General features: G+C 46.3%; 3 protein-coding genes and 3 pseudogenes across 3 annotated transcripts; 4 read left to right on the top strand and 2 right to left on the bottom strand.

Annotated features, from left to right (window-relative positions):
• Positions 1-110,074: 110,074 nt before the first annotated feature.
• Positions 110,075-158,720, bottom strand: LOC142576578 (3-oxoacyl-[acyl-carrier-protein] reductase FabG-like). The gene is made up of 9 exons (XM_075686764.1): positions 158,528-158,720; positions 156,122-156,261; positions 141,770-141,862; positions 135,853-135,991; positions 133,467-133,507; positions 132,156-132,225; positions 124,703-124,739; positions 121,804-121,867; positions 110,075-110,402 (listed from the first exon to the last, which is right to left on the bottom strand). Exons 1-9 carry the CDS (start codon positions 158,562-158,564, stop codon positions 110,244-110,246), a joined length of 780 nt encoding a protein of 259 aa, XP_075542879.1. The 5' UTR covers positions 158,565-158,720; the 3' UTR covers positions 110,075-110,243.
• Positions 137,944-139,010, top strand: LOC142573845 (zinc finger MYM-type protein 1-like; annotated as a pseudogene).
• A 553-nt stretch (positions 158,721-159,273) lies between the features above and the next one.
• LOC142576577 (serine/threonine-protein phosphatase alpha-2 isoform) lies at positions 159,274-241,328 on the top strand. Its single transcript, XM_075686763.1, has 7 exons — positions 159,274-159,469; positions 169,835-170,197; positions 176,892-176,996; positions 184,985-185,208; positions 207,402-207,536; positions 219,349-219,435; positions 229,424-241,328. The coding sequence occupies exons 1-7, from the start codon at positions 159,412-159,414 to the stop codon at positions 229,424-229,426; spliced, it is 975 nt and encodes a 324-aa protein (XP_075542878.1). The 5' UTR covers positions 159,274-159,411; the 3' UTR covers positions 229,427-241,328.
• LOC142573843 (tubulin alpha chain-like) lies at positions 174,672-175,267 on the top strand (annotated as a pseudogene).
• On the top strand, positions 225,068-227,281 carry LOC142573842 (uncharacterized; annotated as a pseudogene).
• Positions 241,329-277,858: 36,530 nt separating the features above from the next.
• On the bottom strand, positions 277,859-278,943 carry LOC142574373 (uncharacterized). Its single transcript, XM_075683471.1, has 2 exons — positions 278,442-278,943; positions 277,859-278,385 (listed from the first exon to the last, which is right to left on the bottom strand). The coding sequence occupies exons 1-2, from the start codon at positions 278,941-278,943 to the stop codon at positions 277,859-277,861; spliced, it is 1,029 nt and encodes a 342-aa protein (XP_075539586.1).
• Between the last annotated feature and the right edge of the window lie 9,415 nt (positions 278,944-288,358).

The raw sequence follows: 288,358 nt of genomic DNA, 5'->3' as shown, positions 1-288,358 counted from the left end.
TGACGAGAGGCAGTTAGTGTCCTCGTGGAGGCATCGTCTTGTAATTGCCAATAAATGAAAATTCCTGGAGCCACGAAGCCCAGCCACCAAGCCGTCCTGTCAGGTCCCGGAGGGAAGACAGCCGGCAGAGTGCGTGGTGGTCAGTAACGACCGAAAATGTACGGCCGTACAAATATGGCCGGAACTTGACGACAGCCCAAACTAAAGCGAAGCACTCCCACTCGGTGATGGGGTAATTTCTCTCGGCAGGTGACAGCAGGCGGCTGGCGTAAGCTATCACGCACTCCGTACCATTGTGTTGTTGATCGAGAACAACGCCGATGCCATGGCCGCTTGCGCCAGTGTGGACTTTGGTCGGTGCAGATGGATCAAAGTGGGCAAGTATGGGAAGGGTGGTCAGAAACCTGATGAGAGCGGCAAACGCATGAGCCTGCTTTGGGCCCCATGAGAATGGCGTGTTCTTTTTGATCTGTCAAAGGCCGAGCAATGTTGGCAAGGTTTTTGATGAAACGATAAATGTAAGAACACAGGCCGAAGAAGCAGCGCACGTCAGAAGCAGAATGTGGCACAGGGAAACTGCGTATGGCACGAACTTTTTCCGAATCTGGTTGGACACCGGATGCGTCAATGAGGTGCCCCAACACGGTAATCTGACGGCGCCCAAATTGACACTTCGTGGAGTTGGAGGCCAGCTTTTCAGAAGACCGCAATAATGGCAGTGAGTCGGGTAAGGCAGGTAAGGTAAGGTAAGGCCCAACGTGGGAGAAAAAACAGCTTCGTCAAGGTAACAAACACAGGTGGTTCATTTGTAGCATCGCAGAAGAGAGTCCATCACAAGTTAAAATGTCGCACGAGCATTGCATAGGCAAAAGGGCATGACTTTGAATTGATATAAGCCATCCGGTGTGATGAAAGCTGTCTTCTCCAACCATTTCATCAACCGAAATCTGCCAGTAGCTGGATCAAAGATCGATGGACGATAAGTATTTAGCTCTGTGCAAGCGGTCCAAGGCGTCATCGATGCATGGTAGTGGGTAGACATCTTTTCGCGTGATCTCATTTAAGTGGCATTAATCGACGAAAATGTGCCAGGCACCATCTTTCTTTTTTCACACGGACGACAGGCGTAGGGCTGGCTGATGGCTCGATGACCCCTTTGCGGAGCGTTTTGCCCGCCTCTCATTGGATGGCTCGACGTTCAGCATGCGATGCACGATACGGACGCTGACAAATAGGATTTGTGTCTCCAGTGTTTATATCATAGTGAACAACAGATGTTCATCCTAAAGGCCTGTTGCCGAAATCAAAGATTCCACTGTACGATTCAAGTAGGAGACGCATGTCCCTGGCCTGTGCAGAGGTGAGGTTAAGTGCAGTCATTTTCGCAAAGTCGTCCGTTAAGGAACTAGAGCTGGGCGCTGCGATTGGCACTAATAAACCACTCTCAGAATTCAGACTCTCAATATCAAATTCAGAACCACTAGAAACGCTGTCCAAGAACATGCTGGCCGGAATCACTTGAGGGCACAGGCTGAAATTCAGAAGAGGTAAAACAATGTCATTATTAGTAACCGTGACCGGTTCAAAGCACATCGATGATGGGGCGAATCACATATTCACCATCAGGAACCTGTGGCTGGGCGGTCAAAGTGACGTAAGTAACTGCTTCGGGTGACAGACGCACATCACAAAGCGAGCACAAGTGTAGTGGGGCGGTGCTCGGAGCATCGGCGAGTTGAGGCAGTTCTAACTGAAGAACGCCGGCCGTGCAGTCGAGGAGAGCAGAATGAGTGGATAAAAAGTCAAATCCTAGGATAACGGTGTTAGGGAAGATGTTGCTCACAGTAAAGAGAACAGAATTAGGGCAGCCAGCTATACTTGCAGTACACATTCCAAGAACCAGCATTCCACCGTCAGCCATATGAAGCACTCGGGCAGCTGCTGGGGTGAGGACCTTCTTTAAACGACTACGCAGGCTAGCACTCATCACAGGTATGTGGGCTCCACTGTCGATGAGTGCTTGGACAGCTATGCTGTCTATTTTAATGCCAATTACACTTCTCCTTGTGTGCATAGACAGGGGATTTGCTGCAGCATTAGGCAATGCAGCACCACCTCTGAGGGCTGCATTTCTTAGTTTTACGAACACATGCGGCCAAACGCCACAGGGGATGAAAGGCGACGTGGCTGTGGCGAACGCGAAGATGGGCGACGTGTTTGCGGTGAACGAGACTGGTGTCCGTGCGGCGATGGTGAGCGACTGTACCACATGTTCCTAGCAGAGTTGCCGCTGTTAGATTCGGCGGTGGGCATAACATTGCGGGCATTTTCATCAAAACGGCTCAGGTTGGTTGGAATGCGAAGTGTTAAGGGCCACGAGTTGTGAAAGTATTGGCGACATGACCAATGTGCCAGCAGGTGAAACATATCGGCTGGTCGTCCGCAGTTCTCTACTCAGTCGGGCTGCGATAACACGGAGAGAAGCGTCGGGGTGGAACAAAAATAGTAGAAGGGCGTTTGTTAGCTCTGGGATTGGCAACAGCACAGACAGAACGTAAGCCAATGTTTTCCTGGTGAATGATGGCTTGTAAGAAGGGGACTGAAAATGTTGTAGTATCAGGGATAGGTGAACAGAAATGCAGGCGCCATCGCATCCAGTTCACGTCAACGATTCGCACCACATCCTCCGATGGCGACGCAGGCTGCTGTGTGGGTTGATCTTCACACGTTGGCGTTGCAGCAGTAGTGGGAAGTCTGGCGAATGGTTGCAAGACGCATCGGCTTTTGGCGTGCTGGAATTGTCGGCACTCTTTAATGATAACATCAACTGTAGAGCAGCTTTTGCACATAAGCAGATTAAAGGCGTCGTCAGCAACCCTTAAGCCCATGCCCGACCTTCTCAGCTTCTGTCATGTCGTGATCGGGTTTGCTTTACGACAAAGTGCCAGCATGTCTTGGATGTACAAGAGATAGGACTACGTGGGGGATTGGGCACAGGAGGCCTGTTCCTGTTTTGCGTCAATTTTACGGCCGGCTGGTTTGCCAAACAACTCTGTCAACTTCTCTTTGCATTGGTCCCAGCTGGTTAGCTCCTCTTCGTGGTTTTCATAGCACACATTTACCGTGCCTCTTAGGTAGAACAACAGGTTAACTAGCACACGCGTGGGGTCCCATCTGTTGATTCCACTCCCACGTTCGTACATAGCCACCCACTTTTCAACATCGGTGCCATTGGTCCCACAGAATGTTCCAGGATCCTTGGGTTGCGCAACCACAACCTTGGCTATATCCGATGACAAGGTACAGCAAGATGCTACTTTACCCCCAGATGTCACCTCTTATGACATTTCAAGGCAGCGAGACTGAGACTGCACTGTATTCAGCGGCACTGACAACCATGATGTAGAGGATTGACTTTCCCCCTATGTACAACACATCAGCAGAATAAGAACAAGGAAATGCACCAAACAGGTGCATTGCACTAAACTGGACTCACTACCTGCTGTATGCAAGAGAGAATGAGGAAGAATGAGCTTCCCGTTACTCCTGAGCACCTACCTACAACTGCTTTTATGGGCACAGCATTGAAGCTGCAATTGAGGTAATGCCTAACACCACATGAAATACAAAACACACTACGTCAACACAGAGAAACCAAAACGATTGCACACACTTCTCACCGAAATAGACACAACACCTGCTTTGTTGCATCTGAGCTGAAACGGGTGAATCCCAAACTCTGTGTCACATAACATCTGAAAAAATTAGCTGCTACGAGAGAACCAATGAGATTAATCTGGCGCGCTATGCATGCGCATCTTTAGCCTAATGGGTAACGAATTGGGCTGCTGCACTAAGAACCCAGATTAACAACCCACCATCAGGCACATTACTAACTATTATTGAGCCTATCTGACTGGATGTATGAAGAAGCCAGGAGACAGGTCATGATAATGCTTTGCATAAGAGACAACGAAGCTGAACCCACGTTTTCTGCCTTGTGCTTGCAATGCTCTACCAAGTGAGCTTCAACGGCAGTTGTCCCAATGTCAATTTTCTTGGATAGCTGCGCATATGTACTAAGCATAGCCGTGGGAGTGCTAGGCAGCAGTACTCACAGTTATGATGGCAGACGTGTAGTATCCTTTAAAACACCAACATATCAAAGCACATGATCTTAGAAGCTGACAACTCGCTAATAAACACTCGTTTTCTACCATGAGGCCCCAAGGCACCCGAAATCAAAACATTTGTATCTTATGAGCGAGAAAAGTCAGGGGAATCATGCAGCTCAATTTTTTGTTTATAACAAGCATGTGATGGCAACAGACAATGAAGCAACAGTGACTACATAGAAAAATGGGTTAGAGCTGACGACAATCATTGGCAGCTCACACTATAATGCTTTCTCTACAATTTATTGTCTCAAGACATCTGGCAGCAAATCCTCTGGATTCTTCTTCTACTATGTCTCTTGCAACTGAAATTTTAAATGTGTGTAACACTTCATGGCAACTTAGAACACATAAATGGTTAAGCATCTCCATATCTTAAATTTGTGGACTAGCTTTGTCTCCTTTCTAGAAGAATAACTCTCTGGTGTCATACATCACTCAAACCAACTAATTCTCACTCAAACCACTACTTATTAAATCTACCTTTAGATGAGCAGTACCTGCATTAGACGCAGCTGCATACCCTTTTAGCAAATGGATATACATACCACGCTCAGACTGAGCAAACCAAACAAACCAACAGCAACCAGTGCTTGTGTCCATTTGTCTTCAACAAGGCAGAGACAGGCCAGGTCTCGATAAACACAACAAATATAAGGTGCAGGCAGAGGAAATAAGCAGAAGCTGTAAAGACAGCAGCAAAGTGAAACAAATTAGACAAGCTTGCATACAGTCAGCGATCTGGGCCGAGGACAATGCACAACGTTACTGCCACAATTAGAAGCAAATGCTCCTCATGTAACAAGAAAAAACACGCTTTAGCCGTAAACAGCACGACTACGCGGAGTTGGTTGATATTCTATAAACAGCACATACAACAATTAAAGCAGACACATTACTTGTGTCATCTGTCTCCTTGCTGTTTCTACAATATCGGTCACGGTTGCAAAGCTACGCACATGATCTATGAACGAAAGCAACGGACGTGCATATAAAGCTTGGTGAGCCGATTCATACTAATATATATATGTTTAATTTTGAAAGTTCCCAAAAAGTGATAGTAGCAGCAGCAGTAAAGTGGTTTCGTTTACCAGCTCGCTCACAACGTACGCATTGTATGATTTAACTCCACGGCTCGCAAAGGAGCTACTAAGAAGCTTTAAGTGAAGGAAATACGCTTTTATTATCTCACTGCAACGAATGAAAGCCTCTGACGCCCATACCGCGGTCAGCAGTGAGAAAGGTAATTAAATGCAGCAATGCGCTGCATGGGTAAATAAGAAGGGCATAGCGTAGTCATCCTATAGAGATGGAGAAAAATAGACTTAAGAACGCGATAAACATCATAGGACGACATCCACGCTAGTTGAGTGCATGCATTTCTGGCGCGTGGAAGATGTCGCTGTTTTTTTTTTCATTTTTTTACATCGGTGCAACGCGTAGGAACTGCAGTGTTGAAGGCACGAACGAATAAATTATACTGCGATCACTGCGGGACCTGCGACAACCGTTTCGTGTTCCTTCGAATTTCGAGATCACATCGACCACAGCTCGAATGCGCAACCGGTTTTTTACGTGTCACCAAGAGAACGGGTAATCGCACAACACTTACCGTTGCTCCAAGTACGTCGCGGTAGCACCAGCAGCTGGACAACAAATGTCATCAAACCCTGACCCACCGCTGTGTCCGCAACTTGAAGCTTCTAAGCATTCGCTAAAAACTAAAAGCGGACCACATCCATACGCACGCGCGCGAACGAGACACAAGCGATGCCGTCTGAGTTCGAGAGTAGTTATTTCATAAAAGCAAAAACAAACAATAATGTGACGCCAAATCCGGTAAAGTTAACTTGTCCTCCTTTCTCACCTTCTCTCAGCTAACGCATGCGCAGCGACCACGGAGCCCTCGGGGGCGATGTTCAGGTTTTATTCGTCTCCGGTTCAGGCTTCGTCTCCGCCACGGTCTCCGCAACGAGAGCCGCCATCCTTTCGCGCCTGCCGTTTTGTCATAGTTTTGTTTTTCTGCAAGTCGGCGCATGCAGCTCATCGGTAGATGCACGGGTGCACGGCGTCGCATTGCGACCTGTGGCATTTTCTCGTGTTCGCGCAATCGGTGTGAAACATGTCGCATGTGAAATATTTGATAGAAGTGCCTCACGTCCAAGTCAAGCCGCCGTACGGGTGTATGGCTGTGTGCCCCGTTCTCGGAAGCGTCGACGGGTTTCCGGCATGCGGATTTCAGGTGCGTGCAAATGCGCTTCGCCCTCCTATTGAGCTCCGGAGCAAAGCGTGCAATATTTGATGTGAAGGATGCAGTGCCCGTCATCATGGTGTGAATTTAGAGCGGCAAACGAGAACGGTGGCACTTGCGCACACCGCGGCTGCTAAGTCAGCGTGGAAATTGTTTTACGTTACCGTAATATGTTGCTGTCAGTCAAATCTGCGGCTTGTGGACAGCTAGCCCATGGACTTTTGCTTGTGGCAGCGATAGGTATGTAAATGGAAGCGCTAATAATTTTCGAGAGCAGACAGTTGTATCGCTCGATGTTTGGTCGTGTTCATGGCGTTATGAAGGCTGGAAAACTGGCTTGATCGTGCTTAGTTCTAACTCCAAGAGGCGTAACGTTGGCGGCGCTGTATGTGTTTTCCGTGCCGCGAGTACCACTTGCATGCTTTTGTTGCATGAGAGTGGTAGCTGCTACATGCCTCCTGGGCAGAATACAATAAAAGCAATTTCCTCACTTTCATACGTATGCAATGTGACGTAACAAAATTTCCAGCGTTTTATTCGGAGCGTAAACATCCAGTATACACCAGAACACCGTGAATTCAAAGCGCGCCGCCATATTGATGAGCGCTGGTCGCGCCATCTATCCCAAGCGCCACGAAGTAGCAGGTCTGGGCTGCCACGCCGGGAGATGCCACCCGGCGCAAAAGCGAAACTTGGGTTTTTCAGCTGGGCGGAAGGCGTGTGTCGGGTTTTTTCTAACCTGCCAGTTTCGCTGTCTCCATGCAATCAAACTTCAAGACCTCATGCAAGTCCGCAATGGCCACACTGAGTGCTGTGCAGACTGCAGAAGCGAATACATCGGGCAAGTATGCTATTACGTTTGCCCAAACCGCGCGCTATATGCTAGAACACGTGTGAGCTGTAATATCTCCGCATTTTTGCCACGTAACCTGTGAAGAAATATACAGCACTGTGTTGGTGCCATATAATAATAAAGCACGCAGAACATTGTCCTCTGCACTTTCAGTTTGGTCTTGTTTGTCATGGTCACTACTTGGTTGGCCGCGTTTGGCAACCAACTGGCGAGGTCTTATGACTGGGCTTATAGACTGCCTGATTAGCAGACGCCTGCTCTTCACCACCTGCACATTGAAAACAAAATACATGTTGTAGTAAGAACGGCTGTAGTTCTTTCCCATGCCATCACTGTTGCGAAGATATAAAGTCCTCTCAAAATGAAAAATACACCAGGCCAATTGTATCGTGCAACCACTTAAGAGTACAACATTCAGAACACAAGCCTACAGCACTCGAACAAGCAGCATACGAAGCTAAACCTGCACTCAATGGAAAATGAGGAACTACAGTAGTTACAATGCAAACTACATGTGCAATCAAAGCCCGTATAACAGGGTGAGCATGACAGATGCAGGTGTTGTACAGCTGCTGCAAAAACAATGACAGGGCACATAAGATTACCATCCCTACTTAACGCTCCATCATCAGGGACCCCTTTGTACAATACAACAACCGCACCTGCATTAAATTAGCCCCACCAACTGCAGCTACCTGGTATCAGACCTGTTTCGCCTGTGCGAGGCCACATCGGATTGTTGGCGCTCCCTTAGAAACGTAAACAGTAAAAAAAAAAAAAAAAAACTGGCGAGAACGAGCAAAATTTTTTTACAAAATACAACAATAGCTAACCACCTTATTTTCCTCGCTATATGAACGGAAAAATCTTACGCTTTACCCCGCATAACAGCCCGCACGCAGTTTAGAGCTCAGGAAGCTCAAATGAATTCATTACGAATGACACCTGCAACACCGGCTCGTAAAGACAGGCGCGCTGCACGAACACCTTCGGCGACGAGCAGTCGTCGTTTACGTTTTTGTGGACGCATGCTACGTGACGAGCAGACTTCGGTTTACTTTCATAGCAATAACGCTCACCAGCAGGGCAACATCTTGTCGGGAACAACTTGTCAACAAGGGAACAACTTGTCGTTCACGCTTAATGGTCATGTCGTGCACCAGCTGCAAGTATCGCTATCCGCAAACTCGACTGTTCCGCTTAACCGTCGGGAGCTCTGCATGACTGAAAACACGAGAAGGCTTGTCTTTATGTTATAGCCAAAGCGAAGCACCGGGACGGAATTCTGCTCTGTAGGCTTGTTGTCCAGAAAGTGCTCGGAGCAAACCTGCGTGTTACACATATTACGTTGGTAGGGCGCAAAGTTGAACGTGGCGCCAAAATATACCGAGATCGAATACTCACTCGTGCATTTTCACTGGGCTGGTAGTTCTTCCTATTCACTGCAGCTATCCACCGGTGGCGCAGCTTGGCATTCTTCGTTGCGGATGGAAATCGGTGCAGGCTGAAAACACCGCACCGGCACGATTCCCTACTTGTGTTGTGCTCTTCGCAAACAACGCTAAGCAAACTGCTCCTTTCGCGCTGGTTCTTTTGGCACCCAAACACGACGCAATGATGCCCAGATGACTTCTTGTACTTTGGATCAGCGTGAACGAGCACATTTCCGCACTTTGGAGTCCTAGAGCTGACGCTTGCCATGTGTGCCGGTCGCCGGCGAACACACTTTGGCAGCCCAGTACGAAATGGCGTCGGTCGACCGGGCAACCCGGGTTCGAGAGTATGCGTTCGGTTAGTCTGGGCGCGAGGCTATCGTGTTCTGGTCTATAGCTTAGTAGGAAACTCAAATTCTACCTTAGCGTAGTAGGCGTGAAACAAGTGAAACTCGCATTCCTTCTTGAATTTTTCGCCCAAACCGCACCGCCCGCAGATGCGTCATCGGGTGTTTGACAGTAGCTTCACTACGTGAGTTGTTTTACGCGCAAATATTGCCCGGTTAAGTATCCTGTTAATTAATGCTGACGCTCTTTCATCTTAAGTTTAAGCGATTACTATCCCCGAGTACCGGACGATGCCAAACTTGTCGTGAGGTGTAGCAAACGCGGGAAATTCAAAGTGGCGTGGCTGCAAGTTCCTGTTTTTACGTTTCTTGCATTTAAAGCCAACAGACACAGTATCACTGATTTATTTCCATTTCTGCTGTACTTGATCAATCCAATCTGACAACTGTATTTGCTCTTTAATGTTCTCCATTTACTGCCAGAAAATGCTTGAATTTTTTTTCGATATCCAAGTGACGAAATATTTCACTGACGGCCGTGTGTGAAACACGCAAGATGACAAAACTGATAGCAAAATGATGAGATGTCTCTTTTATAGAGTTTCGACTCGACTTTTGGTGAGGATGTCGATCGACCTTGGGCCTGGTGACAGCACACCCGACATGGCCAAAGTGCAGCCTATCTATCAGTTGAGTGCCTCCGAATGGACCATCAACATCGGAAAATGAAGCAGAGCCAGGTAGGGGCAGTTTTTACTTTGGAACAGAATACTGACAGCTGCCTCTTTATTTAAGAACTAAATAACGTATTTAAAAACTAATCCTTTCTCTTTGTGCAGCCTACACAGAGTTGTTTTTTGCTTGTTATACAGATCTTCAGAAAGCAGTTCTTCTGAACCCTTTTTGCATGCACAAATAAATAAAGAGGAATGCACTTTCTGAAGAAATTTATGCACTGAAATGTGCGTTCGATACACACCGAGATGCAATATAACCAACAACTTTAAAGCGGTAAAAAAAAACACTTTTGAAAGATGATCTAACATCCTAACCCGCCTCGGAATACGGAACTAAACGTAACAGCAACAGAGGTGCATGCAGAGAAGTGTTTGTAATTGTTTGCAAGATATAGACATTGTCTAAGAAATTGTTTTTATTTACTCGGAGCTTCTTGGTGTCATGGCAGTGCAGTAAATGCTCAAGATGATGTCCTGCTCCTAATAAAGCACCTTTAGATTTTAAAATTAAATTAAGGGCTTTTACATTCCAAAGTCACAACCTGAAGTTTTGGGAACCTGGCCTTTAATGCACACCTGAATCTAAGTGCCCATAAGCGTTATTGCATTTACCTGCATTTACCTCCATTGGAGTGTAGCTGCCATGGCCTAGATTGAAGCTGCGACCAGCATGACTGAGCAGCATGGCATTATAGTAACTGGACTATAACACCAGGTCAGGATGGGAAATACTACTTAGAACTACCAACTTGGCTCACAAGCACTTTGCACTAAGTTAAAGGAGTATGGAGTACTGACAGCGACCGCTTATGTACCAATTTCTTTTAAGACTGTAGACTCCATTATTAGAGTGCGAAGCTTCAAGTAGTCAAAACCAGCCTAAATTACAGAACCAGCTCAAAACACGCAACATGTATAGCTAGATTTGGACTTGAAAATGGAGTCAATTCTTGTCGCCGAGAATGGAGGTGGCAGTCACACTATTTCATGCATTTTGCCTAAAACATAGTCAATAATAATTAATAAATTTCTAAAATATTCTTCTCAAAAAGTTTTTTTCAAGCATGAAAGGAGGAGCCAAATGGTGTTCAGTTTCACGAGTGGTTAGTTGCACGGCACTTCTTGCATGCATTCACAGGCTTCTTTCAAGCTTGAAAAAAAATTGTATTGCGCCGATTGAGCAGTAGAAAGCTGGATTGGGAATATTTTAGGATGCTCTACAATTTTCGCACTGGCACTTTTGCTTTGAATATAATATTTGAGCAGTTAAGTAATCGTTAATAACTAATTACCTAACTAGGAAAAACGCAAAAATTGGTTTCACTTGCTCAAAACGATGGCAAACGACATTACCTTGGTTCTGTCCAGCCACGTAGCACTTGTACATATTTAAAGCTTGCACAAGTCACACAGACCACCTGGTACTTACAAGGCATATATAGAAGCGGCTAAGTTGTGTGAGCCAGCCATGTGTAGCGAATCATGAGAAAGAGCCATGTTTCTTTGACTTAAGGGCATGTTAAGATTTACATGCTCGACACCTTTTATCAGTGTGTTCTAGGCCTGTTCGTAGTTTAGCTGCCACATAAACAATATGTCTCCACGTGTAAGCTCATATGCATCTTTCAAGTATATTGCCTAGTGTGTCCAAAATAAACCATCCTTGCGCTTCCTTCATTATGTCTTCATCTGTTGCTGTGCTAAATTTTCAACATGCAACTGCACAAATTTTCATCTAGTTTTCATATTTCCTCGTTGTTTGATGGCTTTATTTCTGAACAAGTTGCTTTCTTTGAACCCTGTTGCACACAGCAGTACACAGCATTTCTGTCTAGAGTGGTATTTTATTTTCAGATTGACATTAATACACCTTGCCTGGGCAATCTAAGGCATTCTACATAACACGGCCCTGCAATAATGTTTTATATTGCATTCCAACATCATGCGAAAGCTGGTTACTTACCAGATGAGAATATGTATAAGTGTTGGAAGTAACAACTGGAAGAAGCCAGCAGATAATGAGGCCAAGGAAAGCATACAGGAACATGTTTTAAGTTTTTTATATGAAGTATAGAAATGATAAATTCAAGGGAAATGAAAGTGGATGAAAAGACACCCACCTGTGGGTGGGGAACGGACCCATAACGTTTACATTACGCATGTGATATACTAACCACTGTGGTACTACAGCCGCGTTCGAGCGTCTACAATCTGAGGGGCCATTGTGGACGGTTGAATGCTGCCTTGGTAGCACAGTGGTTAGGTCATCGCATACCTAATGCAAAGGCTGTAGGTTCGTTCTCCCCCCATGGCTGGTTGTTTCTTCTTTTACAATTTTAATTTCCCTTTATAATTTCTACATTTAAATAGAAAATTACAAATAAGTTTCCACGGGCCTTCCCTGGCATCTTCCAGCTGTGATTAAGAAAAATTTTGACTCTCAGTATCCTTTCTTCTCGTTTGCAAGAACAGGAGCTTCATTTTAAGAATAACGAATTCACCTTGTACAGCATCTCAATGCATCTCAATCTTATCACAGCATGTGTATTACTAAGTGAAGTTTTTGTTAAGATGATGATATAGCATGGGACCTAATTAGTAGCCTTTGTGTACAGAGGTATGATTAGTCTAATAGGAGGATTTTAAGAAGCACTTCTAACACCTCCTGAACTAGTTGAGAAAGTGCAGGTTAATCGAGTGGAGATTATATAGTAACCGAAGTTGAGTGATTCTGCATTACATTCACGAAATATACTTCATGATACCTTTCCATTTATTTGTTCAGTTATTAAGAATCCCTTTCACGTTGTTAGACAAAACTACAGAATGCCAACATATTTTCTAGCATTCACTGGTAGCAAACATGTCAAAACTTGTTCTAGTTTCTGGATTGCCGCTCTACCCGTAAACCCCCAAGTTAATTCCGGAAAAATGTACCAAATCTTCTAAATTTCTTATGTACTCATTTTTTCGGTGTCATTCTCATTCTAAAATATATTACTTCATTGGTCTCTGGTTAGAAATAACACAAAAATAAAAGCTGCTCTTGAGGGCAGCTTTCCCTCAATGCCGACTGTAACTCATCTTTGACAGTCAGAGCAGCGTAACATCGGGCAGAAAGAGTGCGACTCGTTATTGGCGATATTGGCACAACCTCCAGTCACTAGTACAGCTCGGGATCAAGGGTTAAAGGTTGCGACTTCGTTGCGACCCAGTTTTAATTCTGCAGCTGTTATACTTCGGTGTAGCGTGTGTATGTACGTGTGCATGCCTTAAAATGACTTCATGCTAGAGCAAAGCAACTGTAGTACAGAGAGGCATCAGTCATCTTTATATATTTGCTTTCTTAAGATGGCGCTAAGCTTATTTTTCGCAGTATAGACTTGGCGCTCTTTGGCCAAAGATGCCCTTGTGCTACTAAAACCTATCAATTAATTAGCTTTTTGCAGTAGCAGGTGCTTATTTTTTTCAGGATCGGTGTGGCAGTTTTAATTTGTTTTTCTTGCACTGTGCAATTCCCATTCACAGGACGGCATGTCATCTGAAGTGTTCCTTTTTCAAACAAGAATGTTGAGGTTGTCTTTGTGAAACTCGATTTCTTGCCTCAAACGAGCTTGTACAGACTGACCAAGCTGATAATTCTACCTGCTTATGTGAAGTATGTTGCGGTTATGAACCCTCATAATTAATGACACATAGTACAAAATTTTATGTGTTAAAACAATTTCATGAAATTTTTCATGTTTTTTTTTGCGTTCGTGTTCACTTCTCTGCTCTTGTGTCCGGTCTGCACGCCTCACCTCTTCTTTTTTACATATTAAATATCGTCTAAACTTAACCATGCTTTTTTTACCACAATGCAGGGAGAAAAAGTTCCGGTAACACCATGCGTTCAGTATGGTGGCCCAGACGTGTATGCAAGCAACCTCCTTCATGTGGACCAAGAACTACTCTGCAGTGTCTCGCAGACTTCCATGCGAAGCCCTCAACATTCTCGTCTCAGTGGAATGGCTGCTCATCTATCAGCGTGTCCATCACCAAGACTGCTAGTTTTAAAGCTTCCGAACCCGTTTAAGAAAGCTTAGTGATATTTTATTTAGTTTTCACGGTTGGCCGTAGAATCTTACCATTTTTAGTTTTTCTAACATTTTTACCTGGCACAATGCGGTGCAATAACTTTAAATCAGTGTAATGTATTTAGGTGATGCTCACTCTTATGCCTATCTGCTTTTGTTAGTGTTTAAGAAATTTGAATGTCTGATGAGGTAACAGCATTTGAATTTGTCATCGTGGCTCGTTTCAGTGAGCTCCTAGGAAATAAGACGCAAAACTTATCAAACGCCAGTTGTAGCATTTTTGTTTTCATGACAATATACACGTTTCAAAAGATGGAAAGTGGGGAAGAAAGCCTCAAGAACATAATCTTCCTAGGATTGTCATGTCCTTAAAGCTCTGCAATGACTTATGCCTCAAACATCTTGGGAGCACATTGGTCGCAATACCTACAGGTATATTTTATAAGAGAATACCTTGCACCCAGATTTGCCACACAGTCGATGGCTGATGGCTTTTTTTTTGTCGTCTTTATGTTACTACTATGTATTCATTATTCATTCAGATGTAAATCACACTACAGGCACTGAAGTATCAAATGGCACTTGCATTTCAGGGGACAAAGTGCACAGCATGCCTGTCACAATATGTGTTCTTGGGGCTACCTTGCCTCTATAGGTAAATGGACACCAGATGCTCTGTGTACAGTGCACTCGGTGTACTTGTCTGGAGTGCTTGAAAGATGTGCTACGGGCGGTACTGGCACTGTCTGAAGATAATGCATGGTTCTAGAAAGCCTGCAGCTGAGCGTCTGCCACCGTACTGAAGGAACTGTCCTAATTTATTTTGTTGATGTGGTTGAAATTTAGGAGCTGCAATGAATAGTTCTGAATGTGGCAGTGCTGCCCAACTAAAGGACAAATTACACCTCGACTCACACAATGCACTCTAGGTTTTGCTATGTGGTATCTGTGTTTGCTGCCTGACCTTATAGCACCTTTAGGAGCAGTCGCAAGTATTGCAGCTGCTGAGGCTTTATCAACTGGCAAGGTGAAAAAAGAATGCTGTGCCACCAGTGTGGCTGCACACTCCGAGATGCAAGCTATCTTGAACCAGGTGTTCGGTAGATAGTACCTGTGCAGCCAAAACATGGTGTTTGAGCCCTATAGGCAACTGCGTTCACAACTGCCCACAAGTGTGCTGTCACAACAGAAAGTTGAGAACAAGCAGCATTTTTACTGGTGTTCAAAACATTAGTGCAAGTCATTCTTTCACCAAGGCTGGTAATCATGCATAGGTAATGAGAACAGGGGATATGTGACACACAAGGGGTCATGTATCAAATGTAATTAGATCAGTAATCTACGAGATGGAATTATAAAAAGTATACCTTTTGTTCCTCAGTGGTGTTTTGGAGAGATGACCATTTCCGGCAGTACAGTTTTGACTTTTTATGCCTAGATTTGGTGTGCATATTGCAACTATAACCGTCAGTGCTCTGTCCTGCTCAGTTTTTATGTTGTCTTTGTGATATTTGCAATATTTTGCAGTTCAACTGAGCGAAGTAAATATCTTTACTATTACTAGTTCTCATGTTCAACTTTTGTAGTGCCCACTAGTTATTACTAGCCATGTTTTGTTCACATATGCTCCTGGATTGTTGCGCGAAGTGACACGGACACAAACTACAAGCAGACAGGATGAGCGCTACCTCTCAACTAAATTTTTATTGAAACGAAGCACATATATATATATATAGGTGATTGCAAAAAACCACAGTATAAGAACATGACAAGGTATGAAGACATCAGTTAAACATATCAGGAAGTAGGGAAGTCAAAAAAGGACACAGCAAAAAGACACTACTTGAGATTAAGACACGTGTTTTGAAGATGCTGAAATTCGCATTCTAACAGAGACAAAGATGCCTGGCTAACGCAAGTCTCTCCTAATCTTTTAATGTGGAATGCCTCGATTATTTCCCGTGTGGTTTGGCATTTGTGTCTCTAAAGAATTTTTGTGTCTTCAAACAAAGGTTTACAACCGCAATTGAAACAATGTGACGCTATATGTGAAGCATTAGGTTTGTAAAAAGAATGTTTGTGCTCTTTTAGTCTAATATTAATGCACCTGCCGCTCTGTCCAATGTAAGTCTTCCCGCATTTGAGAGGAATCTGATAAACTATACCAGTGTTACAAGGCACAGAAAGGGGCACATGTCTAACACCGCAATCATATTTTCTTTTTTTGCCACCCTGTTCAAGTTTGCTATTTATCATAGGGCACATGATAGACAACTTGCGGGGCCGAGAAAACGTTATCCACGTCATATCTATTGGCCACTTTTCCTTAAACCATGGGATAATCTTTGTACATAGGACGCCACAACAAACCTTATTTTTCTGTTTTTCTTGTTTCTTAGCGGGGCCTTTTACCCATTTTAAAAGCTTTTCGCAGGTTAGTGATCATAAATGCACAGGATAAGTAGCCTTCTTGAGCCTATCTATTTGTTGTGGAAAACTTTGTTTGATATTGTGTGGACATGACTTAGTAATGGCAAACTTAAGAGCTGAGTAAGCTAGTCATGTCCACACAATATGAAACAGTTTTTCCCAACAAATAGGCTCGAGAAGGCTAGTTATCCTGCGCATTTATTATCACTAACCTGCGAAAAGCTTTTAAAATGGATAAAAAGCCCCGCTAAGAAAAAAGAAAAAGGTTTGCTGTGGTGCCCTATGTACATAGATTATCCCATGGTTTAGGGAACGTGGCCAATAGATATGACTTGGATAAAGTTTTCTAGGCCCCACAAGTTGTCTATCATGTGCCCTATGATAAATACGAAACTTGAACAGGGTGGCAAAAAAGAAAAGATGATTGCGGCATTAGCCGTGCCCTTTTTTGTGCCTTGTAAACGGGTATAGTTTATCAGATTCCTCTCAAGTGCGGGAAGACTTACATTGGACGGAGCGGCAGGTGCATTAATACTCGACCAGAAGAACACAAACATTTAGTTAACAACCCTAATGCTTCACATCTAGCGTCACATCGTTTCAATTGCGGTTGTAAACCTTTGTTTGAAGACACAAAAATTCTTTCAAGACACAGATGCCAAACCACACAGGAAATAATCGAGGCATTCCACATTAAAAGATTAGGAGAGACTTGCGTTAGCCAGGCATCTTCGTCTCTGTTAGAATGCGAATTTCAGTATCTTCACAACACGTGTGTTAATCTGAAGTGGTGTCTTTTTGTTGTTTCCTTTTTTGACTTCCCTACGACATGATATGTTTAACTGATGTCTGTATACCTTGTCATGTTCTTATGCTGCGGTTCTTTTGCAATCGCCCATATTTATGTGTTCTTCGTTTCAATAAAAATTTAGTTGAGAGTTAGCGCTCATGCTGTCTGCTTCTAGTCTGTGTCCGTGTCACTTCGCGCTACAATCCAAAATGATGTTACCGTACCAACTCTCCCAACTTCCTATCCTTGTGGTCGGTTATTTTTGTACTTTGTAATAAGATGCAGTGCTTTTCGAATGAAAATGTGATAGTTCGTAGTGAGGTTATTTAAAAAATCTTTTCTGCTTAAAATTTAATTGAACAAGCCTGTGCCATTATTTGTTGCTTATGTCTGTATTAGTATGGTTTTACTCCTTATCTTCCTTTTTACTTTTAAAATGTGCAAACATTATTATGTAACCATTTCTCTATTAATGAAATAATAAATACTTTTCTTCTGACATTTCGTCACAAATTTTACAATGATTTTGTTCAATTAGGTAACCTTAGACTAGCTGATTGTTGTTCTGGTAGCTTAAATTACAATGCCTGTGGGATATTCAGTGCAAGCACATGGTGAAAAATAAACTTAATTATTGGGTATAAGCAGGTCACTGGCAGTAAATGAAGCATGCATAAATTTCAGGAAATAGTGCATGCTTACATATTAAACATTATGCACAACTACACATGCGGTTTTGTTTGTAAATGCTGAAACATTATTCTAAGTGGAAGCGCTCTGTTGCACTTTGTTTGGCTTTCAGTGCTACCTTTAAGTCATATATGTGAAGGTACTAGTAGAAGCATCCCGTGGAGATAAATGACAACTTTGATGAATAGAGGTATAAAATATGTACTAAAAACGGCAAAAAACTGATTGACAGGCAAACGAATGCTTCTGTAGTACAGCACTCGTTACCGTCGCCAATCCATGCATTGCTTGTGCTCTATTGCATTCTATATGAGCTGCAACAACGAGCTGTGGTGTCTTTCCCTCCTGGACGGGCTGGTGTTGCTGCGAAAATTTTTGACCAAGAAACGTGGAGGTTTTTAATTATTTCTGAAATGCATGTAACATCATGCTTTTGGCTGTGTGCTGTTTCCAAGGAGTGATAAGTACTGGTGCACCAAGGTGCGGGATATCCTGTGTCCTTAGTGCAGCGCGCGTTCTTATTGCGCTCTGCATCCTGCCGGCAGTGTACTACCACTGCAGAGGAAGATTACGAAAAGCATAGGGTGTGTGCATTGCTGCGATCGTGAAACTTAAATTTTTTGCCTGAAAGGGTCGCACGCTATATATGCTACCACATGACAGACCAGAAGCGCAATATGACGAAGTCTCACAGATTCTGGCTCATACTGAACAAGGTAGTACCATAGCTAAGACTAGGCAGCATTCACAACAGCTAGTCTGTCCATTAACTACATGGCTGTAGTGAATGCTAAAATACTAGTATTTAGGACTAACTATCACAAGCAACTTAAAATGGGACAAACATTTGAAGAACGTTTGTACAACAGCGTTCAATAAACTTTGCTTTTTGCGCAGGAAACTAAAAGACTCGCCGTCAAGCGTTAAACTCGAGGCATACCGCACTTTGGTTCGACCAGTCCTTGAGTACGCTTCCGCAGTATGGGACCCATACTACGTTAAAGATATCGCACAAGTAGAACGAATTCAGCGCCTGGCTGCCCGATTTATTGTGTCTGACTATCGGTCTACATCATCTGTTACTGACATGTTGCAGCGACTGAATCTGGAACCCCTCTGTGTACGCCGAAAGATTGCGAGACTAAAAATGCTTTATTTGATATATCAGAACAAAATCGGTCTCCCGCGCGAAACTTATCTTTCCCGCTCACAACACAGGTCTTCTAGAATTAATCACTCGAATGTTATCCGCCCGTACTTTGCGAGGACGAAAATGTTCCAGAAGTCTTTTTTTCCGCTCACAATTGAAGAGTGGAATTGTCTGCCAGCGTCTGTTGTTGATTGTGCAAATGTAGATTACTTTGTCAAATCTTTGTCACTGCACTTGATGTAACCCTCTCCTGCTAGGGCAGCATTGCTGCCTGCAGTATTTTGAAATAAATAAATAAATAAATAAATACTTAGAGGGATAACACCCTTTTGGAAGGGTGTTGTCCATGCTACACCCATATTGAAAGGGTTGTGTCTGTGTTACGCCCATATAGAAAGGGTGTTTGGTTTACACCCATAGGCAAGGTGACGTCATATTAACACCCTTCCCTTTGTGGGGTGTTAATTTACACCCCTATTCTTGGGGTGTAGCAATACACCCAAAAAGAGTGTCACCCATGGGACAAGTCATTAACACCCTTAAGAGTGTTAAATTTTTAGAGTGTAGTTCCTTCCCTCCCCTCCCAGATCGCCCTCAGAAAAGAGGGCGCACCGAAGATGTATTTCAGTTTTTTGGACGACAAAGACCCAACTTCCCACGATTTCATGTGATTCACTCGGAAAAGTCAGACACACAAGTACGCACAATCTCCCCATTTCTAGTTTCAAAGTCTTTAACTGGGGCACTTGGTCAAGGTTACAAGGCAACAAGGATGGCAAGTGGAGATCTTCTCTTGGAGCTCCATAATCTGAAACAATTTGAAAAGTTACCGAGTCTCGTGTCATTTGGGGACGTTCAAGTGACAGTGACTCCGCACCGCACTATGAACACTACCCGCGGCGTTGTCTCAGACGATGATTTGCTTCAGCTGACAGACGCAGAGCTCTTGGAGGGCTTTAGTGAGCAGAATGTTGCCAATGTGAGAAGAATAAAGATAAGGCGGGATGGTAAAGAGATTGCAACCAAACACCTAATACCTTCAATTCAAGTGTCCTACCTGAGTTAATCGAGGCCGCGTACATAAAGCTCCGTGTTAGGCCGTACCTGCCAAATCCACTGCGATGTTTCAAATGCCAGCGCTTCGGCCACAGTTCGCAGAGCTGCCGCGGCCGCCAAACATGTGCGAAATGGAGTGCCCACGAACACACCACTGAAGCTTGTGCGAACGCTCTCCACTGTGTAAACTGTGATGGCGAGCATGCCGCGTACTCGCGGTCCTGCCCGTCTTGGAAAAAAGAAAAAAATAGTGACCATAAAAGTAAAAGAAAATATCACTTTCAAAGAGGCACGCAGGCGGGTTTCAGACCTGTCCAAGAAAAGCTTTGCCGATGTGACTCGCCAGGGGGCAGCGACACAAAGGCTTTCGGCGGCTGTCCGACCCACAGTCCGACCCACGCCATCTGCCCCCGCGACGGTTGCAGCTAGCGCTGCTCCGACAACCGAGCAGAAGGGACCATCGACCCCGAAGGTGGGCGCAGCCGAGGATGCCTCAACCTCCCAGGTCCCTTCCAGCGCTGGCAACGGCCGGCGCAGCCAAATCCCCCAGGGAGCCCCATCGACCTCCGGGCTGGTGGGCGCAGGGGTCTTGCCCTCCAAGGCGGGACTCTCCCTGGTAACTTCTTGCTCGCAAGAGCACGTGTCCGGCGCCTCACAAGAGGCAATGGACACTAAACCTATCCTCAAGGGGCGCCAAGCGCCTAAGGAAGGGCGAGGCTCCCTCGAACGCCCCAGAAAGGGCAGAACCCCGGTTACAGGGCCTCGAAGGAGCTCTGTAATCTAAGGCATCACTTCCGTTTCCCTACACACAGCACCAATTTGCTTTTAAAATGGATACACAAATTATTCAATGGAATGTCAGAGGTCTTCTTAGGAACCTCGATGATGTGCAAGAACTCATCCACAAACACAATCCAAAGGTGCTGTGTCTACAGGAAACACTTAAAACCACAACACACAAACTTTCTCCGACAGCATGTTACTTTCCGCAAAGATCGCGATGATGCAATCGCATCATCGGGCGGTGTTGCAATTGTAATTCAAAAGAACATAGCGTGTCAACATTTACAGCTACGAACAGCCCTTGAAGCAGTGGCGGTTCGAGTTGTGTTGCTGAACAAACTAACCACTATTTGCTCGCTTTATATACCCCCCCCCCATTACAAACTTAGCAAACATGAATTTCAGAGCTTTATAGATGAATTGCCAGAACCTTATATTGTTCTTGGCGATTTCAATGCACACAACTACCTGTGGGGCGACCCTCGTATAGATGCGCGAGGACGACTTGTTGAACAATTCCTTTTCTCTTCTGGTGCGTGCATTCTGAATAAGAAAGAACCCACATATTGTCTTGCCAACAAGACCTTTTCTTCAATTGATCTCAGCATAGTTTCTCCTTCTATTCTGCCTGAACTCGAATGGGAAGTTACAAAAAATCCTTACGGAAGCGACCACTTCCCCATACTGCTACGAACACCTCAAGAAAACGAATATCCACCACAGGCTCCCAGGTGGAAGATTGACACAGCAGACTGGGAGAAATTCCGAAAGTTAACTAGTATATCATGGGATGACATGTCTTCTTGAGAAATCGATGCTGCTGTGGAGTACTTCGCAGCTTTCATAATAGATGCCGCATCTAAATGCATACGTGAAGTTAGTGGTTCGGCATGCAAACGGCATGTCCCGTGGTGGAACGATGAATGCAGAATCGCACGTAAGAATCAGAACAAAGCGTGGGGGTTGCTACGCGCTTTCCCTACTGCAGAAAATCTTGTCAGCTTTAAAAAACTAAAGTCCAAAGGTAGGAGAACCCGCCGACAAGCCAGAAAAGAAAGCTGGCAGAAGTATTTATCCAGTATTAATTCGTTTAGAGATGAGGCCAAAGTCTGGAACAGGGTAAATAGAATTAGAGGGCGACAAAGATATTCACTCCCTCTAGTAAATACACAGGGCGATACACTGCAAGATCAGGCAGACTCACTTGGGGAACACTTTGAGAGCGTATCAAATTCAAATCATTATTCACAATCCTTCCTGAAATATAAACAAATAGAAGAACGTAAGCCATTAACAAGAAAAAGTCGAGAGAATGAGCCTTACAACCGTCCTTTTAGTGTTGCCGAATTGAGAACTACTTTGAGCGCATGCAAGAGCTCCGCACCAGGATCTGATAGAATCATGTATGAAATGCTCAAAAACTTACACAAAGACACGCAAGTTACACTACTAACACTTTTCAACACCATCTGGGATGCAGGGTACCTTCCAACCGCATGGAAGGAAGCCATTGTGGTCCCTGTTTTGAAACAAGGCAAGGACCCTTCCTCAGTGGCAAGTTACTGCCCGATAGCCCTCACAAGTTGCATCTGTAAGGTGTTTGAAAAAAATGATAACTCGGCGACTCATTCATTTCCTTGAACAGAGCAAAATGCTTGATCCTTATCAGTGCGGCTTCCGAGAAGGGCGCTCCACAACCGATCATGTCGTACATGTTGAAGGGAATATCCGGGACGCATTTACACATAAACAGTTCCTCCTATCGATATTTCTCGATATGGAAAAGGCTTATGACACAACGTGGCGGTACGGAATCTTAAGAGACCTGTCAGAAATGGGCATCCACGGTAATATGCTTAACTTAATAGAAAGCTATATGTCCAATCGTACCTTCCGGGTAAAAGTCGGCAATGCACTCTCACGTCCTCTTACGCAAGAAACGGGTGTACCCCAAGGAGACGTGCTCAGCTGCACGCTCTTTGTCGTTAAGATAAACACGCTTCGTGCCTCATTACCACCGGTCATCTTTTACTCTGCCTACGTGGATGACGTTCAAATAGCTTTCAAATCTTGTAACCTCGCAGTCTGCGAGAGACAGGTACAGCATGGCCTGAACAATGTATCAATGTGGGCAGGCAGGAATGGATTTAAGAGCAATCCTAACAAAAGCTCTTGTGTTCTTTTTACAAGAAAGAGAGGACTTATCCCTGATCCTTGCATAGAACTGCGTAGACAACAGATACCTGTAAACAAAGAACACAAATTTCTAGGTATCATACTTCACTACAGACTCACTTTCGTCCCCCACATTAAACATGTTAAAGAAAAATGTCTAAAAACAATGAACGTAATGAAACTTCTATCCCAGACTACATGGGGTAGTGACAGGAAGTGTTTATTGAAACTCTATAAAAGCCTCATTCATTCAAGACTAGACTATGGTGCCGTGATTTATCACTCTGCCGCCCCGAGCGCGCTAAATATGCTAGACCCAGTCCACCATCTAGGAATCCGACTGGCCACTGGCGCTTTCAGAACGAGCCCCATACAAAGCTTATATGCAGAATCGAATGAGTGGTCACTTCATCTGCAGAGAACATACATCAGCCAAACATATTTTCTGAAAGTCCACTCTAATCCTCAACATCCGTGTTTTAATACCATTAACGATGTGACATATGCTACACTCTTTCATAATCGTCCCTCCGTAAGACACCCTTTCTCGCTGCGTGTGAGGGAGCTTAGTGATCAAATGCATGTCCCAATCCTCGAGCTCCGCCTAATGCATCCAGCCAAGCTGCTACCTCCTTGGGAGTGACAGGTCATACAATGCGATATATCTTTTGTGCAAGTCACAAAGCATGCTCGAGATATCTAAATCCAAATGCATTTCCGGGAACTGCAGTACAAGTATGCCTGCACCGAGTTCTACACAGACGCATCAAAATCGCGCGAGGGGGTGTCCTATGGAGCCGTCGGTCCATCCTTCGCGGAATCTGACGTACTGCATCCGGAAACTAGTATCTTTACGGCTGAGGCCTACGCACTGCTGTCGGCCGTAAAGCATATAAATAAATCACAACTCCAGAAATCAGTTATATATACGGACTCCCTCAGTGTTGTGAAGGCCTTGATGTCTTTCTGTAATCACAAAAATCCAGTATTTAATGAACTCTAGTCTGCACTGTGTAAAGCATATATATCTAACCAACATGTGATTATATGCTGGGTGCCTGGACGTAGGGGCATCGAGGGAAACGTTCTAGCCGACCAGATGGCCACATCAACTTCATTTCATGCAGTTCATCCTACTGCTTCGGTCCCTGTCACAGACCTGAAGCCTTTCTTAAGAAGGAAACTACGAAACCACTGGCAACGCATGTGGGACGAAGAAATAAATAATAAACTGCATGTAATAAAGCCACAATTAGGTTTCTGGCCTCCTGTAACAATATCCCGCCGGACAGATGTCCTATTTTGCCGTCTAAGGATAGGACACACTTTTGTCACACATAACTTTTTACTCACGGGAAACGAGCCTCCAACCTGTGGTAGATGCGAGGAGAGGCTGACCATCCTCCACGTCCTACTGGAGTGTCGGGAAGCCGAATCTGAAAGAAAGAAACATTTTCTCTTAGCGTACCGGCAACACATCCCCCTTCATCGTGTTATGTTACTTGGTCCAGAACCACTCTTTGACACCAACGCCGTCCTAGGTTTTTTGAAAGATGTTGTATTGCATGTTATTAGCCTCACACGTTCGTAGCGCTTCCTCTCTTCAGAGGATGCCGCTGCGATAATTATTTTGAATAGCACATGCCTCTAGGCCCTTGTGGTTCAAGGGCTCTGGCGAGGCAGTAGTGCTGTAAGCAATTTAACATCTCGCCTATTTTAAACAATGCATCATTCTTCTACGATGGATTTTAATGCTCATAGTATTCGTCATTAGACATCGCCATAATTTTATAACACATAGATTTTACGCACTTTACAGCGACTATTTTTAGGCCTCTTTACAGCCAAGTCACATCTTCCATAATACATCCTTAACACTATCACTTGTCATGGCGCTCTTTGGCCAAACCTGGCCCTTGCGTCATAAAACACCACACATCATCATCATCATCAACAACAAGTTTCTGGGTGTTCTGTTTGATAAAAAGTTGAACTTTCTCGCACACATCAATAGTACTAAAATCAAAGCGAACAATGCACTTAACATTCTAAAAATTCTCTCCCGGAAACGGTGGGGCTCTGACCGTAAATGCCTGCTACACATCTACTGCACTTTGGTGCGTAGCATATTAGACTATGGTAGCATTACATATGGTTCAGCCAGACTATCTTACGTCCGACGACTTGATCCAGTCCATAACCTAGGACTACGACTGGTATGCGGTGCTTACAGAACATCACCTATACAGAGCTTACATGTTGAATGTAATGAACCTCCTTTACAGCATCGCAGAGCGCTACTAACTTTTTCCTACATACTCAGAATCCGATCCTCACAACAACACATATGCTACAACATCGTCACAAAGTGCAGCTCACGCTTACATTACACAAATAAACCAAACATGATTAGGCCGCTTATCTTGCGATACGAGGAATAGTGTCGGGATTATGACATCCCTCGGGAAGTCCTCCAGGTTGCCAGAATGCCAGAACGTTTACCCCCGCGGTGTGATTTCATAGCGTTATGTGATTGGACACTAACACATCTAAAGAAAAGAGACACACCACATCAACGCATTATACGAGAATTCCGCTCTCTTGAAGACAAGTATATAAACTACATAGAATTTTATACTGATGGCTTTAAAACGGGAAAATACGTGGGTGTAGGAGCCGTAACAGAAAATTGGGAAACAAGTATTCGATTACCTCAGCATGCCTCTGTCTACACAGCCGAAGTGTACGCGATATGGACGGTAGTTCGAAAGATCATTGCTGACAAACTTGAAAACACTGTCATATACACAGATTCATTAAGCGTACTGAAGGCTCTACACATGAAATCCCAAAGTGAACCCTTGTTAGGCGATATTTTGAATGCATTAACGTCAAACAAATATGGCAGATCAATTAAGTTTTGCTGGGTACCAAGCCATGTTGGAATATTGGGTAACGAAGCGGCGGATAGATGCGCATCAATGGCAGCGTACAAAAACATTTAAAATACAGCACTTCCATATAAAGACTGTGTCAATACGATTCGGAAGACCTTGACGTCAAAATGGCAACGCGATTGGGGCACTTGTTTAAGCAACAAGCTTCATCTAATTAAACCTGTAATTGGCGAGTGGAAATCATGCAGTCACCAGCAACGATTCTACGAGGTGATCTTCTGTCGACTTCGAATTGGACACACACATCTGACGCACAATTTCCTTCTCCGAAAAGAAAACCAGCCAACTTGCGAAAAATGTAATGAAGCTCTTACAGTCATGCACATCTTAATAACATGTCCACGCATCAATACACTGAGACGGAGGTTTTTACGCAGCCTGTATAAATTGCACATTCCATTACACCCTGCCCTATTACTAGCAGATGACCCCCAGTGCCATTTCCTAACCTCTTCGACTTTTTAGAAAAAAACTGGTTATTTACACCAACTATAATGTAATGCAGGTTTACCTGCCCTAACGTTCCGTTTTATTTTGTCTTGTGACTGGCGCAGCGTGGCCTTAGTTGACTTTGTGCCACTAAACCTAAACTAACTAACTCACTAACTTATGAGGGAAAATCATGTTTGTCTAGTTTAATATTTCCTTTTTGTGCTCCTATATTCTTGACTTTTCCGAAAATAATGGGTGTTTGAGATAAGTAACCCTATATTGCTCTTAAATTTTTCCTGCACTAGAGCCCACGTTAGGTTACATTTCTTGAACACTTTGCAGTGCTGTAGATTATCGAAATTAGGAAAAAAGTGTCATAAGTTTGCATTTTAGGCTTCAGTACAACAAGAATTATGAACCTATAAATTACATACACAAGTACAAAAGAACTACGAAAAACTAGGCATAAAGATGGACATACATTATAATAGCAGGAGCCGATGGTGAGAATTCTAATAGAAAGGAACAATTAAAAACTAGGTACTAAAGACATATGAATTATAATAACACAAGTATTTGCCAAGATGTTGAAGAGACAAATAGAATGTCTCTTCAAATCACTCCACCCCAACATTCATCCATGGTTCGATGAGTGACCACAGCTGGTGATTCTGTTTGTATAAGTGGTAGCTGAGGTACAGCTGTGAAATAGGTGGATCATGTAGAGGGGTCACCAAACGTTGCACGCTGGTTGCACAGCAGGTTGCCTTGATTTCCGGACTCACTCGACACTCATGCGTTGAGCCTGGTTATACGTCGTCTGCAAGAAACCTGGCCCGAGTGTGTGGCACGGCTTGGGTAAAATTTCGAGGCAACCTGAAAAACACAGATACATATCTATATGCACCAAACTACGTGTGGGGCGACCCTCGTATAGATGCGCGAGGACGTCTTGTCGAACAGTTCCTTCTTTCTTCTGGTGCTTGTCTGTTGAATAAAAAGGAACACACATATTACTCTCTTGCAAACAGAACCTATTCTTCCATAGACCTTAGCATAGTCTCCCCGTCTGTACTGCCTGAACTCGAATGGGAAGTTACGAACGATCCTTACGGAAGCGACCACTTCCCTATACTATTAAGAACACTTAAAGAAAACGAATATCAACCACAGGCTCCCAGGTGGAAGATTGATACAGCAGACTGGGAGAAATTCCGAAACTTAACTAGTATCTCGTGGGCTGACATGTCTCCGTTAGGAATTGATGCTGCAGTGGAGTTTTTCACAGCCTTCATAATAGATGCCGCATATAAATGCATATCGCAAGTAAATGGCTTGGCATGTAAACGGCGTGTCCCGTGGTGGAACGACGATTGTAGGATCGCTCGAAAGAAACAAAACAAAGCGTGGGGGTTGTTACGCGCCTCCCCACTGCGGAGAATCTTATCAACTTTAAAAAAGTAAAATCACAAGGCAGGCGAACGCGCCGACAGGCTAGAAGAGAGAGCTGGCAGAAGTTTTTATCTGGTATTAACTCGTATACAGACGAGGCCAAAGTCTGGAACAGGGTTAATAGAATAAAAGGGCGACAAACATATTCACTTCCTTTGGTAAACACACAAGGTGAAACACTGAAAGATCAGGCAGACTCACTTGGGCAACACTTTGAGAGCGTGTCGAGTTCAAACCATTATTCGCAATCCTTTTTGAAATACAAACAAATAGAAGAATGTAAGCCAATAATACGAAAATCTAGACATAATGAACCTTATAACCGGCCTTTCAATATTGCTGAGTTGACAGCTGCCTTGAACACATGCAAAAGCTCTGCACCGGGACCTGATAGAGTCATGTACGAAATGATCAGAAACTTACACACTGACACCAAACTTACACTACTCACGCTTTTCAACGCTATTTGGGCTATGGGTACCTCCCATCCAAATGGAAAGAAGCGATTGTGGTCCCTATTCTTAAGCAGGGTAAATACCCGTCCTTGGCGGCAAGTTATCGATCGATAGCTCTAACAAGCTGTCTGTGTAAGATTTTTGAAAAAATGGTTAACCGCAAGCAATATGCTCGATCCCTTTCAGTGTGGCTTTAGAGAAGGGCGGTCCACAATCGATCACCTTGTGCGCATTGAAGGAAATATCCGCGATGCATCTATACATAAACAGTATTTCCTATCGATCTTCCTTGACATGGAAAAAGCGTATGACATGGCATGGCGTTACGGGATCTTGCGAGACCTCTCGGAAATGGGCATCCGTGGAAATATGCTGAACATAATTGAAAGCTATTTGTCAAACCGTACCTTCCGTGTAAAAGTCGGTAATGCACTGTCACGTCCTTTTACCCAGGAAACTGGTGTACCCCAGGGAGGCGTGCTCAGCTGCACTCTCTTCATCGTTAAGATGAACACACTACGTGCTTCACTACCACCTGCCATTTTTTATTCCGTATACGTAGACGATATACAAATAGGCTTCAAATCCTGCAACCTCACAGTATGCGAAAGACAGGTACAGCAGGGCTTAAACAAAGTGTCCAAATGGGCAGACCAAAACGGATTTAAGGTCAACCCCCACAAAAGTTCTTGTGTTCTCTTCACAAGAAAGAGAGGCCTGGTCCCAGATCCTTGTGTAGAACTGGGCGGACAACAAATTCCTGTCAACAAAGAGCACAAATTCCTTGGTGTTACTCTTGACTCGAGGCTCACTTTCTTTCCTCACCTACAACATCTTAAAGAAACATGTCTTAGAACAATGAACTTACTTAAAATCTTATCCCACACAACGTGGGGTAGCAACAGACAGTGTTTACTGAATATTTACAAGAGCCTAGTTCGATCACGGTTAGATTATGGTGCCGTAGTATATCACTCTGCCGCACCGAGCGCGCTTAAGATGTTAGACCCCGTTCACCATCTGGGTATCCGTCTGGCCACTGGCGCATTTAGAACAAGCCCTGTTGAAAGTCTATATGTAGAGTCAGATGAGTGGCCACTCCATCTTCAGAGCACAAACATCAGCTTAACGTATTTTCTCAAGGTTCGCTCTAATAAGGAACATCCGTGTTTCGCAACTGTTAACGACTTGACGTGTGAAACACTTTTTCATACCAGAACCTCTATGAGACTTCCTTTCTCACTGCGTGCAAGAGAACTTAGCACGGGAATGGATGTCCCAGTTCTCGAGCAACGCCCAATGCCTCCAGCTAAGCTAGTACCGCCCTGGGAGTGGCAACTGATAAAGTGTGACACATCCTTTATAGAGGTCACTAAACATGCGCCAGAGACACATATAAATATGCACTTCTTGGAGCTCCATTACAAGTACTCGTGCACAGAGTTTTACACAGACGCTTCTAAGTCGCATGCCGGGGTGTCCTACGCAGCCATTGGCCCATCCTTCTCAGAATCCGGTGTACTGCACCCTGAAACAAGCATATTTCCGGCTGAGGCCCATGCACTATTGTCGGCTGTGAAACATATCAGAAAATCAAATATTCAAAAAACAATTTTATTTACAGACTCCCTAAGCGTTGTAAAAGCCTTGAAGTCACACTGTAAACACAGAAACCCCGTAATTACTGAGCTCTATTCCATTCTCTGTAGAGCGTATATGTCTAACCAGCATGTCATTATATGCTGGGTGCCTGGACATAGAAGCATCGAGGGTAACGTTCTAGCAGACCAGATGGCCACATCAATTTCATTGCATACAGTTAATCCTACAGCTTCGGTCCCTGTCACAGACCTGAAGCCTTTTTTAAGAAGGAAACTGCGAAAACACTGGCAACGTAAGTGGGACGCAGAAGTAAATAACAAACTGCACGTGATAAAGCCACAGTTAGGTTCTTGGCCCTCCGTAACAAAATCACGGCGAACAGCTGTCCTATTCTGTCGCCTCAGAATAGGACACACATTTGGCACACATAACTTTTTACTCACTGAAAATGGTCCTCCAACCTGCGGTAGACGCGGGGAGAGGCTGACCGTCCTCCACGTCCTCCTGGAGTGTCGGGCAGCCGGATCTGAGAGAAGGAAACATTTTTCCCTAGCATACCGGCAGCACATCCCCTTTCATCCTGTTATGTTACTTGGTCCAGAACCACTCTTTGACACCAACGCCGTCCTAGGTTTTTTGAAAGATGTTGTATTGCATGTTCTTAGCCCCACACGTTCGTAGCGGGTCCTCTCTTCAGAGGATGCCGCTGTGATAGCTCTTTGGTATAGCACATGCCTCTAGGCCCTTGTGTTTCAAGGGCTCTGGCGAGGCAGCAGTGCTCCAAGTAATTTTACCATCTTGTATATTTTATATTTTGCATCATTCTTCTACGATGAATTTTAAATGTTCATAGTATTCGTCATTAGTCATCGCCATAATTTTATAGCACGTAGATTTTACGCACTTTACAGCGAATATTTTAGGCCACTTTACAGCCAAGTCACATCTTCCATAATACATCGTCCACATTACAACGTGTCATGGCGCTCTTTGGCCAAACCTGGCCCTTGCGCCACAAAACACCACACATCATCATCATCATCATCAGAAAATCAAATCTTCAAAATTCAATTATATTTAGACTCCTTAAGCGTCGTAAAAGCCTTGAAGTCACTCTGTCAACACAAAAACCCTGTACTTACTGAGCTCTATTCCATTCTCTGTAGAACGTATATGTCTAAGCAGCATGTCATTATATGCTCGGTACCTGGCCATAGAGGCATCGAGGGGAATGTACTAGCTGACGAAATGGCTACATCAATCACCTCGCAAGCTATTATTCCTTCGGCTGCTGTCCTTGTCACAGATCTGAAGCCTCTCTTACGGAAGAATCTGCGAAGCCACTGGCAACGCTTGTGGGACATGGAAGCTACAAGTAAGCTTCACTTGATTAAGCCAAAGTTAGGCTTCTGGCCCCCGAAAACGAAAACACGACGAACTGATGTCCTGTTCTGTCGACTCAGGATAGGACACACCTATGACACCCACATTTTTTTACTGACCGGAAATGAACCTCCAACGTGTGGTAGATGTGGTGAAAGGCTGACCGTTCTCCACGTCCTCGTGGAGTGTCGTGAAGCCGAAGCTGAGAGAAAGAGACATTTTCCCCTTGTATATCGCCAGCACAACTCTCTCCATCCAGCAATGTTTCTTGGTGAAGAACGGTTCTTTGACACCAAATCAGTTCTAAATTTCTTGAACGATCTCAACATGCAAGTTTTTAGCCCCAGATATTCATAGCACATCCTCTTTCTAGAGGATGCTGCTGTGATGGTAGTGTAGCATAGCACATGCCTACAGGCCCTTGCATCCCAAGGACTCTGTAAGGCAGTAGTGCTTATTGGAAAAAGTATATCTGTGAGATATATCACTAAATCATCACTACTTCACAATGTGTATTTCGTGTCCATTGTACAGCCCATTAACCATCGGCATAGTTTTATCTTGTATAGGTTTTATGCATTTTAGACCGACTGTTTTAGGCCCCTTTACAGCCACTGTAACATCTGCCCTTCGTTATTCATACCTCCATTGCGAACGCATTACCACCGGCCTGGCGCTCTTTGGCCACATTTGGCCCTTGCGCCACAAAACACCACATTCATCATCATTGTACCATGAAATGTGAGACCTGCAGTGCAGTGTAACCCTCGCTTCTGGGAACAGAGAACTGTAACAGTTTTGTATGTTGACAACCGGAAACCATTTTTGTCAGCCCATTGTGTAAGAATATTTATCGTTATTTGTAGTTGTCGTTCGCAGGTGGGTAAGTTTGAGGCGCGGCAAGCCATTTGCAAATCGTCGACATATATTGAGTGCATAACATCTTATTTACAGAGTTCATTTTGACTATGAACAGCGTCGTGCTCGGAATGCAACCTTGAGGAACGCCATTTTCTTGTGTGAATGTGCGCGAGAGTATTGTGCCGAGATGTACTTGAAATGTTCGATATGACATGAAATCATATAGACAATGTAGCATTCTTCCGCGAATTCCAATGTCAGCCAGGTCTCTCAAAATTCCATATCGCCATGTGTTACCATACCCCTTTTTAAGATCAAAGAAAACCGCGAGGCAGTATTGCTTGTGAAGAAACGCGTCACGTATTTCATGCTCTAGTCGCACGAGATGGTCAGTGGTGGAGCAACCCTTTTTGTATCCGCACTGGTGTTTGTCTATTAGGCTTCTTGTTTCAAGGATGAATGTGAGTCTTGTGTTATAATGCTCTCATAGGATTTGGCTAGACAACTTGTTAGCGCAATGGGTCTATAGCGGCTAGGGGATGTTGCGGGTTTACCAGGTTTTAGAAAAGGCATACTATCGCTTTCTTTCAATCTGTGGGCATTGCTCCAGACTCCCATATCTTATTGAAAAATTTAAAAAGTGCCCCTACCGATGCTTGGGATAGGTGTGCCAGCATTGTGTAGTGCACACGGTAAAGACCTGTTGCCGTTTTTTTACCGGCAGAGAGAACTCTGTTCAATTTATGTATTGTGAGGGGGTTATTCTACATTTCAGCTGAAGCCCCAGTGGTAGGCAATCTCTCTTTCTCAGCCGATTTATTATAATTTAAAAATGAATTTGAATAATTTGCTGAGCTGGATACGTTATAAACATGTTCAGCTAATAAGTTGGCCTGATCCTGTAGTGTTGTTTGTGTGGCTGGACATGTAAGTAGTGGTATTGTGTACGATGAGTACTCTCCTCTAAATTTCCTCACCTGGTCCCCCATTCGTTTTGATGTGACTGTACTATTGATTGAAGTTATGTATTTTTGTCATGATAATTTCTCCGCATTTTTTCGAATAAATCGTGCTTTGGCCTTGGTCTGTTTGAAATTTAGAAGATTGTTATAAGTGGGGTGCCTCCGTAGGATTCCCCAGGCCTTATTTTGTTCTTTTTTGGCTTCAGTACAATCGTTAGTCCACAAAGGATTTAGTTTTTTGCGCACAATACAGGATGACTGGGGAGTTGTCTTTTCTGCTGCTGAGAATATAACTTCAGTGATTTTTTTATTAAGTTTATCAATACTAAGCTCTGGTGAAAAGACATTTTCCAGTTTCGCGTTCTCCATAAAAACCTGCCAGTCGACGAGCAGTAATTTCCATCGGCGTGGTCTTGTCTGATCTGTTAGATTTTCTAAGTCTTTAATAGTAAAATGTGTGTGGGGTGAAATATATAGAGAGCAAATGGTGATGATTTTGTAGGATAGAATGGTGACAGCTACGGCCTCTCAAGATGTATTTAATTGGACATTTCGGGTAGGAGTGCCGCCCTACACGATTATAGCCACTCCACCTGACAAACGGCTGGAACATTCGCGGCCCCTTCGGACAACGGTGAAGCCTCTAAGGAATTGACTGTGTTTTCGGCGTAAGTTTGTTTCCTGTAGGCAAAATGCGACTGGCGAAAAGTTATTTGTTATGTCTTTAATGTCACCTAAGTTGTGAATCAGTCCTCTACAATTCCAATGCATGATACAAGCCAGAGTGGCAGAATTCAGAATGTTAACATATATATATATATATATATATATATATATATATATATATATATATATATATATATATATATACTAAGTAACTGTAGGTGACATTTGCTAGCGGGAATGTACTATTCGAAGAATGGTAACCATTCAGGTTACCGGTCCCTTTGTTCGCGTAGTTATTTTGAGCTTGTCTTTCTTAGTGCGCTCCAGAGAGTGCTGATGTTTTGGCGTCGATGACGCCGGAGTTTTGGTGTCGCCCTCCATAGCCTTCTCCGAGGCGCGGGATGGTCGAGAACCAGGCGCTGAGACGCGCGTCTCAGGCCTGGGAGTTCGATTTAGCCTGGGGCCCTGTGGAACCGGGGTCTGCAGGCCCGTCTGTGATGATGATGATGGGGCAGCACTGGCTGCTGCCACCAAGGGGACGGATGGAGTTACTACTGGGCCACTGTCTTCGGTCCCTGTAGACTCCTGAGATCACTGCGGTGCTGTCCCCTGCCGCACCGCACTGGCGTATGTTGTTTGAGGTAAATGTGCTAATTTCTTTCTTGCTTCATAGAAGGAAATCTTTCTTTCACCGTAAGTGCAATTATCTCTTTCTCTTTCTTCCAGCAAGGGCAAGATCGTGAATATGCTGGATCATCTCCTTTGCAGTTTGTACAGTGTGGAGCAGCATTGCAGTTCTCTGACTGATGGTCATTGGCACTAAACTTTGCACCTGTCGATTTACCTCTGCATGATTGCGATGCATGTCCCGACCTCTGGCACTTGAAACATCGCCTCAGGTTTGGGATGTACGGTCTTACATTGATCTTAAGATAGCCTGCATCAAGTGTACTAGGTACAATACTGGTACCGAAGGTAAGTATAACGTGTTTGGTCGGGATTTGTTGGTTATTTCTTCGGAGAGTTATTCTTTGAACCTTGATTACATTTTGTTCTTGGAAACCTTCCAGGAGTTCTTCATCGCTCAGGTTTAAGAAATCTTCTTCGGATATTACACCCCTGCTTGTGTTAAGCGAACGGTGTGCTGAGATTGTGACTTTGATGCCACCGACACTGGCGAGATCAGCAAACTTTTCTACTTGGTCTTTGGTTTTGAGTTCAAGGAGGAGGTCCCGACTTGACATCTTTGAAGCTTTGTATTCTTTTCCGATTTTTTCTACTAGGCATTTTGCTACCAGGAATGGGGATAATTTTCTCGTTGGCAGAGATCCTTCACTATGCATCAGGTGGTAGCGTGGGAATGTTTCTACGTTGCTTTTTACAGTGAAATCAAAAATTGCTTCAGTGCGCCCTCTTTTGTTAGGACGACATGAAAGGGAGGGAATGCATTTGCCATGTCATTCTTAGAATATTCAGCAGCGATGGTAGCCACCCACCATCGAGCCCAACAAGAGGACGCTACGAGATTAGGAACATACCTGTAGACGTCAGCTATACAACGCTGCTATAACCTAATATATGTACTCAATGCTGGGTAGATACACACGGTTAACCCTTGCTGTCTGGAAAATGAGAAGTAAACTGAAGTGAGTACAAGACAGGAAAGATTTAAAGAGAGAGAACGACGAAGAGTGGAGGGGGGCAGGAAGAGGCAACTACTGATTTCCCCGGGTGGGTCAGTCCGGGGGTGCCGTCTACGTGAAGCCGAGGCCAAAGAGATGTGTTGCCTCAGCCGAGGGGCCTTAAAGGTCCTGACACTCAGCATCGGCTCAATCCTCAAAATCCCCTTTTCCCCGTACACGGCTAAGCCGCGCACGGTTAGACGCGGGAGGGTCCAACCCCCATGTGCTCTGGTACGTGGTGTCGCGACACACCAAACGCCTGCCCACGCAGACGCCCGTGCGGGGAACGCCAAGTAGTATCATATGCTTTCTGCATGTCTAAAAATACTGATAAGAAAAACTGTTTCTGCACAAAGGCGTTCCGGATATTTGTCTTGATGCGGACAAGTTGATCTGTTGTGGATCTATGTTCCCTGAAGCCGCACTGCAAAGGATCTAGTATCTTGTTACTTTCAAGAAAATGCACCAGGCGACGGTTAGTAATTTTCTCAAAAAACTTGCATAGGCAGCTTGTTAGGGCTATAGGCCTATAGCTGCTGGCCAAAGACGGGTCCTCGCCCTCTTTCAGTATAGGGATTGTGACTGCTTGCTTCCAGGCTGACGGGATGTAGCTGGCAGAGAATATGGTGTTAAAAAGAGAGGGGAGTGTTTTGTGTGCTTCGGGGTGTAGGTGTTCAATCATCTCGTAAACTATTCGATCGGCTCCAGGGGCCGATTTATTACAACTATGCAGTGCAGCCTGAAATTCCGCCATATTAAAAGGACGGTTGTAGGATTCATTGTTCTTTCCTTTTAGGTCCAGATGGAGTCTCTCAGCTTGTTGCTGGTATGTAAGGAATGCATCGGAGTAATGCAATGAGCTAGAAATGTATTCAGAATGTGGCCTTAGAGAGTCAGCTTCGTCCTTAAGAGTATTTCTTTGCGTGTTTACTAATGGTAGAGGATGAGTTTGCCAACCTTTGATTTTATTCACTCTGTTCCAGACTTTTCGTTCGTCAGTGTAAGAGTTAATGCTAGAAATATATCTTTGCCAGCTTTCCCTTTTGGCACGGCACCGCGTTCTTCTACCCTCAGATTTTATTTTCTTGAAAATGATGAAATTCTCTGTAGTTTGAGAGCCTCGAAGGTTGTTCCAAGCATTATTTTGATTTCTACGCGCTTTCTTCCAGTCATCATTCCACCATGGAACACGTCGCTTACAGAGCGATCCATTTGTTACGGGGATACATATTGACGCCGCATCAACTATAAACGCCGTGAAATATGCCACTGCATCTTCGATAGAAAGATTACAGATATCATTCCAAGTCAAATGTGTCAGCTCCTTGTATCGTGTCCAATCGGCACAATCGACTTTCCACCGGGAGACATGTGAAGAGCACTCGTAACCTTTTGTTAGTTTTATGACAATAGGGAAATGGTCGCTCCTGTACGGATTCTTAATCACGTCCCACTCCAGATGCGGCAAGAGTGGACTCGATGCGATGCTTAAATCGATGGATGAAAATGTTTTGTTTGCGACACTGTAAAATGTAGGATTTTTCCCATTTAGCAAGCATCTGTAGTGACGAGGAAGTTTTCAACTATGCGTCCTCTGGCATCACAACGACCGCTTCCTCAAAGGGTGTTATTATCAGCTTATTAAACAGTACCGCACGGACTGGAACTGCCTCTAGGGGTGTTTTAAGATGTAGTTGCCGGCAAGCAACACCCTTATCTACAATTATTGCAACACCGCCAGACGAGGCAAGAGCGTCGTTGCGGTCTTTTCGATAAACGGCATACTGTCGGAGAAAGTTCTTGCGTGAAGGATTAAGATGTATTTCTTGGATACACAGCACCTTTGGATTGTACTTATTTAAGAGTTCCTTAATGTCCTCTAGGATGTGGAGTAAATTTCCCCTGACATTCCATTGTATTATCTGTGTATCCATAATGTATGTGTTCTGTGCTGTGTGTCTAAGAAATGTAGATTATATTAGCTCACGAGACCTTTCCAGGTCACTTGATACGAGATCTCTCTTTCTGCCTGGCGAAAGAGCTGTGCCGTTCCTTGGGCGTCTAGACGCCGGAGTTGTATTTGTTGTGTCTATCACCTCGTCTGAGGTGGTGGATAGTGCCTGCCCAGCGGGCACGTTCGCGTAGGTGGTGGGCCTATCTGCACGTGCAGTGGCCCTGGGTCCAACAGGCCCGAGGGTCTGCTGTTTCTCCTTTGCGGAGGCTGGAACAGCGCTGGCTGTTCCGGCCGGAGGGGGGGGGGAGCGCTGATGGCGTGACCGCCGTCACACTCCGTGTGACTTGGGCGGCCGCCGAATGATGTAGCGCTGCCCCCCGGCGCGCCACATCGGTGTAGGACGGACTAGATTGGTTCATCGAGAAGCGCTTGTGCGCCTCTTGGAAGGAAAGGTTCAGTTTGACTTTGATTTCGGTGATTTGTTTTTCTTTTTTCCAGGATGGGCAAGAACGGGAGTACGCGGGGTGATCGCCTTCACAGTTAGCGCAACGGATGGTAGAAGTGCAAGTGTCGGACGAGTGCTCGTTTGATGCACATTTTGCACAAGTAGTGCGCCCTCGGTAGCTTTGCGAACCGTACCCGAACCGCTGACACTTGAAGCATCGGCAGGGGTTAGGAATGTATGGCCTTACACGGAATTTGTAGTACCCTCTTTCAATTGAGTCTGGTAAGTTTCTAGTTCCAAAAGAGATGATTATGTGCCTAATTGGTATTTCTGTCATCTCGCCTTATTTTTATCCTTTGTACCTTGACGACGTTCTGTTCTTGCCGTCCTTCTCGTAATTCACTTTCGCTAAATTCGAGAAGGTCATCTTCCGAGATGACACCGCGCACTGTGTTCATTGACCTGTGTGGTCCTACAGAAACGGGAATGTCCCCAAACGCTACAAGTTTTGAGAGTTTGTCATATTGTGGCTTGTAGCGAACTTCTAGTAGAAGATCGCCCTTTCCCATCTTCGTTACCTTATAACCTGGGCCTATTGCTTCAGTTAGAGATTTGGCTACTAGAAATGGTGATATCATTCGAACTGTCTTCCTTTCGTGCTGGCTGTGGACAATGCCATATTTGGGGAAAGATACTTTCGGTTGCATGAAGAAGTTGAATTGTTAGTCGGTGCGCCCCCTCTTCAGGGAGCGATCAGTCAATCGGGGAAAAGTTTTTGCCATAAAAATTGAAAAATTCGGCGGCGATGGTGGCCACCCACCACCGAGGCCAACAAGGGGACGCTATAAGATCGGAAGCCTGCAGACGCCAGCCATGCATCGCCACTATAACCTAATATAAGATACCCAAGGTTGGATAATTACACCAGGTTAACCCTTGCCGCCCAGAATACGGAAGTGAGGAGAAGTGAAGAGAAGAAAGATGAAAAAGGCGATAGAGAAAGACGAAGATTGAAGAGAAGGACAGGAAAAGGCGACTGTCGATTTTCTCCAGGTGGGTCAGTCTGGAGGTGCCGTCTGTGTGAAGCAGAGGCCGAAGAGGTGTGTTGCCTCCGCCGGGGGCCCTCGAAGGTCCAAACACCCAGCATCAGCTCAACCCCCAGGAACCCATCCCCGTTTCCCCAGACACGGCTAAGCCGCGCACGGCCACACGCGGGAGGTTCCAACCCTCGTGTGCTCGGGTACGAGCAGCTGTTCGAGGTGGGTCGCAAAGTTAAATGTGGTTTAGTGGCGCAAAAGCGGCTAAGGCTATGCTGCGCCAAACACGGGGTGTTTTAGAATACTATTTAAAAGGAGAAAGGCTGTGTTAATCTATATTTTGTGTAAAAAGCCAGTGTCGTCTAGGAATTTACGCAAGTCAGGTAATGGGACTATCGAATCATCCCCTAAAATAAAAGCAGGATGTAAGGGTGTGCGCATTTGATATAGGTTGTGCAAAAGGTTTCGTTTTTGTACCTCAATGTGTGTGCATGTGAGTAATATATGCGTGACTGTTAGTTCTTGGCATTTTTCACATGTCGGGGCACGCCTTCTTTTGTAAGTAGACAATTGTGTGTGATTTGTGTGTGCCCAATGCGTAGTCGGCATAGAACTACTTCAATGAAGCGCTTCTGGTGGTTGCACGACTTCCACTCACCAAGTACGGGTTTAGTGAGATATAGCTTGTTTTCTGTACCATGGTCCCATTCGTGTTGCCACTTTGACGTCAAGGCCTATATGGAAGTGTTGTGTTTATTATGTCTTTGTGCGCTGCCATCGATGCACATCTATCGGCTGCTTCGTTACCCGGTATGCGAACACGACTTGGTACCCAGCAGAAGCGGATAGATCTTCCGTATTTGTTAAGCGCGATCTTCTTTAGTATATCTCCTAACAGGGGTTCACACTCAGATTTCAAATTTAGAGCCTTCAGTGTACTTAAGGAATCAGTGTATATGACTGTGTTTTTGTACTTGCCAGTGATAATATTTTTAACTACAACCCATGCAGCACAAACTTCAGCAGTGAAAACAGAGGCATGTTTTGGTAGACGAATACTTCTTTTCCAATTTTCTGTTACGGCCCCTACACCCACGTGTTCTTTTGTTTTGGAGCAGTCAGTGTAGAATTCAATATGATTTTGATAATTGTCCTGAAGAGCATCGAATTCTTGTATAATGTGTTCGCGTGGAGTGTCTCTTTTCCTTACATGTGTTAATGTCCAGTCGCACAACTGTGTGAAATCGTACCACGTGGCCAACCGTCGTGGTTTCTTGGCAACCTGGAGGACTTCGTGGGAAATGTCATAATCCCGACCGTATCGCTCATACCACAGGATAAATGGCCTAATCATGTTCGGTTTATTTGTGTAGTGTAAGCGTGAGTTGCATTGTGTGAGGATGTAGCATAAGTGTTGCGGTGATGACTGAATTCTGAGTACGTAGGAGAAAGTGAGTGATGCCCTGCGCTGCTGTAAGGAGGGTTCATTACACTCGACATATGAACTTTGAATAGGTGAAGTTCTGTAGGCACCACTTGCCAGTCGCAGTCCAAGGTTATGTCTGGATCAAGTCGTTGGATGTAGGACTGTCTGGCTGAGCCGTAAACTACGGAGCCGTAGTCTAAAAAGCTACGCAGAAGGGATCGGTACACACGTAAAAGGCACGTTCGGTCGGAACCCCAGTGCTTATGAGACAAAACTTTAAGGATATTTAGAGCTTTGTTTGCTATTAATCTTTAGTGCTTTTATGTGAGTCAGGAAGGTAAGTTTGGTGTCAAAGGTTATTCCTAAAAACTTATGGTCTTGTTTCACCGGCAATATGGTGTCGTTCAATTTTAGGACTGGATTGCTGTGTAGCCCTCGTTTCTGAGAAAACAAACAGTAACTGTTTTCTGAGTGGAGAAATGGAAACCATTTTTCTTAGACCATTGTGTAAGTTTATTTATTGTCATTTGAAGCTACCTTTCACAGGTTGGCAAACTTGAGGCGCGGAAAGCCACTTGGAGATCGTCTACGTAAACAGAGTGTATAAGAGATGACGGTATAATCTTATTAACTCAGTTCATTTTTACTATAAACAGCGTCGTGCTGAGAACACAGCCTTGTGGAACACCATTTTCCTGCGTAAATGCATGAGAATGAACTGTACCCAGACGTATCTGAAATGTTCAATTAACATAAAATCAGCTAGGCAGTTAAGCATTTTACCCCGGATGCCGAGGTCGGTCAGGTCTCTTAAAATTCCATATCTCCATGTGATATCATAGGCTTTTTCTAAATCGAAGAAAACTGCAAGACAGTGTTCTTTGTGTAAAAATGCATGTCGAATTTCATGCTCTAGACGGACAAGATGGTCGGTAGTTGAACAACCCTTTTTTATATTCACACTGGGGGGGGGGGGGAGTCAATAAGGTTTCTTGATTCTAAAATAAATTAGAGTCTTATATTGATAATGCTTTCATATGATTTTGCTAAAGAGCTTGCGAGGGCAATAGGTCGTTAGCTGCTTGCGGATGTTGGGGTTTACCGGCTTTTATAAATGGAAGTACTATTGCCTTTTTCCACTCTTCCGACATTATACCAGGTTCCCAGATTAAGTTAAAAAAATTTAAGGAGACCGTCTACAGATGCTTGAGATAGATGAACCAGCATGGCGTAGTGAATACGGTCGTGACCTGGCGCTGTGTTTTTCCCTGCAGAAAGAACTATGTTGATTTCTTGTTGTGTGAGGGGGGGGGGATTGTACGGTTCATTTGATGCGCCAGTATTGGGCAGCTTCTGTGTTTCAGCAGACTGTTTGTACTTTAGAAATTCCTTTGTATAATGCAATGAACTGGATACATCACAAAAATGTTCTCCAAGTATATCTTCCTGTTCTTGTATTCTTGTTTGTGTGCCTGGAATTGTAAGTAACGGTATTGTGTACTTCTTTCGAGGCTGCTGCCGTCACCGTTCTATCGCTTAAAACCATCACCATCTGTTCACTCTACATCCCACCCCATACTCATTTTACTACTAGACAACTGGAAAATCTAATACACCAGTTGCCGGAGCCTTTTATTCTAGTAGATTTTAATGCCCATTGTAGCTTCTAGGGCAGCGCTAGAACAGACCAAAGAAGGCAAGTAATCGAAGATTTTATTTTGTCTAACAGCATATGTCTTTTAAACTCGGCTTCACCAACATATTTCTCACTAAGCTCACGCAAATTTAGCTCTCTAGATTTAGCCATCTGCTCACCGTCTGTTTTTACCGATTTTAAGTGGGAAGTCTTGGACACTCCATATGGAAGTGATCATTTGCCGGCATTTATCAAGCTAACATCGCCATTACCTACCATAAACTCTAAGCCACGCCGCTGGAAAACACATCTTGCCGACTGGCCGCTTTTTATGAAATATGCAAAACTCGAAGAAGTCCTTTTAAATGAACTCAGCGTAAGTGAAATTAATGAGAAGTTCACTGCGGTTTTAATTTCAGCGGTAGAAAAATCAATACCTCAAACATCCAGCCTTGTGCGAAAAAAACATTTCCCTTGGTGGACTCCTGAGTGCACAGAAACAAAGAAGCGTCAAAATAGGGCCTGGGGTACGTTACGAAGACACGCCACCTATACCAACCTTTTATGCTTTAAACAGGCCAAAGCCAAGGCACGATTTATCAGACGGCAGGCAGAAAAATCATCGTGGAAGAAATACGTATCGTCCATAAACAGTTCAGTCACGTCTAAACGCATGTGGGAACAGGTAGGAAAGTTTCGGGGAGATTACTCATTTTACACAATACCGTTACTTACAAGTCCAGACACACGGACAACAATACAAGAACAGGCAGATATACTTGGCGAACATTTCCGTGATGTATGCAGTTCAGCAAATTATACAAAGGTATTCTTACAGTACAAACAGTCTGTTGAAAAACAGAGGCTGCCCACTACTGGGGCATCAAACGAACCGTACAATTCCCCCCTCACACAACAAGAAATAAACAGAGTCCTTTATGCAGGGAAAAAACGCAGCGCCAGGACACGACCGTATTCACTACGCCATGCTGGCTCATCTATCCCAGGCATCTGTAGAAGCTCTCCTTAAGTTTTTCAACATAATCTGGGAATCAGGTATCATGCCCGAAGAGTGGAAAAAAGCTATAGTAGTTCCATTTCAAAAAGCCGGTAAATCCCCAACATCCGCAAACAGCTACAGACCCATTGCCCTCACGAGCTGTTTGGCAAAATCATATGAAAGCATTATCAATATAAGACTCTCATTTATTTTAGAATCAAGAAACCTCATAGACCCCCACCAGTGTGGATATAGAAAGGGTTGTTCAACTACTGACCATCTTGTCCGTCTAGAACATGAAATTCGGTATGCATTTTTACATAAACAACACTGTCTTGCAGTTTTCTTCGATTTAGAAAAAGCCTATGATACCACATGGAGATACGGAATTTTAAGACCTAGCAGACCTCGGCATCCGTGGTAAAATGCTGAATTGCCTAACTGATTTCATGTCTAATAGAACATTTCAGGTACGTCTCGGTACAGTTCATTCTAATACATCCCCGCAGGGGCGTCTGCGTGAGCAGGCGTTTGGTGTGTTGCGACACCACGTACCCGAGCACACGAGGTTTGCACCCTCCCGCGTGTAGCCGTGCGCGGCTTAGCCGTGTCTGGGAAAGGGGGATCCTGGGGGTTGAGCTGATGCTTGGTGTTTGGACCTTTAAGGCCCCCCGGCGGAGGCAACACACCCCTTTGGCCTCTGCTTCACATAGACGGCACCTCCAGACTGACCCACCTGGAGGACATCGGCAGTCGCCCTTTCCTGTCTCTCCCTCCTCGAATCTTCGTCTTTATCTCGTACTATTTGACCTTTCCTGTCTCCTTCTCTCTTCTTTTTACTTCCTTTCTCCTCGCGGCAAGGGTTAACCCTGTGTGGCTATCCAACCTTGGGTATACCATATTCGGTTATAGTGACGGCGTACGACTGGCGTCGTGCAGACTTGTATGCAAGCTCTGCCGCGTCCCCTCGTTGGGCTCTGTGGTGGGCGGTCGGCGCTGTTGCTGAGTATATACATTTTTTCATGGAAACTTCTTTTCCCTCCCTTGCTGATCGCCCTCAGAAACGAGGGCGCACCGAAGATGTCTTCAAGTTTTTTGCACGCCAAACCCAGAATTTTCCCCACTTTCACGTTATTCATTCTGAAAAGCCAAACAAAGTAGTCCGAAACATCTCACCATTCCTTGTTTCAAAATCCCTGACTGATGTTTTTGGTCAAGGTTACAAGGTGTCGAGGATGGCAAGCGGCGACCTCCTCTTGGAGCTCCGCGACCAGAATCAATATGACAAATTACCGAAGCTAGTGTCATTTGGGGAGACCCACATTATAGTAACCCCGCACCGTACAATGAACACCACCCGTGGTGTTGTGTCAGATGATGATTTGCTTGAGCTGACTGAAGCGGAACTCCTGGAGGGCTTCAGCGAACAAAATGTGATCAATGTCAGAAGAATTAAGATGAGGAGGGATTGTAAAGAGATTCAGACGAAAACCTAATAATTACTTTTGGATCAAGTGTCTTGCCCGAATCAATCGAGGCCGGGTACATCAAGCTTCGTGTTAGGCCGTACGTGCCAAACCCACTCCGATGTTTCAAATGTCAGCCCTTCGGTCACAGCTCGCAGAGCTGCCGAGGCCGCCAAGCTTGTGCAAAGTTCAGTGCTCAAGAACACACCTCTGAAGCTTGTGAGAACGCTCTACACTGCGTGAACTGTGATGGCACACATGCCGCATACTCGCGGTCGTGCCCGTCTTGGAAGAAAGAAAAAGAAAGTCACAATCAAAGTAAAAGAAACCATATCATTCAAAGAGGCACGCAGGCGGGTTGCACACCTTCCTAAGGCCAGCTTTGCCGAAGTGGCGCGTCAGGGGGCAGCGTCACAACGGCCTCCGGCGGCTGTCCGACCCACAAGCCGTGAGTCGGCAGTTACGCCATCTGCCCGCGCGGCGGTTGCAGCTAGCGCTGCTCCGTCAACCCAGCAGACGGCGCCACCGACCCCGAAGGTGGGCGCAGCTGAGGCTGCCCCAACCTCCCCGGCCCCTTCCAGCGCTGGCAACAGCCGGCGCAGCCAAATCCCCATCGACCTCCGGGCTGGTGGGCGCAGGGGTCTTGCCCTCCAAGGCGGCACTCTCTCGGGAAACATCTCGCTCGCAAGAGCACGTGTCCGGCGCCTCACAAGAGGCAATGGACACTATACCTATTCTCAAGGCGCACCAAGCGCCTAAGGAGCGGCGAGGCTCCCTCGAATGCTCCAGAAATAGCAGAACCCCCGTTACAGGGTCTCGAAAGAGCTCTATAACCTAAGGCATCACCTCCCTTTCCGTACACACAGCACTGATTTACATTAAATATGGATACACAAATTATTCAATGGAACATCAGAGGTCTCCTTAAAAACCTTGATGATTTGCAAGAACTCATCCACAAACATAATCCAAAAGTGCTGTGTTTATAGGAAACACACTTAAAATCCAAACACACAAACTTTCTGCGTACGCATGTTACGTTTCGCAAAGATCGTGATGATGCCGTCGCATCATCGGGTGGTGTTGCGATTCTCACTCATAAATGTATAGCATGTCAACCTTTACAACTACGAACGCCCCTTGAAGCAGTGGGCGCGAGTTGTACTGCTAAACAAACTCATCACTATTTGCTCGCTTTATATACCCCCACATTACAAGTTAACTAAACATGAATTTAAGTCCTTTATAGATGAATTGCCAGAACCTTATGCTGTTCTTGGCGACTTCAATGCACACAACTACCTGTGGGGCGACCCTCTTATAGATGCGCGAGGACGTCTTGTTGAACAGTTCCTTTTCTCAACTGGTGCTTGTCTTCTGAATAAGAAGGAAGCGACATACTATTCTCTTGCAAACAGAACATTTTCTTCAATAGATCTTAGCCTAGTCTCCCCGTCACTACTGTCTGAACTTGAATGGGAAGTTAACGACAATCCTTACGGGAGCGACCACTTCCCTATACTACTAAGAACATATAAAGAAAACGAATGTCTACCACAGGCTCCTAGGTGGAAAATCGATACAGCCGACTGGGAGAAATTCTGAACTCTCACCGGGATCTCATGGAATGACATGTCCTCTTTAGGAATTGATGCTGCTGTGCAGTATTTCACAGCCTTCATTATACATGCCGCATCTAAATGCCTATCTGAAGTAAGTGGTTTCGCATGCAAACGGCGCGTCTCGTGGTGGAACGGCGAATGTAGGACCGCCCGTAAGAAAAAAAACAAAGCGTGGGGGTTGCTGCTCGCCTCTCCCACTGCGGAGAATCTTATTAACTTTAAAAAAGCCAAATCCGAAGGCAGGAGAACGCGCCGACAGGCCAGAAGAGAGAGTTGGCAGAAGTTTTTATCGGGTATCAACTCTTATACAGAGGAGGGGAAAGTCTGGAACTGGGTTAACAGGATAAAAGGACGACAAACTTATTCACTCCCCCTAGTAAACACTCAAGGCGATACCCTGCTTGAACAAGCAGACTCACTTGGGGAGCACTTTCAGAGCGTGTCCAGTTCCAACAATTATTCAAAACCCTTTCTCAAATATAAAGAACTAGAAGAACGCAAGCCACTCATAAGAAAGTATCGGCAGAATAAACCGTTCATCCGCCCCTTTAGTATTGCAGAGTTGAGAGCTGCTTTGAGCGCATGCAAGAGCGCTCAAAGCAGCTCTTCTGACAGAATCATGTACAGAATCATGACAGAATCGGGATCTGACAGAATCATGTACGAAATGCTGAAAAACTTACACAATGACACGCGAGTTACACTACTTACACTTTTCAACACTATCTGGGACGCAGGGTACCTTCCGACCACATGGAAAGAAGCCATTGTGGTCCCTGTTTTACAACAAGGCAAAGATCCTTCCTCAGTGGCAAGCTACCGCCCGATAGCCCTCATAGCCCTCACAAGTTGCATGTGTGAGGTATTTGAAAAAATGATAAATCGGCGACTCATCCATTTCCTTGAACAGAAAAAAATGCTTGATCCTTATCAGTGTGGCTTCCGAGAAGGGCGCTCCACAACTGACCATCTTGTACGTGTAGAAGCAAATATCCGAGACGCATTTGTACACAAACAGTTTTTCTTATCCGTATTCCTCGATATGGAGAAGGCGTACGATACAACGTGGCGTTACGGAATCTTAAGGGATTGTCGGAAGTGGACATCCATGGGAATATGCTAAACCTCATAGAGAGCTATCTGTCCAGTCGTACCTTCCGGGTAAAAGTCGGTAATGTACTTTCGCGTCCTTTTACACAAGAAACGGGTGTACCCCAAGGAGGCGTGCTCAGCTGCACACTCTTCATCGTGAAGATGAACACGTTTCGCGCTTCATTACCATCGGCAATATTTTGTTCTGTCTACGTGGACGACATAGAAATATCTTTCAAATCTTGTAACCTCGCAGTCTGCGAGAGACAGGTACAGCATGGCCTGAACAAAGTCTCAATGTGGGCAGACAAGAATGGATTTAAGATCAATCCTAACAAAAGCTCTTGCGTTCTTTTTACAAGAAAGAGAGGAATGATCCGAGATCCTTGCTTAGAACTATGTGGACAACAAATACCCGTAAACAAAGGGCACAAATTTCTAGGTGTTATACTAGACTACAGACTCATGCACTTTCGTCCCCCACATTAAACATCTTAAAGAAAAATCTCTGAAAACAATGAACCTAATGAAACTTCTATCCCATACTTTGTGGGGTAGTGACAGGAAGTGCCTAATTAATCTCTATAAGAGCCTGATTCGTTCACGATTAGATTATGGTGCCGTGATCTATCATTCTGCCGCTCCAAGTGCGCTAAAGATGCTAGACCCTGTTCACCATCTAGGTATCCGTTTGGCCGCAGGAGCTTTCAGAACGAGTCCCATACAAAGTTTATATACAGAATCGAATGAGTGGTCACTTCATATCCAGAGAACATACATCAGCCAAACATATTTTCTGAAAGTCCACTGTAATCCTCAACATCCGTGTTCTAATACTATTAACGATATGACATATGCTACTCTTTCATAATCGTCCCTCCGTAAGACAGCCTTTCTCGCTACGTGTGAGGGAGCTTAGTGATCAAATGCACGTCCCACTCCTCGAGCTCCGCCTAATGCATCTTGCCAAGCTGCTACCTCCATGGGAGTGGCAGCTCATACAATGCGATATATCTTTTCTGCAAGTCACAAAGTATGCTCCAGATATCGAAATCCAAATGCATTTCCGGAAACTCCAGTACAAGTATGCCTGCACCGAGTTCTACACAGACGCATCGAAATCGCGCGAGGGGGTTTCCTATGCAGCCGTCGGTCCATCTTTGTCGGAATCCGACGTACTGCATCCGGAAACTAGTATCTTTACGGCTGAGGCCTACGCACTGCTGTCGGCCGTAAAGCAGATAAATAAATCACAACTCCAGAAATCAGCTATATATACGGACTCCCTCAGTGTTGTGAAGGCCTCGGTGTCTTTCTGTAACCACAACAATCCAGTATTTTATGAACTCGACTCCGCACTGTGTAAAGCATATATATCTAACCAACATGTGATTATATGCTGGGTGCCTGGACATAGGGGCATCGAGGGAAACGTTCTAGCCGACCAGATGGCCACATCAACTTCATTTTATGCAGTTCATTCTACTGCTTCGGTCCCTGTCACAGACCTGAAGCCTTTCTTAAGAAGGAAACTACGAAACCACTGGCAACGCATGTGGGACGAAGAAATAAATAATAAACTGCATGTAATAAAGCCACAATTAGGTTTCTGGCATCCTGTAACAAGATCCCGCCGGACAGATGTCCTATTCTGCCGTCTAAGAATAGGACACACTTTTGTCACACATAACTTTTTACTCACGGGAAACGAGCCTCCAACCTGTGGTAGATGCGGGGAGAGGCTGACCGTCCTCCACGTCCTACTGGAGTGTCGGGAAGCCGAATCTGAAAGAAAGAAACATTTTCTCTTAGCGTACCGGCAACACATCCCCCTTCATCGTGTTATGTTACTTGGTCCAGAACCACTCTTTGACACCAACGCCGTCCTAGGTTTTTTGAAAGATGTTGTATTGCATGTTATTAGCCCCACACGTTCGTAGCGCTTCCTCTCTTCAGAGGATGCCGCTGCGATGATTATTTTGAATAGCACATGCTTCTAGGCCCTTGTGGTCCAAGGGCTCTGGCGAGGCAGTAGTGCAGTAAGCAATTTAACATCTCGCATATTTTAAACAATGCGTCATTCTTCTACGATGGATTTTAATGTTCATAGTATTCGTCATTAGACATCGCGATAATTTTATAGCACGTAGATTTTACGCACTTCACAGCGACTATTTTTAGGCCTCTTTACAGCCAAGTCACATCTTCACAGTACTCATTATCATCACCGCGAAATCACTAACACTGTCTTGGCGCTCTTTGGCCATATCTGGCCCTTGCGCCACTAAACCACACACATTCATTCATTCTAATACATTTACGCAGGAAAATGGCGTTCCGCGAGGCTGTGTTCTCAGCACGACGTTGTTTATAGTAAAGATGAATTCAGTTAATAAGATCATACCGTCGTCTCTTATGCACTCTGTTTACGTAGACGATATCCAAGTGGCTTGCCCTGCTTCAAATTTCACAACCTGTGAAAGGCAGCTTCAAATGACAATAAACAAACTTACACAACGGGCCAAGAAAAATGGTTTCCGTTTCTCCACACAAAAAATTGCCGACGATTACGTTACTTCCTAATGCGAAATTTGAGCGCAGCAAATAAGCTGTTTCACCTTTTGGATAGATTGAGGCAAAGAAATCGAGCAACACATGTATGCGCTATCACAGAATTTTTTTTTTATTTTTCACACGTATTCCTTTAACAAAGACTCCACTAACAGTTCTTGACAGTCATGAAGGAAGCTTTGTGGTCGGAGAAATAGACTGATATATGTTCGACTTGGTACACCAATGCTTGATTCTCAAAGACGAGATCTATACAAGTGCCTCGCGAGGTTTTCACAGCCGTGGGGGAAGCAGAGGCTAAGCACCGCCGCCGAGAAGACCCTGCCGTTCGCGCCGCCGAAGCGGAGGCTCATTGCCGCCGTCGAGAGCAACCAGCAGTAAGCGAGGCTGAAGCAGAAGCTCATCGCCGCCGCCGAGAAGACCCTGCAGTTCGCGCCGCCGAAGCGGAGGCTCATCGCCGCCGTCGAGAGCAACCAGCAGTAAGCGGAAGCGGAGGGGGGCGGCGTGTACACCCAGCGGCAAACGATGGGGGCAGAAGCGCGCGCAGCAAGCGGACAACACGATAAAGGGAGGAGGGAAGAGATAGCAGCGACTGACTGATGCCTTTGACTGATACTCTTTCTGCATGGCGGCGACGGTGTTCTATGCAGTCACGTTATCTTGACTCTCTAGCGGCGTCAGCGGCATCCAGCGGTATCAGTCGGTCGCTGCTAGCTCTGGGGGGATGAAAGGGGGGCGGAGCTGGTTACGAGGCCGACGACGACGCCGACGACGACGACGACGCGAAACCCAGGAACGGACGCCAAAGAGCTGCGCTCTAAAAACAGTTACTGTTTTGTTCTCTCAGAAACGAGGGCTACACAGCGATCCAGTCCTAAAACTGAACGACACCATACTGCCGGTGAAACAAGACCATAAGTTTTTAGGAGTAACCTTTGACACCAAACTTAACTTCCTAACTCACATAAAAGCACTAAAGATTATAGCAAATAAAGCTCTAAATATCCTTAAAATTTTGTCTCATAAGCACTGGGGTTCCGACCGAACGTGCCTTTTACGTGTTTACCGGTCTCTTGTGCGTTGCCTTTTAGACTACGGCTCCGTGGTTTACGGCTCAGCCAGACAGTTCTACATCCAACGACTTGATCCGGTACATAACCTTGGACTGCGACTGGCAAGTGGTGCCTACCGAACTTCACCTATTCCAAGTTTATACGTCGAGTGTAATGAACCCTCCTTACAGCAGCGCAGAGCATTCCTCACTTTTTCCTACGTACTCAGAATTCAGTCTTCACCACAACACCTATGCTACAACATCCTCACACAATGCAACACACGCTTACACTACACAAATAAACCGAATGCGATTAGGCCACTTGTCCTGCGGTATGAGCAATACTGTCGGGACTATGACATTCCCCACGAAGTCCTCCAGGTTGCCAAGAAACCACAACGGTCGTCCCCGTGGTACGATATCACACACTTATGTGATTGGACGTTAACACATCTAAAGAAAAGAGACATCCCACACGAACACATTATACAAGAATTCCGTGCACTTCTGGACAAATATCAAAATAACATGCAATATTACACTGATGGATCGAAAACAAAAGCTCACGTGGGTGTGGGAGCCATAACGGAAAATTGGGAAACAAGTATTCGATTACCACAACATGCCTCTGTCTACACAACCGAAGTATACGCAATATGGACTGTAGTTAAAAAGAGCATAGCCGACAAACACGAAAACGCAGTAATATACACTGATTCATTAAGCACACTGAAGGCTCTACACGCGAAATCCGAATGTGAACCCCTGATAGGGGACATTTTAAAGATGGTAACATTAAACAAATACGGCCGGTCAATTAGGTTTTGCTGGGTACCAAGCCGTGTCGGTATACCGGGAAATGAAGCAGCGGATAGGTGTGCATCAATGGCAGTGCACAAATACATGACACGGCGCTTCCATATCGGGACAGTATCACGGCTATTAGGAAGGCCTTGACGTCCAAATGGCAACAGAAATGGGACCATTGCTTAAGCAACAAGCTACATCTTACTAAACCCGTAATTGGTGAGTGGAAGTCATGCACTCACCAGCAACGGTTCTATGAGGTTATCCTGTGTCGACTTCGGATCGGACACACACATTTAACACACAACTTTCTCCTCCGTAAAGAAAACCCGCCGACTTGCGAAAAATGCAATCAACCTCTTACAGTAATACATATCCTTATAACATGTCCACAGTTTGAAACACAGCGACGGAAGCTTTTACACAACCTATATAATTTAAATTTCTTTACACCCTGCCCTATTACTGGCAGATGACCCACTAGTGCCATTTACTAACCTATTCTACTTTTTAGAGACAACTGGTTATTTACGCGAACTATAATGCAATACAGGTTTGCCTGCTTTAACCTTTCGTTTCCTTTTGTCTTGTGACTGGCGCAGCATGGCCTTAGTTGCCTTTGTGCCATTAAACCCCAACTAACCAACTAACCAACCATTTTGTTTCCATTGCTGAATTTTTTAAAAGTAACTTCATGCAGCACGCAAGTACAACTCGAACATTTTCATTCTTTCATGGACGTCACATCTAGTGGAAGGTATTCTGCACTAACATAATTATTTTGAGATTTCCAGTAGTCCTAATCAACAGTACCTAAATAATTTTGGCCTAAGCGTTTACCCATTAACCATGTAGGCTTCATCAATTTCTTACGTCACTTGGTCTTGGCAAACTTGTGAGCTAACAACTTTGAGCATGCAGTCACTTCCCTCCATATTTGTTTCAATGAAGGCTTGACCTTTGGTGCTGCTCTGGATCCACCCTCGTTTCCTGTGATAACCACTACGAGCTTCAAGGCACACTCCCTTAGGAAAACTTTTCATGCACGAACCTGGTTCTTTCACACATTTACTGACTAAAACAGACATCGAAAGCAACGATGGCATAGCAGGCATGTTGGTTACAGAAGTACTCTATTAAATAGCTCTAAGTATTCACCTAGTGGACGTGTCCATATCGTCTTCTGCTGAAGTGCTAATTAGCTGAGGGAGCTTGTCTCCCTTCTCATGCATACTTCAGCCCAGCCAATCAGAACTTAAGCAGCAGATGAAATGGACATTTCCACTAGGTGGACATGGAACACACCCCCTGTGCTCTGTCCTATCTTTCCACCCTTCTCCATGTATTTTACTCAGTAAAGTACTGGTTCAGCATGTTGGTCACCTTAATCAATCTTCCACTAACTCAGCACTTAAAACGTGTACAATACAAATAAGGCACTGTAAACCCAAGCAGTTAGGTTGGCGATTGCCGCTGTTATGCACCGTACAGGCTGAAGCAATGGCGTTACCGTAGCTTTCCAAGTTAACTTTACTTAGCGTTGAACGTAGAGAAGGCAGAATATAAAAACAGACTAGCATTTTTCTAATGTGCTTCACCCCCTCTGCTTTCTTGTGTTACTACAATCAGTACATTGAACCTAAATGAAGTAAAAAGAAAAGGAAATTCTCACACTCATTTCATTTCACTGTCTCTGTTTTAAAGGTAAAGCAAGAGTATTTAATTGCATTACAAGTTGTCACGTATGTTTCGATCTTAATGTCAATTTGTCATGCTCCAAATAGGGCCACAACTGTTCCCTCATCCACAGCTATCAAGGCCTTATGACAAATTTGGAAGCTCTCTGAACTGAGCCAATGCTATTCATTGCATAATTTCTTAATACATTTTCATGGCTGCCTTTCTTATATATAATTTCTCATTAAAGCCAGAATTTCTCTTGTGACCACTTTTAAAGAGCTTGTGGTAATGTATGCCTAACATTAAAGATGGGTGCTTTGTAGTGCTAGTATGCTCTGTCTATCGTTTTATGCGAAAATTGCTGACATACAAGTTTGACAAAAACCGCATCAAGCATTGGTGCTTGCTATATTGCCTTCTGTTTCAATTTAACTGTATCTATACATTTTACCAGTGCACCAGTAGGGTTCAAGGCTGTTCTTTAAAATGCTCATGAGGACTTAGCATGATCAGTTCCCCATAAAAGTGGTTTTGCTGAAGAGAATACAGGAATACAAGCATAATTACACAACGAGGAATGTGGGCAGGAACACGTTATTTTCAGCACACATATTTTTTTAATGAACTACTGTTATACTGCTAAAATCTGCGCATTTAATAAAAGTACACTGCTCTGCTTCATCACTCCATGTTAAGTGCAAGTATCCTGTACCAGGAAGTCAAACCAAGACGTGGGATGTTCAGTCTGTGAAAATAAAACCGAGTTTGAAACATTCACGTGTAAAAAACTTAAGCACACTCAAGAAAATAAACACAGCACAGGGACGAATCCAATGAATGCATTCTTAGCGAGCTACATGCACTGTGCTGTTGAACATGGCATTGTAAGTTAGGTTCATGCACAGCACATTGACGTGCTATAAACATTTGATCTTGATTGTAGGCGAGATAAATAAAAAGAAGGTATGTAAAGTTCTTCCCTAATAAGCTATGCAGAAGTGCTCTCCCATTTGGACAGAAGCCGAGTGCAACTCCAGTGAACAAGAAAACTCCCACTCCCTCATGTAATGTTTCAACACGAGACCTTTGAGGAAATAAATGAATAAATAAATAAATAAACTTATACAGCATATGAAATCTAGGTGTTAAAGGCGACACACATGTAAACAGGTCTCTGCTCGGACTGGTAATACTATGCGTTGCCTAGTTTTATTAAATGTGCCATACCACTGGTCTCCCAAGCTAAGGCTACTGTCCAGTTGCAAGTGCAAATCACTCAATTATGTCCGAGACACGCTTGAGCAAAAGGCAGCCAAGACTACTGTGCCACTGAGGTCTATTTCCTGACATCTGATTTCTTCTCATAAAACCACCTCTCTAAAAGAAAAAGAAACCTTCAGAACAAAATAACCCCAACCTTTCTTGTGAAAAGCCATCACACTGGTCCTTGAACACCAATTACGCAGTGGCTCCTTGCGATGTAATGTCCTGTACATCAGCACCTTACAAAGTACAGGAAAATTTAATAACTGCAACATGACATGTACACAACAAAGCAAAGGGATAAACATCACACAGGCTGCCATCAGTGTTCTTGTCTCCATTTCAATGTGAATGTTTTCTAGCAGTGAATACGTGTTCTCATTAAACTGATTATCATAATATCAGAAAAGCGAAGAGCAGGGGCCTTCACATTCTAAACACCCCGCAGGGGCGTCTGCGTCAGCAGGCGTTTGGTGTGTTGCGACACCACGTACCCGAGCACACGAGGGTTGGACTCTCCTAACCGTGCGCGGCTTAGCCGAGTCCGGGGAAAAGGAGATCCTGGGGGTTGAGCCAATGCCGGGTGATTGGACCTTTACGGCCCCTCGGCGGCGGCAACACACCCCTTTGGCCTCGGCTTCACGTAGACGGCACCCCCGGACTGACCCACCCGGAGGAAATCGGTAGTTGCCTTTTCCTGTCTCTCTCTCCCTCCAGCCATCGTCTTTCTCTCACCACCTTTCCGGTCTTCTCCTGGATTCTTTTTACTTCCAATTTTCCAGGCAGCAAGGGTTAACCTCGTGTGAATAGCTACCCAAGGTTATTTCATAGTTGGTTGTAGTGATGACGTACAGCTGGCGTTTACAGGACCTGTACATACAGTACCTGTAGCGTCCCCTTGTAGGGCTCCATGGTGGGTGGCTGGCGTTATTGCCGAAATTTAAATTTGTCTATGGCTAGCTCCTTCCCTCGCCTTCCCGATCGCCCTCAGAAAAGAGGGCGCACCGACGATGTTTTCCAGTTCTTTGGACGCCGAAGCCCGAACTTCCCACGGTCCCCGCAGGGGCGTCTGCGTCAGCAGGCGTTTAGTGTGTTGCGACATCACGTACCCGAGCACACGAGGGTTGGACCCTCCCGCGTGTAGCCGTGCGCGGCTTAGCCGTGTCTGGGGAAAAGGGGATCCTGGGGGTTGAGCCGATGCTGGGTGTTTGGACCTTTAAGGCCCCCCGGCGGAGGCAACACACCTTTTCGGCCTCGGCTTCACATAGACGGCACCTCCAGACTGACCCACCTGGAGGACATCGGCAGTCGCCTTTTCCTGTTTCTCCGTCCTCGAATCTTCGTCTTTATCTCCCACTTTTTGACCTTTCCTGTCTCCTTCTCTCTTCTTTTTACTTCTTTTCTCCTGGCGGCAAGGGTTAACCCTGTGTGGATATCCAACCTTGGGTACACCATATTCGGTTATAGTGCCGGCGTACGACTGGCGTCGTGCAGACTTGTATGGAAGCTCTGCCGCGTCCCCTCGTTGGGCTCCGTGGTGGGCGGTCGGCGCTGTTGCCGAATTTTTATATATTTTCATGGAAACTCCTTTCCCCCCACTTCCTGATCGCCCCCAGTAACGAGGGCGCACCGAAGATTTATTCCAGTTTTTCGGACGCCATATCCAGAACTTCCCCCGCTTTCACGTTATTCAGTCTGAAAATTCAGACAAACCAGTGCGAACCATTTCACCGTTCCTTGTGTCAAAGACCTTGACTGATGTTCTTGGTCCAGATTACAAGGCATCGAGGATGGCAAGCGGCGACCTCCTCTTGGAGCTCCGCGACCAGAATCAATATGACAAATTACCGAAGCTAGTGTCATTTGGGGAGACCCACATTATAGTAACCCCGCACCGTACAATGAACACAACCCATGGTGTTGTGTCGAATGATGATTTGCTTGAGCTGACTGAAGCGGAACTCCTGGAGGGCTTCAGCGAACAAAATGTGATCAATGTCAGAAGAATTAAGATGAGGCGAGAAGGTAAAGAGATTCATACGAAGCACTTAATAATCACCTTTGGTTCGAGTGTTTTGTCCGAGTCAATCGAGGCCGGGTATATCAAGCTCCGTGTCAGGCCGTACGTGCCAAACCCACTCCGTTGTTTCAAATGCCAGCGCTTCGGCCACAGCTCGCAGAGCTGCCGAGGCCGCCAAACTTGTGCTAAATGCAGTGCCCAAGAACACACTACTGAAACTTGTGAGAACGCTCTCCACTGTGTAAACTGTGATGGGGAGCACGCCGCGTACTCGCGGTGGTGCCCCTCTTGGAAGAAGGAAAAAGAAATAGTAACGATCAAAGTAAAAGAGAAAATATCGTTCAAAGAGGCACGCAGGCGGGTTTCATACCTGCCCAAGAAAAGTTTTGCCGATGTGACGCGTCAGGGGGCAGCGACACAACGGCCACCGGCGGCTGTCCGACCCACAACCAGCGAGTCGGCAGTTACGCCATCTGCCCCCACGGTGGTCGCAGCTAGCGCTGCTCCGTCAACCCACCAGACGGGGCCACCGACCCCGAAGGGGGGCGCAGCTGAGACTGCCCCAACCTCCCCTACCCCTTTCAGCGCTGGCAACAGCCGGCGCAGCCAAATCCCCCAGGGAGCCCCATCGACCTCCGGGCTTGTGGGCGCAGGGGTCTTGCCCTCCAAGGCAGGACCCTCGCTGGTAAATTCTCGCGCGCAAGAGCATGTGTCCGGCGTCTCACAAGAGGCAATGGATACTACACCTATCCTCAAGGCGCACCAAGCGCCTAAGGAGCGGCGAGGCTCCCTCGAACGCTCCAGAAAGGGCAGAACCCTGATTACAGGGCCTCGAAAGAGCTCTGTAACCTAAGACATCACTTCCGTTTCCATAAACACAGCACCAATTTTCTTTAATATGGATACACAAATCATTCAATGGAACGTCAGAGGTCTTCTTAGGAATCTTGATGATGTGCAAGAACTCATCCATAAACACAATCCAAAAGTGCTGTGTTTACAGGAAACACACTTAAAATCCAAACACACAAACTTTCTCCGTACGTATGTTACGTTTCGCAAAGATAGCGATGACGCCGTCGCATCATCGGGTGGTGTTGCGATTCTCACTCATAAAAGTATAGCATGTCAACCTTTACAGCTACAAACGCCCCTTGAAACAGTGGCGTTTCGAGCTGTTCTTCTATATAAACTCATCACAATTTGCTCGCTTTACGTACCCCGACACTACAAATTAAACAAACATGAATTTCAGTCATTTATAGACGAATTGCCAGAACCTTATGTTGTTCTTGGCGATTTCAATGTGCACAGCTGCCTGTGGGGCGACTCTCGTATAGAAGCGCGAGGTCGTCTTGTTGAACAGTTCTTTTTTTGTTCAGGTGCGTGCTTGCTGAATAAGAAGGAACCCACATATTACTCTCTAGCAAACTGAACCTTTTCTTCAATAGATCTTAGTATAGTTTCCCCGTCTATACTGCCCGAACTCGAATGGGAAGTTACGAACAATCCTTACGGGAGCGACCACTTCCCCGTACTGATAAGAACATCTAAAGAAAACGAATATCCTCCACAAGCTCCTAGGCGGAAGATAGACACAGCCGACTGGGAGAAATTTCGAACTCTCACTAGCATCTCATGGGCTAACATGTCTTCTTTAGAGATTGATGCTGCTGTAAGATACTCTTACAGCATTCATAATAGATGCCGCATCAAAATGCATATCCGAAGTGGGCGGTTTGGCATGCAAAAGACGTGTACCGTGGTGGAACAGCGAATGTGGGTCGCCCGTAAGAATCAGAACAAGGCGTGGGGGTTGCTACGCGCTTCTCCCACTGCGGAGAATCTTGTTAACTTTAAGAAAGTAAAGGCCCAAGGCAGGCGAATCCGCCGACAGGCCAAAAGAGAGAGTTGGCACAAGTTTTTATCGAGTATTAACTCGTTCAGAGATGAGGCCAAAGCCTGGGACAGGGTTAATAAGATTAGAGGGCGGCAAACATATTCACTCCCTCTGGTAAACACACAGGGCGATGCACTGCAAGACCAGGCAGACTCACTTGGGGGTATTTTGAGAGCGTCTCAAGTTCAACAAATTATTCACAATCCTTTCTCAAGTACAAACAAATAGAAGAATGTAAGCCTTTCATAAGAAAATGTCGTCAGAATCAACCATACAACCGTCCTTTTAGTATTGCGGAGTTTAGAGCTGCCTTGAGCGCATGCAAGAGCTCTGCACCTGAATCTGACAGAATAATGTATGAAATGATCAAAAACCTACACAATGACACGCAAGTTGCACTACTTGCACTTTGTAACACAATTTGGGCTGTGGGATACCTTCCAACCGCATGGAAACAAGCCATTGTGGTCCCTGTTTTGAAACAAGGCAAAGACCCTTCCTCAGTGGCAAGTTACCGCCCGATAGCCCTCATAAGTTGCCTTTGTAAGGTATTTGAAAAAATGATTAATCGCAGACTCATACATTACCTTGAACTGAACAACATGCTTGATCCCTATCAGTGTGATTTAGGTAAGGGCGCTCCACAACTGACCATCTTGTACGCATCGAAGGAAACACCCATGACGCATTTGTACACAAACAGTTTTTCCTATCCATATTCCTTGATATGGAGAAGGCATACGACACAACGTGGCGCTACGGAATTTTGAGAGACGTGGCAGAAATGGGCATTCATGGTAACATGCTAAACCTCATAGAAAGCTATTTGTACAATCGCACATTCCGTGTAAAAGTCGGCAATGTACTGTCACGTCCTTTTACACAAGGAACTAGTGTACCCCAAGGAGGCGTGCTTAGCTGCACGCTCTCTATAGTGAAGATGAACACGCTTCGTGCTTCATTACCACCGGCCATTTTTTTACTCTATGTGGACGACATTCAAATAGGTTTTAAATCCTGTAACCTCGCAGTGTGCGAGAGACAGGTACAGCATGGTTTGAACAAAGTATCCAAATGGGCAGAGAAAAACGGATTTAAAATCAATCCTCACAAAATTTCTTGTGTTCTTTTTAGACGAAAGAGAGGCCTCGTCCCCGATCCTGCCTTAGAACTGTGTGGACAACAAATTCCTTTCAACAAAGAGCACAAATTCCTAGGTATTATACTTGACTATAGACTCACGTTCGTCCCCCACATTAATCATATTAAAGAAAAATCTCTGAAAACAATGAACCTAATGAAACTTCTATCCCATACTTTGTGGGGTAGTGACAGGAAGTGCCTAATTAATCTCTATAAGAGCCTGATTCGTTCACGATTAGATTATGGTGCCGTGATCTATCATTCTGCCGCTCCAAGTGCGCTAAAGATGCTAGACCCTGTTCACCATCTAGGTATCCGTTTGGCCGCAGGAGCTTTCAGAACGAGTCCCATACAAAGTTTATATACAGAATCGAATGAGTGGTCACTTCATCTCCAGGGAACATACATCAGCCAAACATATTTTCTGAAAGTCCACTCTAATCCTCAACATCCGTGTTATAATACCGTTAACGAGATGACATATGCTGCACTCTTTCGCAATCGTCCCTCCGTAAGACAGCCTTGCCCTCTGCGTGTGAGGGAGCTTAGTCATGAAATGCATGTTCCACTCCTCGAGCTTCGCCTAATGCATCCAGCCAAGCTGCTACCTCCTTGGGAGTGGCAGCTTATACAATGCGATGCATCTTTCACTCAAGTTACTAAGCACGCTCCAGAGGTTGAAATCCAAATGCATTTCCTGGAACTCCAGTACAAGTACGCTTGCACCGAGTTCTACAAAGACGCATCGAAGACACGTGAGTGGGTGTCCTATGCAGACGTCGGTCCATCCTTCTCGGAAACGGATGTACTGCATCCGGAAACTAGTATCTTTACGGCTGAGGCCTACGGCCTGCTGTCGGCCGTAAAGTATATTAATAAATCAAAACTCAAGAAATTAGTTATATATACGGACTCCCTTAGTGTTGTGAAGGCCTTGATGTCTTTCTGTAGCCACAAAAATTCGGTAATCAATGAACTCTACTCCGTACTGTGTAAAGCATATATGTCTAACCAACATGTGATTATATGCTGGGTGCCTGGACATAGGGGCATCGAGGGGAACGTTCTAGCGGACCAGATGGCCACATCAATTTCATTGCATGCAACTAATCCTACTGCTTCGGTCCCTGTCACAGACCTGAAGCCTTTCTTAAGAAGGAAACTCCGAAACCACTGGCAACACATGTGGGACGTAGAAGTAAATAATAAACTGCACGTTATAAAGCCACAGTTAGGTTTTTGGCCCTCCCCAACAAAATCTCGGCGAACAGATGTCCTATTCTGTCGCCTCAGAATAGGACACACATTTGGAACCCATCATTTTCTACTTACTTGAAGTGAACCTCCAACTTGTGGCAGATGCGGTGAGAGGCTGACCGTCCTCCATGTCCTCTTGGAGTGTCGGAAAGCTGAACCTGAAAGAAACATTTTCCGCTTGCATACCGTTATTACATCCCTCTACACCCGGCTATGTTTCTTGGTAAGGAACCGCTTTTTAACACCAAGGCAGTCCTCGACTTCTTAAAGGATGTAGCTCTACACGTTATAAGCCCATTAAATTCGTAGAGCATCCTCGCTCCAGAGGATGCCGCTGCGATAATTGCTTTGAATAGCACATGCTTCCAGGCCCTTGTGTTTCAAGGGCTCTAAGGAGGCAGTAGTGCTCTAGCATATCTTATATAACCTGATACATTTTTAGACATCATATCATTCTTTTTAAATGCGTCTTATTGTTCATAGAACACGTCATAAGTCATCGCCATAATCTTATTATACAGATTTTACGCACTTTGGCGCGATCATTTTTAAGGCCCCTCTACAGCCACGTCAGACCAACTTCATAGAACTCATGATTTCACTGCAAAACTCATTAACATGGACATGGCGCTCTTTGGCCATAATTGTCCCTTGCGCCATAAAACATCAAACATTCATTCGTTCATTACATTTTAAACTGACAAATGTGCTTTATTATGTTTCACTGCAATACAGGATGTGTTCTGTAGTGAACAGTCACGTAAGGTTTTGGCGAACTACGGCGGGCATATCCTGAAGTGAGGCCTTTTCAGTATTGCGGTAAAGCGTATTGACACTGACAAGAGCTAACCTGGCATGTATGGCTTTAGCGAACGAAAGTTCTCGAGACATCATCCTGCCGCGAAAATCTGCTTTGTTGAGGCTAGAACATTAGGTTTGTCGCTGACTGAAACTCTACATTCCAAATTCGCGTAAATCCTTCCCAATATCGGCATGCTTCACCGCAACAGACAAATATGTTGCGGTGATAACGGTGGTCGAACAGGCTGGTGCAAATGTTTCGACAGGGGAGCTTGCCTTCATCAGGGCAACTGCTTTCCTTGGAAGTTTTCATATATGTGAGTCTCCCCAACTCCCAACAGGGGAGATTTAGCTGGGCCTTTAAGAGACGTGCCGACAAGCGTTTGGTAGTGGCTGGTAGAGATGCAGGAGTCTAAAAGCGTTGCGAAATTCGGTTTCGTAAGGTTAGCTTCACCGCAGTACAAATATTTTAAGCGGTTAGACATACAAAAGTTTTGCGGTGAAGCATAGCTAGGATGCCTGGCCTTTGATGCAAGGCAGCTGCTCAAGAGGCACGCTGATCTCATGGCTAGTTATGCAGTTCCACGCGTGCGAGTGAGTTCCCCGCGTTCGGTGGTCTCCCAGTGACATACAAAATGACATTGACTGTGCTGCAAATGGGCGACGGCAACTGGTACAAAGGCGTCGTTTCTCTTTCGAAAACTGCGCTCGGCTAATGAGAACACCTTGACTTGCATATGACCAGAGCAGTTGGACAGGAAACGACGAATTACGTAGCTATTATGGAAGAAATCAAAAGTTCAGAAAAAGCGTCAAAGCGTCACAACCACGTCTGAAATAGCTCTGAAGGCCTGCACTTATTAGGCGCCACGGTGCGCCTAATGCAACAAGAGACGGCGGTTGCGCGCGTACATCATTAAAGAACATATATATGTTCCGTGACTGTTGCCCCTCTTCACTTTTGACATACTTCACTGCAATACTCTTGGGTATGCTTCACACATGCCTACTGCGACTTCAGGACGCCGATTTATTCAATCTATCTTGCGAGGCAAGCACGTTTATCACGCTTCGCAACATTTCACCACACTTACTGAATCAATTTCGTTTGTTCTTTTTAGTTTTCTTATGATAGTGATCCTATATCACGCAGTAGCAGAGCTGATGCCGCGTCTTCAGGAAATGTAAGCGTGAATGCAGCAGGCACGGCGGCACTGGCTCTTTTGCATTATTTGTCTAATTAAAAGAATGCAGGTGATGATTAAATGAGCTGCAGCAAAGCTGTAAAAAAGTAGTAGTAATGCTGTTCCAAGATCATCTCGCTCGAGCAAGATGATCTTAGAAAAAAAAGCGCGATGTAACACGATCTGACGGAACAACTCGTCATAGCAGTGTTTTCTTACGTCCTCGTTCTTTCGCGCATCCCTCCCTGAACCAGACTACTGAATGGTTCTGTGCACGCACTGACGATCTTGACGGAGGCAATATACCGCTCTCATGTGCAGCTCACGCCACGACCCATTCCACAGGCCGGCTGCAATTTGACGTGGCCAGGAGGCAAAATATGCGCGCAAGGTACCTAACGGTAATGCACCAAACAGCTCACAGCCCCAAGCTTTTATTACACGCATATAGGTTGTATTCACATGACGTCACCACCACGCCGCGAGTAGCACTGGCAACCATGGCAGCGCCCTCCGCAAAAGCGTGCGCCATGATCTTGTCCACTTCAAGTCGCATCCGTGTCACCATGTATTAGCTGTGTGCCGTGCTCGGTTTATCGTTTAGTTGGCGGATTCCCTTTGGATTAAAAATTCCTGGTGTGTACTAACAGTCACCGCAAGAGCTTCCAAGAACGCAAAGACGCTGCGAAGTCATGGGCGATGAGCCTGCAATCAGTTTGAGCGCATATGCGCAAGGCTGAGAGGAAGCAGCAAGAAAGCGCTACGTAGAAAAAGTGAAGCTTTGCGGCGGTGTTGGCCCACTGCTGCTGGGCACGGACGAGCTGTGCTTTGATGTCGAGCTTGTGCCAAAGGTAGAGGTCTCCGACATCAAGGATAATTTAGTTCACGCGACTAGCTACGTTACACATGAGCAACTAAAAGCAAAAAAAGGTCGCTCAAAGCGCATAACTACCTGACAAGCGGTTTCGTTCAAGAGCCGCAGCTGAAGAAGGTGGACGACGTCATCATCGTACGTGGAAAGGTGAGTCTGTTGAAGCACGTTTTGAATCCAGACAAGCGGTCTCAAAGTCTCTGCGCTAATGCTGACGAACGCACGGAGCGGCGTCACGGTGGGATGCTGATGGCGAGGCAGGCGTGGCAACACAGCGCTACATAGAGGAAAGTATTTAAATTGTTTAAACGAGAACAGAGTAATAAGACTGGATGGTTCAAGGACGCGTCAGCTAGGGCTGCGTACGAGCGAGCGTTGGCAGATGAAAGCTGAGATTTGAAACCCAGCTCACCGTCGCTTCACAGAAGCGATCGTGCGCTCGTTGCATGGCTGACGGGAAAAGTATGCACAGACGGTTTCACGCACGCGTGGAGGAACTGAAATTCAAGGATTCGCGCACACGCTGGCTACAGCAGATACGGCGTACGCGGATCCTCACAGTACCGCGCAGCAGTGTGTGTTTTAAGGTTCTGATGGAATCAATTGATTAGGTGTTGGAATCGCTTTATTCGGTAATGTAGACCGCAACTCGTGAACTTAAAGCACTAGATCTCCCTATCTCGTGAGTGCGCTTTTCTCGGCGATGAGCAGTATGGACAGCGCGCAGCATAGCATGTTTGAACGAGCGTTCATTGTAGAACCGAAGGTAAGCAACACTTCACTAAGCATACCGGTGTGATCGGTGTGTGTACGAGTGTGTAAGCCCACGAGTGTGTAAAGTTGTACTGCATAGCCCACTACTTGGAGCGAATGATGTGTCGCGGGATAGATTTAAAGCATTGTAATTGTGAATGTTTATCAGATACTGTACCCATATGGTTTAAGCAGGCTAAACCATTTCGAAGATGTTTAATAATTCTAAACAATTCTATTCATTGCATTTACAGATAAACCATTTGAAGTCACTTTCGACACAACCACTGGAGCCATGAATTATTATTAAAGAAGACGGAATGGTGAAGGCAGCACACTGTACGTGCATGGCGGGCCTTGGTGAAGCCGTTCTCACTTAGGCGCAGTTCTTTTTTATTTGGAGGCAGCAGCTTCATTTCAAGAGAGCCAGGCCTGCACAAACAAGACAAACAAATGATTGCCACCTTATATGACGAATGTGGCCTGTGTATCAATTGCTGAGATGAACTTTTCATCATCCAATGCAAAAAGACGGCGTCTCAGTTAAACAAAGCATACTTCTGCGAAGAAAAGTAAAGCTCAGATCGAGAGGCCATCAAAAGAAGAATGGGCTGCCCTCCTGACCAGTGTAAAAAATACTGGAGCGCAGTCTGCAGTGCTCTCACTCACAAAGGGTTATAGCGATGACTTCATTCCGTTGTCTCACAAGTATTCAACAGCTGTTCTTGGGGAGCTGACCCGTATAAAACCAGCAACATGGAACAACATTCAAGAGGAGGGCCAGATGTTTGCACAAGCGTTCACTGTAGGACTGAAGGTAAGCAGCACATTGCTTTTGACATCATGTAAACGTTCAAGCTTGGTGTGCTTAACAAGCTGTAGCATTGTGGTGCTCTTACGATAGCGTAGTAGTATGCAATTTTGGTGCGCCTGAGGTGTGAAAGCTGCATTTTTAAGAAGAGTACATTTACTGGTCAGTTAAGGTTTCCGTAAGGCACGTAAGGAGAGTGGAATTTATGCGTTCCTTCAGGCAGTATTTTGCTAAAATATTTCTAACAATCTTGGCATAAGGGCTTTAGCCTGTTACGTAAAGGGCAGAATGGCAAAGTACTTGTATTTTCCATGCCAGTGGTCAACGTGAGTGATGCCAGTTTATAAACTTGGTGCATTGCAACACCTTCACTGTTTGAGTGGCCTCTGTTTTGAACATGCAGGTACGTCAGGCTGTAGAGGCAGCAACAAGGGAGCAGTCAGCATCTTCTGTTTGGTTTGCATTCCGAGCAGGAAGGGTGACATCATCGACCGTGTATGCAGCCTGCCGAACACCCCTCTACAAGCCGTCCATAAGCGTCAAGAGGATGTGCTATACCGAAGAGCAGAAGTTCTTTTCAAGGGCAACCGATTGGGGGAAAGAAAAAAAAATAGTAGCCAGGAAGGTTTACATCTCGGCAATGACTGCATGAGAAAGCCGGAGAAATTTGTGTGTCATAGCTCTGGCCTACACATTGCTGCAGAGGCACCCTACCTAGCCGCCAGCCCAGATGGCTTGATTTAATGTGAATGCTGTCATGATGGCGTGCTAGAAATTAAGTGTCCCTATTCAGCAGTCTGTGTGGGCGATATGCTGAAGCAGAAAGGTGGCTGCTTGGAGCTATGTGATGACAGTGCACGACTGAAGAGAAGCCATGCATACTTCTACCAAGTACAACTACAACTCTACGTGTGTCAGCGGCAGTACTGTGATTTCGTTCTGTGGACACCATCAGACATTCTATTGATTTGTCTTTCTGCAAAGAAATGACGCAGAAGTCCAAAGCATTCTTCGAACAGGTTTTGCTCTCGCAGCTTTTATTTAAACACTGGACTAGCTTGCCACAGCAAGAAACAATGCTTACATGTGATGAAAGTTCAGCAGACAGTGAATGCTACTGTTACTGCGGTGGTGCTGGATACGGTGAAATGGTTAGAGAGAGAGCAAATGATAAAGGAAAGATAGGGAGGTTAACCAGGACTGAGCCCGGTTGGCTACCCTACACTGGGGAAAGGGAAAAGGGGACGGAAAGATTAAAAGAAGAAAGGAAAGTCTACTGGGTATATCGTTCGGTCACTCAGTCCAGATCACAGACGCTGATTCAATCCAGTAGCCTTCAAATATCGCAGCAGAGCTTTTGTGGCCTTTTGTAGCTGCGATATGCGAGGCCATGGTCCCAAGATCTTCTTCAAGGTGAACGGTGTTCTATCTAGCTGATTGAGAGCTGTGCAGAGGTCATGTCTTTCGTTTTGAAAAGATGGGCAGTAGCACAGTAGATGTTCTATAGTTTCCTCGGCACCGCAGGCATTACAGTCGGCGCTATCAGTCATTCCAATCAAAAACGTATATGCATTGGTGAATGCGACGCCCAAGCGTAAGCGGCACAGCATTGTTTCCTCATTTCGCAGAAGCCCTGGTAACAGCCGCAGTTGCATAGAGGGGTCGAGGGAATGCAATCGTTCTTGGGTGAATTCAGGTGTGTGCCACTTCTCTAATGTCATACGGTGTGCTACCTTGCTTAGGTGTTGGGCTGCGTCGGTCCGCGATAAAGGTACAGAAACAAGGGTTGCTCCTTCGTGTGCTTTTCTAGCAGCTTCGTCAGCGAGGTCGTTGCCGGAGATACCGCAATGGCCAGGCAGCCACTGAAACACGACGTCGTGTCCTTTCGCTATCATACGATGGTGCATTTCTCGTATCTCCGACAATAGTTGTTCACACGACCCGCGACGAAGAGATGACAGAAGACATTGTAAGGCCGCCTTCGAATCGCATAATATTGCCCACCGATTAGCGGGTTGGTTGTTAATGTAATCAACGGCACCTCGGAGGGCAACAAGCTCCGATCCGGTCGATTTTGTCATGTGAGAAATCTTGTATCGGACGCTAATTGATCGTGATGGTATAACCACTGCGCCGGTGGAGCTGGTCTGAGTGGAAGAGTTATCCGTATATATGTGGACTCGGTCAAAGTAGAAAGTGCTCAAACAATCCAGAGCTGCTTGCTTCAGGGCCAAAGTAGACAGGTCGGTCTTCTTTCTTATCCCTGGAACCGTGAGACGCACTTGAGGTTGTTTTAAACACGACAAAGCTGAGGTTGAACGTGCTGAGGGTGTGAAGCCCGATGGTAGACAGGCACGATGGATGCTGACCTCGTTGGAGAAGGACGCCTGTGGTCGTCGTTCTGGCAGGCAGGCGAGAGAGCTTGATTGCATGCGTGAAACATGACGAACATGGGCCCTAAGCGTGTCGATGCTAATGTAAGTCGTGATCGGATGGTCTCGAGCCATTATAATGGTTCCTGCTGTTGAGGCGCTCCGCGGAAGTCCTAGGCAAACACGTAGTGCCTGTGCTTGCACGCTCTGTAGTCCTCGAAGATTTGACTTGCATGTTTTAGCAAGCACGGGAGAACTACAACGTAGCAATCCGAGAAAAAGTGCTCGATATAACTGTAGCATGGAGCCCACTGACGATCCCGGTCCACGATCCCGGGTTAAGTGCAGTAGCCGACAGTGTCCTGGTAAATGGCTCCATTTTGCATGTGCAAATCTGAAACGTCCACCTAAGACCAAGGCATGGTTCTACCTAGCAAGAAAAAGCAGCAGCCTTTATCACGGTACATTAATCAGTCGGCAAGGGGGATGACACAGGATGACTTGGAAGCACGTCACACGTACACAGATTAAAGAGTATTAAACTTTAAAAAGTATTAGAGTATTAAAAACTATTAAAAACTTTAGAGTATTAAAAAAAGAGATTAAAGAGTCTCTTAAACAGGGCCGTCTGCGTCAGCAGGTGTTTGGTGTGTGGCGACACCACGTACCCGAGCACACGAGGGTTGGACCCTCCCGCGTGTAGCCGTGCGCGGCTTAGCCGTGTCTGGGGAAAGGGGGATCCTGGGGGTTGAGCTGATGCTGGGTGTTTGGACCTTTAAGGCCCCCCGGCGGAGGCAACACACCCCTTTGGCCTCTGCTTCACATAGACGGCACCCCCGGACTGACCCACCCGGGGGAAATCGGTAGTTGCCTTTTCCTGTCTCTCTCTCCCTCTAGCCTTCGTCTTTCTCTCACTTTTCATCTTTCCTGTCTTCTCCTAGCTTCTCTTCATTTCCAATTTTTCCAGGCAGCAAGGGTTAACCTTGTGTGAATAGCCAACCTAGGTTATTTCATATTTAGTTATAGTGGTAACGTACAGCTGGCGTTTGCAGGCCCTGTTTTTCAGGCCCTGCAGCGTCACCTTGTAGGACTCCACGGTGGGTGGCTGGCGTTACTGCCGAAATTTCACAAGTATTTATGAATAGCACCTTTCCTCCACTCCCTGATCGCCCTCAGAAAAGAGGGCGCACCGATGAAGTTTTTCAGTTTTTCGGACGCCAAGTCCACAACTTCCCACGTTTCCATGTAGTTCACTCGGAAAAACCCGGCAAACCAGTGCGTACTATTTCACCGTTCCTTGTATCAAAGACTTTGATGTTTTTGGAGCCGGTTATAAGGCGACCAGGATGGCAAGCGGTGATCTCCTCCTGGAGCTCCGCGATAAGAAACAATACGAGAAACTGCCTAAGCTTGTGTCATTTGGGGATAACCAACTAACAGTAACCCCGCACCGTACTATGAACACCACCCGCGGCGTTGTGTCGGACGATGACTTGCTGGAGCTGACTGAGGCTGAACTCTTGGAGGGCTTCAGTGAACAGAATGTAATCAATGTGAAAAGAATTAAGATGAGGCGAGATGGCAAAGAAATCCAAACCAAGCACTTGATAATCACCTTCGGATCAAGTGTCCTGCCCGAGTCAATCGAGGCAGGGTACATGAAGCTCCGTGTTCGGCCACATGTGCCCAATCCGCTCAGATGTTTCAAATGCCAACGTTTCGGCCACAGTTCGCAGAGCTGCCGAGGCCGTCAAGCCTGCGCGAAGTGCAGTGCCCACGAACATACCTCTGAAGCTTGGGAGAACACTCTCCATTGTGTAAACTGTGAAGGGGAGCACGCCGCATACTCGCGGTCGTGCCCATCCTGGAAAAAAGAAAAAGAAATTGTGACGATAAAAGTCAAGGAAAATATTAGTTTCAAGGAGGCACGCAGGCGAGTATCCTACCTGCCCAAAAACACATTTGCCGAAGTGGCGCGTCAGGGGGCAGCGCCACAACGGTCTCCGGCGGCTGTCCGACTCACACCCAGTGAGGCGGCAGTAACGCCATCCGCCCCCCCCCCTCCCGGCGGCTGCAGCTAGCGCTGCTGCGCCAATCGAGCAGACGGGGCCACCTACCTCCGGGCAGGTGCCCCCAAAGGCCTCGTCCAACGTGCCGAGGCCTTCACGCCAAACAAAGCGCTCATAAAAGCGCGTGTTCAGAGCCTCGCAAGAGGCGATGGACACAACCACCAGCGAGACGGCGCCACCAGCGCCTAAGAAGCGGCGAGGCGCTCTCGACCGCTCCAAAAGAGACAAAACTCCCGTCACGGCGCCTGAAAAAGGCCCGTGAGCTAACCTCAGTCTCTTAAACACACAGCACCCAACACATATAGCATAATGGATACACAAATACTACAGTGGAATGTGAGAGGACTTCTCCATAACCTCGACGACATTAGAGAAATAATACACAAACACAATCCGAAGCTGCTGTGTGTTCAAGAGACACATCTCAAACCTACCAATACAAATTTTCTTAGAAACTACACCATCTTCCGCAAAGACCGTGAGGAGGCTAATGCCTCCGGCGGTGTAGCAATAATAGCCGACATGGCGGTAGCTTGCCGACCTGTCGCTCTTAACACGCCCCTTGAGGCAGTGTCAGTCCAGGCTATTCTTTTTAATAAAATAGTAACTGTGTGTTCCATATATATACCGCCGAACCAGCGTCTCGAAAAAACAGACTTTTATAAGCTCATTGACCAGCTCCCCAAACCCTATATACTCGTGGGAGATTTTAACGCTCATAACACAATGTGGGGAGACTCGCGATGCGACGCGAGAGGACGACTCATTGAAAATTTCCTTTTAACCTCCGGTGCGTGCCTCTTTAACAAGAAAGAACCAACGTATTATAATCCACATCATAACTCGTACTCATCAATAGACCTTTCGATCGGCTCCGCTTCCATCTTTCCTGATTTAGAATGGTATGTAATTAAAAACCCATTCGGAAGTGATCATTTCCCAGTAACGCTGAACTTTGTAAACAAACATCACTTGCGTCCACACTTCCCTCGCTGGAAATTGGTCTCAGCTGAGTGGGAACGTTTTAGGGAATCCACCCACATATCACGGGATTTTATAGATAATTTTACTATAGATCATGCTGTTTCATACTTCACCGCTTTTATCATTGACGCCGCTGAAAAGTCCATTCCTCAAACAAGAAGCACTTCATCCAAAAGACGGGTCCCCTGGTGGAATGACGATTGTAGAGAGGCGCGCAAGAGACACAATAAAGCTTGGAGCAAACTACGCGAAAGTCCTACAGCAGAAAATCTAATAGAATTTAAACAGGTTAAATCGCAAGGAAGAAGGACGCGACGACTGGCAAAGAGGGCAAGCTGGCAGAGGTTTCTATCTGATATAAACTCGTATACTCAAGAAACAAAAGTATGGAATGGGCTGAGAAGGCTTAAGGGGCAAGAAATTCATCCGTTGCCCCTAGTAAACAGTGAAGCAAACTGCTTGGAAGACCAAGCAGACGCCCTTGGCGAACACTTCCAGCACGTTTCCAGTTCTAACCATTACTCCAAGGCATTTCTAAAACACAAACAAGTAGCAGAACACAAGGCTATCGACCGCAAATGCAGACAAAACAAACCCTTCAACGCTCCTTTTAACATTGCAGAGTTGAGAGCCTCGCTGACTGCATGTCAGAGCTCCGCACCTGGACCGGACAGGATCATGTACGACATGATTAAACGCCTCCCCAGTGATACTAAAATTACTCTGCTAGCACTTTTTAACGCAATATGGGCTGCGGGATACCTCCCTACCGCATGGAAAGAAGCCTTCGTCGTTCCGATTCTTAAACAGGGCAAAGACCCCACATTAGTAACAAGTTACCGCCCGATTGCCCTCACAAGTTGTATATGCAAACTTTTTGAAAAAATGATAAACCGTCGACTTTTACACTTCCTTGAATTAAATAAATTTCTTGATCCGCATCAGTGTGGTTCTAGAGTAGGACAATCTACAACCGACCATCTAGCGCGCACATTCCGAGTGAAAATAGGTAATGCACTGTCCCGTGTATTCATAGAGGAAACTGGGGTACCCCAAGGACGCGTACGGAGCTGCACGCTCTTTGTAGTTAAAATGAACACGCTTCGTAAAACATTACCCCCATCTATTTTCTATTCCGTCTACGTAGACGACATACAAGTAGGTTTCAAATCCTGCAACCTAACAGTCTGTGAGAGGCAGGTACAACAATGCTTAAACAAAGTGTCCAAGTGGGCAGACGAAAACGGGTTCAAAGTGAACCCCAACAAAAGTTCTTGCGTTCTTTTCACCAGGAAAAAAGGGATTGCTGCAGATCCCACTGTTGAAATATATGGGCAACGAATACCCGCAAACAGGGAACACAAATTCCTAGGGGTCATACTTGACTCCAGCCTTACACTCATCCCACACATAAAATATATTAAAGCAAAATGTCTCAAAACAATGAATTTACTTACAATCTTATCCCACGCAACATGGGGTAGCGACAGAAAGTGTTTATTAAATCTTTATAGGAGCCTAGTTAGATCACGACTGGACTATGGTGCCGTGGTTTATCACTCCGCCGCACCGAGCGCGCTAAAGATGTTAGACCCCGTTCATCATCTGGGTATCCGCCTCGCCACTGGCGCATATAGAACAAGCCCCGTCGAAAGTCTATATGCAGAGTCAGACGAGTAGTCACTACATTTTCAGAGAACATACATCAGCTTCACCTACTTCCTTAAAGTGCGCTCTAACAAGGAACATCCGTGTTTCACGACAGTAAACGACTTAACGTGCGAAACACTTTTCCGTAACAGACCCTCTTTGAGACTTCCTTTGTCGCTGCGTGTAAGAGAACTTATTGAAGAAATGGATGTCCCAATACTCGAACATCGCCTAATGGCTCCTGCTAATCTATTACCGCCCTGGGAGTGGCAGGTAATAGAATGTGACACATCCTTTGTAGAGGTCTCGAAGCACGCTCCTGAGCTTGAAATTGCTATGCATTTCCGAGAACTTCAATCCAAGTACTCGTGCTACGAATTTTACACAGACGCGTCCAAATCCCATGCTGGCGTATCCTACGCTGCTGTTGGTCCCTTTCTTTCTGAATCTGACGTGTTGAACCCTATAACAAGTATCTTCACTGCAGAAGTCTACGCAGTACTGTGTGCAGTAAAACATATAAAGAAACTAAATCTTGTCAAAGCCATCATATTCACAGACTCGTTAAGCCTTGTAAAAGCACTCATTTCTTTACAAAAGCATACAAATCCTGTCTTCAATGAACTCTACACACACTTATGTAACATCTACTCATCACACAGGCATGTAGTAATATGCTGGGTTCCTGGCTATAGAGGAATCCAGGGAAATGTGCTTGCTGACAAGATGGCCAAATCAATGGCGTCGCAGGGTACTCGTTCTGCTGCAGTCCCTGCCACAGACATGAGGCCTTTCCTCAGAAACAAACTGCGAAGCCACTGGCAACGCTTGTGGTACGCAGAAACGAGTAATAAGCTTCACGTAATTAAGCCTAAGTTAGGTTTCTGGCACCCAACAACGAAAACACGAAGAACAGACGTCCTGTTCACTAGACTAAGAACAGGACACACGTTCGGCACTCATAACTTTCTCCTGACTGGTAACGAGCCTCTAACCTGTGGTAGATGCGGCGACAGGCTTTCTGTCCTCCGCGTCTTCCTGGAGTGCCGGGAAGCCGAAAGAGACAAGCGGAAACATTTTCCTTTTGCATACAGCCGTCACGTCTCTCTGCATCCGGCCATGTTTCTTGGTGTAGAACCGCTTTTTAAGACCAGAGAAGTCCTCGCTTACCTGAAAGATATTGTGCTACACGTGACAAGCCCAATTATTCCGTAGTGCATCCTCTTTCCAGAGGATACATCTACGACAGTGTTCTTTCTATAGCACATGCCTCTAGGTCCTTGGCTTTCAAGGGCACTGGTGAGGCAGAAGTGTTTCAGACATTTTAGCATCTCACGTATTTTATATATTGCATCATTCATTCTTTCTCAATGCCTTCTAATGTCCATAGCACACGTCAATAGTCATTCCCATAATTTTATTACTCCTACATTCTATGGAATTTGGATCATCTCTTTTAGGCCCCTTTACAGCCACGGCACATTAAGATCACCGAACCCATCTGTCCACTGCGAACTCATTAACATTAGCATGGCGCTCTTTGGCCACACCTGGCCCTTGCGCCATTAAACACCAAAACATCATCATCATCACGTACACAGGTGTCATGTTCAACTTTCTGTACTTTTCTGCAATTCGAGCACTCGTAGACGAAAAAAACTGTTCCAAACGAAGACTATTTGGTGAATTACAGTAATAACATATGCTAAATTCACTGAAACGGCACAACAGACTTGCAGCGATTAGTCAAGGCAGAGCATACTGTCATAATTTTGTCCAGTTGTGCTACCATGTCTCCTCGTATACTATCACGAGCTTGATTGGAATAATCGAGGACAAAATCGCGCACTTCAGACGCAACAGCCCAATGACTCTCTCTACATGTATGTGAAGATTGGCTATCTCCCGTGTCTTCTCCACCTCCCAGGCCGTGAGCTGTCGCTTCCCTTTTGTGAGTGCTGTCACTAAAGACATGCACAATGAATCCCTACGGCATTGGCAATAGTGAAACCTCGATCCGCAAGCCCAGTGTCTCCTGCTAAAAGGTTGTTTAGAATATCACAGCGCGCGGTCAGGAACTCGTCGCTTGTATGCCCAACCGATCCTTTAGAGATGTAGGTGATGGAACCCTGAGGTGCAATTCCAATGAGATATTTTACAGTATTATGATGCTTGTATTGTGACGACGTCTGACAGCGTGGAAGAACTGAAGACGATCGTTCTAGAAACACTTCGAACCAGTCAATTATTACAGCCACTCTAGTTCCAAATGCTCTACGAAAGCACATGAACATGCTTAGTTGCAGCTCCTCCTGATCTGGCCACTCCACAAGTTGGCTCAGGCGTATGTGCATAACATCAAGCCAGCGTTCCAAGATCCTTGTCACTGTGGCTTGGCTGACCTAGACAAAAAAAAATGCATCAGTGCTCACAGCTGGAGGTGTCATGTTACATTGTAAGATTATTTCAAATGCTTTTCAAATGCTGTTTGATGCAATGCATAACAATGAGTATTTTCCCGTAAAACATTGTCGCCTGGTGTCTATTAGCGCCATCACGTCGTGGCCGTCAATTGATACAGCAACATTGGCGCTGACACTCTCGTCTGTCGTCAAATCATCTGACTGTATCGGCTTCTCGTTCGACGGCAATGAGGGCAAGCCACCATTGTGGCTACCTCGTGCATTCATTTTACTAAAGCACCCGTTTTGATAAGTTTAAAGCGTGTCAAATTACATTTACACTACGCAAGTATGTACTTTCATCTCAGCAGCTAACGAATCACAAGAAAAAATACTTTCATTTATGATAACCATTCCACAACTTTTATAGTGCATTTATGGCCTTGCTAAAACTTGCAGAGATGCATAATGCGCAAATATTATCGCGAGAGCAATTCTTTATTGTTGCTCGAGTTGTAGGAGAAAGCAAAAACGAGCAAAAAGGGCATGCCATACCTGCCCTCTGCAAGATCTGTAGGGTTTATTGCGTACCCTAACTGAAGACTTGGTGCCCAGTCTGGGTTTGTCTCGTCCATCAAATAAGATGGCTTTCCTGAAAGTTAAAAAAATACAGGCGCGCATGTCAGCACCGTGCCTTGCAGGAAGATATAAAGGTCACAGAGAAAAGTCCAAGCGACAGCTTTTTTCAAAAGACGTCGCAAGCGAGCTTAAACAATTCAGCTGCGCCCGTGCACACTGACAGCGCCAATTAACGTCGCCTGCGTCAATAAAACGGCGGTTAGGAAAGCGTGAATATCCGGAGTACCACAAGTTTAACTGCCCTTTTCTAAGCTGCTTGGTGACGCGACAACACACACTTGCGCACGCGGGCAATGTACATTAACGCCGCCTACGTAAACAAAAAAAAAAAAATACTGTTATGCAAGCGTAAACATCGGCGTACCAGAAGTTTTCACTGCCCTTTTCAAAGCTGCTTGGTGACGCGACAGCACACACGTACTCAAGAATTACTACGTGGAGCTGAGACAGCGCGCGATGGCAGTGTACATACATTAAGGTCGCCTACGTCCATAAAAAAGCGGTTATGTAAGCGTAAACATAGGAGTACCACAACTTTAACTGCTCTTTTCAAAGCTGCTTGGTGACACGGCAAGAAACACTCGTGCTCAAGCATAAAATACGCGTAACTGCAACGTTTGGACTGTACACTGGCACTTACCAGAAATGAAATGAACACCGCACACTTTGTAGTTGGGAGAATTTTTGTCGATGTCAGCGCGACGAATGCCGCGAAAGCACTCGGCACGACGCCTTTCTGACAATTCTTGCGTCCTGCTGCATTGGTTGTAGATGACTGAAGGCACTCCGTAGAACTTAACCTCGTTTGTTTTCTCGCAGTTTTTTTGCCACGACCTATTGCTGCATCCATAAACCGCGCAATTTACCATGATTTCTGCGACTCACTGCTACTGCACTACAGGTCAGCTGCTTTTCCGCTAACCGACGAGCTTCGCAAAGACGAGCACATTTTAAGTGGATTTCTCCGCTCTTTCTGCGCATGCGCGAGGAGCAGTGGTCGCGAGAGAGAAATGTGGGGACTTTCGGTCCTTGAGATTTCTCTTCGCCTAGGTACTACGGAGAAGAAAGTTGTTAGCTCCGTTCATCCCTAGTCGAGCTGGCAACACAATCGACAGAATGCGTGACCGGCAAGGCGAAGAAGCCGTGTCCAAAGTGAGTTTGTTGCTATTTTGTTGCGACGGTAGCATATTGAATTTTTATAGTCGCAGGGGGATACATTTGGAAGTGAGGTGTCTTCTCGGATAACTTTAGTGCCAAAGTATTACATCGTGCCTATGCAATGTTCATTAGTGTCGTTGAGCAAGGTCAGCCTACCGCACACTTCAGGAGATTCGCGGGAACGGAAACAGTTTATGAATTCGACTGCCGTGCCGATGCGAGTTTGTTGCTTTTTTGTTTTGTTTTTTGCGGCGGTTTCATATTAAATTCTGATAGTCGCAGGGGGATACGTTTGGACGTAAGGCGTTTTCTCGGATGACTTTAATGGCAAAGCATTACGTGGCGCCGATACATTGTCCATTAGTGTTGTTGAACATAACACACATCTCAGGGGAATCGCGGGAACGGAAACAGTTTATGAATCCATTACTACCGTGCCGATGCATAAGTTCTTAATGTAACAGAGCATACAACACCCTTGGAGATTCGTGGGAATGGAACATTTTGTACTTTGTATGTGAAAGTACTAAAACTTGCGTCGCCATGCAATCTGAGCCGTAGATCGTTGTTAGAGCTGTACAGCCACACTGGCAAAACACTATTCCCTGCGGATGAATACGGAACAAATGTATCCTAAAGAAAAATGGTCGTCATGCAATTTCATAGCAGTAGACCGTTGTGAAAGCTGTATCGGCATGTGAATGCATCGGCACGATGTAATGCTTTGCCACTAAACTCATCCGAAAAGACACCTCACTTCCAAATGTATCCCCCTGCGACTATAAAAATTTAATATTCTACCGTCGCAACAAAATAGCAACAAACTGACCTTGGACACGGCTTATTCGCCTTGCCGGCCACGCATTCTGTCGATTGCGTTGCCAGCTCGGCTACGGACGAATGGAGCTAAGAACTTTCTTCACCATAGTACCTAGGCGAAGAGAAATCTCAAGGACCTAAAGTCCCCACATTTCTCTGTCGCGACCACTGCTCCTCGCGCATGCGCAACAAGAGCGGAGAAAACCAATTATAATGTGCTCGTTCGCAAAGTGGCCAAAATCATGGGCCGAATCTTATAACGGTTCCGAATACGAACCGTTCGCTTCGCCGCTTACGTCACTAAATGTGCCACTCCCAATCCGGTGGTGGAAGAAGGGGAGGACGCGACCAATAGATGAGAGGGTGCCACCTCTGAAGTGTACCTCACTATATGACGCGCTAATCGAGGAATTGCAGAATGTTTCTGCTTGCTAAATAAATGTAAAATATAAATTAAATATGCGCCAAGTTCTGAAGTATACACGTGTGGTGCCTGGCGTTTACGCAATGCAGAAGTAATTTATTAATGTCATTCTTTTTCATTCTCAGCCGACAGGCGGTATCGCAAGCGTAAATGAGTTGGCAGAGCGCAGCGCTGTATGTCGTCTGCTACCAGGAGCTCGCACGATGCACGCAACAGGAACGCACTGCCAGCACTTTTAAGTAGCGAGCGCGACAAAACCGTGAACTGGTTCTTAGGTACACCTTTTGCCGACTATATCAATTTTCCTTCTTTTTTCGCCCTTCGTCATCGGCTCGGACATGACTCGCTCGCCGCCGCGCTGCCGCTATCCTTGCGATCTGTGCCCCACGGCGCGTCGCGTGATAAAAGCAATGGAACTTGAAATCGAACATTACGATACGCGGGCCCTGCATTGCCTGCGCGAAGCAAAATCGAAGAGTGTGGTGCTGACGGTGCGCGCTGTGCCGTGAAATTGAGGAACAAAGTGCTGCACTCCCGAACTAGAAAAAGAAGGGCAGCCAAATAAGATATCTCCACAATATCTTCCCATCCTGACTGTATGGTTTTATCAGCCGAACGAAGGAAGCGTTGAACCAGCCTAGTTTGAACCCTTCTGATTGCTGAACGGCGATCTGCGAGCTATTCACGCTGGCGATAGCACGGGGAATTCGATCTCACCTTGCAAATATCCCCTTGGCACGTGCTGGCTTTGAAGCGGAGGTCATGGGAAAGCTGACCCAGCCCTTTATCTGGCCAACACAGAAATAGCGAGAGCAACATTGTGGACAGTGTCGGCAGCAGAGATCTAGGCCATTCCGATGAATGCTTTACGTCCGACCGAACTCTGGGAGCTGCTGGCCGGTGGCGATGAACCGCAGCGCGCAATATTCTTTCCACTGCGTGGAATGACCACTGGTACGCTTGCACCCGAGTCTCCTCCATTTGATAGCGTAGCCTGCAAAAGGTCTACTTAGAAAGCCTGCAGGGGCGGTGCAACTCATTATCCTTCATTTCTTCGAACGCGTATCGCACTTCCAGCCATGATTGATACTGAAAGAGCCACGCCGCAACGCCAAGCAGACCCCGAAGGCAAGTAATAGCCTCCAAAGCAACTAACGCACGCGCGCGCTACGTCCGCGTTTCTTCGGGGTCGCGCGACCGGCGCGCGCGGCCAGGGTCGCAAGCCCACAGCCAAGCCACAGCAACGGAAACCAAAGCGGACTACCCTTCGCCGATTCGCTTTGAAGATGATTGACAGATGCGTGACGTATTCAAAAAGTACAATACCGCCCCGCTGCCTCTGAAGACCTGTGACGTAATCAAAATTTTGGCCAATCAGGTGAGGCCAAAGGAATGGTTCCCCAACCGAACCGTTATAAGATTCGACGAGCACATCATAATTGGATTTCTCCGCTTTTTCTGCGCATGCGCGAGGAGCAGCGGTCGAGAGAGAGAAATGTGAGGACTTTTGGTTCCTGAGATTTCTCTTCCTGAGAACCCCAGGCGGTCGAAATTTCCGGAGTCCTCCACTACGGCGTGCTTCATAATCAGAAAGTGGTTTTGGCACGTTAAACCCCATAATTTAATTTAATTTTTAGCTGTACAGTAACACTGATATTGGCTACGTGGTGCAGATTCGCAGCGATTCTGAGGTGCTTGTGCGCAAGGATAATTAATGAAGGAGCGCGTATTACTAATCCCGGCTGTTACGATGTCTAGCTCATATACGGGGAGCTCTATATGTGGGCGAAACAAGGCCTCAGATCGCTACAACCCTGTGCGAAATAGCTCTGAAGGCGTGCCAGTACACTTGTTCGGCGTCTCCGTTCTTGTACTGCGACAGGAGACGTGACGCCAGATGCGCACGTATATCACACTATATCCTCTGACAGTGGCCGCTTTCCACTCTTGGTGTACTTCTTCGCAATACACTCGCATGCTTGATTGCGCGACACTGGTGCCGTACGGCGAAGCTGACTTTAGGCAAACGGCATTGTGCAACGCTCGAGCCATCTTGTCCGTCACTGCGGATAGGAAACGCATACACGTTCAAGCCATTTGAGCTGGATCATTTTGTCAATGTTTACCCCTCTTTACTAAATGAAGAGGATAACGTACGCCTGCGTGGGTGATCTAAAAGATTGACAGAAAGCCTGGTAACCTATGTGCAGTCAGTCAAAAAACACTATTTATGCAGGTGCCCACGCTCCTGTAAAAAAAAATGCAATTCAGTGATGACTCTCTGGAGGTGGATCCGCACCTATGTAAGCACAGCCGGCTCATCAGTCGCAAAGTAGGAGCTGAAAAGAACTTTTTAATGCTCATTATACGACATTGATAGCGATTCGTTTGTGGTCAGCCAGTGACAAACGCATTGCACTAAAAAGTGAGATTTCGCCTTAATCCGCAATGCTTATGTGGCGAACAGGAGAGCAAAAGGTGAAAACAATGTCTTCATACAAGGCAAGTCATCCATGTAGTGGAATTGCGTTTATCGTTGGTGTAGTGTTGACGGATTTACTTTCCAACTTTTACTGCAACTTAGTTTCCATTGGTGCAGGTGCTTCTACTGGAAACATCCAAACTATGAGTTACCAAATCAGGTTGCCGTATTGTAGTTTTAGAAATTTTCCTCCGGTCTTAACTCTTGTCTGAATCTGGAAGAGCTGACTGATTGCACAAACCACGTAGCCAATATCAGTGTTACTGTACAGCTTTCACAAGGGTCTACTGCTATGAAATTGCATGACGACCATTTTTCTTTAGGATACATTTGTTCCGTATTTATCCGCAGGGAATAGTGTTTTGCCAGTGTGGCTGTACAGCTCTAACAACGATCTACGGCTCAGATTGCATGGCGACGCAAGTTTTAGTACTTTCACATACAAAGTACAAAATGTTCCATTCCCACGAATCTCCAAGGGTGTTGTATGCTCTGTTACATTAAGAACTTATGCATCGGCACGGTACTAATGGATTCATAAACTGTTTCCGTTCCCGCGATTCCCCTGAGATGTGTGTTATGTTCAACAACACTAATGGACAATGTATCGGCGCCACGTAATGCTTTGCCATTAAAGTCATCCGAGAAAACGCCTCACGTCCAAACGTATCCCCCTGCAACTATCAGAATGTAATATGAAACCGCCGCAAAAAAAACAAAACAAAAAACAAGAAAGCAACAAACTCGCATCGGCACGGCAGTCGAATTCATAAACTGTTTCCGTTCGCGCGAATCTCCTGAAGTGTGCGGTAGGCTGACCTTGCTCAACGACACTAATGAACAATGCATAGGCACGATGTAATGCTTTGGCACTAAAGTTATCCGAGAAGACACCTCACTTCCAAATGTATCCCCCTCCGACTATAAAAATTTAATATGCTACCGTCGCAACAAAATAGCAACAAACTCACCTTGGACGCGGCTTCTTCGCCTTGCCGGCCACGCATTCTGTCGATTGTGTTGCCAGCTCGACTAGCGGAGAACGGAGCTAACAACTTTCTTCTCTGTAGTACCTAGGCGAAGAGAAATCTCAAGGACCGAAAGTCCCCAGATTTCTCTCTCGCGACCACTGCTCCTCGCTCATGCGCAGAAAGAACGGAGAAATCCAATTATGAAGCGCTCGTGCGGTTGCGCGAGTGTATAATCATAGGGTATAATTAAAGAACTCTTTTTATGTCCAGTGACAGTGGCCCCTTTCCACTTTTAGTATGCTTCAACGCAGTACATTGCTTAGGCTTCACCGCAGAACATAGGTGTATCGCAAAAAAGGTAATCTTAAAAAGCTCAATTATGCAACGTTTCTTCCGTAGCTTGCTACACCGCAATACAGAGGTGGAAATGAGCATCGTGCAGTAAAGCATACTAATAGTGGAAAGGGCACATAGGTTTGCTCATTATTTTCAATTGTGATATAATTTGCAAGTGCATCTGTGCTCTTGGTAAGCTTTATTGACAATTCTTTGTACATTACAAATTCATATTGCAGGGAAGCTTACTAAGGCACATTTGTCATTTTGTAACGCATTATTCACCTTCAATGCAGGAGCACAATGCGGATTCATACCTATGCTTCTGGCTGGACTGCACATGCTCTTTGAGAATTGATTCGTTTTTCATAAGTGCACTGGTACTTTACTCTAAACTGGAGGGCTGAAGTTTATACGGAAGCACAATTTTTATTAAGGGGACAAGATGTTGCCAAGATGATTGCAGCACAGCTTTTTTTTCTTCCAGGCACCTTTTCTATTAGAAACTTCCATTGCAGTGTTTCGAGCATCTTTGAGCCAGCATATAGTGTACATAAAAATCGGACACCGATTGGGAACATCACCTATGCTCTCTGCAGTAAGCTGTGCACAGGATAAGTTCATGCCTATATATAGAAAAAAATGTAGCATGACCAGACAAAATAATAGGGGTGGGCTGCAGCAATACTAGGTGTTAAATGGTGCCTTATCCTTTCCCTTCAGTTTTCTGTTTTGTGCTTTTTATTATGGATCCTCCACAGTAACCACACGAGTGCTGAACTTGAGCTTGTTGGTTTCAGATCTGATGGTTGTTACAAACAGAACAGTGTGATACACGAACAAGGGCTTGGAGGCATCCGGTCACCTTGCTTGTCTCATGATGTCGCTTTGTGAGCACCATGAGCCTCCAGACCAACTCGGAAGAAAGGTTTCATGCAATCGCTTCTGAACTGTATTGCCACCAAACCAACAGTGCTCTCAATGACAACTTTTGGACAGTAGAATGTTTGCACCCTGCAAAGTCTAAGAAGGAAGCATTCAGGATGTGCCAAGTGGGCCTTTTGAAGCTGGCAGCATTGCTGAAGGGGCTTTGCCTATCTGCCCTCTTTATGGATGCACAAGGATGATTTCTTCTTTCAGAAGGATTGTTTCAGAGGTGTCACATGGCAACAGTGTTGGGTGTTTAGTAGCAGATAAGCTTGCCTTTGGCCACTGTCAATAATCTGTTTCTTCTCCAGTGCCCCTGTGAAGTGCCTACTTTTTGGACATAATGTGCGCTCCATGCATGCATGCTTTTTTGTCTTGTAAAGATGTATATTACCCCTTGCCTCAAGCCGGTCCTTGCTGATGTCAACCAAGAAGGCAGTGGGGAGTATGGCGATGCATACTTACAAAGCACTGCTGATACCAGTGAAACCAGATTAGTGGAGCTGCCGTTTTTTTTTGTCCACTCCATCTTCATCAGTTACAATGAGCAGTTCTTTGTCCAAACAGAAGGCATATGTAGTTGGTCATGCATAGCCTGCGCACTAAGATTTGTTGGCGTGTTACAAGAGACGTGCCTGAGAACCTTAGCAGTGTCTATACGCAAAAACCTTCTGATGTGTTGATGACTTCCTTCTCTTTATCACAGTTTGCCTGATGAAGCCAGCAACTTGGTCAATTAGATGTTCAACAGGCTTCCCACTAGTTTTCCCAGCGTCTCCTTTACCAGTGTGCTGCTCATAGATATCTGTTTTCTTGACCTTGCACTGCACTTTAACCATGGCCACACCTGCTGAACCTATAGTATGCGATCAGAAAAGTGCTATACATCACGTTGCTCCAAATTCATGACAAGCTAGAAGGCCTTGAGGAACACCTTCATTAATTTCCGTCCTCATCATACTGTAGGAAGCTTCGCATGACAAGTGCAACAATTAACATCTGCTGGTTTTTCAGTGCTATTCCTGTCCAGCTTGCTGAAAGCTATCCTGAGTGTTTCAAAAGCAAAACTGCTGCCGGACAAGAAGTGCATAAAGCAAGAGTAGCTATAACCATATATGTCACACAAAATGAAGAAGGCCACCGAGTGTACAGGCGGTTTAATTCATATCCAACAAGCTTGGTTCTCTCTTTGCAAGTGAGTAAACCCAACTTGCCCCAAAAACATGGCCTGTGACAAACTATGTGCCAGGTGCTGTGTCCCCTGCAAAGCTGGAGATGTGTACAAAATCCTGACACCTGCAGTGGCTTCTACACTGCGCAAACAGTTTACTATAAGAACGACTGCCTCAACTAGTATGCTAATAACATGAAAACGGGCAGAAATTTGGCTATTCATTGGGTCCAACTGCAGGTGCAAGCCACTCTTCCGCCAGATGCGTGTTGTTCACAGGAACTGGAGCTATACAAATGCAGATAAAAACAATGATGTTTGAAAGTAGTAGAGTTGAACTATATTCTGTACAAACAGTGCTACTTGCAGTGCTGGTAACTTATAGCTACAATTCATGGCTGCCCCACCATGCAAAGGCACTATTCTTGAATTAACTTCTATTTATGGAGGCCAATTATATTGCAAGTACATATCATCCACATTGTGTGCAATATGATTAAATGATGTCAACTGTGATAGCCATTCCTAATCTGAGATACAACAAAAGAACTAATATAGGCAACAAATTGTAATTCAAAAAGACAACCAGTGCACAGGATAAGTGACAGACTTCCTTTTATTGAACAAAAGTCACATGTGTGTCACATGTCAACAGCAGTGGGTAGCAAGCTTGGGTGACAGAGGCAAAACTTAGCGAAATGCTACACTCATACACAAATGTAAAACGGCCTACGACACAAAAAACGACATTATATTGTACTGAATGAAAGGGCAAGACTCCATCCAAGAACACACTATGGCACCACATAATTGACATGGTGTAAAAGATGTTAACATGCCCTCTCCATAAAAAAAAAGAAACACTTAAAACATGCCTTAAAAGGCAATGTGCAGAGTCTGAAAGCAAGGCAAAACAACCCAAAAAAGGTTTCGCTAAGTCTTTCAATGATTAAAATTGTCAAACTGTCTTGTCACTTCTTAATGAATCTGCACAGTGGAAAAGGATGAAAAGAAAGCCCAATAGCAGGGCCACAGAAATTGTCAGCAAATAAATAAACCTTGCTTACCAAGGATACTGGTTTAGTTGTCTGACTCTGCACAATACATGCGTATGAGCTTTTCTTGTTTAGAATGGTTTAGCAGATAGCGGAATAAATGGACATGAGAGCACCAGGTGCATGCATAGTCGATGCACAAAGAGCCACTGTTTTCTTACTTTTTTTCTCTACTACTATTCACGAATATGTAAGTGCCTTAATAGCACTGCTAAAATCCTACTGCAAAACACAAGATTGGGCAAGTTGTGGCATAACGAAAATTGGAGTTTCACTCATACTGTGAAAGTGATGCAATAAATGGTGAAATATGCGCAGAAAGCTTGCTTCATTCGGTGTTTGTTGAAGTGAACACTTGCCAGTGCAAGTCAGTAATCTCTTTTAAAGTAAAATAAGTGGGAGTTGTGCCTGCCAGTGTTGAAGTGGAAAGACAAGTTTTGTTCCTCCTCTTTCACATCCAGACTTGGTTTCTGGTCTCCAGAAAAACAACCCTTTAGCTTCTTACTGCTGAATTAATTTGGTTTTCTCAAATCTATATTTGAGCTACCCATTGCTAGGTCTCGCGCTCTGCCCCATCAACCAGCCCCATCCAGTAAATCTGAGAAGCCAAGCACTAGAAGATTAATAAAGCAGATGCACCCAATCACTGTCATTACATGTAAGAAGAAAAATTAACATAGTACTGCCTTCACAAAGAAAAATTAACGTAGTACTGCCTTCACAAGTGGGGAAAGTAATGAGTAAGAATTTCAAGGCGTGGACGCCAGCTCTATATACAGCACGCAGACATTGAACAGGTGTTAGCCAATCATGGCACCTGTTGGCTAGATCGCACTCTCCAGGATCGGTATTCGCCACGACTGTACCTTCAGCAGAGTGGCTGAAATGTAGAATTGTGGACTGCCAATCTTTTGATCATATGTTTGAATCCACACATCACAATGAGAACTTTATCTGCAATATTCTAGCAATAAATTTGGGAATTAGAGTGACAACACCAGTAGACATCAGAACCAGGGGAGTCGGCCCATAGCAGCTATTGGTGTAAAAAAGAAGACTGGCATAAGAAGAATTGAGATGTGCACGCTACATGCCTTTGTTCGGTAGTGTTCCACTACTTTGGTGCTACAGTTAATGATCTCGAATGAGTTCAAGGAGCAAGAATTTAGTCCAGAAAAACATATTACGCATAACAGCTGTACCTAGTTGTATCATTTGCCTATGCCGCTGTATATAACCCTGTCCACACTGCTAGGAAGGGAAGCGTAGCAGAGGGCGGCAGAAAGTTGGGTGGGCGGATGAGGTTAAGAAATTTGCAGGGACAACATGGCCACAATTAGTACATGACCGGGGTAGTTGGAGAAGTATGGGAGAGGCCTTTGCGCTGCAGTGGGTGTAACCAGACTGATGATGATGATGTCCACACTTACCTAAAGCACATGAGTGGCATCCTAAACAAAATTGAGCTTTTGATATTGCTTTGGAGAAAATTAATCTGTTTCAGCCTAACAGTATGTATACATACTGCGCATACCTGCATTCGGTGTACCTTATCACCAACTGTTAAGTCACCTTCTTACCTCATCAGCGAATCACTCCTGCAACCAAGTGTGCTGGTCCGGTTTTTACCTGCATTTCCACCTGTGCAGTTGGTAAAAGTCTTTGGCTGTTTACTATAACTTCATATTCAAACATATGGTTGCATTAGAGGCTTTCACACCACTAATGACTGGGCAGGCTTCACGAAAGGCCACCAGTACCTCCTCATTGCAGACTGTGCTCAACATCCTTCTTGGTTGGACTGTGACTAAGAACCAATACATCTTTCCTCCAAAGCGGCTGGCATTGACGATGGTTTGATGCAGAAAGAGGCTATTGTCTTTCCCAGATGGTGGTTCAGCCTCGCGAGGCACATTCCTTCAGTCAATATGCACACTGCCAATGTGAGTGAGGCTGATCAAAGGTTGTCTATGGTGTCAGGTTTCTTGCCTGGTTTTGGTAGTGGCATCATGACCAAGTGTTTCCACTCTGTGGGGAATTCCAATATTCCAGATTTCATTGATTACAAGCAATAGTGCTTGCTTCCTTGTTTCGGCAAGATTCCTCAACATCTGAAAAATGACTCCATCTTTGCCATGTGCACTTTAAGTGTTGACATGCTCGAGAGCAACAACAGGTTCTGCCATCGTATACAGAGGCTTTCCATTCCTTCCTTGGCAAGTCGTCATTAAGGTGCGTACAACTCAGGTGACGGTCAGTCACTGTGAGGTGGTCGGGGAAAACATCTGCCGCTTGTTCCTCAAGTTTCTCAGATGTGCACTGAAAATCGAGCAGCATGTTTTCAATAGTATTACAGTATTTGGTGCATCCAGTTATAGCCAAGAATCTGTTACAGCTTACTGAGGCCTATATGTTTAAATGACGCGCCCAGTAAGCTCTAGTTAGCATGTCGCTCTTTGCAGTGTGTCAAGGATGCGGGTTGCTAGCGATTATTCAACACCTTCACATTCTGCACACTCAAGTGCATCACGAAAATGGTGCCAGCCTGAAACCCCGATTTTTATATGTGGCACATTTTCACCCCTACATTAAGTATTATATCACATAATGGTCGCTTCCTCTTGGGGCAGAGTCGCATTGACACTCTGGATGCAGGCCCTAGTTGCCCATGCTAGGTAAGTGTACTGCCCTTCTGGTTTGAATGGAGGGTATACCAGTTGGGATAGTTGGTGTCATTTGTTAAGTCGAAGTCTGTGGTGTCTGCTTCGTCAAGGTGGCATCCTCTTGGCCGTATGTCTTTGCATCCCCAGTGTGGGTGATGTGCATTGAGCTCACCTCGACTGAGTATTACGTGCTTGTGAAAGCAAATTTGAAGCTGTCAAAGCCAAGTGAAGTCGCCTTGGAGGTGGTGCCTGGTTTTGAGACAGAGGTAGACCAATGCCAAAACGGCTTTTAGCCTGCAGCACACCACCGCAACTTTCTGATGAGACATATGTTTATTCAAGCAGTTTCTTCCTTGCCCTAATTCAATAATAGCCAATTTTAGCAGCTGCAAATCAAGCTGACTTCAGAAGACTGCTGATTTTTTAGCCACTTCTAGTAGATTATTGCATGGTTAATTTTCTAGTTGGGTATGACATGCTTCGTGCTTAAAAAATGAACTGTTTAAAGAATTATTGGAGTAATATTAGGACAGGCAACTCTGACTGAATCATCACTGCTTTTGTCGCAAAATGTGGCAATGAGCTAGGCAGATGCTGTCACGAAACCATAGGTTGTACAAGTACAGAAGAAACAAAATTGGAGTTGTGAAATTCAAAGCCATATTTTTACAGCCTCTCTTTATACTGCTGACATTAGAGAGCTTTAGATTAGTGGACGCAAGCAGCGTGTGTAAACAAGCACCATGTTTGGGTATTTCTGGCACCCATGTGGTTTGCATAACCAAGCAGCACACGAGTCGCTTGCGTCCTCTTATGCAGTACTATTATTTTCATTGTAAAACAACCAATATCAAAGTAAGTCTGATCAGCCTGCATCAATATGCTAGAAATTTTTAAGCACTTAAGGTGTGTTGGTTGAATGTTTAAAGCACTTCACCACACCCTTGGTCACTAGACTTGAACTTTCCAGTATTGCTTGCTAATCAACTCTTGAGGTGTTTACGTTGCTTTTCTGTGCTGTAAGATTAGTTTGACAGTCCTAACAGAATTGTTAAAGTGAAGGTGTGAGCTGTTGTATTGGCCATGTCATTCTATAACTGTTAGATCTGACACTGTCAAAGCACTTGGCAACATTAATCAGCTTCACCTCACTATATATATGTATTGCGGTAGGACCATTCCGCACGTGAAAATAAAAAATACCGGCAAACAGAGAGTTCGAGAGCACCTGAGATTATAGTAAAGCGGGCGGGGCAGTATGTTCAGGGTAACAAATGTGTTGCGGTGAAGTTATTGCAGACGTATATACACATTCATTCGTCCCAACTTTGCACCGAACCCTGCGTCCCGTTGCTAAAATTAAGAGCGCGAAAAACGGGCACAAATGCAGCTGAAGATTACAGGGCACAGTATTAGGCTCCACCTCACTGTGCTTATCGCGCCCTTAGTACGAATAATATTGAACATCTACTCTGCATTTCGTGGAATTCTGGCAGATCATGTGACATCACTAAAGCTCCGTTATGTTCACAGCACTACGCGATAATTGTCGTAAATACCACGATAAAAGTAAATCACATGAAGTGACGGATAGTGCACTAGCGCTGAACACGATTGAAAACATGCGCTGCCCTGTTTCAAGGACGCGTGAACAGTTGTGAGCAAACACCACCTTAAGCATTATATTACTTACGTAAGTCGTGGCGAAAAACACGTGCAATACCTCCACCTACGAGTCCCGCCAAGTAAAAGTGCATGTGCGATGTGATGACGCTGCCGAAAAGGGGCGAACACGACGACGCTGCTGCACAGCGCCGGTTCGCAAATTGCATAGCCGAGGCGCTACGCCACTTGAATATTTCAATCGTCAGCACCAATGAATTCTTCAGAAATACGGATCTCACACCACCAGAGTTCACCGAGACTTAAAGCCGACATGCCATACCACTACTACTGCGCGACTTTTAGCCAACAAATACTGAACCCACTGCGGAGACACACGACCAGCGGTCGGCGTGGGCCGGAGATTCAACGCACGCCACGGCATCGCGGTTCGCAGAACTTCGCTGCCGAGGCGCTAGGCCACTTCGACATTTCAATTGTCAAGGAAGCACGGGTCACACAACGCAGATTCTGTACTGCCAGAGCTCACCGAGGCGAAAGAACAGATGGCGAAAGCCGCACTTTCGCATCACCACTACTCGCGGCTTTCCCGCTAAGTACCTACAACCAACACACAAGCAACGCAAGCACAATCACATAAGCAACGTTGAACAACGCGCGGTCCGCGCGAGCCGGTGAACGATCACGCCGAGAACGAACACGCCACGGCGTCGCTCGGCGCAACCATCATGCCTTCTCAAAAGTCCCTAAACGATCCTGTCCCTAGGCACCTAGGATCAGGTCACGTGAGGGATTTTTTGTACGACAATTACGCACGCCTAGAAAGTTGCCTGCGGCGCCGCTCGCTTACGCCTGCGTCTATTTGTCGTACAGAGAGAGAGAGAGAGAAAAATTACCGACGATTACGTTACTTCCTAATGCGAAATTTGAGCGCAGCAAATAAGCTTTTTCACCTTTTCGATAGATTGAGGCAAAGAAATCGAGCAACAGATGTATGCGCTATCACAGAATTTTTTTTTTATATTTCCCGTACTCCTGGATCATCTCGACGGCGGCGACGGTAAGCTTCTGCTTCGGCGGCACGCACCTCTGGATTCTGACGGCGACGGCGCTGGGCCTCTGCTCTGGCAGCTCGTTTAGCAGCAGCAGCAGCAGACGGAGGACTTCCATCGGTCGTCTCGCTCATGGCTCAGAAAGAACTGGCAGATAATTTCGCAGTGGCGAACGGCAGCGGCAATTTCGGCTCGGGCGGTGCACATATACAGATCCGCCGCCACCGATCTGGCTCTCTGATTGCCACCGCACAGGGCGAACGGCAGCGGCAATTTCGGCTCGGGCGGTGCACATATACAGATCCGCCGCCACCGATCTGGCTCTCTGATTGCCACCGCACAGGGGTTGCATTGGAGGAGGAGCGAAGAAAGGAATTAAGTTCGAGCCGGCGCTTTGACAACCGGAGACTCGCAGGAAGAAGGGGGAGGGGGGCGGCGTGTACACCCAGCGGCAAACGATGGGGGCAGAAGCGCGCGCAGCAAGCGGACAACACGATAAAGGGAGGAGGGAAGAGATAGCAGCGACTGACTGATGCCGCTGACGCCGATAGTGAGTCAACCCCAGCTGCGGAGTTGGTTTCAGGGACAACGCCGCCGATGCCGACACAAACAATATGATACCCTCGCTTCCGCAGCGCTAAGAACCAGGTCTAGCCGTGGGAAGGTGGTCACGTATTCGTCGACGTGCTGGGGCCTACGTGAAATAACCGGCGCGTCGGCAACTGAAGAGCACCCTATCCGCCACACAAGAACAGGGGGGGGGGGGACCCTTCCCTCCTCTTTCTGCATGGCGGCGACGGTGTTCTATGCAGTCACGTTATCTTGACTCTCTAGCGGCGTCAGCGGCATCCAGCGGTATCAGTCGGTCGCTGCTAGCGCTGGGGGGATGAAAGGGGGGCGGAGCTGGTTACGAGGCCGACGACAACGCCGACGACGACGCGAAACCCAGGAACGGACGCCAAAGAGCTGCGCTCTAAAACATTTATTGAATTATAAAATGGAATTCTCGCGGATCGAGGTCTTCTCTTCTTCACGCTGTCTTCTCGTCGAAGGGAAGCCTCTTCAGCACGGGTGGTCCCTCAGTCCAGGGCTCCACTGAGTTTGGCCGCGTCCCTAGCGTGCTCCACCATCCTTCTTTGGACGGCGAGTTCGCAGCTGACGAGCCGGCTCTCCCAATGCTCCGCACTCGGGGGTTTATGATCGCGGAATGCGTCGTTTCGTTCGCACTCCCAAGTTATGTGATAGAGTGTGGGTGTAGCCCCGCACCAGGGGCAGGTGTCCCTATACTGCGTTGGGAACATCTTGTTGAATATGAAAAGGTTGGGGAAGGTGTTTGTCTGGAGCCTACGCCAGCCCGTTGCTTCCTCCTTCGTCAGCGCTTTATGGGGCGGTGGGTACTTGAATCTAGTCCCCCTGTAGTGTTGCAGTAATTCCGAATAACTGTCACTGAGGATCCCGGCGTAACTAGCGCGGTACTCCTGCTGCTGCCCAGCCCGGAATCTATTAGCTCGAGCTAGACCGTCCGCCGCCTCGTTACCCCTTATGCCCTCGTGTCCAGGTATCCAGATCAGATTGTGTTTGATTTTCGCCTCCTCCGAGGGGTTACCCCCTCTGAGGATCCTAAGGGCAGTTTTGCATATTCTGCCCCTCATGTAGTTGCGACAAGTCTCTTTCGAGTCTGTGAGAATATGTAGCGATTTATTCTCCCTATATCCTTGCATCGCCGCCAGCGCCACGGCGATTTCCTCGGCTTCAGCTACGCTCCGTATCTCGGCCGAGACGCACGAGACAAGCTTTTCCTCCTTGTTCATTACTACCGCGATGGCCTTTGCCTCGCTTCCTATTAAACTTATGCTTATTTGTCGTACAAAAATCTCTCACGTGACCTGATCCTAGTTGCCCAGGGACAGGATCGTTTAGGGACTTTTGAGAAGGCTCGATGCTGGCGCCGAGCGACGCCGTGGCGTGTTCGTCCACGGCGTGATCGTTCTCTGGACCGCGCATTGTTCAGCATTGCTCATGTGATTGTACGTGCGTTGCTTCTGTGTTGGTTGTAGGTTCTGTGTTACTTGGCGGAAAGCCGTGAGTAGTGGCGGTGCGGCAGTGCGGCTTTGGCCTCGGTGAGCTCTGGCAGTACAGAATCTGCGTTGTGTGACCCGTGCTTTCTTAAGAACCCGGCGGCGTGTTTCTGTTTCCTCCCAAGCCCAGCGCTTTTTTTCTAGGTACTTTTTCGATGAAGCGCAATGGTACGCGCCCTAGATGCATTTGCTTTTGCGTCCTTGGCTGTGCCAGGGCGCGCGCTGTGTTCGGGCCAGCCCGCATTCGCAGAGTTTCGGCGGTGTAGGTAAATTTTATTTCTGAATGCTTAAGCAATTGCATGCTTACCCAAAGAGAAAACCGTCCCGTAATAAGACGACCGCTTTCGAGATAGCGCCCGCAGTAGCGAACGAATTTGCCTTTGCGCTGCCTTCCGCTTCAACGGCAATGAAGGGGCGAAAACACAGGGCTGGCGTTGCTCTCAGTTAACGCCTCATTCTGCAACTTTCGCAGATCGCTTTGAAGTTAAGCGGACCCGCGTCTCTTCAAGACTATGTAAGCGGCAAGAACACAGCGCGCGAAGCTATGCGCTGTTGGCGCTGTTTTGTGGGCATCGCAGATCGCTTTCAAGCTGCGTCCCACGCGGCATTGACATAAGAAGCCGCCGCCTGAGTACGTTCATGGCTCAATATTAGAGAATTTTAGGGTTTCCAGTATTCCGGCAAGCGCGGGCGGTTTGCCGGTGAACGGGGGCGTAAACGTCAGCGGCCAGATTGGTGGCGCCAGCTGTTCGCGCAAAGCTGCAACCACACAAACACGAAGCCAATAGGTATATTCTGCTTAGCTGCTGGTGTAAATTTTGGACAGCGGCGTAATCGTGTGGACAATTATGCCACTGCCAAAAATTTGCACCAGCAGCGAAGCAGAATATAGTAGCTCACTGCAATTTTAGCTGTGTATTTGTCTGGTTAGGCTCTACGCCACCAAGGCGACTCACGTTGCTCCCGCCCATCCGGCAATCCGCCCAAACCACCCCCGTTTGCCGGAATACCGGACACACTAAATGTCTCCAATGGTTTCACGCGGATGAATAAGGCGCTGAAGAGCGATAACGGCTTACAAAATGATCGGAACGGTCATCAGCGCACCTCGGGCCTCCACCTGCAGTACTTTGCTTGCGTCATCAATGCTCCTTGCGCCGCCGTCGGCACCAGTTCGTGTCGCCACTGAGCTGTCGTTAGTGATGGCCTAATCAAGTTGCATAACATTGGTGATGACACCGGGCTGCGCGGAGATGAGCTAGTGGCTCAATGCTTACGCATAGTCTAACTCTCACAGGAGTTTTTGCGAGATCTTTTTGTACCTGGACGTTTAATATGCGTCGTGTATGGCGCCAGCGCATTGCTATTGTTTCTGCTGGAAGAGAGATAGTGTGTTAATAAGAAAAGGAATCTTGAGCGCCGCGATGATGTGGCTCGTGGTGCGAGAAGCCCTCCATGCCCCACGATTATCCCAGCTTTTGTAGATCGAAGCTCCTCGCACACCACGACCAGCTTATCACATCCCTTTATCCCCTTGTCCAAACTGAAACATTTCGTACAGTGTTGCGTCAGCTTCCGCACGCAACTCTTATTTCGAAGCAGCCTAGGCGGCTTCTTTTGAAAACCTATTTTCGCGTGTTTCTATTTAGGCCCAAGCCCAGCGCTCGACCGCTGCGCCACCATGCGCCGCTCGTGTGTACCACGTTTCTAGGTACTTTTTCCCCAAAGCTTCACGGCGAGCGCCCTAGATCCTTGTATGTACTTGGTGGGACTAGGAAGATGTTATGCCTAGGCGCACCATCAGCTCACCCAGCTGTCGCTAAGAGAAAATAGGTTTTCAAAACAAGCCACCTAGGCTGCTTCGAAATAAGAGTTGCATGCGGAAGGTGACGCAACACTGTACGAAATGTTTCAGTTTGGACAAGGGGATAAAGGGATATGATAAGAAGTTGGTCGTGGTGTGCGAGGTGCTTCGATCAACAAAAGCTGGGATAATCGTGGGGCATGAAGAGTTTCTCGCACCACGAGCCACATCATCGCGGCGCTCAAGCTTCCTTTCCTTATTGACATCACTATCTCTCTTCCAGCAGAAACAATAGCAATGCGCTGGCGCCATACACGACGCATATTAAACGTCCAGGTACAAAAAGATCTCGCAAAAACTCCTCTGAGAGTTAGACTATGCGTAAGCATTGAGCCACTAGCTCATCTCCGCGCAGCCCGGTGTCATCACCAATGTTATGCAACTTGATTAGGCCATCACTAACGACAGCTCAGTGGCGACACGAACTGGTGCCGACGGCGGCGCAAGGAGCATTGATGACGCAAGCAAAGTACTGCAGGTGGAGGCCCGAGGTGCGCTGATGACCGTTCCGATCATTTTATAAGCTGTTATCGCTCTTCAGCGCCTTATTCATACGCGTGAAACCATTGGAGACATATAGTTTGTCCGGTATTCCGGCAAACGGGGGTGGTTTGTGCGGATTGCCGGATGGGGGAGCAACGTGAGTCGCCTTGGTGGCGTAGAGCTTAACCAGACAAACACACATCTAAAATTGCAGTAAGCTACTATATTCTGTTTCGCTGCTGGTGCAAATTTTTGGCAGTGGCATAATTGTCCACACGATTACACCGCTGTCCAAAATTTACACCAGCAGCTAAGCAGAATCAGGGTGTCTACCAAGTTGGCATTTCCAAATTCCCTGAGTTTTCCGGGTTTTCCCTGAGTGCCTTCGCAAAATTCCCTGACTGATGCAGAACTATGTTTTATGTCAAGACGGGCTGAAACCATTATTTGCGGATACTGTCACTCTCTAGCAAGCATATGAAAAAAAAATTTAAAAAAGAACGACTTAATCCAATTTGAATACTAAGGAGTAGTGTTTATGTTATTCAAAAAGATAATAAAGGGAGGGGGTTAGTAAAATGCACGGCAAATAAAATGTCTTTAAATATATGCAAGTCGAGTCGGACATTCTCAAATACGAATAAACAGGAGATACATATAGAAGCAAATATTTTCAAATATGAGCTATTTCTATCAACTGATAGCAAGCTCAGTGGTATGAGGCCCGAACTTTGTCACAATTGGGACACTCTCTCAACAGCTCGTAAGTCAACCTCAACTGCCCTGACATATACTCTCAGGCCGCCCACAACACCTCATTGTTGTGTTTCACTGTTTTAAAGAGTTTATATCAGTTTGGATAAGGGACACCTGCATCTCGGCATCAGGCAACACTTTGTTTTTTGAGCTCAAGCTCCTTCAAAATGGCGGCAACGCGCTTCCTTTCGCGTTCATTCTTCAATGCGTAGGTACTTTGTTTTTGTCTTCCTTCCGCCACTCGTTCGTCCCTCGGACCATTTGAAGCATCTTCTTGGTCAGTTGCACAGTTCACCTCCGATTTTTTGAACTCCCTAGGGGCTACGAAAACATCCGAATATCGGCCAGTTGGAAAAAACAAATGGTTGTCATTTACTGCCCTTAAGGGCTCGAACCGCCACAGGCACATTCGAAAACGCTCTGAAGGCCTGTCGGTACACGTATTAGGCATATAGGTGTCCGTACTGTGACAGGAAATACCGGGTGCATGCGTGCATAATTAAGGAATACATACTGTGTCCCGTGGCAATATCCCCTTTCCACGTTTATGCTTCACTGCAATACTTTTGCGTATGCTTCACCAAGTAACATTTCTGTAGGGAGGCGAAGTTGACTTTCGGGAACCGGCATTATGCAACGCACCGTGCTTTCCAAGCTTCTGAGCCAATCGCGAGGGCCACAACGGCGGAATCCGTGCCATTGCTGACAGTAGCGAATTCTTTCAATAAAAAACACGGCACCCAACGGCAAGATGCTTCATAGTAAATGCCGAAGCAGCTGGGCCTAGCGTTGCCGCAGGCCTCGGCTGCCAGCGGATCTGCGTGCGAGAGCGCCGGTTCGAGGCGGCGAGGTAATCGAAATGGCAGCGGTGGTGGCTTTGATTAATGCCGTTTCGCACCTGCTCTCACGGCAAAACTTCCGGAAAATCGGACGGTAAAGAGTTCTTGCGTCTGAAATTTCAGACGTTCTCATACATTTACTCTAAGGGTTACGTGGTGGTGCCACATGGCCGTCCAAATTATCGGGAATCCGGAAAGTCGGTCGCTGACAGCACACTGTCAAGTCCTCCAGCCGACGACAGGGTGTCAAAGACGATTCATTACGATTCCTGTCTGTTTACTCACGCCAGCATTACCGCGACTTTCGACCCTTTCAATAAAATTACAGCTAATTTTCCCTGATAGAGGCACAATTTCCCTGAGTTTTCCCTGAGTTTTTCCAGACTACTCAAAATCCCTGAGAATTGCCGGTTTTCCCGGTTGGTAGACACCCTGAGAATATACCTATTAGCTCCGTGTTTGTGTGGTTGCAGCTTTGCGCCAACAGCTGGCGCCACCAATCTGGCCACTGACGTTTACGCCCCAGTTCACCCGGCAAACCGCCCGCGCTTGCCGGAATACTGGACGCCCTAAAATTCTCTATTATTGAGCCATGAACGTACTCAGGCGGCGGCTTCTTATGTCAATGCCGCGTGGGACGCAGCTTGAAAGCGATCTGCGATGCCCGCAAAACAGTGCCAACAGCTCATAGCTTCGCGCGCTGAGTTCTTGCCGCTTACACAGTTTTGAAGAGACGCGGGTCCGCTTAACTTCAAAGCGATCTGCGAAAGTTGCAGAATGAGGCGTTAACTGAGAGCAACGCCAGCCCTGTGTTTTCGCCCCTTCGTTGCCGTTGAAGCGGAAGGCAGCGCAAAGGCAAATTCGTTCGCTACTGCGGGCGCTATCTCGAAAGCGGCCGTCTTATTACGGGACGGACGAAGGGACGGTTTTCTCTTTGTGTAACCATACAATTGCTTAAGCATTCAGAATTAAAATTTACCTACACCGCCTAAACTCTGCGAATGCGGGCTGGCTCGAACACAGCGCGCGCCCTGGTACAGCCAAGGACGCAAAACCAAATTTATCTAGGGCGCGTGCCATTGCGCTTCGGCGAAAAAGTACCTAGAAATGTAACACGCGACCCCCGGTCGCACCAGTCACGGCCAACATGGGCCGGCGAGTAAGAGGCGACTGAGGAACTCTATGATTGGAGAATTGGTGGAAGAAAAGTAGGGAAACGACAAAAAACGGAGAGTTTCATATTAGTATACCTAGAGGGACATCTGGCGCTGCGATCGTTCAACCATCATGGGAATGATGGGAAGTACAGGCTTCGGATTGGCATTCTATTGACTGGCGAACTAGTCCACAAGTATTTTTTTGGCAGTTTTGGTTTCGCTCCAAGCACAATTGCTAAAACCTGCAGTGGGACAGTGCAACGCAAAGCTCTCTGCCTTTGTCATGTTGCTCGAAGCGGCGATAGCGCGCTGGGCTAGCGGCTGGTACAATGTTTGTGTTGCGGTGTGGTGCCGAAGCCCTGACGAGAAAGCGACTGCATTAAACGTTGAAAGATGTTTTGAGCGTTTGGACCTTGGTTTGCTAAGTGTGTTAGGTTGGCGCTGTAGCGTTACGTGCTTTATGAAACTTCAGAATAGGAAAAAGAAGGCACTATTGATATAAGACAGTTGTACTTCTAGTGGCTTGACAATCAAATTTTATTAAAGGCTTCATTATACATTGCTCGTTTATGTGCTCATTGAAATGCGTGTTTTAGAACTTTGAGAACACAAACTTATAACTTGCGGTAGGAAAGGTTACTGCCTCCTGGCTGTAGCCTAGTGTCGCAAAAGGGTAAGTGCAAAGCCACGCCATAGAGCTTCGGAAGCGGTACGTGAATATAAAATATGATGAAGCAGACTCGTAGGAGGCCACGAGCGTCCTAGCTAACACTGCAGCAGATTTGCTTGAAAGTACTTGAAGACGTTCAGCAAGAGTGACAGCCGACGCAGCCTTTCGAAAGAGCAAGAGAGTTCGCAAGTGCCTGTCGTCTGCGAGAAAAGTCTCGCGTTTGCAGCTAGCAAGCGTCGTAGCAGACGGCACTTGTAGCATTCCGCTCAAGGCGCAACACCTCCTCACAACACAACATTTTTATTTCCATAAATACTAGATGAGTATTTTTATATAATTACATGTACGATTGTAATTGCTATTGCAAAAATACATAAATAATTATTCTCTGGCGTTAAATGGGGAACAGAATCGCACAAGAAAATATGCATACTCTGGTGTGTCCTGGTGATAAGCCATATAGTAAACCGTGCTTCCATCTCAATGTCATAAAAAGTTTATATAGCGCGTTGTACATTATATAACAGACTGCAGAAGTAAAATTAGATTTTACACGATAATACTTCAGTGTAGCTTCGTTTACTGCGCCACAAGCAAATCCCACTAGTCTAAAGATCGAAGTCAATACGAAGCCTGTACTTCTCATCATTCCCATGTAGGTTGAGGCCATGGGCTCTATTCTCGACACCCATGGGGGCTGCACGGGGCTGCACGGCCGCCATTATCCGCCATGTTTACTCTCAGATTGGCTGTGGAGAGCTCACGTGCCTTGAAGCTTGTGCCGGGAAACGAAAGTTTTGCGAAATGTCATTTTGTGTTTTCATCAGATGAGGAAACGTGACGTGGAGCTGCAAATTTTATGGACTAATATGTTTTTTGGGTCCTTGGCAGATATATTGTGATGTTAGCGCTTCAAAAAGAATGTGAGCGATAGCGTGCAGAAGCCAGCGCAATGCATCTGCAATTGCGCGAATACTTGGTGGCGATCCAAGATATACGCCATGCCAGCTTGCTGATTGGCTGAAGGAATATCTCGTGAGGAGCGTCACAGGAAGGGCTGTTCCGTAAACGTCATTTTGACGATGCGTGACGTTGCGCTGGGCCGCCATTGCTGAGATTTCCCGCCATAATTTTTGCTGCGACGAGCCGCGTGAATTATGCTAATGAGCAGCCATATGCAATGGCAGCCGAGAGGAATGCGTATCGCCACATTTTCCCCGTCGTTTGGCGCCACGAAAATCTTTTGTTCATAACGCGTGCTCATAGTATTTGCATCGCTCTTGGGTGGTGTTGGCATTTGTGTTTGACGCCATCATTTTTTAAAAGAACGCGTTTATACCATTGAACATAGCAACCTTTCGGCAATGTCGTCCACTTTTCACTGCTGCATTTGTATTGTAATCAAGATTAGTGCCTTTTCGCACAATCAAAAGTTATGACAACGGCCTCTTTCTAAATTACAAAAAGAAATGTACGCAAGGCGGCGCCTTGAAGTTTCCTCCCGCGGTGCGAGTAACCAGCGAAATGAACAAAAGATAGCAGCGCCGGCGCTTGCGTCGCGCTAGTGGATATCTCTGGCGTGCGCAACGCTATCGGTGATATTCGGCCGTTTCTCGGCCAGCCGAGTCGGGCTGAGTCACTTGCGTTTCACGAGAAAGCGATAACGTGGCCTAGAACGTGCGCGCATCACCACTGGTAGGTCGCGTATATTGTCTCAAGCAAGAAAACGAGCACGTTGGCGCCAACATGCGATGACTCATTCCATTTTCCGGGGACACGCATCCTAGCTATTGAAGCAGGCGACGGCTTGTACGCAGCAGACGACGGAAGCGAGAAGCGTTTTCGACGGAATAATCATACGCTTTGAGCTAGCTGCTTTATTTTTACTGCGGAGGTAAACTGTTTTGCTTTACCGAGAACCATGCGTTCAGTTCCTTCATTTCAGTTTCTTAGGCAAAACGTCAAGTTGGCGTCGCGTTACGAAAGCAAACCACATTTCCCTCTAGAGTATTTATTTAGAAACTCTATGGAGGCTCCGCCGCTGGCTGCACGCGCGGTGAGGCAGTGGGCACGGACGCACCATTTGGTGATAGCTGTGTCTATAATATGTTCTATGCACTATAGCTGTGTCTGAAGAGGCAAGGTTCTTTTGGTGTTGTATAAGTCGCGGGTCGCTTTTTTCGTCGCGACGATAGGTTGGATTTTTTACAAACACTGCTCAATGAGGGCACATGTAACCGGCAAACGGAGACTTCAGGAGAGCACCTGAGGTTATAATAAAGCAGGCGGCGCAGGATATCGAGGGCACCCAAGGGGTAGCGGGGGGATCAAAGCTGGAAGCGGGGCGGCCCGTGGGTTCGGGCCGCGGAGGCCGTAGTGTGCCGGGGGTGTTCGCATAAAAAATGGGCTGTCCGGGACAGCCGATTTTATACACCCCTGGCACGCGCAGCCCTCGGCAAGCCCCAACCCACGGACCAGTCTGGGTTCTAGCTTTGGTGTCCCTGTTGCCTCTTTGTTGTCCTGGAGGCGCCGCCTATAATGTGAAATAATGGCACATTGTTACAATTAGTAAAAAACACGGCAGAATACGTGTAATTGCATCCAGCCGCCAACTTGTGACTCTAAGTTCAGCACTACCGCGCCCCGCTACTTCTGCAACACCACTCAGAACTTTACCTTTGAAAGGTACGTCGGACAGACTTCCTCGCACCTGCGGCGCTGGTGCTGAATCAGTCATCGTCACCGGAGGCCTTTCAGTCACTTGTGTTCGACCGCGGTTGCTAAGGTTGCTAAGGCCTTCTATATTTTTCAATATATGCGGCCCGGGTTCTACTACGGTCGCTACCTCTCCCACAGAAACATCTGTGATGTTATTTACAAGGTACATTGCCGTAAGGCGCGAGAAAGCTGTGATCCGCCACGACTGACTTAGCACAAGCGCCACAGGTGCGAGACAGTCTGTCCGACACTGCCATTGCCAAATCGGGCGTCATTGCCCACTGCTTCAGTTATTTTACCGCGCCGGCAGCCAGCGTTCGAGAACAAAATCGACCCCATGGACTTCCACAATACCGGCACGCCTAGGGACAAACGCCTACAACACGTGCTCAGAAACCTCATCCGTAGTGTCTTGTTCCGACATTAACTGATGTCACCGATGAGCGGCTTCAGCATTATATCTCAAGCGAACGAGGAGTGTCGCTGTACCTGCCGATGATCTAAACAAATACACTGTTCGGTGCTTTGGACTGTCAGCGGCGCTCTTGCAGGATACAAATGCGGAAAGTCGCGCTTCACATCTTACACCAAGCATGCGAAGCGCTTCCCCGAGAAGGGGTAAAACACCTAAAATGGCAAGCAGCACGTATAAAATCAGCGGTTAGGGGTACCCTTGGTCTTTATATATTGCAGCACGATATCTAGTACATGGGCGCTGGCTCGTGGCGGGTCGAATACGAATAGCGATTTGCGACTACTGAAGTCGTCAGAATCATAACTGTCAATATTCGACAGATCTGAAGAGCTGGCGTTGCTGACATATTGTCACCCGAAGGTCCGCCGGCGCGGTCACGATTCAGCCGAGCGTCTTCTCTTCACTGCCAGCTTGCGAGACTGGCACATAGAATAAAGAACCAACTCGACTGGCATGCCTTGCACGCCTTTCCCAGTGAAGACATTCATGACGTCACACGAAGAGGTTCGCTCGGCTATCAATTCTATAAGACTCGTGATATGAGGGCCTCGGGAATCTAAATATTCCATTACCTTGACATGGTAAAAAAATCGCCAGAGTTGCCCTTTAAGTGGTGATAATCTTAAGAAACGTTAATTGAGGCTTACAGCTGTTTGCAGGATACAAAAAGAAATGTACCAATATATATTCCCTTTTCCGTGCTACACGTTTAACTCATTTGAGGAATTTACTGGTGTTTGTTGCTTGAGGAATATACATGACGAATCTGTCTGGCTAACTGACACACTGCAGGCTGCTCGGCACACATTTCTTTAGTGAAATATGCCTTTAGGACAGTATGGCTGCAGCTATAAACAAGCCGAAGCGTCATTCATTAGTAGTATGGGACATATTGAAGATATAATTCCCCGATGCAGGGTAAAAAATCAAGTGAAGTATGTAAGGCTTGTGGCGTCTTTCTTATGAAGGTTTGCGAGTTTCTCTTTTATGTACTGACAAAGCGAATAGTTGTCCATTTGTATAATTAAACAACGCTGGATAGAGACATGGTGAGGCAGAAGGTGCTTGAATTTTGCTTTTCTCGGCAGCCTAAGCTGCACTGTAGTACGTCGAGTATACTTTAGGCATTGCATTTGGAACTGGAAAAAACTGCTTTATGGTTTCAATGCGAAGTTGTAGTGAACTGATGGGTTTCGCGAAAAATGCGTGTCTCGCCATAACCACAGTCGGTTGCTTCCATTATGTGAAGCATGTGCTATATTGTCAATAAAGGCTACTGAGGTCTACCATGAAACATTTCAACGCTTTTAATTGATTGGCTCTCGATCTTAGGGGGGAAGTGGGTCTTAAAAATTTTTTTCTTATTTTTGGGTGAATCTTTCATAAACTCCACTGTCTGGGGTAATTTTTCGTGCTGATTTCAGATCTGTAATTAGATTTTTTATAGCTGTAGCAGTTCAAAAAATATTGAGGTCTGAAGTAAAATTAATTTCAAACTCGTTACGGGGTTTTTTGATGATTCCGTCTTGCTAAATCAAAAACTAAATGCATGACAGCATTGCTAAAGACCTACTGTAGGGGGTGATGCTATTTTTATTCATTTGGAAGCATTTTGCGGACAAGAAAACAATCTTGCATTTATTATGAACATTTTTTTCTAATTAGCAGCGAGTACTATACCTGAATGTAATTTTCATGACGGTGCAAGAGTAATAAAAATAGCATCACCCCCCAGATCATTTCAATACGAATAAAATGATACCACCCTTGTCATTTTTGGCCAAAGACAACCCAGAAAAAACACCCGTAAGGCGGAGTACAGTGTGCAAAAACATCGAACTGAAATAAACGCATTTGAAGTTTCAAACAAATGTCGCTTTTGCTGAAGTGAATCTACAGCAATACAAATGGCACCCTTTTGAAGCTCTATGTTTTGTAAGAATGGCCATACTAAATGTGTGACTGCACACTCTCAAAATAATAGTACACTGGCCACTGAACTAGCACAAGAAACTTTATTAGGCACCATGCTCTACAAAGAGCATGGTGCCTGGGTTTCAAACCGAAGTGTAGAACTCTGTGTGGGCATGAATATAGTTCCACTGTTGTACATGCAGGCTGTCTGATTGATAGCAGTCTCCATTACAATCAGTGAGGCATTTTTTCATTTGGTATAATTGACCATGTTACTGAATGAAGGCTCTGAGTGTAAGTAGCCTTCCAAGTCATCTTCACCTGACAGTGGCTGTGGAACTTAGGATCAGAGAGCCAGTGATAGATATGCAGCTGCTAGGTGCTTTCCAGAATTTTACTTTTGTATGATGCCTCGATGACTTCTGCAGCCAGGTGTGTGCCAGCCCAAGGGGCCTAGTGAACAGAGCTCATGATGAGGTTCTCTTTATGAAGGGGTGGTATGATGGATATTGTTACGAGCTATCGTGACAATCTGATAATGGAGTGAACGCGCAATGTGCTTGGTTGCGAGTCCGAAGTGCCGATGTGCGAAATGCACAGCGGCGCAGTTCAAGGTGCCGACGCACGAAATGCCTAGCCGAGGGCTCGAGGAGTCGACCCTCGATGCGCTTATTCGGGCAGTCCGGGGTGCCGACGCGCGAAATGCGTAGTCGCGGGCTTGAGGAGTCGACCCTCGACGCGCTTATTCGGGCAGTCCGGGGTGCCGACGCGCGAAATGCCTAGTCGCGGGCTCGAGGAGTCGACCCTCGATGCGCTTATTCGGGCAGTCCGGGGTGCCGACGCGCGAAATGCGTAGTCGCGGGCTTGAGGAGTCGACCCTCGACGCGCTTATTCGGGCAGTCCGGGGTGCCGACGCGCGAAATGCCTAGTCGCGGGCTCGAGGAGTCGACCCTCGATGCGCTTATTCGGGCAGTCCGGGGTGCCGACGCGCGAAATGCGTAGTCGCGGGCTTGAGGAGTCGACCCTCGACGCGCTTATTCGGGCAGTCCGGGGTGCCGACGCGCGAAATGCCTAGTCGCGGGCTCGAGGAGTCGACCCTCGATGCGCTTATTCGGGCAGTCCGGGGTGCCGACGCGCGAAATGCGTAGTCGCGGGCTTGAGGAGTCGACCCTCGACGCGCTTATTCGGGCAGTCCGGGGTGCCGACGCGCGAAATGCCTAGTCGCGGGCTCGAGGAGTCGACCCTCGATGCGCTTATTCGGGCAGTCCGGGGTGCCGACGCGCGAAATGCGTAGTCGCGGGCTTGAGGAGTCGACCCTCGACGCGCTTATTCGGGCAGTCCGGGGTGCCGACGCGCGAAATGCCTAGTCGCGGGCTCGAGGAGTCGACCCTCGATGCGCTTATTCGGGCAGTCCGGGGTGCCGACGCGCGAAATGCGTAGTCGCGGGCTTGAGGAGTCGACCCTCGACGCGCTTATTCGGGCAGTCCGGGGTGCCGACGCGCGAAATGCCTAGTCGCGGGCTCGAGGAGTCGACCCTCGACGCGCTTATTCGGGCAGTCCGGGGTGCCGACGCGCGAAATGCCTAGTCGCGGGCTCGAGGAGTCGACCCTCGATGCGCTTATTCGGGCAGTCCGGGGTGCCGACGCGCGAAATGCGTAGTCGCGGGCTTGAGGAGTCGACCCTCGACGCGCTTATTCGGGCAGTCCGGGGTGCCGACGCGCGAAATGCCTAGCCGAGGGCTCGAGGAGTCGACCCTCGATGCGCTTATTCGGGCAGTCCGGGGTGCCGACGCGCGAAATGCGTAGTCGCGGGCTTGAGGAGTCGACCCTCGACGCGCTTATTCGGGCAGTCCGGGGTGCCGACGCGCGAAATGCCTAGTCGCGGGCTCGAGGAGTCGACCCTCGATGCGCTTATTCGGGCAGTCCGGGGTGCCGACGCGCGAAATGCGTAGTCGCGGGCTCGAGGAGTCGACACTCGATGCGCTTATTCGGGCAGTCCGGGGTGCCGACGCGCGAAATGCGTAGTCGCGGGCTCGAGGAGTCGACCCTCGATGCGCTTATTCGGGCAGTCCGGGGTGCCGACGCGCGAAATGCCTAGTCGCGGGCTCGAGGAGTCGACCCTCGATGCGCTTATTCGGGCAGTCCGGGGTGCCGACGCGCGAAATGCGTAGTCGCGGGCTTGAGGAGTCGACACTCGATGCGCTTATTCGGGCAGTCCGGGGTGCCGACGCGCGAAATGCGTAGTCGCGGGCTTGAGGAGTCGACACTCGATGCGCTTATTCGGGCAGTCCGGGGTGCCGACGCGCGAAATGCCTAGTCGCGGGCTCGAGGAGTCGACCCTCGATGCGCTTATTCGGGCAGTCCGGGGTGCCGACGCGCGAAATGCGTAGTCGCGGGCTCGAGGAGTCGACACTCGATGCGCTTATTCGGGCAGTCCGGGGTGCCGACGCGCGAAATGCGTAGTCGCGGGCTTGAGGAGTCGACACTCGATGCGCTTATTCGGGCAGTCCGGGGTGCCGACGCGCGAAATGCCTAGTCGCGGGCTTGAGGAGTCGACCCTCGACGCGCTTATTCGGGCAGTCCGGGGTGCCGACGCGCGAAATGCCTAGTCGCGGGCTCGAGGAGTCGACCCTCGACGCGCTTATTCGGGCAGTCCGGGGTGCCGACGCGCGAAATGCCTAGTCGCGGGCTCGAGGAGTCGACCCTCGACGCGCTTATTCGGGCAGTCCGAGGTGCCGACGCGCGAAATGCCTAGTCGCGGGCTTGAGCCCTCGATGCGCTTATTCGGGCAGTCCGGGGTGCCGACGCGCGAAATGCGTAGTCGCGGGCTTGAGGAGTCGACACTCGATGCGCTTATTCGGGCAGTCCGGGGTGCCGACGCGCGAAATGCCTAGTCGCGGGCTCGAGGAGTCGACCCTCGATGCGCTTATTCGGGCAGTCCGGGGTGCCGACGCGCGAAATGCGTAGTCGCGGGCTTGAGGAGTCGACACTCGATGCGCTTATTCGGGCAGTCCGGGGTGCCGACGCGCGAATGCCTAGTCGCGGGCTCGAGGAGTCGACCCTCGATGCGCTTATTCGGGCAGTCCGGGGTGCCGACGCGCGAAATGCGTAGTCGCGGGCTCGAGGAGTCGACCCTCGATGCGCTTATTCGGGCAGTCCGGGGTGCCGACGCGCGAAATGCGTAGTCGCGGGCTTGAGGAGTCGACACTCGATGCGCTTATTCGGGCAGTCCGGGGTGCCGACGCGCGAAATGCCTAGTCGCGGGCTCGAGGAGTCGACCCTCGATGCGCTTATTCGGGCAGTCCGGGGTGCCGACGCGCGAAATGCGTAGTCGCGGGCTTGAGGAGTCGACACTCGATGCGCTTATTCGGGCAGTCCGGGGTGCCGACGCGCGAAATGCCTAGTCGCGGGCTTGAGCCCTCGATGCGCTTATTCGGGCAGTCCGGGGTGCCGACGCGCGAAATGCGTAGTCGCGGGCTTGAGGAGTCGACACTCGATGCGCTTATTCGGGCAGTCCGGGGTGCCGACGCGCGAAATGCCTAGTCGCGGGCTCGAGGAGTCGACCCTCGATGCGCTTATTCGGGCAGTCCGGGGTGCCGACGCGCGAAATGCGTAGTCGCGGGCTCGAGGAGTCGACACTCGATGCGCTTATTCGGGCAGTCCGGGGTGCCGACGCGCGAAATGCGTAGTCGCGGGCTTGAGGAGTCGACACTCGATGCGCTTATTCGGGCAGTCCGGGGTGCCGACGCGCGAAATGCCTAGTCGCGGGCTCGAGGAGTCGACCCTCGATGCGCTTATTCGGGCAGTCCGGGGTGCCGACGCGCGAAATGCGTAGTCGCGGGCTTGAGGAGTCGACACTCGATGCGCTTATTCGGGCAGTCCGGGGTGCCGACGCGCGAAATGCCTAGTCGCGGGCTCGAGGAGTCGACCCTCGATGCGCTTATTCGGGCAGTCCGGGGTGCCGACGCGCGAAATGCGTAGTCGCGGGCTCGAGGAGTCGACCCTCGATGCGCTTATTCGGGCAGTCCGGGGTGCCGACGCGCGAAATGCCTAGTCGCGGGCTTGAGGAGTCGACCCTCGACGCGCTTATTCGGGCAGTCCGAGGTGCCGACGCGCGAAATGCCTAGTCGCGGGCTCGAGGAGTCGACCCTCGACGCGCTTATTCGGGCAGTCCGGGGTGCCGACGCGCGAAATGCCTAGTCGCGGGCTCGAGGAGTCGACCCTCGATGCGCTTATTCGGGCAGTCCGGGGTGCCGACGCGCGAAATGCCTAGTCGCGGGCTCGAGGAGTCGACACTCGATGCGCTTATTCGGGCAGTCCGGGGTGCCGACGCGCGAAATGCGTAGTCGCGGGCTTGAGGAGTCGACACTCGATGCGCTTATTCGGGCAGTCCGGGGTGCCGACGCGCGAAATGCCTAGTCGCGGGCTCGAGGAGTCGACCCTCGATGCGCTTATTCGGGCAGTCCGGGGTGCCGACGCGCGAAATGCGTAGTCGCGGGCTTGAGGAGTCGACACTCGATGCGCTTATTCGGGCAGTCCGGGGTGCCGACGCGCGAAATGCCTAGTCGCGGGCTCGAGGAGTCGACCCTCGATGCGCTTATTCGGGCAGTCCGGGGTGCCGACGCGCGAAATGCGTAGTCGCGGGCTCGAGGAGTCGACCCTCGATGCGCTTATTCGGGCAGTCCGGGGTGCCGACGCGCGAAATGCGTAGTCGCGGGCTCGAGGAGTCGACCCTCGATGCGCTTATTCGGGCAGTCCGGGGTGCCGACGCGCGAAATGCCTAGTCGCGGGCTTGAGGAGTCGACCCTCGACGCGCTTATTCGGGCAGTCCGAGGTGCCGACGCGCGAAATGCCTAGTCGCGGGCTCGAGGAGTCGACCCTCGACGCGCTTATTCGGGCAGTCCGGGGTGCCGACGCGCGAAATGCCTAGTCGCGGGCTCGAGGAGTCGACCCTCGACGCGCTTATTCGGGCAGTCCGGGGTGCCGACGCGCGAAATGCCTAGTCGCGGGCTCGAGGAGTCGACCCTCGACGCGCTTATTCGGGCAGTCCGAGGTGCCGACGCGCGAAATGCCTAGTCGCGGGCTTGAGCCCTCGATGCGCTTATTCGGGCAGTCCGGGGTGCCGACGCGCGAAATGCGTAGTCGCGGGCTTGAGGAGTCGACACTCGATGCGCTTATTCGGGCAGTCGGAGGCGCCGATGCACAAAATGATTAGGTGACGCTCCGAGAAGTCCGCGCGCGATGTGCATGATCGCCGAGTCGGAGACTCCCTATGCGCGAAATGTTTAGCCGCGTTTCCGAGGATTGCGTGCGCGATACGTATTTGTCACGAATTCGAAACACCGAATGCTGAAAGGCTTAGCCGCATGTCCGCGGATTCCGCGCGTGAATGTTGGTTGCGAAGTCCGCGTCGCCGATGCTCGGAATGCTTAGCCGCGAGTCTGAAACGTCCACAAGTGCAGGGATCGGCCACGCTACTGCGATGTCCGCGTAGCGCCCGTTTTGACACGTCGAGATTACGGCGAGTGGAGACATCAAACTCGCGAGGTGCAAAGAGCCGAGCAGACGACGCGAGCGCCGGACCAATGGCGAACCGCGCTAGACCAATGGCGAACCGCGCTAGACCAATGGCGAACCGCGCTGGAGTCACGTGGCAGGCGCGGCCAATCGCAGACTCCGGCACGACCTTCAATCATTTGCTTTTTGTGCGCTTGTTTCTGTATGGAGGAGATCGCTGAAGCGGCAAATTTGAAGACTGAGAAATGCGCTTTCCAACGAGACCAAGATGGCGGCGCTCGGTCGCGCCGTTCCGGAGATACCGTGGCGTGAAAAACGCTGTTCTTTCTTGATTTCCGCGAGATTTTTCGCCACCTTGGCTGATAAAACGAATTTTTTAGAGCACTTCTAAGTGGTTTACAGTGATGATACTTGGGTATCAGATAGAAAAGGGGTCATAGAAACTGAAAATGTGATTTTCAAAATATCGGTTTTTTTGCCATTTTTCGCGATTTAAAACCCGCGTCCCCCCTTAACCACGAAACTTTTCTTTCAGGCGATTGCTACTATGGTGTTTGTGAATTAACTATGTAAATACTCTACATGTCGCGCCATCGTGTTAGCAGCCATGAGCAATGCGTATTATGGTGCCTGTTTCGGATAGTGGTGAAAATAGCAGCAAAGTTTTTCATACAAAATGCGCGCCTCTCTTTCTTTTACGCATTAATAAAGTGGCCATATTTGACTAGAACAACTCACCAGAGTAATAAGAATCATGATGACAGCTTCACTGGGCAGTGTCTTCCTAACACTAATAACACGTTGACACCAAATACCACGGTTTTTCTTCCATATAAAGTGAAATATCTCTCATAGCTAAGTACTAAGGGAATGTTAAGTATTTAGCGAAGCATCATACACAACTTCGCGTGTTCAATTTGCAGACATTTCTTACGCAAAAATTATGGACAGACACTGCGCATATATACATAGCAAAACCAGTGGATCCCTTGAATGCTACATAACGTGTGCTATCCAAGCCGCAGGTTTTCTCCACTCACGCCCTTTGGAAGATGGAACTGTGGTTCAGGCATGGCAGCACAAAGAAGCCGACATATCCTTCATTAAGTACTTCTCCAAGCATACACGAAGGGAATGAGTGCGCGGCAGCCGAGCGAGCGGAGTCCTGGCCGCCACATCACTCGCAAGAGAGTGCCACTCCAAATTCTCGCCGCTAACAATGGCTAATAGCTTGTGCCAGGCGCACGGCCGAACACAAGCAACAGACGTGACCGTTTATTCGGCAACTGTAAGAGCGGTAATTTGTTTCTCGGTCACAAGGTACCGGCAGCATGATAGTTGCTCCGCGGGCTTGTAACCTTTTCTGGTTGCCGCAAATAGTGGAGTTCCACTCCTAAATGTTTCTTTCTCCGTGCTCAGGGGCTTCACCAGATCTATTATGGTGCACATCCGCATGAACAAGAAAATCAGTGGTGAGCGGACTACCCTGTTACTCTAGTTTCAAATATGTGTCTGTGAAGTTTAAGAACTAAGAAGTGACAAATGCTGGCAGCAAGGCACAGTTTCATGGTGAGGTGCTGTAATGACAGCAATTTTTCATAATCAAGCAAGAAGAGTTGCTGTCTTATTCCAAGATATAGGCATTTATTCGAAAACCGTACAACAAGCAAGGTCACACCGGGATAACAAATGCCCGAAGCCCCCGTTGTATATCGCACCTTAGTGCTCTCAAGTTTATCCAAGGGAGCACTGGAGGCTACGCTGGTGGCAGTACCGAGGGGAGACCTATCGTGGACACATGATGCTGCGTCCTCCATCGATGGCCAGCGTCTGGCCTGTAATGAATGAGGAGTCATCCGAGGCCAAGAAGGCAATGGAACGTGCTACCTCGTCGGCGGTGCCCACACGACCCATGGCGTGGGTCGTCTTGCAGTGTTCCAGGAACTGCAATTGCAACATCAAGGCACGGTTGGCAGGCTGATCCAGAAAAGAGCACCGTGTCAACACTGGAGGTTAGCTTTCTTGTGTTCACTGAGTGTTAAGTAGTTGCATGGTCATAAGAAGACTGCACAAACAGTAACTCTTTATTCATTTACAGAGTGCCACAGATGAGTGGCAGTTGTTTTAAGATTTGGGTGTGAATGCTTTACTTTATGGTGCCAGCTTCCCATAAAGATTGTTTTTGTGTGGGCTTGGCTGGCTGAATGCAGCGAAAGTCTGGTTCCCGTGAGTTTTAAAAATTGCAGTATGCAGTTAGGTGGCTGCAGTGAAAAGCTCGAATAGCGGTGCTTTCGATGTTGCTTCACCTCAATCACGGTCTAAGAATATTACGAGAGGTTTGTGAACGGCGCCTGTTCCAGTATACCGGTTTTGCGTGCGCTGCAGGCAATTTCCGTAAGATGGCGCATATCGTGTGGGGTCACAGGGCCGCCATGGGCACGTTGCAAGTGCTAGGCGGCGCCCTGTCTTTCGGACCCCTAGCGCCATCTGACGAATAGTTGCTCGAAGGCGGTAGGATTACTCACGGCGTGAGCAGCTCGCGCTGCGTGTTTGGCGCCCTGTGAAACGGTAGTAATGGCGCGAAACAGCGTGCCGATATTAATTTTAGCCGGGTTTCGGGAATTACAAGATCTTGACAGCTTTTTCCGTAGAAAGAATTTAGAGAAAGGGAACCGTCTATTTGAAGCGGGGCGGGACATGAGGGAACTGCTGAACTCACACTGATCGGAAGTGACTGCTAGGTGTATTCCGCAAACGAAAATCAGCGCACCAGCGAGATGCGTGAAGCTCAGCGTAAGTTTCTTCGTTATCTACGGTGTGGACGCATGAAATTAGAGGTGACATTGATTCTTGCAGATCGGCGAGAGCAGACAAATACTAACGGGGAGCTGCGATTGCCGTGCTGGCATCGCAGGGAAGTGCAAGCACGCCGCGGTAGTTGCCCTGTACATACAGGATGGCAAATGCGAATCGAAAACATCTCATCTAAGAACGATGGGCGTATGAACGCTTCGTAAGACCTACCCGAGGTATGGTAACGTTGCTCTCCCCAAACACAAAAAAGTGAGGAGCTTACAAGTTGCGTTAGACTACGCTGGGAAAATATTTTCGCCCAAGTTATTAAAGTTCGAGACTTTTTATGTTGCGATTTTTCAGTGCGTGCAAAGGAGGTTCCAATAAACCATGTCGTCAAATATTTTAGTGATCTCATCTGCCCCTTAGTTGATATGCTGGGTGCAGAAGGGTGTATGCCAGCTGAGCCAGCTGCAACCCCTTCTCGTAGCTCTCAGCAAGCCCCGACGTTGTTTGAATGAAAGAGGATTGGGAAAGAGTTCTACAGCTTTACTGCGGTGCAGTTTGGAAACAAACTACTTTGTTTGCGACATATCCTGGTACGCAGTGCAGGTGTCACGTTGCTGCCATCATTGCTGTAAAAGGAACGAATTCAGCATTAACGCACTTGGCATAACGCCGGAACAAAAAACAGCTTGCTTCTGCCGTCGGACAAACGCGATCCAGTGTTGACGCCATTCTACTTTATACAGTCGGCTCGGAAACCTGTAAAACTTCGTTCCTGGTGAGTTGCTGTACGGGCTGTTGCAGCCCGTACAGCAAAAGGCAATAGCTACGCGCAAAACAGTGCACAGACAGGCTTTCCAAACGCAAGCGGGCCGGTCATATCCTACTGGGTGCGCGCTCGCCGCCGCGAGGGGCGCCCTAGTAGGCGCGGGAACTACATTCGCAACCTGCCTATTGCAAACGAGAATGGTCGTGACAATGAAACGCAGTCCCCCGATGTGACAGGAGGGAGTGTCATCAAACCACGTGGAATGTGTGCAACGTAGTGAGGGGTTAGCTAGAAGAAGTGGAAACTACCTTGAGGCCGCCACGCACAAGCATGAGCGCGGGAGTCAGTGCCTATTGTCGAGTCCGAATCATGCGGAAAAGGACAAAGAGAAGCAGGGAGAGGCAGGAGAGAGTGAAATGGTGATTATCACCGGCGACTCAAATCTGGCTAGGTGCTTACAAGCAATTGTGGACAGGTTGAAAGACGATAAAAGAGTGGCAGTAAGGACATTTCCAGGGCAGACACTGGGTTCTGTCATGGAGCGAGCAAAAGCAAAGCTTGCGGAAAGTGCCCATGTGCGCAACCTTGTCATAGTAGCAGGTGGGCTAAATGACGTCCTAAATGCAAAAGGGACAAGACTAGCCCAGCACTTGGCAAAGGGGGGTGGACGACTTGTACGAACAATTCCCTCAGGTGTAGAGCATGGTGTGCATGGTGGTGGAGGTGCCTGTATGTGACAGTCGCGCAGAAAGAGCCGTAGTGGCTGCTAATGACGCGATATGGAAAATTAGTTGAGAGAGAGGTTTCGAGGTTGTCGAAGTAGACAGTGAGGTGAGAAGGTGTGGTGGTTTTGAACGAGATGGGATGCACTTCAATTTCAGGCTTGCACGAGAAGTGGGCTGGCGACTTGCTGGTCGCGCTGTTGCTTTTTTAGGGGCCCACGGGCGCTCAGGAGGCCAGAGAAGGTAGTAATGAAGAAGGACCCCTAAGGGAACCTCAGAATAGCATCGCCGTCAATAACAGAAAAAGGAGGAAAGCAAGAATGAGAGCTCGCCATGCAATAGGCTACATAAACATGCAGGGCGGCAGAAGAAAGGAAAAGTGGGCAGAGATTGAGGAGCAGTTAAATAGCGAAATAGGGGTGTATGCAGTTGCAGAAACACACCTTAGACTCGGAAGAGCTGCAGTGATTGAGGATTATGTTTGGGAAGGGTGACGCAGAACTAAGAAAGAAAGGGACAGGGAGTCAGAATGCTTATCCATCAAGGAGCCATATGGAGAAGTGTAAATTAAAAATGTCAAGAGCATCTTTGGTTATCAGGTGCAATGAGAGGGAAAAAAAACATGGCTGGTCGTTACGTATTTCTGGACTGGAATTAATTGCACAGAGAAAAATAAAGGGTTAGTGGAATGCATAAATGCCGATATTAAGGGTTTCGGGAATGATGCCGAAATTATCGTATTAGGCAACATGAATGCCCACTTACAGGATTTAGATGGCTATACCGACAACGGGAAGTCAACGCTAGATCTTTGTGAGCAACATAACCTCGTTATCGTGAATACAGGGCCTAAGTGTGAAGGGCAGATCACGTGGGAAGTGGGAAACTGGCAATCGACCATTGATTACTGTCTGATGCCAGAAAGAAATTATGATAAGTTGAGAGAAATGGTCATTGACAAGGAAAGGTATAGCAGCATAGGAAGTGACCATAAATACATCATTCTGAAAATGGGATATGTAGATGGGAAAGAGAGCAAGGAGTGCAAAATGGACAGACCAAATTTGAGTGCTGAAAAAATAAATGTAGTTGCTAGAGTGAAAGAACTTGGCAAATGGCCAAGTAATGAGTGGGAATATAGTTAGCTTCTAAGTGTAATAATGACAGAAATACAGAAAGAGAAACAACATGTTCACTGGAAAGGAAAAAAGAAAGCGAAAAGCTGGTGGAACTGGGAGATACGAGAAGCAATTGCTGAACGACAGAAAGCATCCCAAGAGCACAAGCAGGGAAAGAAGGCACTGTTGCTACAGGATGAAGAAGCCGGTAAATGGGAAATATATATAGAGAAAAAGTCTATGGTTCAAATACTGGTGCAAGCAAAGATAAAAGGTGAAAGTAAACGTTGGGTTGTCAGAAATACGTGAGAAAAAGGCGGCACTTACAATATTTTGGAACCACATAACATTATTAGGCAGGAAGTCAACAATACAGGAACATATCCTAGACGAAGATGGAAACAAATTGGAAGGGGAAGTGGCATTAAATTACATCCGAAAATAACAGCCAAATCTTTCCAAGGCAATGATGAGGTTGTATTTGAAGAAAGAAAGAGCATGAAGGAGAACCAGATGGAAAAGGAGCTGGTGCTGACAAATTTCAACTGGATGAAAGCCGAAGAGAAAATTCCTAAGCGCACAGCCACAAGACTAGACGAGTTTCCTGTTAGGCTAATTAATGGACTAGGACCAAAAAGTAAGGAAGCTCTGGTGAAAGCAATGGAAAAAACTTTAAGAGGTAGACGATTAGCAGCCAGTTGGTGACAAAGTAGAATGAATTTAATTTATAAAGGTAATGGGGGAGAAAGAATTCACTCATATAGACCGTTGACTATTACATCGGTAACATACAGGCTAGCAATGCAGGCAATCAAATTAAAGCTGCAAGCAAGGGCAGAGATTAATGGCATTTTGGGAGAACTTCACAATGGCTTCAGAATAGGTATGCATTTGGATGATAACTTAATTGTTCTTACTCAGTGCATTGAAATATCAAGAGTAGAAAGCAGACCATTATATGTGGCTTTTTTAGACATTACAGGAGCATATGACACCGTAGACAGCAACATTTTGTGGGATATTATGGAAGGAGAAGGCTTAGGAGATGAGTGTATACAGCTTTTGAGAAATATTTACCTAGAAAATAGCATTTGCACTGAATGGGATCAGGAGCAATGAGAAAGTTGATATCAACTAGGGACTCAGGCAGGGTGCCCTTTATCCCCATGCTGTTTATGATGTACATAGCGAGGATGGAGAGGGCGCTGGAAAGAAGTATTATTGGCTCTCATCTCTCATACAAACAGGTGGGTACAGTAGTAGAGCAGCAACTCCCAGGTTTATTTTATGCGGACGACATTGTGTTGCTAGCTAACAAGCAAAGTGATTTGCAACATTTGGCTAATATCTGTGGACAGGAAGGCAACAATTTAGGTTCGAAACTTAGTGTTAGAAAATCAGGTGTTATGGTATTCAATGAAAACGGTGAACAGACAGTGGCAATACAGGGCCAGGAAACACCTCGGGTAACAGAATATAAATACCTGGGTATATGGATAAATGAAGACACTAGATATATGGAAACACAGAAAAAACAATAACAGTAAAGGGGAAGAGAAATGCAGCCATAATGAAGCACAGAGCGCAAGGGGGATACAATAGGTAAGAGGTGCTCCAGGGCATGTGGAAACGAGTAATGGTTCCAGGACTTACTTTTAGAAATGCGGTTGTTTGCTTGAAATCAGGGGTACAAGCAGGACACGATGGGAGCCAAAGGTCAGTGAAACGCCTCGCATTGGGCACTCACGGGAAGACTACAAATAAGGCTGTACAGGGTGATTTGGGCTGAACAAGTTTTCAGGTGAGGGAAGCTCGCAGTAAAATTAATTAGGAAGGATGACTGAGGAATATGGAAGAAAGCAAATGGGCTGGGAAAGTGTTGAGGTATCTGTACAGGAAAAACAGTGATTCACAGTGGAGGAAAAGAACTAGGAAACTTACCAGCAAGTATGCAGCCTGTAGGGTAAGCAACACAGCAACAAAGAATGTCAAGCGGAAACTCAGAGAGTCTGAAATAATCTCATGGGTGGTGGCAATGAAAAAGAAATCTGCCATGAGTAACTACTGAAAAGGAAATAAAATCAGGGAAGAAACAATTTATGATAACTCAAAGGGAAGCTCATTACTTTTTGAAGCGAGATCGGTATGCCTTAGAACACGCACCTATAAAGCGAGATATAAGAAGGAAGAAGAAGCATGTGCTTGCTGCGCTAAAGCTAAGGAAACGATGGAGCATGTTTTATTAGAATGTGAAGACATCTGCCCAGCGGTTGATTTAGGCACCACTGGCCTCTCCTTGAAGCCCTTTGGTTCAGCAAGAGCTGGGGAAAAGTAAACATGTCCGCAATAGAGGTTAGTAAGAGGCAATTGGAAGATTGGTGGAAGCAAAGCAGGGACACAACAAAAAACGAAGACATACAAAAGCAAAGTTCACAATGAGGGTGAGAAAACTTGGTAGTGGGAGTTAGTGTATTTTTTTTTCCTTTTTCTTTTTTTAACCTAGATAGGACATTACGCAGTATAATAGGAAGAGCTTGGTGGCGCAATCTGGCACCCTGTTCCAAAGGGGATCCATCCATCCACCCACCCATCCGTCCATCCACCTACCCACCTGTTTGTCCGTCCGTCCGTCCATCCATCCGCAAATAAACACAGCGAAAGTTAAAAAAGCGAATGCAGAGCGGGAGCCATGATAGGCCGAGATCAATGGGAGCGGCCCCTTGAGTGATGTGTGCGCGGCAAACTGGTCTTAAGCAGATCCGCCCGACTGCTCTTTTCGTACTAGTCTGCTCGCGCTTGTTTGGTTAGTTTGGCCTTGTTTGCACTTGTTTCTATTGTCATGGTGAGGAACACATGGGCAAACGGGTTCACAAAACAATTCACACCGCAAGAAACCGTGCAAAAGCAACATGCATATACCAGTGCAAAGCATAGAAGTGCTCGCAACTGCGTGCAACGAACGCATACGATGATGCGATGTCGATGAGCCTTCACCCTTTAGAACGAGCTGGCGGCCCCCGAACATAGAGTGCAGTCATTCGGAGGATGGCAGAGCTAATGCAACTTGTCAACGCACCCTCACCACACGGGTTTCCCACGAGGTGAACTTGTCATAGCTCATCATAAGTGAAAGCCACTTTTTAGCTTGAGGTTGTAGAGGGCCCATCAAGAGTTGGGAGCACTTCATGAAGATGGCATTATGAATTAGACAGCAAACTAGTGTGGTTCGTATCATTGGTGCAGAGTTTTCCATCTTCTGGGGGGTGAGCAGGGGCCCGATTGGCACCCTCCTTTTTTCATCCGAAGAAAATATGCGAGGTACAGATCTATCGTCATACCGTCATGCATCCTTTGCGTTGGCACAGGAGATTTAACATTCCCTTTAACATTCAGTTCCAATTCACACACCTCTGCGAGTGTCTTGTTCCAAAATCGGCAAAATCCTGCCTTCCTAAGTCTGCTAACTCTCCCTGATGGCCTTGATCATCTTTTCTGCTTGATCAAATCGAAGTGCCGTTTTCTGCAATGCAGTACTTACTGTTTCTAATTGTGAGAAAATAAGTGTCAGGAGCTTGAGGATGAAGTGTGTTGAATTTTGACAGATTTAAAAAATCTACTGGCTTTGGCTCCTGCATCGTTCCATTTTTCTAATGCTAGGCCATGAAGAAACGAGGTCAGGTGGCTATATGTAGTTCAGAACAATTGACTTCAGAGCAGTGGCCCTTAGCATCCACCCCTTGGGACAAAACTTCCACAAGTTTATGCTCCGATTTTTCTGAAATGCCTGGAACATATATAGGCACTTTGGAGAGCATGCAACAAAGGTTATCATTTCTGATATCACGCCCAAGAAATGGTTTTTTGATATCATTTCTGATATCGTGCCCAACACATTTCCACTTTCTCATGTCCTGCAGCACCAGGTTAAGCATGAGCACTACACAGTGTACGTACAGTGCTTGCGGCTCCTGTTGTATGTGGGATTGCAGCCTATTATGCTGTCCTCTCACATTTGCAATGCCATCATAGCATTGCCCACGGGACTTGTCAATGGCAAGACTAAAACGGCAGAGGATGCCCTTTAGAAAGGCATAAAGACTGGCTGCTCTGGTGTCTGCAGTCTTACCAAATGCACGCAACAGCTTGCGTGTTTCGAAGTTCTTTTGCATAATACGAAAGCAGATCAACAGTTAGTCTTTGGCAGATATGTACACTGTCTCATCCATGATCACGGCATGGTGCCCTGCTTCACAAACCTCGTTTGTGAGTGACCGAAGAACATCATGAACCAAGATTTCTAACATTCCGTTTAAAATGACGAGCAAGAGCTACCTGTGCTTGGTTCGAGAAAGCCACGATTGCAGTTCTGCAGTGTCATTGGCACGAAGTTCCAGAAGCTGTCTTAGATTACTTTCTGCATCCTCATGACCACGTACTGCCAATCCCTGGCATGCTAAGTACTGCAATGAAGATAATGTCGCTATCAGAGCTTTCCTTGCTGTTCCATTTCTTTTTGCTTCCGAATTAAGCAAGCAGTTGCTACATTCACCCCCCCTTTTCGTTGATGTGGTTCCGATCATGGCCACATGGTGCAGGTTCGAGTCTTCGCAATTTAAATCTTGTAAGAGTTTTCTTCCAGTTAGGAAACCCATTCTGTATGAACTTCAAATGAAAGTCCTTATCCCTGCAGGTATTTGGAAGAAAAATGTTCACCTCACAAGCAGCGTGACAGGTATTGCAAAATTTGTATGCATGCTTCCAAGCTGGTTGGTAATGTCGGCCCTGTTGTGCTTCAATGCTACGTGCTGCATCCTAACTAACAATTCATACGCATGTGGAGGCAGTGGTTACAGTGGCAGATGTCAAGCCTGTGCTGCTAAGGCAAACCCCCTTATGTTCAGAAGCTAACACTGAAGGTCCCGTGCCAGGTGGATTGCATGTCCTTTCATCACCTTCTTTAGGAGGTCTGTTCTTGTTGAGATATCTTTCCATTGTTTTTTGCAGTTTCCTGAAATGCAATACCAGGAAGGTAAGACCACCAAAGAATGGAGTGCCAAAAGCATGTTCTGGGTTTAAGACATAAAATTGGGGGCCAATCCACTCTGTGCAAGTGGAACGCCAACGAAGCTGTCATGCCCCTGAATTCACCCCCAATCTATGGTGTGAACGTGGTTGAACAGCAAAGCCAAACGAGTGCACGAAACAAAACACAATTGACAAGAGTGCGGTCCAAAGGAGTGCACGAAGCAAAACACATTTGCTTGTAATTTGCGACTGAGCATACTTCATAGTTAATTAGCTTAATGAAACTTGGAAGGACTACAGTTTTATCCTAGCAGACAAACATGGGGCTGTCCATTTCCTTCCCATAGAAGCCCATGTATTGACACCAGACTGGAACTTCACAACTTCACTGTGAAATACCTAATTATGAAAAGTAAGTGAAACTCTGCATAATGATAGTCGTCTGAGGGGCCAACTGTCATATTTTGGGGGGGAATAGCTTTGATAAAACAAGAGATACATCCGCTTCCTGATCAGCATTCCCAATAAAGTTGGCTTTGCTGCAAGGTGTATTTGTTCACTATGTGGATGTTAGCCAGCCCAGATACCACACCCCTATGAGAGGACATATGCGGCTCATTAATATGAGGACTAGAGGTAAACAGCTTCGCTGTAGAAACATAAGTGCGCCAATCGTCTGTTCGTGCTAACAGTGTTGCAGTCTTTATGCACAAAGAACAAATAGGTCAAGTTCACGTTTCTTTCTTCACTTCAGTACCTAGCTTGAGGTGCACACTAATTTGGCATGGGACCTGCCGTAGACAGAATTGCAGACAATGGACGGATGACACACTTGATTGACATACATGGTGACACACAGAACTTGATTTATATAACACTTTGAAAACAGTACAGTAACACATACAGAAGTAACAAAAGCTTTGCACTCAGCTACAAATACTGAATAAGCATTTGTTAATCAGTCACCAAAGCTTACAACACCTAACGTACAAGCTCAATGTGCACACTTCAAAACTTCCCATAGGCTGGGGTCGTCTACTTCGCTGCTTGAAGCCTGGTCTGAAAAACCAAATACTAACAAAATGCAGCATGCCGAGCATGCTCTTATATAACATGGCCCGAAAATTCTAGCAACGGGCAGCGGTGTGAGAAACGAAGCAGGTGCCGCAGCATGCGCTAAGTTGCTTCTCTCTCCCCCTTGTCTGCTTCAAAGAGCTCGAGCCTATTTGAACAGTCTGTATGCACGCACATTCCATTCTCAAGGTCGGCAGGAGAGGATAGCTTAGGCAGTGCTCTGGGACACACTTGCAGGCGAATTAGAGAAAATTCTCAGAATCCGACGTAGAAGAAGAATAAGTGCCGGAACTGCTGCTTAACAGGCTGCCATGCCACTGTCGTGAATGTGACCCAGGCAAGAAGAAATGACTGCTTCCGGTAGAGACTGTGAGAAAAACTCGCCCAAGTGTATCGATAAGCTGTCCGAGCACTCTTCACAGACTGGTGGGTCCCCCTAAATAGGTGGCTGTGGGTAAGTGTGTGTGTCCGATTCCCGAACGGCAGAACACCACCTTGTAGAACTGTTCCCAGTGTCTCACACTCCTCCATTCGCTGAAGATGGGTTTAATGCTGTGAAGTTTATTATGGAACTCAGAGTCCCATTCATTTTGTTATAAACATTTCATTTATATTTCCAAGGATGACATGCAGTCACTGCTGAGCTTATCTTTAAAGGCAATTCGCAGTTGATGTTGCGAGTCAAGAGCCGATTTGGGTGTTAATAATAATAATATTTGGGGTTTTACGTGCCAAAACCACTTTCTGATTATGAGGCACACCGTAGTGGAGGACTCCGGAAATTTCGACCACCTGGGGTTCTTTAACGTGCACCTGATTTGGGTGTTCGTGAAGGGTTCAGAGTCTTAGAAGAGAATGTGCATGAAAGAAACACCTGCACTTATCAAGTGGCCGTTTACTTGATCCCACACAGAGACTTAGAATGGTAGACGTTCGAAGAGCTGCCATTGCCAGTCAGAATCTCTGATGGTGAACTAGATCTAAAGCTCTTGGTGTTGTCAGCCTTTCCAGTTGTTGCGAGACAAATCTATGTAGATAAGGCAATTTAAGGCTGTGCTGTTCTTTCAACTTTCAGGCAACTGTAGTTCTTCAGTTCATTTGTCCAAAACCGCACAAAAGAAGACATGACACTCCCTGACCCCACTGCTAACCTCCGGGCGGGGGCACAGGCTCCTGGAAAAATTTGAGAGGGCGAGGGGCTCGAGCCCCCCTCCCCTCCATAGTCAGCACCTACAGTTGATACTGCAGTAGAGGTCATGTAATGCATAGAGCAGAGAAATGGCAATCTATTGAAGTAACAATAAGGGAGCCAAGTGGAGCCAAATGCAGTTAAAAATGGAAGATAATTAGTTGGTGTGATGAGATTAGGAAGTATAGGACAGGAATAACTGGACATCATAGAAAGAGACCTTGACTTTGCAGTGGACATGAAACAGGCTCACAATCGCAGTGTTTTACGTACTTGCAACATCTGTAGCAGCAAGGCAGCCCATATTTATGGCTGTTAATTGATTAAAAAGTGGTTACTACAACAGGCACCCAAATTCATTCTCAGATGCAAAGTGTGATGATCTTGTGTTACAGATGACGCATTTTGTGTTGTTGAACTCGTCTAAGAAAACATGTTCAAGTGTGCATGCACCAAGAGAGAGTTCTACAAAACCATCTTGAAGGCAACCCCTAAGAAAAAGCTTGCGTGCACAGCAAAATAGAATGTAAATGTTGTGAATGTGATCCAAAACAGTGAGCTATGCCTGTAACCAATTTTGTCACTATATATGCTTGAGGCCTACCTACATATCTAGATCTGCCTGTGTTTGTCACCACTGACCACTCACCTGTGAGTACTGGGCGTCACTCATGCCACCTCGCTTGTGCACCTCTGTGACAATGACACCTGGGCTGCAAGAGAAAAGGCATTAGTCATGGCCTACCTGTAACACAAATGAGTGGACAGCATAAGCCTGTTATAGAAGGAGGGATGTGGGTCTTAAACACGTGGAAATCTTGAAAAAAATGAAAATTTTCGGAAACCATTTGTCTTCGTAACGGCAATACCTAACCTACGCTGTATCAAAACGATTGATCTGAAAATGCACTCTAAGCATCCGTAAAGTTTTTTTTGTGAGCACGGATGGCAAGAAAGGAGCCCAAAATCATGAAGAAACACTAGATTCCAAGGATCCATGTCATCTTTCCCATCCCTAGGTGCCACCACCTTGACAATGTTTGAAAGCTCAAAGTTGCACCTTTTCATTTCCACTTTTCCCGCCTAAGATGGCTGCATAGAAAGAGTGCAAAAAAGAATTGTGCAGATACCACACACTGTGGGAATCTATGTTATGCGAAGCCTTTTGCAAGTACCTGGCTATCCAGCATTGTTTGGCATTCCGCAAAATGATACCAAATGGAAGAACGTGTTTCTGTTATTTGAGTGGCTATCTGTATGGGTTGCAAACGTACGTGTGTGCTGCGATAGCATCACGACAACCACGTTGTGAACTACTGTATGACGGCAATGGCATTGTATCTACACCGGCTGTTTGGCACAAGCCTAAGACATGGCGATTGTTGAGTTCTACATATCTAGTGGACGACAAGCGAGGTAAACATGCATCGCGACGTCCTCACTGACTACATGTTGCACATTCGTATGTACATATGGCTATTTTATGTGGTGTATGTTAAAACGACAATAGCATTTGTACTTCAGAAAATAAACATTAAAACTTGATTCATTTGGGCAATCGAATTCTGTACAATGCTGCACAGTCTCTGCGTAGCATAAGCTGCTAATACAAAAGTTCTGGGCAAAGCATGAGCTGTCATAAAGAAAGACGACGACAAAGTGACACAGAAGTCCACGCACCGAGTGTTTCAAAGAGCTGGCTGGATTTAAGACGAGAGAATTATGCGTGCAATTGTGGCCTAATGGTTAGAGCACCCGGCTGCTGTGCTCGACGGCAGAGATTGGATTCCCACATCGGTCACACATTATTTTATTTTTCTTAAAGTGAGGCAACACAGGAACCTACCTATTTAACGCAACCTGCCAAGAATGAAGCGAAGAATGCTTCACATGGCCATGTGAAGCATTCTTCGCCTCATTCAGTAGCATGGCCATTTGTGAAGCAACACAAATGGCCATGCTACTGGCTCAACGCGCCAGCACGCTGAGAGGAGTTTTCCAAATGGCGGTTTCTAGTGCAACAATGCACAGCACTGCCATCAGAGTGCTCGTCTACGAGGCCTGTTTCGAAGTTTATTTGTCATTTTTTTGTTGATCCCACCGTGATCGTAAGCAGTGGTTATTCAATGCTTGTTTTAATAAGTTTGAAACCGGAATTGTGTATGAAAAGCAAAGTGCAACCGTTACCAGATCATACAGTGAGAATGAGGACACACTGATCCCAAGGATCAAATGAGCTAGCGTGCGTGCCGGTGTTCGGATTGTGCTGGATCATAGAAGACAACGTGTCGTGCAGTCCCATATTGCATCGGCAGTTTAGTAATAACTAAGTAAAGCCCTGCATCATAGAGCCATAGACTATGTGACGACGGAAGCATAGTGCACATGCCATTTGATTTAGCAAACCATACAGACTGTAAACAATGAGCCAGCACTTGTTTGCACAACTATCCATGCAGCCGTGGGTTCTTGCTGTCTAGACGTCATTTTGAGAGTAGGTAAATCTACAATGTCACCATTAGTGCAGACAGTGCATTCGCAGCCTTTAGATACGCGAACAATGTGGGATAGTGTCTGTGGCTCACAGTTCATGTGGAACCCGATGCGCGTCCCGTGCGCATACTGTTGACAGCCGTGTTATCATTGTGCTTTGAGTATCACTTGCTTTTGTGGGCACAAGTTCACCCAATAAAAAGTTAGTTTTGCAATTCACAGTTTTGCTACTTTGTTCAATGTTACTATAACATGACAGAATAGATAACTGGGCTTCTTGGTTTACTTGCATATTGTAACTGTAAAAGCGCACAAGGACGAGAACAAAGTGAGTGAACAGGACGAGGCACTTACAACTGAAAACTTTTATTGAAAGGAAACCAAGGTGTACACAAAGGTGGAGTAAGACGGCTGCGCATGCGTGTCAAGGATCACGGGTTAAATCATTTCAGAGGCAGCGTTAGAAGTCTAACTACCAAGAAACTTGAATTCCTTATGTAGCAAGACTGAGGAGTGGCTGATGCAGTTATCTCCTTTCTTCTTTGTGTAGAAGGTTTCTGCCATTTCACGGGTTATCTGGTCAGTGCTTTTGAAGATAATCTGAATGTCTTTGAAAACAAGGAATTCAAGTTTCTTGATAGTTATACTTTCTTTAACTTTTAACATTGCCTCTGAAATGACTTAACCCGTGATCCTGAACACGCATGCGCAGCCATCTTACTGTTTTTGTGTACCTATTTGTTTCCTTTCAATAAAATGTTTCAGTTGTAAGCGCCTCGTCTTGTGAATGAGTAAAAATTAAGAAAAAGTATTTGCAGTAAATATTGATCTGCTTTTTTACCTATAGAATGCTTTCCAATTAATCAAAATCTCACATCACTTTATGGAATAAGTCTTTGGCATTGGGGCCATGACTAATAATTTTTTAACTACTGCAGCCTTGAAGCAGATTTGAAATCACTGAAATACCGATCTGATTTCTCATTTAGACTGAACCAATAATTAAAACATTTTAGAACCCACGTCCCCACTTATAGAAGTAACTGTATCCATACTTCACAGCGTTCACCCGGACACCATCAGCAGCCAGCTCTGAAACAGAAAACAAGTCATATGGACATTAAAACCACATGCTTTAATATCTGAATAGAGAGTTTAGAAAATGTGCTGCAACACTCAGCGTATATGATAACAGCTACTGTACTCTGTTTCATACATAGCAGGCAACACCGAAAAGACTACAGAAACTTCTCTTACTGCTCACATTTTGGACAAAAAGTAGTGCATCACTTATGAAAGAGAAGTATTGGAATGCATCATGTACCGTATTTACTCGCATAATGATCTGACCCCTGAATTTTGTCGTCAAAATTCGATCTATTTTTAAATTTCCCGTGTAATGATCGCACCCAAAACTTGCCGCAGCGATACGTCGTGTGCCAAGTCTAGCTAATAATGATCGCACTTATGATCTGTCTAATGCTACGCAAACAACTCTTCAAAAGAAACCAAACTGTCTGCACGCACCAAACATTCTTAAGCAGATGCACCCTTTCATTCCTTTCATCACTTTCTGCACTTCCATGCAAAGACCAAACTTTCCTTTATTATGTGCAGGCTTTATAATGGTTGTGCTTAATGACAACAAAAAAGGCGCCTTTCGTTTCTTCTTGTCTGCATTCGTGGGCACGCAACAAACTGGGAGTGGCAACGATAGCAGCCACGTTTACACTATGTTAGAAGTGTACCGTATTCATACACCGATGCTTGTAACATAGCTAAGATATTCGCCCACCCTTAGCGGAAACGTGCCGTATTAGGATAGTAGTGAAGACAAATGCCGCAGTTTCCGCAGCGTGCCCGCCACGTGTTTCTGTCATTGGCAGCTAAGCACGCCCATCTGTTTCTGTCCCCTCAATGTAGACATGGCTACATTATTGCTGTAAACTTGCCGATATTAACGACATTATTCATTACTGATACAGAAGAAACTGTTTCTATGCACGTAATGTACTCACAAGAAGAAAAAAAATCACGCTCGGCGCGTTCGGCTAGCTCCGCCAGCCGCCATTTTTGTTTTGGTGTCCTGCACTACATACAGCGGCAGCCACCTATTTGTTGTCCTGTTGTCATCTCGCAGCAAATGCGGGTTGAAAAAAAAATTTTTTTTTTCGGGAAATTTAACTTGCATAATGATTGCATACCTGAATTTGCTTCAATTGTTTTGTCAAAAAAGTGTGATCATTATGCAAGTAAATACGGTAAATTGATCTAACATTAAGTCTCACACTTTTAAGTATCAAAATATGCATAGCGCGGGAAGCTAGTGTCATGTGGACCCGCCCGACTGCTCTGTTCATACTCGCATCTGGATCAGCCAGACCACTTGTTTTGCACTATCATTGCAAAAAGCACGGCCCCGTAGTCAAGCCTTTGTAGAGGTTTTTTGTCTGCACCCCAGCATTGCTAATATAGGCCTTAGTGAGGTCAGAAGAACTGGTGAGGCTTATACGTTGCTGAATAACAGCCATTTCCTCTGCTATAGAGGTTTGCCAGATGAGAAGCAATACGGAGTAGGATTCTTAATCCATAAGGACCATAGCGGGAAACCTTGACGAATTCTACAGCATTAATGAGAGGGTAGACATAGTCGCAATCAAACTTAATAAATGTGACAGTTAAATTTGATTTGATTTTTAGATGTATTGAAATGGCACGAGTGAGGAAGCCCTATGCTCTGAGGAAATGCACTTTACAAAAAATTGGCTGTGGCTGATGGTCGGACATTAGTTCAAATTTTTTAGCAGGTATGTTAGACGGGATCCTACAGTTTTTTTTATTTAAGTACAAGATTTAAGAGGGATGACTTAGGGCATCTGATGAACAAGTGATACAAAGAATCATGCAGTTCTTGCTACTGTAAATTTACAGTAGCAGATACAAAATCTCATGAGGGGCAATAAGCGCACATGCACACACCAGTGCAAGTGAGGACACAACCAGATTTGTGCAGAATCCCATCTTGTAGAGGTGATGATGGGAAGGTATGCGTGTATGATAAGCAGCTCTAAATTTTCTGTCTGTAAAAGGTAGTGCGAAGGTTCGTGGAATGCGGTTGTGGATCTGCCATTTCTTTAACAATAACTGGTTTGTATCTGCATGCCTCTTTCGAACACTTAAAAAAGAAATTCCACAGGATAAGGCAAGATTGGGAATAAATGCATTCACTGCTGGTTACCGCACTTACTCGCATAATGATCGCACTCGCATAATGACTGCAAATATTGTCGTCGAGATTAGATATTTTTTCTTTCCTGGGTAATAACTGCACCCCAAACTTGTCGCAGCGATATGTCGTGTGCCAAGTCTAGCTAATGATGATAGTGCTTACCATCTGTTGAATCCTACATGAATGACTCTTGAAGACGTACCAAGCGGTCTGTGCGCACCCAACATTCTTAAGCAGATGCCCCATTTCATTCCTTTAATCACTTTCCAAACTCCCACGAAAAAAAAAAAAATCTACAACTAAACTTGCCTTGGCTTTATTACTTGTAGGCTTCATAATAGTTTTGATCAAAAACAACAACAAAAAAGGTGCCCTTCGATCCTTCTCGTCTGCACTCGTGGGCACGCAACAAAGCGCGAGCAGCAATGAAAGTGGCCACGTTTACATTGATACGTTAGAAGTGTACCCTATTCATATGCCGACGCTTATAACACAGCTAACATATTCGCCCACCTGTAGCAGAAACATGCCGTATTAGGATAGTAGTGAAGACAAATGCCACAGTTTCCGCAGCATGCCTGCCATGTGTTTCTATGTCACTGGCAGCTACGCTATTAGAGTTGTCGGACGATCCCACCGCTGTCAACCAGATGTAGGAGTCGTCGGACGATCTCGGCGCTGCCACCATTTGAAGGAGTTGAAGGTCGTAGAGAGGAACTCTGAACAGGATTTATTTACATTATTTACATCTTAGACCAGACATATATGGACAGTCTAGCGTGAGTCCCATATGGAGCCCGCAAGACTAACATACAGCAAACAGCTTACGAGTACATTTCGAGCATGACAACGAGCACGCAGCTCACTAAGATGAGCACACAACGAGCACTCACTAGCAGCCGACAATCGCTGCTTATGAGCTCTCTGCTCGACGTCATAGTTCGATGTCATTCAAGATGACTCGCCCTTTTGGAGGATGAGGGCTGTCATACACGTGCCGCACACACACACAGGTGTAAAGGTCCGGAGCCGACGTCAGAGGGGCTTCGTAGAACTCCTTCACTCGCAACGGCGACGAGGCCAGAGGTTGGCGATTTAGGCACAAAGCCTGCTTTGTCGAACTCCTTCACTCGCAACGGCGACGAGCCTAGAGGTTGGCGGCGGCATTCCAAGGTGAGGTTACCACCGCTGGCGTAACTGGCTGGCAAACTTGCACTGCAGCTGGTCGTTCTTAACAGCGCCTCCATGGCCCGGAAAATCTTGACTGTCCAGTGCTGGCAACCGCTGGGCAGGAAGAGAATGGCTGGCGAGCAAGACGTTGGCTTTGCTCTCTGCAACCCCTGCATACTTGGAATGCCTTCAACCATCTCACAACAACTGGCACAGAAGAGTCGACCCGGCAACACAATACCGCTCAGCGTTCAAACGCCCGGAATCAGCTGTTAACCTGCCAGGCTTCCTACCAAAATTTCAATGCAAGTCACTCAACTAGGAACCCCAAATTTTTCCCCAAAATTTTGTGCCGCCAAAGCGAGCGTTCACGTTCCCCCCGAGTTTAAGCAGATCTGACTGTCGTTCTGCACAAGAGTAAAGGTTTACGCAGAATCAAATTGAAGGCTCTTAACCACCTATACCTGAACATAACGTAAGCAGCCTAACTTCACGTACAGCCTGTTCTTATTCTATCACAGTGGCGTACTTACCTCACGTACTGTTGCCACTGAACAGTCTGGCCAACTCCACAGGTACGTAATCACAATCGCGCTAGCTTCGTGGTCTCTATTCAAAACGCGTACTTGCGATGCACACACATTTGTTCCTTTAATCCACACAGGACACGTTCCTTAAACAAACAACCAAACTTGCGTAATTTACGCAACACAGAGGAACCTTTGAACAAATGTGTCTTTTACCAACTAGCTCTACGCACGCGTACTAGAGAAGTCAGAATACGGCTGCCCTCGACACACACGAGCAACCCAGTCATAAATCTTCTGCTTCCCTCCGTTCACACAGGACATCCGTTAATGGAACTACGAACTCAACGCAACTCACACACTTACTGATCTATGCGCTTAACCTTAGAAAATAAAAAAACACTTAAAAAAAGAAGGTTAAGTAACACACACGCGCGTTACGATAGGCCTCTCAACAATAACCTTGACACTCAGTTTACTTACACACAAAAAAAAGAAAGCCTATTTACTCATTAACTAACACCTCGCGAAACTAAACTTTTACCTAAAATGCATCTTTCCAATCTCTGAGCTTCTCAAACGAAAACACAAACAAAGCTCATACCTTACATAGTGAAAGAAATCCTAGTCTCAAATTGCGAAAATTATCCAAGTGCTCAAAAAAAGCATAATGCTTTACTTCCACGGAAGCTCTCCTGGCCTCCCGTTCCAAATGCTTACGTCTGACTCATACTTTGAGCCGTACCCGAGGTGGTCGCGGTCCGAAAGCTACTCTGGCTACCGGGGAACAACAAAAGGGCTGACTCACTATCAGCTCCCCCAAGACGTTACAGTCCCCTGCCAATATGCATCCTGGCGCCCCGCTTTCATCACGACCTCGATTGACCACGTCGCTACTCCCCACCTGGTCTCATCTTGCCACCTTGCGCTTCTTCGTACTGCATGCTGAGCTTCGAAAAGAACGACGGAATGACCAGGAGTTTAACTGCCCCGTGCCCTTTGTCCGCGTCCATGCAGAACATGCTTCTCGGTCTCCCTTTGACCGGTGGCTCGAACGTGTGATGCGTCAACATCGTCCGTGACGACCGCACCTTTCTTTTCTCCGCGCCCTGCCTTTTCGCGCCTGTCGCCGTCTTTGGCTTCGCTACATTAGCCACTGCATTCCGATCCTTTCGGCGCTTCTTTCTGTGGTGCTTTCTCCTCGAACTCTTTTTCATGCTGTCATCTCGCGCCTCGTGCTGGCCGTTACACATCTCGTCGGCCCGGATCGGTCGCTTACCCGTACAGTCTGAATGATCCTTAACTAAATCATTCCTCTCTTGGCTACCTAGACTGGCGGAGAGCTGCACCGATCCCTGAACAATGCAGTTGTTCTCTCATGAGCTACGGAGCTCGCCATCCCGAGAACGACTCTCAACTGCATCGTCCAGCTGGCACTTCTCTTCGGCACGGAGATCTGACTCGACATGGGTGCTCGTGTCTATCGGGTCAGCAGTACTCTTTACTTAGCTAGCAACCTCGCTAACATTGCAAGCGACGCACATGCGTGGTAACTGTGCCAATTTGTTCGCAGCTGGCCTAGCTGTCTCTACAGTCATCTGTTGGCACAGCACCTCGTCGCTCTCACTCTGGCCTTTAACGGCCTCTGCTGCCACTAAGGCATTGTTAGCTGCTAGCACTTCTAGTTCACTTATGAATGTGCTGCTAATCTCGCAGGTGCTACTCCTTCTCTCGGCTTTCGACTGAAATCTGCGGTCGAAATCCTGCCACTTTCGCTGCGTCCAGCCTACAGATTTTTCAAGCCGCTGTTGACTTTGCTTGATTAACTGCTCAAAACCTTCAATCTCTATGATCAGTGCATCAATGTACTGCCTCGTAACTTCTGTTAGGCCTTCTTCCTGCAAAATACTTTTTAGTTTCTGCCTAGCTTCTTTCTGTTTTTGCCTGAATTCATCCTGTTCTCGCCTAATTGCTTCCTGTTCCCGTTTCTTACTTAGAATTCGTTTACCCATTTTTTCTATGAATTTGAAATCATTCTCACTTTTGAGAATTGTCTTACGAATTTCTGTTTCCGTGAAGTCCTCCTCTACGTCTACCTCGATCTCCTCACACAACCACAACAGGTCAGCTCTCGTCAAACACATTAGGACCATGGTTGCTACTTTAAGCTTTGGCTCTGCTGTCACACAATACTTGCTGCGATACCCACGCAAATCAAAATACAAGTAAAAGATCCCCAGCGAATCAAATTCAAAAACACAGAGAAATTGAAGCCTGGTAAATCTTACAGCCAAAACCAAACGCTTACCCACTGAAGCAGCACCCCATCACCAGTCCTTCTCCGCCGTACCCAGTCAGTTGCAAGACGTGGTCAATCTCACGTCGCCTCCAACTTGATCAGGATACCGGTCGGTCACCATGTGCCAATGTCCGTCAGCTGCCGTTGCTGTCTCCGAGTCGTAGGCTGATTTAGGAGCCGTAGGCCGATCGCACCGCTGCCATTCAGTTATTAGAGTTGTCTGACGATCCCACCACTGTCAACCAGGTGTAGGAGTCGTCGGACGATCTCGGCGCTGCCACCATTTGAAGGAGTTGAAGGTCGTAGAGAGGAACTAGGTGAACAGGATTTATTTACATTATTTACATCTTAGACCAGACATATATGGACAGTCTAGCGTGACTCCCATATGGAGCCCGCAAGACTAACATACAGCAAACAGCTTACGAGTACATTTCGAGCATGACAACGAGCACGCAGCTCACTAAGATGAGCACACAACGAGCACTCACTAGCAGCCGACAATCGCTGCTTATGAGCTCTCTGCTCGACGTCATTCAAGATGACCCGCCCTTTTGGAGGATGAGGGCTGTCATACACGTGCTGCACACACACACAGGTGTAAAGGTCCGGAGCCGACGTCAGAGGGGCTTCGTAGAACTCCTTCATTTGCAACGGCGACGAGGCCAGAGGTTGGCGGTTTCAGCACAAAGCCTGCTTCGTCGAACTTCTTCACTCGCAACGGCGACGAGGCTAGAGGTTGGCGGCGGCATTCCAAGATGAGGTTACCACCGCTGGTGTAACTGGCTGGCAAACTTGCACTGCAGCTAGCCGTTCTTAACAATGTGCACCCATCTCTGTTTCTGTCCCCTCAAAGTGGACATGGCTACGTTATTGTCGCAAACTTGCCAATATTAATGATATTATTCATTACTGATACAGAAGAAACTGTTTCAATGCGCGTAATGTACTCACGAGAAGAAGAAAAATTGCGTTCGGCGCGTTCGACTTGCTCCGCCGGCCGCCATTTTTGTTTTGATGTCCCACACTGTTACCATGCTGTTAGAGCGGCAGCCGCCCGCTTGTTGACCTGTTGTCATACCGCAGCAAATGTGGGATGAAAAAAAAAAATTTTTTTTTCACAGGAAATTTAACCTGCGTAATGGTCGCACCCCTGAATTTGCGTCAATTTTTTTTACAAGAAAGTGCAACCATTACGTGAGTAAATACGGTAGTTCTAGGCCGCTGAGTGTCCTAAGCATGCACAGGATTTTTGGCGCATGCCAGTCCTTGTCACCACCTACCAAGGGCAGCACTGCGAGTCAGTTGGTCCAGGCCTGCCTTGCTTATGTTGTAGGCAACGATATTGGGAAACTGCACAAAATGAAAAGCAATTTGAAGGGTTAGTAATTTAGCACAGAGCATGTCATCCACCCAAATGATTGACGGTGTTGTAGCAGGCACTGTACTAGCCAGACCTACGAAGAAGATAATTCACAATGCACTGGCATGTGAACTGGCTTGAGTGCCACTTATGTGACGAAGATAGTACTAGCCAATAGCTTATTTAACGTTGTGTTGTGTTATTAGTGTTTAACATCCCAAACACACTGGCTATGAAAGATGCCATAGCTTTGGCTAAATTTTGACCAACTGGGATTGTGTAGTGTAGATTCAAAGCATGGTACACTATGGTATTCATATTCTGCCCCCATCATAATGTGGCCACCATAGATGGCAATCAATCCAGCAACCTTCTGCCAAGTAGCAGAATGCCATGGCCACTGAACCACTGTGGCGGGCGTGTCATCTGGCTGGCCACCATCCATTTTCACGTATCTTCAGGCATTAAATTTAAAAAAAATGTATTTTTTGGCACTATATATGCCAAAACCACAATGTGATCATGAACATGAAGAAATGGGGTTAACTGAGGGGCCCAATTTTTATTAGTCATTTTAGAAGCCAACAAACACTGACATCAAGGACAACATAGGGGAAATTACTTGTGCTTAATAAATGAAATTAAGAAACGATAAATTAATGGAAATGAAAATGGATGAAAAAACAACTAGCCGCAGATGGGAAACGATCCCACAACCATTGCATTTCGCGTGTGATGCTCTACCAATCAAGCTACCGCAGCGCCATTTCCCTGTTAACTTTCTTCGGTATTTATGCTTCGTTGCAGAACCCTGGGAGTGTTAGCCAGCGCCACTACTTGCAGACCTTGGCGGTGGATGTGGAACATCCTTTCTGCCGCAGGCATCACGAGAGCGTGATTCTTTGGGTGAAGGCAACCGGTCAAACCCATGCATGCTACCTGAAGGCATCAATGTTACCGGATTCGAGACCCTCATTATGTAATAAAAGTGAAGAAAGGGGGTTAACCGAGGGGCCTGATTTTTGTTTGTTGGCTTCTTATGATATGACTAACAAAAAGGGGACCCACCCAGCAGTCTGCAAGCCACAGATGAAAAAAATTCTGTGCAAGACGCATGTCACGAAAATTGTGATGTCAAATATGTCACTGAGCTCCCTTGTCACTACGCCATAGCGCAGCCCTCATTTTGACTCACTTTCAGCTCTTTCACAAGACAATCTATGCAACTTACAGCTCGCAGTCCAGTGACACTTGAGACATTTACAATGGTTCCTGGAAAGAAACAAGGAAGTTCTTCGTCACCACACGACTTTCCCAAGGTTTTTCTCGTCAGAGGCAAAAGTAACATATGTTCATTAATAAATATCATCAGAAGTAATTTTCGGAGAATGTGCACTTAAATTGCAAGTCAAAATCTAGTTTTCCATCTCCCATGCATGTACGCAGTTGACTTTCGATAACTCTATCCCAATGGTTCCAACAAAAGGGAAAATTATCCTGCAGGTTATAGAAAAGGCAGAAAAAATGCCTAAGTACACCACTGATTCAGTTGGCAGTACAGTTAAACCTCGGTATAATGAACATCAATATTTCGAAATTCACAATATAATGAAGTATTGATAACTTTTTATAACCTCTTATCCATAGAACACCATCTATTTAGAACCTCAATATAACGAAGTGTTTGTATGCGATTTAAATATAATGAAATTTAGCTTCCGCCACAAAGAAACGGCGAGACAATAAAAGGACTTTCCTGGCTGCAGATGGTCAAATGATTGACTTACAAGCAGCTGCTTGCAAACACCTCTCAAATCGCGGGTGGCACAACAAGAAATACCGCTGAAATGGAACCGCATCGTGCTCCGTATAAAGTCCAAGTGCAATAAGATGCTATTACAGCCTTAAGCACTTTGTGCTTTATGTGAGAGTGAAAGTGCGAGTGCCAGACAAAAAAGATGGTGGCTTCTCGCACGAGCAAAGGCAAAGGGGGGAGGGGAGGTCACTCGCGGCAACGTGATCAAGCCTGTGCAAGGGGACGGTGTGGGGGAGGAGTGGGGGTAAGTTGGCATGCATCTTGGCCGTGGGTATGCATGGCTGTAAGCGAAGTTGCATAATCTCGAGTTTTGGTGACCGGTTGGAGTGAAAGGCAGAAGCAAGATCCCCGCTGCCAGCACTTTTCATTACAGCGTCGTCCCAGCGTAGGCGATGCTATCACGCAAAAGTGTGGCTGACTTTTCCTACCACCAATGTGAAGATATAGTCGACGTGGCATGAAACTATCATTCACCACCGACTGCCACATTCATCAAAATGAATTGCTTTTTCATTCAATTTTGCTTTCTTCGAATGCGTGATAAGTCTGAAAATTCTGTGGCCCCTTTTTGTGTCAGAAAAATCTATTGGCGACTGTTTATAATGAAGCAAATTGCGGATTTTAACTACTTCATTATATCGATATTTAACTTTATTTACCTGATATGAGCAGATTTTGGAACCTTGTGCACAGCCAATTTTTATAGGTTAAATGGGAAAACTAATGCAGATACACTTCCTTAACAAGAAAAAGAATGCAGCATATCTCCGATTTTGGCAATCAAAAAAATTAAACCACTAAACTTTGGTTTCACATAAATATTTATTTACAGTTAGTGTCCATTACTACACATTTCATCACTGTCTACGAACAGCAATATGTCATTTTCCCGATGGTTTATTGCAAATATGATATTCTGCATTGATCAAACAGCTCTGCAACCATCAGAAATAGGATGATGGCCCATGCCTAAATTTCTTTAATTTGTACCAGGATGCATGCACTTCTCAAGAATGTCAAAAGCAGCTTGCTTGCTGCTAGCTTAGCATATAAAGTGCGCATAATTTTTTTTCTCTTGATATCACTTAGAATATCGGCTACCACCATTTTCTCTCTAATCCACACTACTGCCTTCATGTCTCTTTACGTTATGCCTAACATTTTTATTTCCATCGCATATTGCACAGTTATCTTCTCAAGCTTCTTTGTTAAACTCCAAGTTTCTCCCCCATATGTTAGCACCAGTATAATGCAATGATTGTACACTTTTCAAGTACAGTGGCCGGCTCCCAGACCACAAATATGTTTTCAAAATGCAATAAAGGTTAACAAATTTCTTCGGTAAATAAAGGTACTCTGATGCTACAAGCTTTTGTTTATTTCTTAGGGTGATCCGACAATTTGACATTCGGGTAAATATTACATTCCTTCCGGTCCCACAAAATATGAGTGCTTTAGTCTACTAAAAAACAAGTGTCATCGAATTAAAAAGTTGGCATTTAAAATATGTTTCATCCATTTGCAAATGTGGATGCAACCCCTACAGGCCTGTTAAGAGGTTCACCTCCCTCATTCAGCATGCCGCACTTATTCCCTTGAAAGGGAAAAATTGCCATCCACCCCAATGGTAGCACGAAGGTACAACGGAAACCCAAATGGGTTTCTTTCACTACATTCCGCGTGAATGACAATTTTTATTTTTCATGTACTTTCCTCCACCTTGCAGGCTTCTGCAGAACTGATTTGCCACTTATTCTCTTGCGTAATTGAACATGTTCCATTCGTGCCCCCCCACACACACCTTTGGTCTTTTTGAGATGTGGGATGGTAACCTGCATCATGTGGAAGATGCTGCGGAGGTTGACATTCATTATCTCATCATAGGCTGTCAGTGGCGTGTTCTCTGTGGTGCCATTCTTGAGAATGCCAGCACTGTTTACCTGCATCACATAGCCAACAGTGTCTGTAAATAGCAACGAAAAACGTAAAGTAGTAGCCTATAGTCATTAAGAGGCCAAGAACACAGCAGTATGCGTTTTCCATTGTGTACCAAGCAGGGTACCATGCTCGAGTTAGTGAAACCAACTCGTGCATGGTACACTGTGCCATCAACTCAAATATTTTCACCAGCACAAGCACACATAGTAAGAGACAACGTGAAGGCACTTCTCCAGGCGTCCCTGGACTGGCGAAGATTTGAACAGTGACAAAGGCAGTGCTGTGGGTGTCCAAGAAAAAAAAGCTGTTAAGGACACCTTAAGGGGACCTGGCCATCAAAACACTGAGCAGCCGACGCAGGTTCGGTGAAGAGTGCAATACAATACGACAGTTTGTAAAAGGCAATAGCACTACAACCTTTCATTCAGCAGGTTCTAGAAATTTAAAAAGTGCTTAAAAGAACAACAAGTTCAAACTAGACCTGAAGTCATAACGAAGGTAGCCATAAAGCAGCACAATGTAATGCAGTACCCAGAAGAGTTCCAGGCTCTAGGAAAACTGTATCACAGGCTAAAGAACTTTACTGCCAGTGGGCTCTTCATCACAACTATACTTCTCAGTTCACATTGTCATCTGTAGTAGTTGTCAACCACGTTGCTTGCAACTAGTTCCTTCTGAAGAATGCTGCCAGAGTATATAACCACAACCATTCCTGCCACGAGCCTTTCTCCGTATCTGCTTTAGTATTCTCAATGTCATGTTGAGTAAACCCTCTAGAGTGGAGTCCAAGAAACTGCAAGAGAAGAAGTCAGCAGAGAATGAAGCCCAGTGGAAGCGCCTGCTTACATGGCTTGTTCAACAAGGTAGGTGACTATCTCCGCGTTTGGGGTCATCCTTTGTAATATTTTACAGCAGTAGCGTGTACAGTCAACCCCACCTGGACGTCTTAGTTAGCGGGCTGGAATCCCAGCTGAGGGGCCTGCAGTGTTGTAGAGTTTGATGTGAGAGAAAGCGTTGTGTAACTGAAATCTCAATCGTTTGGAAATTAGTCAAGATCAGCCCTCAGTTCTCTGGTGGAGCATGCCGGAGAGCCATTGTTGGTAATGTGCACATAAACCCCTGAGATGTTTTATATTCTAATCTTATTTCACTTTATAATGTACCATAACAAAGGCTGCAAGCGCGAGCATGTTCCTTCGCTTAGTGGAATAAGGTCTTGAGCAAATGGTATAAAACTAAAAAATTAAAATTAAATTATGGGGTTTTACGTGCCAAAACCACTTTCTGATTATGAGGCACGCCGTAGTGGAGGACTCCGGAAATTTCGACCACCTGGGGTTCTTTAACGTGCACCTAAATCTAAGTACACGGGTGTTTTCGCATTTCGCCCCCATCGAAATGCGGCCGCCGTGGCCGGGATTCGATCCCGCGATCTCGTGCTCAGCAGCCTAACACCATAGCCACTGAGCAACCACGGCGGGTTGGTATAAAACTAGTGAGCATACAAATTGAATCTTATCAGTGCTAAAAGTGTAATTTACTATATCTCTGAATATTTAACGTATGATTTCGAGCATGCTATAAGAACCATTTTAAAAAGTAAATAGGAACGACTAACGTAAAGCTTCATCTATTTGTTTGAAGTACAGCTCACTAGCTCTCGAGAGCAGCCCAAACACAGTGTGTCAAAAAAGACCTCCTGCCAGCAGCAAGCGGATGACTGTACCCCCAAGATCCAGCAGCACCAGTGATGCACCAAATGAATTCATCTTAAAACTTTTTGTGCGCAAACAAACAGGGACGAAGAATAGGGGCAACACAAGGACAAGCGGAAAGCGCTCGTCCTTGTGTTGCCCCTATTCTTCGTCCCTGTTTGTTTGCGCACGAAAAGTATTAAGATGAATCTGTTCCAACTAGTCCGACTCGCAGTTATGCTTACCAAATGAACCAACGAGAGCCAGAGCGATGACCTGTCGCTAGCAATGCAATGCCTATTAATGAGGTGGGCAAGAAAGCGAAACAAACGCACAGTCCTTTCCAGCCTCATCTTAGCAGCCATGCACAAAAAGAAGCAAACAATCAAAAGTGCAGTTTTTGTGTGCACTGGTTTGAAACCTGCTGGCTTGAATACAGTCCACTGAAAGACTGTCTTTTGCTTTTCTTGTGTTTTTCCACAAGGAAGCAGTTTATCAAAGGGCACTCCGGACCCATCATTTGTGTCTACTGGGTTTCAACAATGGAGAAAGGTGACAGATTCAATCAGCATGAAAAATCTGAGGGTTATGTGAACAGTATCGGGTCCCGGAATTGCTCCAAGGCAAGCAGATCAGTTGCTTCAATGCTAGATGAAGGCTTCGAATTATGAGCATCTCAAGTAGAAAAAACAACAACAAAAGAACAAGAATGAAATCGCGAGGTGCTAATGCATCTAACTGATGCAGTTCTTGTCACAAAAGGGGGCAGGCCATTCAGAGGGCACAATGAGAGTGACGAAAGTGTATGGCAAGGTCTCTTTTTAGAAATAGTAAATATCTTAATTAATATGACCTTATGCTGTGGGATCAGCTAGAGTCAGGCCCTAAAAATGCCTCCTGCACCAGTCACAGGGTACAGAACGGCGCCTTGGGGTCACTGCATGCAGCCATGATGTATTCGGTTATTGAGTGCATACAAGGGAACAAGACCTCGCTCATGTGTGATGAAACGAGTGACTGTGGCCATCATGAGCAACTTTCAGTTATTGTGAGGTACTTCTGCAAGATTAACAATAGGCTGGAGGAGGTATTTGTTGCTCTTGAAAGGCTTACAAAGTTAGACAGCGACTCGGTATTTTCCATGCTCTGAGCAGTTCTCACACGCCTACATGTATCGTGGCATTCCGTGACCTTCGTCTGCTTTGACTGGGCTTCTATGCCTGGACACACTTCTGGCGTCCAGGCCAAGTGCAAAGAGCAGAACATGTATGTTCACTGCTATGCACAGTGCTTGAACCTGGTGCTTGCGGATGGATGTTTGTTGTGAGCAAAAAACAGATTTCTCTGGCATTCTGCAGCTTGCATACGTCATTGGAAGTAGTGCTGTGCACCATGCCGTATTCGAACAAATTTGCCACACTGTAGGCACAAAGCTAAAACTTTTGAAGTCATTGTCCATGACACGATGGGTATGTCGTGCTGAAGCTGTAAAGGCTGTTTATGAGAGCTACACTGAGCTGTCGAGCGGTGCAACGAAGATTGTGAAATCTACAGAGCACCCTGAGACGAGAGCAAGAGGCAAGGGACCCCTTTCATAGTTGATGAGGTTGGACTTTGTATGCTGCATGGAAATAGCTCATCCTGTTCAGGACCCTAAAGTTAACCTCGTTACTGCACTCAATGAAGTCGGGCACCTGCAAAAAGCACTTCAAGAAATGAGGCATGATGAAACAGTCTTTGTAAGGATATTTTCGGATGCTTGGCCAGTATGCAGATCGAATGAAATCGATATTCCTGACCTTTGAAGACGAACAATATCGAAGCGAATTGACCAAAACTGGGCAAATTATTGTTTCATTGCAACAAAAAGGAAGCATTTCATACTGGTGTATTCTTCCCGATGCTTGATGCCTTCACTCACGGAATCAAGGAAAGATTCAGACAGGAGACTTTTGAACTCGTGTCTACCATGCAGGTACTCCTGAATCTTACTGCAGCAGATGAGCAAATAGCTAGTATTTGTAGCTTTTTTTTTTTTTTGAGGCAGATCCAGACAGCTTACATCTAGATTCTAGAACCAGTAAAGAAAAAGCAAACATGACCACGTACGATTGGCTTGATTCACTCAGGAAAAATGGGTTGGACAATTCTGTGCTCAAGTATTTTTCTCGTGTTCTAAACATTTCTCTACAATTTTCCACAAGTTGCTCATGTCAAAGGACATCTTCCAAACTGATACACCTAAAGACAAAGTTAAGATGCTATGTCCCAGGAACGACTTCGTTGGCTGACGCTGCCATTTGTTGAGCAAGAAATTGCAGCATCCATCACTTTTGATCATGTTCTGATTTTACATTGAAAGCACCCAAGCTTTTGTCATGAATATCTTGTTCCTGCCATTTGCAACAACCGCAAGTGAGAAGGAACTGAAACGAGCAAGTGTGGGCTGCTCTTCAGGACAGGTTGTGTTGACCTGGATACCTCAGAATTAGGCTTTATTTTTTCTCGGTCAACAGATGGCGGAAGACGCTGCATTATCCCACGACGCTGACCAAACCCATGCTTGCCTATCACTTGTATAGTTCTGCACATCTCAGCTTAAGCAGTTATATTTTATGCTAGTTCTTATTTCATTATGCGCCCTTTTTTTTCTTTTGCATCTGCTCAATTATGCTGTTTGAATGTTGCTTGGAGCTTATTGTTTGTAAACCGAAAATATGTGGCGCCTGTGTGCTCACATGACTTTTTTTTTTTTGCTTTCGGCATTGACATCTTTGTTTTCCATGTTCAAGCGGTTGTTTTTATTCGTCGTGCAAGTTCTGTGCAAGCAGACATGGATGAAAAAAAAAAACACAAGGACGAGCAAAGTTTCCCGGTGAATCAATTCTAAGTGGGCCGGCTTGCAGTGATGCTTGTCTTTTATTGTTGCGATTACATTCTGAGCCATTTTTTCCGTAAGAAATGGCTCTTATTGCTTAAAAGTACATTTCCTGGTTCCTTTAACCGATCAGTTATTCTGTTCATCAAAGCGTAGATATTTCTCTTACTCCAGGGTCCCACAAAAATTCGTATGTTGATAAAATAATCAGATTTTGCAAACAGTACCTGTGACACTTCAGATGTGTTCAAGCGTCACACTTTAGGTTACTGATATGCACCTTTGATACGACCAAGTTTTTTGAGAAAAATGCAACAGGTCAGCTGTAAATATGACTTCATAAATTAAGGTTTGAAGGGCAATCATCATTAGCACTGCATCTCTTAGCATAATGCAGAGGTCATTTCAGAGGGGCTGGGGTGGTCGGTCTGATCAGAATTAGCCCTCTCATGCAGAACCCTGTGCACACGTATGGGTGTACATTACAATGGTGTTAAATGGGCAGTTTCAAACACAATTGAGCCCAATCAAGATAAAAAAATTTTTAGTGCAACTGGTTCTATTCTACCAGCTTTGAAAATCGTGACTGAAGAATTACATGATCAAGCTCAATCACAAAAAGTGGCCATGTGATAGTAGTTCGAGAATTAAATGCATGTTAAGTGGGTGTGCATGTCGTTCAGGGGCACATTATAATAGGATAAATACTGCAAAATGAAGCAGCAGTCTGTCTGGACATTTTTTTGGCTTGCCCACCAGATAATTCAATCAATTTAATTGATCCTGTCAAGATCATATTAACGGATGTAGTCTGTATTCCCTTTGTACGTTGTGAAATGAGGCTTGATTGGATTGATGCTCACTAAGGAAAACAAGCAGAAGAAATTTCAGTATTTCCTAATCTGTTGTATTGCTGTGTCCTTATGATGCTGAAGAAGCAATAAATTTGCTGAAACTAAATTTTTGATAGATAGAATTAAATAGAGCCTGGAAATTATGTGTCAGCACCTTTAGTAATAGACATCTGGTTAATAGCTATCCTACAGTATCCTTATATCCTGTCCTCAGCACAGCCTTTCAGACATTTTGATGGTCTTCACAGAGCACAAATACTAAGGGAAAAAAGGCACAGTGAAAGAGCACCGTGTCAGCTCGCGAAATCTTCTATCCTTTCACACATTTACTAAGATTTAGCAACACAGACTTACGAGGATGTCGATCTTGCCAAAGTGCTTCAGCGTTTCGTTCACAATGGCAACAACATCTTCTTCCTTGCAGACATCACCCAGAGCAACCAGGATCTGCAATCACAAGAGAGACCAGAACTGATTGCTGTTGGGCTTGAAAAATATGAGTTATGTGCTCTAAATAACATGCTGTGCATTCACTACACTGTACTCGACAAGCCAATGTTACTAAAACTTCTCGCTGTCAGCTTCTCCTCGAACCAATGAACATAGAACAGAATTCACGGAGTTAAGAAGCGCAAGGACAGCTTCGCACACTCGCAGGAATGCAGAGTCTACCATTGCAAGCTGGAAGGCAGGCATAAAGTAAACCGAATGATTAAAAGACAGCCACTGAGCAAAATAAACTGTCTGCGCATCACATGTGCCCGTGACTCGATCAACAGTGGCTGAAGAAAGAAAGACAGGTCCCCCACTAATGGTGTTGGCTCCAGGCTGAGGATTCTCTTGTCTAACCACCATTAATGACTGTTCTCCATTTTCTTTTTAAACCTTTGTTTTGTCATTTCGGCTCTCTAAGGACATAAGTGACCTAATTAAGTTAGACGCAGTGCAAAAGTTTGCTAAAGTGGTCCTGCACTGACCTGACCCTAGATTAGGCCCCCATAACCCTCCTGTGTCATAGCACCCTAAGTGAAGCCCTTGAATTGTTTGAACGATACTGGCAGATGGGCACACACGGAAATTTTCCCGTCATCCACCACACCTGCCGGCATGAAAGCGTTGCACGGTCAAACGAGTGACATGGAAGTGCCATATTTTTCTATACAGTTCTTTTTGTACAGAGATCTTCTGTCTGGAAGAATGCTATGCTGTTGCATATGAAATCGCCAATAATGATAATGGTCCAAGAGTGTGACTGAGTCCTACGGCAATCTGGATCCGAGAGCAGAATGACGAGAGTGCTGTGTGGGTGCAATGACATTGACATTTTAAAGCTGGAAAGCAGTGTCTGCGTCTCTCTTGGTGATCTGTTTGGTGCCATTACATGAGACGATAAGGGTGTTGCTGTAAGCTGAGAGCTTATGCAAAAGTTATTAAATTTGTACTGACAGTGTTGTCTGCATCAAAGATTCAAGGCAAGAACTTGCACCCGATTCCGGCTGATGCAAGGATAATGTAAGGTGGTGTAGCTCTGTCAATGTCAAGACTTCCCAGATAGAATGCAGAGAGAGACGTCTGGCAAGAGCCAGCACATGAAACCAACTGCGAGCTGCTGCAGTATTCTGATAGGTATTTCAGCTGGCTCGATACTTGGAACAGAAGATGTGTACAAGTAGGCGCACTAATGGAAAGTCAGTGTGTTGTGGCTTACAACGTATGCTTTCAGTCAAGCTTCTGGGACTGCTTGGAGGACCTCGGTTTTAGGTATGCGCTTCTTGCGAAATTCCAGACTGACTCAACTGAAACTTGCTTCGGAAAGTATAGACAGCTGTTTGGCTTGCATTATAATGTGTCAATCATGCCAGTGTTCAAAGCAGGAGCAAAAATGCACCTACAGGACCCACTGATTTTGGCAGATATGCCCAGATCATCCAATGGCAACGAAAAAGAGCCTAATGCCGAGATAATAGTCAATAAGTACATAGCATCCACTTGACTGTTGCTGAATTAGAGAGAGCTCGACAAGACATGACAGCACTGGTCTACATTGCTGGATAGTATGCACACACTGCTCTAATACGTGAACTATGTGGTGATTGCTGTCATTTGTTGAAGGTTGAGAAGAAAGAGCTGGAGGAGAGTGATAACACGCTGACTTACAGCATGATCGGAGGTAAAGTATCCGCAGCCATCTGTCGTTTGCTTTTGAGCACATAAGAAATACAAGTGAAGTTGAACACCGCAATAACACAATCTCCATGAAGTAGTTTCCTATCCATGGCAAATGCCCATAGGATTCAACACATTTCAGATGTCTCTACAATGAAACATTCCTTAACTGCAATCCTGCATCAACGAAATCTGCCAGAACATTAGAACCCATATTACCTACCTGTGTAGTGCAAACAGCCCAATGTGCTCAAATGCATTTTCCACCCGCTCGAATTGCATAAAATACCATCACAGCTAGTGAGATCGCTGCCTTTTTTGTTCACAAAAACAGAGAAACATCAGAGGCTATCGTGTATGCCAGAAACACGATCTTGTATGAACGCCATCTTGTTTGTTGATCACCTGTTTCAAATGGCACAGCCACAAGCCCTTTGCCAACATGTGACCACATTTTTTGTGTACCAAGAGCTGTGCATATTCTGCAGCTCAGAGAGAAAAGTGCAGCAAAAACGAAAGAATACATAGACAACAACATGGACTTGTTAATGGCGCTTGAGAAAGCAGCTTCAGTGTGGGCTGCCATGCCTCTGGCCATCATCGAGCGACTGTCCAAGAATATGTGACCCCTGCTTCAAGGATGCTCATTTCATTACCACTAAAAATGCATATCCTGTACAAATTGCCTGAAGAGGTTGTATTGTCGGTAAATCGCTTTTGGAAATACAAGATGCGATCACTTTCACGCTCCACACTGCATGCGTCAGCATCTATGGGTGAAAGCGTGCGCTGTAAGAACGCTGTTGCACTGCATATGGTGCCGAGTTATGCGAAACGTTTCAAAAGTAATCGCATCCCTGAAAGCGATTGACCAAGAATATTGCTCCACAGCAGTGCTGCCATCACTGACCAAAGCATGGGGCATGCTGTGCTGTCGGCAATGTGGCTTTAGAGCATCGAGCAAGGCTAACAGTAGTCTAACAGAATTTGGACAATAAAGTTTCGTACTGCAATCCATTCCCTGTTTGTGCTGTCTCATTTCACAATGAAATTCTTGCTAAAGCAAATTTATTCACTTTCTACACAAATTTCTTTATTGCAGGGTTCAACTGTATCTGTTTCACTCTGACATTAACCAGAAGTCCACACGTCTGAGTGCAAATGATATGTTGCTTAATGATAGTGAGGAGTTTGATGTCTGTGCAAGTAGCCACCATCCAGCCTCAATAAGGAACATTTAGAGTCCTGCGGTGAACATTCTACTGAAGAACTACCTTGAAAAAAAAGTGCGCTACGAAGACACAGACTGTGTCTTCGTAGCAGACAGGCTAGCTACCTTGCACTAAGCTTTTCTTTCAGTAAGAATTGGTCTCATTTTTGATTTTGAGCAGAATTAGTTATGATTGTAATGTGCATGCAAATTTGAACACACCTTTTATTATAAAAGTGCACACCAGAATTGTGCAAGTACAGTGTGCCAAAATAAATACAGAACATATAGTATAGTTCGTATGTGACTAAAATTGTTTTCTCATGCTGCTAGCATGATGTGGGCAGATATGCCTGTAATATGTACTTGTGCTCCTCGGTGTGCACAAAAAAACCGAGCGCCCTTCCACTCTGAAGAAGGATGACCAATGAAGCCATGTTTGTGGGCCCCTTATTGGCAAACTGCACCTCCGCCATGGATCAGCCTGGCATTGCACTATCTTCAGGATTGGCCCACGTATAGGGAGTGCTTAATGTCTGCTTCACCTCCACCGTGGGTTGGCCCAGCATTGCACTATCCTCAGGATTTTGTGTCTACACACGGACACGATCCTGGGGGAACTAGACTTTAACAGCTTCACTGTAAAAAGTATTTATTCTTCAAATAAAACTAGCTGTTCTAAAAACATTTTCCTGTTGGTACCACTCTGCTCACAGGGCAATATGAGTAATGTGTACATTTTAAAGAGTAGTGATATGTAGCATTCTAGGTTGATTGGAGCTGATTACATCTGATTTCCATAAATTCATATCTCAAGCCCTCCCGGCATAGAAAAACTTCCAAGCATAACGTCATACCCTGCAAATAAAGCTTAGCAGTTGTTTTACACAAGACAAAAAATAAAATATCTTTGGGGCATGCTTGCAAAAGATGAAAATCTTGCACTAATGTTTGGCTACTGGCAGCAGTCTTTATCCAATGCCACAGACATTTCATCACACAGTAGGCATTGGTATAACTATACATAATAATGTGCTCTATGAAGGATGAGTTATTAAAACATTTCAATATATTGTTATGGGGTGTGTAGAAGGCATTTATTGCAGGGAGCGGCGGGACAAGTGGGTGCCGGTACTGCACGTCTTCTTTCTCTTCCTCACTGCCCTCTAAATGTTGTTGCTGCTGCTGCTCCACTATCTTTGACATACTGTAACATGGCTCCTCTCGCAGGCGAAGCCCTCCGGACGAGAAGCCAGTGCGGCTTTTGTTGAGTAAATGGCTTCAGGTGGGCTACTGCGTGATGTCGGTCTTGGATGACTGTCTTTCACTGGAAGCGAGACGTGCAATTCTATATTTCACTTTGCTGAGATGCTCAAGCACAATGAACGGTCCGACATAGTCGGCAAACAGTTTTTCACATAGACCCCGTTTATGCACGGGAGTCCATAGCCACACTAGGTCACCCGGATCGTAAGTGACTTGCCGGTGTCGACTATCCTATCAGGATTTGGACTGCTTTCGTGAAGCTAGAGTATGTAATCGAGCAAGGCGCCGAGCCTCCTCCACTCGACAGAGGGTTTCCACGATACAAACGTCCTCATGATTACCAAAAGGAAAGGTAGTGTCGAATGTGTACCTCGGCGGATGAGTGTAAAGAAGGAAAAACGGACTACATCCAGTGGTCTCATGTTGCACGGTGTTGTATGCATAAGTGACAAACAGCAATACTTCGTCCCAGTTTTTGTGGTCGGAGTTTACATACATGAAAATCATGTTCACAAGTGTTCTGTTTGCGCATTCCGTCAGATCATTGGTCTGCGGGTGATAAGTCTTTGAGTATCGCAGGTTGGAGGCACAGAAACGTACAAGTTTTTCAACAACAGCAGCTGTGAACTGACGGCCACGGTCGCTAATGATCACTCGAGGGGGACCATGGCAAAGTACAATGCAATGCAGCATAAAATTTGAAACCTCGCCTGCAGTTACAGAGGGTAGTGCTGCCATCTCGCAGAACCGTATCAGGTAGTCGGCACATACTATGATCAAGCGGTTGCCCTTGGAAGTACGTGGGAATGGTCCTATGAAGTCTATGCCTACTTATTCAAATGCACCACAGGCTGCAAGAAAGTTTGACACTCAGCGCAAGTGGCTATGTATGCCTCCGTTGTCTTGTGCATTTGAGGCCAGTAATATCTTTCTTTGGCACGATGGAGTGTCCATGTGGACCCTAAGTGACTTGAAGTTGGATCATCGTGAACAATGCGCAAAACGAAAAAGTGGAGGGCTTTTGGCACAACGAGAGAAACCGTGCAGCTGTCATGGAGAAATTCTTATACAGCAGTCCATCCCGAATACAAAAACATGATGTTGACTGTTTCACGGCATAGAAAAGTGGCTTTAAACTCTGATCATCACATTGGTCTTTTGCAAAGGTTGTGGCATTTGGGAAATCACAGTGTACCGATGCGATGAGGTGGTGAAAACTGTTGGCATCACATTCCGTTGTACTAAGAGCCGTCTGGCAAAGGCAATTGGCATCAGCACGTCGTCGGCCTCTCTTGTAGGATACAGTGAAGCTGTACTCTTGCAGACGCAGGGCCCATTGTGCAAGGCGTCCAGATGGATCGTGAAGCTTCGCAAGCCAGCACAAAGAATGACCATTGGTGATGATTGTAAAGTGACGCCCATACAGGTACGACTGAAATTGCTGCACCGCAAAAATAACAGCAAGACATTCCTGCTTAATGACTGACTTGCGTAGCCAATGACGTGTTCTTTGCCATCCAAGCGTTGAACTAGAACAGCACCAAGACCTACAACACTCGCATCCATGTGGACTTCCGTTGGCATGGAAGGATTGAAGCATTGGAGGATCGGTCACAACGTCAGCAGAAACTTCAGCTGACGAAAGAAAGCAGAACAAATTATGGGGTTTAACATGCCAAAACCACTTTCTGATTATGAGGCATGCCGTAGTGGAGGACTCCGGAAATTTCGACCACCTGGGGATCTTTAACGTGCACCTAAATTAGTACACGGGTGTTCTCGCATTTCGCCCCCATCGAAATGTGGCCGCCGTGGCCGGGAGAAAGCAGAACAACCAGGCGTACACTCGAAAGTGGCGTTTTTGTGCAGGAGGCTTGTCAAAGGATAAGTGACACCAGCAAATCGAGGAATGAACCGCCTAAAATAAAAGCAGACCCCTAGAAAGCTGCAAAGTTGTTTTAGAGACTGAGGTGATTCAAATGCTTCAACAGCCTCTGTCTTCGCAGGGTCAGGCCTGATGCAGTCTTTGTCCACAAGATGTCCGAACACCAAGGCTTGGCGCTCACCGAAATGGCACTTTTTAGAGTTGAGCACAAGACAAGCCTTCTGTATGCAGCTGAGGACAATGCCGAGACACGTGTTGTGCTCGTGAAATATGCGCCCAAAGATAATAACATTGTCGAGGTAGCACATGCATATCTCTCACTTTAAGCCTCGCAGAATAATATCCATGAATCGTTCGAAGGTAGCAGGTGCATTGCACAAGCCGAACGGCATGACATTGAATTCAGAAAGTCCATCAGATGCTACAAACGCTGTTTTTTCCTTATCCTCGGCATGCACTTGGATTTTCCAGTAGCCGGATCTCAATTCTGCAGAGGAGAAGTAAGAAGCCAAATGAAGGGCATTCTAAGGCATCATTTATACGCGAAAGTGGGTAGACATGTTTCTTGGTAATGTTGTTTTACCGCCGATAATCCGCTGAATCTCCAGAAAGGGCAAATTAATACAGGAATGTGCACAAGACATGGGGAGATATTGCATATAGCTCACAAGCAATCAAGATGATGCACTTTTTGTTTATTGTGAAGCTTGCCTTCCAAGTATTCACATACAAAAGATTGCTGCTCAGCGGCACGTAGGCAAGGTGGCTGCAACACAGAGGGATAAAAGCAGCCAAGGAAGCTTTGGAGTAGCAAATGTAGCACTTTGGAGCATGAATTGTTTGTTTTGCTTCCTGACAAGCTAGCGCATACTCAGAGATTGATTGACATGTTTAGGCGAACCTCACACCTACACCACCAAGCTCACTATATTGCACATTCACACAGCACTTTCAGTGAAACATTTAATACTAGTTTTCTTGTTGAAGCGGAACCACACGCAATAAAAAAAGGTACCTTTGCATTGCAACACGGGGCAGAACACGTTGCTGTCTGCTGAAAAGCAACCACAAATGTGGTCACCTGCGCCGAAGCACCATAGCGCCGAAGCACCATAGCGCCGCATTGCGGTCAAACTTTAGTGCATACACCCTACAAGGTGCCAATGCAAAAGTTGTGGAATATGGCGAGAAATGACTGAATACCACGCATACAGCGACATAGGTCCTGTCTGGTCCTTTTCTTCCAAATAGAAAAGAAATCCTCATGACAACACGTATCCGCACCAGTAATGGAAATGCTCTCAGACGTAAACGTCGTCATCTGTCACCTATAGTACAATGTGTATATTACGAACGTGAAAACCTGGGCCACGGTCTGGTAACAGATCGGAAAGTGAACCGTTACAAGATTGGGCTACTTCGCTTTTGATAATGGCTGAAGATGTGTGCCAAAAACTGCTCACACGGCAAGAAAACGCACGACAGCTCGTCCATTCACAGTGCCGCTATTTGAATCAGCTTGTGTAAAGATTGATGCAATCTTTGGTGCACAAAAGCATTATCACGGGACATCACAGCGTTTTAATTGCATTTTTTTTATTTCACACAATTTCTTCCCCATTAAAATAAAAGTCTTCAGGAATCATAACTTGCTTTAAATGCTGTTATCAACCATTTGTTAACACCATCTACAACGTTTTCATTAACATGTCATCGATTGAGTAAATTTATAAGTTTAGCTAATTAAATGTATTCGTGCACAATGAATTAGAGATATTCACAGTGACCACCATAAACAACATCCATCAAGGTGCAACAACATCCATCAAGGTACAGTGAATGCTGTTCGCGTGGTGCCCTCAATAAATTTTTAGTCTTGGCAACCTTAAGTTAAGAGAGCAGAATACCACAGAATAAATGTGAAGTAACATACTGGTCATTGCATGTTTCCCAAGATTTCTCTCGCTTGCCAAGAAAAAGCTCCAAGATATTTTCGAAAACATTAAAACAGTCGAGCTTATTTGTGGTTTCACCACAGGCGCCATAAAGCCAATTTCAGCCGATATTTCATGCACTCACTGCTGATTTATTAAAACGTTTGAACTTGACCTGTGTCAGTTGCGTCATGAACATCACTGCCGCAATTTCGGAGGTTCACAGTTTCACCGAACGTTTAGTTATGATCACAATTTGGCTGCTAAGGTTGACTATATACGAAACTTTACATTCTTGGCTTGTGTTCTGCAGCGGCAAGAGCCTGATTTTGTGTGGTGTGGCCGGGCAGAAAATAGTGCAGCGCGACTGCAAAATTGAGTGACGATTGCTGACGTGGTGCACATGTGAAATAAACTTAAAGCATCACATGCACGATAATCGCCATTCATTGACGCAGATGTACCAATACGGCGCAAAATCAAGTGCTAAAGTCTACAACGAAACTAACGAGATACACGCAGAGCAGAATGTATGACGAAACGAGCGCCAGTTCAAATCATCTTTAGCTGGTTCATGTATGTGCAAATGCATAACACTTTATAAAACATTAGCAATGCATTGTGTGGCAAAAAACAGTTTTTATTTTCATGTGGCCTAGTTACAAGTATGCACTAAAAACACACAAACTCCAAGGACGCCGACACTGAAGCGGATTGCTTAGGCTTGGACTGCAGGGCTAAGCGCTACAGCCAATTTATGTCTATGGCTGTGTGATCGCCAGTGAATACGCACATCCTGCTAAATTTGGCAACTTCATTCAAAATTCGTGTTTTGGCGCAGATTGGGGCAGATCGGTGGTTTGGTGCGGGATGGCACAATTGGCACAACACTTCTAAAGTCACTGGACCCTGAATACAGTTTGCTAGGCAGCCAGGATGGGCCAGCTGTAGTGGCATCAGAGAGGAGTGCGGGGGCTTTCGAGCTTAGGTAGAACCCAGGCAGGTTGCCTGACCTCATCTCATCTGATATATTAATTGTCAGCCAGGCATACTGCATTTCTCCTAACCTGACATTCAAACAGGAAAAGAACTGTTTCCCACTTTGCTTGGCAGTCAACTCTAACCACAGTGTGAAAAGCCTCAAGTGCTTGACAGCGTCACAAATAATCTTTTAAAGGGCCCCTCACCAGGCTCCACCGAAAATTTTGGTTATACACTAGAAGTTTTACATCGCCATCAAGGAAGTGTTTTACTGCAACAATTTTACTCAATGTGTTTCATTATAAGAGAAGATAGGTGAAATTGAAATGTTGGGTTGCCATGCTGCTAGCAGGCGAACTTCATTGCCAACGCACTCTCTTTCTACCTTGACTAGTATCCGCAAGCGACTTTACGTCCCTGTCTTCTTCCACAGTAACATGAAGTGTCACGCAACTAGTCGTCCTGCACTTTCTTGAGTTTTGCGGCCTTTCTTTAACACTTGGAAAAGCTTTTATGTAGCAAGTATTCGGAAACAGAAAGATGGATCGGGGATTTTTCATTATGGCCTACAATATTCAAAGTGGCAATTTTGCTCCGATTATAATATTTTAGAAGTTAATAATAATTATGCAATTAGGCAAAATAAAAAATATAGTTTGACTTGCTCCAAGTGACAGCAAACAACATTACCGTGGTTCTGTCCAGTCACGTGGCATTTGCCCATTTTTTAAATCCTGGCACAAGTTATATGGGACACCAAATATACTGGGTGAGGATTTATGTGGAACAGATTTTCAGCCTATGCTATTCTTTCTTTCTTTTTTTTTTTTGGCTGCAAATGATTTTACTCGCATCGACCACCAATTTTATTTTGATATAAGCAAAATACTATGGTATGGTTCTGTATGAAATCCGATGTACCAAAGACTACAGCCAACAAGATTCTGGCAGGTTCCACCAGCTTCCACCAATCAGAGCAGCCATTATTACGACATTGTGTGCTGCATCAGAAGCACTGTCGTACCATGTGTCCTTTGCTTTCTTTGGGAATCAAAAGGCCAGAACTGACGAGTATTTCTCTTTGACCTTTCTACAGCAAAAGCTTATTTTTTTTAATGTGCAAGATCCAGCTAGTTGGCATTCCATTGCTGAACTTAGTGTACCACACAAAATAAGGCAGAAGAGAAATCCAGAGTTAGGGCTCCTATTAAGCAGAAGATGCTTTGAGCTCCCATTGTCGGTGACCTTCAAATGACCTAGAGACAAAAGCCAGAGTTGTTATCCAAGCACTCAAATGAGAACATCCGGGCAAGTTGTGAGAACAAAATGAAATCTGGGCAACAAGTCGAAACAAAATGCTGTCTCTGGCCCCTAACCCTTTCTACAGGACCACATTACATACGCTATAGTTACTGCCCAAACAAGTTAAAAAAAAAAAAATTGCTTCCGAGCTCTTCCTAATGTTTGTTCACAATATTACTCAAGCTGTAACTTCTAGTACGCTGAAGTTTTATTTGTCATTTCGAACAGCGACGTTCAAAAGGCAGGTACAGAGCAAGATTCACTTCATTGTCATGTCGTCTAGCGCTGTTTGAATTTTATTGTTACACATGGAACACCAACTTGCCCAATCCACTGCCCTTCATTGTCATGGATGGATGGATGGATGGCGGCTACACCCTTTGTAACGGGCGGCGGCTGGCGTCACCTAGCCTTTTGCTCCCCCTCCTATTTTTTTTTTCTTTATATCCCCGTCTCCTTAAACTAGTTTTCACTCCCCTCCTCTCCACAAAATAAATATCTAAAATAGTATAGAAAACATTAGCTTTATGGTATTATCTCTCCCTTGACTTCCTCCATTAATCCTCTAGCCTCCCCTTCGTTACTGCTACTCTTTTCTCGTATATTTGCCCTCGTTCCCCGGGAAAACCTAATGCCCCTTCCATATTTGTCACTGTTCCCTCAGTCAGAGTCGGACGAAGGTCTGTGCATCTCAACACTACATGCTCTGTGGTCTCAATTTCGGCTCCGCAAGCTGTGCATAAAAGGTCCACGTCTTCAAATTTAGCCCTGTATGTTTTCGTTCTCCAAACCCCGTCCTAGCTTCGAATAATAGTGAGCTGCCCCGCGAGTTATCAAATAAGAGCTCTCTCTTTATCTCCTGTTTTTGTGTCCTATACATAGCTAGCGCTGACTTTCCGGGCATTCTTTCTTCCCACCCTTTTCTTTCCGTCTCCTTCACCTCCTTTCCCACACTAGAACCACGTTGCGCCACCTCCCTCAGCTGTAGGTATCTAATCCTCAGCTTCCTAGTTCTGAGTGTCCACTTTGTGTTCAAACTTTTCATGTATAGATATTTGTACACTTCTCCCGCCCACCTTTTTTTCCCCTAGTGCTGCGAGTCTGTTCATATTTTAGCTTACTTATTGCCTCTCTACCTTCGAATGACGTCCATCCCATGTCCCCCTGCACTCCCTCAATAGGGGTGTTCCCGTGCGCTCCTAAGGCCAACTTGCCTACACTTTTCTGTCTTGTTTCCATGCATGCCTGAACTTCCGATTTCATGCACAGTACTGAATTTCCGAATGTGAGGCCAGGTACCATAAACCCTTTCCATACCCCTCTAACCACCTCGTACCTATTATAGTTCCACAGTGCCTTGTGTTTCATTACAGCTCAGGTCCTTTTCACTTTTTCCATCATAATTTTTTCATGTTCTCCTAAGTACTTTTTGCCCTCGTTTACCATATGCCCAAATACTTGTATTTTTCCACATGATCAATCTTAGTGCCTTGTATTTCCAATGGTTCCCCCCTTTCTTCATTGTATACTATATTATCCCAGACTTCTCTCTACTGAATTCCAGTCCCAATTTTTCTCCCTCCTCTCCACATATCCTCATTAGTTCCTGTAGCCCTACTCAGGTGTCAGAAAGCAGTACAATATCATCTGCATACATCAGTCCGGCTAGTACTTGAGCTACCTTCTGCCCTTCCAGCATATAGCTTATGTCAGTTCCTATTGTGCTCTGTTCTAGCCTCTTTTCGACTTGGCTCATGTAAATCATAAAAAGCAGGGGCGGCAATAGACAGCCCTGCCTGAGACCACTTCTTATTTTAGCTGGCTTTGTAGTTTCCCCCTCCCATGTTATCTCTACATCATTATCTGTATAAACTTGTCGTAGGAATCCAACCAACTTTCTATCTAGACCATATTCCTTAAACTAGCTCCATAACTTTTCTCGGTTTACATTATCATAGGCTCCTCTAATGTCTAAAAAAGCTATCCATAGTGGTTTCTGCCTGGCTGCCGCTATCTGTATGCACTATGTTATAAGAAATAAATTATCATCTAGTCTTCTGTTCCTTCGAAATCCATTCTGCAGCTCTCCCAAGATCTCTTCACATTCTGCCCATTCTTCCATTCTCATTTTCACCATCTGCATTGCTACTCTGTATATGACTAATGTGACAGTTATTGGCCTGTAGGATTTAATGTTGTCCTTGCTTCGCTTACCTTTCTGAACTAATATCATTCTGCTTGATTTCCAGTCCTGTTGAACATCTCCCCTTACAACTACTTGTTCAATAAGTTGTAATTTTAATTTACTTTTCTGGCCTAATATGCTTATCGATTTCATAGGTATGTCATCAGGTCCCGTCGCTGTTCCCACGGGGACCAAAGTGTTCAATTCTGTCCCATTCCTTACTTGTCATCCCTCTGTTCTCCTCCTCCAATTCTGTGCTGCTGTTGTCGTTCTCCATTTCGCTACCCTCTGGCTCTGCAAATGCTGCCTCTATTGTCAACCTAATATATTCCTGAGCTTCCTCTCTCTCTACCTTTGTTCCTTCTGGTGTGGTCAGTGAGTGCTGAACCACTTCTGTCTTCTTACTCTGTTGCCTTATGTGTTCCCAAAACTTCTTAGAGGCATTTCAGTCTTTTTTTCGTATCTCTAACAACCACTGTACCCCAACTTTTGCTAACTTGGCTTTAATTAATGCAGATGCTACTCTTTTCATTTCAAGGTAATTCTCTCATTTTGTCTCCACCTCTTCTGGTGGGGCTCCCCTTTTCTTTGCTGCTCTGTGTTTTCTGCACGCATCTTTGCGTTGCTCTATGGCCTCCTTAACTTCTCAGTCCCACCAGCTTTTCGGTTTATGTTTTCCCTGCTTACTTCCTAGTTTCCTAATCTGTCCCTTCTCTAGCTCTCGTTTAAAAATACCTATTAACTCTTCATATGTCCATGCCCTTTGCGTTTGCTTGGATACTATGTTTTCAATGTTTTTCGCCACTTCTTGTAGCTGCCTGTCATTAAGTTTGCTCATACCTTTCCTTTCTTTGGTTTCTGTCAGTGGTACTGTCTTTCCAAAACTGATTTTGATTCGTTTGTGATCACTCCCCAAGCTTTTTGTACCTTCCTCATCAATTTCCACACCTCCCAACCGTTCATACAGCTTGTGGGACATTAGGCAGTAGTCAATTGTCGAGTGGGAGTTATTTTTTTCCCATGTTATCTTCCTGTCGCACTTAATTTCTCATCTTTTGATGCTGAGGCAGGGTTGCCCGCCTGTGATCTATTGAATGCCTGCAGTCCGAGAGTTCTGCAGTGCATATTTTGAGTCACCTCAAGTGATGGTGCCACGCTACGTGGCACCTCCTTCAGGCACTCCTACCCGCCATGGTGGCTTAGCAGTTATGGTGTTGCGCTGCTAAGCTTGAGGTCGCAGGAGAAAATCTCGGCCACGGTGGCCGCATTTCAATGGAAATGCAAAAACACTCGTATCCATGCATTGAGGGCACGTTAAAGATCCCCTGGTGGTCAAAATGAATACGGAGTCCCCCACAACGACGTGCCTCATAATTAAATCGTGGTTTTGGCACATAAAACCTCAGAATTCAATTCATTATTCTCCTAGCTGGGCAGTATGCTCTGTCTCCCTGGCGTCTTTTGCTGCCTGTTCAGCAGTTTTCTTCTAGCTGGGCAGCATCCATATGGGCCAGTCCACAGTATGGTGTGGTGGGGTGTGCGATTGTGAACATGCACTACACCCATTTTAAGATTGTGGCTAGTGTCATCTCTAACCAATATGCTTCGCCGGTTGACATTTCATGCTCACATCTACTCTCGATTACAGGAGAGCCAGCAATTATTTTCCCTCGTGCCTTCTGTGTTTGTTTTGCTTTCACCAACGTTAGACGTCTAGTGCGCACTGCTGCTACCAGGCGTGCTCTTCCTTTCTGACAGCAATGACAGGATGCGGTACCTTCTCCTTTGGGACACCCTTGTCGCGGCACTGGTCAGCAACCTTGTCCAGGGCATCCTTCCTGCGGCCGCTCAGTGCAAGCCAGCTGCCCAGAGATGCAAAGTGCAGTGCAGTCGCCTGCCCAATACCTGAAGAGGCCCCTGCAGATAAAGTGCATGTGCAGGATCATACACCGATTTCCAGGTTGTGTGGCTCAACACCAAACACTCTGAAGATGGACTACACTTTGAACTTCTTGTTCTGGCACCTTGTACACTGTTGCTCGGCCAGTGCCTCGCCTGCTTAACAGAAATGAGAGAAGATAGAGGACTTGTCATATAGGAAATGCAAAGAGGTCGGTGAGTCTGCTCAGAGGCTCTGGCATGTCACTCTGCAGAAGGGGAGGGAGACAAGAAGAACAATGACGGTGATGATGAGAGGAAAATCTGACGCTTACACACAATAATATGCTGCAAAACACAATGGTGTCCTTGAAGTCTCGAGTGCTTTGCAGATAGCCGTGCAGAACAGCCCTATTGTTTTTTTTCTGCTGTATACTCAACCAACAGTCACAATAGCACCCACCTTCCCATTCAATAGTGCACGGAGGACCAATTGAGCTGGCAGTGTGGGTCCTGATAAACGTACAAAAGTCAACAAACAAGAAAGGGGAGAAAATAAAACATCGCAGTAAAACAAAACCTTTGGAGCCTTTTGGGTTTTTCAAGTGGTACCATTTGACTCCAAATTTATTTCAAATGGTTTAAGTGCTGCAAACTTCACCTGTAACCATGGTGAACAAGGCTCCCATACGGGAGCCGAAGCGTTTTGTTTATGTTTTTTTAAAGTTGCAATTCAGTGGTCGATGTACACTTTTCTTTACCACACTCTATGCAGTGAAATTTAAGCGACATGATTGTGTTGCCCACAACGAAACACCCACGCTAGCAGAAGCTGTGTTATCCCACAACACAGACCGATAAACAGTCAGTGAGTTGATAAATATGATAAGGAGGGATGAGTGCTTACATGGGTCTGATCCCGGTTGATAATGGATTGGTGTGGATAAATAAGGTACCAATGAGCGATAACGGCTTACAAGGGTGGGTGCAATTCTGATAATCATGATAAGAACCGATAAGGGTTGATATAAAGGTGGGAGCAATTTTGATAAGGTTGATAACGAGCCATAAGGATCAGATCGAGTCTGATAAGGGTTTATACTGGTCCCATCAAAAGCCAAAACAAATTATAAAGCCAATAAAGCACGCATTTAATGAACCATCTACTGCTTCATCAGCTGCGGTAAACAATGTATATTGTGTCATATGTGTGGAGATGAGCAAATGGCAGAATGCTTATGCATACTTAGACACCTCCAGTGGAATGTCTGTAATTTTTCTCATGGTATTCAACCGATTCATGCCCAAGAACGACACCATTAAAAAGCACAGGCACCAAAGCTTTTGGCACACTCAGTGGTAGTACTTCTGTATAGAAACTTTGAAGTCACTTTCTTTTGCATGCACTATTAAATAATAAATTCTTATATTGCACTGAACTTAAGAAATGCAAAAGTTACTTTACATCGAAATTGTTTTGTTAAAATAATGTCACAAAAACCGTTTCAAGGCGACGTATGTTTAACTCATGACGCTTTCAGAACATATCTTGCACGAACATTTCCTAATGAACCTGCCAAGGAACATATTCACGGCCAAATTGGGAACCTGGAAAGCATAAATGTCCAGTTACGAAAATGGAAACTTGAGGAGCCAATGGGAAACGCCATGCAATTACTTTTGCAAACCAGCAGAGTGCATGGACACAGCAATATTGTTTGGCGAGCCCAATTGGACTCGCCAATTGGTTTCCGTTAACCCAAGTGGACAATTCAACTAGTTTCCACAAATCTAATTGGTTTTCACTTAAACCATATGAAATCAATTTGGAGTCGAATGGTATACCGTTTGAAAAACCCAAAAAAGTTTCCTTTCTGGATTGAATCGTCATCGCGCTTAATTATAATGCAGAACACATCGCGATAAGCGTATTTGCCGAGTTAAATAAGCGTGCCACGTAGTGCCATTACGAGCGCGCGAGTGAACAGTGAATGCGTGCGCGCGCTGCTTCCTCGTCGCTGAAGTGGCGAAATCGCCTCGCACTGCATGCCACCACGATGTCGCTGCCAAGTGGTCGGGTATGCACGTGCTGCGAGCGTGCATGCAACAAACACTTTCATATGTCATGGGGAAATTGGCTGCGGGGTGCTTCGCGAAGTAGTGTGCGAAGCGTGCTAGTCTGTCGCCCCATTCCTTTTAACGCTCGCACACGAGACTCCGCAGCCGAATACCCACGCCCCTTTATCACACGCCGGCGAGATATATGCCGAAACTCTGCACTGTTGATACACATACACAAACGTACCTGTGATGAGGGCGACTTTACCGTCCAATCTTGCCATTTCCTCTCTCGCACAAAGACTAATTGGCACACTGACAGAAGGGGGCACGATAACGAATCTGACAACGATGCACAACGGGCACAGCCACGGAACACCTATGCACAGCCGTGCACTGCGTGTACGCGAAAGCAAGTGAGAGAGACGTGGTTCTTGTGGGAAGGAGGAAAGGCGGCTCTTGAGCGAGGAGGAATCCGGAGTTTCGTTTCCGGATTGAACGTTTTCGTATATTTCACAGCGCCAGTTGCGATACAGCAAAACGGCATATTTTCACTCAACGAAACTAAAGTTCTAGTTTCATATTCATGCCCTCATTTGAGCCTTCCCGCGTAGCCATGGCTCGAGCACAAATCATAAAAAAATGAGGAGAAATTTCTTTTTTGTGGTTAGTAAATTTAATAAGAGTAACATTGCGAAATTATGTTACAATAAACTTGTTTTATGTACATGGTTATATTGCGCTTAGTTTTACAGTGACGATATTAAGGGAAGGACAGGACGTGGACGTACGTATATAGCGCTACGTACGTCCACGTCTTGTCCTTCACTTAATATTGTCAGTGTAAAACTAAGCGCAATATAACCATGAACGTTCACCAACTAGCCCCCGTCATTGCTTTACTAAATGTTTCGTGTAGCGTGCGATTTAGCCACTGCTTAGATTGTTTTGGAGCTTCGTCCAAGCGACGCTAGGGCGAAGCAGGTGCGCGCCCCGCTCTGCGCTGCTGACGTCACCGATGCATGCCTGTGGTGGTCTACTTCGGTAACCTGCGAGCAACGTTATCGGCAAGGAAGGCGTTCGGCGGCAGCGCGACTCCCGACTGTTTGTCTCCGAAGGCAAGCCTCTTCGATGGCCGACCAGCCCGAGCGACTCAACATAGACAATGTGCTCCAAAGGTTGCTAGAAGGTGAGTGTCGGCGAAAGCGGACGCCGCCGCGGTAGTCCTAGCCGCGCGCCGCGGTGTTTGGATGGCAGGGGCCGTCGGGCGCCGATGAATGGGTTGACAGCTGGCCACGCGCCGGCTACCGGTGCCTCCGCGGGCCTCGGCAAGGGGACTCCGCGAGGCGCCGACCTTTTCTTGTTATTGCCTATTTAAACGGAAGCGTAAAAGAAGACAAAGAATCGATCGTCTCCCGAGGCGGTGTACAGCGTCGCGCGAAGAACGGGTCCGCATTTAGCGGGGCACGCTTCTGTCCGCTATTTTTCGCCCTACGTGTGTTTCGTGCGTGCCGGTGATGACCTCGCGAGGCGCCGTCAACGAGCGGCTCTGTTTATTTTCGTGTCCTCCCTTCCTGTCTCCGCCGTTGCGATCGAAGCGATGATGGAACGTGAGCGGCACTTTGACGTAAAACTCGGCCGTCGCTTCTCCCCCGCTGCGTGACGGCTGCGAGGTTTCGCTGCTTCAAAGTCGCGAAAGAGAGGCCGCGGCATTTGCATGTCCAGAGGTGAGCGGGTTTGCAAATGGGCATCGTGGAGTCTGCCGTTGCCACATGCCTGGCTGGCGGCAGCGCATCCTCCGGCGCGCGATGCGGCACGCATCCTTTAACCCGTCGTTTACTATGAGTCAAAGCATAAAAAGAAGCGGGTAAGAGCAAATGGGTCGCCGACAACTCTCTTCTTGACGACGCCCGAGCGCGTGCTAGCCGAGTTACGCTTTCTCTTCGCTACTCGTACACTTGGGATCGAGCGCGTGTGCGCAGCACGTGGGTACGATCGGCCACTGCGTCTGCCGTTGACGGATTTTTTCTATTTATTTTTTCTCCAGTCGTCATCGTCGTGTCGCCGTAACAAACCGGGCTGCGCGAGGCGTTGCGTCAGTGGATGCCCGTCGTGTTGCTCGCGTGTTCCTTTTCTTCCGCCGCGATAACGGCCGAATCACTCACCCACTTTGTGCCTTTATCGCGCGCGTGGTGTGTGTGGCCCACAGCTATAGTCCGTGTCGTGTGCCCTTGACCGCAGGCGCATACGACGGACGTCCGAGCAGCATTCAGAAGGTTTCTCCTAACTTTCGGTTTCGCTTAATCGCTTCCCGACATTTCGCGACGCCGTTAATGAGTTTTTTTCTGCGCAACTCTGCGTACTTGTGGAGCAGTCGGGCATCGGTCTACAGAGTTACTCAGGCAGCCGGTACCTGCTACCTGCTACTTCCAGCGGGCTATGCCTGAGCTATATGTTCTATGGAACTTTTTTCCCCCTTAGCTTTAAGACCTTTTGCAGGCCATGCAGGAGGTGTGTTCAAAAAGAAACCGAACTTTCGCTATAACATCATTATTGCTCATTGTACAACATGTTAAGCACAGTCCTCCTCAAAGTAATCCCCCTCTTCTAGCAATACACTGTTCCCATCGTTTTTTCCATTTTTGTAAAACCTCCTGAGACGCATTTTCTGGGATGGCAGGCGTGTCTCTTGTCGCATTGTCCTGAATCTCCTCTATGGTTTCGGAACGACATCCTGTCAACGTGATTTTAAGTTTGGGAAAAGGTAAAAAGTCTGCTGGGACTAAGTCAGGAGAATACAGGCATTGGGGCACAATGGGATTGTGACGTTTTGCTACAAAGCTGCGCACAAAGTGTGACGTGTGAGCCGGAGCATTGTCATGGTGCAGCATCCAGGTCTGGTTTTTCCACAATTTAGACCACTTAATGTGCACAGAATCGCTCAAACGCATTACGATTCCCTTGTAGACTTCCCTGCTTACCATCTGACTGCAATTTCCTGATGAATAAAACCTTTGCAGTCTGAAAGCACAACCAACCTTGAGTTCACCTTGTCTTGACGACACATGTGTGCATATTGTGGATGAGGAGGCCCCTTGTCCACCGACTGCGACGACTGCACCTTCGTTGCAATATCGTAGCCATAAACGCATGTCTCATTGCCTCTTATGATGTTCTTAAAGAAGTTTTCATTGTCATTGGTACTGACAAGCAGTTCCTGGCTGATTTCAACAACCGTGTCAGTCAACAAATGCAGTACGAATTTTGCACTGACACGACAAATCATAAGTTTGTCCCACAAAATTTGATGGCATGATCCTACACTGATGCCCACTTAGCCAGCAACTTCTAGACCAGTTAAACACCGATTTCCACTAATCACAGCACGAACTCTCTTGACTTGGTCATTATCTGTTGAAGTGGAAAGTAGTCCAAGCTAAGAAGGATCATCACTGACAGACATTATACCATGTCTAAAATGCTAACTGTCCATAGCACCGTGTGCGACTCTTACGGTCATCTCCGTGCACTTGGCTAAGCAATTGAAATCTCTGTGAAAGTTTTGCCAAGATTGTAGCAAACTTTCACACACACACACACATTGTTCTTCAAGCTCATTTATTTCCACGTTGGCACTAATCCGACGAAAGGATTGTGTACGTGCTAACTTCAGTGGCTGTAGCTCGCCAACTAACGGTCAGAGAGAAACGTCGCAAATGGTAGTTTGTTGTCTGAACCTGCCGCTACGTGCGCTCAATAGCCGCAGCCCGCTGCCCCTGCAGGTTGGTGTCCCATTTTAAAAGTTCGGTTTCTTTTTGAGCACACCTCGTATACTTGAACACATGGAACACCAGTTCATTGTGTACAACTTATGTATCTGTATCTGTATCTATGTATGTTTTATGTATGTGATGCCAGCTTGTACCTGTAGAAGAACAACAATCATCGAACAGGCGATGTCTCTGGAGCAACAAGTTGAACAATGCAACTTGTCTTCATTACGGCAGCAACTTCGCCGGATCGAATCCCAGCCATGGTGGCTGATTTGATGGGGGAAATGTGAAAACACCCGTGTACTTAGATTTAAGTGTGCGTTAAAGAACCTCAGGTGGTCAAAATTTCTGGAGTCCCCAACTACCACGTGCCTCATAATCAGAAAGTGATTTTGGCACGTAAAACCCCATAATTTAATTTTTTTTGTACCTATTGCATTCCATGCAATCCTGCAGTTACATAACATCAGAATTAAGAGGTTGATCTCCCATTTCCATATAAGTTATGGCAGGAACTGTGCAGTGGCATGTTTCGAGACTAATGTGTTCGTATGTAACCATACCCTCTTATGCGTTAGATTAAGCTGGAAAAGAGAACATGTAAACATCTTATTTGCAAGAGCAAAAGAAGAGCTTATTCTTCTGCTTTATTTTGTGTGTCTCTTGGGGCAACTGTAACATCATCATGTGTGGAAGCTACGCTGATTCAGTATCCTTTCCTGTTGTAAGGGCAGCCGATATACTTGGCACATTAAAATGTGTACCAATGCTCTGCCCTTGCAACTTTCCCACTATTGCTGCAGAAAGTTGTCCACAAGTATGACTAGGTGAGCTGCACATTTTAGCTGAAAGCCTAAGGTTATGCCTCCCCCTCCCCCTTTTTTTAATAGATGCAAACTTTATTGGTTCTGATTATTCTCTAATGGTATTGATGAGTGTAGAACTAAATTCATAAATACTAAACAATGTCTTACATTTTTCATTGTTGCAACAGCATTACTTAGCATTTATTGATTTCATACATAGTGAGAAGCATTTCTCATTATTTTGACATGGTGCTGTTGCAATGGCGACTTTCGCTTGTATGATTAGAAAACAGTCGTCCTTAACTTGTTTAATGACATACATGCTTCATTTGTGCTTCCGATATCCTGCTGATAATTTGTGCTTACCTTCAGACAAAGATACTTTTTTTTAAATCGCTTGCATAGCGAGTCCCAGATCACTGTTCAGAATTACTGTACAGGAGCGTATTATTTTAAGTGCCACAACAGTAGCAATTGCCTTAAGGTTTTAGTTTTATGAGGTAGGTGAATCTTGAACCTTCACATTGACTCTCAACAAGGTTGCATATTCCTGCAACCTTGAAGAACGATCACAGCTTTGTGGTGTTGAGCTGTCATCATTCTCTGTTGCGGTAGCTTTGACTTTCTGTCTGTCAAATGCTTTGACCAAGCACCAGGTTAATTGTGTACAACATTGATTAGATCATGACAGGCTGCTCTTCCTGTCTTTTTTTTTTTTATTATATATTCTAAAACAAAAGCAGCAGCAGGTTGGAGTGCAGGCAATCTGTGCCATGTTCTGACCACATTATGGCCTGCTGCTGCTTGGCAGTGTGCCCAAGGACAAGATATTTCCTTCGTGCCTGCTAGCCTTGCATTTTCTTGTTTTTTGGATGGACCTTAACTGCAAAACTTGCACTTGCGAACTGTGCTTTTGTAATGTTAGAACCCTGGGTAGAGATTGAGATAAGCTGGCATGGAAGCAGGGTTAAAAGTAAAGGAAAAAACAAGAAAATGTGCATGCAAGTTGAACATAACTCTGTCATGCTGTATTGTAAGAGCTTAAAGGCAAACTGCGACTTACTTTTGGACCTCGTAAAAATCGTAGTTTCAGATAGCGTAGATATAAAGCCGCCTCCGTGCAAATTTTTAAATTTGTAATACGAGTGGATGTGGTCATGTAAAGCTAGCTAAAATACACACTTTCTTTTTTACTAAAACAAGAAAAGTAAGCTGCCATTACCACTTGCAAAAATTGATGCTCCTGTTTGGCATGACCTTTGAGGTGAGGCAGTGTCCTTGGCTGCCCGCATCGCGCAGCAAAATCATGCAGGCCACGTGCTGGGATTAATGCTACATGTGCTCTGAGCACTGGATGCATGTGTCATCTGCTAGGTGCCACCTGAAGGCTGTTAATAGGTCTGTTCGATTCAGAACAGGTGCACGGCACTACAAATAAAACAATTAACTTATTGCAAGGTTCAAGGGCATACTGCACTGTGATGGCACCTTGCCTTGCACCCCCGTTCAATTGAACACGGAGGTGCAGGGTGCAACGCTGCACCATGGTTACCATGCACTGTTAATAGCTGCAGAAGGTGCAGAGAAACTGGGCTGAATCGAATAAACCTGATCAGAAAATTTTACGATGTCCAGACTTGCAGTTTTGCCAGGATTGCTTCAGTAGTACACGCTACTCATTTATAATCAATTTAGCCACAGTGAAATTTTGTTGCAGTTGGCATTTCAACTTCTTCAGTGCTGCTACTTGATCAACATCCACTGCATACTCATGGCTGGTCTGACCTTTAAGATTGCATGTTGAGAAGCAGTAGTGCGGCTCTGATCATGTTGTGTACGTGTGTGCATTCCATTTGTCTGTTGCGAGGTATGTGTAAGCATCCCCGGCAATGTTTTCTCTCTGCGAGTTGTCTCGACTAGTTTAAGGCTTGCGCCAACACTTGCTGTTCATGCATAACATCCATGCAGTCTCGAAGCCGCTCACTTAAAGCCGTGTGCACCAATGTCGTAGGCTGTGACAGGGACGGCAGAAGAGTTTAGGTGCTGCGCAGCTGCAAGTGCTGTCCCTTCTTTCTTTTTTCTTTCTTTTTTTTTGTGTGTACCTTTGCAGCTTGAACAGCTTAGCACAGCAATGGAAGTGCACGTAGATGTTGATAATTGTGTGGGCTGCGCTTTTCAGAAAGTGCAAGTTAAGTCCATTATGGCAGCCAGAGCTGCCACTTGTGTTTAGAATTGCTTGAAAGCTCATGATTTATTGCCTTTTCATATAAACTAGTTTACCCTCAGAAGACGTAAAATAAGATTACAGCTTCAGCTTGCACATAAAATATGGCATAGTATAAATATGGCACATTTGAATTACAATGCACAGAAAAATGTTCTTTTTGTAAAAGCTTCTATTTCAAATAATGTTAATAAAACATCAACTGATTGATTGATTGAAGCACTTCCAATATATTGTCAGAGACATCAAAAAGTAGTTTATACTTATCTTTCAACTACAGTGCTCCTGTCAGGAGTTGCATCTTGTGAACTTCCTCAGGTCGGTGTTGCAAAGTCTTCGAAGGGGCAGCCACCATTTTGCTTTTGGACTTCGGATTTGACGTGCAATGAATGGAGTTGCTATATAGTTGGTTTCAACATTCTAAAACACGGCAACAAACTCGAGCTGACAGCACCATAGTACGCTTATTTTATTTCACAATGTAAGCTTGTAAACTCATATTAATTATTTTTTTTTTGTACTTCATGATTGCTCACTTCAGAAGGTGCTGTCACCGACATCGTCATTAAATTTGGACCATGTGGTATCTCCGCCGGAAAAAATGTGATTAGGGAACTTAAGGCATTAATGAACAGATGTCCTTTTTTCTTGCCTGTGTGGCACATGTATTATTTCTTATTACATCTTTTGTGAACTTATAACGAGTGGAAGAACTTGTAGAGTGCTGTCATCAATCTGCATTATCCAAACAAGATCAAGTTTCACAGCATGACGGATACTTGAAGTGATCAGCAGTGGTCGATGAAGTCTTGGGTGGAGGGCATCGTTTCGACTAAGAGACATGACGCAAGACCCTTTGTCAAGGCTTGCCTTGTTGAACAACTCTTGGTCAGTCTGCATTGTGTTGCATGACAGAGTCGAGTGTTTTACAGAGGAAAATATCATCATTGCTGCGACCAAGTGATCAAGGCATTTGCTTTCTAATGAAAAGGGCATCGAAGGGCGTGCATGTTTGAACCTTGTTTAGTGGGTAGATGAATAATGCAGAATGAAGTTAACCCCAGAAAGCTCAATGTGTTTCTTATATTCCATGTTGGATACATCAGCATTCCTATTTAAGTGTGGGAGACAACACAAATGCCTTAACAGCGTTTTTCATATGCTGGAGCCTTCAATTGTGGGTACTTGGTGATTAATTCATTTATAACATTTCGTCATTTCCTTTTCTTTTTTTTGGTGCAGGTTTAATCTCCATGGCCAGAAATAAAGATGAACAGGTTGCTCGGAGTTTTTTTTTTTTATGTTGAAGAGTGCTTGGACTTTATGGGCTAAAGAAAAAGAAATGAAAGTGGCACATGCCCTGGCCCCCTTTGAGTACTTGCATTACAACCTGCCTAATATAGTTCACTTGAAGTGCTGTCTCTGCTGCTAGCTTATTTTCCCCCCTTGTTCTTTGGCATGAAGAAAGCAGTGCTTGCCTGGCACCGGGGCAGCTCTTGCAAGACTTGCTCCTGCATCGGCTTGCGGTGGCATGCTGCCAAGAACATGGGTTTCTGCCACAAATTGCACAGCAATGCCTTCTGGACATTTAGTTTAGCTAAAGTTTCGGGGAAAGATGCAACCCAGTAAGGGGGACCCCACGCGATATTTTATCGCTCTGTTGGGTGCCCACATGTGTGGGTGCAGGACTCGCTGACCAGGTGGGTAGTTTCGTTGCAGAAGACTTTCCCTGACTCCATGAGCCGCGAATATAAAAAAACATGCATTGATAATCTCTAGGATGCTCTCCTAGTAGCAGCTGCACCTTAAATGGCAACTTGTTCATTGTGTAACTTGGAAATGTGACTGACTGTACTAGTCGGTATTGTGCCTTTTGGAGAAGTGCGACCTCTAAATGAAGGCTCACAAAGAACACATTGTGCCAGCAAGCCTTGTATTGCACTGTTATACAAGAGATTGGAAAGCATTGGCATCTATGCACAGAATATTTTTCTTCGCTGTCTTGTTTCTTGCTTGCTTCCCTAGTTTTCAGCTTCTGGGAAAGTGCTCATTAGTACATCTTCTTCAAACGTTGATGTTTTACACACACATGCAAAAAAAAAAAAGTGGATCCTGTTAGAGAAGGGGTTTATTCCGTTTCTCTGCATCTATTGTCAGATTTTAAGTACATTAGAAACCTCATCAAAACGGGAACTGTAGCAGGCGGCCCAAATAGCTTCTTTTTTTGATGTCGAAGCCAAAGTTTGGGCAGAGGTTTCCTGCACGACTTCGGCACTCGGTTTCCACCACACCACAGCGGAAGAACATGGGGCGGGACTGTGAAAGCATCTCTCTTTCCGAACATTCACTTCGTCTCCTACATCGCCGAGTAGGTGGTGTTTAATTCGCACTCCTGCCTCGTCATGCTGTCAACTGCTGGCAAAGGCTGTTGGCGAATCATGAGCGCTCAAGCAAACATTTGTAAAGCGAGAGGCTTGTGCAGTCTCGCTGCACCTTCTGCACACCACGAGTGTTCAGAAGGTGCAGTAAGCAACACATAGAGCTAGTCCTGTCGAGCAGAATCTATTGCTCTTGCACACTTGTTTAGAGTAAGTGCACTTTATTTATTTATTTATTTATTTATTTATTTCACAATAACCCTAGGCCCTCTAGGGAGGGTATTACATAGGGTAAATGTTACATAGGTGAGGGGAACAGTGCGTAATGTAAATACAATGGAAAAACAAACTGGGAAAGAATTAATTACAGTGCATCAACGTACAAACACAAAAAATAATGATAGTTATCAGTACAGCAACTCTAAATGGTTTGTACAAAATGTGACACTGTCGTGGAAGCTTGGTTAACGGCGCATTAACAAACAAAAAAAGAAAAAAAAATATGTTTACAAGTCAGAGAGTCAGACGTGATATATTAGGTATTCATGGTACTGCGTAGAGCGTCTGTAAATTTTAAGGCATTTGTTTCGGTGACAATGTGCGATGGCAGATTATTCCATTCTTTCGAGGTGCGAGGTATGAATGACTGACCAAATGCGAGGGAATGACACATTATGCATTTAACTTTGCAAGAATGATCCCGACGCGGAAAAATGAGGGTTTATGCATGAACTTGTTATGAGGGATACGTGATAGTAGAGCTTATGGAATAGTGTTAAACGAGATATATTACGGCGAAGTGACAAGGCTTCAAGTTCGGTGCGATTTTTTAATGCTGTTATACTTGTTTCTCGTGAATAATCTGAAAAGATGAAGCGTACAGCACGGTTCTGCAGGGCTTCTAAGTCAGTTATTAGGTATGCTTGATGGGGATCCCATATGGCTGACGCGTACTCTATTTTAGGGCGTATTAGTGTTGTGTATGCCAATTTGCGTTAGTGTACGGGAGCTTGTTTGAGGTTATGTTTAAGGAAACCAAGCGAACGGTTTGCAGAAGCGAGGATATGGTTAATGTGATTATTCCACGTCAAGTTAGGGGTTAAGTGTACGCCAAGATATTTGTAGCTGGAAACTTGTTCAACAAGGCTGTTGTTTAAGATGTAAGATGTTGATGTTCGGCGCGCCTGATTAGTAAAAGACATGAATTTAGTTTTAGTAAGATTTAGAGGCATTAGCCAAGTTGAACACCATACGTTTATTGCGTTTAGGTCAGATTGAAGAATGTCGTGATCATAGTTAGAGTGAATATTACAATATATGATGCAATCATCAGCAAATAGTCTGATGATTGGTGTCTATTGATGAATGTATAGGTGTCTATTTATGAATGTATGTCGTGAATAAAACCAGCGAGCTGAGTGTCACATGAATAGCCTCTGCGTTAACCGTGCTGTTGCTTAAATATGAGGTTATGTTCTTCAAGGTAGTTAATGACCTGGGAATGTATATGTTCGATTAATTTACAAATGTTACTTGGGAAAGAAATTGGTTGATAGTTAAGCGGTGAAGAACGATCCCCAGACTTGAAAAATGGCACTACCTTAGCCACCTTCCATTCGTGAGGGATAGCGCCTGTTGATAGTGATTGTGAAAATAAGGCGGACAGTACTGGAAAGATGATTGGGGCAATATTTTTTAGAATTGTTTTGTTTAAGCCAGTATTATCAGCGGAAGATGAAATCTTAAGATTAGTGAGGAGAGAATAAATTCCAGAATCGGTAATTATTATTTCCGGCATAAACGAATCAGTGCGAGTCATGGTGGCTAACGGTTCCAAACATTCGCGCGTGAATACCGATGAAAAAGTTTCGTTCAGTAGTTCGGAACAATCAGTGTCAGTTAACGCTGTGCCGTCATGATCAGTAAGGACGATGTCAGAATTATGCTTGGGATTAATGACACGCCAAAAGCGCCGAGGATTAGTTGTTAACATCGATGATACATCTCAACCACAGTCTAATCTCAACTACAGTCACAAGCTGTTCCCACAGCTGGAGATGGGCTGCGAATTTGATAATGTGGCAGATGATGACAAAGCCCCAGCTAGCAAGCACCGTAAGCTTGTGATAAGAACAGGTTGAGCATTATTGCTGTTCTTTCATTCTTTGCGCCATTTCCTGCTGCAAGAGGCGGCTGTCTTGTAGAAGCACTGCAATTTCTGGTTTACACTTGTGCTGGCTCCACGTTGAACCCAAAGCATTGGTGTAGTGATCCTTGTAACTTTGCCGAGGACCAGCTTGCAGTGTGCAGCAGTGGCACGAGTGACCCTTTCCCTGTTTTAAGGCTCTCCCATTATTTTTATTTCAACCACAGTCAGAGGCTCGCGGCCGGGCAAGAACGTGCAGCTGTCTGAGAACGAGATTCGCGGCCTTTGCTTGAAGGGGCGTGAGGTGTTCCTGTCACAGCCCATCCTGCTGGAGCTGGAGGCCCCACTCAAGATCTGCGGCGACACTCATGGCCAGTACTACGACCTGCTCCGGCTGTTCGAGTATGGGGGCTTCCCGCCCGAGAGTAACTACCTCTTCCTGGGCGACTACGTGGACCGGGGACGACACTCACTCGAGACCATCAGCCTACTCCTCGCTTACAAGATCAAGTACCCGGAGAACTTCTTCATTCTGCGCGGAAATCATGAGTGTGCCTCCATCAACCGCATCTACGGCTTCTACGATGAGTGTGCGTTGTGCCCCACTCTTGCATGTGTGCGTGCTCTGTAGTGTGCCTATGGCCAATTTGCTTGTGCTGCTTGCCTCAGAGTTGCCCTTGCTTGTGGCACTTGTAAAGTTCTTTACACACACATGGTGCGCTTTTCTGTAGGTTGTCAAATTGTGCAATCGTCGCCTTTTGAGCCAATAAGGGACGGCCGTAGCAGCCCTCTGGGCCATTCCAAGCTGTCAAAATGGTGTATCCGACAGTATGGTAAGATTTGGCCTCAGTAGCACCACAGGAATTTTTAAAAAGTAGGCTGGTGCCTTTGTCTTGCCACAGTGTGCCTATTCATAGCATCCCATATTTTTTTTCGGTGACAGCACAACTGGGGGTTGCTTAGAGGATGCCACATTTCCCAGTAGTTTGTCTCAGTTAGACGTGTGGTTAGGGCCATGCAAGCTTTTATTGCACATGTGGAACCAAAGGTGTGGAACTATAGCACCGCATGCTGAAAGTTGACAATGCTCTAGCAACAACGGATGTCAAATGACGGGATGTGGTGCCTTCACAGTGGACCACTGGCTCCCTTGCATTGCGAGTAAGTTAGCCAAGAGTCCCAATTTTAGCAGGACAGTCCGGACTTTTGAGTTTCTAGACTTTTACTTTTTGTGCTCAATAACAATTACAGACCAGATTTCCTTTTTATAATTGCCGATAGCTTGTATATACGTTCTTAGTATTATGCTGCTGTCATAAACATAACGGTGGTTTTGTCTTTGTTGTGGATCCAGTTCTGTTGTTGGCCCTAACCATTCACAATACCTCTCTTCGTATGGCCAGATTAACCGATTGTTGAATTATCAAGCTTATCAAGAAAACAATAAATAAATGCTCGCATCCACCTTATATTTCGCCCTAAGTCGGTGTAAGATGCAATAATTCTCGTCTCCCGACTGATTAGCACTCGCAGCGCCGAGGGCCTCGCGATTTCTTTCGTGTTGCAGCCTGTTTGGCCATGGCACAAGACTCCTATTTTCGTCCGAGCAGGCATGCTTTACACTATCGCACACGCATCACAATCATTTTTTTACCAGTGAGCTAGTCAGCAGCAGATGTCCGTTCATGGCGATGTAGCCATGGGTTTGATTTGAGCATGCGAGCCACGGTGGAATTGGTCTTAATCTCTACAGCTTCTACCATGTTTTAAACATTGTGCGCGTTGCACGTCCTGAGTCGTAACAGAACTACAGTCGAACCTCGATATATTAAACAGCACGGTGATACCGCAATAGTTCGATATAGCCAGAATTTGATGTTTAAAATCACTGTTTATGTGACTTTACATGATTTTTGTACAACTCAATCAACAAACCAATCGTGGTGCAGTAAATACCGACTTGAAGCTTCACACAAAGTATTTATTTCTTTGGCTGAAAGTACCGTAGCAGTGTAGCCTGCTCCTTATTGGCAGCCGCATGCTTAAACACGGTGTTCCCAACATATTCTAAGCTATTCACAAGCGATAGGCCTGTGCCCTCTATTGTGCCGCAGTAGCGATGTAAAAGGGACAAAGCAGCTATAGCCCCAGTTGAAGTCGGGAGTGGGGCAACGTCAGTGCGTGAGGGATCAACTTTGACAGAGTCTTCGTTTGGCTGCTACTTTCGCTGCGATCTCCATGTCTGTCAATCGAAGCATTTTCAAACACTGTCGGCAACAAAGTATTAAGTGGCGTCTGCCATAGTGTCTATGAGGGAGCCCAGTGAATGCACTCCGTCATGCATCTTTGTGGAAGCCAACTACCATTCCTCGCGAGGCACGGGGCAGGCGCACAATGTGGCCATGGCGCGGCACCTAGGAGGAGTCAGTGCGGCAAATGCAATGTGTCATTGACTTTGAACATGCCAAGCCACTGCGTGCGTACGCCGGTAAGTTTAAAGGCGCCCTTGGCACAATCGATCTGTGCAGCTGTTGTGCACAGCAGTCAGGAACGCCCATCACGCCACCACTATTTTCGAGAGTGTTGCGGGAAAGCTCAGTGCCTGTCAGCAGAACACACATGGTCTGGGCTGGCGGAGTTCGATATATCCATTTTACGTCCAACACCTTTTGAAACAAAAATTAAAAATACATGCGTTTTTCCAGGTGATATAGAAAGTGTTCCATATATCAGTGTTTGATCTAGCGAGGTTTGACTGAACTGCTTGCGGCAACCACCACAAATGAAACAGCCACTATCGATGCGATCGTACATCATGACTGCGCAGTTCAGAAGATGCACAGCCAATGCGAGTACAGAGTCTAAATGAAAGTAATGCTCGCTGCAGTCGCTGAGGAGGAAACCACAGTCGTTATCAACCTGATTGTGAATGGCGACCGTGCAGTTTTCCGTGGGCAAGTGGCCAATGTGCACACCGAGTAATAAAACTTCTTTTTGCCACAACTACTGTGAACGAAATCGCGGTCCTTATCGACATGATTAGGGATGGTGACTATGCAGTTCTGCCAGCACATGCAGCCAATGCGGGTCATGTGTAGCGGTAAACGCACGAATAGAAATGAAGCGTTTGGCGTTTCTGTAGTTCCCGTACAGTTTCCACTGATAACTGTGGCAACGTGGACTCTGCCGCTTCATTTCAGTTGGCCGCTAGCACCACTTTTGCACTTTTGCGTCGCACATTTGCGAAGCTCGCCGCACATCGAGAGTTGTCCGATTTAATTGGTGTGCAGCCACATACACCCGAATTAACGAGAGTCTCATGCCATTAAATAACGCATGTGGCCCGCTGCGACCAAAGGGTGAGGCCAAGATATAAGATTTTCTGAATTAGCAGATGTTGAATTAATGAGGCTTTATTGCAGCCGTGTTAGTCGTCAAATGTGCAGCACCTTTCTTGTAAATTGTGACACATTAGTGCTAAAACAAGTACCACGTTGTTGCACGTACAGACTGGCGGCTCCTGGCACTGGCAGGGTCAGTTGCTGCCAGCCGCCCCGTCCATCTTCACTTGTCCACTCCAGAGATGGCAACCTTAATTGCAAAGCAGCCATGCAGACATCGTAAAGGTACAGAGGGCTATGTTCGATAACTGCAGTGTGCTGTTGTGGTGCAAGACACTCGGACACAAAGGACGAAGACAACACCAGACATGTGCATCGCCTTTGTCTTTTCTTTGTGTGAGAGCATCTTGCTTCACAGTAGCGCACTGCAGTCATTGAACCCGTACAACCAACTAGCCCCAACCTTAGCTCTTCTGGATGGCCAATGGCCTACTCTGGCACAACTGCTGCCATTTGCCTCGAGGAAGTTGTGTTGGGTCCTTCTTCGTGTTGCATGACTTGGGTGTTTGTTAGCTATTGCATTCTACTGCTTAGCAGAAGGTCGCGAGTTAATTCTGAGCAGTAGCAGCATCGTTCCTTCAACAAGATACCCACGTGCTGGGATTTTGCTGCTAAAGCCTCGGGAGTGCCAGTGAATTCTAAGACGTCCACTACAGCGGTTCCCGTAGCCGAGGCATAGCTTTCGAACGTAAAACCCCACTTATGGATTAGACAGGCCTGCTCTCGCCCAAGGTTGCCACTTCCATGCGATTCTCCCACCTTGCCCTGTCACTGTTGTTCGTAGGTCTTGGTGTGGCGGCCAGAACCCCGGTACACAATTGATCACTTTTGGTTGCGTTTTTGCTTGTGTGTGACGAGACATGCTGCACGATGCCTCGCAGGAGCATCCGTATCCGCTGGCTCTGCCCCAGTCAAATGTGCACCAAAGTGACGTCCATGGAAGTGATTGACCAAGAATGCCGTCGCAACCTTGGCGGTGTCCTGTTTGTTACATTTTTCGTAGGACAGCACTGTTGTGTTTGCTTTTCAGCCTTTGAGGCGGCTGAATAGCTGTGGCGTTCTGCTTCTGAGCACAAGGTCACGAGCTTGATTCCTTTCAGCAGTGACTGCATTCCAGCGGGGGACAAGACACGACAGTGTTCCTGCACCATTTTCTGAATGCTACGTGAAACACTGCCTGCTGGTCAAAATTGAGTCGTAGCCCTCCATCGTTGCCTCTATAATAGTCTTTCTGTAGCGTTGGAGCACTGAACGGCTTCGATCAATCAACAGTTCAACCTGTAAATGATACTTGAAAGAGCGTAGGTTAGGGTGTGTTGGTTCATAACTGAGGTTTTTTAGCGCACAAAAAGGGACTAAAGACAGTGGCAAGACGCGGACACAGCGCTATGTCCGCGTCTTGCCACTGTCCTTCGTCCCTTCTTGTGCGCTAAAAAACCTCTGTAAATGATGTATAGGGGTGTAGCAAAGTTTGGAGCGTAAACATTATTGATAGTAAGTTTGGCGAGCCATATGAGAGGACAGCATGAACGTGCACGTGAATTGCATGGCCATAATGGTTTATGGACATTCCATATTGCAAGACCCATTGGTTTAGGGACGTTCCTTGTCGGCGTCGGAGTAAACATATTTTTGGGCACCACATCCTCCCTAACCGTTGACAATGCGTGAATGCATCTCTGTGCACGTCGGCCAGGCCAGCGTACAAATCGGCAATGCGTGTTGGGAATCGTATTGCTTGGAGCATGGCATTCAGCCGGACAATCGGATGCCGTGCGATAAGACCATTGGCGGAAGCGACGACTCCTCCAACGCATTCTTGAGCGAGATGGGCGCCGGCAAGCACATGCCCCACTTGGTCTACGTGGACCTGAAGCCAACCATCGTAGACGAAGTGTGCACTGGAACCTACAGGCAGCTGTTCCACCCAGAGCAGCTGATCACCGGCAAGGAGGATGCGGCAAACAACTATGCTCGCGGCCACGATCGGCAAGGAGATAGTGGATCTGGTGCTGGACCAGATCAGGAAGCTGGCAGACCAGTACACAGGCCTGCCTGCAGGGTTTCCTCGTCTTCCACAGCTTTGGAGGTGGTACTAGCTCTGGCTTCACTTCACTCCTCATGGAGGGCCTCTCCGTTGACTATCGCAAGAAGTCCAAGCTTGAGTTTGCCATCTACCCAGCCCCACAGGTCTCTACAGCAGTCGTGGAACCCTACAACTCTATTCTTACCCCGCACCTCCACCAAAATGTTACGTGAACGAAGGATTAAGGACGGGAGGCTATTTACAAAGTATATTTAAAAAGGATAATGCAGCGCTGGCCATTTCAGCTGACAGCTCGAGAGCCAGAGAGCGTTCGCCGTCTTCATCAGGGTGCCCGCGTGCATCGCCCACAAGAAACACACAATATGCATGTATCAATACCATGCCAAGGAACTGCTGTGCACATTTCCTAGTGTGCCGAATGAAAAGTACACAAAGCAAGAAAAAGAAAAACGCAAGTTGATGCACTTCCATTGCTTTCTCGTGGTGTTCATGACCTGTAACAATGCCGCTTGAATCTGTTGTTGACTGCAAAGTGCAAAAAAAATCCCCTGTGTACCATGCAGTGGGTGCGTATTAAAGAACTCCAAGTGCCCAAAATTAATCTCCATCATGGCGTGCCTCAGATAAGGTCCTGGTTCGGTCTTGTAAAACTCCAGAAGTAAATTTTTTTCTGTCGTTGACTAGGCAATGTGCTTCGGCAGCTCGCATGACTAATCGCTGTTTATCTAAATGGGATTAATTCGGAATGAGACAGCCATTTGAATTGTAGCTGCCACTGTGCAAGTATGGCCTATCGGAAAAAAAAAAGGTCAAAATCCAGTTGACCCCTGCTGGCGACAGCGTATCGACGTAGACATTTTCTTTTGCTACAGGCTTTGCAGTGAATGGTGCGAGACTGGTTGGAGTTTTTTCCACCAGATTGCACCCTTCATGCATAGTTCACAGAGAATGCCCTCTTGTGGTGTTAAGTTTTGTTGCACGCTGGTGTCGGTTAGCCTTGGTTGCAAGTGGTTGTTGAGGTGATACGGAGGCCGAGTACTGCCACTTGTCAGGTTGAGGAAAGAAGCTAGCCAACTTTTAGGATTTACTTGCAAAGACCAAATTTTAAGAGCATGCTTAAAATTTCTGTAAGAGCGCTAATAATTTCGCGATTTTATTGTTTGCTTCAAGTTCGCAGCATGGCTGTTTAGAAAAAATACAAATGCAGTCATCGACTGATTCTCAGAGCCTGAATGTTTGGACCTGCTCCATTATTCACTGCCACACTTGCCCTCCATGGAACCAGTGTATAATGGCAACTGAAATTATGGCTGTTGATTATTTCATGAATCTTTCCGTTGACAGCACAATTAATCTAGCTGCCTGCAACTGTAGAGCAGAGGGCCTGCTCGAAGCATCTTTACCATTCAAGGCCTGTGAATTATTTTGTCAATTTAAGTAATAAATCAACCTTTAGTATTCTTTGAGCTTCCACTGTAGTTATTTTTCAAGTTATACGGTTTTCAGGCCTAGCTAGAGATGCATGTAGGTACTGCCAGTTGCTTTGGTAGTGTGCCAGAAGTGGCAAAAGCTTTATTGATGCATTTGCATTTTAGTGGAGCTCAAAATTCGTGGTTGGCATAAAATCTGAGTATGTGACCAATGAACTCCACAGGTGTTGCAAAAATGTTTTTACTGGCCTCTTTTTACCGCCTGGAAAAAAACAGACGTGGCAGACAGTGTATGAATTGTTGCAGAGCAACTGCTCTGAAGCAAGCTGTATTATTTCACTGCCCTTGCTTGTGGTTTCCCAGCCCTATTGACCTCGCAAGTGCCTTTTTCTTTATGCTGTTACAGGCAAAAGGAGGTACAACATCAAGCTGTGGAAGACCTTCACGGACTGCTTTAACTGCTTACCGGTGGCTGCCATAGTGGACGAGAAAATTTTCTGCATGCACGGAGGTACGTGAGAGGCTCTTTTTGAGATGTCACCTCCTCTGTGGACTCTTACTCTGTTTTTCTACAAAATGCTGAAGGGCTATACCAAGTTTATGGCGGGTGGGCTATGCTAAAGCGAATCTGAGTGACGGAAGAAAGGAACACGCATCACGTGACTCGAACAGTGCTCCGTTCATTGCTGGCACTCGTCCACACATTCGACGTGACTGAAATCTGGAGGGTCACGGCAAGTTCGTGACGCTCGCGATCCCCTCTTCCTCCTTCAACTGCAGTCTCGCTTTTGTTTGCGACTTGTCAGCTTTCCAAGTGTCGCGCAACTCCTGCGAATACATCTGCGTTGATTCGGCATCAAAGTGTAACTTAAGTCTCCAATGCCCGATAATGTAGCACCAATTATAGGCCTAATGGCAAAGGCAGTGTGGCCGTGACGAAAATTCACCGCTGGCCGATGTGGTAACAGGCTGCAAGCTTTTGCCAAATGTTTGCCGCTAATAAGTACGTACAGGTGGCTCATCAGTGATCAGTCCCGACATCACGCGTGCAGGTTAGGTTGAAGGCTCTCAAAGTGGTGTGAATTTCGTTGGCAAGCGTATTTAACAATATCTGCGTGCCTCTGGGCGGCCCGATCTTCGCACATGCTTTCACACTTTATTAAATACGTACTACTTTTGTTGCCATTCCCTCCGGCCATGTTATTTCGATTGGTCCTGTCGACCCGGACGACCCTTGTTAGCGACAAAGGTGGCCTCGGCTGATGTGGTGCCGTTTTGCAAATTAGTGTTCGGCGGCTGTGTGTACGATCGCCACATTGGGCCAGTGTCGGGAAGCGCTAGCAGTGACAAAGAACCGCCTCCCATGCATGGTTCTCCTCTTGCATCAAAAACGAAGTGAAGCGCTCGCTTGGGCAGCATTGAGCACGAAAGTCTCTGGGCCACGCCCAATATGTGTTGCTGTGCAGGTCTCTACAAATTCAAGAATCATTTAAACATTTGCTGTTCGATTCTGTGATATTCGATATTCGCACACCCGTATTAATCGGTGCTGGCACACTAATTTGGTGTGCTCTTACGAGTACTGAAAGTCCTGATTTCTATGTACCTACGTTACTGATAGCTTGGTAGATTCTTGTTGTTCATTGCTAGGAGACTTCTGACTGTGTTCAGCACCGTATTTGCTTGCCCAAAATTTGTAAACATTCAATTTTGCGACAGATTTCCTGATTTCCAATTCGATGATCCCTTTAGGGGCCAATTAAATCTGTTCAGAGGAAAAAATATTTTTTTGATTTTTTATGATTAGCAGACCAGAGAAAAGTAAAAAATGATGCAAAGATTTTCGTATTTGAGTACATTTTATTCATGTCTACATACATAGACATGGCGCCTCGAAGCGGTTGCATGAGTGTAAACACTTAAGTATATATTTCTTTAAATTTTCTAACTACTCGTTAGGCATGAATAAATGTTTCCATGTGAGAATACAAATGGTTAACAAGAAAATTCACTTGTTCAAGACTTATGAAGTAGATAAGAACAGTCGTTCTGCGAGGACAAGCAGAGAAAAGTTCCGCATTTGCGGCATCAAACGCGGGTCTTGGATGCGCAGCCCTCGCGTCTGCATCCTTGTGCGTTTGGCGTATTCATAACTTGAGGCCCATTGGGTTGCTGCCGTCGTAGTGCGCTGTGTTCGTTGGCAGCGGCTCTGCATTGCGAGGCCCCTCAGTGACCACTGCTGGGCCTTCGTTACTCGGTTGGCCCCGCTTCTTTGGAAGTGTTTTGTTTAAGCTATTGGCAATGTCATTCTGCAATGCGAGCAAATCTGATGTGCTCTTTCTTGGCAGTTGCGCGTTGTTCGCATCTCTAATGCACTCCAACCAGCTGTTGCAGAGTGCAAACGAAACAAAATGCGATCACCCGTACCAGCCATTTCCTAGTTGTAGTTAGCAGTGGGTAAAGGGACATAAAAAAAAATCTATCTTTTCAACACCCCCCATGTACTTGCACTGAACAGTGACCTGAGGGCATTCAGTGTCAATGTGCGATTTTGATGCTTCACTCCACCTTCTCACTGTGCCTGCTTTGCCTCTGTTCACAGTGGCTGAAGCCATGTTTACAATAACCGTGTCGTACCAACAGACAAGAATGATGTCCTCATTTTCGGAAATCTTCTGGTCAGAGCTTCTCGTTCCTTCGTCCTTTAGTTCCTTCTCAGTTTTCATTGAGCAGCCTTGTAACCGATTTGCCCTTATTGTACCACTTGTCGAAATTCCCATCTCCTTCAGCTCAAGAAAGAGCTTCACGGGAGTGAAGTAATTGTCCATGAAGAGTTTTAGATTCCTTTTTTTAGGCAAATTTTCAACCGGCCGCATCACAATAGAGCTGCAAAGTCCAAGATGCGAATGTTCAGTGCCGACACCTGTGCCCTTTTTCTGATAAAGTTCAATACCGTGGGCGAGGCCGTCAGAGCTGCATCACACAAACACCTTCACCCCTTCTGTATTCGGTTTCTGTTTACCGAATTGTTTTGCAGGAATCTGTCCAGTAAATGCGATCATTTGCTCTTCATTGCTGCAGTGCTCCTAAGGCTCCAACTCCAGACATCGCCGCCTGAATGTTCTGAGAAGTTGTCGTACCTTCCAAAACTAGTCATGGTCGTTGATGTCCTTTGGTGCATTCGAATCAGTAATGTGGAGTGCAGCCCGGAGTTTGATCAAGCGCTTTGCACTCAAGAGTCGGCTATTGTAGTGATGCGTTGCTTTCTTCCAGTACAGTGTTGCTTTTTTCCAGTACGTAACCCACAGCTTCCACCACTGTCGGGCCTTATGGGAGGAGAACGGGATCAGAATTAACTTTTTTGTTTCTTGAAAGAAGGGCTGAAATTTGGCACACACACTGCACATTGCAATAAAGAGACAAATCTTATATTTCATTAGGATATCTTCATTAGTTTTTGTTTTATACGAATTTATAAGTTCCTTGCTTGTGGAAAGCCTGGCAGAGTAACGAAATACGACAGGGAGCTGGGAATACTTTGCATGTTTGCCCAAATGTCTAATCTACATCAAGACAGTGTTCAATTTTTTTTTTTTTTTAGTGCGCTAATAATTTTTTGCTCAACATAACACGCACATGACTGTGCTTCACTGCATGGAGCCATGTAGTAATTGTGAAATAATTAAATAATGGAAAGATAAAAAAACATTTCAAGACTGTCTTTAAGTACAGCACAGCTTGTGGATCACAGCAAAACAAACTGGACCAAAATTGGTCCAGCCATTGTTGTGCTACGCTTTCCACGAGCGAGGTGATTGACAAAAAAAATGCAATTGAGAAAACTGGCTGCGAAGTTTTAAAAGCACTGCAAATTTATTAAAAAGCACCAGGACTGCAATATTTTGAATCATTGCTGTCAGGCATCTTCTTACACCTTTTCTTCTTTGTTTGGTGGGCTTTGTATGCCTTCAGGCGTTCTTTATTCTTTTCTTGAGCCCTCTGGAGTAGTGCATGACCACCATTTTCACTGCCAGACCAAGCCTAGTATCGCAGTGTACACCCACAGAATGCTGTTGGAGTCTTGGGCACAGGGTTATCAAAGAGTTCATCGCGGAAACCTGCACAGTAATGAACTCAGTCACAAGGGGCCACAATTTGTTCTTGGCCTTGCTGGTCCATCAAACTGAACTTCCGCTCAGTTGCGGACACTGCACGAAGGGAGTCGCAAACGCTACATGCCTGCACTTTTTCAGTCACTGCTGACGCAAAACGCGGCTCGTGGTGCGTCTGAATCGTGTGACGATTCGTCTGGTGAGCCTTGAGTCGCCATACAGTATGTAGCTTGTCGAGGGTTGGGGCTCACTGGCAGGCTGCATGCCCCTGTCGCACGATGCATCGGAAACGTACACCGTCTCTGCCGGCGATGGTGACCTTCGACCCGTGTCGCCTCTAACAACGCGATCTCGTTTGCTGACTTGCGCGGCCGTACGCACAGGTGCGAGGGCCTCTGTTGGCACGTCTTCCGGTGGCTTGGTTATCAGTGTCGATGTCACAGGGCGATTGTCGGCTTCGCTGCTGGAATCGCACGGTGCAAGATAACGCGGCACGTTATCCGCATTTTCTGTCGGGTTCTCCGCTTCTCCCGCTGGCCGCCGTCTTTTTCTCGCCGTAGGAGGCTTGCGCTTCCATTTTCCGAAGGCATGCTTCAATTAAAAGTTCTTTTCGAACGAGCGACGATCCATCACTGACCTGGGAGACGAAGAAAGATGCCGGCGTGGTTTTCAAAGCAGACAATTGCGGTCCGCTGTGAGCCTGCCCACTGCTGCAGCAGCAACCAATGGTGAGATGCCTTTCAGTACGGCAACCAGTCGGAGGCCCGCTTTCATCGCAGGGCCCGTGTGACTGCCTCTAGCAGACCAGCGCTTCTTTTGTGTTTGTGTGTTTGTTACAAGATGGCGATGACCGAAGAATTCAGAAACGGAATGGCGAAACTTCGAGCTTTCGCACGATACCAAGATGGTGGCGTTCGGTGGCGGGAAAGACGAGTTAGGGCTGTTAGGATCGGCCTGCAGCTATTTCAGCCCGCTGCAGGTGTGTCGATCAATCCGGGGTGGCGGCGCCCTTCGGAGAACGAGCGAGGACGACGACGCTAACCGACCATGCGCCGCGTTTGGAGGATCGGTGACGACAGCAGGGCTGGCCACATTTCGCGCCCTATGCATTGTTGGTTAATTGCCAGGTCGTCATGGTCTCTCTGCGGCATGGGGAGCCGCCTTGGCAAAAGGGTGCTTTGCGGTACGGGGGCCCCAGGATTCGTCACAGTTTGCCGACACACGAGGCGACCAAGGAGAAAGGCAGCTCTGGAATGTAGAGGTACCGGGTGGGTTCGGACGTGACCACCTGACGACCAGGATGCAAGACAATGTGCTACCCGGGCGCGCTACCCGGGATGGCTCCGAGTTCTACGAAGCCCCTCTGACGTCGGCTCCGGACCATTGCACCTGTGTGTGTATGTGTGTGCGTGTGTGTGTGTAACCCGTCCCGGGTAGGGGCAGCCTGTTTACAATGACTGGACGAACGTTTCCGTCCCCTTGGAATCAAGGGGGCACAAAGTGCTTATAAGCAGCGGTTGTCGGCTGCTAGAGTGTGCTCGTTGTCGTGCTCGTTGTCGTGCTCGAAATGCACTCATGAGCTGTGTGCTCCATTGCTGTATGTTCGTCTTGCGTGCTCCATTTGGGAGCCACGCTAGACTGTCGATGTATCTCATGTTCAACTGTAAATAATATCAATAAACCCTGCTCGCCTAGTGCTGTCGCCCCAAGTTCCTCCGATTGTCCTACAAGCCCGACTCCAAATCTAATAGGGCTCCGCAAACTGCGGTGATTTTACGCGATTTAAAGCTGTTTTTTTGCCCTACGCACTGATAAATTAATTTTTTTCTGGCACTTTTAGTGCATTTTCAGTCAAACCATTTTGATACATTGTAGATTAGGCATTGCAGATACCGAAACGCGTCGGTGCCGAAAATCGATCTTTCTATCGATTTTCGCGATCTGATCCCCGCGTCCCCCCTTAATCGCCTGTGCTGTTGCTTTCTGGGTCGTCATCACTGTCGTTAGGTGACACTTCGGCAACAACAAAGGCAACGATGGTGAAAAGTCAAACCGCATAGCCGATATCTCTTCGCGGTCGAAGCAGACCTGCCGAACAACTTGTTCTTGTTCCCTAGTGAAATGGCGCAACCCACTCTGGGAGATCAGCTATGAATCGGGCCATGAAGGAACTGTTAGCATTCTTCGTATTCAAAATTCCGCACATTGTAGTATATGGTAGATCCTTGTCGCGTGCCAGTGCCGACTTCTTCGTCCCAGCTTTGGTAGCACGAACAATGTCCAGTTTTTCTTCTATGCTGAGCACTCAGTGTTTTTTATCCGAGCATGATGCGAGTCATAGCTTCCACGACGCAACCACAGTGTAAGAACAGATGCTCCGACGGAAGCATGCGGCGCGTCTCACTAATGTTGGGCCACCGCTAGTGGGGGCGTGCGACTAGGGGGCTGCAGGAGGCTGGCGCGCCAGGTTCCAGACATTCCCTGGCCACCATGCTGGGAGCGCACTTTGCAGCCTGTGTTTTTTTAACTGCCCTTTTGAGAATGACAAACCTTAAGCCATTGTCTTTATGTTACACAAATCTTAAATTGTGATTTATAATTGTTGCGGTGCTTTTTTACCTTTTCTAAACAAAAGCATATAGTATTTCTCTCAATGCGGCTGCCACCATTTGTCTTTTGCTGAATCTACTAGTTACCTAATTTACTTTCATCATTTCTGCTTCAACAAACTGTCGCTACTATATTTGTCACAATGTGCAGTGTTCCCGCTCCCATTTCATACGAAACAGGGTTCTGAGGAGTGAGGTTCTGAGAAGTAAGTTAGCATTCATATATTGCACTGTATATACTGAAAGCAATATGATGCATAGCGCATTTCGCATACAGATTCTATGCAGAAGGTCCGAATTCTAGAAGCCACGAATTGAGAAACAGCTAATCTCTTAATTAAAAACCATGTTCTAAACGCTGAAAAAATGAATTCAGGGTTTTTGGTTGCCAACAGCATACTCTGAAGATGTACACTGTAGCGGGTGACTCTGGTATTATTCATGCCCACTTGGGCTTGTTTGACGTGCATGTTAGCTTAGCCATATTTCTCAAATTTGCTCTTTTGGATGTGCTGACGGTTACACATTTATTGTGCACTGCTTCATTACAGGTTAACAGCAAAAAAAAAGTGAGACAAGACAAACAGGAAAACGCCTGTCCTGCCCCTCTTTCTTGTCTTTTCTGGTGCTGTTTCAGCATAATGAAGCCTTACTGACAAGCTCAAGTTCAGACCCTTTTAAATTTTATTGTGTACCGCTGTCCACGAACTTGTGACGTACGCCAAGCTGAAATGCTCCTCACAACCATACACTCCTGGCTGCAGGACTTAGTGTCCATATTTGGGAGCATCCTATGAACCATGCAATCGGCTGTTTTCACTGAACATGGAAACTCTGCGGTTGCAGTTTGGTGCGAATCGCTTCTCGCTTACAATCCGTCTTCGCCAGGCGACGTTGCAGCTCGAGATGCAGACCTCCCTTCCCTCTTTTGCGATTCAAACAGCTCGTCTGAATTTTTAAGTGCTTACCAAGAATGACGACGATAGATTCCTCAGTTGTGAAGTGAGCCTTGCTAAAAAAATAGCTTATTGTCTGCCCACAGCGCTTGTCGGCAACCGCTTTGAAGGATCGACAAATGCCGCCTGGCCGTCTGCTAGAGCACGCAGCGCGACTGAATTGTCAGTCATTATTGTCTGTTCCGGCGCCTGAGGGATCTTAATTATTGTAGTGAAGGGCAGGAACCCTGAAGAAATTTGTTTTAATTTCTTTCAACACACTTTGCGTGCAGTTACAATTGCTTACACTTCAAATTTCCCACTTTTTCAGCCTTCTAACGTGTGCTGTCGTTCAGTGGGGCAGACTTGAAACACCACCAATAGTAAGACGCGTTTTGCACCAGCGGCCCCTGTGTCATTGAAGCACCTGTTCTTTTTACACCGTGGACGTGACTACGCTCTGGCATGGCGCTGGAATGATGTTGGTGTGGCTTCATGCTCAAACGAACAGGGTGCTTGGAGGCCATTGTTCTGATCTCTGAGGCTTGTTCAGCTGAGCCGCCCGATGGGGACGACACACCGCTGTGATTCGCGACGAAAAGTGGAAACACTATGTGTTAACTGATACGTATGCCTAAAAAAGCTAGTACGGTTTATGCAGATACAAAACACATTATGTTCATTTGCTGCCGAGTCGGAGATTTGACTTTTAAAATGAAACTACTGTTTAAGCGGCTATGGTTTAATGAGGTCTTACTCTATTCTGTATTTGCGCACCCCTTGGTAAACACAGTACCTCCGAGAGTTGCAGTCCACTAAGCAGAAGTGTGGGTGGTCTTGCAGGTCTGAGCCCGGACCTGCAGTCGATGGAGCAGGTGCGGCGGATAATGCGCCCAACGGACGTGCCCGACCAGGGCCTGCTGTGTGACCTGCTGTGGTCTGATCCTGACAAGGACATCATGGGTTGGGGCGAGAATGACCGTGGCGTCTCTTTCACCTTTGGCGCTGACGTGGTCGCCAAATTTCTGCACAAGCACGACCTCGATCTCATCTGCAGGGCGCACCAGGTGATTACCTGTCTCGTCTACTCATTGTCTACATTTCCCTCCAGAGGCAGTGGTTGCAAGCAGTTCTGTGTCGAATATGTGAAAAGGAGAAAGAGAAGCAGGCCAGAACAATAGCTGCGAATGACTGATAGTGCAGCTGTGTGGCAAATCAAAGTCCTGGTAGGCAGGTAAAAGATGTCATGACCAAGTGCACATGCAGTGCACCTGGTTCTTATTGCGAGGTTTTTTCAATTATAGAAATTTGACACTCTATCCGTTGCAATTATTATACAGGTACAGTAGAACCCCGCTGATACCCTCCTCATACATGCATTTTTCCGGCCATAATGTCGCTAAAGCCTGGTCCCAGCAAAGGGCTCATAGATGTCTATGTACAGTCGAACCCACTTATACTTTAACAATATATCGGTTAGAACAACGAGAAGCAGCTGCACCAGGCACGTACCCAAGGGGGGGGCCCGGGGGGGCCCGCCCCCCCTCCCTGAAATTAAGCGCATACCCCCCTTCCCCCCCCCTATCCGCCCAAAGCACCACTCCTCACACACATTCCTAAAGCTTCGACAAATCAATGTACTCAGCGGTCAACAGTTTGCTGCCTTTTGCGATGAAAGCAGTGTATGCCTAACTTCCTTAGTTTTTTTCGTCGTCCGTTAACAGATAAAATCATCATGTGGACCGATCCTGGTGATAGTGCAAGAAGGGTCCAAGATCAATGGCACATGCCCCTGTGGACTCTGGAACCTATAACGCGCCCTTCGGAATCTTCGGGATGGGCCCAAATACCGTATTTATTCGCGTATAACCCGCACCAAAATGTGAAAAAACGCGTTTAAAAAGTGGGGGTGCGGGTTATCTGCGAATTTTTTCCTTGGGAGGGGGGGGGTGGGGGGGGTCGGCTTCACCGCAATGTGCGGCAGCCTCCCCGTGTAGTCCGCCATCCCCATCGTCATCGACGCTTGTCAAGCCGATGAAGGGCCAACGAAAGGCCAGCATTGTTGAGCCTCGCGTTAGGCGCTGTTTAGTGTACTTACCCCAGTTTGCACTGTTTGCCTGCTTTGTTTTGGCATCATGAGTGCGACTCGACGGCAGTGTTTCACAGCGAAAGAGAAGCTAAAGATTATAGCCGCTGCCGAAGAAATCGGCAACAGAGCTGCTGCAAGACAGCATGACGTCGACGAGTCGTGCATTCGCGACTGGAGGAAGAAAAAAGAGAGTCTCGAAGCAACGAACCGGAACAGGCGAGCGTTTCGGGGTCCGAAGACTGGCGCGTACCCCCACCTCGAGACGCAGCTTGCGAAGTTCATTGAGGAGCAGAGAAGTCGTGGCCACGCTGTTTCGACTGAGATGACGCAAATGGAAGCCCTGAAGTTGGCCCGGGAATTGAACATTCCACGTGAGTTTCGTGCAAGCCGTGGATGGCTTCAGCGCTTCATGCGAAGACATGGATTTTCTATGCGGCGGCGAACAACCATGTGCCAGCGGCTTCCTGAAGCCTACGAGGAAAAGTTGTTGAACTTTCAACGATATGTGATCGCACTTCGGAAGGAGCACAGCTATTTGCTGTCTCAGGTGGGAAATGCTGATCAAACACCTGTGTACTTTGAGATGCCGATGGACACGACCATGAAAAAAAAGGGCTCCAAATCAGTCAGCGTGCTGACCGGCGGAAATGCCAAGCTGCGCTGCACAGTCATGCTATGCGCTTTGGCTGACGGCACGAAACTGCGCCCGTATGTGATTTTCAAACGCAAGACGCTACCTAGCATTCCACTGCCCCCAGGAATCGTTGTGCGTGCGGAAGAAAATTCGTGGATGAACAGTGGCCTAGTCGGTGACTGGCTTCGAGTAATCTGGGAGCGAAGACCAGGTGCCTTGCTGGCACGCCGGTCGATGCTCGTACTAGATTCCTTCAGAGGCCACTGCACTGATGCGGTGAAGGCTCGCCTTGCCGAGACCAGCACCGACCTCGTCATAATACCTGGCGGCATGACGTCCATGCTACAGCCACTCGACGTGTGCCTGAACAAGCCGTTCAAGGCACACGTGAAGCGGCTGTATGCCCAGTGGATGGCCGACGGCATGTACGCCCTCACACCGACGGGACGCGTGCGAAGGCCTGATATTCCATTGCTGTGCCAGTGGATCGTGGATGCGTGGAAAGCGATACCGGCCGATTTGGTGCGCAAAAGCTTTAAAAAATGTGCGATCAGTAATAGTCTGGATGGTTCCGAGGACGACTACGTCTTTGAGAGTGGCGATGAAGCCTCGGATGGCAGTAGTGAGAGCGGCGACGATTAAGAATCGGATAACCAGTGACGTGGTGGCGGTCGTTTGAATAAATGTTCTGAAAACGAAATGATCACTGAGTGTGAGTTGCATCTTTCTAGCGCTCATTTTTTTTTTTTTTTTTCAGGTAAACGTGCGGGTTATACGCGAGTTTTTTTTTTTTTTTTTCCGCCGAGTTCAAAGTTAGGGGTGCGGGTTATACGCAGGGGCGGGTTATACGCGGGTAAATACGGTATGCATAGTGCTTAACTCCTGCTTCACCTCCACTGCGGGTCAGCCCGGCATTGCACTACCTTCGGGATGGACCCACATGAGGGGAGCGCTTAACGTCTGCTTCACCCCCGCTGCGGGTGGGCCCAGTATTGCAATATCTTTGGGATCGGCCTACGTACGGGGACTTCTTAATGCCTGCTTCACCTCCTCCGCGGGTCGGCCCGGCATTGCACTAACTTAGGGATGGACCCACGTGTGGGGAGCGCTTAATGCCCGCTTCACCCCCGCCGCTGGTGGGCCCAGTTTTGTCATCGATTCGGTGCCCGCGCGATTACCGTAAAAACTGGACTATAGGTCGGACCGGAATATAAGTCGACCCCCCAACTAACCAATTCTAAAAATGAAAAAAATATTTTTAAATGGCAAAAGTACCGAAAGACACCCTTACCTTGAAACAAATGCGACTTAGCCAGTTGCACAATGGTGACAGTATTTATTTAAATGCTGCTCGCATGTGCACCTGGGTAAGTTTTTAACAGCATTGCGCGACCATCTACCCGCGTGCTTGTAAGCACCTTATTAACGGCGCTGAGCGGTGAAACAAATGAGATACGCGCATGTGTACACATGCACCTACTTTCGCTATTTCGCCGCTTCATGCTGTGATGATAAGGTGCTGACAAACAAGCGGGTCGATGGTCGCGCGATGCTGTTAAAATTGGCTGGGTGTGCAGTACACAGAAGGACACGAAGTGCGCAAGCGCTACTCCGAATCAGTCGTCCGAACAAGAGTCCGATGACGAGTGCTTCTCGCTGCCCACGTCCCATAGAGCATCGTCCTCTGTGCCGTCCAGCGCGTTGCTTATGCAGCATTTTCTAAAAGACTTCCGCACTATCTCTTCGGGGAGAGATTTCCACGCCGACGACACCCAGCCACAAACAGTCGCAAGCGGTGGACGTTGCAGGCGGCCGGTGGGGGTAGTCGGTTTATCGCCCAGCATCCATTCATTATAGAGTTTGCGCACTCTATCTTTAAACGGCTTATTTAGCACAACGTCTAGTGGCTGCAGCACAGATGTCAGTCCACCAGGGATGACCATGAGGTCCATCTTGCCGTCGCACAGGGCCCGCTTTACGTTAGCTGTGAGGTGGCCTCGAGACCAGAACGAGCATGTTCGCTCGCTCAAAGAGAGCACCAGGTCGCCGCTTCCAGACGAGCCGGACCCACTCCAGCATCAACGATTCGTTCATAAAACCGTTTTCATTAACCCAGATGATGACGTCGCATGAGAATTCCTCTTTCGGCAATGTTTTTCTTTTAAAAATGAAAGGGGACAGCTTCTTCCCATCAGCTGTACACGCGAGCATCACAGTGAACCGCGAGTGCTCGTTGCCCATTGTTAGAAGCTTGATTTGCTTGGCGCCTTTCTCGGAAACAGTCTGGCTTGAGAGCATATCGAACCACACTGGCGTTTTGTCGGTGTTTCAAATCTGTCCTATCATGTAGTCGCGTTGCTGCCGAAGCGCAATTACATATCGCTGAAACTCGATTAGCTTGTCTTCGAATTCTTCGGGCAGTTTCTGGCACACAGAAGTACGGCGCCGTAGTGCAAAGCCCTTCCTCTTCATGAAACGCCGCACCCAGGATGGCGAGCCCTCGAATTGCGCCCTCGTCAGTCCAGAGGCGCACGCGATCTCTACCGCTTTAAAACGGATGGATTCGGCAGTCACAGGCAGCGATCTTACACGAAGCTCCCGGACGAACTCCGCAACCTTATTTTCCAGTTCCGGATACGCTGCAGTCCGCCCACGAAATAACGTTTTCTTTTGGTTACTGCAAGCAACCAAAAGCTGCTTCTGCCTCCGCCAGTACCGAATGCTCTTTTCTGATACTCCAAATTGCGCTGTGCCGCCAGGTTGCCGTTGGCTTCCGCGTACTCGATCGCCTTTTTCTTGAAGGCAACGGTGAATTGCCGTTGGCTTCCGCTCATTTTTAAACAAAATGTGAAACAATGCAAATGCAGAATGACGGTGCCACAATGTCGCCACGCCGCGCTGCTGCTGATGGCGATGGCGGCTGTTTACAGTCGTTGACCGATTTTCCGGACTCCAAAAATTCGGACATGCCCGATTATTCGGTCAGCTTCGCGGCACCGCCATTCTCCCCATAGACCATAATGTATTACAAGTGCCGAAAGTTCGGACACGTTGCAACCTCTCGTCTGATTTTTCGGACACTCCTTAAGCCAACTCGATCGAGAGCATCATGCACCGACTATGACCGGCGCATAGTTCGACTTGCTGAACGCCATTTTTGTTTTGACAGAGCCTACCTGCTGCCCCACGAAGTGGTGCTACTGGAAATCCCCGCTCATCATCATCGTCTTTGCCTGGTTCGATAGAGTGGCTCTACAGCAGTTCCGGTTTCAGCTTAGTAAGCCATGTCAAGACAATCCAGCAGCTGATTTGTTTCTTCGCGCACGACGCTGCGAGCAGGCCACGCTTCTCGTCTGTGCGACTGGTGTCGGCACGGTGGTGTTTGCTTTGTGTGCGGTGTCGAGGTTTCGGTGATCCAACGCGGCGTACGGAAACATCGCGTCAAGTGTCTAATGGCGCCAACAGTGCTCGCGCAGACTTCGCTGGGGAATGCCGGCAAGCGGGTGCCGGGAGGCCTAAGATTTGTCGCCTTCCGATGTGCTCCCTACTGACGCGGAAAGTGTTCTGCCGAGACCTGCGCAGTGGTTGCATTGCGATTCCGGACACCGTCTCATTTGAAAGTTACACAGGTGCTGACACTGCTGTACTGACATGCACAGAACTCGACTACGGCGAGATCATTTGTCAGGTTTCTGCTGCACCGCCGGACGATGACTTCGAGTCAGAAGATGACGCACCATGTGCTACGCTGCCGTCGCATGCGGAGCGTGCACAAACAGTGACTGCTTTCAGCTGCCTATAGTAACCGTACGACCCTCTCCGAAATTCAGGCTTATCTGATTGCGCGTAAACGGAACAGCGTGCAACAGCGCATTCACGATTTCTTCAAGCCTACTGCCGAGCCCGAATAAGTGCGTGGAAATAAAGGATTTCATTCTTTTTTTCTTCTTAATCTGATTTTTCGGACACCTGTTTATTCGGACATTTCCGCAGTCCCCGTGAGGTCCGAATAAACGGTCGGCGACTGTACTTCATCCGCCCATTGTTGCAAGACTTCCGTAGCTTTTTCACCAATGTCCGGTATATAAGATGTGGGTCGACTTTTCGCAATGGTTTTTTTTAAAAAAAGTTCGACCTAATTCCGGTTTCTACGGTAACTCAAGATGACTTCAGTCGTGACCATCTATTGCAGCAGGAATGGTGTAGTTTGTTGTTTTAATTATAATATTTTATTTTATAGATCATGCCCAACAAAATTTTTATGTCGCCAACGATCATGTGCATCCCTGTTGCATCGTTAGTTCACTCTTCTTTGTTGAGACTGATCTAGGGGCCAGGAAAGGGATTCGGTTCATAGTCGGCTGATCTGTATGCTCGTGGAACGAGTTGTGGTCGGAGAAAACGCCAGTTGCATTTAACTTTTCCTTTTGCTTCATTATATCCTCGAGTGACAGCTCGCCGCGACACTGGCAGATCCTCGGAACCATATATCTGTGAGGTGGGTTAGATAAGGTGGAAAATAAGATATTGCGTAACAGTGTCCATCATCAGACACTGCAATAACCCTAAAACCTATAAGCATTATTGCTGTCACGCGTTACCTTGTTTGATTTTTCTCTTATTGTACAGTACTTTTCTTGCAAAATTGGCAACTGGAAACAAGAGTCTCAAGGAGATGAAAGTGATCTACTAAGCAAGAAAGCCAAGGCAGCAGCCAAACAGGGAGCAAAAGCGAAAATTGTTTGTGAAAATATTTATGGATCAACATCTTTTTATTTAAAAAGGAAGTAGAGAAAAAGCCACTGAAACTGGAGAATAATTCCGTGTATTTTGAATTACGCTTCTACAGTTATCAATCGAGCCACCTGACGTAGCCACTTCCCTGATGTGCTAAAGGGGGGGGGGGGTTCTAACCTTTCGCGGTGGGCGCAGTACGTCTAGAACCGCAGCGTTCTGCGCTCTCCGTGGTTGTATGGGACTGGTGACCCCGCATCGTTACGAAACTTCCCAAATAACAACACGAGTCGGTTTTGCTACTTGGTAGCGCAGTAAACGAGGGATACAAAAGACCTGTGACTGTTCCGCAAATATACATTTCTCTCAAATTCTTCGAGAGCTAATTAAAAAAACATTACTAGAAATCTTTATTTTGCACATTTACTTGTTAACTTGTTCTTGGCAAGGTTCTTTCGGCGCATCTTTTATGCATGAGTCCATTTGATGGGGTTCTTTGTTTGCCAAGTAAAGAAGAGGCATCTCACAGGCGTACTTGTGAGATACACGTTATTTCAATTCTCTTTTGCGGCTTTACACGTCTTTATGGCAAATGGTGGGCATTATTCACATTTGTACTAGTAAAGGTACCCTCCACCTCATTGGCATAGAAAGGTTACCTTGGGTTGCCCCCCCCCCCCCCCCCCCCGAAAAAAAATTCTGCGTACGTGCCTGAGCTGCATCATCAACTTTTGTGTTTTCTATGGTGAAATAACCCGCTTACTACAATGCCCCCATGCTGCATTATCAGTTATAATGATGAAGTCTGGCTCCTGGGTGTCCGTGCGAATACGTAATCCTTAAAAAGAAAAAGGAAAATGAGAAATTCTAGTCGCTGCACCCTCTCTGCCACCCCAAGGCCGCCGTGCGCTCATACAAGGGAACCCGTTCTCCAGCCTTATCCGCATTTCCAGCCTCCTGTACTTCTCGTCTGTCGTCCTTCCACCCTTCCAAACACGAATGGAAGGTGTCCTCGTGAATTCTAATGCACCGTCTGCACTGACAGTGCTGATTCCAGATCGCTCGCTGGCCCCCTCATTCTGCGCAGTTTTGCCAGCAGATTAAGGGGGGACGCGGATTTTGCATCGCGAAAAATGGCCAAAAGATCAATTTTTTTGAAAATCACATTTTCGGTTTCTATAACTCTTTTTCTATCTGATTCCGAAATATCATCCACATAAACCACGTAAAAGTGGCGCGAAAAATTTCGCGTAAATCAAGAAAGAACAGCGTTTTCCAAACCACAATATCTCTGGAACGGCGCAACTGAGTGCTGCCATCTTGGTCTCATTGGAAAGAGCATTTCTCCGTCTTCAAATTTCCCGCTTCAGCTATCTCCTCCGTACAGAAACAAGCGCACAAAAAGCAAATGATGGAAGGTCGTGCCGCAGTCTGCGATTGGCCGCGCCCGCCACATGACTCCAGCGCAGTTCGCCATTGGTCCGGCGCTCGCGTTATCTGCTTGGCTCTTCGCACCTCGTGAGCGTAGAAGTCTCCACTCGCCGTAATCTTGACATGTCAAAACGGGTGCTACGCGGACATTGTGGTAGCTTGGCCGATTCCTACGTTTGTGGACATCTCAGACCCATGGCAAAGTATTCCTAGCATCAGCGATGCGGACTTCGCAACCAAGGTTCGTGTGCGGAATCCTCGGACATGCGGCTAGGCCTTTCAGCACTCGGTGTTTCGGAATTTGTGACCAAGCACATCGCGCATGCAATCCTTGTACTGCGGCTAAACATTTCGCGCATAGGAGTCTCCAACTCGTCGATCAGGCACATCGCATGCGGACATCTCGGGCCCTCGCCTAAGCAAATTGTGCATCTGCGCCTCCGACTGCGCGACTAAATACATCGAGCATCAACTCCTCCAGCCCGCGTCTACGCATTTTGCGTGTCGGCACCGCGGACTGCACAAATAAGAGCATCGAGTGTTGACTCCTCGAGCCCGCGGCTAGGAATTTCGTGCTTCTGCACCTCGAACTGCGCGACTAAGCACAAAGAGCGTCGACTCCTTGTATCTGCGGCTAGGCATTTTGCGCGTCGGCACCTCGAACTCACACCCAAGCATACTCCGTGTTCACTCTATGATCATATTGTCACGATAGCTCGTAACAATATCTATTATACCCCCCCTTCATAAAGAGGACCTTATCATGAGCTCTGTTCTCTAGGCCCCTTGGGCTGGCACATCTGGCTGCAGAAGTGATCGAGACATCATACAAAAGTACAATTCTGGAAAGCACCTAGCAGCTGCACATCTATCACTGGCTCTCTGATCCTAAGTTTCACAGCCATTGCGAGGTGAAGATGACGATGAAGGATATACTTACACTCAGAGCCTTCATTCAGTAACATGGCCAAATCTACCAAATGAAAAAATGCCTGACTGATTGTAATGGAGACTGCTATCAATCAGGCAGCCTGCAGGTACAATACTGGAACTATATTGCTACGAAACAGCCACCACAGTGTGGCTGCACTGAAGAGGAGGAAGACGACGTGGACCCGCTTGATATAGCGTCGCCATTGTGGCCTTCCGTTAGCTTCCTCTGAATAAATGTATATAGCATTGGGTTACAGCTACACGTAACATTAATTTGGTGGAGGTGGACGTTCCCCGTACCCATCATGGAGTTTCGCAGCGGCCGCAAAGGCGACAGTGCAACTTCGGCTCCTGCTGGCGGCACTTCATCTACACAACCGTCCCCGCCTGCAGCTCCGACCTACGTCGCCGTTTCCCCCCCTCGGGATCCTGGTGTTTTCAACGGAGTCGGCAGTCCTGATGTTGACGACTGGCTCAACTTATACGAACGTGTCAGCACCAGTCACAGGTGGGATCTGACTATTATGCTAGCGAACGTTCTTTTCTACCTCGACGGAGCTCCACTTGCATGGTTCCAGACTCGCGAAGAGGAGATCTCGAGCTGGGATCTCTTCAAAGAGAAGCTCCGCGACCTCTTTGGCAATCCATTCGGTCGCCAAGTCGATGCCAAAAAAGCCCTTGCCACACGTGTATAGACGTCGACAGAGTCCTACGTGTCGTACATTCTCGACGTCTTGGCCCTTTGTGCCAAGGCTGACCCAACCATGTCCGAGGACGAGAAGGTTAATCACATCCTCAAAGGCACTGCTGACGACGCCTTCAATTTACTGGTGTTTATGAACGTCACCAGTATCGATACGATTGTCAAGGAGTGCCGCCGTCTCGAGCAGGCTAAAAGCCGCCGGGTATACCAGCACATCACGCGACTTCCCAACACAGCTGCTACGTCATCCTGTGACGACCTCTTCCACCAGTCGTCGCGATGTGACAACTTGACCCGCATCATTCGTTGTGAGGTCGAAGCGGCAGAACCAGCGGCCCCTTCGTTCCCATCACCTGATCATTCTCCGGTGACAATCTCCTTGATACAGGCCTTCGTCCGTCAAGAGTTGTCCAACGTCGGCCTGCAATCCATTTGTTCCGTACGCTCAGAACCTCTCTCTCCTTGCACGTCCCCACCGCGCTCTTCTCTTATGGACAGCGCAACCCCTCCAAATGGTGAACCGTGGACGACAAGGCGATCTGTTTTTACTGCCGACGCATTGGACATGTCGCTCGCCATTGCCGCAGCCACTGGACTTCTCCGACGCTCTATTCTGATTACCACCCTCACCCCTCTAGCGCATCCTTTTCCTTCGCCCCTTCTATGCCCGCTGCATCATCTAACCCTGCGACACCTTTGACACGACCCCGCTACTCCCGCTCACCTTCTCCCTCCCTTCATCAATCTTGTTCGCCCACGTCACGTCTTGCTCCTTCTCCGACCTACTTGCCGCACCCCCGACCGGAAAACTAGATAGCGCAGCTTCTGGAGGTGAAGCTGCAATGACGACATTGGCACGGAATCCTCGCTTCACATTATCCACGAACAAGAATCTTTTGGACGTTCTCGTCGACAATGTTCCTGTGTGCGCGTTGATTGACACCGAGGCGCATGTGTCCATTATGAGTGCTGCTCTTCGCCGTCGGCTCAAGAAAGTTCTGACGCCTGCCTCGAACCGAGTTGTACAAGTCGCCGACGAAGGGACTGTCGCTATTGTTGGCATGTGCTCTGCGCTACTCACCATTGCTGAGAGACACACCATCGTTCTCTTCACCGTCATCGAGCATTGCCCTCACAAACTCGTTCTCGGTCTGGATTTCCTTGCCAATCATTCTGCTCTCATTGACTGTTCGGCCGGCTCACTTCGCCTTGACTTGCCTCTTGTTGCCGACCCTGTGGACCCGCCTCCAAGTCGTTTGAGCTGCATGGATTTTATTCACCTACCGCCCCACTCTGTGACACACGTCGACTTGTTGTCCTCACCAGCTGTACCTGACGGTAATTATGTGGTCGCACCAATTCCGGCAGTTACACGTGGTGTTACCGTGCCGCACACTGTGCTGACAATTACTGGCAACCGCACCTGCCTTCCCCTTGTCAACTTCGCGCAAACGGCGCAAGTTCTGCCTCAGGGGATTTCATTGGCTATAATTAGCGCTTTGCAGGATGATGAGATCGAGCCATTCACAGTGGAAGATCGTCACAGCTCAGCCCATACCGTGACGTCATCGCACGGTACTGACGTCGACATTGAGAAGATGGTTTCCTCTTACCTTACACCTGCTCAAGCTGAAGCTCTTTGCCGCGTTCTTGAAGGCTATCGCGACATTTTTTACTTTGGCAATCGACCCTCAGGTCAAACGTCCGTCGTGACCCATCGCATAAACACTGGCGATGCCAACCCTATTCACTGACGTCCATATCGTGTTCCTGCGTCCGAACAAGCTGTTATCCAACAGGAAGTAAAAAAGATGCTTGTAAAGGACATTATCGAGCCTTCCTGTAGTCCCTGGGCTTCTCCCGTCGTACTTGTCAAAAAGAAGGATGGAACGCGGCGTTTTTGTGTAGATTATCGCCACCTCAACAAAATCACAAAAAAGGTCATGTACTCTTTGCCACGTATTGATGACGCTCTAGACTGCCTGTACGGTGCCACCTATTTTTCTTCTATCGACTTACGGTCCGGCTACTGGCAGATATCTGTCGACGACATGGACCGAGAGAAGACTGCATTTGTTACCCCTGACGGCCTTTATCAGTTCAAGGTGATGCCTTTTGGTCTCTGTAACGCGCCCGCCACCTTCGAACGAATGATGGACTCTTTGCTTCAGGGATTCAAGTGGTCCACCTGTTTGTGCTATCTGGACGACGCCATCATTTATTCGCCCACATTTGACACGCATCTAGACCGTCTTTCAGCGATTCTTGACGTGTTCCGCTACGCCGGTCTCCAGCTGAACTCATCAAAATGTCATTTCGCTCGCCGCCAAATCACCGTCCTTGGACACCTCGTGGACGCCCGAGGCGCAAGACCTGATCCGGACAAAATTCGCGCCGTTATGAACTTTCCTGTTCCGAAGTCTACCAAGGACGTTCGCAGTTTCGTAGGGCTGCGCTCTTATTTCCGATGCTTTGTGAAGGATTTTGCGACTATCGCACGTCCCCTTGCTAACCTCTTGAAGAAAGACGCCCCATTTTCTTGGGGACCTGATCATGTCGCATCTTTTTCGCAGCTCACTACTCTCCTTACCATGCCTCCAATTTTGGCCCACTTTGACCCGTCTGCCTCAACAGAAGTTCGAACTGATGCCAGTGGTCACGGCATAGGAGCAGTGTTAGCACAACGCCAACGAGGACATGATCGTGTTATAGCCTATGCCAGCAGACTTCTACCGCCCGCTGAACGCAATTATTCAATCAGAGTGCGAGTGCCTCGCTCTTGTGTGGCCTGTTGCGAAGTTTCGTCCATACTTGTACGGACGCCCCTTCTGTGTCATCACTGATCACCACGCGCTCTGCTGGCTATCTTCGCTTAAGGACCCCATGGGACGACTCGCTCGCTGGTCATTACGCCTGCAAGAATATACCTTCTCCGTGGTATATAAGACGGGACGCTTGCACCAGGATGCCGATTGTTTGTCCCGCTACCCTGTCAATGAACCGGCTGATGCGGATGCCATCGCTTGCGATTTCTCTGTGTCCCAGTTGCTTGAAATCGGCAAGGAGCAACGCCGCGATCCCTCATTACGAGCCCTCATCGACCATCTGCAGTCAACGCCTGGCGATGCCTCTCTCCGGATGTTTCTCCTTAAGGAGGGTACACTATACCGCCGCAATCTCGATCCACACGGCCTTGACCTTCTGCTCGTAATTCCATCGCACCTGCGTTCGACTGTCCTCCAACAACTTCACGACGCTCCCTTGACTGGACACTTGGGCGTCTCGCGTACATACGACCGTGTACGACGTCGATTCTTTTGGCCGGGTCTCGCCCGCTCCGTGCGGCGCTACGTTGCCGCTTGTGAGCCCTGTCAGCGCCGGAAGAAGCCCTCCACACCTCCAGGTGGATGTCTCCAGCCCATCGACATCCCACCAGAACCCTTTTTCCGTGTTGGTCTAGACCTGCTTGGACCGTTTCCTCTCTCGGGCTCCGGAAAAAAATGGGTCGCCGTCGCTACTGATTATGCTACGCAGTACACAATCACCAGAGCCCTTCTGACAAGTTGTGCTACTGACGTTGCTGAATTTCTGCTCTATGACATCATTTTAATGCACGGTGCTCCGCGCCAATTACTCACTGACCGTGGCCGCAGCTTTCTGTCGGCAGTCGTCGAGGACATCCTCTGCTCCTGCTCGAGAAAGCACAAGTTCAGTACGTCCTACCACCCACAGACCAACGGCCTCACGGAGCGCCTCAACCGGACCATCACCGACATGCTTTCGAAGTACGTTGCGACCGACCACCACGACTGGGATCTTCACTTACGATATGTGACGTTCGCGTATAATTCATTGCATCACGACACTGCCGGCTATTCACCATTCTACCTCCTATATGGCCGAGAACCCGCGTTGCCCTTAGACACTTTGTTGCCCTCGGCCACACGTTCAGCCACTGAATACGCCCGCGACGCGATCGCACACGCCGACCATGCGCGCCAGCTCGCCCGCACACGTCTCAAGGCCTCACAGGAGCATCAGAGACGCCTCTATGATCGACACCATCGCAATGTGCACTTTACTCCGGATTCTCTGGTGCTTCTCTGGTCACCCATTCGACGTGTGGGCCTTTCTGAAAAGTTGCTGTCGCGCTACACTGGCCCATACCGTGTGGTGCGACAAGTGACCGATGTCACGTATGAAGTCGTCCCCGCCGACCCCTCAGCGTCATCGTCGGCTGCAAGTGACATCGTTCACGTGGCGAGACTAAAGCCATACCTTACACTTTTCACCGCGGATGTGTAGATTAAGCACCGGGACGGTGCTTATACTGCCGGGGGTGATGTACGAAACAGCCACCACAGTGTGGCTGCACTGAAGAGGAGGAAGACGATGTGGGCCCGCTTGATATAGCGTCGCCATTGTGGCCTTCCGTTAGCTTCCTCTGAATAAATGTATATAGCATTGGGCTACAGCTACACATAACAATATTCATGCCCATGCAGAGTTCTGCACCTCGGTTTGAAACCCAGGCACCATGCTCTTTGTAGAGCATGGTGCCTAATAAAGTTTCTTGTGTTAGTTCAGTGGCCAGTGTGCCATTATTTTGAGAGTGTGCAGTCGCACATTTAGTGTGGCCATTCTTACAAAACATAGAGCTTCAAAGTGGTGCCATTTGTATTGCTGTAGATTCACTTCAGCAAAAGCTGCATTTGTTTGAAACTTCAAATGCATTTATTTCAGTTCAATCTTTTTGCCCACTGTACTCCGCCTTACAGGTGTTTTTTCTGGGTTGTTTCTGGCCAAAAATGAAAAGGGTGGTATCATTTTATTCGTATTGAAATGATCTGGTGGGGGGTGATGCTATTTTTATTACTCTTGCACCATCACAAAAATTACATTCAGGTATAGTAGTCGCTGCTAATTAGAAAAAAATGTTCATAATAAATACAAGATTGTTTTCTTGTCCGCAAAATGCTTCCAAATGAATAAAGATAGCATCACCCCGTACTGTACTGTAGGTCTTTAGGAATGATGGTGTCATGCATTTAGTTTTTGGATTAGCAAGATGGAATCATCAAAAAGCCCTGTAACGAGCTTGAAATTAATTTGACTTCAGACCTCAATATTTTTTGAACTGCTACAGCTAGCAAAAATCTAATTACAGTTCTGAAATCAGCACGAAAAATGACACCAGGCAGTGGAGTTTATTAGATTAACCCAAAGATAAGAAAAAGTTTTTAGGATCCATATCCCCCCTTAAGTCGCTTGTGTTCGTCTTTGTTGGTTGCGCGAAAAGTCAGTGCTGTCCAGGTGGTTTTTCCACCACGTTTGATCGAAATGGAAGATGGCTGATCTCCCCGCTGATCATCGGAAATGAACAACATTGCTGGGGAAAAAAGATACACTGCCATACATTTGCATACCTGCCAACCCTCCCGATTTGCCCGGGAGACTCCAGATTTTTTACTGAACTTTCCAATTGTACGATCACTGTCTTATATATCCCGAAAAGTGCGCTCTGTTCGCACAATAATGGTTTTTGCAAAATCGGCACCGCGGAATCTGCAGCCACATCGTAATCGTATGCATCATCAACAACGGCCGCGCTAGCACCATCGGTATTATGAACTAAGCAGCCGATTAAGGTGCCTATTAAGCCGACCAAAGCCAGAGCCAATGTAGCTCTTGCATTTCATGCATGCCTTCCTCCATGGTGCATCTTGTTGCTGCTGCTTGTGTGTATGATTAGTGTTGGCTAGACCGTCTGTGTGCGGTGCACCGTGTAAAGTTAGAATCCTCGTGTGCTTGATGCCATGGCGCTATCAGCACCCAAGAAAAGGTATTTGCAGAAGCTTTTGCGATCTTATACTTCTGAATTTTTGTGCTTTTTGACATCAAGAAAAGGAGAACAATTTGCATTTTGTGCAACGTGTTGATGTGACGTCAGCGTGTCTCACGGTTTCAAAGACGACTTGAAACTGCACGTTTCCACGGCGAAGCATCAAAGCTATGTTCGCACCGTCGAGCAGCAAAGCAATATAGTGAACTTTCTCCGGAACAAGTGCGACGAGTGTCATACGTGTGGAGTGCCTATTTACAGGATTCGTCGTCGAACACAACCTATCCCTTAGTGTCAGCGACTACATTGGGCCTCTTCTACGGAAAATATTTCCGAAATGCGATGAGGCGAAGCGCTATGGATGTGGACGCAACTCTGCTAAAACTTAACTCTGAAGAATGTGGAGGTGGCCAACCTGGAATTTAGGAATGGTGGGGCATCACACCATGGCATCATGGTGACGCCACATCATGGTCATGATGCCACAATGGCATCACTCTCAAGTATTCGTTTCCTAATTCAGAGTTTTCCTCAGCTGCTGCCCCGAGATTCCAATGAATCTGCTGAAGATGCTTTAGATGCTCTCGAAGCTGAGTTTGCCATACTACAAGTATACAGTCTTCCAGAGGACATTCTGAATGAATAAAGGTGGGACGTGCAGTGGTCTAATGGCAAAAAAGAGGTGAGGCGTGCAGACAGGACACAAGAGTAGAGAAGTGGACAACACGAACGCCGACTATCAACTGAAGGGAGCACTGAGGCGAAAAAAGAAAGAAGACACAAAACTCATCTGCGCAAGCTGAGGAATGGTATCACCACGGTCAGTCGGGTACATGTGCCGATCTACGTGAGAGATAACTGTTAAGGCACAATCTCTTCCTTATGTAAAGTAATCGAAGGCTGGAAGTACGTGCGTCAGTCAGCCTTCGATTACTTTACATAAGGAAGAGATTGTGCCTTAACAGTTATCTCTCACGTAGATCGGCACATGTACCCGACTGACCGTGGTGATACCATTCCTCAGCTTGCGCAGATGAGTTTTGTGTCTTCCTTTTTTTGCCTCAGTGCTCCCTTCAGTTGATAGTCGGCGTTCGTGTTGTCCACTTCTCTACTCTTGTGTCCTGTCTGCACGCCTCGCCTCTTTTTTGCATAATGTATCCTTACCAACTAGCTCAGCTTTCTGTCGTTCTAAGACTAAATAAAGTCCTGCAATTGGCTTAGGCGGCTACCATTGTCTGCTGCGGCGCGCGGACTCGCTTGAAAAGCGAACCACGGCAACATTTTGAAAGACGCTAGCGTAGTGTGTAGTGATGCCGGAATGTCGGAAGTTTGCCACTCGAAACAAGTTTGGCAAGAAAAGAAAGCGAGTGCGCTACAACATTGAAAAGTGCTCCAACCCTGCTGAAAAACACAGCGATGACCACCCGCCGCTGGTTTCAAGCGATGACTTCGACGCACAATGCAGCGGACCTGGCGAGAGCGAGCCAGGCCTAACGACGTTGCCAGCTGATAGTGATTGCAGGAGTAGCGTTCGGCACGGCACAAAGACTGTGCAGCCAGTGGAATTGCTCCAACGGCAGAAGCAAGCGGGGGAAAGCCTCCAACAACTGGTGGGAACTTTGGCAACGAAGCGGAAATTGGACATGTGTACGAGCTTCAACGACAGTGTGGATGGGCCGGCGGAGATGGAGTCACACTTTTATGTTATCAGTGTGGAAGTGATAAGCACTTTGGTCTCACATTTAAAGTGCAGTTACTGCAGCTCCGTGGCTTTTGATTCAGAGGAGCGAGAATGTGGCCTTGCCGTCAAGCTTCTCGCCATTTGTGAAAACTGTGACAATGTTGTTTCCAAGTGGAGGTCACCGTGCGTGAAAAACAGCAAAATGGTCAACCCCTTTGTAGTGAACATTCTCGCCACTCGTGCGATGATTAGCACTGGAAATCGACAAACAGTGATGAATGACGTTTTTGCTGCAATGAATATCTCGCACGATGGCCTTCATAACAAAACGGGCAAGGCTATCTCAAGCAGAAGCCGGTGTCGTCATCTGCTGCCCAAAAGCTGATGGGTGCGGGCGTGCTATTAGTGAAGTCATTGTATAATGACATGAAACTTGTGAACTCCGGGAATATAGCGGTATCCTACGATGGCTCATGGATGACGCATGGCCATTCGTCACACACCGGAGTCTGCACAGTCGTCGAACTGTTCTCCAGACTTGTGGTCGACTACATTGTTCTGAGCAACTTTTGTGCTAGGTGTGTGCGCGGCTTGAAACCTGGAGACCCAGACTACCAAGATTGGAAGGCAAGCCATATGCGCAAAAAATATTAAAAAAAAAAAAAAAAGCAGGGGAGATAGAAGTTGAAGCGGCTCCTATACTGTTCCAGAGGTCACTTCAGCTGCACAAATTCAGGTACACCACAGTCCTCTCAGATGGTGATAGTCGCGTATTTCCTTGCTTTCAGACAAGCCAAAGTGTATGGCTTTGTGCCAGTCGAGAAGGAAGATTGCGTGAATCACGTCCAAAAAAGGATGGGGACTGCTTTGCGCACTATCGTTGCCAAACACAAGTGCTCTGCTTCTGAAACACTTGGTAGCAAAGGAAAATTGACGGGTGACCTGATCACCAAACTCAGTGCCTACTATGGATAGGCATTAAAATCCAACAAAGGGGATGTGAAGGCTATGCAGAAGGCTGTGATGGCAACATACCACCACATCACGTCAAATGACAAGGTTTCACACCACAATCTTCGCCCATCTGGTTCAGACTCTTGGTGCCGTCAGAATGCTGTGCAAGCAAAAAATGAGCCCATCCCAAAGCATCGATATAATTTGCCTGTCCATGTTTGTCAAGCCCTTCTACCAGTGTATGAGCACCTCTCAAAAGAAAAATTGCTTCAAAGGTGCCAGCACAGCATGACCCAAAACAATAATGAATGCTTGTACTCTATGATTTGGGCTTTGACACCTAATGAACAGCATGCTTCGCTTTTTGCTGTTGAAGCAGCTGTGGCTGAGGCAGTAATGAAATTTAATTCGGGGATTGAGAGAGCTTCATCTGCCACAGTTTGGCAGCGGTGTGCAAACGGAAAGCACGTCGCTAACTCCCTCTGCTCTTTGCAGCATCAAACGTCTACATTTCGTCACGCGTGCCTGAGCTCCGTCGGACTACGTAGCGCAATCACTCCTGCCTGGACACAGCGAATTTCCTGTGGTACCTGGGCCGCAATCGGCGTCCAATTGGCGCCCGACAGAACGTATACAGCATATCTAAAGTCAACTTGGCGTATACAGCTTTTCTTGCCAAGTTCATGGAATGTTATAATGCTGCGTTTCCTACAATCGAGGTAAAACGCAACTTCCGAAAATCTAGAAAGCCGTGGGTTGATAAAGCGTTATATAACAGAATACATATTAAAAATAAGATGTATCATGACTTTGTACGCACTCGCGATGCAGCCCTTTTTAGAGAGTTAAAAAAATTTAGGAATAAACTAAATAAAGACCTCAAGTCTGCAAAATCAGCTTACTGTACAAAACAGTTCTCCAGAATTTATAATGACCGCAAGAAAGTTTGGAGTGAGATCAGTCTAGAAAGTTGTGGGTTGATAAAGCATTGTATAACAGAATGCGTATTAAAAATAAGATGTATCATGACTTTGTACGTACTCGCGATGCAGCCCTTTTTAGAGAGTTCAAAAAATTTAGGAATAAACTAAATAAAGACAAGTCTGCAAAATCAGCTTACTGTACAAAACGGTTCTCCAGAATTTATAATGACCGCAAGAAAGCTTGGAGTGAGATAAACGAACTATTAAACAAACACAAGTGCAGGAACCAGTCAGAAATCACTGCATCGAATTCCCAAGGTAGCGGAACTCAATTAGCTAACACTATAAACCACTTCTTCATTGAAGCTGGCAAGCCTACATTAGATCAAGCTCTCTAATGCTCCCATATGCAACCTCATTACCACTTTACCTAACTCTCTTTCCTTGCTGCCTGTGAACCCACAAGAAGTAGCTACCTACATTGAGAAAATAAAAAACAATGTCTCAGCAGGCCATGGCGACATGAAAGCAATACCATTGAAGTATGTGTCTGCATTAATATGCGAGGTTCTAGCGTATGTTATAAATCTGATGTTCACAAGTGGTACGTTCCCAGATGAACTGAAGATTGCGAGTGTTTGTCCTATATATAAAGGAGGAAATAGAAATGAAATCGCAAACTATCGTCCCATCTCCGTGTTATCAATGTTATCGAAGATATTCGAAGGAGCCATTAATAGTAGATTAGAAAAGTTCTTCAGCGCTCATAACATTATTAACACCTCTCAGTATGGCTTTTTGAAAAATAAATCATCTGAGCAAGCTTTACTCGCTGTTAAACAAAAGATCATAGACAACATTGAATCCAGAGCATACACTCTCGGTCTGTTCTTAGACCTCCGGAAAGCTTTTGACTGCGTAAAGCACGAAATTCTTTTGAGAAAAGTGAGCAGTTACGGGATACACGGAATAGCTCTGAACCTGCTGAAAAGTTACCTAAAAAGAATACAATATAAATGGAATAATTTTGTTTCGAACCATTTGCGCATTACTCAAGGGGTTCTGCAGGGATCTATATTAGGTCCACTTTTGTTTTTATTGTACATAAACGACATCTGTAACATACCTGATTCTGCAGATTTGGCTATGTATGCTGACGATACAAATATTTTTTTCACATCACGTACTCTGCTGGAATGAGAAACTATTGTGAACGCTTATTTAGTAAAATTATACACTTGGATGCAGGCCAATAAGTTTAGTTTAAACTTGTCAAAAACCAGGTACATAATTTTCAGACCTATTAATGCCTCTGTTCATTACACACTTAACCTAATATACACCAACACAAAACTGCAACAGGTAACAACTCGGAAGTTTCTTGGTTTCTGGTTTAATGAACATTTATCATGGAACATGCATACTTGAAAACTTCTTACCGACCTTAGTAAAACTGTTGGTTGTCTTTACCGGATCAGCAATGTCTTGTCCGTTTCCCTAAAAGTGTCCATATATTACGCACTATTTTTTTCCAAATTGTTCTATTGTGCACTGGTTTGGGGCACTACAACAATAACCAATTTTGCAGAAGTTATTGCTTTTGCAAGAGAAGGCATTGCGGGCTATTGAGGGTTACCATGGTAGGCCGGAAAACCTACCAACATTACCATTCTATCATAAGCATAATATACTTAAAGCAAACCATGTTTACATATTTCACCTGTTACAGTACATCCATCATAATCGTTTGTATTCTATTGCTCCAAACTGCCCTGCTACTAAATACCCCCTTTGGCAACACAGAAACTTGGTCCCTAAAACGAGGACAAATTACGGCAAACAAAAACTCGATTACCAGATTCCAGTCATTCTCAATAACCCATCTTTAAGTGTCATGTTTGATCTCCCTAAGAACAAATTTTAAAAAGAAATCAGAAAGTTACTAATCAGCACTGACTCAACATCATTTGTTCTTTTTTTTTTACTTAGCGAAGCATCTCTTGTTTTTGTATCAAGTTGTTTGTGTGTGTGTTTCCTTTAGTGACCTCATGCCATGTTTATACACTGCCTTTGATTTATGGAACATTGTCTTTGTATCGAAAGCAATATTACTATGTTAATAGTAACATACATACATATCTATTTCTGTGTTGCTCACTGCTGCATCGACTGTTTTGGGGAACTGTTACCTCGTCAGGCTTACCGCCTTTTGTCGCAGTTCCCTCTTTCATCTTTGAAGGAAAATAAACTTCAACCTTCATACTCCAAGAGCTTTCCGATAGCAGCCCGTGCGCACATCCCATCCAAAACTTCGTGATTAATCCACTAGGGCAGGGCGCATGTACCGTTATTCTATGAAAAGGCAGATTGCTGCATCATGCTGGTATTTTGCAAAGGTCTTGCCGTTACGGTTGCAGTGTCGGCCACGTGCTTGCCGAGAGCTGCGAAGTTAAGTTTGCTGTGTCGTGTCGGTCAAAAAGCATGAAGTTTGAAACGTAGAACACTGTCGTGATGTTTATCAGCAACAACGTAAACGAAGCATAGATGAATCCTGATCTCCCAATGATGACGTAGTAACATCCGCCAACTCTAAATGAGTGTCGCTATTGGGACCTTCGAGATTGCACCCGGTACCACATAGAGAACTGTGCAATAACTAAAGGGCCGCCATCGTGGACTCTGCGACAGCGCTGGCGCGTGCTGTGGCGGAGGCCACGGCCACCCTTCTGCTTTGCCTTGAAGCATGCTGGGGAAGTGCCTTGAAGTGTGGTTGAAAGCTATTTACTTTCCTCGTGCCTTATGAAATCCCTACGCGCAGCATTTGCTCGTTCCAGTGGTCATATTTTCATTGCTGTTGGACTGGAGCAGGAATGCACTGCTGTGTGCCCACTTCAGTCGCAATTCCGTGCTTCGGATTTTTGTGTGTGCACTCCTATTATTTCAACCATTTTTTGAAGTGTTCATTGTAACAGTATGCCACTGTTTAAAATCTGGGCACAGTTTTAATAGGCAGGGTCGGAAAATCCTGAATGCAAGGAAATGTGGTTGCTGTAACCAATAAGTTGTTATATCTGGGAATCTTGCAAGTGGGTTTAGTCTACAACGAAGCATATTACCGATTTCACAGACTTCATTATATTGAAGTCTAATTGTATCAAAGCTTGACTGTATCCTGACATAGCAAGTGCGCCTTTTGCGAGAGCATTGTGATTACACTTTGGTGGAAGTGATCGCCTGCAAAATTTAAAACAATGTTCGTGTTGCAATACAAGGCACTGCAAAATTAATGAAGTGTGCAAAATAATTCTTACAGCAAAGTGTACTTATTGTGCCCAGGTGGTGGAGGATGGCTACGAGTTCTTTGCCAAGCGACAACTGGTGACGCTCTTCTCAGCACCCAACTACTGTGGCGAGTTCGACAATGCTGGTGCCATGATGAGCGTCGACGAGACCCTCATGTGCTCATTCCAGGTGAGATGAGCTAAGCCATTGTCCGGTGTGCAATCCATTGGTGGAATTGTATGCATACCTTGTTTCTCTTTCTCCTCGTACTCAGGTCATAGGGGCAAACTTATTGAAACTTTTTCGCTGCATGAAGTGTCACTTTGATGGCACACTGCTACACAAGAAAGAAGAATAGAATTGATGGCAATGCGTGAATTTAGTATTTAATATTTGTTAGTTTAAGGGGGGATGCGGAGCTTCAAATTAACTTTTGAACCATTGCGCAGATATTTACAAAAATTTATAGGTTTATGTATTGTCTTGTCCTAGGTGCATATTCTAAAGTTTGTTAACACAGACCAAATAGAAAAGAAGTTATGGCTGACATACTGACCAATTAGGTACGTCACCTTAAGAAAACTATTATTTCAGAAATAATGAATACACGCTGGTTGGCATGGTTGGATGTCTCCAGAGGGTTATAGCACAGGATAATGCCAGTTGTGGCTTTCTTCTTCTTTTTTTTTTTTTCACAACATTTCGGTAGCATTGTCATCACTTTGAGGCTAAGTTCAATTTTTCTCGTCATTAAATGACTGATATGTAAATTTTTTGTGTTAATAAAATTTAGACATATGAAAAGCTTGTGTGACTGCTATCGCAAACACCAGAGACCAGTGAAGCTGGGGGAAAGCCAGTAAAGTAGTTCCAACCGCACACAAGATGCACGAGTGCCGAAAATGCATCCCTACGGCGTCTACTAGGGCGTCCGCGATTCGCATAGCCAATGCCGTAGTAGACGCCACGGTTGTCTACACTCCGTACGGAGCGGCGGGCGAGGAGGACATTGAGGCACCCTAGCAGCCACTGGAGAACGCCCCTCCTCCCTCGCCTGATCCCCCTGCCTCGTGCGCCACAGGAGAAGGCATGCATCTGGACTGCGTTCCTTGCTCACGTGCGTGCTGCTCCTTCTCACTTGCTAGGCTCCACCCACCCTTGCCGCGTCGCTAGGCTGCGCGGTGCTATTTTTATACTGTTTTCACTCTCTGTAAGCTTTCCCTCCCCCGGCTTGGTGTAGCTGTGTACATCAAGAGAAATCTAGCGAGGTTCTAACAGCTCCACTGTAAAAGTACCTTGTCTTGTTCCTGACGGCTTTGAAACATTGATTACTTTGAAAGCAGGTTTTGAAGCAGGTTGGAAATGATAGTTTTCCTAAAGATTTTGTTCAGCCAAAAAGTGCGGACTGAAAAAAGTTAGCTTTTTTTTTTTCAGCTTTATAGCTGTCCTGCGCTCTTGTCTGCGCTTGCAGAGAACTGCTGCACAGCTAGAATTATGCCTTTTTTTTTTTTTTTTACTTTGCGGTCTGCTGTACTTTCGATGGAAGATCTCCGATGATTAAAATGCGGAGAAAACACAGGCATTCATTCACTCTGTGTTCGGTTTCTTCACTGCTCTTGATTGCAACCGAAGTTGTTGATGAGCTTCTTTAAACATCTAGGAATCAGAAGATAAACAATATTGGAAAGTATGTTTTTCTGGTGTAAATTGCAATTTTAGCCACACATCCCCCTAAGCAATGTCCTCCAAATTACCGTATAAAACGCAGTGGAACCGCGGTTATCCACGGTTTTGTGACGACCCGGGTTTTTTGACATTAGCACAGTCCTGGTGAAGTCCCCATAGAAGCAATGCATTAAAACTCCGGTTATCCGACGCAATTTTATGCCTGACCCTCGCGAAGCACGGGACGGAACGGCGGACGGAAGAAAAGTGCCCTGGGTCTCTTTCCTCGCTCCGTCTCTCTGCATGCGGAACGCTTGACACTGCTCGACCGGTTCGCTCCGGCGCAGCTTTCTTCTCTGCCTCGTCTCATTGTTCGTTTCTCTCTCCCCCACCAGCAGCCACCCGCGATGCTCGCTGTGCTGAAATAGCGCCTTTTCTTTTCCACAATCACTTTCTCCCTCTCTTCTCGGCAGCGTCGCCTCTCGTCGCGTTGGGGAAGCGTTTCTCTCCTTCCAGTTTCCCAGCAGCAGATCGCTGACAAGGTAGCGCGGAGAGGCCTAGGTTTATCGCACCTGTTCTTCGTCATAATCCTAGTGACCAGCGTTCAGCGGAGGTTTTGAGTTGTGTGGAGCAATGCGATGCACAATGTCCCGAAAGCGGACAGTTCTGTTGCTCGGCGATTAGCTAAACATTAACGAGGAAGCCGAAAAGTGGCATGGAGCCACGAAAGCCAGCATTGCCCGGGACCTTAAGATACCCGAATCTTCGCTTAAAACGATCCTGGCAAACAAAGCGGTGATATTGCAGAATGCCAAGAAGTTCGGGCTCAAGCGGAAAGCGGCAAAAGAAGGACAGCATGAGAAGTTAGAAAAAGTTCTCGTGAAGTGGCTGCCTCAAGCATGGAGCTCTGCGACCAACGTTGACGACGCCATTATTAAAGAAATGGTGGACCTTGTAGCGTTGCGTCTAGGCATTGACGACTTTCAGGCATCGAACGGGTGGCCGGACCGCTTTAAGATATGAAACAGGATTGCATACAGCCACCCCTGCGGAAAAAGCACTTCCGTGGACATTCAGATGGTGAATGAGTGGATGGAGTCGCTGCTGGAGATGATTGCTGCTTACAAGCTCTGCGACATTTTCAACGCTGATGAGAGTGGTATTTTTTTACCATATGCAGCCTGAGCAAACCCTTGCATTTAAGGGTGACAGCTGCCATGGTGGCATGCGTAGTAAAGAGCATGTGACTGCACTATTCTGTGCTAACGAGGACGGTTCTGAGAGGCTGCCCATTCTCGTTGTTGGAAAGTTTGCAAAGCCACGGTGCTTTAAGAACTTGAAGACTCTGCCATGCAGCTACAACTTCAACAAAAAGGCGTGGATGACGTCTTCGCTCTTTAGCAATTTTGTGCAGCAGCTGTATAAGAAAATGGGTGCTAAGGCGAGGAAAATATTGCTTTTCGTGGACAACGCACCGTGCCACCCACCCAATATGTCCAGCCTGAGGATCGTAAAGGTTGTTTTTTTTCTGCCCAACTGCACAAGCCGGCTGCAGCCGCTAGATGCCGGCATCATTAAGTGCGTCAAGCAAGGTTAGTGCAATGTCGGCTGCCGACTGTGAAGCGCAGCGAGTCGGAAAAAAGTATCACTGTGCTCAACGCCATGCATTTTATTGCCAGTTCGTGGAACGCAGTGTCGCGAAGCACAATTGCTAATTCGATCAAGCACTGTGGCTTTAAGCGAGACTGCCTCCTCTTCTGGGGATGCAACAACTTCGATGCCGCTCGAGGCCGATGCAGGCTTCGCCGACGACTATTTCGAGGGTTGAAACCTAGCCACGACCTTCCCCGAGTACATGGAGGCCAGCGACAACGTTGCGATCTGCGGCGAAGTGTTGCTAGATGACGCCAACGCCGACACCGCTGCGACATCGGACGAGAACGACGACGCCACAGATGCCGTGCCTGTGCCTGCTACGTTCACCAAGGTGCTACGGCACATAGGTGGCATCCGGAACTTCATCTGTTCACGTGACGCCGCAGAGGACCTCCTTTTGGACATTGCCCAACTCGAGTTAATCATGGACCAAACAAGGTCCAAAAGAAACTTGCAGACTTTTTTTTTTAAGTTCGCGCCGGCTGGCGGGAATCGCGGCAGTGGGCAGTGGAGTGCCGTGAAGGTTCGTTCGAATAAAGCATGATTGGTACCTGTACTGCATCATTAATTCTTATCGTATTTACTTTTTTGGTAATTTGGGTTTTCAAGCCCTGCGGAGTATGTTAGTAGTTTGCATTGAAGTTTCTTGTAAATCCGTCACACGAAATTAGTAGTATCTTTATAGGCATACTTTATGTTCGGATTTTACGACACTTTTTCGCGGTCTCTAGAAAGTCGTATAATCGGGGTTCCACTGTAGTTAAAAGGATCATTTTGAGTCTGTTAGAGATCTACAAATAAAATTTTCAGTCGTCTAACATTTTAGCCCCCTTCATCGTTGCAGCATGATGCTTGGGTAACATGCACGGATTGCAGTCCGTGTGTAATTTTTTAGACATGCATATTCTAAATGCGTAAGCATTTATATGTCTACCCAGCGAGGAAACCCTGTCCTCCTGTTACGAAAGATAAATCACTATAAAGAAATTGATGTATAAAACAATATAGAATCGAAAAGGAAAAGCGTTGGTGGTGCTGAGCTTCGAACCTACGGCCCCACGCTTGGAAGCCGAGTGTCTTACTCACTGGGCTAGACACCCACGCTTGCAAAAGGTAAATGCAGTCAATGCCTGGTTTTTCGGATTCCCTAGGGTCCACAAAAATGTCCGAAAAATTGGGCCGTCGGAAAAAAATGAATGCATGCATTTTACTGCCCCCAAGGGCTCTAATCGCCACAGGCACGTCTGAAATAGCTCTGAAGGCCTACCGGTATACTTAATAGGCATATCAGAACTTATACTGGGACAGAAGACGGTGAGTGCATGCATGTATAATTGAGGAATACACACTGTCCCGTGACACTTGCCCCTTTCCATTCTTTGTATGCTTCGCCACAATGCTTATGCTCCACCGTGTAACACTCCTGTACTTGGGCGAATCTGACTTTCAGGAACCGGCATCCTTTCTGAGCGTCGTGCTTTCTGAGCTTCCAATCCATTGGCGAGGATTACAAAGGTGGAGTCAGTGCCATTGCTAACAGTGGCTAATTGTTTTCATGAGACTTCCGCACCGAACAGCCAGAAGCTTGGTAGCGAACGTCAGAGTAGCTAGGCCTAGTGTTGTTGCAGTGGTGGCTATGGCTGCCAACACATATGCATATGAGAGTGCTTGTTCGAAGCGTCGAGATAATAAAAATGGCAGCTGTGGTGGCTTCGATCAATGCCATTTCAGACCTGTGGTCATGGCAAAAAGTCTGGAAAGTCGGCGAACGGTTTTTGCGTCCGAAATTTCAGACGTTATACAGTCGACTGATTTTTCGGACCCTCTCGGGAACGTAAAAACGTCCGGAAATTCAGGCAGTCCGAAAAAATGAATGCATGCAAAAAACGCCCTTTTTTTCTTTTTTTTTCTCGGATCTAGAGGTAAAGGGCGAAGTACCAGGTTTCCGAAACCCTGCCAAAGCATCAGTGAAGTGGCTTTAAAAAAACGGATTCAAAAACTCTGTATGCAGCCGACTGCCGGTTTATTATGTACATGTGCATCGTTGGGCAGCTGGTTTTATTGCTGCAGCAGCTTGAAGAACTTGTTGATTGTTGTTTGGACGGCGTTCAGGTTGCATGCGATCATATTCACCTCGATCTGAGCAAGGATCATGTCAGCACTGTACACCGATAAAAGAGTCAACAGTGCTCGCGTCAACTCCGCGCCTGTAGGTGGCGCAAGCATTGGCTCCTCATTTTCTACATCGGAGTCTTCTGAATCCCCCACAACCTGACTCCTTGCTCCATGCCGAACTCCTTGCTCACGTCAGCCTGCGATGGGCCGCTCACGACTTGCTTAATAATGGCGGCTTTCTTCATCGTTGACCGACAGTACTGCTTACCGCGCTTCGATGCCATCAGCGAGGATGACGAAGACTGAGTGGGGGCCATCGAAGGCAAGCGAAATCCTCAAGTTGCGAACAGTGGAGTTCGCAGAGGAGCGTCGAAGCACCTAGGCCTAGCGTCGCAGAACACACTTGACACAGCAGCACAACCACACACCACGCTAGCCAAAATGTGGCCTACGCAAACAAATGAAATGCCGCTGCTCCGGAAACTCCGCCGGAGGCGGAAGCGGAAATGCGGCGGTGAACAGAGCCAGCATGGCCAGACCAAATCGGTGTGTGACGGCTAGATTTGGCTAGTTGTGGTCCAAAGCGGTGATATGCTTCGGCTGCAAGTCGATTTCCTGCGCAAGGGCGCTGCGCGAGGAGCCAAAGGACCTTCCGTCGCGTCAAAAAGTCCGGAAAATTGGACGGCGAGGGGTTCGAGCGTCCGAAACTTCAGTTGTCCTTATACATTGATTCTATGGGGCTCGTGGTGGTGCTGTAAAGACGTCAGAAATATATCAGGCATGCCCGAAAATTTAGGCGTCCGAAAAATCAGCCGTTGACTGTAGATTGGCTCTGTGGGGTATGCGACTGTGCCGTCAGGGCGTCTAAATGATAGGGCATGTCCGAAAATCGGTTGTTTGTTGTATATCTGAACCTATAAATGTGTTGTACCGGAAAACAAATGTCAAAGAACTGTTTTTATGAAGGCTCTGTTGAAAAATTTGGTGATGGAAGAATAAAAGCCATCTCTAGGACCGCATGTAGAGCAGACTCTGAGCATTGTAAACATCAGGAAAATTAGACTTCGCAAAAATTTAATGCCAAACACGCCACATCCCCAGTGTGTTTTAGTGGTCACGGGAACGCACCTTCAGTTTGGCTGTTTTTTTACCGACCAAAATGTCACCGATTCCTGAAGGCTCATGCACTTCATGTCGCACCACACTGACATATAAGCAGTCAATGAGTTGATAAGGAGTGATTAGGGGCTATATGGGTCTCATCATGGCTGATACAGTAAAACCTCGTTAAACCGTACCTGCTTAAACAGTAGTTTCGTTTCAAAAGCAGTAAAGTCAAATCCCAGACTCTGTGACCATTGAACATACTGTGTTTTGTATCCGCATAAACCGTACCAGCTTATTGCATACATATCGGTAACATGTAGTGTTTACACTTTTCGTCGCGCAAACATGGCGGTGTGTTATCTCCATCGGGTTGCAACAATGAGCCTCAGAGATAGGAGCCATGTGTCAGAACAACAAGCGCCCTGTGCGTTTGCACATGAAGCCACATCAATATCATTTCGGCGCCATGGCAGAGAAAATTTGTGGCGTCATGCAAACAACTGGACTCGCGTCATGCCGAAGCTTGGATAAAAAAAAAGACGCCGGGTACTCGGCATAGAAGAAAAATTAGACATCATTTGTGCTATTGAACGTGACACGAAGAAGTCGGCGCTGGCATGTAACAGGGATCTACTGTTGACTACAGTGTGCGGCATTTGGAATGCGAAGTTGCTTGGCAGTGCTGCTGCAACCGTGAAGAGATGTCGGCTACGAGGTTCGACTTTTCGCCATTGTTGCCTCTGTTGCCGAAGTGTCGCCTAGCGACAGTGATGAGGACGAAATGGAAAACGACAGCACGGGCGATTCAGGCCCGACAGTGGCAGAAGCTGCGCGTTATGTCAGCCTCATGAATGCAATCGTCGCAACAAGAACAGCACCCCGCAATGAAAAAGGCTACCGCAACATCTGTAGCGCTACCGCGCCCGTGCAAGGAGAATATGCAACGCCAACGAGGAATATGCCATGCATGTGTTTGCCGAGAAGAGGCGGCTCACCGAAAAGCTGGCTCGCAGCTTCAGCAAGTTTGAGGCCGCGGTCGTCGCTTTTAGGCCGCCACGGCATCAAATTAAAATAACACTTTTTTCGCGTTTAGTGAATAAATACTGCATGTTCTTTTCCCTTTCATCGCACTCTCTCTGAGTTGCGTTTTTGACAGGTAAGTAGGCGATCTCATGCTATTTCGATTAAGCAGTACTACCACTTAGTACATACTTTTTCCGAGCTCCAGCCAACTACGGTTTAACTAAAGCCCCTCCATCCACGCGTCAACGCTGCTTTTGCTAAGTAGTGCCAGAGTTCTTCCATTTTTTTTTTTTCCGGTCACGAAACTGCTGCCCCAGTAAATATAGAGCCAGCGCCCGCTGCTAGAGGCGCAATCGTGCATGAGAGGGCATGCGAACGCCGCTACCACTGTGGTTGTGTGTGGGGCAGCCTCGGTATTCTAGCTTTCTCAACTTCCTCAACCGTCGCTTTAGTTTCACGTAACTATTTTTAACATTAAATATGCTTAAATTACTGCCTGAGCGCGTCTTCTGCCATGATATGAGCGCCCGGGACGAAAATAAAGCCGCTCATAACATGGAGCTTGCAGCAGTCTCAGACAAAAAAAATAATAAAAGAAATCTGGGATTTTAAGAGCCAAAACCATGATACGATTATGAGGGACGCCGTAGTGGGGGACTCGGGATTAATTTTGACCACCTGGGATCCTTTAAAGTGCACCTAAATTTGAATAAACATAAATAAATGTCTGAATGAGATTTAGGTAGGATTAATACAAGACAAACTTCGCTACTAAATGCCTTTAAATGCACCTAAAGGTCTGCAAAGCGATGACATTCCTGAATGAGATTTAGGTAGGAGTAATGCCAGAGAAACTTCGCTACTAAATGTCTTTAAAATGCACCTAAATTTAAATAAACTGGTGTTTTGAATTTCGCCCCTGTCGAAATGCGTCCGCTGTACACGGCCGGCCGGTCTCTGTTCACATTTCTACATCATCGCCGTTCGCCTCAACACTTTGGTGGGCTCCGCTTTTTAATATTTGCCGGAGATTAAACACCACGCTTTTGCAACAAAGCGCCAGTGGTCTCACTTTTCACCAGATGCAAACATATGGGCTGTTGCACCCCCGCTTACCAGTAAGTAAGCGCCAACTCTTCGTTGCGCATAGTGCGAGATGTTCGCCAAGAACAGCTGTTCACTTTCTGTTAAACTGTGGCAGAGAAGGACTCTGACTGTGGGCAGTATCTTATAAGGAGATCAAAAGAATGAAATTGTTAATGCAAAGGGCTGCTATCGTAGAATACTTAATGACAAAGAAAAGGAAATTAAGCTGCTCCGTGCGCTTAAGATTTCTCTGCAAAGCGATGCCATTTCTGAATGAGATTTAGGCAAGACAAACTTCGCTACTAAATGTCTTCGGTGCGGCTTTTAACAACGGATTGAGGCGAACGTTAAGTGTTGGGACCTGCGCAGTTCAAACTAGCTGTACTGTAATTAGGCAATTGCCTTAGCAAACAGTCGTTTAGAAGCGTCAGTAAGCCCAGCACTTATTCCCGCTGCTCTTGGTTTCGACGCAGAAACGACGGGACTAAGTGTTTTGGTTCTTAATGCGCAACTATTTACAATATCTTAAAAACTTTATAATTCTATTAAGAAAAGAAATAGAATGTGTTGGTGCAAAAACAACATACAAGCACGATCATTTATTTATCATGTAGAATAAGCGGAGAGAAATACAGACAGCACAGAGGCGTCCGGTCACGAATGGTCCACCCTTCACAATGCAAGATGTTTGTTAAAAGCATGACACTGATATAATAAGCATAAAGAAATAACATCAAACGTGAGAGATATGCATGGGGGGGGCAGGAAACAAACACCAGCAAACGAATGGCAATAAATACAGAATGCATAATCGATTGTTTCTATAAACAAGAAAGTGTAAAGCATATAAGCATTTTATAACACATGGCAAACCAACTCTCAAACGAACACAAGTAGCCACATCACAAATACAGCAATTTTTTTTAACTAGCTGAAGAAGCTGAAGAAGTAGATCATTCTACTTCTTCAGCTGTTACTTGCAACACGTGTTCAGCATCGTTGTCCCACCCTGCCACTTCAACTAAACAAGCCCAGCACTCGAAAAATAGCGCAGCACATGCACAGAACGCACCCGATCACTCAGCTCGCCTCGCACTGCACACGCGTTTCGGTACGCGATCGATGCCCTCTGTGGCACAGTGACACCACGTCACAGCACCTTTGGGCAGCATATGAACCTCTCCCATAGCGTGACGGTGGAGTTTCGTGACCAGCAAAACATGGAAGGACTGTGGTAGTGCCAACCATTGTTGTGTGCCGCTGTTCCCTGATTCGTCGCTCATACCAGTTCCACTTCCGGGGTTTCCGTTTCCGGTCGTTTCGCTTCCGCAATTCAGGTTCCTGAATTTTCGCTTGTACGCTCACACCTCTATGCAGAAGTGACGTCGCTTCCGCCTAAATGAGAAGCTGGGACTACGCAAGTTCTGCTTGACGCCAGAAGCTGAGGGGGTGAGTTAGGAAGAAGCATGGAGGAGGAGGGTAGGTTGGCGGTACTTAACCTGGTCGGCGAAAACGTGTATGGAGGGACTTTAGGTTTAACGAGGTTTCACTGCAATGGCTTGATGTATAGGGATAAGATACTAAAGACCGATGAGGGCTTATAATGATTGCAGCAATTCTCGATTAAGACCGATGAGGGTTGATAAGGGTTGGACCTAGTCCGATAAGGTTGATAGGTGTTTGTACTGGTCAGATCAAGCTTGATATAATTGATTGACACTGGGCTGCATGGAGATGAGCAAGGGGCACAATTCTTATGCATAATCAGTTTTACATCATCTTGGGTGCTTGTTCCATAGAGGCTGATGTACCATATTTACACGATTGTAAATCGACTCGAATGTAAGTCGACCCTCCCCCCCCATATTGCATGTGACAGAAAAAAAAAAAGCATACCCGAGGGCACATTCTATAATGCGAATTTATTAGTACCTGGCATGGTCACTGGACTACTCGTCTTCACTTGTTCCATCGTCATCGCTAGTGCCACCATTGCCATCGCTGCTACGGTCCCACAGCGCGTCATTGTCCAGTGAAATTCCATATTTAGCAAATGACCGCAACACGACATCTTGCGGAACAGCAGCCCACGCCGAACGCACCCAATCTCATGCAGCCATCAGGGACGCTTTTTTGACAGGTCCGATTGGCGTAAGTTCGCGGTCTTCTGTCGCCAGCCACACATACTCGCAGCGGAGCAGGTTCTTAAAACGCGAAGATCCAGGCTTGTTTCATGACCATGTCGCACTTCACTGGAAAAGATTGATCACGCATTTCAGCAACGTACGCCACAAGCTTGGCCTACAGCTCCGGAAAGCATCCAGACTTCGGCACGTGGGAAATTCCTCACATGCCGTCACAGGTGAAAATTTTGCTTCGCTGCAGTCGCCACTCTCGCACCACCCGTTCACAAACATCGAACTTGCGGCCCGCTGCACGGCCCGCTGCAGCGTTCATGAGCCCTCAAGATCGCTACTGTGAACGAGCACCGAATGTTTAGTGGACCTGGAGCACTCGTGATGAGTGAGGGAGCATGGAAGTAGCGCATAGCGCGCAGTCAAGTCAAACGCATCAAATAATACCGATGTCACACGGTGAATCGCACTCGAGCCCGTTCCGGATTGAAATTCTCTACTGCAATTGGCTCCCTCGTGCAGCTTGCGCAAAGGAGGCAATCGTGACCGAGAAATTTGATCAGTATCGGGCTTGATCGTGATTAATAGTGTGCCGTGTGACACCACTGTGACACCTACAGGGAAAGCGAAAAACATGTGCGTTGTCTGCTTTTCCACGAACTATCGATACTCCCCGCAAGTGCCACCGTTCTGAGGGTGTCGCCACGAATGGAGCAGCGGCACTTCCATCAACTATCGACATCCCCCATGAGTGTTTCGTGCACCGTAAAGCTCAAAAATGTTGAAAAACCATTCCGAAACGCCAACAAACGCGCAGGATAGTAAAAACTACGGGTAGGGCCATAGAGCAAACATAAAATTGTACTACATTGTAGCTCCGCTGATACCTCGTCGGTCTCGCTTTTTTGGCGGTGCCATGTTTTGGTTTAGATTGTAAGTCGACCCCCCCCCCCCCCCCCCCACTTCAAATATTCAAATTGAAAAAAACAGGTCGACTTACGATCATGTAAATACGGTATGTGTTTACATGTCAAATGTGGTCCCCATGTGGCAGGCATATTTTGTTGGGACGGAAGGCCACTAGCAGGAAGTGTAGAAGTGTTGCCCGCAGGAAACCACTGCTACTGCGAATACAATTCTGGGAACTCTGAGTGTTATGACGAGACTGTTTTGTGGGACAGGTGTTGCAGCTGCTTCTGTTACTTGGCTTGCAGATTTTGAAACCGGCCGACAAGAAAAAGTTTCCTTACGGCGGCATCGCAGCAGGAGGGGCCAAGCCACCGGCACCACAGCGGGGACAGGTGAGTGGGCACAAACTTTAACCCTTGTTTTTCTTTTCTTGTTTGTTTAAGTGATAGCCATTTAAAGGTCAACTGCAAATAAATTTAAGCCATGTAAAAATGGCTAGTTGGGGAGCAGATATGGAGGAGCGCCTCTGCAAAATTTGAGGTTATGAATACGGGTGGATGCATGATGAAAAGTTTGCAAAAATACAATTTTACTTGTTTATTTATTCATTCATAGTACCTTGTAAGCTTCTCATTGGAGCATTCTGTAAGTGAGGTTAGAGTTACTGATGAATTTTTCGGACTCCAGAAATTCGGACCTAATGGGCATTCCAGACTTCATAGATGCACCATCGGGGTTCCCATAGAGCTAATACATCTTTGCAACCAATTTTTGGGATGAATTTAGGCCCCAACATGCCTCCAAGATTGTGAAGCGCATGCTATCAATAGAGAGCACATGCCAGATTTCTTTGGTGGGAATCATTCGTTCACCCACATTACATATCTCAATGAAGTTTACTTACCTACAACGCATAATTAAGCGAGGAAAAGCAGAAACAGACGACAGGCTGTTCCAAAGCGAGCACAGGTCTTGTTGTCCATCCTCCAACATTAGCGGATACTTTTTACGTTCCATATAATTGTATTTGCAATAACAAATCCATCATTAAAGGGACACTAAAGTGAAAAATTATCTTTTTCTGCATCAGTAAATTACCGTTATACAACATCAAAAACACCACTCTTACAACGATAAGACGTTTAGTAAGCCAGAAAAAGCGCAAGAACGAAATACGAGTGGCGATGCCTACTTAAGTTCCCTCACCTGGGGGCTGTGACGTCTTGGATTTTGATGTCATCTTCTAGGGCCTACTAAGTATATATAGCAGTACAGATTGACTATATTGTGTTCTAAAGGAACCAAATATTAAACATGGCAAGTTTCGGGAACCTTTATTCACCCATCGCGGCCCAAATGCGAAAACATATATTGGAATCCCTGACGTCACGCTGACGTACCGGCACTGGGGTTTCGGCGCGAAATTCAAATACTGATACTTGGACCTTCATTTTCTCATCTAATAACCAAACTATATTTTTGAAATGACTGTCTGCAGGGTTCTGAAACAATGATTCATTAGTCTAAACTGATTTATTGGTTCGCTTTAGTGTCCCTTTAAACAAAACATGTTTTTGTGTAATAATAAAGCTAAGACAGCTCTTTAAGTCCTGATTTAGTTTTAAATGAAGCATTGTGCCAGACAAAATGGTGCTAGCCAGGCGTGTGTCTTCAAGGCATCCTGCTGGCTCTCTGAGAATGATGCCAATCCGAAGTCGGCATATACTGGCATTCCCATGCATACCACAGCGCAGTAGCGACAGATTGCCCTCTAGGTAATACAGTGAGAAACTCTATGCCTTGCGTCATCCTCCAGTCTTGGAAGCCACACCCACTCTTTTTTAGCTGACAAAATTCTCCACAGGACAGCACTTTCTTTCTTTTTTTCACTCAGCACTATCACCATAATCACTTAATGTGGGATCAGAGATTCTTCTTTTTTTTTTTTTTTTGGTTGCTGTTTCACATGTGGTGTGTCTCGGAGACATGGCATCTTTGTGCGTACCTGTGCGGCTTCGCATATGTGAGATCGGTGCCACCTCCTGTGTTTTCGCGAGAGCCAAGTGGTGTGAAGTAACGTGGCTTGTTTCTTCGATCTCCAAGGCGATGTCCGCCAATGCATATCGCCAACACAGTGATGCTTTTGTCATCTGTAAAGGGAGATGTCACTCTTGCGCAAACCTGAGCAAATCTGATCGCCTCGAAGCATAGTATGAGGGAGGGCATTATTGGATTTTTTTTTAGAGGGCCCCTCACTAGGCCCCATAGCAAATTTTGGTTATACGCTGGAAGTTGTTACATGTCCTCTAGAGAGCGTTCTGTCGCAAAGATTTTTCAAATCTGCCCATTAAGGGGGGACGTGGGTCCTAAAATTTTTTTTCTTATTTTTGGGTGAATCTTTAATAAACTCCATTGTCTGGGGTAATTTTTCGTGCTGATTTCAGATCTGTAATTAGATTTTTGATAGCTGTAGCAGTTCAAAAAATATTGAGGTCTGAAGTCAAATTAATTTCAAACTCGTTACGGGGCTTTTTGATGATTCCGTCTTGCTAAACCAAAAACTAAATGCATGACACCATTGCTAAAGACCTACTGTAGGGGGTGATGCTATTTTTATTCATTTGGAAGCATTTTGTGGACAAGAAAACAATCTTGCATTTATTATGAACATTTCTTTTCTAGTTAGCAGCAATTACTATACCTGAATGTAATTTTCATGACGGTGCAAGAGTAATAAAAACAGCATCACCCCCCAGATCATTTCAATACGAATAAAATGATACCACCCTTGTCATTTTTGGCCAAAAACAACCCAGAAAAAACACCCGTAAGGCGGAGTACAGTGTGAAAAAACATCGAACTGAAATAAACGCATTTGAAGTTTCAAACAAATGTAGCTTTTGCTTAAGTGAATCTACAGCAATACAAATGGCACCATTTTGAAGTTCTATGTTTTGTAAGAATGGCCATGCTAAATGTGTGACTGCACACTCTCATAATAATAGCACACTGGCCACTGAACTAGCACAAGAAACTTTATTAGGCACCATGCTCTACAAAGAGCATGGTGCCTGGGTTTCAAACCTAAGTGTAGAACTCTGTGTGAGCATGAATATAGTTCCAGTGTTGTACATGCAGGCTGCCTGATTGATAGCAGTGTCCCTTACAATCAGTGAAGCATTTTTTTTTTTTCATTTGGTAGAATTGATCATGTTACTGAATGAAGGCTCTGAGTGTAAGTAGCCTTCCAAGTCATCTTCACCTGACAGTGGCTGTGGAACTTAGGATCAGAGAGCCAGTGATAGATATGCAGCTGCTAGGCGCTTTCCAGACATTTACTTTTGTATGATGCCTCGATCACTTCTGCAGCCAGGTGTGTGCCAGCAAGGGGCCTAGTGCACAGAGCTCATGATGAGGTTCTCTTTATGAAGGGGTGGTATGATAGATATTGTTACCAGCTATCGTGACAATATGATAATAGAGTGAACGCGCGATGTGCTTGGTTTGCGAGTCCGAAGTGCCGATCTGCAAAATGCATAGCTGCAGATACAAGGAGCCGACGCGCGATGTGCTTAGTCACGTAGTTCAAGGTGCTGACGCGCGAAATGCCTAGTCGCGGGCTCGAGGAGTTGACCCTTGATGCGCTTATTCGCGCAGTCCGAGCTGCCGACGCGCGAAATGCCTACTCGCGGACTCGAGGAGTCGACACTCGACGCGCTCATTCGCGCAGTCCTATGTGCCGACGCACGAAATGCCTAGGCGCGGGCTCGAGGAGTTGACCCTCGATGCTCTTATTCGCGCAGTCGGAGGTGCCGATGCACAAAATGATTAGGTGACGGTCCGAGAAGTCTGCGCGCGATGTGCATGATTGCCAAGTCGGAGACTCCCTATGCGTGAAATGTTTAGCCGCGTTTCCAAGGATTGCGTGCGCGATAACGAATTTGTCACGAATTCGAAACACCGAGTGCTGAAAGGCTTAGCCACATGTCCGAGGATTCCGCGCATGAATCTTGGTTGCGAAGTCCGCGTCGCCGATGCTCGGAATGCTTAGCCGCAATTCTGAAACGTCCACAAACGTAGGGATCGGCCACGCTACTGCGATGTCCGCGTAGTGCCCATTTTGACACGTCGAGATTACGGAGAGTGGAGACGTCAAACTCGCGAAGTGCAAAGAGCCGCGCAGACGACGCGAGCGCCGGACCAATGACGAACCGCGCTGGAGTCACGTGGCGGGTGCGGCCAATCGCAGACTCCGGAACGACCTTCAATCATCTGCTTTTTGTGCGCTTGTTTCTGGATGGAGGATATCGCTGAAGAGGCAAATTTGAAGACGGAGAAATGCGCTTTCCAACGAGACCAAGATGGCGGCGCTTGAGATATTGTGGCATGAAAAACGCTGTTCTTTCTTGATTTCCGAGAGATTTCTCGCCACCTTGGTTAATAAAACGAATTTTTTAGAGCACTTCTTGGTGGTTTACAGGGATGATATTTGGGTATCAGATAGAAAAAGGGTTATAGAAACTGAAAATGTGATTTTTAAAAAATCGATTTTTTGGCCATTTTTCGCTATGTAAAACCCGCGTCCCCCCTTAATAGCTGAGATAGAAATATTTCAGTGCCGTGAACCCACGATTTCAGCAGGCGGGCTCCATAGCCAAGCAAGACGCTCTCTGCGCCCGTCCCGTCTAGCCTTTGCAAGTGAAATTTCTTCCCTGCATTCTCCTATACCGAACCTCGAGGATCGCATGACGCATACGTTACAGGCCCCGCCTTTTCTTTTTTCTTTCTTTTTTCGCTCCTCGCTTTTCTTTTTTTTTCGGCGCTACACACTTTCGCCGTTGGCGTCGCGTGCGAGCCGTTGTCTCGTGTCGCAGCACACAATTTTGTGTGCTGGGCACAAGGAAAGATGACTTGCGGTATAATTCAGTGCTACACGAATACTGAGGCAGAACAAGCGGATCGTAGAGCGTGATCACGCGCTGGAACACTAGAAAATGGCATAGTTTTGGTACCTGCACACGTGACTGCACGACCGTGAGAACAAGCAGACGAAGTGGAAGTGCACATCTCTTGCTTTGGTGCGAAGTAAAACAAAAAACACGCAGACATTCCATTTGTGTGTTTATTATTTCTCTAAACTTCAATTTGTCAATTCAAACAACAGAACGCACAGATAACAGATGTTGTCTTGAATAATTCTCGAAGTCGCATGTCACCACAAGCAACGTCACACTGTGGACACGATTACGTAAGCGCAGGGGCATGATTATGTCACCGTCCAGCTTGAAGTGCGGCACCCGCGAGTAACGAAGGAAACGGCATTCGGATTGAAATTTCAGATCTTCTCGCGGCATGTAGCGATGTAATACTTTGCAGACACGATTGTTATCACACAATGTATGCTCTGCGCTTGTCAGCTCAAAAAAAATTGGAGAACGCTTAAGCTTCGCCTTCAAGAGTGGAACGCGATAGCGTTCCCGTCAACCCGCCAAAGGGTGCAAGACAATGCACTACAGTGTAGCGATCACTTATGAGGCGGGGGCCCGCATTGGATTTTGCATCCACCAATCACATGGTGAGCGTCGACCAACGCAGTGTTTGGCGCGGTAACGAAACGTGCACCTAGGCAAGCGAAATCAACCAAACAACTCGGTGTCTCGGAGGGAGAAACTATCTACACGAGCCAAACATCGTGATCGGCACGGACAGCTGGGCCGCAACGCGCCATGAAGGCTGACGCGATCATGGGGCTAACGCCTCGATGGGATTGTCCTCTATCTCGCTTTCGCCAGCACAGAGTACCTAGCCTGGCTGACGAAGAACGAAATCCGCTGGATGATGGTTCTGCCGTACCATCCTGCTTCAGATGGTGCAGCCGAGTGGGTGGTGCAAACCATCAAGGACAAGCTCAAAAAGAGCCAGACTTGGGATTTCTGGATGCAGATTGCCCGGATACTGTTCCAGTACCGGACCACGCCCCACGATGTCACTGGCCGTGCCCCTTGTGAGCTCCTGCTCTGTTGGATGGTCAAGACACCCTTGGACGTCTTGCATTCGGACCTACGATCCACAGTGCTCCTGAAGCAGCAGAAGCTGGCTTCTGACAAAGGGTGCCGTCCCGGTCTTTAACCGGATTTGGTAGCTCCAGTATTTGCCAGGAACTTGTCCTGGCCCATCCTAGTCTGCTGGACACGTGGTGTCTCCTGCCAGCACTTCATCACTCCTCGTCTGCTTGCCAGACGGGGCCACGTGGCACACACACCCCGACCATGTCAGGCCTCGCCTCGGGACCTGGCCAGCACCCTCAACTGCCACTTCAGAGTTCCATCTTGCAATAGGACTAGCAGCAACACCAGTCGCTTCCAGCGGAGCACAACCCACCTCAGAAGCAGCAAGCGCTGTCAGTGGTGCGGCGCCCGTTGGGCCGGTGTCAAGTCAGGCACCACTGACAAGGCCGACCATTGCGGATCCTCCAGACGGAGCGAGGTTTACTCGGGCAGCACCCGGTGTTGCCACGCCCGGCCCATCAACACCGGTGCCCAGGCGGAGTACTTGATGGCGGAGACCACGGGACCGTTACTCGCTTGGGTAGCAGGCACTGTCGACCCAGCTAGGACGGAGGCAGAGCCTCGTACCTTGAACTTGGACGTTTGTTTATTTTAGTTAACAAAATGGGGGTGTAAGGGGGTGTAGTAAGCATGTGACGCCCCCACAGGCATAATCTTCGTTGGCCCGCCAGGCTCAGTAGGCAACAATGGTCACTGCACCGCAATAAACACCTACGAGCACAGCTGCTCAGCGGTCGCTCATCGTTCTTCACCACCACGCTGCGGAGCGTCTAACGGAGGGTGCCTCGAGCCCTCGTTCACGAACCCGGCAGATCGTGACACCTAGACTTTGAAGTTTTGTCCAACTACTGCCAGAGTTGCAGTGCACATGCAAGCCATTTGAAAGCAAAGAGAAGGAAGAAATATGGCAAGCTTTCCATATGCCCGTGGGCGAAAAAAAAAAATGTAGATTGCTCAGCACATGCCATGGAGACTTATGCTGCTGAGAGTATAGGAAGAGGACAGAGACTTAGAGTTACCATCATCATCATCAGCCTGGCTATGCCCACTACAGGGCAAAGGCCTCACCCATACTACTCCAACTAGCCCGGTAATGTGCTAATTGTGGCCATGTTGTCCCTGCAAACTTCTTAATCTCATCTGCCCAGCTAACCTTCTGCTGCCCCCTGCTGCGCTTCCCTTCTCTTGGAATCCAGTCCGTAACCCTTAATGACCATCGTTTATCTTCCCTCTTCATTACATGCCCTGCCCATGACCATTTCTTTTTCTTGATTTCAACTATGATGTCATTAGCTCACCTTTGTTCCCTCACCCAATCTGCTCTCTTGTTATCCCTTAACATTACACCCATCAATCTTCTTTGATGGATGGAGTCTTAGAGTACCTCTCTGAGGTTTACAACATTCCTGGGTGATGCCGACAGCAAGGCTTTATACACTTGTGACAGCGGCAAAGGTGTGCCCATCGCTAAAGAAGACTGCACCAGCCATATAGCCAAGCGGCTTGGGACTGCCCTGCGAAAGCTCAAATGCTACGAGGGCAGAAGCTTACAGATGCAGTCATTCAGGAGCTACAGAGCTACTTTCAAGTAGCCATCACTGCCAACAGAGAAACTGTGCATGGAATGTATTGTGCAATCTGGGTGTCAATCTCCCATTAATGCTCAATGGTACAGCCAAGAGCCATAAGTTTTGTCTGGATGGAGAAGTTCAAGCAGGCGTTGGGTCAGGCAGCCCCAGCACACACCCCTATTCTCACAAACAGCCAATGTGAGACAATGCTGCCCCCATACAAAAGGATTATGGAACAGCTACTCACTCGCTGTGTCAAGAGAAAAACTCAAAATGAAGCCGAAGCATTGCACAGCAAGATTTGGCTGTTGTGCCCTAAGACAAGGTTTGCCTCGCGCATAGTCATGGAGATGGCAACAGCACTTGCTGTCCTGTGGTATAGCCAAGGCCACATGGGCTATGAACAAGTTCTGCCGGAACTGGGAGTGCTTCCCTCAAGGGAACTAGTTACGTTGAGCAAAGATTGTGACAAGAGGAGGATTTCCAGCATGTCAATGAAGCTGACAGCAGAAGCAAAGTGTTACCGTCTAGCCAAGGAGGCTCATCTTGAGCATGCTGCTCACGACGACTCTGAGGGAACAAGATTTGGTGCAGGTTAATTGTAAAGTGCACTGGATCTGGATACCCTGGCCTGCATTGTGTGGAATCTTCATGTAGGTTTCACTGCTACAACAGAAATAAACAACTTTTATAACTTTCAATTGAATTTTTCTCCACTTCATATTTTGGGTCAAACATGGCTTTTGTGCACGACATTTTATGTACTTATGTAGTCCAATCAAGACCAGATTTGGTGTGCGTAATCTTTAAGACATGTAGAATGGGCCTATCTAGGTTTTACTGCAATCAGTTTATTTTTAAGGATGAAAATGTTCAACACACTTGGGTAACGGATACTGAAAACGAAGCGCCAGATATGAAGTACTCAAAATGTTGCCTGTCAAGCGAATGACATTATCTTGCTTATTAGCAGCACTCAGTGGAGTGTTAGGGACAAGAAAAACCATCTTGCGCTGTTCTATCACGCTAACTGCTGTGTCCAGCTGCTGGAAAACATGCACTGTTTCTCACTTGCGCATGGCACTTAGGACATGAAAGCATCGAGTTATCCTAAGACTAAAAACAGGTTTGGAATGAGAATATTAAGCTCTATAAATGGTGTAATTTTCATCCATCTAGCGTTAATATTTGAAAAAAAAAAAGTTTCTGAGAAGCTTCTCCGCTTAAGCTGCGAGCAAGCTTTCCGCCAGCCCCCTCCTTTCGGCAAACAGCTGCATGAGGCTGACGTAACACACAGCTTCTGCCACTGTCCGGCCTGAATCTCCTGTGCGGTCGTTTTCTGTGTTGTCCTCATCACTGTGGTTTAGGCAAAGGAGGCAACGATGGCGAAAAGTCGAACCTCGGAGCAGACATCTTTTCGTGGTCACAGCAGCACTGAGGAGCACCTTCTCCTTCGCATTCTAACTGCCACACACCGTAGTCAACAGTAGAACCCTCTCGCATGCCAGTGCCGACTTCTTCGTGCCACGTTCGATAGTACGAACGATGTCCTATTTTTCTTCTATGCTCGGCACTGGATTTTTATTCGAGCTTCGGCATGACGCGAATCTTAACTTGCATGACGCCACAACACGGGCCACAACGCTCTCTGGTATAGCGACGAAACGATGCTGATGCTGATGTCACTTCACTTTTTTAATCACTCTCTGCATTTGCACTACAAGGCCGTTCTAATCTCTGAGGCTCGTTATGCAGGGCTGGCCTACCACTGATTGCAATCGCAACATACCGCCATGATTGCATGACGAAAAGCGGAAACACTATGTATTAACCGATATTGGCACATGTACTTGTTTATAGAGCACTGCATAGCCTCGGGCCAGACCTGGCCTTGAAGAAATGGCCCATGCAGTGCTCTACTTGTTTATCTTTCACCGATGACCACTTTTCACTGGCTACAAAATTTTAAGCATTATCATTTCTGCGCAGGACGCACCAGCATGTATCGGAAGTTTCTTTAATGTTATCGATGGTTCTGTCCTCTGTCTGTTGTCACTGAACCTTGTGTAATCTCATCGCATGTATGTGCAATGCATGGCTGAGATTGAGCCCGTGATTCGGCAGTGCAACACTGGTCACCAGATTTTAGTGGCCCTGTTTAGTGGCCTCGTACCATGCAGTCTGCATGCTACGAGATGGTGAATTAAACTGAAGACAAGCCAGGCAAGGCCATCTCTCATGTGTGAAGGCCTTGTTAACACTTTACAGGGAAACCTGCTTTTCCTGTCAACAACATTCACGCCTAACCATGCAAGCAAGCCTGCTGTACTCCCGGAGAACTTTGTCTTCATCCCTAGCTAGCAAAAACGGGTCCCTTCGTCGAGTTGTTTTCACCAACCTGAGACACTCCTTGTGTGACAGCTGTCAGTGACTTCAGTTGTCAATCTTTCTGTGAAGCTCTGTCTTGTTTGAACAGTGTGCAGGTGTTCATAGAACATGAAATTTGCGCTTGCAATATCCCATCTAGTTTTTTAGGAAACTTCTGGAGGTTGACACAAGGAGTCACACTTAGTGAACTCGCTTATAAGTTCTGCTGCGTTTTAGTGTCACTTACTAGCATTAGCACATAGTTCGCTTGCCCGGTAAAAACGGAGGGCTCAGCATGCTCTGCATGGCTCTTGAGCCAGCATAAAGCGGGCTATGATAGCACCCTTTGATTGGCATGTCTTTTCTTGATGCAGTGAACGGGTGCTCAAGACAGGGGAGGAAAAGAAGAAAGCCCAGCAACCCTGCCTTTGCGGGCGAAGGAAGGCTGCACCAGGCTTTTCTTTATTTTATTATTTTTTTTTTCAACAAGACAACCGATGCCTCTGGAGGAAGGTGGATGAAAGAGGGAGACCACTACCACTACCGCAACAACGGACGCAACCAGAAAAGAGCTGCAGACTGCACCTGACCAGCACGCAACAGCACGATGGGAGAGGGTAAAAAGGTCACGGGCACAATGTGTGCGCATCCTCCTCAGCTGCCGGACAGCAGGCTCTTAGAAAACACCTCCCCACACCTCCCTCGTATGCAGCTCTGATGTGGCAAAAGGACTGATCATGCATCCTTACCTCCCGACCCCTTGGTGTATTTCGGGTTTTTCTTTTTATCTTCTATTTGGTCAGTTGAGTGGCAGCTCTTGCTCCCGAGACAGATTGAGTGTTTGCAAAGTGGCGTGCATTGAGGAGGACCCTGTAGCTCGCTGCTTTGGGTGCTTTATTATTTTTTTTTACCATCCATCCCACAAAAACAGTTGTGCCTTCTTGCGAGGCAGTCTTTTCCTTTACAATATGCAGGTTTCCTTTCCTCTCCCAGGCATCTGTCTTTGCTACAGCACTGCCTCAGCTCGCTCAAAGTCTTCCCACTGCCTTCCTCCTCTGTCCACCCTCTCCACCACCCTTGCACCAGGCGTGATGAGCGCCACTTGGATGATGGCCCCCGGCTGCTCTCCCCATCTCGGCAATTCTCTCTGTCCCCATTGCTTTTCTTTTTCCCCATGCTTGTTCCCACTGTCTTTCTTTCTTTTTCCCTCCTATTATTTACGCCTCGCACTGTTGCTCATGACAATAAAGTGTGGTTTCATGCACTGGGGAGCTAACTGTAGAAGATAAGAGATATCTGCACCTTGGTCAGGAACTGTATGTTTGTGACCAGCGTGTCAAGAGCCAAGGATTGGCAGCACAGAGTGCTTAGACAGTGATGCCTTTGCCTTCTTGCAAACCGAGTGCCAATCTTGTTTCCTGGCACGTTGGCCATAACTGCCCAAGTAACCCAGCTTTTCATTTATACATGGTAACCTTCAGTGATTTCCTGGTGTTAACAGTGCAAAACACTGAAGGGACACGCAATGAAAAGATGACACCACAAGCGCTGGTGTTGCCATCTTGCTGAACGATTTACATTGCTTGTCCATTGTGTGATTGGTCTGCAATGCTGTTCTGCAGTTTAGCTTCTTGCAAGTATATTGAAGTTGCTGAGTTGCACTGTCGCTGCTGTTTGCATGTTTATACAAAAGGGGTGGTAGCATTTTGTGTAAAGAAGTTATCTTTGTGATATAATGCTCTGTACAATGTGGCAACTTGTATATTGTATTCTTTAGTTTAATTGCTTTTATTTGATTGATGTATTGATTTTATTTCCTACTAAGGTAGTCAGTTCCAGACTTCACATTCCAAGAAATGAAATGTTTGAAACCTCGTTTAGTTACACCTCATATGTGCTTTTATTCGTGCCTGCTTGTTTTCTCTGGTTTCAGACAGGTTAAGCTGTCACACTTAACTTCAACTGCAAAGCTCTTTAACCCTTTCGCTGTCAGACCTTTCTGGTCGTGACGCACCCCCAGTGTCGGCTTGGTTTCAGGGAACGAGCATAACAGGGAATGAACATAGCAATTTATTTTTGAATATGATTGGTATACAAATAACATAGTCAATGCAATATGCACATTTCAGTGTTCTGCAGCTGTTGTTAAACATCATCATCATCATCAGCCTGACTATAACATCTGTTCAACATCTAAATCTGACGATGCGGAACTCATCTCTTCCTTGCATGAGACTGTCCGAGTCCGAATCCACCAAGCTCGGCTCATATTCTGAATCGGAATTGAGCCACCGCTCCAATGAGCAGACAAAGGTCCCGCGCGCTCAGCCATCCGAAAGTAACCGCGCGCAGGGAGGATGCGCTTTCAGTCGCCTGCACAACGGAGAGAAATGGGACGTTGCGTGATCAAGAAAACAGAGGAAGATGGAAAAAGGCTAAAACAAAGTTCGAAGGGCTTTACGTTTACTGCTGCAAGTCGGAAGCGAGGGTGCGGCGAGAGAGCGAAAGCAGCAATCGAGTCACCCTTTTCGGAGAGGCAACGGCGCGTGCCCCGCAACTTGACGCGCCGTAGCAGACACACCAACAGAAGAAAACTAATAACCTTCAAACCAGCGGAGACGGCAGAACAACCCTTGAACCATAACCACTCAAACGCGACGCATGATACAGCGAACACGGAGCCACCGCACCACTCAGCAAAGAGAGAGAGGCTTGTGGCAGTCGCACCGTACTCTTCAATACATGTACTAACACAGGTCGGGGCGAAATTACGAACTTATAGAAAGAGCCAACAGATGGCGTGGCCAGTCCAGGAGCGCCAGCTTTGCGCTCAGGCGCGTAATTTTGAACGCACAATAGAGAACGTACCGGTACATCAGTGACACTGTGGGGGGAGTGCGAAGACGTACCGGTATGTCCGTGACAGCGAAAGGGTTAAAGACTAGCTGCAACAAATTTTTCGGGCCGCTTATAAAGCATAGTTTTAGGTGCCGTAGATGTAGAGCGGCCCCAGTGTAAAATTTTACCTTTGAAACACGAGTGGATGCCTTGCGAGTAGCTCATAAAACTCGACTTCCTTGTAGCTGACACTAACAAAAATAAAGGCTGCCATTGCCACTAGCTAGAGGTGACATATGACCCAAAGCTTCTAGGCAGGCGCTTGGGTTTGCCTGTATTAGTCCATTATGTCTGCCTACCACCAGGCGCATGTGTTGTCTGCTTGGGGATTATTTAAAGGCTGCTGTTCCAAAAAATTATACCATTGTCAGCCCTGCCAAGGTTGCTTCAATAGAAGACACTACTCATTTATAACCAATTTTGCCAAAGCGAAATTTCGTTGCTTTTAGCCTTTAGGAAACCACGGGGTCTATATTTTAGCTTTGCGCTAGCTTTGGGCGGATGGGCTTTTTCTTTTTCCCCCAATTACGCATTTTTTAGGCAGCTTCTGAGGCTATTGTTGACCATAGCTCCAGAAACTTACTTATGCACAGCTCTACGTGCCTCTTATTTATAATTATTTTCGTTACTTGAGTGCTCTAGGAAAAAAAAAGAACAAGCTTTCTGTGCTAGTGCCAAAAAGGAAAGGAAATCTTATTGAATGTGTTTACATTGTCCTTGTGTAACGTGCTGTCAAGCTACTGGTGTCCTTGCTATTGTTGCAATTTTGTATTAGCTTTTTTTTTTTTTACCAATGTTTCAAGAAAGTTTGGTACAAACAATAGTCAAGCTTTCCTTACATTTGCCCATGAAATTCGACACACGGATTTTTTTTTTTTTTTTGGCAATAACTGCTGTTCCATGCTCCATGCAAGCTATTCTTTGAAAAAGGCATCAATAGAAAACAACATGTCAAGACTGCTCCCACAGCCTGTACAAAGGGAATTTCCTAAGAGCCTTTTATTCTGTATTCTACTAGGGCAGTGGAAGATTAGAGAGCTTTAACTTGTCCTGCAAGCTTCTTACCATTTGTGGTTTACCGAGTTGCCCTAGAGCTGTACACTGGTAGCAACATCTTCCAATGCTGCTTCTAACCAGAATGCCTTATAGATGTTTTTGTGTTCCATGTGTGTTCTTGTTGAAAAGACACTTTAAAAAAGGCAATATGATGATTACGCTGCTGCTGAAAATTTACCCCAGCAGCAAAGTAGAAAACGCTTGGCTACTGCAATAATGGCTCCCTGTTTAACTGGTTGAGCTCTTCGCTACCAACCTGGCCGCTCACGTTTGCGCCTCCAGTAATCTGCAAATGGTAAGAAGTTCGCAGTCCAAGCCCGTCTGCATGGTTTTTGTTGTTGTCATCCGGCGCTCCCTATGTGCGCCAGCGATATGCACGTTCATTTGAAGGCAACAAATCAGACACCGAGGGCACATAAATTTTTTTGTTGTGTAGGCAAATTTGTTGTTGCAGTCTTCACTGTAAAGGCTCTGGTAATGCATACGAAAGATGCGAATTAGGACAGGACATTTCGAATTCTCAGATGTACAGATAATTTCATATTGGAGGTGTTGGTTGCATAGGTGTTTAACTGTATTGGTGGGTTTTGTATTAGATGCAGAATGAGAGATCTTCAGACTGGCCTCGCTTTCTCATGTGAAAAGAATTGCAGTAGCATTTGTTAGGCCTTCATAAGGCCGGCCAGCCTAGTGATGCTTTTTTTTTTTGTTGTTGTTGTCTTTTCAGTGCAAGCAAATTAAGTGTGTCTTCCCATGAGCAGGTGTGATGAGTAGGTCAATGTGCTTATTTTCTCATCTGTCGGGCTAGTAGTGTTCTGCATAGAGGTCTTTCTTCATTATCATGGCAACATGCCTGGGGAGGGCTGCAATGAAGCTCTAAAATGAGTTGGTAGAATTGAAATACCTATGTGAGGTTGAACGTTCAGCTAAGGCCGTGTCACATTTTTTCCTTCTATATTTGAGGCTATCACATATGTAGAAGAAATGTTAGCTTAAAATTATAGCCTACCAAACAGGCATGCAGTCATGTTTTATTCAATCGAACCAGTATCCTGTATTGGTGTTCTTCTTGGTATGAGTTTTTTTTTTTTTTTTACTTAGCATTTGTCATTGCAGTAGTTTTGAACCCTACAGGAAGTTATTGCATACAGTTCTTGCTTTATTGGTTGATCTTTTGTAATGAATGGGAAGTCCTGATTTCTACTCCTTTGAGTGAAGTTGTAGTAGTGGCTGCCAGTACATTTTTCTGGTTGATACGCTGATGTTTCAGCCAAATGATTGCACTATCGCCATTTGCCTGTGTGTAGGTTTGCAACCTTTGTCTCATGCATACACATACTCGCAAAAAGAAAATTCAGTAACTTGTGTGTGTACTACTTGTCAGGTTTAGATATGTAGTACATACAATGTTCATAAAAGGTAGTTGCACATTGAGTTAAAGGTAAAAAAAAATACAAGAATGTTATGACAGTTTTTGTTCATCTTGAGAATTTTTCCACAACAGCCTTGTTTAATAGGGCAGGAAATAAGAAGAATGCTGTAAGAGGTGATGTGGGCACAGCAGTTGAGGGGGCTAAAGTGCAAAACAATTCGCTGCTGCACCTTTACATTGGGTTAATTTTACAATGCACCATTTGGTTAAAATGTTAGGCAGAGGCATGCTGGTCGTGAGCTTGAACTTGCAAACTCCGTCAAGAAATCAGCTGTGTCACTTGAGCAGGTAGCAGCCCTATTCATTGGTGGGCTGTGCAGGTTCTAGGTAGGGAGCTTGTAGGGTATCTACATTCATCCAGCATAAGAATCTGTAGTTCATGTTATTGACTCTCATTTCTACGATGGTTGTTCCCAGGTATGGCCTACCAATTGGCTGAGGCAGTGTACGGAAATATGCTAGCTTCATTGGCAGTCCTAGCATTAGGAGGAATGTGTTTGCCGACACCTCATCTCGCATGTCGATTGAGCAATGTGCTACAGTTCAAGACACTAACTTGGAGTGACAACTGCAATTTGAAATTGTGAAGCACCATTTTAATGCGGTAGCGTTAAGGGCCCCGTGTCACAGAAAAATCCGGTGTCAATGTCCCGCAGCTGCTGTTTGGCATTGGATGTCGTTTCGGCAAAAAGATTTTCGAACCACCTATACCCAGCCCGTCCATGTGGTACAAGAAAAGTACTCAGCTAGTTGAACATCTCAAGCTAAAGTACGTAGAAAAATCGTAAAGTAGGACTTGCACACAACCTACAGACAATGATAGCGTCGGATTGTAATTTTACTGTATGAGAAAACATAATTCTATTACGCAAAAACACAAAAAAAAACTTTTCCAGCGCTTCTGCTATTCATAGACCGGCCAAGGCACTCGCCATTTATGCACACCAGCATTCGAGGGTCTTTTAGAGCCATGGAGCGGCGTACTCGGTCCCTTGCAATACCTCCAGATGGTGGTTGCCTCCGCCGCCTCACGACCGCATTTTTACGAGAAAGCCTGGCTTCGTGCATAGTATTCGCGGCTAGCATTTCCAGGTACACATTACGGTTACATACGTTCCAGTTGCCGGGAAGCTTGAGAAGCAGTCGGGGATCTTTGAATGCTATCTTGTTCCACTCTTGAAGGTGAAGCTTAAGCGTCCTCCAAATTTTTGCAGACTCTCCTCTCTTGGCATGCAATATCCATACATAATTCACTTTGCAATGTACATTGTCTAGTTGTAGAGAGCCGTGGTTTCTTAGCCGCAGATGCAGTCTATGCTCTTCTCTGTAACAGAACCAGCAAAGCCACTTGTGCTGTTTTGACCGATTGGCGTGTGTTGCCGGGAGTAATGACGTTAGGCATGGGGTCGCTGTCCCAGCTTTGCACGTCGAGGAAAAAGAGAGCACCATCTAAAGTGTGGTGGTTCGGCACAGACGGTTAAGGCTTCATAGCTCTGTGCGAGCATTCCTGGACTTATCTGCACCGGCAGTCTCTGCCGTTGCGATCTTCATGAGCATCGAGCCAGAGTTGGCCGCTTGTCGCTCACATATAGCAGCAGGCCATGCAGGCCAATGTAAATAAGCTATGTAGGAGGTAGGAGATGAGGGTGACGTGCTTCCGCAAAGGCAAGGCAGTGTTACTGCTGCCTTCGCACCAAGGGCTACCACTGGCAGCTTTGTGTCTTTCAGGTGTTTTTCTTGTTGCTTGTCTTTAATTTTCTTGCATGAGCCACCTTCGCATCTTCTCATTTCCGAGCCTTAAGAGCGCCTGTATGCATCTTTACGAGCAGGTAGTGCTGTTGGTTATTGGGTGGCACAAAACCACTGGAAGGCAGTGCACACGTCCAAGGTGGTCAGGGAAAGTAAAACCAACAAGGTTTGAAACAATGTAGGTATGTGTTGAGGTAACAGCGGATACAGAAGTAGCAGAAGATAAAAAAAGTTGTAAGGTATACACTGTATTCTAATTCTGCTGTCACAGAAATGCACAGAGGATATTTTTATAATAGCAGGAAATTTATTAGCCACAAGAGTTTCATGTGCTGCCACTGTACAAAGTGCTAATGCAAGTGCAACTTGTTTTTGGCAACAAAACATGTTTGTAAAAATTTTGTCCTGTGCATTTCTGCAAAAAGCACATAATAATTTTTAGGTTTAGTGTTACTTTTAACGCGATAGCGTTAAGGGCCCCGTGTCACAGAAAATCCGCCGTCAGCATCCCCTGCATTGGACGTCGCTTCGGCAAAAAATTTTCGAATCAATCTTTAACCACGCATATCCAATCACTCTTCTACCACCAAAGTTGCTCCATACCTTGTCTTTCATCCTTTACAAAGTTATTCCTCTGAATTTTGAGAATGGCAGCCCACAAACAAATGTAATGGAAAACAAACACCAACAATGCATATCTTTTATGTTAGCTCTATTCAGACTAAAATATTAAAAGTGCGAAACAATAACAGGAGATCAACCCACGCAAGAGGCCACGTTTCTACTAGAAAACTTGCCTTCGTGCATAGCGTTCGCCTCCAGTGTTTCCCGGTAAGCGTTAGTTGCCGGGAAGCATGAAAAGCAATCGGAGGTCTTTGAATGCTATTGCGTTCCGCTCTTTTTGTCATACTTTTGGATCACCCAGTTTATTCTTGTTTCACTTTCACTGTTACTTGCTGTCTCGGTTGCGAGAGCTGGTTTTACTCCTCTATAATGGCTTGGTCTTGCCTTTGTTTGCCAATTGCTAAAAAATTTGTGTGTCATCATTGTCTGCTATAAGTGCATTGGCACCATCACTGTCATGAGAATGCAACTTGATGACAGTGTAATCATGCTCGCCATGAAGCAAAGCATGTATGTTTGCACCTGTGCCGTTAACACTGTTCTTCATCTGTGGTCACGTGACTCTGGTGTTAGTGTCATTTTGTTCATTTCTTTTTTACTCATTCCAGCATACATTTTCTTTGCATCTCTTCTTAATTGCCAAGACCAGACATCTGTTGGCTTTGTGCTTTGTTGTTGTTTTTTTACTATGGGTGAGGAGGTAAGGTCTACCCTTAAAGGGGTTCCAGAATGCTTTTTGAACATTGTAAATAAACCCGCTTAGGGAGCCAGCCAAATATTGTACTTGCAGTAGCAGGCCTACACATCAAAAGGCCCAGTACTATTCAGCCTCCTGAAACTGCTTCCACTGTTTGTGCATACTTTGCTAAGTAGCACATCCCTAAGAACTAAACATAGAAAACGGCAGTGGTACCAACTGGTGGATCAGAATGATAATACTGCGTTCTCCCTACATCAGCAGCTGGTCTAAAGCTCACTGCAATGGCGTACAGAGTGTGATAAGTGCTTCACATAAGCACAGCTTTGAGTGAAAAAGTAAGAAAAGGACACAAGGGGATGCCAACGGCAGCGTCTCTCTGCCAACAGCTTTAGTTGTGCTGTTGGAAAAGATTCTCGACACGATGTCCCTGGAATAAACACATTTTATGCCTTTTCACAAGGAGTGTTGCAGGGCCCAGGAATAACAAACTGGCATTACTTCCGGGAAATTTGTTCAGAAAGGGCAGTAACTTCAAATAACTCATTCTTCTGTGTAATTATCCCAAGGCTCAACCTCGTCTTCCCGGCTCTTAAAACTCCCTCTCTGCACCACAAAATATGGCATCTGCTTCTCTCAAAGCTATGCGGCAGAAATCTTCAGCTTGCACAGTTTGTGGCAATCTCTTGCCTCCTCTCTCTCCCTCACAGGCTTCTTTGTTTTTCTTTTTTACTGGATCAGTGGTGAGGCTTGTGCTCATGATTGCTGGACTCCTTAACTTGCTTTTTGGTTTCATGTTTCATTAAGCATTTTCTCAAATACAGTGCTCCTACGTAATTCAAAACAGTCTACGTTGGTTTTAGTTACGAGTATTTCTTGCAGCATTCATTTCGGATAGTAGTGCTGCTTGTTCAGTGCAGCACTGCTGGCTGCTAGAAAAAAGCAGGTTGATACCACTGTCCCAACAATGAGAGGCCCAAGCTGTCGTGCAAAGGTTCTGCTGCACTGCTGTAATATTTAGAGCGGGGATCAAAGAAAAGCAAATCTATGCAATATGCATGCAACTTGGCAACATTACCAGTCTTTATATTCTTCGCTGAAGGCAAGCGAGTGCGTATAGCACAGTACGGGTTTGATTCAGTTGTCTTTGCCAGGCACATTTCACGAGTAGCTGACAGTTTTTCTCGGAACTCCGCAAAACTTACTTAGGTTCATTGTATCATATGTCATTCCGTCCCCATTACCCAGCCGTTTGTCTGCATGTTCCATAGCTCTGTACATAGGCAGTGTGTAAACACACGAAGTGCCGGTGCTTAAAGACTCCCTTACACAAACTGATGTGAGCACTGCAAGGAAATTGGGAGGCCGTTGTCCCCAGCCAACTGATTTTGGGGGTACTTGTTACAGCAAAGTGTCAAACCAGTTGTGACGTGTCGTCGAGGGTGATGTCTCGCTGTAGTGGTGGGAAGCATACACTGCAGTAGGAAGCTTTAATATGCGAAAATAACCGATGGCAGCGGGGCTTTGTAACATCTAGTTATGCCAGATCTTTAGTCAGTCAGCGTGCACTGGAAGTGAGAGCCTTGAAAGGGATTCATTTATAATACAGCTCCAGTCTGTAGTGCTGGCTCTCCTGAAGGTGTGTTGTTCAAGGATCTCCTGAATGATGAAAGGTTCTTGCACAGTGAATTTCGGGAAATTGATTGCTTTGGTGATTTTTGTGCAGTGGAAAACTCTGCTGATGTTGGCTCTCATAGTTAAGCTGTTTTGTTTGTGGCTGAAATGATGGCTATTCGTAAATCATACTTAATGTCCAATGCTGTGGAAGCTGAGCAAGTAGTACGGTCACAAAATGATTGTATGAGCCAGAGCGTTTGATGATGTAGGGTTGGGGGTGGGGTGGGGGAGGTGTGCAATCTCACTTTGATGGCCCATGTGGCCAAACTTCTCACGAATCTGAACAAAATTTCTTAAATGTTAAATTCTGGGGGCACCTTGTGGGCATGACCAAAAGCACGTGCTACTTCGTAAAGCAGGTGCAGGCAAGAGCCAAACCTCAACTTAGTCTAACGTCTCCTCAAGTAGTACTGCTCACGTCAGTTGCGCTGTAGCTGCACCATTGGAAAGGACACAATCATCCTAAGCTACTGCTTATAGCACATATCTTGCATAAGTGCCGAAAGATTTCAACATCAGGATGGCTCGGTTGCCGAATGAGAGATTGCCAGCTACCATCAGTTGCAAGGCATTTATCAATACAAGAAAAATTATGTGAGCAAAAGTGAAGCAGTACAAAAGACATTGTCTGTGTAATAACACTATTGGCTACATCATCTAATGTAGTCTTGTTTGCTTCCAATATGTAACTTTCTTTTATTTGCGAGTGGGAGGCTTTGCAGAAAGCCACTCTAGCTTTCACAACATTGCATGTTAAGTGCGGGAGTTCCAGCGCGAGAAAAAGTTGTGATTGCACAGATGTGGTTGTGCATTTGACATCCCCACCTTTGCTCATGTTTTCTTTTGCCAGTGTTCATTTGTGTCGTGAAATGACAGGCAAGCAAAGATTTTGTGAGGCCTGGGTGTATGCCCAGTTATGTTACTCGATGCTGGTCGTATAGACCTTTCTGGATGGTTTGTAGACTAGCTCGTAATGCCTTTTGTTCTTGCTAGTTCCCAGAATGCTGTCACTGTGCAGGTATTGTTGGCAGGCAATGTGCTTCTGGTGTCGCACTGCAGCAGTGACAGTTGTTGGGCGGCATGTGCTCATTTGCCAACGAGAGCCGATGGTCTGCCCGTGGTATTTGCAGATGCTTTCGCTGGGCAGGGAAGTTGCAAACAGCAGGAGTGTGTGTGTGTCTGTCTTCAGTTACTGCTCCAAGAATTTGTCAAAGCAGAAAATTTGGACAAGTTGGTAGGGTCTGGTCATACTGCGTAGCACAATAAGAAAGAAGATGGCACAAACAGAACACAGTCGTGTGTCGTGTGCCTCCATTGTGCTTCTGCTCCGCATTTTCTTTTTGCACTACAGTTAGAAAAATCAGTGCATGCATTCATTTCTTGTAATTGCAAGCTGGCCTTCAAGAACCAAGCATAAATGACCTCTTTATTTACACACTGTATTTTTCTAGATATGGAGTGGACATTTGCTCAAAGCATGTGTCAGTTTCACCCCCTCTTGTGAAATTCTCGGTCCTCTGCTATTTGAAGAGTCCTTGTAGAAAGAAAATTGTGTATAGGTGGAAGGCCGCTTTGCTTGTAAGCATCATATGCACAGTGTCCAACTTCTGGCTGGGAAATGGGAGCAAAGGTAATGTGACGATGCCTGACTAGACCACCTGTGTACCTGTTTTCACTTCCCTGTTGATGTTCCCTTGCGCAAAATGTGTGACGTCTTGTACGAGTGTGTACAGCATGGTACTCTTAACAGCTATTTCATGCTCATTGAGGGTTTTTTTTTTTTTTTTTCATACTTGCAGGGTGTCAAGTAGGAGTCTTAAGTAGATTGTGGTAATCCAATTATTCTTTATGGTGAATTTTTCTTAGGATGCGAGAAACTGGCTTTGTTTCATAGTGAGATGGTTTAAGATGGTGCGCGTCTATAAATACATAGCCATATATTTATACATCTCTATACTGTGTATACATATATATATATAATGTACAAAGTAGAATAAGTCAGCAAATGCATTGTAAACTTTTCATGCAGCGAACCTTCTAAGGAAGTGAAAAAAAAGCAAAAACAAAATGGGCTGTCAATGCTGCATTGTGCTTGCATGGTGATGATTGAACTTGCCATTTGCAAATAAATTATTTGCGAGCGGTTCGTGTCTGGCCTTTGTGTTCATTGTGCGAATATGTGCCAGCATCATTTGCAAAGACCAAGAATGTGTGCTGCAGAAGTTTCATCTTGTGATGGGATTCAATGTCTCCATGTCTGCAAGCTGGAAAATGTTGGTCATTGAAATGGCGGCCGCATTTCGATGGGGCCGTAATGCGAAAACACCTGTGTACTAAGGTGCACATTAAAGAACCTCAGGTGGTCCAAGTCTCCATAGTCCCCCACTACGGCGTGCCTCACAATCAGATCATAGTTTTGGCATGTAAAAACCCATACTTTATTTTATTTAGTCATTGAAATAGCAGAAATGACTGCCTATGTCACCATGTTGAGCTGTGTTGGTCATTAGTGTGCAAACGAGGCGTGCTTCAGCATAGAGCCAATGTTTTGACAAGACAACTTGCATTTGCCGGAGCCCTCTGATCGAAAGATCACACTGGCCGAAGGCTTTCCTTTTTTGTCCAGTGTTTATCTATTCATGTCGGTTATCCTCCCGTGACCATATTTTTTTAGTATTAAGCTGTGCACTTCCTAGGAGTATGTATGAATACTGCCAGGACAGTGACTAGTCAAGAATGTATGAGAAGTTCCTCATGCGAAAGTGCACTGCCTGCTTTTCCATCCCTCTGTAGTCGAAAAATGTTTGCTGGTTGTGTGTCTCATGACATGATAGCTGCATTGTACTTCAGCAGTAAAGACAGGTGATCAGGACCGCAATTTTGTAGCAATGCCTTTTCTGATGCTAATGCCTTTCGGCACTTTTTACATTCGTGAGTGGACTGAGCATCTTGCACAACTAGCTCATTGACAAGACAGACAACGTAGGCACATAGAAGAAAACTGGATAAGGGCGCACGCGAACAACTAAGTATTGCAGTAATGAAGGAGAAAGAAATGTGCTTTACACATGCCACCGTTGCCTAGAAGCAAGCTGCCAAATCGTGAGACATGGATGTAACAGACTAGTATATATGTATGCTAGTGTAGAAAAGACGGCGAGTAGATGCACTTACAATAAAAGGCAAATGTGCATACTATGGCAAGATCGATGAGCAATGATTGCAGTGATGCTACCGCTGCGCTGAATTGTGCCAAGAGGCGAACACTGCTACATTTTGGCAAAATGAGAAATCTACACCCACCCTGCGCCGAAAGAGTTGCTCTGTTTTCGGATACGGAACTCGGTCCTCTAGCGCTGTTTCTCCTCGCCATTGAAAGCCGCGCAGTATGGACGAATTGCTACTTTAGCTCTGCGGTGGACCAAGCCAAGCCAAGGGGGAGGGAGGCTCTAGCACCCTTCCTGCCCCCTCCCCTCTTACACACACACCTAAAATTCAGTTACCACAGTTTTGTCGCCTACATCATTTGAGGTTTCTTTTGACTTGCCTCAACATTTTCACTCAAAATTTTATTGCGGCTAATAGCTTACTGCATCATTGTTGCAGCGGGTGGGCACAGCTTTTAATTCATCCTTTGGCTTTATTTCTGAAAACCCCGACAGTATGAGGACAAGCACATTAGAATCACTAGCGGCGGCTGCCTCGTCTGTATTTTCTCACTTCAACATTTAAAAATTCCACTGTAAACACCATGCACATACACATCATATTTAAATATACACGTGGGACAATGTTGATTAAATGTTTGAAAGACAAGGAGGTAGCCAATTATTTCTAAAGGTATGGATGACCTGTGCCTAGAGAATGAATATGTTGCTGCATGTTCACCTCAGTTCAAATTGCTTTGCGTGCTTTTTTGACTCTGAAAAACATGCAGACTTCAGTGATCCCTTCGGCAGAGTCTTTAATCAATGGCATGTGAAATGCACGCCAATGATATGTCTCAGTATTGCTTCTCTTTCCAGTAAGCCATGCTAACTACCCATGAAAAACAAAAAGCTCTTAAAATAATTTACAACACTTATTAGGGATGAAAACATTGTAACTTGCATGCAGAGGTCATAAATATATAGTGTCCCAATTAACTATCATGCACCCAGATTTTTTAAAGAATGAGCAATTGTTTTTCTCGGAAGAAAATCTAGTGTATATTCTTCTCGGTAGAGTGAGGCAGCTGCCAGTACTTTTAATTACTGATATTTAATTGGGTAATTGTAATTATCACTTGACACATACTATCCTAAATGTCAAATGTGTCAATGAGGCATTTGTAGGCACAGCCAAGGGACATCTAATTGCGGTATTTTCAGCGACATACTAATTGCGTAAAAATGTTTTCAGATTGTTAAATAAATGCCGCAAAATATTAAAAATACAATGTGACTATGCTCCCACCTGCATCGTAAAACAGCGCCTTTGAACAAGCTTCCTCCAAGTTAGCCAGAACGAAGGAAAGGAAATAAAACATTGTGATTGTGCTAATTCCTTATTCGCCGTGCCTCAGCTGAAGTAACGTCATGTTTGGTGTTACTTGGAAACGAGCTCAGATAGCTGATGTCAGCGTAGATAAAGTGCACTGATGGCTTTCTTTCCTTTCTTTTTTTTTATTTTTTTGCCGCGAAACCCATCGCCACAAAAGTGAATTGACGTCAATGCAAAGGTTTCAAGGCGAGTTTTGTTTCGTCCCAGTCACCATGTCTTTCTCTAATGAGCAGAAGGAAAACATGATCCTTGCTTTGGCAGCTAAATGGCAACAAGAGGAAGGCCGCAAATATATATCGGTTATGAAAGTGTGGCGGTAGACCAAATGCATCGACTATCATCAGAAATCATGAAAACCTGAGAAACTGGCAACTTCCAGAAACAGTGGATGTTTTAAGATTTATGGCCTAAAGCCCTCATGCTAGCATGCGGTACATGGCTGCCCAGGTGCCGATTTCCAAGTCGTCAGTTTTTGTAGGATTCTAAATGACTCGGCCTTTTGCCCGTACCACCTTAAAGCACCAATGCTTGGAAGATAGGGACCTGCAGAATTGTCCAGATTTCTTGAATTGGGCCGTCACAAAAGCGGATGAGTCACTGGACTTTTTGAGCAACATCATGTGCATAGATGAAGCCAATTTTTGCAGTAACGGCCAGGTAAATTTGCATAATACACATTATTGGAGTGACTGCAATCCACACTGGGTAAAGCGTGTTTGGTACCAGTACCAGTGGTTGCTCATTGTGTGGTTCAGAATTTATGCCAGTGCTATAATTGGTCCCACCTTCTTCAATCACATGCTGACTGGACAGCGTTACGTGGACGAAATCCTTAAAGGAGTGGTGGATGAGTTTCTCAGTGAAGTCTCGCTGTCACGTCTTCCACTTCTGTGGCATTGGCAAGATGGGGCGCCAGCACACAGCAGCAGCCGAGCACGAAACTGGCTGGATGCGACTTTTCCTTCGCAATAGATTTGAAGGCACAGACCTGTAAGTTGACCAGCTAGGTCACCTGACCTCTCTGCGCTCGATTTCTTTCTTTGGGGTTATGTGAAAGATCTTGTTCACATGATCGAGACGGACATCAGATGCCTCCAAGCAAGGGTAATGGATATCTACCGTAGATTTACAGCGACGGTCATCAAGAAAACCGCAGAATGTTTAAAGAGGAAAACAACCGCGACTTCAGACGTGACGTGACGAAGGAGTGGACAGAACGAGCGTCCTGTCCACTCCTTTGTCATGTCGCGGTTGTTTTCCTCTTTAAACATGTTGGACCAACTGGCCCAAAGTTCCCCCCTCTTGAAAGCCACAGAAGATGTGATAAAGTGGACTTGGTACGTCGGTACCGCATAGCTGCAGAAAAAGGCCTATTCGAACACGTCCTCTAGGCAGCAGATGGTGTCCAACGGTGCTTACGAATTAATATATTATAAGGGCACACTGAAATCTGGTGGCTTTATATGCGTAAGCATTTCTATCCTTATGCAATGGAAAAACAGTCCCACCGCCCTGAAATTTGATGGTTTTAAATGCGTAAGCATTTCTATCCTCGCACAACGGAAGAACTGTACCTCCACCCGCCCCGTAACACAATCGCTTTCAACATGTCGCCCGCCTGCAGCAGCGAGCGAATTCACCTGCTTGCTGCTTCTCGCTTCAACGCCAACCAAGCGGTGAGAACGCAGCACTCATGGAGCTCTCACCACATGCCGCACTCTGCCGCTTTTGCAAATCGATTTCAAGATGCGGGCCGCGCCAGACGTAGCCGCTGCGGGAGCACGGCTGATCACGGTTAGTAATGGTTCAGTGTACCTAATAAATGTTGCATATAATTCCTTCATTCGCTACATATATCTCCCTGGTCTTTTCATCTCACATCCACATCCGCTACGGGCTATCTATAATACCAGTGAACAATGCTTTTACTCGCGTCTTCTACGTGGAGTCGTGCAGGTCTCAACAGTTCGGTGTTGCAACCGTGCTTCTTCGTTTCACGGTTCTTTCACAGTCATTCTCGTAATTATACGAAACACACCAGCATACTACATACTACGAAATGCTTACGCATTATTCAGATGAATCCCAGAGGAGATTCTGCGTGGATTTTTCTTGCTTCTTTTTTTTTTTTTCGCCAATTCGGCTCATTTAGAAGTTTACTCCCTTGAACGCATCGGTTTTGCATTCTACATGTGAGTCGCTTCCCTGTCTGTTTATTTTGCTTTTATTTTTTGCCATGAACCTGTTTTTGCAGCACTCTAATGAAAAATAAAAACGTCACTTTAATTTGACTTTAGCCCGAAGCAAGTTTCTGGCTTGAAATATAGCTGCGCGCGCACTCTTTCGATACGGTGCGAGCAGGGCCGGGATTTTGAAGTATTCTATGCCTATTCCATTGCTTCTCGCATTTCGTGCATGGTCAGAGCGGAGCTTCGGCCATGCTATTAAGGGACTTCTGTTATCAGTGAGATCAATCGGCCTCGAGAGACGGATAATAAGTGCGACGCAGAAATGAGAGGAAGGAGTCGCTGCGAAGTCGCGAAACCTTCTGTTGGTGCCCCTTCCATATATTATCATCAAGGAGGTGCATTGTCTCTTCGGCTCGGCGACAGGCAAAACACTAGTTCTTATTTGAAGGCGTTGCTTTGATGCGAGTGAGAGCGCAGTCACATGGTATTTTTCATTTAGCCAGCCTTTCATTTATCGTGGGGATTCTTTAGCAATCGGAAAAAAATTGTATGCAATTAGTACGTCACTGAAAACACCGCAGTTAGATGTCATTTGGGGATGCCTACAAAAGCTTCATTGACACTTTGATAATTACGACAGTACTTATCGAGTTGGATAATTACAATTACCTAGTTACATCTCGGTGACGTAAAAATTACAGGCGGCTACTGCACTGTGCAGGAAACAATATGCACTAGGTTTTTTCGAGCAACACAATTCAGGGTGTCCACCAAGTAGACATTTTCAAATTCCCTGAGTTTTCCAGGTGTTCCCCGAGTGTCGCAGAACTTTATTTTATGTCAAGACAGTCTGGACACCACGTCGTCCGATGCTGTCACTCTTAAGTAAGCATTAAAAGAAATTTAAGAAGAACAACTTAATCCAGTTTGAATAATAAGGATAGGGCAGTGTTTAGTTCAAAATTGAAAACTGAAGGGAGGGTATAGTAAAATTCACAGTAAATAAAATATCTTCGAAAAAGAGAAATGATAAAGCAAACCGAGCCGAATATTTTCAAATACGAATAAAAAGAAATGCATACAGAAGCAAATACTCGTATTATCGAAAACGAGCTATTTCTATCAAGTGATAGCAAGATCATTGGTATGAGGCCCGAACTTTACCACAAGGGAGATTTTCTCAGCAGCTGGAAAGTCAACATCAACTGTTCTCACATACTCTCAGCCCGCGCACTATGCCTCCGTTTTGCGTTTCACTACTTTCAAGAGTTTATTTTGGTTTGTATGAGGGTCACCTGCACCTTTGCGTCAGCCAACACCTTGCTTTTTGAGCTCAAGCTCCTTCAAAGAAGAGGTGGCACAGTTCCTTTCCCGATCATTCCTCAATGCGACGGTCATTTCTGGTCTTGTCCTCGTTCCGCCGCGCGTTCGCCTCACGGACCATTTGAAGCATCCTCTTGGTCAGTTGTGCTGTCAACGTCCGATTTCTCGGACTCCCTAGAGAGCACGAAAACATCCGAAAAATCAAACCGGGGAGTCCGAAAAAAAAAAATGAATGCATGCCTTTTACTGGCCTTAAGGGCTCAAATCGTGACAGGCACCCCCGAAAAAGCTCTGAAGGTCTGCCAGTACACTTATTAGGCATATCTGTGCTCGTACTGTGACAGGGGACGGCGGGTGCACGAGTGTATAATTATGGAATACGTACCGTGTCCCATGATAATTGCCTCTTCCTACGGTTGTTAAACTTCACCGCAATACTTCACGTGCGCTTCACCGCGTAACATCGCTGTGCTGAGGCGAAGCTGCCTTTCGGGAACCGGCATTATGCAACGCGTCATGCTTTCTAAGCTGCAAAGCGAACCGCGAGTATTGCGGAGGCGGAGTCGGTGCCATTACTGACAGCGGCGAAGCCTTTCAATGAATAACACGGCCCCGAATGGCAAGAACCTTAATAGCGAACGTCGAAGCAGCTAAGCCTCGCGTTGCCACGGTGTTAGATGCCAGCGGTCTGCGTGCGAGAGCGCTGGTTCGAAACGGCGAGGCAATGAAAACTATGGTTTCGGCTTTAATTAATGCCATTTCGGACCTGCGGTCGCGGCAAAAAGTCCGGAAAAATGGGACAGCGAAGGCTTCTTGCGTGTGAAATTACAGACGTTCTTATACATATAAAGGGACCCTGAAACGCTTTTGGGTCGCGGGATCGAATCCCGGCCACTGCGGCCGCATTTCGATGGGGGCGAAATGCGAAAACACCCGTGTGCTTAGATTTAGGTGCACGTTAAAGAACCCCAGGTGGTCGAAATTTCCGGAGTCCTCCACTACGGCGTGCCTCATAATCAGAAAGTGGTTTTGGCACGTAAAACCCCAAATATTATTGAAACGCTTTTGTCAATTTTCTACAAACGTACTGAGTCGTTAGAGTAGGTCCTTCTGAGCATTAATTGACACATCTAAGTGCCCCGCGTAAAGCGTTTACAGACGCTATCTCTTTGCCGAATACGTACAATGAATGCCACTGCGCGCGGTCGCCGCAATGGAGTCTCCCGAAACGGCTTCTTGCGTGAAAGGTAGGTAAACGCTGATAGCAAACTATCTGAAATATGTTCTTATCGTGTTTGTATAACTAAATGGAGCTTAATAGAATGAAGCCTCAATGCAGCGATTGCACAGATTCGCAGCGACCGGCTGCGCGTCTGCACGTTTGTCCGCGCACTGTTTCGCTTTCGCCGCGTTTGCGTTTTCGCACCGTGCCATGAGCTATAGGCCGCAGAATATGAGCATTTGACAGTATACAAGCAACCATTGTTGCGTGGGCGCTATTGGAGCTGTTCAAAAATAATTTCATTGTAGATCGACTTCGACGCCTACGGGGACTGTGATGTGCCGTCGCGACGATTCAATCTCTCTTTTATCTTAAATTCTTGGACGTTTCAATATTATTTCTCGAGTTGCGTCGCACTGTATGCTTATCGGTGTTCTCAGCGTGCTATTTCCCGCTGCTTCTTTTTTGTAATCCAGTCCATTAATTCATAACACAAACATGACCATACGCCATGCTTTTTTTCAATGTGCGTCTTACCGCTCCCTTTCCACTCCAGTGAACTTGCCAGTATCTATAGCATCGACAAGTTCATAGACCAAATCGTCATGGCATTAGTCGGGCAGCGGACGCGGGCGAGCGTCTCAGTGCGCGTTTTCCGAACATCGCAGACCCGGCACCGTAGCAGAAATCTTCCTCGCGTCTGTGCTTGCTGCATAGCCGAGTTGTAGCCGATGTCTGTTTGCCGGTTTTGTTTCGCGAGCCAAGCTTCACGCAGCTTCTTGTCCTGCGCCTACGTGTGAATAAAGCTGACACCGAGCTCCGTTGCGTACGTCCGACACTGCGGCACCGAGCAATAGCCTACCATTTTGCGCGCCTTCAAAGGCAGCCACTACCTATTGTAGTACTTTCAAGCGTTGTAGACACTCGAAGCGGGAAAATCTCGCCACTAAATGAGGACCGCAGCGTACGAGGGAATTTAAACTCTCATTTTCAGCTTGCTTCGGCGCTCCCGAAGCAGCCGACGCGGCTGCTATGTCCACGTGATCCCTAATAGCACGTCACGCCGACGGTGGCGCCAGCTTTTCGAGTAGTGGAGCTCGAGGCCAAATTGTACAACGGCTGAAAACGCTGCCGTCGAACAGAGCAGTGACTGCCTTTACCCAGTCGAATCTCCGTTGTCTGCTGCGTGCATGCACACGTTTTAAGGTGATTTTGCGTAGTCGGTCACATGACTTAACGACGCCGTCTTATTGGATCTTTTCGCCCTTCTCTGTAAGCTCGGAATGACTGAAAGCCCGAAGGTTGCTGGGTTGGTGCCTGAGGAGAGACCCTACCCCCTCCGCGCGCTAGGAAAAAAAGTGTGGAGGAAATGACGTAAAGGTCCTCCTTTGTTTTGCTGTTTTTTTTTTATTTGCTGTAGCGGCCACGCTTTTCGGGCCACAATGGCGGCTTTGTTATGGTTATGGGCGCTCACACGTGTTGCTCCGTAGGTTTCGTACCGTGGTAAAGGCGCCGTGCGGGCAGGTTTGCGTTGGTCTCCGTGTTTTGTTGCGGTGTGTTATCTGGACCGTGTTCTCCCGGATGTTGCTGTGGCCAGGCGGGACAGCAGTAACTAGATTTCGTGAAATTAACGCGCATGCAACGCTGTAAGCAATGTACCTCGCCACGGCAATTGCAACGGACGAAGGAATATACGCGGGAAATTTTGCCCTCTGGCAGAATAATGCTAACGTGCCATAGCAGGCCGAGACCGATGCGTTTCAGAATCTGCACAATGAACGCCTTGCAGGTCAGTGATTCCTGCTTTTGACAGCGCATATGGTGTATTTGCGGCACGTCGAACGTACGTATGAATTCATAGTTTGTGTTCAGTAACAACTTGCTTTTGTGCATATTAAAACACACCTTGCTTAACTGTTGCTTGTTCATAGAAGTACTCGCGACAGCACGAAGTCTTTTAAGCAGAGCGCGTTCAAGGTTCATTCACACCTACACAGGTGTACCTCAATACACGTGCTGACAGAGCGTTACGCAGAATATGTGCATTTTGCTGCCTTTGGCACCGTGCGCCTGCTAGCCGACGCTTCATCCTGGGAAATGGGAAAGAAGCGGCTGCTTTGACTTAAGGAACGAATCCTCCCTACCGCAGGCGTATCTTATATGTGCGCGCAAGAAGCGCAGGGAAGTGAAGGTTAACAGATGCGCTGCAAGAGTGAGCAATAAGGCTCCACAGAACGTACGCCTGCGAACACATCCAACGGCTGTTCCATGGTCGCACGCACGTAGGCCGGTTCTACGCGCGTACTGTTCTGCACCGTGCGCCGGCTATCGCAAAACTTTGGTTCCGTGATGCTTCACTTACCGTGGTAAGAGGGCATCTCAGGCCGCAGTCAATGAATCTAAATGCGGAGTCAGAATTGACATTCTGCCTCCTCGCCGGCGCGCTGTCGTAGTGACGCGCCGCCACCCGAATTTTGTTCAATAAAGCACGACGATTCCTCAAGCGAGAATGTGTTCGTGCTCATAGACTCCAAATGGATCGCAAATGGGTCGGTGTGTCGTACGTACGTGTCTCCAGTGCGTTCTTGCAGTGCAGTGAGAATGCGCACATTTTTTTCGTATCGTCATACGTCTGGCTCGCATGTCCGTCTGAGAGCCCCAGGAAGCCCAAGCTAACAAAAGCAAGTAGAATGCAGTGATAAAGGTGACCTTTTTTTAAAAAACACGCAAGTACTGGGCAGCGGCCGGTACCTGCGGTTGATCAGAACAGTTGGCTGACCTTATAAGGCATGTTTATTTTCATAAAAGCCGTTATACGTAGCCGATTCGACCTCACGGCCCAATTTGCGAAGTTCATTATGAACTTCTTTCAACATGACTTCGGCAACAGTAATGCAATGAGTCATCGCGATTGTTTAGTATTACTGCGGAGCGCGCGCGTCCGAGCAGCCCGGTTGCGCGCAGCGCGGCGTGGTTTCGGGAGAAATGAAAACACGAGAGGGGAGCTGGCCCGATAGGCGGAACAACGCCATGAGCAACGCCAACTTCCGGCTTCACTTTAGCTTCACAAAGAGTGACGTCAGGGCCTCTGCTGAGTTTCCTTCCTCCATGGTTGGTGCGCGCCTCAGTGTTGCCAGGTTTGGCTATATATAGCCAAAGTGGGCTACAGAATAAGATGTTTGGTGTCAACTTGGGCGAGTTGGCTATGCAGCTATATTTGGGCTACTATAAATACCTGCAACTTGGCTTTGTTTGGGCTATAAGTGCCGCCCTAATCAACGCTCCAGGGTCTCATCGTGTAGAGACAAATTTCGAAGGCCATGTTTTAGCTGGCTGAGCCCGCAGCGCGGTCGTGCGTGTGTGCGTGCGTGAAATCCTCTCCTTTCTGTGCCCTTGGCTGAGTCGCTGGCTTTGATCTCTGATGCACTTAATGTTACATCGCGCTTCACCGTGCTAACGTTTGCGTCAGCAACATAGTCTCATCTCCGTGTTATCGGTTTCATTCATTAGACACTCGATCCCTGGGCATCGGGATGGTCCGAGGAGTGTAGGGTGTTTCACAGTACACTGTACTAACATGGCTATGCACAGAAAAGGAGAGCGTGAAAACAGGCTATACGTAGGGCGATCGTGGTGCCGGCATGAAAGAAGGGAAGCGCGCGTAGATGATGACACGCTCCAGTGTGTTCATGGCCATGGCTTAATTCTGGGTGAAACCTGCTCCATGTTTCTCACGGCAAGTCTTTTTTTTACCGCCATTTTTTGGCCTTTTCGTGAAAGATGAATTTGTGTTCGCGCTTACATTCGAGACTATTTCGATAGGTTGGACTTAAGATCGCATCCTCTTCGGAGACGAGAATCGAACCATGGGGAAGTGGGCCACGTATGCGAGAAACTATAAAAATGGATTGGAGCAAGCCCCGAGTTCACAGGTAGGTCCTGGTGGTTTGCGTGCAACGTCAGAGATGCAGGTACTCATTGTGTTGTTATCGAAACATGTTTGCCACGATGACATCAGTGCACCGCGTCACGGGAACATCACCCACCGTGTTAGATTAGCAGGTGAGGTGTCGCACTGCTGGCTCGAGGATGCTAGTTCGATTCCGGGCCACGGCGGTCGCATTTCGATGGAGGCAAAACGCAGGAAAATCCGTGTACTTAGATTTAGGTGCTGTTACGGTTGGCGTGTAGCACCTCGTGCAGAAAGGACTTTCACCCACCATGCCTCGTCGAAATGAAGCGTGGCTTCTCCTGTTACGGTTGGCGTCTAGCACCTCGTGCAGAAAGGACTTTCACCCACCATGCCTCGTCGAAACGAAGCGAGACTTCATAATTCGCCATGGTCATCTCGAGTGTCTGCCGGTCTGGCGGAAGCCCCGCAGTGTTTACAGCCCTCTTTTGTGTGTGTGTGTGTGTGACTTTAGAGGGACCCTTTCCTCGAACTGTCAAGCTCTACAGGGGAACTTCCGCGAATCAGACTCTGCGCCGGTCAGGTGACGTCGACGGAAGCATGATCCCTCCCACGATTGTAGAGGGCCTATTTAAGGGGCTCCAAAATGTACTTTTTTAGATCACTTCATTCTCTTCTCATCATTTTTCACCAACATTTGAATAAACCGTGCAAGTTTCGCACTAGAAATCGTCTCGTCCTTGCCCGGTCGCCATGGTCTACCGGATGCCTGCAGCCAGCCGACAACGCCACGCTACCCAATAGTAACGTCGGTCGAGCTTCGATAGGCAGGCGTCGCTACAACTCGGCAGCAGTACGATACGCTACCCTGGAGTACGCAACAAACTGGCTGGCAGCGATTGGGATACGCAACCCTGGAGACCCCACCTTGGACGACAACTACGAGATCGCAGCCTCTTTGTCCTGGTAACAACGTTCGGAAGGAAGGTGTCTGCATTCATGACTGCATATGGTGAGTGCATGGCTTTTCTTCACTAAGATATCACTTGGCTTTACGTATTTTTTTATAAAGTACAGTGCAGTGATTTTCTTTAACCGTTGACGGAAGTTTGAGTACGTCAAGGTTGTTATAAAGTGAAGAGTTAGTAGCACTAAGAGCAGCCACGAACTTGAAGGCACTAAAGAAGCCGGAATTGTTGAGCTTGGCCAAATAGTTGGGCCTCCAAATTGCCGAATCAAAGAGAAAGCGGGAGATTATTGAGGCGATCAAAGCGATCGGGGCAGACGACGATGAGCTGAAGGAATGCCTAGAGAGCATTGCAGAGAAAGGGGAAGAGCGTAAGCGCCTAGAGGAAAAAGCAGAGCGCGACCGTGTTGCACGCGACGCACTCGAATTGAAGCGCGAAGAGATTGAAGAATGCCAGCGCGCAGCACGTGAGGCCAAAGAAGAGCGCGACCTCGAAATGAAGGGCCTAGAGATTGAGCTTCTGAAAGCCCAAAATACTGAAAGACCTAGCACAGAGGCACGTGAAAGCGAGCGCAGAATGACAGACTTGATGGCACCCTACGCAGTAGGAGGGGTCTCTTTCTGGTACAGTTTGAGCGCACGTGTGAAAAGGCAAAATTCGCGAGAAACACATGGCCGCAACGCTTGCTTACTTTACTGCCACATGAGGTAGCTCATATCATAGCCCACATGGGGAAAGAAGAAGCAGGGGATTTCGATGAAGTGAAAGCAAATCTTCTAAAAAGTATAGATTGTCAGCGGAAGCATCCAGACGAAAATTCAGGGAAGTCGAGAAGACCAAAAGCGAGTCATACTCAGATTTTGCATACACCTTAGAGGTAAACCTGAAGGAATGGCTCAGAGAAGAGGGTGCACTCGGTGACGCCGAAAAGACAATGCAGTGCGTTGCTTTAGAACAGTTCTACCGCCGGCTGCCAGTAAACATCAAGTATTGCGTTTAGGATAGACCAGGCATAGACGCTATTACGAGAGCGGCCGATCTCGCTGAGGAGTACGTAACTTGCCGTGCGGACGAAGGCGACGAACCTCCTAAGAAGGAGATCAATGAATACAGACCTGACAAGCCAAAGCGATGGTCAAAGTCGTGTAGGTATAAAATGATGGAAAGGTCAGGTTCGGTGAAAAATAGTGACGAAGACAGCGAGGGAGAGAAGGAATCACCTGAACAGAGGGCAGAAAGGCAAAAGAAAAAGAGCTTTCGAGGCCAAGAACCCAATAGTTTGCTACAACTACCAGCAAACGGGGCATATCTCCGTGGGTTGCAAAAATTCCAAACTTGTGCTGATGTCACTTACTAGTAACGAGGAAAATCTGAAATTGCTAGAACCGTACATTCTAGACCTCGTGGTAAACGGCCAACCGTGTAGAGTGCTTCGCGACTCGGCAGCCACAATGGACGTGGTGCATCCGTCGTACGTAGAGGAAGGCCAGTTCACGGGAGAATGTGCTTGGATAAGGCAAGCCGTGGGAAACTCCAGTGTTTGTCTCCCTGTGGCCAAGATTCGTATCGAAGGCCCTTTTGGAGTACTGGACAATGAAGCCGCCGTCTCGGCACATCTCCCGCCGCAGTATCCCTATTTGTTTTCTAACAAATCAGAGGATTTGCTGCGACGCAGGGGAGTCGGGTTTATTGAAGGGATAGTGCAAGCCTTAACTCGTTCCAAGGCAAGGGAGCTCGCGGCCAAGGCAGTGTATGAATGTCCAGTGGTGAAGGAAACAGGTTTGACGGAGGATTCGTCAACCAGCACCAAACAGGACAGCTCTATAGGGGATAATGTGGATAGTACACCATCTAATAAAGAGGTCAGGCAAGCGCCGGAGCCTGAAATGTCTCGAGAGGCAGAATGCAGGACAGTTATTGAACGTAAGCCCTGCCACAATGATTGCTGAGCAGGAAATGCGCACAGCACAAAGCGATGCTAAGCATTACTATGACAGGACGGCTCGCACGCGACGCTTTGAAGTTGGGGAAAAGGTAATGATCCTGAAACGCTCATTGAAAAACAAGCTAGAGGTTCAATCGGAAGGACCGGTTAACATAATTCAGAAATTATCTGAAACAAACTACGTAATCGCGGTACTGGGAAAACGAACGACACCACAAATGTACCCTATCAATCTACTTAAACCCTACCGGCAGAGGGAGGCCATCGTGAACATGTCCCTTAACCAACCTGAGGAGATGCTTGTCGACTTTCCGGAGTTAACAGCAGTGACGGAGGCAAAAGACATTCACGAGACCATTGACAAGCTAGTAGAACAGGCGGAGTTGAATCCCAATCAAAGGGCCAAACTGAGGGAACTCGTGTTTGAATTTAAAGGTGTATTTTCAGACTGACCGAGCAGGAACACTCCGATCGTTCACGATATCCAATTAACCTCGTCGGACCCAGTTCGTTCGAAAGCCTATCGCGTTTCACCTCGTCAACGTGAAGTCATGGCCGTTGAAATAAACATGTTAGAGCTAGGTGTAATCGAGCCAGGAGAGAGTGATTATACGTCGCCTCTTGGTTGAGGTCCCAGGAAAGGAGCCGCGACCATGTATCAACTACGGCATGCTCAATTTAATCACGAAGGACCAGACTTATCCAATACCGCATATCGAGGAAAGGCTTGAGAAAGTGAGTGAGCAGTGCTAATTTCATCTCTATGCTCGATTTAGTCAGAGGGTACTGGCAGGTACCGTTGACCGAGAGGGCAAGCAGGCTTGCAGCGTTTATTTCCCTGGTGGGAACCTTTCGGCCGAAAGTCCTGAGCTTTGGGTGGAAGAATGCGCCATATTGCTTCTCTAGCCTTACGGACCAGGTGCTACGAGGAATGGAGGACTTTGCACTTCCCTATCTCGATGACATAGCAATCTTTTCTTCATCATGGGCGGACCATTTACAACACCTGCGAACCGTGCTGTGTCGTCTACGAGAGGCCAACTTAACTGTTAAGGCTCCCAAATGCCAATTAGGGCGCGCGGAGGTAGCTTATCTAGGTCACGTAATAGGGCAAGGCCATCGTCGGCCTTCCGAGGTTAAACTGATCACAATAGACAACTTCCCGCAACCACGCACCAAGCGGGACATTAGGTCATTCCTTGGCTTGGCGGGTTATTATCAAAGATATATCCCTCGGTATTCCGAGATTGCGAGGTCTTTAACGGATGCTCTCAGAAAAACCGAACCACAAACGGTAAAGTGGGATGACGCAAAAGAAAAGACATTTAGAATGCTGAAGAAACCACTAACGAGTCGGCCAGTGTTAAACGCGCCCGCCTACTCTAAGCCATTCATTCTTCAGTGTGATGCCAGCGACACGGGTATGGGGGTGGTGCTTTGTGAAAAGAGAAATGACGAGAATGAACACCCTGTACTGTACGCCAGTAGAAAGCTTTCAGTTCGTGATGAAGCATACAGTGCATCAGAAAAAGAATACCCCTGCGTAGTACGGGCGGTGCAGAAGCTAGCTTGCAATATCGCTGGCTCAAAACTCACCATAGAGACTGACCACTGTCCCCTCACCTCGCTGCAGTCCATGTCTACGAAAAACGGCCGTCTTTTGCGCTGAAGCTTGGCTCTTCAACAGTACACCTTCGATATTCGCTACAAGAAGGGTAAGCTTAATTAACGGCATTGCCGACGGTTTGAGTCGTTGCCCCTAGAGTAACGAAAGCCTCATGCTCACCCGGGCTTCCGTGGCATTTTTACGTTCGTTCATACGTTTTTTTCCGAAGTGTAGTCGATTGTTAGCTGATTTTAATAACCACGTCTTAACGCTTTCAAGAAATGGCTGTTTTTAGTGTTCAGGGGGGGGGGAGGCCGCGCGTAAGGAATGGGAAAGGTGTAGCGGGTTTTATTTTTTTTTAAAGCCTGGTGTGTCTTGGAGGAGGGTGGCCTTGTGCTCGCTGCTTTGTGGTTGTAGGTCCGGAACTGTTCTGGGCTGATTGGTTGCCCACGCAAGAGACGGAAAGTTGCGAGACCTGCTTGCAAGACCAATTTCTCCGGACCGGACCAGGGAGAAAGTCACAAGAGTGCCACGAGGACTGATGACAACTCCCAGGAATCTACCAGTTACGAACAAAGGGTTCGTCACCTCTGAGGGGAATTCTGTAACTGAAACGCCGATCCCTCGCACAGCGGCTGCTGGCCCCTACGCGTCGGGATCTTCCTCCCCCGCCGGATATGCTGTTACGGTTGGCGTCTAGCACCTCGCGCAGAAAGGACTTTCACCCACCATGCCTCGTCGAAATGAAGCGTGGCTTCTCCTGATACGGTTGGCGTCTAGCACCTCGCGCAGGAAGGACTTTCACCCACCATGCCTCGTCGAAATGAAGCGTGGCTTCTCCTGTTACGGTTGGCGTCTAGCACCTCGTGCAGAAAGGACTTTCACCCACCATGCCTCGTCGAAACGAAGCGAGACTTCCTAATTCGCCATGGTCATCTCGAGTGTCTGCCGGTCTGGCGGAAGCCCCGCAGTGTTTACAGCCCTCTTTTGTGTGTGTGTGTGTGTGACTTTAGAGGGACCCTTTCCTCGAACTGTCAAGCTCTACAGGGGAACTTCCGCGAATCAGACTCTGTGCCGGTCAGGTGACGTCGACGGAAGCAAGATCCCTCCCACGATTGTAGAGGGCCAATTTAAGGGGCTCCAAAATGTACTTTTTTAGATCACTTCATTCTCTTCTCATCATTTTTCACCAACATTTGAATAAACCGTGCAAGTTTCGCACTAGAAATCGTCTCGTCCTTGCCCGGTCGCCATGGTCTACCGGATGCCTGCAGCCCGCCGACAACGCCACGCTACCCAATAGTAACGTCGGTCGAGCTTCGATAGGCAGGCGTCGCTACAACTCGGCAGCAGTACGATACGCTGCCCTGGAGTGCGCAACAGCGCACATTAAAAACACCCAGGTGGTTAAAATTTATCCAGAGTCCCCCACTGCGGCATGCCTCATAATCATATCCTGGTTCTGGTGCGTAAACCCCCAGCAATTATTATTACGAGCACATGAACACTGTTTGCTTTTTGACTGTAACCGGTTTTCGCAGGATTACCACCTATACCGATTTCTCCTGTATCGTTGGCCATTGGGTGCCGTCGCGGCTTTTACCACTTCGAGCGAGCTATGTTCGGGCCGACTTCGTCGCTGAAAACGATTGCGCGCTTAGTGTCGTTTTGCGCAGTTATCTTTTCGAACATCGCTTAGGCTGATTCAGACAGTGAGTGGGATGTGGCCTCTCTGACTTATTTTAACGCATGTTCTTGGCGTGCTAGAGGCGGCTGATGTAAATGGAAACTATATGTACTAATATAATCTGTAATGAAACTTTGTACCAGCTAACCCGGGCCACGCTAACTGAAGAGAGAGAGCGAACAATCTAGGATTAATCAACAAAGTGTGCGTTGCACAACCCGCTGAATTTCTCAGTTACCATTCCGTACGTAATTCGAGAAAATGGCATTCGTAATTACTTGAGCAATTACCTAAGTTCTCATGTCAGGTTGTGCATCACATTCGAAAGCATCACGCTCAATTGTTTCGTGTACACAACGTCTTAAGTTTCTGCTTTCAAACGCCATGGCGCAGAGCGCGAACAAGGGTGCGAAGTGAGCCCGCGACACCAGCGCTCTCGAAAGGGGTAAAAAGACTGTTTCTTCTCGGTGCACTATATGGTGACGGGGATAAAATGACAAGACAGCGGTTTAAATGTTAGTTGCTGTTACGAACGAGCATCTGCACGACGAGATATCAGCCGTGCGCCTGTGAGCGACGCGTGCTATCCGCGATCAGACCGCGGGCGCGCGACAGGCGCATACGTGGAGGTAGTCCTGGAGGTCACGGATGGAGCGCCTAGTGAGGGCGCTGCTCTTGCGCGCGCGATTAGTAAGAGGCGATTGGAAGATTGGTGGAAATAGGGAAACGAGAAACAACGGAGGCAAACAAAAAAAGTTCCCAATAGGGGTTCAGAAATTTTGGTTATGATAATTGTTTGTGTTCTTTTTTCTTTCGTTTCTTTTTCAACGTAGGTTAGGACATAAGGCAATATAATAACAAGAACCTGGTGGTGCAACCGACCACCCCTTTCCAGAGGGCACGCTCGTAGCATCCGTCCGACCGTCCATCCTCGAGGCGCGCACTCAGTGCATCCAACATTAGGTAATGAGGGAATCAATAATAGAGGAAAATTCACAAGTTTGCGCAACGAGGTCGCAACAAAAATAGTCTTGGTCCGATTTAGCCGGGACATACCGTATGATGAAGGTCTATCTTAGGTGAACAGCACATCTTGTGCTAAACGTGGCATTTTTTTATCTATAGACTGGATTGCACCATCAAGTGCACACGTAAGTAACGACTTGTGAGTTGACGTACGGCAAAGTGTGCAAGTGCAACCTGAGGCCACACATGCAATACGTTAAAGTGCACATGTCAAGGCAGACGCACATATATAATACAAATAAAACTGCAAATAAAGAAGGCTATATTAGGCTACAATTATTTTTGCTATTTGTTTAGCTTGGCTACATTTGGGCTACAATTTCTCTAGCTTTGGGCTACGCCGCTTCGTCCGACCTGGTGAAAGTTTATATAGGTGTTCTGTGGTGACACTGGCTCTCACACGCTCAGTTCGCGCGCTTTGTCTGAACGTGGTGGTTGTGGCATGTGATCACGAGTTCCAGCGGGAACCTTTGTCAGTTCCAGGTGAACGTTTTCGTCGTGCGCTTTGGAGCTTCATTTCTGCGGCGCCTGTACGTCTTGTACCTATCAAGAGGTAAGTGACAGTTCACGAAGTTTTTCTATTATCAGCCCTGCAATCTTTTCCACTAAGTCTCATGTGCGCGTAATCGAATGATGGACGTTGGGCATACCCATGGTTTGCGGCGGCAGTAACATCAATCGGCGATTGACCATCCGTTGTGTTGCGTTTGGTCGCATCGTACTGGTTTTTGCAAACTTGCGAGCTTACTCTGTCCTATATTTCTGCGCAGCGCTGAGATCCACCTAAAAGAAATTTCGGAATGCGAAACTTTAGTACCGCTAAGTCCTTCCATGTAGCCCGCACGATGGGTCTGCGAGAGTTATCGTTGTGTCTTTCCTGAACAGTGGCGAATAATAAGAAAATGAAGCAACTTCCCAATGCACACTGTCAAGCCCTGCTTGAGCTTCGTTTGCGTTTTCTTTGCATAACTGCGATTGCGAGAGCAATCAATTGTACAACTGCTGAAGATTGAAATAGCTGAAATCTTGTACACATTTGTATCACGGTAGAGGCATTTGCTGCACGTTATGGCCGGCAACGGTGCTCAATTTTAATTCGCCTGTTTCTAGGGCTCCTATATTGCTCTTGCTAACAGTGCCGTGCACTTTTCTTGGAAAAGTGAAACCTTAGGCCGACTTGTTAAGATTTCTGCTGACTTACACGTGATCGGAGGCTAGTATAGACCTTTTCATCGGGCGAGGAGGATCGGGCGCGCGGGGACAACACCCTCTAGAGAGGTGTCGGCGGGGAGCCTTTCCTCCTCTCTGGCTTGGGCGATCCGGCGCGGCGCCGCTTGAAAGTATTGCTGTCGCGTGCTGCGGAACGATTTCGAGATGTTTTAGATGGTACTTTGTGAAATTTACGCCATGTCCGTTCATATAAGATCGTCAGGGAAGCCTTTCGGTGCGTCGGTAACTACAGTAGGCGGAAATATCTCTTGGGGGCGCAAAAATGTGACGCGCTTTAACAGCCGCGGTGTACGCAGATTATCAGTCGCGGTGTGTGTATGTGTTGTGAACTATTTTGCTTATATCGGTTTTAATTCAACAAAGAAAACCGGTGTCTCTGTATTAGCAGCATGAAATGGTAAATCTGCTCACTATCTGATCGCTTGGCGTAGGGAGTAAAACATAAAGCATAAGAGCGCATGCTCGTGCACGGCCAACCTAAGGCAACCACGAAACATCTAAGCGGCAGGTGCTATCAAATATTTGTCATGCACCAGCATCGTTCTCGCGCATTTCAAGTCTAGTAGGCTTCAAATTATCATACGTCTACGCTAGCCTTCCTGCATGAGGCCGATGGCGCTGCTCAACACAGCGATCACTGCGGTTGGTGAACCAGCACGATACATATGTAAGCTGTGCGCTTCGGCATTGCCTTTTTGGCCTGTATACAGCCATTATCTATGAGAGCGACCGCATAAAAAGAATGCGATGCCTATTTTTGAGTACAAAATTTCCGTAATACGTGTGAGTGCGTCGTAGAGAACGGAACGAACACAACAGAAAAATAAAATTCGGTTATCATCCTCTTTCTCGAAAAAGCAAGAGTTAACAGGCTAACGCCGCAATACGACCTCGCATAGTCACGCCGCACAACGTTTATAAATATATAACCGCCGTATGCTTGGACCATGGGGTATATCCCAGGTAGCACACAAAGTATTAAGGGGTTCAACGTCTGAAACGGATTTTTGACCAAAATCGACGCATCAAAGACGTTCCAAACAAGATAGCTTAAAAACGAGGGGTGAATACGTTTTGATAACGTTGGAAGCCAGACAGCTTAAAAACGAGGGGTTAATACGTTTTGCAAACGACTCAAAACGCCACCGCCACGCCACGGCGCGTCAGCCTCTTTAGCGGCTTCTACAATATTCAACAACCCATCAACGCGATCCAACCTTGCGCAAGGTGGCGATACCGTCGTCAAATCATGTGACCAAGGTGGCCACGTGATTCGTGATGCCGGGCAGCCGGGCGCGCCGGGCATAGTCGCGTCGTCATGGCGTCGTCGCGTCACCGCACTCGCATCGCGCTGTGGTGTGTTTGCGGCTGTTCTGAATGTGCTGCCGCTGCCCTTTGCTATGTAAGTGTTGCAGTGTTTTGCTGTCAAGAAAACGATATTCTGTGATCAGTTTGGGTTGTGCGATATGTTTGTGTGGTTTTAATTTGGAAATCAGTAGTGTTTTCAATTGTTATGTGACCAAGGCGGCCACGTTATTCGTGAAGCCGGGCGTAGTTGCGTTATCGCACTCGCATGGCACTATGGTCTGTTTGCGACTGTTCTGAATGTGCTGCCGCTGCCCTTTGTCATGTAAGTGTTGCAGTGCTTTGCTGTCAAGAAAACGACATTCTGTGATTAGTTTGGGTTGTGCGATCTGTTTGAGCCGGGCATAATAGCGTTATCGCACTTGCATTGCGTTGTGGTATGATAGCGTCTGTTCTGAATGTGCTGCCGCTGCCCTTCGTCATGTAAGTGTTGCAGGGTTTTGCCGTCAAGAAAACGACGTTCTGTGATTAGTTTGGGTTGTGCGATCTATTTGTGTAGTTTAATTTGCAAATCAGTAGTGTTTTCAATTGGAGGGCGCGGAGTGGAGGGCACTAATCAGCTCTTCAAGTTCATTGTCATGTTATGTGAGGCGCCTTTTCACTGACGCTGTAATTAAGGCGTTAAGGGCAGTATAAGGACGAAAGTTAGAGGGACGAAATCGTGCATGTGTGTCCCTAGCGTCGGGGTTGGCCGCTATGCGTGATCCTAACAAGAAAGCATTTTGGAGAATGCGAAGAAAGGCGGCAAAATTTCTGTCTGTGCGCACCTTGCCGATCTCCGCAATAGAGCCGTCATCGTGGTATTTTAGTCTCCCGTTTAGCAAGAGTGGTGCAGACAAGGGAACTGGTTCAAACAGGCTTTTTTTAATGATTCAGTACTAGTGCGGTATCCCAAAAGGTGAGGTCAAGTGCTCGCCCTATTTTCTTCCCTCGCGCTACAGCGCACTGACAGAATTTTGCGTGCACCATACCGTGCTTTTATCGTTTGCGCTTCAGGTTCTCGATTGTGTTTTCGCCCCCTTTACCCGCGTGATGGGTATTTCATGGTATTACCGGGTACCACATGTGTCCATATATTGTGTCCAATGTATGAAACGACCAAATTCGATTTTATTTGACGCCTCAAATGGTAGTAATGTATTGAGTCCCTTGTAGCTTCGTGCTTGTTATCAATTTGACTATTTGGCGAATGGATACAGCATGTACGCTGCATAACTCGCTTGTGGATACTGCATACGTGAGTCGAGTATGCCCTTGGCATAAAATAACTTGTATGCTTTAGGTAGTACGATTGTTTGCAGTTTGGGACATGTGTCGGAATGTACGCTGTGCGCCGTTCGCGCTTTACGGCGGCCTGCCGAGTTCATGCGGGTGTCATGTGTGCGCATGGAGTTCGCGAAGCGCTCTCGCAGTTTTATATATATATATATATATATATATATATATATATATATATATATATATATATATATATATATATATATATATATATATATATATATACATGTGCTCTGTTCGCGCGCTTCGCACAACAGGGCATGTCGCAGTTCTTTGTCCTTGTGCAACACATTTTCCTAGCGTACGTCTGTGCATTATTTGATACCGGTTTCACCTGGGGCTCTTTTAGCCGCTATCCAGTCCGTTACAAATCGAATTTGTCGGTCGTGATTGGCTCGTCTGCGCAAGCTACGAGAGTGAGCCAGTCGCATCGATAATTTCGATCCGGATCGGGCTTGATCGCGATCGAGAGTGGTCGTGTGACACCGGTTTTACACATGGCTCCCACATAGGGAACACTTTAAGTTCAATGCTACTGAGTGAAGAGCAAGTGCATATATATGCCAGTGGTGGTATGTGGGCAAATCTTTCTGGTGAAGCCAATACTTGTGCATTCAAAACATTTCAATTACCAGCGTAGTGCATCAATGTGTCTACTTCGACAAAATGGAGCACCAGTGCAGATATCTGAGCATACCTGTCCAGGGCAACAAGTGTGTCTACATTGAAACCACTACCAGCATGTGCGGCAGTTCTATTTCCAGCAGCGGGACTGCACAATAATCAGTAGGGTGCTCTCAAGCTGTTTATCTATGAAGCTCTGCCTGTACTGTGTGCCAAATATTTTTGGACGTGAAAGTGGGGATGAATTGGTAAACATCAGTGGAACTGTGCCTGGACTTTGTGGCAAATGTTTTTGGATGTGAAAGTGTGAGTGAACTGGCAAAGAATTTGCTCTGGGCTACATGTGTTAAAACGTTTTTCTCATTCAGAGTGCTTTTTTTTACTTTAGGAGACTGGAGATGTGCGCAAAGTGTGACATGTCAGTATGCTAATTAATGTATTTGCTGGTTTGCAAATTATTCGTTGCAACTTTATTTTTGCCAGAGAGGTACAACTTTGCCTCTTGTAAGGGGCTTTTTAGATAAAACACTTACTATTTATTATGACCATTGCTTCCTTTGTTACACAAATGCAGCTTCCAGTGCATTCCAGTTTATTTCTATGTTTATGTAAGTTTCTAATATGAGGCTTGCATATTCATTTCTCACGTTCTGGAGTGGCAAGATGCAGCATTACTGTCTCATCGTTCGCTGTACTACAGTAGTGTTCACTTGTTACACTGAATCCCCCGTTTAAGTATTCTGTACTAATTTCACTTTATTGCTTTTTTGTTGTATGGTTATTTTTTCTCGCCATTACCTTCTTTGATATATCCTAAAGGCAATATTTCCGATTTTGCATTGTTCCCATTTTTTTTATTTCTGTCACAGGATTGTTTTATGATGGTATGCGGTGGTATTTCTTCTTGTGCTCTTTTCAAGCTTCTAGATGATTGGTAACATTGCTTGGAGGCAGTTACCATCCGATTCATACTCTTGCATTTTTCAGTCTACTTCTTCCATTCGCTCCGATGTCACTTCTGCATAACTCTAGTCCATCTAATAGCACGTGCACTTTACTATGATTAAATTAGACACTTTAGTACACTCCAGGTTTTTTCTGTTCATTTTTGTATGTGTACTTGGAATGTTGTTGATGTGCTAGTGAATGTTCACTTTCGAGTTCATTACGAATCCTTTCTGCGACTTTTGTCATTGTTGATGTACTTTTACTTCTATTTGCATTTCTCACACAGTTTGTTCGAACCTTGCATAAGCATTACATTTTAATAAAGTGTTTTTGCTTTGTCACAATGTTCTCATTTCACGCACTCTTGGCATGAAGGGCTTGGTCTGGCCACCTGTCAAGACGTGGCCATTTGTTCTTTGCAGGATGTCATTCCCATTGTGGTTGTAAGCATCGTAGCTTACTAAAGGCGGTATTAAGGATTTATTATTCCTAACAGGCTCACTTTCGTGCGACTTGGTAGAGGATGCGCCGGCCATGCGAGGAACAGTGCTTGGCACTGCGCCATGGCTCTTACAGTCAACACCGACGCTTCTACTCATCTGGGGCGCGATTGGAGATCGTTGTTCGAAACGCCCGATCAGTTTCACCTCACGCGATTGGCCTAGGCCGTGCCAACGGGTGCGGCTGACGACATCTGCGCGGCATAGGCCAGTCGCGTGAGGCGAAACTAAACGCGTGTTTTGAACAACGACGTCTGATTGCGCCCGTCACCCGCGAAAATTAGCTTCAGATGATCGTAAACCTTTCAAGACCGCTTCTAGACCAGCTTTTTGATAACGTCCTAAAAACGTTTAGAAATTGGTTACGAATAGTTTTGGCAAAGGGATTACTTGTGTCTTTCCCAGTCCTATTTCTAGACCAGCTTTTCGAATACGTCTTGCAGACCTGTTCTAGATCGTCTCAAGAAAGTAATTAAGCCGGACATTAGCAGAGATATACGACGTTTTCCCGCCGAAGTTCTCTCATTCGTGTCTTCTTTAACCCGTTTTTATCGTCTTGGATAAACGCTACGAAAACGTTACGTATCTCTTTTGTGCTACCTGGGATAGAACAAATATGTGTGTAACAGGGGCGTAGCCAGGGGGGGGGGGGGGGCTTATGGGGCTTCAGCCGCCCCTCGAAATTTTTTCGTGCTGTCCATGCACCGCCGACGAAAGCAAGCCCCGGCGCCGAAAGTCATTCTGGATTTTGTCTAGAATGTCTTTTTCACGCTCACATTTTCACCGCGAACATTGCGAACCTGGGCTGGATTTCGCGGTAACATCCATGCACCTGGAGTCGCATAATACAAGGAGCCCCCTCCGAGCACAAAAGGCGTTTTGATGGCGAGCGGGCTCGTCGCGGCATATCTCGGAGGCCGCGGAATCTACGGAGCGCATGGATGTCAATTCTGAAACTTCATGGGTATAAAGCTCTCATAAACTTTTGATGTGAAAGGTGCATTGACATTTCCCAAGTTGGGCTTTAGATTTTCAATTGCGGAACTTTGTGGGTTTAATGTTGTTATAAACATTTGGCACCAAAGGTTCATTGACTTTTCTAAAATCTTACATCGGAACATACAACGACACAGGCCAAATCAAATCAACACACTATCAAACAAGTTGACAAAGCACGCAGCGAAGTCTGATGAGACGAGACATTGTGGTGGTTCATTTGTGCCGTCATGTCATATAAAAAATCACCATTTTCTTTCACCTACGCCAAAGCATCCATTTCAAGATACTAAAGCCAGCCAAGGTAACTATGTTCCTATTTATTTTTTCTACTATGACTTTTATTTGCAGGGACACATTGAGCCTCTTCAATTTCTTTTTTTTTTTTGTTCTCGCTACGCTACCCGCGGGCTGCCAGAGCCAGCGAGAGCGCTTGCCTTTTTCTGGTGTTGCCCCTACCACCGCGCGGCGCACTTCGGTGCGCGTTCGGTTTTCTCTGGCCGAGTGGATTTTCGCCTTCGAGAGTTTTGGACGCTTTCTGGCTAGCAGACTAGAAAAAGAAACAATGGTCGCTCGCCGCTCGCTGCCATCACTGTGGGGACTCGACCAGTGGCGTAGCAAGTGGGGGGGGGGGGGGGCGTGGGCCCCGGGTGCACGGGACCAGTAGGGGGGGTGGAGGGTCATATTGACACGTGTACTTATCTTTATCGGGCGACCACGTTTCGCCGCCTAACAAATGTTATCACACAGCGCGGGACACGCCTGCATGTATCCGAAGTTTCTGGAAAGTTATCGATGCTTCTATCCGACTGTCTGTAGTCGCCGAACCTTGTGTTATCAGATTTCATCGCGTGACGCGAATGGTGTAGAACTTTGTGGAAGGCACGCGGGTGCCAACGATTAGTCTGGAACGTTCGACGACTGCTGTATAAAAGCCGACGCGCTTGACCCGCTGATCAGATTTTCGACGATCGCCGACCGTGTTCGCCGCTATCGTTGTGCTATAAGTGTAGCCTGTTCTTGTGGGCACAGGTTCGCCCAATAAAAGTTTTGTCTTACACAGTATTGCTACTGTGTTCTTGAACGTCACCATCACGTGGCATCTGGTGGAGGTGCTTGTGCGCTCATGTACCGAACGACCCCGCAAAGCCGCGATCCAAGCCCGAAGCCCGACGACAAGACCAACATCGCCCAAGACCAGCGCGCTAGCCGCAGACTGCAAGGACTGCCCCCAGAGCACGGACTTCTACCTGAGACGACAAAGAAGATCGTGGTCAAGACAACCCCAATGGCTGCCCCAGCGTCCCCCGTTATCCTACAACAACCTCGGGACCCACCGACCTTCCATGGAGCAGCGACTGAAGACCCGGAATCCTGGCTGGAGACCTACGAACGAATTGCGACATTCAACAACTGGGATGCCGACGACGAGCTGCGGCATGTCTACTTCGCCTTAGAAGACGCCGCCAGAACGTGGTTTGAGAACAGGGAGTCGACCTTGACAACGTGGGACCTGTTCCGTAGCGGCTTCCTGCGCACCTTTACAAGCGTCGTGCGCAAGGAAAGGGCCGAAGCTATGCTGGGCGCTCGAGTGCAGCTACCAAACGAGGTTGCCATCTTTATGGAAGAAATGAGCCGTCTATTTCGCCACGCCGACCCTGAAATGCCCGAGGAGAAGAAACTCCGCCTACTCATGCGTAGTGTGAAGGAGGAACTTTTTGCCGGAATGGTACGAAGCCCACCAAAGACCGTCGACGAGTTTCTTCGCGAAGCCACCAGCATCGAGAAGACACTCGAGATTCGTAACCGGCGATTCGACCGCCGCCCGAACTCGACAAGCTACGCGGGAGTTCAGTCACTGCCCACCGACGACCTGCGCGAGATTATCCGAGCGGTCGTGCGGGAGGAGCTACAGAAGCTGTTCCCGTCATCACAGCCTCAAGTGACTTCGATTGCCGACGCCGTGCGTAAGGAGCTCCAACAACAACTTGGAATAGCCCCTGAATCGCCGCAGCCTCAGCCGCAAGTGATGATATACGCCGCTGTAGCCCGCCGTCACGTTCCCCCTCCGCGCTTACGGCAAGGCCCAGTGACGACACAGTTCCGTCGTCCACCACCACCCCCGCCGCCAGCACGCCACCCCGTCAATCCACGCGGCATTCCAAGGAAGACTGACGTTTGGCGCGCCCCCGACCACCGCCCGCTCTGCTACCACTGCGGAGAAGCCGGCCATGTCTACCGCCGATGCCCATACCGGGAGATGGGACTGCGAGGTTTCGCCGTTAACGCGCCGCGACCACATATTGGCGAACGACCTCGCGACATCGCCGAGTACCTCGCCACCACTCAGTGGAGCCCTCGACGACAGTCCCGTTTGCCGTCACCAGGCCGCTACCTGTCGTCGCAACGCCGACCATACACCGGCCCATCCCGGGGCCGGTCCGTCAGCCCATATCCGGAAAACCAAAAGCAGCAACCGATGGAGGTGCGGTTGCTGTTCGTCGAATTGACGAAGATCCTCCGCCGCCGACGAAGACGCCGAATAGACTACCTCGACGACATAACGACAGGCCGCCGTCCCGACGAAGTGCGGAAGCAAAGAGTACGACGACGAAAAACAACCTGACGACGCCACGTACCAGTCACAGGTCAACGCGACGCAGCCGTGATCCGACGCCAAGACCTAACTGAAACGCAAGATAAAGAACCACCGACTTCGACGTGCTTCTCGACGGCCACGCAGTCACCGCCTTAGTAGACACAGGAGCCGATTACTCCGTCATGAGTGGACCCATCGCCGCCCAGTTGAGGAAAGTTAAGACTGCATGGTAAGGTCCTCAAATTCGGACCGCTGGAGGACACCTCATTACGCCGACTGGGATCTGCACGGCAAGAATTACCGTTCATGACCGGACTTAATTACCCTGCCACCTTCGTTATCCTCCAACAGTGTTCACGAGACGTCATTCTCAGCATGGACTTCCTGAATCAGCATGGCGCAGTCATCGACCTGAAGTCGAAATCGATAACGCTGTCGCAAGATCAAGCGATACCGCCGGAGAGCTGTCGTAGTCACCACGCCTTGAGTGTGCTCGAAGATCAAGTGAACATCGCGCCGCGCTCCAGCATTATTATTTCCGTCGGCACCGAAATACCCGCTGACGTAGAAGGCGTCATCGAGGGCGACCAACATCTACTGCTCGACCGTGAAATTTGCGTCGCAAGAGGGATCGCTCGACTCCACGGAGGGCAAGTGGAAGTTATGCTAACCAACTTCAGCCAAGAGTTCAAGCACATCAAGAAGGGCACGACAATCGCATACATCGAAGAAATTGCGGAAACCAGCAATGCCTTTGTCCTCTCGGATTTTGCCGCATATACCCCGATGAGCATAGTGCCCGAGCCAGACTTCGACGTGAATCCAAGTCTTCCTATGAGTAAGCAGCAACAGATCAGATGTCTTCTCCGACGATACAAAGACTGCTTTTCGACGTCATCGAGGATTCGACAAACACCAGTTGCAAAGCATCGCATAATAACTGAAGAGTGCACTCGACCACTCCGCCAGAGCCCTTACCGAGTCTCGACGCGAGAACGTGAAGCTATTAGGCAACAAGTCGACGAAATGCTGCGCGACGACATCATCCAGCCGTCGAAAAGCCCGTGGGCCTCTCCTGTAGTCCTGGTGAAGAAAAAGGACGGAACCCTACTCTTCTTCGTCGATTATCGTCGACTGAACAAGATCACGAAGAAGGATGTGTACCCCCTTCCACGGATAGACGACGCATTGGATCGGCTCTGCAACGCTCAATACTTCTCGTCGATGGACCTCAAGTCTGGCTACTGGCAAATAGAAGTCGACGAGAGAGATCGCGAAAAGACCGCCTTCATCACGCCAGACGGCCTCTACGAGTTCAAGGTCATGCCATTCGGACTCTGCTCGGCGCCTGCAACGTTTCAGCGCGTCATGGACACGGCTTGACCCGCTGATCAGATTTTCGACGATGGCCGACCGTGTTCGCCGCTATCGTTGTGCTATAAGTGTAGCCTGTTCTTATGGGCACAGGTTCGCCCAATAAAAGTTAGTTTCGTCTTACACAGTATTGCTACTGTGTTCTTGAACGTCACCACCACGTGACAATATACGTCTGAAGACACCCGAAAATTGTCGATATCCTCGCCTTCCTCGACTACATCCGGGGGCGGGGGGGTGACAGTAGAGCTAAGGGCCCCGGGTGCCAGATGACCGAGGTACGCCACTGGTCTCGACGAATTGCAACGCGTTCGCCTGAGCACAACCTCTCCGGAATCTTTTGTCTCGCCGGTGTAGGATACAGAGCAGCGTTGCGTACGGTTCTTTGTGGGCCAAGAGTCTCAGGTTCTCTTCGATATTCTTTCGGTAGCCACATTAGGTGCCCAAATTAGGCATCCGGTTGTGGCCAACATGCTTTCTTTTGCGTTTGTTCATTTCGGTAGCCCTGCCTCTCAAAAGGAAGAAAAAATACATTGTTTCGACGCTGCAAATTTCTGCAAGGTAAAAGTTCGATTTTGTTACTTCTTTCACGGAAAGTAATGGGCCACGGGACGCTTGAGTTGCCGGATAGTCTTATGATATTATTGCGAAAGCAATTATATGGACACTCCAAGCGCGTTCCTGCCATCGCCGTCGCCCTTGTGTTTCCTATAAAGTCCAAGGGTGATAACACCGTGACCGCGCGCCGCATGGTGTATGTGCGAGGAGAAAAGCGGGGAGCAAGCGCGCCGCCTTCCGGCGCGTGCTATACATCGGGGGAAGTAAAAGGTGGGTGGGCGGGACTTGGGATTCTGTGACCTGTGAATCTGTGATTGCGCAACATGTTTATTTGCCTTGTTTAACACATTATAACAGTGGCTTTTTCTTAGATGCGAATATTTATTGGACGCTTATATGTATATTTAAATATCTTGTTGCGAGGTTTTGTGTATACGTGCATGAGCTTTGTTTCCAGTGACACTTTGTTGCCCTTTATCAAGCTGTATCTTCGCATTTGTATATTCCATTATATCTTCGCATTTCTAATGTACGAGGGCCAGTCCAATGAAAGTGAGCCAACCGACCCCGCGCAATAATGGTTCGGTTCATTATCTGGGAGGCATGCGCGCAGCACACAAGCTTCTCCCATTTACAAAAGTGACATGTAGGTGTAAGGATAAATGTTCTTTAAAGGGAAGCTGAAGAGTCTGTCGAATTCAATAAGACGCTCATATACGGATGCGGGAACCTTATAAACCATGCAGGTAAAATTTTGGAGGGAGATTTTTCACTTAGCAGCGACGTAATCGTCGGTTAAAATTGCGCTGTGGCTCCGCCCCCCGTCGAGCGCCGCGCGCTGCTGCTGACGCTGACGATGTGAGCGGAGACCGGAAACCGCGGCGTAGTGACGTCAGCACTGGTGTTCCGTTCCTTCGCAGTCTCCGCGACCGTGCCTGACCGGGCTTATTTCTGGGTGCGTGCCGTCCTAATCTGCTTCGCGCGACCCTACATTCCTTTTGTTTGTGTGTATATAGGAGTGGTAGTTCACGTGCGCAGCATCAATTGAACTGTAGGCCGATCATGCCGGCGTTCTGTGCAGCCTGCGCTTGCACGAACACCAGCGGCCGCGACGATGTTCCGATGTTCTATTAGCTCCTGCAAGACAAGAAGCTTTCAGCTAAGTGGGAGGCTACTGTGAAGCGAAACAACTTCAAGCGCTCAAGAACAACAGTGTTGTGCTCTAACCACTTCCGTGACGATTACTACCGGAGTTTATCAATAATTCGTGCTTTCGGTTCTCCTTCGTGTTAGCAGGCTGAACGGAAGGTGCATGTTTATTTCCCATCCTTGACGCAGGTTTCGTCGCCAAGCGCCGCGAATTTTCTATTTTCACGTGTGTTGTGAAACAGCCTGCATGCAGCTATCATAACGCAGTGCAAGTGCAAATTTTGCATGCGTTGGAAAGCCTGCTCACGCCAGGACGCTGCGCTCCCCTTTCTCTCGCACACATAGAGAAACCGACTATTGCACGTAGCCGACGGAATTCGCCGGTTACGAGTAGCGTGCGGATGGCGCGCTGATGGAGGTTCTTTACTATACGTGCTACAACAGCCGGTAAACTTTTCCCGCGTTTAAACCGTCTGTGTGGATTGCCGACAGCTTTGGGGCAGCGCACAAATGCCGAAGATCGCATCGCCGCTTAGTTCTACGAGGAGGCATGCAGGAACATAACACTGCATTTTTTGCCCGGAAACGTACTCACTGGAACGCTGAATGCAGCTTAGCAATAAACATACTCGCCAAAGAACATTTCCAACACAAGGAGATGCTAAAACTTCGCCTTCGTTTGCGTGGAAAGCAGTGCGTGCACCAGCATTTTTTGCTTATTGGAGAGGCCGGCTCTTCGCAATCGGCTCGTACATGTAGGGGGTAAAGTATAAACCCCTTACAAGTGATCTTGCACGCGACAGCGACAGCGCGACAAGCGAGGCGATGGCTGTCCCGTTCACTCGTCGCCTGCAAGCCGAACTCCACGCGAGCGACGGCTTTGAGCGACGACTTCCCGGTATGAGGGCAGCAATATACGCGCCGAAACTAGCGTGACGCATGCTTTCTCAATTTAAGTTGATGTATTTTACTGAAAAAGGAGCATAAAATATTTATGAAGGTCTTGCACTAGGTTCTTATTCTTGCACGTGTAAAATTCAATAGTAGCTCGTTCCGTGCGACAAATTGTAGTACTTGAGTTATGTACATCCAGTTCCGGCTTCGCACTATTGGCTAGTCGCTCATAGCATTTCCGGGCGACGAGCGACGAGTTCTAGATTTCTAGAAACGAGCGATCGAGCGGCAACACCAAGCGATCTGTTTAAGGGACGGCCCGTTTTGTCGCTCGAAGCCGTCGGCCGTCACCGTCGCGCGCAAAATCGCTCTCGTGGAGTTTGGACTTAACGCCGAACTTCTCAGAGAAGGCAAGCTCTCGAAATTTTCCATGACCGTCTCAGCAAAACAGCACCAAACTACCTTGCACCGTGCTTCGTGTGTAGCGGCAGCAGTTGGTCCGGAAGAACACCATTGTTGACGTCACGAGGCGCCCGACCAATCACAGGCGGAAACGAGGTGCGCGAGCTGGGCGTGTCTGCTGCTGCACTTTTCGTCGAAATAAAATATGTTTGCGCTGTCTTTCGCTCAATTTCGATGCGATATTCGAATTCAGAAGGCTGAAAACCACGACCTATTGCTCTTCACTCATTTTTTCTGGAAAAGCTTTCAGCTTCCCTTTAACACTCTCGTACACTGGGTTGAACATGGTTGCGTGACGTAATGGACGCTCCAGAAGTTGAGCAGCGTGGTGTTGTGAGGTATTTGACTGCTGAAGGTATTTCGTAAAAAGAAATTAATTGCCGTAGGGCTGCCGTGTACGTTGAACATCGGATTTCATTGGCCACTGTGAAGCGTTGGAGCGAACGATTCAAACAAGGACGTGAAAGTTGCAAAGATGATCCAAGACCGGGCCAAAGACACCGTGCAATCAACCCCAACGCAATTGCAAAGGTTGTTGAGCTGATTAGACAAGAACCGAGGATAAGCATTGATGAACTGGCAGAGCGTGCGAACATCAGCCACGCTTTTGTTCCCACCATAATTTATGAACATCTCTGTTATCGGTTCTTGTGTGCGCAATGGATGCCCAAGATGTCGAACCCCCGCCATAAGACGGAGAATTTCGGCACTACCTTGACTCATCTGATCTGGTATGACAATGAGGATGACGACTTCTGGTCTGCAACATTGATCGGGGACGAACCATGGTGCCACTACTACGAGCCTGAAACACGACGGCAAAGCTTACAGTGGAAACATTCGAATTCACCACCCCCAAAGAAAGCAAAGGCCCTCATTTCCGCGAGAAAGGTGTTGTTGATTTTTTAGATCGTCAGGTGCCATTACTGATAGAATTTGCTAAATATTTAAAGAGTATCAATTGTTTCCGATATTGTAAAACGCCGGATCGGTTGCGTGTCGCAATCAAGAACAAACGATGTGGAAAATAGACGAATGGGGTCATCTTGTTCCCCACGTCGCTGATGTGGTTAATACAAAACTGGCAAATTTCAAGTGGGAAACGCTTCAACATCCGCCACACAGCTCAGACGTGTCGCCTTGCCACTTCCACATTTTGGGGCAACTGAAAAAACAGCTCAAGGGAAACATATTCGAGTCGGACGATAACGTGCAAGAGTCAGTTATAGACATTTTGAAGCAGCAACCCAAGGAGTTTTTTGAGACGGGAATCACGCGACTCGTTAGTCAATAGGACAAATGTGTAATTGTTCATGCAGACTAATCTTAAATAAAGTACCCCGTTTGTGATATGTTCGCATTGGCTCACTTTCATTTGACTGGCCCTCGTATATTTAGCAAAACGTCTGGTTTCTATACATGCTCTCTGTTGCGACTATAATTTCGGTGCAATTACTCACGATACACGACCGGTGACACCTGCTCCTGCGTAATATATTGGAGCAAAGGACAGCATTATTGAGATATTTCATTGGCCGTTGCATATGTACAAGAATGTAAACAAGGCTCTTGAATGACAAATGTCATTAACATATTTGTCCTCAACTTGTTCATTTCATGGCCTTTATATGTTTCTTATCAGCGGCATGCACTGCTTTGCTGGTTTCGAACTGATATAGTTCTAAAGTTCGTGTGATATTTTCTTTACTTATTAAATAGACAAGCAAATATCTCAGTAAGATATCAGCATCTTTGGCAATGACAATACAGTGTGTATTTGATCCATGAATTCTTGTATTTGATCCCTCGACAAATTGTTTAAGAGGAAGCTTTAGCTCGGGCCTAGTTCCGACGCGGTCTATTAAAATACATGTAAAACGCAGAAACGCTTTTCTGAGATTACCTCTGGATCGCTTTAAATGAAATTTGTTGCATTTGAGAGAGAAAGTTAAATGCTAGTGTCTGTTGGAAACGGAATTTCGATTTAGGGTCTGAATTTTGTTTAAAATATTTTTAAAAACTTGAAATTTTGAAAAAAGTTGAAGCACGACGTTTACAAATTAATTGCTCTGCATCAAGAACAGATATTGCGGTTCTGTAAACGGCATCTGTTAAAACACTCAAAGCGGACAAATTTGGTACGTCAATTGGTATCTTACGTGAATTTGTTACGTTGTGTACAAGGATTCTGCAAAAACCGTATTTCCATAATATCAAAAATTTTTAGAATAATGTATAAAAATAATTTTGACCGCTATAGATATACTATTAGATGCAATTCACAAAATTTTGATATAATTTTTCGTTATTGAGTTACAGTTTTAAACTTCATAGTCTAGCTTTCTGAAAATTTGCGATTTATGCCAATTTTTAATGAAGAAGTGACTGCCTAAATAAAAAATCCAAAACGAAAAATCGCTAGAATTCAAGTTTTTCTTATAATTGCAAGAAACCTCGTCAAATTTGGTGCAGCGGTTGCCGAAAAAAAGGAATTCTCCTTCTACATGTATTTAGATACGAACAACCGAGCTAAAGCTTCCTCTTAAAGAGGAGGCCGAGCTGCAAAGTGAGCCCTCCCCGAACGAAATTTCTGGCTACGCCACTGGTCTGTAATCCAGCACCTACCACTGCTTGGACGCTCGCGCAGATCGTAAAGAGTCCCTTTGCTGGACAAGCTTAATTGAGACTGTAAGGTATGCTACTATTGCTTGCCAAAACTATTTTATTCAGGGGCGGAAACCTCAACTATCGAACCAAGTAGTCACGCAATGTAACCTTCAGCGAACAGTTTGAACGCTTTTCACAGTATAACATCACAGCTCCTATCGCAGCAGAGCGGTACCCACGCTGTTACGATCGTCGCGTATGGTTCATGGATCCTAAACCGCAGCTTAGAAATAGAGGATAATACTGCAATAAGGTGACGTTAGTGATTGGAACATACAGAAATACACAATTGATCTCCGAGGCTGATTGTAGGCTCAAATATGCGCGCACACATCGCTCTGCGTGTTCCGTCCACCTCAACGCCAGCAGAAATTCCGGCCATGACGCATTAGACCACTTCAGCACGTCTCACAGAACCGTTTACCACGTAGAAGACGCACGTCATACTAAACAGACCGCACGACTGCGAAAAGAAACGCCAGAACCTACCGCCGAGCGTATACCTGCCATGCAAAAGACCGCTTTCACCCAAGCCAGTATGGCGCTGCTCATAGGCGGCGCCACTGCGTTCACAATATGGCAGCGCCTACGAAAAAAATGGTCTATATGATGGAGTCACCAAGAGAAGTTTACTCCTCGGCTGTCTGTGACGAACGAAATGTTTTCGCCGAATTAATTGCTCGTTCGCAAGTGGTCGTATTTTTTAGTAAGTAACAGTGAAACCTTTTCTCAGTTGACTGATTCCTTCGCGTGCTCGTTGTGATAACCGTGTCGCTTAAACTTCTGTGCATGTGCTTTTTGGTGTTTTGTTTGCGTAACAGCGATTGCCAAAGTAATCGTAAAACTGCGTGCGTTTGAAATAATGGAACGTTTGTTAGCGTTTGTATCGGTGTCTGAGAATTCAGCAGCGACCGGCCCGTGATGGCCGGTCGCTGCTGAATTTAACTACGCGTGTATTTAAGGCTGGTATTGTTTCTGGCTAACAGTGTCGTGCACGTTGTCGTAATAAAGAAACACCTGGTCGACTTGTTAGACTTCTGCTTATTTACACGCGAACGGATGCATGCTAGTACGGTGTTAAGTTTAACTTCACGACTCAGCTCTGTAACGACGAAACGTGCGCGCTGATTAGCTCGTTCGCACGTGGTCGCATTTTTAGCGCGACAGCGGGAAGGAGCTCGTGTCGCAGAAAAGACGGTGTCGTTGGCGTCGGCGGCGTTGGACGTGAGCGAAGAATGGCGGAAGGCAATTCATAAATAAAAACAGCTTGCAAGATGGGCTGGGTGGGAATCGAACCAGGGTCTCCGGAGTGTGAGACAGAGACGGTACCACTCAGCCATGAGTTTTTTTCTTTATTGCATGGAATTATCGGTACTGTCAAACCAATGCAGTTACATTACATATGAACATATAAGAGAAACAAATTCACAGATCTGCAAAGTCAACATCTGCACAGTCCGATGACAGTTCAAAATTCTGGCAAACAAACACAAGCGTCCAGACACGAAATCCATTCAGAGACGGGATCATATGTAGCCACCACACTACGGACTTGAGCAGTCTCTTCTCGGAAGATAGACCTTGTAGAGCGAGGTGGCTCGGCATGTCTGTCGATCATTTGACTTCTCCATAATGAATAAAGTCTAATAACATAAACAAATCATATGGTGTAATACTGGCTGTCTTTTTGACAGGAAGGAACCGGATACCGTAATATGTGAGAGGAAAGTCTTTTTTGATAGTTCTTTGCAAGATGTCCCAAAAAAGAAATGCGTCACGACAAAGTATAAAGCAATGTTCTATTGTCTCGGGTTGATTGCAAAGTCTACAATTTGTATTCAAGGGTACATACAGTCCTTTTTCCTGAAGCCACGTTTTAACTGGCAGTGTGGAGGTGTGCAACTTAAAGAAAAACATTTTCGCTGCTGGCGCAATGCACATTCTACGGACACGGCAAAGAACATTTTGACCAAATAGAGACAGATACGGCTTTCGGTACAGAGGTTGAGGGAAAAGGTTATCTATAAGTGCTACATTTAGCGACGTGCGATTAACGGTAAAGAAATATTCAAGGATTATTCTGGCTTTTAAGAATGAAATAGTGTCAAAAAGTTCCTTAAGGAAGCCGCATAATGGTAGTTCTTGTGCAAAGTTTGTAGTGACAAAAAGAAAAGGGATGGATTAACCAGATTCCCACTGTCCCTATCTACTATCGAGCGAAAAAGAAAAGGGAGGTGTGACGCAAGACGCGCTCGATTAACTGCTAGAAGGAATGGATGACGGACATTTTTAAGGTAAAATAAGCGCATGACCAATTGTCGCACAAACAAATGCACAAGACCCAGTCCTCCCTTTTCAAGCGGGAGAAAAAGGTTGTCCCTTCTCATGGCTTCCCATGATGAATACCAAATACAACATGCAAATATTCCATGAAATGCCTGGATATGAACACGTGAGCAGTGCAAGACCTGCAGAACATAAAGAAGCCTAGAAGCGAGAAATGTATTGCATGCCTTAGCTCTCGCAAAAATGGATAGATCACGTCCCTGCCAGGTTGTCACCTTTCGACGGATAGTGGTTATCGTGGACGTCCAATGAGGTCCACTATTACGGAAGTTATCGAGAGGCACACCAAGATATCGCAACGGAGACTGATTCCAATGAATATTCGCGAATACAGAGGGAGTGAGCGCCCACATGCCTAGCCAAAAGCCTCTACTCTTGTCAAAGTTTACAGTAGCTCCTGCAGTCTCACAGAAACGCAGGGTAGCGTTTATTGCCTTGGTAATGCTTGGCTTATCGACGCAAAAGAAGGCAATGTCATCTGCATAAGCTAGCACTTTAATTTCCTCATTGGCATACCTGTATCCTTTAATGCTCGAGTCGCAAAGCACGCTTAAGCAAAGCGGTTCTAAGTATATGGCGAAGAGTAAAGGCGAGAGCGGACAACCCTGACGAACGGATGACTGTACTTGTATTATATCTGAAAGGGTACGGTTCACAATTAACTTTGTAGTGCAATGTTTATAACAAAGTGTTATACCATTGTACAATACATCCCCTAATTGAATATGTCGCAGTAGTGGGAACAAAAATTCGCGTTGAACCTTATCCAAGGCTTTGGCGAGGTCAATCTGGAGAAGAGCTACTTGATCTGTACTACCCTCTATGCACTCAAGGACTGAACCTGCGATATGAACATTTGTCTGTATAGAGCGGCCTCGAATTCCGCATGTTCGATGATCACCTACTAATTTAGTAATGACTGTCTGCAATCTATTTGTCAGTACTGTTGCAAATATTTTGTAATCCACGTTACATAACGATATCGGCCTATATCCGTTTACTCTCTTTATTCTTTCATCATCAGTGCTTTTTGGTATTAAGGTTATGTGGCCCTGATAGAAAGATGGAGGAAGCTCACCATATTGATAGGCTTCCTCGAAAAGCTGCTCCAGAAAAGGACACAGGAATTCCTGAAATTTCATATAAAATTCAGCACTAAGGCCATCAGGACCAGGCGTCTTGTTCTTCTGCAGCGTTTCGACGGCAAAATTAATTTTTCCTCGAGTTATTGGCCCATCAACGCTGAGTCGATCATCTTCTTCTAAGTGTGGCATAAGCGAAATACACTGATCAGCGTTTTCTTCGTATCCATTCTGAGGCTTAACTGCAGTGAAAAGATCTTTATAGTGAGCTTCAAATAGGGTTATTATTTGGGACGTTTCTGTGTATATAGACCCACCAGAGTCAATTTGCAATATTTGCTTGGAAAGCGCGTATCGCTTTTCATCACCGAGAGCCCTTTTCGTGAGCTGCTCCTCTGTGAAGCGAGTTGTGCGTGAACGCACCATTGCTACTTTGTACACTTCCGTCTCATATTTTTGTATTTGTGCGCGAACTGTATTTATTTCATCGCTATACAACCCTGGTTCCTGGCTTTCGAAAGCGTGCAGCTTGTGAAGTAGATCATGAAGGTAATGCTTTTCAGCTTTTTTCTTTTGAGACAGCCCACATGAAATGGCAATCGCCTCATTTTTTACTCTATTTTTGAACATTTCCCATTGAGCAAACAAAGGAAGCTGTTGACACTGTGTTATTTCTAGCCATAATTCTTTCACTTTGTTTACAAAACTTTCCTCTCGCAAAAGTTGTGTATTAAGTTTCCACAGTTCCCAGTTTGGAGCACACTTGCGAAATATTCGGGGACCCCATGAAACAGCTACTAAACAGTGGTCTGTGAAAAATACAGGCTTCACGGTGTAGTTGTGAAGGTTAGACCAGAGATTCGTCGAAACATACACACGATCAAGTCGAGCATGGGAGACGCCTTGAAAGTGCGTGAACCGCACCCAAGAAGGTGTGTAGGCACCCATGTCTATTAGATTGTGATCTTCCGTTAACTGATGCAGGAAAGTAGCACTTGCATCATAACGATTAGTTAGGTATGAGTGATCTCTGGAAGGACAAACACAGTTGAAGTCTCCCAAAAGTACCAAATCTCTGTCAGTATCTAGGAGCGGAGCAAGGGAGAGGAAGAAAGCCTTCCTGTCACTCACTTTTGAGGGAGCGTAAACGCAAATAAATCGCCAATTACGGGAATGAAAAAAGAGGTCACAGCATATAAGGCGGCCTTCCCCATCAACACGTAGCGACAATGAAGAATGATTTAACTGCTTTCTGACTAACAAAAAGCATCCAGCGGAGGCACCACATGCTTGGCTAATACACACCTCGTAATCAGGTTAAAAAGTTTGCAGCGCAAGGTTGACATCACCAGCAGATGATATCTTTGTCTCTTGCACTGCACTGCACCAACATCAGCTTCATGCTGCCTAAGCACGTGTAGTAACTGCTGTTGACGCCTTATATTCCTCAGCCCACGTACGTTGAGTGTCGCTACGCATAAGGGGAGGGTGAAGGCGGTAGCCATTTTGCTCACCTAAAGCTTTTGTGTTTCATCACCCTTGGCCACAGGTAAATCTGTGGTCTTGCTCCCTTTGGACTTCTTTGTGGCACTCTCCTTACTACGCTGATAAAACCGGCGCGGCACATTATCACCAGGAGAGGGAGTTCGCTGAGCATTAGGAGACACTTTCTCGGGCGCCTGTAGTGCACTTTCTGTTGCTTCGTCGTTGCATGGTGCCGGACGTTTCCTTGCCTGACTTGTGGTATGGTATGGTATGGTATTCCTTATGCGATGGCGCACACCCACTGTGGGGGATTGGCCAAGATTTGGATGAAATTAGGCAACTTTATTAAAAACTGAAAATGGTAAAGCTAACTGGAGGAAGTGAACAAAAATAAAATGTTTAAGAATTCAAGACAATCTTTTTGTAGCAATTATAAAATCCTCCACGGTTGAGCAAATATCTCTGTGGCACTGTCCAAGAGAGGAGGCTCCTAGAGAAAGAATACTTATAACTGAAAAGCTCAAACCAAGCTGTGTAAATCTTTATTCTAGATTTTTTCTTAGCACGCTTTGCAAAGCGCTTTGCTGTACATACTCAGGTGCCGGCCAAGCTATATCTGCGAGCGGTTTGACTTCGGCTATCGCTGGACACGACGACCATCATCGGACCACGTACTTCAAGGGCATTTCCTGACCTAGTGTACTGCGCCTGCGTGGATTCCTGGCGGAGAGCAGAAAAGCCGGCGAAGAACGCATCGTCGCCTTACTTGGCAGCAGCAGTCACGGCGATCGCACGCTTTGCTAAGCGCTTTGCTGTACATACTCAGGTTGGTGAAATTTTGCCCTACTAGCCTGGGAGCTTTTTTTTCCGTTTGCCGTGACTGCTGCTGCTGCTACTGTTGCATACCAACTGTCGCTTGTATTTGCTCTTGTGTACTGTTGTTGTCATTGCGTCATTGCGTCATCCGAGCTGTAAGCTTATTTTCCCCTTTGTCCAGTGGCAATGTCAAAGGAACTTGTTAAACTTTTTGAGGAACTGAAACGAGAACTTAAACAAGAGTTCCGCGAACTACGGGAAAGTCTCGAACGGGACATAAGAAAGGACATCCGCGAGATAAAGAACAGTCTAGGCTTCATAAACGAGAGTTATGAAGAAATGAAAGCGTCCGTGAACCGCGTTGAATTGGAAAATGGAGAGCTAAGAACATCCGTAGTAAAACTAGAAAAGGAACGAGACGCTTTGCATGCTCAAGTTCAAGAGCATGAAGTGAAACTTCTACAAAATGAACAGCACATGCGGTGTCACAACGTTGAAGTGAAAGGTGTTCCGGAGACGCAAGAGGAGAATGTCATGGATATCACAAAAAAGATAGCGAAGGCTATTAAGATGCCCCTTGAAAGTGGGGACATCGAGGTCTGTCACCGCGTTCGAACTACGGAGAATACAGAAGCGCCAAATATAGTGGTTCAGTTTGTTCGCAGATCAGTTCGTGACCGCTTTCTTGAGAAAGCTCGAAAGCTGAGGATAATGTCCGAGGACATTGAACTTGAACCCAAAACCCCCATCTTCATTAACGAGCACTTGAGCCCTTCCATGAAAAAGCTGTTCGGTGCGGCAAATGCAAAGAAAAAGGAGTGCAAGTGGAAATATTCATGGACTCGGAATGGCAAAATATTTGTGCGCAGAACGGATACCTCAGCACTCATAGCGATCACCAAGCTTGATGATTTGCGTCAAATTGTGTAGTTATACTTGCAGACACCTAAAATTTGTTTCTCGACATGGGTTATCAGCCACACGAAATTAAGCATATAGTGAAACCAAAAAATCTGTTTTGTCAGTTTTTCATTTAAACGTCAGATCTTTAACAAACAAAGAAGATGAATTAGCTGCTCTACTCGATACTATCGGAGTGTCACTTACAGCGATCATGTTAACTGAAACCTGGTACACATCAGCATCAATTGTATTTCACCGTCATGGCTATCAGTGTTTCTATCAAAACCGCGAAGATAAAAGGGGAGGCGGCGTCGCACTTCTGCTTAGAGAAACATTATCGTGCGAAATAATCGTAGAATACACGAAACAACTGCTGATTACGAAGTGCTCACTCTACGAAGTTCTAACAAACTTTTCTGTGTCATTTACAGGCCACCATCTGGTGCCATTAATCACTTCTTTGAATTTCTTGAAAAGATTTTTAGCTACGCATCTGATCAGTCTATAGATATGGTTCTAGGTGGCGATATTAACATAAATATGCTTTCATTGAGTCAATCCCAAAAAGAACTCCAGTATTTAATTGCTGCTAATGGTTTTTTTAGCGTAATAACAAAGCCGACGCGAGTGACTTTAGAAAGTGAATCTTTATTAGATGTATTCATTACAAATACTGACAGTAATTTAGTAACTGCAGACGTAGTTTATACCGACATTAGTGATCATCTTGGAATCGTCATGATAGCTGATAAGGCTGTACATGTTAATTACAAAAGGCAAATAATTTATACACAATCTAGAACGAAAAAAAATCTTGAATCCTTTCTTGCTGCGATTAGCCAACAGACCTGGAACGACGTTTACGAGGAAGATAGTAGTGATACCGCTTACCTTAACTTCATCACTACATTCAAGGCTATATATGATGCACATTTTCCACTAAGAAAGATAACCATGCCATAAAAGCACGGAAACCCTGGATGACGTCCGACTTGCTCCAAATGTTCAAGCATAAGAACCGATTGTAAGCACAGTTTGTACAATCAAAAGATGAAGAGTTGCTTCGGCAATTCAAAAAGTACAGAAATAATCTAACATCAAAACTAAGAATGGCTCGAGACGCCTATTTCACAAATGTATTTTGGAGCCCTGAAGAACAACGATCGGATGTAATCTGGCGAAAACTGAATTGTTTATTGCAACAAAATACCCGTGATACTTCCGAAAACTTTCAGCATGAAGGAAAACGAATTTATGGGACCTCTTTAGCTGACGCTTTCAACAATTTCTTTATTTTACAGGCATCTCAGATTCAGGTAGAGTGCAGCCAAAATTACATTGAATTCATGAAGGGAAGCAGCTGTCCATCATCCCTCTTCGTTGCGCCCACGAACTGCACAAAAGTTTTCTCGTGCATAAGTAATATTAAAAATAGCAAGTCATTAGATGCAACTGGTCTCCAAATAGCGCCCATTAAACATGTTCTTCACTTAATATGCCCCGCTGTTACTCACATTTACAATCTCATATTATCTACCGCTATATTTCCAAAGGCACTGCAAATGGCTCGAGTAATACCGGTTTTTAAAAGCGGTGACAACAATTTGATTCGTAACTATCGTCCAATTTCTATACTGCCAGTGTTCTCGAAGGGTATAGAAAAATTAATGCATGGTAGGGTACTGTCTTTCTTTGAAAAACATAACCTGCTCCTTGACTTTCAGCACGGGTTTCGAAAGAATCGATCCACTGAAACAGCATTACTGACTCAAAAACAAATCATCATAGATATGTTTCAAAATAAGGAAATAGGTGCAGGCATATATATAGATTTTACTAAGGCTTTTGACTTGATAAACCACAGAATTTTACTACATAAACTGGCAAGCTATGGTGTCCGAGGAAAAGCTCACGATCTTATGAAATCGTATTTGTCGAACAGAACACAATATGTTGACTTTAAAAATTCGTTGTCTTCAATACAAAATATTTATGCAGGAGTCCCCCAAGGAAGCATATTGGGACCGCTCTTATTTTTAATCTATATAAATGATGTTGTGCAATGTGTAACTGATGGAAAGATTGTATCCTACGCTGATGACACTTCGGTGTTCATAACCGGGAGATCAGAAAATGACATTGAAGAGAAAGCAATCAAAACACTGAGTGCATTAAATACGTGGGCAAAATCAAATTGTTTGAAGATTAATTCTAAAAAGACAAAAATAATATTGTACTTTCCAAAAGGAAAGATAATTTCTCGGCCGTTGAACGTGTTCTTAAGCTCTGATACTGTTGAAAATGTAGATTCTGTTAAAATCCTTGGCGTTATATTTTCAAAGCATTTGACTTGGAATGATCATGTTGATTATATCAGATCAAAAGTGTCTTCAGCTGTCGGTGTCATGTTGCGGCTGCGCGGTATTCTTCCTGTGAAAGTTAGGCTATTGCTATACAACTCATTAGTTCTTTCTCTTTTGCAATATTGTTGTACCGTTTGGGGCACTACGGGTGTCACAAATTTATCCAAGCTTCACCTTCTTCAAAAAAGAGCTGTAAGATGCATTGCTGGTGTTCCTTATTGTTCCCCCACACATGACTTGTTTTTAAAATATGAAATCCTGCCAATCTATAGTTTATATAATTATAGACTTTTAATGATCTATAAACGGTCTTCAAACAGTCATGAACATTATATTAGTTATCTGGCAAAACTTGAGAAAAACACGCATATCCTGCAGACTAGACGTAAAGAAATTTGGTTAGTGCCGACGCCTAGGGCATATTATACCGAGCAGTCTCTTTCTTATACGGTTCCAGTATTATTAAATAAACAAAACAGAGAATTGTTTGACCCCTTTCAGCATTCAAGTGATGTTATTAAGCGATTTTTTCTTAGCAAGATTACGTAATGTTGCACTCAGTTTAAACCTATACCTGTTATTATTTTTTTTTCGTTTCCCCATGACCAGTTATTTGTTTTTTTAATACCTATGTTTGTGCTGCAATGCATAGCGCTGCTTTTTACAAGTGTTTTGTTATTTTGTTTCAGTGTTTATTCGGAAAATTGAAAATATCTGCTTGTGTACTGTACTGCCAGGTTGATAAAGGGGGCAGGACCTCTGTCAAGCTTACGAGCTTTTATTCCTGTCTCCTTCTCTGTCCAAGAGAAAAATAAAGACTGAATTGAATTGAATTGAAAGTGAAACGGCGGCAGAATAAGAAAGAATGCTCTATTGTTTCATCTTCTCCACAGATTGGGCACAGAGGGGAGGGCACCAGACCAGCCCTGTGACGATAGAAGTTTAATTTTGGTATTCGACAACGTAATCGGGTAAAGATGACTTCAGTTTTTCTGGTGTGAAAAGAATTTTTTGGCCAAGGGAATAGGAGGTGTCGATATTCTGAAAAATTTGCTACAGCTGGGTTCAAAAAGTCTTGAGTTATTGTATATCTCCTGAATCTAGTAGTCGTCAGGTAAGCTATTGTAGGAAGTAATGGTAATACAGGGCCACTGAGGGCCGCTCTCGCGAGACTGTCAGCCATTTCGTTCATGACTAATCCTTTATGCCTAGGCACCCAAAGCAATCTAATTAAATTTATGTGGGCAGGCACTAGAAAATGAAATGTACGTAAAAGGTTAGTGACACCATTTGCTGTGAGCGAGGAACATAAGGATAAAGAATCTGTGATAATTACTACCGCCGATGTTGACAAATTTAGTTTGCGTAAGGCTAGGACCACAGCTAGAAATTCAGCCAAAAATACGAAATAAAAGTCCGGAATCCTGATTGCAAATGACCAGTTTAGAGCGGGAGAGAAAATGCCAATTCCAGATTTTTCTTCACACTGTGAGGCGTCTGTCGCAATGACCGTACTTATAGATAAACTCAATAAATGGTCCTGTAATAGGCCGTTTAATATATTATAAGAGAGGTGTTTTGCATTATTTGGGTAGATGTCATCATATATAATTTCTAGGTTCTCTCGCACATCACAAATAGGCGGTACCTCCCAGAGACGTACATTTAAGGGATTTATCAATGTTTGTACGAAGACCACCTGTGATGTAGGAAAACGATGCCAGTGTACTCCGAAGAAAAGTTCAGGCTGGGAAATGAATATGTATTTCAATCTTGTAATAGGGGATTCATACAATTTCAAGACTGTTTGCACCGTCAGTAACCGAAATCTACACAATATTGAGGGCAACCTGACTTCTTGGTGTAATATGTTATTGGCAACACATTTCGGTAATCCGCAACACAGTCGCAGGGCTTCCCGCTCAAGTAGAACAAGGGGTCGTAATTTATAAGCTGGGGCACCAGAATATAAAACACATCCAAATTCTAAAATGGGCCGCACATACATTTTGTATATCATTAAAAGTGGATCTCTCCGCATTCCGGACCGACTATTGCACAGCTTACGTAGCATACCAACTGCTCGTACTCCTTTTTTAACTATATGGTCAATATGGCCGAGCCAGTTGAGGGAACCGTCATATACTACACCCAAGTATTTCACCGACTCCACTTGAGGTATAGTCTCGAGGCGATAGGATATCGATATATTAACGGGAGTGTTAAGAGGGAAAACCAATATCGAGGATTTGCTATCGTTAAGTGAAAGGCGAATTTTGTTTAACCAGGTTTCTATGGCGTTGAGGTAGGTTTGTAGTCGATAATATAGAGAGTGAATATCACTGTCTGATGCGAAGAAAGCAATGTCATCCGCGTATACGTATGTTTGTACATCTTGATGAAGAGGAATGGAACACATCAGAATATTAAATAGTAATGGTGAAGTGACAGTTCCTTGAGGAACACCTCGTGATTGATTATATGTACTCGAGGAAACGCCTCTCAGACTGCAGTAAAATGTTCTTCCATTTAAAAATTCACTAATCCAGTTTGAAAAATAATTTGGAATCTCTAAATTTCGCAATATATCTAATAAAATTAAGTGTTCTACACTGTCGTAGGCTTTGGAAATGTCTAATTTCACAAGAGCACCTATTTGCCTCTGTCGCCGTGCTAATTTTATTCTACTTTCTAGGTCCACGTGAGCATGCCAAATTGAACATGATGGTCGGAATCCAATTTGGCAGGGGCTAAGCAAGTCCTTGTTCTGTATAAATTTAATCATGTGGGCATATATAATTCTTTCAATTAATTTAACCAAATTTGAAGTTAGCGCAATTGGCCTAATGTTATCTATTGTATATCCTTCCCCATGATTTTTAAGAATAGGGATGAATTTAGCAATTTTCCACGCAGACGGAATCCATGAGAAGCGAATTGAGTAATTTACAATAGCTAAAAGGTCATCAGGAGCTTCCTTAAATAAAATTCTGATCATAGTAGATGTTACCGCATCCACACCGGGAGCTGAATCTGGAAGTCACTCCACGATTTCAGCCAATTCTAACATGGAGATTTCTGTAAAATAATCTGATGCCCTTCGTAAGCGAGAACCACGT

The sequence above is a fragment of the Dermacentor variabilis genome, chromosome 3, assembly GCF_050947875.1.
Source record: "Dermacentor variabilis isolate Ectoservices chromosome 3, ASM5094787v1, whole genome shotgun sequence".
Classification (NCBI taxonomy): Eukaryota; Metazoa; Arthropoda; class Arachnida; order Ixodida; family Ixodidae; genus Dermacentor; species Dermacentor variabilis.
This window is presented reverse-complemented; position numbering and strand designations above follow the sequence as displayed.

What these genes read in the sequence shown, in the direction of transcription:
- LOC142576578 (XM_075686764.1), bottom strand. Translation starts at nt 158,564, where the DNA reads ATGGCAAGATTGGACGGTAAAGTCGCCCTCATCACAG. An exon ending in TTGGCAAGATCGACATCCTC is followed by an intron (nt 135,992 to 141,769) that starts GTAAGTCTGTGT and finishes TATGTGATGCAG; the next exon opens with GTAAACAGTGCTGGCATTCT. An exon ending in GTGTCACTGGACTGCGAGCT is followed by an intron (nt 132,226 to 133,466) that starts GTAAGTTGCATA and finishes CATTTTGTGCAG; the next exon opens with TTTCCCAATATCGTTGCCTA.
- LOC142576577 (XM_075686763.1), top strand. Translation starts at nt 159,412, where the DNA reads ATGGCCGACCAGCCCGAGCGACTCAACATAGACAATGTGCTCCAAAGG. An exon ending in AATTTTCTGCATGCACGGAG is followed by an intron (nt 176,997 to 184,984) that starts GTACGTGAGAGG and finishes GTGGTCTTGCAG; the next exon opens with GTCTGAGCCCGGACCTGCAG. An exon ending in TCATCTGCAGGGCGCACCAG is followed by an intron (nt 185,209 to 207,401) that starts GTGATTACCTGT and finishes TATTGTGCCCAG; the next exon opens with GTGGTGGAGGATGGCTACGA.
- LOC142574373 (XM_075683471.1), bottom strand. Translation starts at nt 278,943, where the DNA reads ATGTGGGCGCTCACTCCCTCTGTATTCGCGAATATTCATTGGAATCAG. An exon ending in CTCGATAGTAGATAGGGACA is followed by an intron (nt 278,386 to 278,441) that starts GTGGGAATCTGG and finishes ACTTTGCACAAG; the next exon opens with AACTACCATTATGCGGCTTC.